The sequence below is a fragment of the Trichosurus vulpecula genome, chromosome 1 (genome assembly GCF_011100635.1).
Source record: "Trichosurus vulpecula isolate mTriVul1 chromosome 1, mTriVul1.pri, whole genome shotgun sequence".
Taxonomy (NCBI): Eukaryota; Metazoa; Chordata; class Mammalia; order Diprotodontia; family Phalangeridae; genus Trichosurus; species Trichosurus vulpecula.
Genome location: NC_050573.1, coordinates 255,640,127 through 255,928,484, shown reverse-complemented (window position 1 = coordinate 255,928,484; position 288,358 = coordinate 255,640,127). Strand labels below are relative to the sequence as shown.

Below are 288,358 nucleotides of genomic sequence, written 5' to 3'. Positions count from 1 at the left end.
GAACATAAAACAGGACAGCAAAGAGTCACATGACTGGGTTCAGGTGTCATCTTTATGAATTGGTCTTCTATTTAAGAGGACAACACTACTTATGACCCCCAAGATCCAGTCATGAACCCTCAGTGGATGCTGAGGAGCAGAGTCTCTAAAGGCTCCAGTAAAATATAGTGAAGCATGACTTCACTATGACCTCATTAAACATGTGGAAAGGACACAAATATGCCTAAGACTTTCACTCAGTCCTTCAGCTCTTGAATATTTCTTCTGGTAGGCAGGGCAGCAGCTGACAACAACACTCATCCACTCTTCTCATCAGCTTTTCAATGTTTGCTCTCTAAGAGGACTAGTGAACAGCAACATTTCTGTCTTTGTATTGGAGCTGGGAGGCATATATGGACTCATATGATGGCCTGACTGAGGTCAGAAGAAGAAAGACATTTCCATTCTATTTGCAGAAATTCTGGTTTGTCTAGGGCTAGCATTATAAATTATAGCTTCAGTTTCTAGACATTGTTAATGATAGACTCGTGCATTTGCAGTGAACAAGAAATTTTCCTTAAAATCCGTATGCATGTAGTTCCCTCACTCTCTATCCCTCTTACACCAGCAATTTTCTTTTATTTATTTGTTTGTTTGTTTGTTTATTGGATTGGTTTATTTATTTTTAGTTTTCAACATTCACTTCCATAAGATTTGAGTTCTAAATTTTCTCCCTCTCCCTGCCCTCCCCTCTCCCCAAGATGACATGCAATCTGATACAGGCTCTACATACACATTATATTAAACATATTTTCACATTAGTCACGTTGTAAAGAAGAATTAGAACCAAGGTGGAAGCCATGAGAAAGAAGAAACACAGACACGCAAAAAAGAGAGCAAATAGTATGCTTTGTTCTGCATTCAGACTCCTTATTTCTTTCTCTGGATTTAGATGACATTTTCCATCATGAGTCTTTTGGACTTGTCTTGGATCCTTGCATTGCTGAGAAGAGCTAAGTCTATCAAAGCTAGTCATCAAACAATGTTTCTATTACCAGCAATTTTCTTAAAATAGGATTTTGTTTATTTAGCAAGCTTGGTGCCCTATTGTACCTTAAAGATACTAAGAGTTACTGGTAGAGAGGAGGCAGTCAATTGTACCCCCCAAATCCCATCCAGTTGCAGTAGTGTAAATAGCATCTTTGCTTCTGTAAGGGCATGGGCATTTCTGCCTCACTTCAGTTCATGTAACCATAGAACAGCAATGGAGGTAGTCATAGAATCAGTTGGTCAATCGATAGGCATTATTAAGTTTTAAACATGAAAACAATATGGTTTATGTGCTGTGACACCTTTATGGGGTACAAACCTCTTTGTTGGGGTCAAGAAGAGAATCCACTGATTGACTAACCAGATAAGCTAATCATACCCATGAGCTTTGAAGTAATTTTAGCAATCATTCAGTTAAATGATAGAGCAGTCTATTGGGAATAGATTCCAAGTTTGGAATTTGATCATTCCAGAGTTGGAGTCAGGTGCCTGAGAGGGAATACATCTTGTAGGATAGTGTTTCTTCTCTCACTTCTTCCTCCATGCCCTAAAATTGACCATGTAAATCACAGAAACTGCACTGGTTGGAGACAACGCCTTCATCTGGTTGCTGAGAGAAGCACACTAAGAACAAACACAGAAACAGATAGATAAAAAGATAGCCACTCTAGGAAGGAAGCAGTTTCAAAAAAACATGACCTCTCACACAAAAGGAGAATGCTGGCTATAAAAAGAACTTCTAGTAATGAGGAGTTGTGACTTACTCCTTTACCCCATGTTCCCAACTTATATATCTCTCTATAATTGTACTCTAAGTTTGAGCCCACTTTTTCCATGGACTTGTGTATTTGTGGGAGAGTCTGTTCCATACTTTTGGGAAGAGTTTTTATACCAATTATTCCTACTATACTGCCTTAGTAAAATGCCTTTGTAAAAGCTTTTTGAGTCTACTGGCTGGTTGTTCATTGAAAGCACACTGGTGGGGGCCTGTGAGCTACAGCACTAGAAATCCAGGCTGTAACCTCAGGCTACTACTAGGGCTCTGATACATAGCAAACACTCAATGAAAACCCTAAACTATGAGTTTGAGTTCATTCTCAAAGAAGACCAATGACATCAGGAAGGTGATATTCTGATTTGCAAGTGAATTGGATTTAAATGAGGGAGGGCTGTGCAAAGTGACCAGCCTCACTTTCTCCTCTGGAACCATCTGGGTCCAGTGGCCAGATTTAGATTAGGATAACTGGAGATGGCCCTAGCTGCAGTGGAAGACCTTGGCCTTTTTAAGCTAAGGTCTTTCACAGATCTCAGTTTGTTTGAGGCAACACCCATTCAGTGATTAAGGCTAGGTAAGAAATTAGACAAGGAATGGCCTCTTTTACCTATGGGGAAAAAAAAATCAGTCTGGGAAGGGAAGACCCTCAGGGTTTCTGGCCAAAACAAAAACAATTGCTATTTATACTCACTCTGAGCCATCAGAACTCAAACAATGACCAAGTAAGGCTTGGGCTGGGACCCATTGTTGGCTAATCAATGAGAGCCAGAGTGATTTGGAGTTAAGGTATGATTCTTAGGAAAGAAATCTAGACCCAAAACATCTTGCAAGTTTTCAACAATCAAAATTTACATTCCTTTGGGCAGAGCACCCACAGATAAGGGTATGATTCCCTATGTGGGCAGAGAAAGAGGAAGGAGAGTGTAAGTACAAGTTGAGAGAGTGACTTCAGAGGGAGTGTTTCAAACCCTGAAACTTTATTCCCCAAATTTCTAACAGATTATTGATCCTTACTGGCTGATCTCCCTGTATCCTTCTTTTTTCTACTTCTTTCTGCCATAACTTTCCTTTCTGAACTTGGCCAGTAGTCCACGCCACTTGTGATCTTGTCTTCTTCTTGGCCAACTAAATTACTAGTCCTGCTGACCATATGTGGCCTGCCCTGTCCTGTAGTAAGTAATTCAAACCCCTGGATGCTCTATACTGACAGGAGCTAATCTGATCTGAAACATATTGGATTTGACTTTTAGATGGTATGTACCATAACAACAGCTAGGTGGCACAGAGGATAGAATGCCAGGCCTAGAGTCAGGAAGACTGATCTTCCTGAGTTCAAATCCAACTTCAAACACTTACTAGCTATATGATCCTGTACAAGTCACTTAACCCTGCTTGCCTCAGTTTTCTCATCTAGAAAATGAGCTGGAGAACAAAATGGCAAACCATTCCAGTATCTTTACCAAGAAAACTCCAAATGGGGTCATGAACAATCAGACACAGCTGAAACCACTGAACACAACCACCACCACCACAATGAACAGCCACAAAACAAGACTGGGAATTCTTGGCTCCCTCCAACTGGGGTGGGGCATGGAGCAGCAAAGTTGTGGCAATCTAAAGATCAAAGAACCATTTGTATCAATTGACTATAAACAGCTCTTTGATCTCCAAATCCCTCCAGGACCCCAGTAGGTGGATAGGTAATAAGCTGCTCTAACCATCTCTGTATCTTACCTGTTCTCTCTGACCACTGTAAATATTAAAGGCAGAGGAGTTTCCATGTTTGGTTTGCCTGTTTGCTAAGGGTTACCAAAAACTGATTCTGAAGAAAGTCAAGTGAAAATTAATGGGGAGAAAGCAATGGGAACACACAACCCTGAATGACTAGAGTCAGTGTGGGTCAGCCCTGTCTGAAGAAAAGAGATTCTGAAAGAACTCAGTAAAACTAAAAGTGAATTAGGCCTCAGAGTGAATTAAGAAGGAAGAACTTTCATTATGTTTTGGAGGATGAGAGGAGAAAGTGCCTCTGGTACTTTGAAAATTGTGAGGGTGGTAACCAGGATGTCAGAATGGACTGACCATCTTTCTTTCTATAGAACCCAACACCCATGAACAAAGGACTGGGGAGCCACATTTGTGACTTGAGAGTCCCCCTCATGTGTGCATAAGGTAAGCAGCTCAGAGGAGGGGATTTCAAAGAAGACTTTGTATTGTTCACAGAGGCTGTCAAGCATAGGGAGGGTGGAATTCCATCTGTTCAGTGCAACTCGGTTCAGTGAACTGGTTCACTTTTAATGGTTCACTGAGTTGTGACACCTAGTTGAAATTACAACAAATGTTTAAAAAAAAAACCTTATATATGACCATTTAAGAAATTGCAAGACAAAATTACTCCCTCCTCAAAAAAAAAAAAAACAACAACCTTTAAGCTACCATGTGACCCTGAATTCCATGTTTAGGGGTTTTCTCCCCTTGATTATTAGACAATTAGTCCCAAGAATACCATCGAGAATGAGGGATTTATTCAGTGGGCTCTGTTTTGCATACAGCCTTAATTCATGCATGGTTATAGACAAACAGAAGGGTAGAAAGCACGCAATCAGAGTTTACAGTCACCTTTGCCTTTGCTAGCCTTGACATAGGGAATGTTATAAATGCCTAACAGCCTTTAAGGTAACTTAACAGATACCCTACCTTCAGGACCAGGTAGAATTGCACTCTATTTGCTTGAATGGCTCTTTGAACAATACCAAGTTATTAAGTTTTTCAGTGATCCAGGGTGGTAGGAGGAGGGGGCAGGGAGCTCTCTCTATCTGATATCTGCTCAGTGGCGTCTTACAGAAAGTCAGTATGCTTGCATGGACCTTTGCAGGAGGCCAAGTACTGAGCAGCATAGATTATGATCTCAACCAGATCTTCATTCTCATTTGCCTAGAGGTGAGGGGGGCAGGGATGCGGAAGGGGTGGGGAGTACTGAGCCTCCAGGACCCTGTATAGTAATGGATGCTGGGGCAAACAGTAACATATGATGAAGAGGATCTGAGGATGAAGCTTTCACAAGGCATCAGAGGTTCTTGCCACAGTCTGAGTTTCTCCTATCAAAAGGCCCATGCTGGTTTCTCTCTCAACAGGTGATGCTTCATAGGCAATACATTAGAAACTGAGTCTTTTCGGGGGAAGAGCGGGATGCTTAAGGAAGGTTTCCATCTTATGCATTCTAAGAGGACTGAAAGGAAAAAGAATCTTTAGGGTAGTCATTGAAGCTAGAGGAAAGTACACAGAGGCTTAACCTCTAGGGACACCCCATAGAGTTGGTTAAACTCTCCTCTGGGTATGGACATTATAACCTCAAATGCTTCCAGCCACTCTGAACCCTGATCCTGGGACTGACTCCCAGCTTCATCTACTCACCACTTAGTAGCAGAAGAGTGAGTATAAGGGACCTGCCATCCCTTTCTCAGCAATAAATAGACTACCTTGGGAAAGGTCATTTGAGTGGTGCCGGCTTCATTTGAAAGGAAAGGAAAAAAGATTGGAGTTCATTTCTGTGTTGTTGCCTCTGACATTTTCCCCTTCATTGATACCCTAAGGATTACAATATTTATCCTGAAGAGCTGTTCAGTTTTCCTGGGGTTCTATTCCTGATGCTGCTTTTGGCTTGCTCTCTTAACTTCCCTTAGATGTCAGTGAAGGTACATCACTGCCCCCTCAAAGCAGGTAGGGACAGGTACATTCACTGAAAAGCATGGAGGGAGGTGCTAGATGCAATGAGTGTACTGGGTTTTTAAAAACTCTATAATTTTTGTTTCCTTAACTGTTTTTTTTTCTAGAATACTGATACCTTTCATCTCTACACCCTGAAACTGACTCAATCATATTTTTCCCCCTTTTCTTTACACCTGGTTCTGTTTCCTTTAGATGTTTCATATGACATCCTGCTTGACTATCTTTGGCTTCCCTCAAAAGTGGTCTGGGTGACTAATTTTGAATGGGTGGTGAGACAGGTCAACTTTGTGATCTGTTAATATTTAGAGCATTTGATTTTTGTTCTGCTCTTTTTATCTGATTTTCTGCTTTTCTAGCCTTCTTCCTTTGCCAAAGCTCTTCAGTTAGGGCAACGAGCTCTGTTGATCAAGTGGGTTTTTACTAGATGAAATCCAGGTGACCTGGGAACAGCTCAGAGCCAAACTCCACCCCCTTGCATGGCCTGATTCCATCTTTTCACTATTTTATTTAAGAAAATATAAGAAAATGCCTTGTTTGGTAATAAGTCCAATCTCGATTATAAGAAAAAAAAATAACCTGCATTCTCTGTGATTAGGCCCTGCTACTAAATTAAAAATAAATAAATAAACAAACAAAACCAACCTATACTTATCTCAAAAAGAAACTCTACTCTCCAGGACTTGGAGAACCAGATTTAGAGCAAGGAGAAAACCAATAACAAAATCAGAGCAATCAGACAGCTGAGGACTATCTGAAAATTGTAGGCCCATCATTTCAGTGTCTATATGAAAAGGCTTTGTTTGAAACTGTTTCAGGAGCTAACCTGGGTGGCATTTAGAAAATCACAGCATGATTAAAGAGAGCTGGCATGCTTTGCAAAAAAAAAAAAAAGAAGAAGAAGAAGAAGGTCAGGCCTCACTAACTTCTTGGAATTTTTGGAAGATACAACTGACCGTGAAGACCAAGAGGATATAATGAACAAACTATTCTTTGAGTTGGGTTTTTTGTTTTTAAGGAAAGTTGATTAGATATTATTGAAAGCTTTTTAAGTAGGTTAAGTTATGAATAAGGCCAGAATGGAGGATGGGGAAGAGGAAGTATTTTTAGTTGAACCCTAAAAATATAACAGTTGGTCCTTTCAGAAAGTCCATAAATGTCAAATTTGGAGTAAAAGAACTTCCTCTTCTCCTCCACCCAAACTAACGATTGTCTTCACTTTTGTATATTTATACTAAATTCAATGCTATGCCATATGATAAGCACTTAATAAATGTGTCCCTTCCTTCCTCTCCTCTCTTCCCTTCTCCTCCCCTCTCTTCTCCCTTCTTTTCCCTTCTCTTTCTTTCCCCCTTCCTTTCCTTCCCTTACTCTCCCCTTCCCTCCTCTCCTATCTCCCACATTTTCTTCTTCTTCCTCACATTAATGAATTAAACCTAATTCAACATCTGGCAAGCTAGCTGTATAGTTTAGTAATTAATAAGACTAGGAAAAAGCTGGGATCTAGGTTTGGTTTGGGGGCAGAGAGGAGACCATTTCAGAATACACACTTATGCAGAGCCTATCAGACAAAAGAAAGAAAAAGGAGAGAAGGTGTACTCTCGGGATTCTCCCAGCTCACATAGTGAACATGATTATTTAATATGGAAAGTCTCTGATTCTAAATGAGTATTTCTGAAATAACTGCTTATTGATACTGGGCATGATTGCTGAAACACTTGAAGTTTGTTCCCATGCTAAAAGTGCCTTGAGGGCATAACTAATGCTGCATAAACTCCCTGTGTTTTTATGTGCCCAACTGAGGACCCCAGGCAGCAGGACAGGGTATACCTGAACTTAGATTCCAAGGAGGAGGCTAGGTACAGCTTATATCACAGCTCCTCTGACAGTGATTCTGAACCTCTGTGGGCTTGGGACATTTGACCATTATTGAGCATTATCAATATTACATTATTATTATTGGTTAGACTGAGCCTTTTCCTAAAAAAAAAAAATAAAATGCCAAGTACGCCTTATTTATTTTAAAATTAAAATGAATTAAAATTAATTTTTACTGGAGAATTTGGGAGAATATTTTAGGAGCTCCCTTAAGATAATGAGAGTTACTCTGGGGTTTCATAAAACCAAGATGGGCAATCATTGCCCTGTATTCTTCAGATAAAAAGAAGGCTTCTTAAAGCATCCATATAGTTCCTGTAGCTTTAAGCCATGTCTAGGTACTTAGCTTCCTGCCTTCACAGCATGGTACCCTCAGTACTCCAGAGATATTTGGGTGGAAGGGAACCCTCTGCTCCTTTGGTCCTCCAGGGTACAACACACTTAGGCACATAAGCTTTGTGACAAGGCCAGTATCTACCAGGGTTCCATCTCTCCCTCCAAACTGGGTTAGGGAAAAACAACAAGGACAGGATTAATTTAATTGGCCGGGGAGTGGTGTAAGGCTCAAGCTGTGCCTCCCTTAATGCAACTTCCTGAAGGCTTCTGTGGTTTTCTGGTTGCCTAAGGGCTTAAAAGATCCCACTTCCTAGAGTTAGGAAGGCTCATCTTCATGAGTTCAAATCCAACCTCAGACACTTACTAGCTGTGTGACCCTGGGCAAGTCACAAGCCTATTTGCCTCAGTTTCCTCATCTGGAAAATGAACTGGAGAAGGAAATGGCAAACCACTCCAGTGTTTCTGCCAAGAAAACCCCAAAATGGGGTCATGAAGAGTAAGACATGACTGAAATGACTGAACAACAGCAAACATCAAAGCAGAGCTGTTTGACATGATAGATGTTTGAAGGCTACAAAAGTCATCACACTCCATCCTGCTGATGAGACACATTTCCCTATCTATAGAATCAGAGAAGTGCACAACTTTTTTTTTTGAAGGGGGAAGGCAGAGCAATTGGGGTTAAGTGACTTGCCCAAGGTTACACAGCTAGTAAATGTGTCAAGTGTCTGAGGTAGGATTTGAACTCAGGTCCTCCTGACTCCAGGACCAGTGTTCTACTCAGTGTGCCATCTAGCTGTCCCACAACTTTTTTTTAATTCTGTTTTTTAATGGTCTAAATATTTAACAACTCATTTCTAAGGAAAAAATTGCACGAACAAAAACACATTTGGGGATGGCAGGCAGTGTGGAAGGTACTGCAGTGAGTCATTGTGCTTTTTATATATCCTTTCTTGTGCTGGCTAAGTAAACCTCCTTTTGTTAACTGTTCAATTACTTAGGAGGGCTTCATTTCATCTCAACATCAAAATTGAATTAATAGGGTACTATCCTTAGGTCCACCCGTAGATTGCCTAGGGTAGGCAATCACCCTGGAAGTCATATAGTTCAACCCCTTAATTTAATAGATAAGGAAATGAGGGTCCAGGGAAGTTCACTGACTTACCCCAGCGGTGATTGTCAGAGGTAGCATTTGAACCAGCATCCTTTGACTCCATGGTCCTTCCCCTGTAACATCATGCTTCCATTTCCTAAGCTATATGTCTCCAGTATAGAGCCAGGTTCCTCAGAATTGTTAAGAAGGCAACCTCACACTCAAAGACAGCCCCCTGCTGAGGGCCCACGAGTACAAGGAATCATGAACTAGTCCAGCTCCAGAGATAATAATTCCTACCCGTATATAAGTAACACTGCTCCTTGGTTTCCTCCCCAAGCTGCTATGCTATTTGAAGGATGTATTACTGTTGGTAGCTCTGACCCTTTGCCTTGAAGACTATCACACTGAGCCATCCTGTTCTTGGTTGCTCACTAGAGGTTAGTTTGTCTGCTCAATTCAGCAGGTTCAATACTAAGCGTCATCTGCTATGTGTGCTTTCCTCTGGCTATTCTCTTTAAATGATAACAGTGGTTTGGATAAGGGAAAAAGAAGAGATAGGAAGACCTGGTAGGAAACTGTTGCAATAATCCAACTCTTTTCATGGCAGTCATAGGGACCATATGACCCATATTTCATTTTTTAAACTAACTTTTTTTTCAGACTGGGAGGGGGAGAATTTTGTGATCCTTCCTCCCTAAACATCTTGTCTAGCAGAATCGTATCGTTATACACCTCTGAGTTCCAGACTCACATCCATCTGCATCTTCACCTGGATCTCTCATTGGCACTTCAAAAACACATTCAGAGCCAAGCTCTTCCTTCCTAACCTGCTGCTCCTTCTGAGTTCACTACTCTTGTCATGCTGCCACCATTCACCCAGTCTCCCATGCTCAGAACTTTGCTATTATCTCTAACTCTTCCAGGCCCTCATCTCTCCCATTCCATCCAGTATCTGTTGATTTTACCTCTGCACTATCTCTTCTATTTCTCCTTTTCTTTCTACGCTCTCTGCCACCACCCTAGTACTGGTCTTGATTGCTACTTGCCTAGATTATTACAACAGTATCCTGCCAGGTCTTCCCACCTTTTCTTTTTCCCTTATCCAAACCATTGTTTGCATAGCTACCAAGCACATCTACTTTGTGCACAAATGAGATCCTATCACTTCTCTAATTTCAATGATTCCCTGTTGAATACTAAACCAGGTTCAACCTCCATTGCCTGGCATTCCAAGCCATTCACAATTTGGCACGCCCTACCCCTCTAGTCTTATCTTTTACTGCTCTGCAGAATTGGAGCTTATGTAGTCATTGCTCTTGTCCTTTTTGTCTGGAGGACTTGGGTTTGAATCCCACCTCTACCACATACTGCTTGTGTGACTAAAGGCAGAGTAATTTTGCTTGTCTGAGCCTCACTTATCTCATCTATAAAATGGGGATAATAGCATCTGCCTCCCAGGGATGTTGTGATGCTCAAATGAAATAATGAATGTGAAGTGCTTTATAGACTCTAAGATACTACAGGAATGGGAGCAATTATTCTCCATTCCATCCAGCTTGGACTACTTGTTATCCCTTGTACGTACATCATTCTTTCCTGCCTCCATGTCTTTGCTTAGAATGCCTTTCACCTGCCTGCTGAATTCCTAACCCTTCTAGCCCCACTTAAATGCCACCTGTTTCAGCAAACCTTCCCTGCTGGTCTTTTCCTCTGAGACTTGACATACATATTACTTTGTTTACACCTCCCTTAGGCACTCACTATTTATCATTTTGTTTGTGAATGTTTCATATTACTGTTGGATTGTGTGGCTAGGTTTCATTTCACCATTTCAGCTGTTTGATAGTAGTCACTTATTAAACATTTGTTAAATTGAGTTGTCATTCAATGCTAACAGATTGTATATGTTATTGATGTTGAGGCCATTCAATTCAATAAACATTTATTAAACCCCTACTACACGCCAGGTACAATACTAAGTACTGGCTATACAAATAAAAACAGAAAGAAATTTCCTTCCCTCAAAGAGCTTCCAATTGAATGGTGAAACTCAACACATAAAAAAAAAAAAGATGGAAGTTGGGGCAGGGGGAAGAGGGGCTGCATGAGAGGGTACCTGGTGCAGGGACATCATGTTTCTTGGAGTCTGAACCAAATAAAGCGGCTGATAGAAAGTGGAAAGAGAGCTGCAAAGTCCAGATCCCAGCCCTCTCTAAAGAAAAACTTTTGGAGGAATTTAGTGCTCTACTCTCCAGCCCCTCTCCAGTCAGAAGGGAGAAGAGACTGCTGAGGTGTTGAGTATTCAGTATGATGATGAGATTTCAGGTGATCAGCTTGTTCTGGGTGGGGCCTGATGCCCAAAGCACGCAGAACTTGCTGATGGAAAACATGGTTTCAAAGGGGATAAAGTGCTGGACTTTGAGGTGGGAAGACCTTGAGTTCAAATCTCAACTCAGATATTAATTTATGTGACCTTGGACAAGTCACTCAACCTCCGTCAACCTCTGTTGTTATTGTTGTTGAGTCATTTTTCAGTCCTGTCTTACTCTTCATGACCCCATTTGGCATTCTTTTGGTAAAGATAATAAAGTAATTTGCCATTTTAATCTCCAGCTCTTTTTACAAATAAGGAAACTGAGGCAAACTGGGTTAAGACACTTGTCCTGGGTCACACAGCCAGTAAGTTTCTAAGGTGGGATTTTAACTCAGGAAAATGAATCTTCCTGACTCCAGGGCCAGCACTCTATCCACTGAGCCACTTAGCTGGCCCAACCTCAGTTTATTCATCTGTAAAGTGAAGATTATAAGAGTACATACTTCACAGAGTTGTTATGAGGATCCAATGACATAACATGTAAAGTCCTATATATAAGCCTATGTAAATGCTTGCTTGCTATTAACGTTTCTGTGGCATCCTCTTTTGAAAAGGTTATTTAGTATTTTACTTTTCCCCAGTTACATGTAAAAACAATTTTTAACATTTATTTTTAAAGCTTTGAGTTCCAAATTCTCTCCCTTCCCCCCTCTCTACCCCTCCTCATTGAGAAGGCAAGCAATTCGATATAGGTTATACATGTGTAGTCATGCAAAACATTTCCATAATAGTCATGTTGTGAAAGAAAACAGACTAAAAAACCCTTAAGAAAAATAAAGTAACAAAAGTATGCTTCAATATGTATTCAGACGCCATCAGTTCTTTCTCTGGGTATGGATAGCATTTTTAATCATAAGCCCTTCAGAGTTGTCTTGGATCATTGTATTGCTGAGAATAGTAGGTAAGTCATTCACAGCTGATCGTCTTACAATATTGCCTTTACTTTGTGTACGATATATTTCACTTTGCATCAGCTTATCTAAGTCTTTCCAGGTTTTTCTGAGAGTATCCTACTTATCATTTCTTACTGCACAATAATATTCCATCATAATCATACACCACAATTTGTTCAGCCATTCCCCAATTGATGGGCATCCTCTCAGTTTCCAATTCTTTTCTATCCAAAAAAACTACTATAAATATGTTTCTCATGTCTTGGGATACAGAACTAGTACTGGTGTTGCTAGGTCGAAGGGTATGCATTGCTTTATAGTCTTTTGAGCATAGTTCTGAATTGCTCTACAAAATAATTGAATCAGTTCTCAACCCAACAACACAGTGCATTAATGTCTCCTTTTCCCCACATCTCCTTCACCATTTATCATTTTCCTTTTCTGTACTATTAGCCAGTCTAATAGCTATGAGGTAGTACCTCAGAATTGTTTTAGTTTGCATTTCTCTAATCAGTAGTGAGAGCATTTTTTCCATATGGCTATAGATAGCTTTGATTACTTCATCTTTTGATAATTTATCGATTGGGAAATGGCTCTTATTTTTATAAATTTGTCTCAGTTCTCTATGTTTGAGAAATGAGGACTTTATTAGAGAAATTTGCTTCAAAATTTTTTTCACAGTTACTATTGCTAACTGTATTTTTCTCTATCCTATCCCTGTTTATTCTAGTCTCTCTCTCCTTTCACCCTGCCCCTCCTCAAAAGTGTTTTGCTTCTGATTACCCTCTCCCCCAATCTGCCCTCCCTTCTATCACCCCGCCCCTTCTCTGATTTCCCTCCCCTCCTACTTTCCTTTAAGGTCAGATAGATCTCTATACCCTATTAATGGTGTATGTTATTCCTTCTGTGAGCCAATTTTGATAAGAGTAAGGTTCACTCACTCCCCTTCACTTCCCCCTTCTTCCTCTCTACTGTAAAAGCTTTTTCTTGCCTCTTTTATGTGAAATAATTTACCTCATTCTACCTCTCCTTTTCCCTTTCTCCTAGTACATTCCTCTCTCACCTCTCAATTTTATTTTTTTAGATATCATCCCTTCATATTCAACTCAAACCTGTGCCCTCTGTCTATATATACTCGTCTAACTGCCCTAATAATTAAAAAGTTCTTATGAGTTACAAGTATCATTTTGCCATGTAGGAATGTCAACAGTTTAACATTATTAAGTCCCTTGTGATTTCCCTTTCCTGTTTATCTTTTTATGCTTCTCTTGAGTCTTATATTTGAAAGTCATATTTTCTATTCAGTTCTGGTCTTTTCATCAAGAATGCTTGAAAGTCCTCTATTTCATTGAATATCCATTTTTTCCCCCTGAAGGCTTATACTCAGTTTTGTTGGGTAGGTGATTTGTGGTTATAATCCTAGCTTCTTTGCCCTCTGGAATATTATATTCCAAGCCCTCCAATCCGTTAATGTTGAGGCTGCTAAAGCTTGTGTTTTCCCAATTGTGGCTTCATGATACTTGAATTGTGTCTTTCTGGCTGCTTGTAATATTTTCTTCTTGACCTGGGAGCTCTAGAATTTGACTATAATATTCCTGGGAGTTTCATTTTCAGATCAATCAGTGGATTCTTTCAATTTCTATTTCTTGAAAGATGATGCCTAGGCTCTTTTTTTGGTCATGGCTTTCAGATAGTCAAATAATTTTAAAATTATTTCTCCTGGATCTATTTTCCAAGTCAGTTGTTTTTCCAATGAGATATTTTGTTTTGTTTTTTTTTTTCAGAGGGGGAGGACAGGGCAATTGGGGTTAAATGACTTGCCCAAGGTCATACAGCTAGTAAGTGTGTCAAGCATCTGAGGCTAGATTTGAACTCAGGTCCTTCTGACTCCAGGGCCAGTGCTCTACTCACTTCACCACCTTGCTGCCCCTCCAATGAGATATTTTACATTGTCTTCTATTTTATCATTCTTTTGGTTTTGTTTTATTGTTTTTTGATTTCTCATAAAGTCATTAGCTTCCATTTGCTCAATTCTAATTTTTAAGGAATTATTTTCTTCAGTCAGCTTTCGGATCTCCTTTTCAATTTGGCCAATTGTACTTTTTAATGAGTATTTTTTCTTTAGTGAATTTTTGTGTCTCTTTTTCCATTTGGCCAATTCTGCTTTTTAAGGTATTCTTTTCCTTACTGGCTTTTTGTACCTCTTTTACCATTTGGCCTACTCTATTTCTCAAGGTGTTATTTTTTTCACTATTTTTTTGGTGTTTCCTTTGCCAAGCCATTGACTCATTTTTCATGATTTTCTTGCATCACTCTCATTTCTCTGCCCAATGTTTCTTCTGCCTCTCTTATCTGATTTTCAAAATCCTTTTTGAACTCTTCCATGGTTTGCGACCAATTCATATTTTTCTTAGAGCCTTTGGATATAAGTGCTTTGACTTTGTTATCTTCTGAGCATATGTTTTGATCCTCCTTGTCCCCATAGTAACTTTCTACGGTTTTCTTTCTGTTGTTTGCTCATTTTCCCAGCTTATTATTTGACTTTTAACTGTTTGTTAAAGTAGGGCTCTGCTTTGAGAGTGGAGGGTGCACTGTCCCAAGCTTCAGGAGTTTTGTGCAGCTGTTTTCACTGATACTTCTAGGGACCTGTCAATTTTCAGTTTATGCAAGGTGGTATGATCTAAGGAGAGGTGTTTACTACTCTCCTGGCCTGTGCTCTGGTTTGTGAGTGACCACAACTACTTTTTTTCTATCCTGGAACTATGAGGAGGGTCTCCCCTCCACTGTGGCTGTGACTCTACTATGCTAGTGCTCCTCCTCACCCTGGGACTGCCCCTGAGGTCTGTGACCCAGAGCTGAATGTGGGCAAAGCAACAGAGTCCTGACTCAGTGCTAACAAAGAGACCCCTGTGATCTCCTGACGAGTAGTCTGACTCCCTTACCTTCTTTGGGCTGAGAGCTCCCAAAGCAGCTTCTTCCACTGCTAATTCAGTAGCTCCCAAGGCCTGCTCCTGGTTTGTTAGGGCTGGGGCTGTGCTAGCATAGCCTGCACTGAACAGTGCCCCTCTCTTACCCTGGTGTAACAGACATCTCCTACTGACCTTCTAAGTTGTCTTCATCTAGAAAATTGTTTCACTGTGTCTGTTTTTGGGTTCTACTACTCTAGAATTTGTTTAGAGTCATTACTTAAAAATATTTGGAAAGGTTTAGAGGAGAGTCCAGGTGAATCCCTGACTTTACTCTGCCATCTTTGCTCTGCCTCTCTCTTGGTATCCTTATATTCCATGTTAATATCAACTAATTATTCAACAAGCATTTATTAAGCACCAATTATGTCCCAGGTATTGTGTTTTTACTGATGTGGTTCAGTTGGGGGTTTTCTTGGCAAAGATACTGCTGTGGTTTGCCATGTTCTTCTCTACCTTGTTTTATAGATGAGGAAGCTGAGGCAAACTGGTTTAAGTGACTTGCCCAGAATGACACAGCTAGTGTCTGAGGCCAGGTTTGAACTCTGTAATGGCAAGCAGGATAGAATTTTTCACTGTTTTTTTTCTTTTGGAGTGCTTCTCAGAACTTAGGTAATCAAGTGCCTTGGAATCTTGCCTTTGTTTCAATCAAGAGTCTTTGAATCAGGAGTCTTGGATGACCTGCTTAAATCGTGGGAAGGCCTAGGTCACATGGTTTTGAGTCACATGGTTGTGACACCATCTGACTCTGAAGAAGTGGATATATACTCTGAGGTTAGCATTTTGCTTGGGGCTCACTCATTGCAAGAGTATTGGTGTGGAGACTCTGGGCAGCCATTAAGGAGCCCCCAGTTTTGAAAACCCAGATGTTGGCGCTTCTCTCTCTAGTAACTGTGTATGTATTGCTGTAGTCAGACAGTTAGAAGACTATCTGTTGACTGGTGTTTATTTGCTCTGTTTATATAATTTCTGCTTGTAATTTCTGTTTGCGTTTTCTCTGAAGTTCAGGGTGCTGGCTTTTACCCCTGAACTAAGTGAATCATATATGTATGTTTAATTAAAGTAAGATTGTTAACCCCTTAAAGATGCTTTCCTTAGAAAAGCAAATCAAAGAAGCTGTGCTAGGGGGCAGAGCCAAGATGGCAGCTGGAAAGCAGGGGCTTGCCTAGGGCTCTCCCCCAGGACCCTCCAAACACTGATACAAAATGGCTCTGAACAAATTCTAGAACTGCAGAACCCACAGAGGGAAGCAGGGATCCAGCCCAGGACAGCCTGGATGGTTGCTGGGTAAGGTCTATCATGCACGGAGCTGGGAGCAGAGCAGAGCACAGCCTAGTGTGGGCTGCGACCAGAACAACCAGACCAGGAGCCAGGCAGAACAGGCCCTAGTGGCCTGAATCAGTGTGCTGTGGCAATTACCAGACTTCTCAACCAATAAACACCAAAGACAACAGAGAAGGTTAGTGGGAAAAGCTGCAGGGATAGAGTGAAAGGAGTTCAAAGTTTGGCCACCTCCCCGGGAGGCAGGGGAGGTGGTGGAGTTACAGAACTACAGCTGCAGTTGCTTCTGGCCCCAGGCCCACCTGGTGGGGGGAATTAAGTGGTAGATCAGAGTGTGAGTGCAGAGCCTGCTTAACATCTGAGTCATGGTGGTTCTTGGGGGAGGAGGAGTGCTGCTGTGGCAGAGCTTGCTGTATAGAAATAGCTCTGAAAACAACAGTGCATCCCCTCAAGCTTGGAATAAAGTACTCTCTACTCTACAAGCAGTCATACCCTGATGAAAAACTCAAGGGTTAAGTAGTTGGCTGGGAACATGGCCAGGCAGGGAAAACACACTCAGATTCAGACTCAGACTTTGGAATCTTTCTTTGGTGACAAAGAAGACCAAAACATACAGACAGAAGAAGCCAACAAAGTCAAAGAGCCTACATCAAAAGCCTCCAAGAAAAAACATGAACTGGTCTCAGGTCATGGAAGAGCTCAAAAAGGATTTGGAAAAGCAAGTTAGAGAAGTAGAGGAAAAATTGGGAAGAGAAATGAGAGTGATGCGAGAAAACCATGAAAAACAAGTCAATGACTTGCTAAAGGAGACCAAAAAATACTGAAGAAAATAACACCTTAAAAATAGACTAACTCAAATGACAAAAGAGCTCCAAAAAGCCAACGATAAGAAGAATGCCTTGAAAGGCAGAATTAGCCAAATGGAAAAGGAGGTCCAAAAGACCACTGAAGAAAATACTACCTTTAAAATTAGATTGGAGGAAGTGGAAGCTAGTGATTTTATGAGAAATCAAGATATTATAAAACAGAACCAAAGGAATGAAAAACTGGAAGACAATGTGAACTATTTCATTGGAAAAACCACTGACCTGGAAAATAGATCCAGGAGAGATAATTTAAAAATTATTGGACTACCTGAAAGCCATGATCAAAAAAATAGAAAGCCTAGATACCATCTTTCAAGAAATTATCAAGGAGAACTGCCCTGATATTCTAGAGCCAGAGGGTAAAATAGAAATTGAAAGAATCCACCCATTGCCTCCTCAAATAGATCCCCAAAAGAAAACTCCTAGGAATATTGTCGCCAAATTCCAGAGCTCCCAGGTCAAGAAGAAAATACTGCAAGCAGCCAGAAAGAAACAATTTGAGTATTGTGGAAACACAATCAGAATAATACAAGATCTAGCAGCTTCTACATTAAGGGACTGAAGAATTTGGAATATGATATTCTGGAGGTCAATGGAGCTAGGATTAAAACCAAGAATCACCTACCCAGCAAAACTGAGTATCATGCTCCAAGGCAAAATATGAATTTTCAATAAAATAGAGGACTGTCAAGCTTTCTCAGTGAAAAGACCAGAGCTGAATAGAAAATATGACTTTCAAATACAAGAATCAAGAGAAGCATGAAAAGGTAAACAAGAAAGAGAAATCATAAGGGACTTATTAAAGTTGAACTGTTTTATTTACATTCCTACATGGAAAGATGATGTGTATAATTCATGAGACCTCAGTATTAAGGTAGCTGAAGGGAATAGATATATATCTATATATCTATATCTATATCTATATATATATATATATATATATATATGTGTGTGTGTGTGTGTGTGTGTGTGTGTGTGTATGTATGTATGTATATAGAGGGCACAGGGTGAGTTGAATATGAAGGGATGATATCTAAAAAAATAAAATGAAATTAAGGGATGAGAGAGGAATATATTGAGAGAAGGAGAAAGGGAGCGATAGAATGGGATAAATTATCTCACATAAAAGTGGCAAGAAAAAGCAGTTCATTGGAAGAGAAGATGGGGCAGGTGAGGGGGAATGAGTGAATCTTGCTCTCATTGGATTTGACCTGAGGAGAGAATAACATACACACTCAATTGGGTATCCTACCCCACAGGAAAGAAGGAGGAAGGAGATAAAAAAGAGGGGATGATAGAAGGGAGGGCAGATAGGGGGAGGAGGTAATCAAAAGCAAACATTTTTGAAAAGGGACAGGGTCAAGGGAGAAAATTGGAAAAAGGGGGATAGGAGAGGAAGGAGCAAAATATAGTTAGTCTTTCACAACATGAGTACTGTGGAAGGGTTTTCCATAATGATACACATGTGGCCTATGTTGAAATGCTTGCCTTCTTAGGGAGGGTGGATGGGGAGGGAAGAGGGGAGAGAATTTGGAACTCAAAGTTTTAAAAGAAGATGTTCAAAAAAAAAGTTTTCGCATGCAACTGGGAAATAAGTTATACAGGCAGTGGGGCATAGAAATCTATCTTGCCCTACAAGAAAGTAAAGGAAAAGGGGATGGGGGGAGTGGGGTGACAGAAGGGAGGGCTGACTGGGGAACAGGGCAATCAGAATATATGTCATCTTGGAGTGGGGGGAGGGTAGAAATGGGGAGAAAATTTGTAATTCAAACTCTTGTTAAAATTATAGCTGAAAACTAAAAATATTAAATAAATAAATAATGATTCAAACTCAAAAAAAGAACCTGTGATAGCAGCCCTCCTGTGTGCTGCTGTTGTTGGCATTACACAGCCACAGTAGCTGCAAGTAACATTGTTATTACAAACTCAGGAAGCTGAGTCTTCCTGACTCCACCCCCAGCATTGTATCCACTCTGTCACCTAGATAACAAAGGGAATGCAAATACAAAGAATGAAACATACAAAGCTCTTGGAGGTAGGAGTCTTACCTAGATTTTGAACAAAATGGGAACTTACTGTTAGTTTGAATTCTTGTGGGATGTTAACAATGATCCAAAATTCCCAGGGCGGCATCTATGATACGTTTGAGCCTCCAGTATCACCTTTGCTTTGTAATCTTGAGTTTACCATACTCTTCTTCTCTGACTTCCTTATGGATAGGCTGGCCCCCTTGGTTTGCTCTGCTTTCCTTCTGTGTCTTAGCACATGAAAAGATAGCTTCTGGATTTCATGGACAGTTACCCCTATGTGCTACTGATGAACATATGAGACACGTATAGTGTTCCTGTGCTACTGGTCGGTATAAGTCCCTAGTAGTTTCCCACCCCCTACCCCTAGCTTTCCATGAGTCCGCAATGCAGCACTGATGCTTTACAATGACCCAGTCCCTCCTCCGTGTACTTCTGTGTTGCTTTGTCAGGGCAGGAGGGACACAGGAAGGCTGGTACTCTCTGAGGGCATTTTTTGAAAAGTGCTGCCTCTGTATCTTTCAATAAAATTGGTTATAACTTGACTTATAACCGAAAACAGCCATCCCTAAACTATATTTTGCTCTTTACCTTGTGTTTTTGAACTGATTCTTACTGAAAATTCTTTATCAAAAGCCAGCCTTCAAGGGACTGGTGAAGTTTAAGGATTACTGTTTTGTAAAATATCTTGCATTAAGGGATTATAGCTTCTCTCTGATAGAGGTAGTTTCCTCACCCGTTCCCTTTGACATGTTTCTGAAGAGAAAGTTTCTGTTGCTTTGTTCTTTGCCTTTGCCTTCTTTACCACACTACTGTCTTGTCAGAGACGTGACTAGGCATTCTCTCTGAGTGAAAATTCGGTTGTGGGGAAAGAGTTGGGGATAGCCTATCTCAGTTAAGTAAAGAAATGTGAGAAGATAGGGCACCCCCCAGAGAGGCCCCATGAGCTACTCAACAGGAGGGTTCACAACCTCAAATCCATGACCAAGGAAATGGGAGCTGAGTGTTACAATATGAGATGGAAAAGGGAACCTGGGCCCTAGGAATTGTTCATCTCTGTGACAGGATTCTTGGGGATAGATGCCTGGTGAGGAAACAGTGACATTCGCACTACAAAATTTTAGGGACATACTAGGATTGTGAGTCATAGTGAATGTCAGCTACCCTTAGCACCCTGCGACAAAGCCCTGTTAGCCCTGACCTAGTTACACCTGTGTAATTGATATTCTGTTTTTCCTGAAACTAGACTCTCAGTTTGCTTCCGTAATATTGTCCCCATCTTGGTTCTTCTTTTATGTCTTTGACTGTTCTTTCTTTATGTCTTTTATTCATTTATTATCTTCCTCTTGTCTTTGAACAGCACTTTTCATGTTCACTTTTCAATTCCTGCTTTCTTCAAAAAAAAATCAAGACTTGTTCTAACCCATTTGAAACTCCTTTTAAAATAATAATAATGATATTTTTGATATGATGAATTTTCAACTGAGAGTAAACTATATTTATGGAATATATGTATATGTATACATATGTATGTATGTATGTATGGGACATTCTTTCAAAAAGCATTTATATCTATGAATGCATACTAGCTTACATAATATCCCAGGCCTAGAGCTGGATGACCTGATAGGTAGTCTAATCATAAATCTAGAACTATAAGGGACTCTAAAAGCTTTTCAATCCAACTTCTTCATTTTACACATACTACACAATCGCCTCTTCTCTCCCTACTCTCCTCAGGTTAATTTCCAGATTCGTATTCTAATTGGTAGGCTGGGTCCCCTTTTAGCAATTATTACACAACCTCTCAGGATTCTATCACTGAGTAACCCTAAAGGTCAATGGAGTTTTCCAGTACTGTCATTTGTGAGTTCCTTCTGTTGAGTTTCCCTTTGATTATCAATAAGACTTAGCTTTTAGAAAGCAAACCCAGCTGAAACAGTTGGTGTAAACACAACTCCCCTGAAAGTCCCTGGTACAGTCTCTCACAAATACATAACAGATCTGTGAGCAGAGTGGATATACAAGAATAACACGTATGGCCAAAGGGCAAACTCACAACTCTTGGTTATTGAAAGTCATTTTTTGAGTCCATAGTCAGTATTCTCTTCTGGTGCAAGGAAAACATGGTCCTTGAAGCTGCTTCCTTCCACTGGTGATCATCTTTGCTCATCCATATTTATCATCAGCTAGTCTTCCTCTCTGCCCTTGACTAGATGCACTGTTTATTATTGTTACAGTCTCTGAAGACATGGTTAATGGTGATGGTTGGGGGAGGGAGAGAGGGAAATGTAACACTCCATCCTTGCTTCCCTCTGATACAGTCACAAGACTTTGCCTCCTCAAGATATTCTCAAGTCTGGAAGCTTCCAAAGCTTGACCATTTTGCTTATGGACTCAAGCTTTCAAATTGTCTTACTTTTATGTAACTCCAGCCATTGCTAGTTCTCTTTAACCAACCATAAAATATTTCCTTTGTGGCATCATCTGTTTTTATCCCTTGATCAAAGCACTTTACTCTTCCCCAACTGAGTTTTGTTCTCACCTAATTTACATCTTTGATTGATTCAGTTGAGACATTGGGCCTTTCATGCTCTCTGTTAATTGCAGTAGCTGTGGAAACCACTACCCTTACACACAGATAAGGAAACTGAGACCCACCAAGATTCAGTGACTTGCCCAAGGTTGTGTATATAAGAGGCTGATTTTAACCCAGATCATCGGACTCCAGAGACAATGTTCTTTTCACTGTACTGTGAAGGCCCAGAAAGGGGGAAGTGACATCTAAAGTCATATATGGAGAAGAGATGGTATTCTAACTCAGATCCTATGACCTCCTGGGACATTGCTGAAGAGGGAGCAGATGAACTCTGGGATGGAAGGGGCTTACAATTTCCCATAGTGGTGAATTACCCACCCACCCTGCCCCCAGGAGAGCGACAGGATATTTGATAATAAATGGAGTGGCAGTGGTTGGCAGCTTCCTCCTAGGTAGCTATGACAGAATGTGTCCAGGATAATGTATGAAATAGGTGATGACAAAGCCCCACCAGACACTAGATCTCATTGGCGTAGTCTATCAGTAGTCAGGTGGAGGTCTCTAATTCCCAGGCTACAGCAGTATTGGGATATCCTAGGTCCCTGCTTTCATTGGGGGTTGGGGGACAGGCATTTAGCCTATTATCAGTAGCTAAATTTATCACAATGGCCTCAATGAAAAAAACTGGATGTTACCCGTACTGCAAATTGGATACAGATGGGGTGGAGATAAGATGCCCCTTAAAGTTTCTCTTTAATGATAAGAGAAATAGGTCAGGGCAACCAGAAGGTAAATATTATTCATGCCCAAGAATAGAGCCAGGGGTAGAGAAGAGCAATTTAGTAACCTACTGGCTCAAAGGGAAAGAGGATCCTAGAGGCAAATACTTCAAAATATATGCAAGTAAACTAGGAGAAGCTAAGAAGAGAGAGGTCACCAAGGCAAGCTTGGGACTACTTGTCAGTAGTACATAGCTCCCTCGAGGAAAAGCAATCTGTAGGAACAAAGGAAAATTGAAAATGAGTGTCTGAGCCAGGATTTGAACTCAGTTTTTCCTGATTTCAATTCTACCACTCTACCCACCAGGCCACCTAGCCATCTCCAGCAATAAAAGAGAGTTAGAGGATGGAGCTAGAGGATTACACAAACAAAACTGGAGCTCAGTAATGTTGTGCGACTGTGTTTATGAGTGGAGTCTGTGTCATTTGAGGTCCCCTACAGTTTTATAAATGTGTGATTTTTCAATTTAGCTAATACTTATATGATATTATGAGTAAGTAAAATACGCCTCTATCACCTAGCTATACTCACAATCACATTCAATAAACATTAAACTTAAGGAGTTTACATTCTGCATTATGTTAGACACTATGCTGAACTCAAAAGGGAATAGAAGAATGGACAAAGTGAGAAAAATCAGTAAAGAGTCAAATGAGACATTGTATTTGAAAGTGCTTTAAAATATGTGAGTATCACTTATTAAGGCTATAATCTGCACATGATAACATATCAATATTTCAAAAGACCCATGATTAAATCCCAGTGGGTACTCCATCCAGCAAAAATTGGGGGGAATTCACACACCTCAGCTAGTCTTCAGACAATAGACATGGCCTGCTGCCAGACCCGTACTTGGAGCGTTTCCAATTGAGAGCACCTGTCAGAACTTTCAGTCCATGGCAAGAGCTTTTGAGTTCCCAGTGAGGGTTTATATGAAGTACTAGAGTACATCTCTGATAGGATTGTGAAAAAACCCTTTACAAAGGCAGAACAGTACTTTCTCTGTAACTTATAGCCTTAGAGAACAGGCTGAGGCAAGGAGAGGGTCACATGGCTGATATGTATCAGAGGCACAACTTGAACGCAGATCTTCTTGATTTTGAGGTCTGCTACACAGACTCTGGTGAGGGTAGGAAGGAAGGGGAGAGGTGTTACATGTGTAATTGATAATCACCACTTGAGTCTCCCATTTTCTGGCCAATCATCCAAGTACTTTGCTGGGATGTAGGAAGCATAGCTGGATAAGGTCTAAGTAAGTAGCCAAGAGTTAACAGATCAGGCTGTCTGAGATTTATATCATTTGGAAACTCTGGAAAATATGGGCTCAGAAGATTCAAGGTGAGCTCTTTAGAAGAGACTACCAAATCAAGAATGTCAATGTCAGAGACAGAAGCTCCGGAATAACCATTTCAACCCTAGCAGCGGAACTATGAGGTTTAATAACAGTGTATTTGTGTAAGTGATATGGCAGTCATTTCATTAATTAATGTACCAGGAAAGGTAATCAAGTTAAAGGTTGTTACTGCATTTATAGAGGAACTGAAGAGAAAGGAGGGGAAGGGAAAAAAGCATTGATAAATCACTCTAAAAACTGAGTAAATGAGAAAGACAGAGAAAGAGAGACAGACAGACGGGAAAAGAGAGAAGGGGGAAGAAGAGAAGAGAGAGATAGAGAGAGGAGAGAGATGACAGAGAGAGAAGAAAGGGGGAGAGGGAAGAGAGAAAAGGAGAGAGAGGAGGAAGAGAGAGAAAAAAGAGAAAGGGGAGAGAGAGAAGAGAGAAGGGGGAAGAGAGAGGAGAGAGAGAAAGGGGGAGAATCTTAAGGCACTCACTCTACTTGAATGTAAACTTGTCTTAAGCTTTGTAGCCTTTAGTGTTTTAAATGGACTATTTAAGTATTGAGATGACTCAGGAGCATCTTGTTTCTGACCAGGGAAGAACAAAGTTATTAATGTGAGGTAAGAAATAATATACAGTTCACATACACTTTTGCATCCCAATATTCAAGGTTCTTCTAAATTTTCCTCAGAATTCTTTAGGACACTATTCATGGAATTCTGTACATATGCACAAATCCCTTTGTGTGGATCATCAACTATATGGAGGACATCCATCCCTGACATATTAGTTAATCAACAAGCACATGTATCTATTTGCATTTATTTTCTTTTTATTTATTCTGCATACACTTTATATACAGGGTTTGTGATAAGTCTTAGTGTACTTTTAAGCTATTAAAACTAATCGACTCCCTTTTTGGAATGTAAGTTTCTTGAGGTCAGGGACTATAATTCATTGAATTTGCATCTCTAGTGTCTCACAGAGAGTAAATGCTTAATAAATACTTGCTATTTATTTGATTGGCTTCACACCTACATGTACCAGGCACTTTGTATCCTTTCAGATATTCAAAAACTAAAATGGCCTAAAGGAGCTTACATTCTATCGGATGTCATACAATCAATAGGGATTGACAAGAAGTTTTTGAACACTTCTGTGGTCAGACTTCCAAGTCTTTCCATGACCCCTTTACCATGGATAGTGTATACTGATATGTTCTTTCCTCGGCGGTCAGCAGCCACAGGCATATATTCTTCTCCAAGTCTATCTGGGATGTAAACTGGAAAAGGGAGGGATGCTGTACCAGAATCTTCTTCCTAATAATAATTTGTTGTTCAATCTTTTTCAATCATGTCCAACTCTTTGTGAACCCATTTGGAGTTTTCTTGGCAAGATTATTGCAGTTGTTTGCCATTTCTTTTCCCAGCCCATTTTATAAATGAGGAAACTGGGGCAAACAAGGCTAAGTGAATCACTCAGGGTCACACAGCTAGTAAGAGTCTGAGGATGGATTTGAACTCATGAAGATGAGTCTTCCAAACCCTGTACTGTATCCACTGAGCCACCTAGTCACCCTAACAATCCTTTACACACACATTTTAAAACTTCGCTGTCAGCATCAATACTCTATGAACTCACTTTACTCCGAACAGCTATCATAAAGATTTTTGGATATACAAGTAATTATTCTGCAGGAAAGTGTCAATGACCCTTGGAGTATGAGGTTACCTGAAGCAAAATTTTTCACATAAAACCAACTAAAAGTTCATATCTTTTATTTATTCAAGATCAATTCAACAAATATTTATTATTCTTCCACTATATATAGAACATTGTATTAGGCCCTAGGGAGAAACAAGGATTAGACAGGACGTGAACTTTGCAATCATAGAATTTACAATTTAGTAGGAAGCTAAGATACAAAAATGGAAGGAATTAGCAGGTCACAAGGAACAGTGAAAAGAAGACTGGTTTTGAAATCAGAGGACATGGATTCAAATCCTCCCTCTGAAGAAAACCATAATATCCACAAGAGCACATGATAATTATAGCAGAGAAATGTGAAACAAAATGGTATGTGTTTGAAAAGAATAGCATTACTTTTATATGGAAAGGGAGCAGTGAGGTAGGGGAAATCAGGAAAGGCTTCAGATTCGCATCCTAGGTCCTGAAATACCTTTGGTGTAGGATGGGGGTAGAAATGGGGTATAGTTGTACATAATACAACTTTGGTGCCATTTATCTTCCCATAGCCAAACTGGCCTTTTCTCTGTTCCTCACATACAATATGCCATCTCCTATCTCTGTATCTTTATACTGGATGTCTTCCATGCCTGATATATACACCCTCCTCATCTCTGTCTCAAAGAATTTTTACATTCCTTCACAATGAAGCTCAAACACCATCTTCCCCATGAAGCTTCTCCTGATCCCTTCAACTGTTAGTGCGTTCCCTTTCAAATTACCTTGTATTTATTGAATTTATTTGTATTTAATTTCTTTATATTATTCTGCATATAATTACATATGCCCTGGTGGTCTCCCCTATTAGAATGTACTTAAGCAGGCAATAAGCATTTATTAAGGACTTACTATATGACAGGCACTATGCTGAGTGCTAGGGATACCAATACCAGCAAAAAGAAAGACAGCCTCTGCTCTCAAGGAGCTTATATTCTATTGGGGAAAGGAAATAGATAAAAAAGAACTTAAAAGCACAGGAAAAGGGGTAGCCTAGCATGGTAGAGAAGTCCAGAGAATCAGAAGCCCAGCCAGGAGGGAAATGAAACATAACTATCCCCAAAATGGAGGCCCCAGAAGGAACTCACCAAAGGGAAGAAGGGACTATCATGGTGGAGAGACGTTCCAAGGGGAGAAGACCTCAGTTAGGTCCAGGGTGAAAGGGCCACTGAGCTGTGGTGACAAAGTCTAGAAGGCCAGAAACACAGCTGGGAATAGAATAAGCAAGCTCCTCGTGAGTAGGGATTGCTGCATTTGTTGTATTTAATGAATACCTAGCGCAGTGCCTGGCACATAGTAACCACTTTATAAAAACTTGCTAGTTGATATCATCATTAACAATATTACAAGATCCTCATATTTAGACCTGGAAGACCTTGGAGATCAAAGTTAGAATCGAGAGACAAATCCTTTCACCTCATAAATGAAGAAATCTGAGGTTAAGTGACTTGCCCAAGGTGACACAATATACAAATAATGGATTAAGTCACTTCTTGTCTTTGACTGCTGCCATATTCTTTCAAAGTTCCTTCCCTCTCCAGAAAGAGATATCATCATCAGAATGCCGATTCTCTCTCTTCACATGTGGTTCTTGGAAATGCCTAAATGATGGGGAGCCAAGAATTGTTAATTAGTTGGTTAGTTGGTTTTAGCTAGTTAGTTATGAAATGGCTCCCTTAACTAAAAGGGCCACAAGTGGAATTCCAACCCTGGACTCACAATGGAGAATCAAACCCTTGCCTTTCTGTCATTCTACAGGTTCCAGGCAGGCTGGGCCAGGCACACAGTCTGTCTAATGAGTGATTAATAGCTGAGCTGGGTCTCTGGCTCTTTATTTCCTATTCCCTGCTCTGCTTCCTCTTTAACACTCAGGTAACTGTCAAAAATGGACCTGGGGATTATAGCTGACAAGGGGTAAATGCCTTCCTGTTGTCCTCCAAAGGTTAAGGTTTACCAGCCTCACTTGGGAGCTGTGATCTCCAATAACCATTAATCCACTAACCTCCGGTAGGAGTGAGCATATTTATGACAGCAGTCACTAAAGGGTGAAATAAAGATTAGTTTTTAGTTAGGAACGCAAAGCTTTTGAGATCAATACAAACCCACTGCTGAAATCAATCTAAAGTTTGGAATTTTTAAGTAAAGATTTACTGGGCTTCCTTGAACAGTTCATTTTCTGAAGGGAGAGAGAGTGGGCTAAGGAATGTAACAGTAATCAGATTGAGAAAACAGGAATCAGTTTGCAAACTGACCCGCATTCTGTGCACAGCAAATGAGTGTACAGCAATAAAAAAAACACCCATAACGTGGATTGTAAATTTGCCAATTAATAGGTAAAACCAAAATGTACATAGAGACTTAACACGATAAAATATTAGTAGCTACACTAGTCTATTTGAAAACATAAATAATCAATAGACATTAATAATGAAGCTGTTCGAGCGTTTCCCTATTACTGTGCATATTAAGTGTTTCAATTATTTCTACTTAGTTTGATAGATAAATGTATACCCACATTTTACACAAGCCTTCAAAAATAATATAGAATTGCTCTTGAAAACAAAAGCCACTGTTTAGATTAAAAAAAAAAGCAAGTGGGCTGGAAATGCATAGCTTGTTATACCCCTCTGCTGTTCATGTTTGATGCATGTATACAATTTATTATGCAATTTCTTGAGATTTGACAAAGTAATTGTCTTGCAAACCATAGCTTTAATGATTTTTTTTCTGCTTCCTACAAAAGGTCTATAGGTAAAACAGGAAAATGACTGAAGAGATCAGTGTCTGTGATGTCCATTAACACTCATTATATGTGCATGTTTGCATGTGCTAGTGGTGACCCAAGTAATATTCCGAGTTCTGAGTTCTGAAATCTCACATGCTAAATTCACTTTATTCAGAAGGGTAAATGTACCAGACCCCAGTACAGTACAGTAAAAGCTGTAACTTCAGGAATCACCAAAGTCACATAGTGCTGGTATACTGAGGGAGTACAAAGAGTCCTATATTTGGAGCCAGAGAGCCTGGGTTCAAATTTCACCTCTGCTGCTTACTTTGATAGATAAATACACACTCATATTTACACAATGACCTTGAGGAAGTCATTTTACTTTTTTGGACATTTGTTTCTTCATCTGAAAAACAAGAACATTGGATTAGACGCAGAAGGTCCTTTCCAACTCTAAATCGATAATTCTACTGGTTACAGGTATTAACCATTCAGTGTCACCAGGAGACAACTGGATTGTCCCAATCCAATTCCTTATATTAAAATGTAAGCTACCTGAGGGGAGGGCTTATCTTGCTTCTGTTAGTATCCACAGTGCCTAGTACGTAGTAAGCATTTAATAAATGTTTTATCTCTCAGTGTGTACCTCATAACTATATCTTTAGTCCCTCTCATATAAAATTCTTGTGATAGACCTTGCTATTGATTACTCAGGGTGAACTTATAAATACACCGTTTCTTTCTTATTCTCTGCAGAAGGACCTATAGAGACCAGGTATGGGATTATAAGAGCCCTATCAGATCTAGTGCCTAGAATATTTTATTAAGGGGATTTGTTCTGTGAAGTTTGGATTCAGTCAAAGGGCTGCACTTGAGAACCTAGAGGGCCACATGTGGCCTGGAGGTGGCAGGTTCCCCACCCCTGGATGCAGGGCCAGCTACGTGAGAGATCATTTACAGCCTCCTTTGTGTTTTTAACACGCTGTTGTAACCATAGAAAAGTTGCTTGTGGTCTCTTGAGCAATGAACAAGTAGTTGGAGGAAAGGGAGTACTGGATTTGGGATCAGAAGACCTAGGTTAAAATCCCAGCTGTGCTACTTATTAGGGCGGCTGGGTGGCATAGTGGGTAGAGCATCTGGCCCTGGAGTCAGGAAGACCTGAGTTCAGATCCAGCCTCAGACATTTACTAGCTGTTGTATTTGTCCTTCGTTTTTGAATAGGTCCATGACATCAGGGAAATGATGATATGATTTGCAGTTGACTTTGATTTGAGTGAGGGAGGGCTGTGCAAGGTCACCCGCCTCACTTTCTCCTCCAGAGCCATCTGGGCCCAGTGGCCTGATATTCACCAGGATGACTGGGGATGGATGCAGTAGGAGACCCTGGCTCTTTTAGGCTGAGGCCTTTTCATGTACTCACTTAGGGTGAGGTAATGCTCATTCAGTGAATAGGCCTCTTTACGAAGTAAGTCAAGAGATGGTCCCTTTAACTAGACAAAAAGAAGAAAAAATCAAGCTGGGAGGGAAAGATCCTCCAGGGTTGCTGTTCCAAAGAGAAAGAGCTACCATTGACATTCACTCTAAGCCAGGAGACCCCAAAATACAGCCATTAAGTGGAGCTTGGGCAGGGACTTATTGTGGTCCAACCTATGATCTTCAGAGTGAACTGGGTAAGTGAGTACATGAAAAGGCCTTAGCCTAAAAGGGCCAGGGTCTCCCCTTGCATCCTGGGTCATCTCCAGTCATCCTGATCAATATCTGGTCATTGGATCCAGATGGCTCTGGAGGAGAAAGTGAGGCTGGTGACCTTGCTCAGCCCTCCCTCATTCAAATCAGAGTTAACTGCACGTTATGTCATCATTTCTCTGATGTCATGGTCCTCTTTGAAAATGAAAGACAAACACAGTAACAACTTTTCCTTCTCCAAAATAAGGTAAATTTTGACAGCCAGAAGCTGCCCAGTTAACTTGGAGTTTACTGGCTAGATTTTCTCTCCCTCTCTCTCTCTCTCTTTCTCTCTCCCTCTCTCTCTCTCTCTCCTCTCTCTCCCCTTCTCCTTCTTCTTCTTCTCCTTCTTTCTTCTTCTACTTCTTCTTCTTCTTCTTCTTCTTCTCTCTCTCTCTCTCTCTCTCTCTCTCTCTCTCTCTCTCTCTCTTTTCTTTCTTTGTCAAAACCTTAAACCCACTTCACTCTGAAGCTCATAGATACTACCTGTATGTCCCTGAGCAAGTCACTTAACTTTGCCTCAGTTTCATCATCTGTAAAATAAGCTAGAGAAGGAAATAGCAAACTGCTCCAATATCTTTGCCAAGAAAACTCCAAATGGGATCACCAAGAGTCAGACACAACCAAACAATAACAATATGACACCGAGTAAGTCATTTTCCTTCTTTCTTGGTCCTCAGTTTCTCTCGTGAGTAAAAGTAGAAAATTAGGTTGGATTTACTGTAAGGTCTTTCCCATTTCTATATCTTGTGACTCTGTGAATTGTCACAGCTATCCTGTGATTAACCATATCTTCAACTCCCAACTCCTAGGAAACCTCAGCTTCTTTTCTACACAGTCTTCAGCCAGCCTGGCATCAGAAAATGATCCCTTACACCAACAAGCAAAGCAAAGATCCAGGATTCCTCATTGTTAGGCAGAGCTTCCAGGAACTGACCTATTGCACATTGGTGATGTCCCATATGTTATTATCAGGGCCAGAGGCAAACTTTTATCTGGACAGTGTGCTTCTGGGAAAAGAGCTAAATGCTGAAATTATCACAGAGGCCACTGGGAAAATATGTGAATACCTTCTCAGGTGGTCCAAAACACAAGGGACCCAGTACTGCCACTTCCTCCTGAAAACAGGAATGACTGTCTTCCCACCAGCTGAAATCACCTAAAGATATGTTGGGAATGAGGGACAAGTTGGAGTCAGTTTGTACCGGCTCACAAGCTGGTTGCTTAAGTTTTCATTGTGAGCATTTACACCTCAGAAATCAGGAAATGCTTGCTACAAATTGTGGCTTGATTTATTGTTTTGTTGATTGTCTACACTAAATAAAGTGACGGAGAAAATGCTAATAATCACAACTAAATTTAAAAGTGTGATATATGTACGTGCTTTTTTTTTTCTCCAGAAAGCCAATTGTTAAATAGGTATCAGAACATCACTTTTCGAGCCCTTTATTCAGCACTGCAATGAATTAAATCTCTAGCGAATTCAGTGACCTAGAGGATATCATAGAGATCAGAGCTCTGGACTGGACACAAAAAAGAACTGGGTTCAAATCCCACTTCAGTATTTGTTAGTTGTATGAGCATGGGCAAGACACATAATGTCTCTGAGTCTTCATTTCTTCTTGTGTGAGATGGAAGCAATAATATCTCTAAGACTTAAAACACAAGGTTATTAAGAGACAAAATGACACAGCATATATGAAGTATTTTATCAACTTTAAATGCCAATTATTATAAATGGAGGTTTTAAGCTTTTATGCCTCTTTTCTTTGTACTCGTACCCCTAGTACCTAGCACATAGTAGGCATTTGACCTATACAGATTGACTGAAAAATATCTTTCTGAGTACAAACATAGCTTAGTGTTCATATATTTCCTTACTACTATTCGTGGTGGCTCAATGGATAGAGGACTGGGCCCAGAGTCAGGAAGACTGATCTTCTTGGGTTCAAATCCAACCTCAGACACTTACTAGATGTGTGACCCTGGGCAAGTCACTTAACTTTGTTTGCCTCAGCTTTCTCATCTGTAAAGTGAGCTGGAGAAGTAAATGGCAAACCATTCCAGTATCTTTGCCAAGAAAACCCCAAATGCAGTCAAATGCAGTCATGAGTCAGACACAACTGAAAAGACTGAACAATAAAATGCAGATTCAATGTGTCAGTAATTCCTACTCGACTTTTCCTTAGTACATGCCCTGTGCAGGCATAAGCTGCTTATTATATAGATACCAAAAATCTCCCAGTCTCCTCTCTGCCCTCTATTTTCATAGAAAGGATAATTATCTAATGAAAAGAAACATCAGCAACCTGAGGAGATTACATTACTGATGCTGCCGGTTACATTTGCTATTTTAATTTAAAAACTTCCTCACTGCTTGCCTTATTTCTTTCAGGCTAAGGCTCATGTTTATGAGGCCTTGTGGCTCTGATCTCATGCTAGCTTACATGGTTAGCTTTCTATCGAGTTCTTGGAGGCAGTGGACTGGACTAAATGACCCCTGAGGTCTCTTCCAGCTCAGTAAATCTCTGAGTTTCTAATTAAGCAAATGCTAATTTCTGTGAAGTCTGTAGATAAATTAATATGTTTCTTTATAACATAGCTATATTCATAGCCATCTATTGTCCTCAATCAATTATGCTAACAGGATTTTCTCACATGCATCAAGGGCAGTATGTAGCCCTAAGCGTCATAGCATTTATACTGAAATGGACTGGGTTTCTGTTATTAACCTTGCTTTCAAGGTTTGTCCCTCAGTAGTCACGACTAGAAACACAATGTGCTTTTATTTCTCTTTTAAACCAAATTTCATTGCACTTGCTTTTAAAGCCTAGAACTCAACAGGGGGAAATAGAAACTTATTATTTGAAGTGACTAAGAAAGCAATTTCTTTAATACATTAAAAGATTTTTTTAAGTCCATTCACACGGTTACTCCTTCCACCTTCCAGCTTGCAGCCCATATGTGATGGTGTAGACTATCTCCATGAGTCATTGTGGTTCAAAACAGTTCTTTGCTAGGTGGCTCACCCTCTGACTGCATAGCTCTCTATGAACCCTAACCAGGTTGATCATAGACAGTAGACATATAGTCCATTATGAAACTCGTACTCAAAACCTTTACAGCTTCACAGAGCTATCTTCCATGTATGTATATAGTGCTCTACAGTTTCAGGATGTGACCTCCGTGTCACTTTGATAGAGCCAGCAATTGCAACCTGCTGGCATGAACAGCTAGCATTTAATGTCATCCTTTAAGGTTTGCAAAGCGTTTCACATGTTGTCTCATTCTATCTGCACATTGATACTGTGAGGTAGTAGCTATTATTATACTCATTTTTTCAGAAGAGGAAACAGAGGCTGAGAGAGATAAAGAGAAGTGCCCAAGATCACACAGATGACAAATGTCTGAGGCTGGATTTGAACTCCAAATTTCCTGTCTTCAAGTTCAATAGTCTATCTATTATGCTACCTAGTTGCCCTATGTGAATCTCTATGGCCCCATGCTTGGCAGGAACCTCAGAGCACCAGTTCTGCTGTGGTAAGAGAGGCCCCTGTGAGCAATAGTGCTTCTAGATTTCAATGGAATTACAAAGGGTTTTGTAGATTCACAGCAGTAGGCCACAATATTTTTCAGTTATTCCCGTTTCATTGCTATATACAAAGCTGTAACAAGGATGAGGGAAGTGAGACACTTGCCTTGGGAATGCAGAGCTGAGGCATGCAGAAACAGATTTAAAATATGCATCTGCTATCCCAAGCACAGAGTACACCATGCCAGTAGGACAGAGGGTGCACAGTTTGATATCTTTCCCTCAGGGGCAAAATGGTGCAGGCTCCACATATAGATCTGTTCTGAGGCAAAATCTACATGTCCAAATAGTCATAGAAGTCTACAACCTAGAAGCAATCTCGGAGACCATCTAGTCCCTCCTATACCCAAACAGAAATCTTATCTACAACATTCTCCAGAGGCGATTAGTCAGTCTCCCCTTGCTTTGGAACTCACTACCACCAACCAAACCCATTCCACTTTGAGATAGTTCTATTTGGTAGGAGATTTTCCTTTCTATCAAGTCTAGTTCTTTCTCTCTGAAATGTCTACCCATTGTCCTTTGTTTTGTCCTCTGGGGCCAAGTCTGGTTCACATGAAATACATTCAAATACAATAAGACAGATAGATTGTCTCCCTCCGGTCTTGTGTTTTCCAGGATAAATATCTCTAGTTCCTTAAATCATGGTGTCCAGTCCTTTTGCCATCCTGTTCACCTCCCACTGAATCTGCTTCAGTTCATTTTGTCCTTACTATGATGTGGTACCCAGACCTAAGCATGGAACTCCAGATGTGGTCTGACTATCTGGTCACTTGGCTCTATTCATATAGCTTAGGTTTGAATCAGCTTTTTTTGTGGGGTAGGGGGGAGGCTTCTTTGTTACACTGTTGACTTACATAATCCATTTTTTTAGAAAAGACCATTTTCATGCAACTGTTGTCTAACCACATCTGTGACAGCGAATTTTAATAATGACCATGACTTTCAGTTGAACTGAATTGTCATGGTCCATCCACACAGAAGTACAGCTAAAACAACCTTTAGGTCTCAGACACTTACAAGACAAGCTGACTCTGCTTCTTCTACCTAAGCATCAAGATTGCAGAATGGATTGTAGAAATGTGAAAGTTCTCTTATCTTACAGTTTAGGTATAGTTAGGATTATTCTCTTAGACTAGACATGGATTCAAGATCTGGGGCTCATATAACGGTGACAACAGCCCCAAGTTGGGTAACCAGGCTGGTGAAGGGTCTCAAGATCATCCCATAGGAGCATCCCATAGGAGCATTGACAGAACTGAGAACGTTAGGCTGGAGAGGATAAGATTTGGAGGAGATACAATTATTGTCTTCAAATACTAGAAGGATTGGCATGTGGAAGAGGTATTAGACTTGTTCTTCTTGGTCCCAGAAAGTAGAACAAAGAATAATTGATGGACATTGAAAAGAGGTCGAGTTAGGTGCGAACTTCCTAACAATTAGAGGTACCCCAGAGTAGCATAGGCTGTCTTAGGAGGTAGTGCTGATTCCTCCACCCACAACAATCCCTGGGACTGAAGATCTTCAAGCAAAGGCTAGATGACCACTTTGAGAGTATGTTTTATTGGGTATTATTTTTCAGGATGGTGTTGGACTAGATGGCTTCGGAGAAACTTCCAAGTCTCATATTCTGAAATTCACTCATGCCTTTGGTGTCTAATAACTTCATTTTGATTTTTTTAGTTTTAATCTTCTTTGTATTAATATCTTTCATTTTGATATTGTCTCATTTTATATCACCTCTCATTTCCAAATACATCCTACCTCCCTCCCCTACTCAGTAAGCCATCCCTATAACAAAGATTAAAAAAAAAAGAAGCAATTCAGAAAAACTAATCAACATCACAGCTATGTCTTAAAGTATATGCAATATCCTACATACATAATCCCCTACCAATATGGAGATGGGATTAAGTTTCATTTTCTTAGCTCTTCGTTGGGGCCAAACTTTGTCACTATAATTACACTGTTTACTTTTATGCCTTTTTATTCTCTGTGTTTACATCATTTAAGTCATTGTGCATAGTGTTTTCCTGGTTCTACCTACTTCACTTGATATCACATCTTCCCAGGTTTCTCTGAGGTCCTCATATCAATAATTTCTCACAGTGCATGAAAATTCCAATAAATTCTAATACCATTATTTATTTAGGCACCCCACTCCATTCTAATTTAGTTAAGCATTATTTTAGTACATCCAATTGATGGACATCTACTTTTTTCCAATTCTTTGCAATGCCCAAAAGTGTTACTGTGAATACTTTCTGGTACGTGGGCATATAACTTTGGAGAGGTCACAGCAGCCACGTTCTTTAGTTTTCAGGTCATTAAGGGGGATTTTTGGTGTTATTACTTTCCAAGCATGCTTGATAATTTCAGGAGAAATGTTGTTTGTGAATAAGGAAGACCTACTTAATATTTTGGTTATCTTTATCATTCTGCATAATTCAGGTAAATATGGATTCAAACCTTGTTTCCTCTCCTCCCCCATCCCCAATGACTAAAAAAATGGGAAGATTGTGAAATCAAAGGGACATGATCAAGTACTTTAACCAAACTGAGAAGCACCATCATGTACTGATACCATACAATATCTATATATTAGAATAAGCAGCCTTGGGCTTTTTTAGGAATTGGCCATCCTGAAATCATAGGATCACAGCTAAACAATAATACTATTATTGTAATAACACCTACTTTGTGTCAGTACTATGCTAAGTGCTTTACACAGATTACCTTGTGTGATCCTCACAACAACCCCTGGAAGTAGATGCTGTTATCACGTCATTTTATAGTTAAGGGAACTGAAGCAAAGAGATGTTAAGCGACTTGCCCAGGGTCACCCAACTAATAAGTGTCTGAGGCTGGATTTCGTCTTCCTGACTCCAGGCTCAGTACTCTCTCTCCACTGCACTACCTAGCTGTTTTTTCATAGTAGTGCTTCCTTTGCACGCTTGCAAGACAAAACAAAATCCCAATAAATGTTGTGTAGGCTGACCAGCAATATTGTCATTATATACTTTAGTCCCTGATGAGACATAGCTATGGTGTAGTGGATAGAATGCTGGCCTTTGAGTTAGAAAGACTTGAGTCCAAATCCTGCCTCATGCACTTTCTAACTGTCCCTGTGCAAGTTATTTAACCATCGTCAGCCTTAGTGTCCTTGTCTACAAAATGAAGATAATGATAGCACTTATATCATAGGCTTCTTATGCAAATCAAATGAGATAATAGTGTGTGTATATATTGGTACATACACACAAAACACTTTGTGATATTATTTATAAAATTTTAGCTATTCTTGATAATAATAATAGGTAAGAGCCATCCCAAAGATTTAAAATGCCTACAACTTCCCTTTATCACTGTGCTGACACTGCCCTTAAGCGTGAGGCCTGGTAATGTATGGTCACGTATGTCATAGAGAGAGTTCAGGATTCAGGAAGGGGCTGGACTTGGAAAGATACTCTTGAACTCCAAAAAACTAAGTCTGAATCCCAGCTGTATGACCCTAAATGAGTACTAACCTTTCTGTACCTTAGTTTTCTTATCTGTAAAATGGGAACATTAATGTTTGCATTACCTACCTCTAAAGAATCCAAGAATCCCGTGATATACTAGAAAGGGATGGGAAAAGGATAATTGTACCTTAAAAATACCTGAACCTTACATTTGAGCTTTAGCTAAAGATGATGCCTCTCAGATGCTTCTGGATGCTTTTGCATATGGATGCATCCATATCTTGGCAAGGAATGATCCACCTCCCAGCATGATGGAGCAATGCAAAAATAATGAGTCCTGGTGTCACTTACAGAAGGGAAGGGTAATTGATTATAGGTGAAGACTGGGGATTAAGCAGTTTAGAATTTCCAATTTTCTCTAAGATAATGTTGGAGTAGGACAGTGAGTGGGACATTGACTTTGAAGTGGCTCGCCTGAGGCAGCAGAAAGGTATTTCAAACTATGCCTGGATCTAAGGAATAAAGGACAAAGACCTGTCCTGGGTTCTGGGGTGGGAACTGGCCCAATTACTTTCCAGCAAGTTGCGAGAATGAAGTGCATTTGTATTTAGAGATTAGAGACTGAATCACAGACTGGATCTGTGGACAACTCCCAGTGATGAAATTCTTCAGGTCATTTCCTTCTCTGAAATTTAGAGAGTTGGCTAGGACATTGAAAAATTAAGGGATTTGCCTTTTGGACACATAGTCAATATGTGTCAAAGACAGAACTTTGAACCAAGGTCTTCCTGGCTCTGAGACCAGCTCCCAAACCCATATTCCACCTATGCTCTTACATATCCAGCTTAATCAGGACAATTTTATACAAGGTATGCCTATATTCCACTTTAATTCTCATAGGCCACCCAGTGGCCACTGGATAGCAGTGACTACTAAAGTAAGGTCAGATTAGATTAGGATACTTTGGCCTGCTTTTTTCCTGCTATTGTGAGTCTGATTAAGGTTTCTCATTGTGGTTTCAGGAACTCATCCAAGGAATCCCTTTGGCTATATTAATATTAGTCTCCAAAATCCTCATCGCCTGGAAGGGGCAGTGGATCAAGTGCATTGTTATAAAGGATTCACTGTAATCAAGTGGCAAGATGAGGGCTTGAAGTCCCTAGTTAAGCCAACATTCTCTTGGTGTGTATTGGGTACTAGTCCTCTCAGCAATCATCCAGATGTTGGGGAATACTGTTTGTCAAATGGCTACTAAGAAGATAATAGTTCACCATCACATCTAAATAGATCCCTCTTTGCCAACAAAACTGTACAGTGTAAGGGGAGCTCTCTTAAATAGCATTTCTGAACATTGCTACTGAAGGCTGTATTTTATGCCTGTTTTGGGTTGCGTGCTTCTGTCCTGTGAGAGAGGTCAGTGTGTTCTACAGCCTTTCACAATTTATAGCAATACAGGTCATTGTGCACTTGTGTGTTTTCCTTATATTTTCCAGGAATGTACTCCTACCTCCAAATGCTTTGTAAAAAATTAAGTCAAGTATAATGTGGGAGTTTTTAATCCATTCTATGAAATATTGTCTTTGGGCAATCATTAGAATCATAAAATTTCAAATTTGTTACTTTCAAAATTAAATAGTGCGTATGTTAATTAAAGCCATTGAAGTTTAATTTGTTTATTAAAACTATTTCTAGGACCATCCAGTATGGGAATTTTGAAATGTACATATACCTACATATATAATTTATGTGAATATGCACTTATATGCATGTTTACATAGATATGCATAATATTGATATGTATAGGAATGCACAGTATATGATTTTATATATGTAATACATGCATATATTCATAGGGGGAGAGAGAGAGAGAGACGAGACAGATGATCCTTGTGGAACTTCCTCCCCCCTCAGACATATAGAATTTAACATCAATAGTACACATATTATAGGTTTATAATGGCACTGATAACAGTTCTAGGAGATGGGGCCCTTTACGATCTAGCCACATTAATGATCTGTGCATCATACAGTAGGAATGTTTTATACACTTCCTTTGGGAGCTTTTGGATTCTTTTAACTACTGTTAGAAAGACAAGGAAATTAATACATATAAAACTGTGCCAAAGTATTCTTACAGGTGTGATTTAAGCCCCCCCAAGGAAATTCAAGCTTAGAGATTCAATCAGGCTTTAACTTGACCCATGTGTCACTATATTGCTACAAAGCTACTTTAAATCTTTGCTGATCTCAATATGACATGTTGAGAAATAGAATTTTTAGAGCTGAAAGTGACAACCCCAGAGATCATTGAGTTCACTCCCTACCTATGCTACAAATCCTCTTTAAATATGACTCACAACTATCATTCAATCATTCCTTGAAGACCTACTGATGGGGAACTCACTTCCTCCTGGGGTCTATCACATATGTATCCAGCTCTAATTATCAGGTTGTCATTGTGGTTTTGCTTTTACCTCACAGCCTTGTATTTTAAAAGTATTTAACACTTAAAATGTTACCTCAGATTTTCCCTATCTAATATATCCTTATTTTCAACAAAGATCCTTAATGTTGTATCAATAGTACTTAGGTTTCTCCCATTCATTTTTGAGTGGATACATCTATGTGAGCAGCTCACTTTCAACAAACTACAGGAACAACTCACATTCGTGAGCTCACAAGCACAACTTAGTTCTTTCTTTCTCTCTTTTCCCAGCTAAGTAATACCTAAGATTTCTCCAAATCCAGAAACTCTCCCTTTTGAGAAGTATAGTTACACTCCTCAGAATTTAAAAGAAGTATACAAAATATTATGAAATAAAGTTCTAGTCTATAGTAGCGACAGCAGCAGAAAAGGGAGGCATATAACAGAGGGAAGAAAGAGGAGGTGAGAAAAGAGGGGAGGGGGAAAGGAATTAAGCAGAACAGAGAGTGAAGAAATGATACGTACGTTAACATCAATAAATCTTTGGATAATAACAGAAAAGAGTGACACGTGATGGAGACGCCTAGCACTGCTTATTAATTCTCACAATAACCCTAGTAGGCCTTGTTTTTCCATTTCACTGATGCGAAAAGTGAGTCCCAGAGAATCCTAGTAACACATCCTAGGTCATCAAGTAGTCACAGTGCCTGACATACAGTAAGTGTTTAATAAATATTCTATGTATTAAGTTATCTATCTAGGAGCAGGACTTGTGTGAGAATTTCCTCATCCCCAGCTTGGTACTTTAAAAATGGTTGCTTCTTATATGTGGATGTGAAGGTCAATTTTCAAGATGCTTTTATTTTAAGTTAGAAAGGCATTTCAGACCTAATATTGAACTTACTGCTATAAGTTTTTCTCAGTTGCATCCTCATAATCTTTGGCAATATGTCCCATTGAACTTCACAGGAGACATCATATTTCCAAAGTGGTAAGTTTCTGCTCAGCCATTTTTGAACATTCCTGGCATAAGGCCCAGTGATATGGAACAGAGAAGATTCTAAAAATGAAAGTCACTAACAGTGAACAGAATAGACTTATGTAGTGGCAAACTCACCAAATGCCAACTTGTACTTGCAACCTGTAGTTTAATAGCCACTGTAAAACTGAGGGTTAATTCACCGTCTTAAAAAAAAAGGAGAAAAAAGTCATAAGCAGGGAAAACACAGGAGAATCCTATAGCTTCATTTCTGGAGAGTTTAATTATAGGTTCCAAAACCTAACTTGCACCAACCATCAAAGTCCCAAGAACTCCCAAAAAAGCCTGAACAGTGGTTACACTGGTGCAATAAATTATCATTTTCAAAATTATGAATTTCATTCACTTTTCTTCTTCATATTCTTAAAATTTGCTTGAAGACTTTTATTTTTGTTTACCTTGCTAACCAGAACAATGAATGATATTTGCCAACTAACGACTCTTGAGTGCATTGCAAAGCACTGTTCCTTGTTTGTAGAACAAGCCCTTGATCAGCATACTCATTTTTGTGCTAATATTGCACACGAATAGTCAACCAATCAAATATATTCATTCAGTATACTGCAAGATAAACTTGGGGGAGGGGGGAATGAAAAGAAGTATAAGATACTATTTGACTTGCCAGAAATTAACAATATAGTTGGCAATATAAAATATATTCATGTGAAAAGATAATTAGCAACATAAAACAGGAAATATGAAGTGCCAAATGAGAGGTACAGACAATAAATGCCATACGGTTTCAAGAAAAAGAGACCACAATCCAGGACAGTCCGGCAAGTGTCCCAAAGGACATAATATTAGAGGGGGGGCAGGTAGAAATTTAATAAAGAGAGAGGACAGGGAGGTCTCTGGGAGAGTGACAAGAGTGTGCTGGTAAATGTTTAACAGTAGGCTTTCCAAAAACATATATACTCATGATACACCTTTACGTTTGATCTACATTATTGACATTTTATGAATCTTTTTCTTAAGTTTAGACAATTAACAAAGCAATAACTCAAGTCCTGATTTGTATTATTTGCTGATTTCTGAGATGTAAATTTAACAATGGACTCTGAAGCCAGTATGAGCTGGCTCCAGCACAACTGTGGAGGTGGGAGATGTGAGCAAGTGATAGGGAAGAGAGAAAGTTTTGCTTCCGAAAGTAGAGCCAGGCTGTTACGGAACAACGAAGGTTAAAGTGTTTGGGCAAGTGGAATATAAGCTCTTTAAGAACAGGGACTGTTTAATTTTTTGTCTTTGTATCCTGTGTAGCACAGTGATGTACATTAGTGTCTGTAGAACTGAATTGAGTCATCAGTTTAATTTAACCTTGAACAGGGAAGATGTCAGCTCTTTTCAGGAATATAAAAGGCTATCAAAGGAAAAAAAAACATTAATATTTGTTTTCCTTGGCTCAAGAGAAAAGAGGTACAATGAGTAAGTATTGAAAAGAGGTAAATTTAGGCTTGATGAATGAAAAAACTTTAGTAAACATGAATGCCATCTAAAAGTGGAATGTACTGTCTCAAAGCGGCAGTGGGTTCCCCATCACTTGAGGTCTTCTGTCAAGGGCTAGTTGAAAATTTGGAAGCTACGTTGTAGAGATGATTTGTTTGGGGGTATAGGTTGGACTAGATTGCCACTGGGGTCCCTCCCAATGCTGAAATTCAGTGATTCTGGGACCCTCTAGGCCAGTGGTCTGCGAACTTTTTTCACCATGCATCACTCTACTGTGATAACTTACAGGCATTTTTGGATAAGAGTGTGACTTGCTAGATAGAAGTCACAGCAAATACTAACAGCTGGCATTAATATATTGCTTTAAGCTTTACAAAGTACTTTGCATACATTATTTAATTGGCTTAGTGTGAATTCTGTTGCTTATTGATTTTGAAGAAATCATTTAATCCTTATTTGCCTCAGTGTCTCCATATATAATGTGAAGTAATTGCTACTTCCATTTGTTGGAGAGAACACAGTGTAGTGGAAAGAACACCAAACATGGATTTAGAGAAAATGAGTTCAAATCCTGCTTCTAATGCACGTCATTTGTGTGACCTTGGGTCACTTAGCCTCTTTAGGTTTTAAGTTGTTCATCTTTAAAATAAAGATTAGTCGGCCTCCGAAGTTCCTTCCAGTTTTCAGTATGTCATGTTATAATTTGCTTCAAAATGGAAGCATTGTGAAGATTCATGCTTTCTTTTAAACTGTTTCTTCTTAGGTATGATGCTTAAATATTTCAAAAGATTTGTGACTTCATTATATATACATATATATACATATACATATATATGTATGTATAGAAAAGGAGAATGGGGGGAGGAGGGAAAGAGAGGGAGGGAGGGAGAGAGAGGGAGACAGAGAAAGATAGAGACAGACAGAGACAGAGAATGCCTGGTTGTCAATCTTCTGGTAAAGAAGTTATGTGATAAGGAAGTGATAATAACTCATAAAGAATAGAGGATGGATGTTCTATATGTCTCACATATATCCCCATGTCCTCACTCATCTTTTTTACCTGATGGATCACTACCCATGCTTTAAAGCCCAGCTCAAAGGCTACCTTTTGGAAGCTTTTCCTGATACTTTTTTGTCTAATACACTTACTATGTACTATTTTGTACTAGTTATTTATGCATGTATTGTCCCCACCTACTAGACTCTATGAGGGCAAGGACTGTAAGAATCCTCTAGTATCTATGACACTGGCCTGCATATAGTAGGCACTGAAAAAATATTTGTTTAATTGATTTTTTTTGAATGTAAAAAATCATTTCTACAATTTAGGGATAAATTCAAATTCTAGTTTTAAGACATCAATGAAAACTGTAAAGCTTCTCTGTGACAAGCAACCTTTTTGGCAGCAAGATCATTTTAGAACTATTTTGAACATGATTTACGACACAACTGATCATCTATACTCCTTCTACCAATAAATTTGGGTCCTGGCTCTCTGCCAATCACACTACCACATAATGTAGACTGATGGTGGTTGATCGGTGCAAGTGATAGTCATGGAGGGAACACCTTTGATGTGAAGGAGATAGTTGATAACCTTAATTAATGATCATTTTGAGAATCCTTCCATGGTAAGCATAGTTTGTGACTATAGTTAAATGCTTAAAAACAAACAAACAAAAACCCTTTTTCTTCCTAGTCATATAATATGGGAAGTCCAACCTGCTGAGTGTATGTCCCTAACTCCTACATTCTGCCATTTTACAAATGGTAGACAGAGGTACAAGCTGTTGATCTTGCTCAGCAGGGTAGATCAAACACACAGATGCATTTTCTGTATGATGAATAATGAAACAGCATAAAATTCAAATACTTATGACAATCTTTGCATCTGGAATACAATTGCTACTATTTTCTTTGTTACTATTTCACTTTGTTTCTTGAGGGTGTTCATCATAGGATGGTGGATTTAAAGTTGGAAGGGAATTTAGAGGTCTAATCTCAATTTATAGATGAGGAAATTGAGGCTGGATTAAGTGACTTGTCCAATATCACAAACGTAGGGAGCAGCACATCCACTATTTGGACCCAGTTACTTTGGCTCCAAAACCAGTTCGGTATAATATAGGAATTGCATAAATATTTTTTGGTCACTTGTTAGTTCTGAAATAATTTATGTCATGTCAAATGGATGAGCCGAAAAAATTAAGGGTACTGAGCAGACCTTATTTACATGATGTGTATGCATAGCCTCCAAATTCAAATTCAAAGGTTTATTTTTAAATTCCCAATTTACTATTAGTAAGGCTAAATTTTATCTATTAGATAACGGTGATTATTTCTCCTCCAAAATTTTAAATCTAAGCAGGAAAAATAATAGTAAATGAAGGCCATAGAAGTAATGTGACTTACCTGGTTATATTTTTCTCCCTCTCATTCACTAATCATTATGTGTAGATTATTCAGGAAAAACAAAATTCATATGTGACTCTTGATATTTGGAAGTTGTCCATTTCGATGACGGTGATGCCATTTCCCACTGGTGCAGAATGAACATCTCAAAGTAAATTTGAGGCCTACCAAATATATTCCTCCTTCATGAGGACATACGAAGGTGGCACATACTAGTTTTAAATGAAAGGTATTGGAAATTGACCTTGGATTAGTTAAATGCTAGATTGATAGTCTCTAAAAGTTCAACATCACAATTCAGCCATAAACTTATTTTGCCTTTTTCATGAACACTCTGTATGCTGGATAGCATTAATTGTTAATGGAGTTAAACTGGAATGGAGCTATCTTGTACCTTGCCTTTCTAAAACTCAAAGAAAAGATGATAACTGAGAATGCCAAATCAGTAGGATTTGTAAACTTTGCAACTGCCTTGCTATTCATCCCTTTTCTATAAATATCCCTCTTCCAGATCTAGATTTTGGATCCTATATGTCAAATTATAGTTTGATCACATAAGTAATAAAATTGAATGACAATATATTGAGGGGTTGGAAAAATGGTATCAAGATAAAAGATGTCTATTTCTCAGAGAAGGGAGGTATTTGATAAACATGAGGCTTCTGTGAGGGATAAATCTATCCTTATCCATTTACTTGAAAGTAAAGAACTAGAATAAGAGTTGCCTTCAATCTCTTAAAGTTGGGAATCCCCAGTCTATTAAACTTAAGTTTATTATTGTTCTTTGCCTGTTCAGGTCCCGTCCCCCACCCCCTGCAAATTTAAGAGTAAGATAAGGGGACAAGTTTTCAAAGACATACTCCTAGTGTGGATTATAATGACAAGTGTGTTATTCAGACCAGGTATAAGTTGGAATGAGCCATGTTCCCAAAGTTATCAGGGACCAAAACTTTATTTAACTGCTGCCCAGTCTTTCAACTGTATTTCATTCAAGGGCATGCCTTTCCCTTTTCTTTTTCTCCCTTGACAACAGAAGTACAGGGCTATAAATGCAAGGGTGCAATACATCATGAGATAAAGTCTGGAGAACACGTCCTCTACTAAAATGCACCTTAGTCCATGGCAGAATCAAAGTGTCAGAAACCTCCCAGCTTCAGTTGTCAATGCTTGGAGTCAAAACTGTAAGCTGGACATGGCTCCCTTTCCAATAAGATGTGCCCAGAAGTTGAAAGGTTATGCTTGTGGAACAGCAGCTACATTTCCTGTGGTTTGATTCTCACTCTTACAAAGCAAAGAAAGATTCCCAGACTGAAAGACAAATCTGACAATATGCTAATCTCCCAATAAAAAAAAATGTGACTTCTGAACCCTTATCTGTTGAAGAGCTGACAGTGAAGTTCAGAGACGGTTGTCTAACCAGACAAAACGATAGAGAAAATATGCCTTCAAACAAGATCATAAATCTTGAATAGTGCAGGGGAGCAAATGTAAAAGGAAGGGCTTCTCACTTATGCCAGCCCTACTCTCACCCACCCCCATTTCACACACCAGCCACCCACCTCCAAAGCCAGGACTACTGTGTTCCATATTAGACCCAACCTATAAATACAAAGACAATGTAAAGTAATATTATATCATATGTGGAGATCAGACATTGTTTCCATCTCATGGGGGGAAGGGAAAGAGCAGAAAGCAAATGGAGTGAAATCTGAAAACAACAGCATGTACAATATACACACACAAAAAAGTTTGCATATTGCACAGAAGATCATAAATCTATGCATGAGAAAGATGTAGTGGAAATTTTGGGGGGGATTAGAGTTTATTTTTGTCATCTCTGTGAGACAGCTACTCATTCATCCAGATCACAGCTAAGAAAAAAGCTGGTCACAGAAATTAGCAGTTTCAGCTCAGCAGCAAAGTCGCCAGCCTGTGAAGGCAGAGAGAAATTGACTAATTAGCAATGCGCACTAAACTTGACGGTTCTTTATAGAGAGAGAGAGAAGAGAGAGGGAGAGAGAGGGAGAGGGAGGGGGGGGGGCTCGCTTTTTCCCCTTCTTTCTTCCAAAGATGTTTGAAATCGCAGTCATTTACGCTCGACAATTTTTACAATAGCCTTGAGCCATAATTTTGCGAGTCTCTCCAGCATCCATCCCCCTGTATGGTCTCTCTCCACTGGCCATGCACGACCGTTTCTCTCCCCAACCGTGGATTTCCTATTACTCTCGTTACGACTCACTGAGCCCCAGGCCCAAGGATAATGATGTGTTGTTTCTTGGTAGCATAATTTGTCACACGTACATTTTTTCTTCTTCTTCTCTTGCAGAAAGCTCTGCTCCCTCTCTCTCCCTCTCTCTCCTTCTCTCTCTTCCTCTCTCCCCCTCTCTTTCTCTCTTTTCTCCCTCTCCTACATTTTCTGCTGTTGCTAATTCATGGTGATCAAATGATGTCCGACAAAATAAATTGTAAAGAGTGACTGCCTGGAGTTGGGAACCAGAAGGTGTTTTTCCCCCTCCCAAGGAGCGAGGAAACCTTTAAAAAGGAAGGACAATTGATTTTTGGGGGGAGCTGAAGTGAGCCTTTACTTTAGCAGCTGATTGAGACCAGGTAAGTTTCTGGCCTTCTGTATACCATATATGTGTTTTGTTTTGTCTTTTGGATTGTTGCTGAGGGGGCAGTGAGGGAGTCTTTCAGAGGGTCGTGGGGTACTTGTGTGACAAACGCCTTGAAAGAATAAACTCCCATTGCAAGAACTGGGCAGACCAGGGAGAGGCAGGGAGGGAGAGAGAGAAGGAAGAAGGGGGGGGGGACAGGAAAAGGTGGGGGGGAGATAGGAGAGGCGGGGAGATGGGGGGAGGAATTGACCGGGTCCACTTAAAGGAGAGACTCTGTAAGATGTTCCAGGAAAGCCAGAGCGGGGGTGGGGGTGGGGAAGCGAAGGGGGGAGAGTAGAAAGGAGGTTGGGGTCCACCTGGAACTGGGCATTAAAAGTGGCTCGGAGAATTACCAGTCTCTAGTCAAAAGGAAGGAGCTCAAGTGCCGGCGCCAGGACAGAGTGATCTGCAATGGAAAGAGCAGGTCTCTGTGGGATCCCTCTGACGGGGAGCGGCGGCGGCGGCGGCGGCGGTGGCGGCGGCAGCAGGCAGCGCAAACAGCAGTAGCAGCAGCGCTCTTTGGAGCGGGATGTGGGCACAGAGGGTCTCTTTCTCCTCAGCCCTGGAAGGTGCAATTACAGGTTAAGAAAGAGGGCGTATCGATTGTTCTTTGGTCTCCCTCCTCCCACCGCCCCCTCCTGCATCTGACCCTCTACCTTTATAGGGCCAAAGAAGCGGACGCATCTGACTTTTTTTTTAAACAGAGTAGTTGGAGGCTAGGGAAGGTGGGCTAGACTGCAGGGCGCCGGAGTGCGGGTTTGTATGGGGCTGTTGAGAGGGGAAACAGCGAGAAGCTGCCGGCTACCAGTGAAAGATCGTAGGATAGGGCAGGAGGGCGCACCAGTCCCCCACCTGCTTCCCCCCACCCCCACCCCAGCTAGCTAGCTTCCAACTTGAACTTCACGTAGTACCGGAGTTTAAGCGACAGCGCCTTCTGCCCAAGAGGAAGAAACGCCCAGGACAAGGGACCCCTCCCCCTAACCTAGAACAGTCCAGGTGCTAACTATGATCCAAGTGGAGAGCGCTAAACTTCAGGGCTTGGAAATTCTAGGGGGCGGGAGGTAACCTCCGCTAGGTTTCAAAGCATCTTTGCAAGATTAGCAAAACTGAGTGGCGGAAGGAGCAGCCAACAGTTTGAGAACCAGGGGAGCGGGCAGGGCCAGGGTGGGGGAAATGAGCTCGAATGATAAGGACAGCTCCCCGCCTCCGGGAGTGCACCTGAGCTAGTCACCATCGCGCTCCACTGCACTTTTCCAGGAGAAGAAAAGGCTTTATTTCCTCCAACAGACTGCTATTAGCATAGCGTTCCTAGGGGTACCACGAATAATCGAAGGTTCCCCCAAATCTGATTTTATTTCTCAAAGGCAAGAGTCATCACTTTACGGCTTCTCGGTTCCCCGACCTGCCCCAGCACAGCTTCCTACCGTTACCCTCCAACAAACAGAACTGAGAGGAGCCCAGCGGAGGAGGGGACGCACAAGTTGGACTGGAAACTGCCACAGTCGCCTTTTCTCTAGAGCGCCCCCAGCTCTGTCCTTCCCTGGGTTCTCTCTTTCCTCCGGTTCTGGGCATGGACAAGAGCCCACGAGTTTACTCGGCCTTAACAGACCACATGCACCACTTGCCGTCGCCGCCGCTGCTGTTGCTGCCTAGCGCAGAGTCAGGGTTGTTTTAGGAAAGTGGGGGGTCGCATGTGAGTGGGGGGTTGGGGAGGGGGAAGTCGCTGGGAGAAGAGCGGGGACCCAAATCTGGTTGGCTTCAAGGAATAAAGCCCGTTCTGGTGCCTGTTCACGAAGACCAGTACCCTCTGAATCATCCTCCCATATACCAGTGGCAAGAGGGGAGTGCTGGACCAGGGGGCAAATTGTGTATTATTGTTGTTCTCCGCCCTCCTCCTCCTCCCTCCACACCCTTCCCCACCCCAACCACACCCCATCCCCTCCACCACCGTATTCCCCCCATTACTCCCCACTCCCCCTCCCCACTCCCTGTTTGGCAGGTTGGAGGAGGGTTTAAAGCCAGGTGCGCTGAGGCAGCTCGCCATGTCCAGATCCGGGGACAGGAACCTCCACCTTCGACCCCAGCCACAGCGACAACTGCTGCACGGCCTCAACCTCCTGTGGAGGAAGCAGCTGTTTTGCGACGTGACCCTCACGGCCCAGGGCCAGCAGTTTCACTGCCACAAGGCCGTTCTGGCCTCCTGCTCGCAGTACTTCCGATCCCTTTTTTCCAGTCACCCCCTCTCGGGGGAGGGGGCGGCGGCCAGGACGGCCCTGGGGGCCCCCAAGGACCCACAGCAGCAGCAGCAGCAGCAGCAACAGCAACAACAGCAGCAGCAACAGCAGCAGCAGCAGCAGCAGCAGGAGGAGCCGGGGACTCCTTCTCCTCCCCCCGACGACAAGCTGCGGCCAGCCACGGCCATCAACAATCTGGTGCTGCAAGGCTGTTCGTCCTCGGGCTACGCTGGTGCTGGATACCTGTACCACGGCCAATGTGACCCTCTCTCTGGACACGTGTGGAGGAGGTGCTTTCGGTCAGCAAAATCCTGCACATTCCCAGGTCACCAAGCTGTGCGTGGCAGTTCCTCAACGACCAGATTCTCGGTACAGAAACTACAAGCAGGTGGCAAGATCGCCGCGCCTGCACGGCCTGGAGGAGACCAAGAAGCTGGCCAACAAGTACCTGGTGGAGGACGTGCTGCTGCTCAACTTTGAGGAGATGCGCGCCCTGCTGGACTCGCTGCCGCCCCCCGTGGAGTCGGAGCTGGCGCTCTCCAGATGTCCGTGCTTTGGGGGAGCACGACCGGGAGACCCGCCATGCAGTACGCGCCCGACCTCATGAAGCGCCTCCGCTTCGCCCTCATCCCAGCCCCAGAGCTGGTGGGAGCGGGTCCAGTCAGTGGATTTCATGCGTACCGACCCGGTCTGCCGAAGCTGCTTCTGGGACGCCATGAACTACCACCTGATGCCCTTCAGGCAGCATTGCAGGCAGAGCCTGGGCCAGCAGGTAAGAGACAACAAAGAGGAAGGGAGGTGGGGAGGAGGGAGGCTGAGAGAACCCTAGAAAGAGGGGAGGGGTACCTATGAGGAGGGAAGGGGGTGGGGAGGGGGGGATTCTTGGATAGGCTTTAAATGCAAACAAACAATTAAGACATTTCTTCTGAAAGTTAATTTCAGTATCCCCGAAGGGTCAATAGAGAACTGGATGACTTGCAGCCCAGTATAACCTAAATTCCCATTTCCTAATAAATTAGGCATGGTGGGCTCATAGGCTGACTATGGCATAGGCAGATGTGTGGGGGTGCTGGGGCTGGGCACTTAAAAATGATGCATGTGCAAAGCTCCTTGGTTAGCCCCTATAGTTAGCACCCCTCCAAGTCCAATTATGAGCTGCCTGCTTCCTCGAGGAAGGGCTTCGTAATGAGATGTCCCCCCTCCTCTTGCAGTCTTAGTTGGGTGATCAGAAGCCTCTAGGAGTGTTGCTGGGATTCAAGGAGAGCACCGCTGTTCTCTCTGTCAGACCCTCAAGTTTTTTGGTAGTTGATGTTTGTTCCCTTCAAGGTTTATAATTACTGAGGTGCTTTGTCTGTTGGTGATGCTGCTGGAAACCCTGTCATCATCTACCCAGGAAAACTTTTCCATCTTATGGAAATCCTTCTTTTTACTTTTAAAGGAGGCCCACACCAACAGATGCTTAACCCGAAAGGGTTAATGGCGCCCTGTGATGGGCACTGTCCAGCTTGGGGGGTGGGGGTGCCAAAATGGGACAAAATTATCAAGCATAGACAATATTTGTTGGGCAAGAGTTAGTGTATATGGATATGAAGTCACAAAGCAGTTGGCCAGTGGGTTGCTCTTGTTTATAAAGGTGTTGTATGATGCCAACACGATTACATTGCAAAGGCCAGGGAGGGAGAAATAATGCCCCTTAAGAACACAGTTGTGGATAAGAGATTCTAAAGATGGGCAGCCATCACTTGCTAGCTTCAATTTTAAATCCTTATTATGAATCTTGGCAGAAGGGTTTTGTTGACTTTAAAGAAAAATAGTGCTTCATATTTATATGCTAAGCCATGGATGATTTAAAATTCCAGAGAAGGCCAATATAGGCCACCAAAATGTTAACTTAACTGAAAGTATTGAAAACCATCCTAACGTTCTTTTACCAGGGTGATCTCTAAAAGGTGGCATCTACGTGGTATAGCCATGAGGGCTTACATGTTTGTGTTTTAGCCATAGTGCTTTTATCCACTCTTTATAATTAAGGTTTCTAACACATCATTTTTTCAGAGTTTCTGGATGGACTTGATAGTAAGGTGAGGGACTATGGCATGGGAGTACTTCAGCTGAGAAGTATTTATAGTTGCAAGTCTAGGAAAACTGTAGGTAATGAATTAATGAATGCGAGGCCAGGAGTAATGAAAGTGAGATGAGAATCAAAGCAAGAATGCTGCACCTCGACCTATGACTGACTAATGAACAAGTAAAGTACCAATTCAAAGAGAATATGATTATTTTGTTTTGTATAGTTTCTCTTTTGTCCAAAACCCAGAATACTATTGATTCACTGTGGTGGCCTAGCATTTCAAGATCAATTTTTTTTTTTTTGAGTTTTCAGTCCAACATTTAACTCTACTAAAAGGGCATTTGTACTTAAAATAAATGCGTAGAACATGTCCATATTCAAGGCTAAGACAACTGTCGTTCTGTCCTAGTAACCAAACCAAGACACCAACATATAACCTTTATAAATTTATTATGCACTCAGGTAACCAAATGGATATAGAAAATGCCTTCTGGCATTTCACCTCTTCCTATGAGTGTCTTAAATAATGTGCTTTCTTTTTTTTTAATCATGTATAAAAAGAAATATTGAGAACCTTGTGTGGACTTTAGCCACTAAATGTGACCTAGAATTCAATATTCAGAACAGTTGGCTTTAAAAATGCAAAGTCCACTACCTATTTTAGTTGAGATTCTGCACACCACCTGGGGCATTCTGGGGTTTGAGTCCTGGTGGATTGCTAAGATACCAGGCTGTCTGGTTCAGTGAGATACCTTCCAGCTTCACTGGTCCATATCATTTGAAGGATATGTAGTGGTGTTCTGACCACTGAATGCTTACAAGTGTCATGGATGCTGTAAGAATCTGATACTCTTACCGTAGGAAGGAAACTGTATTTTCCTTTAAAGGAAGAAGGTGCAGGGGGGAAAAATTTCATTTCATGTCCACCCACACTGTTGATCTACAATATAATTTTACTACTTCATGGCAATTATTAAAAACTGATATTTAAATTTTTCAGTGAACCAAATATTAATAATGTATTTTAATTCACAATAATGAAAAAGAAATTAACAGTTAAGTTCTCAACATTAATACAAGCTGAGTTGCAGCTTTTAGTATTTTATCTTCCTCTGTTCCTTCATCTGTGGCATATTAACCTACATTGTCAGTCCTCTATTCAGATTTACAGGAAAAATGTTTTTTTTTTATACCAGACCTAATCACATTTGAAATTAAAATTATTTTTATTTAAAGACATTCTTTAAAAAGGGGGAAAAAGCACCTTAGCCATGATTTGAATATTTATGCGACATTCCAAATGTGGAATATGGAAGTTCCTGAAATCCAGAAACTGAAGTAGAAAATTAATCTAACTGGTCTGTTGGGCTAAATGCACGATGTGAATAAATAATATCACTTGAAAAGTCAATTGACTTTTAAAAATTACATGTATTCTCTATATAAAGTATAATGTAATAATGCCTGGCTAATACAGTAGTAAAGACATTCTAAGTATTCCTTTCAAGATTATAACTTTACATTTTAATGAAAACACCTACAAAGAAAACATAACTCATAAATATCGAGGCTAATTATTGCCTTACTTACATTGCTTTACTGAGTTTATGGATCTTGGTTAGTTTAATAATGTCAAAAATGTAGAAATGCAAAATTAAGTATATTCACTAATTCAAACTCAAATATATATTACATATTGCCAAATATATATGAACGGAAATATGGAAAAATGTTTTAAAGTTTTCCTTCAAAAGTCTTACTATTTCCCTAGAAGAAAAGCTGAATTAAGGAAATGAAAACCTCTTGAAAAGTTTCTGAAAATATCAAGTAATAATGTTTGGGCTTGTAAAGTAATTTTTGTGATTTTTTAATTATTAGACAAATGATAAGGAGCTTTTCATTCTAAATACATCTTGAACTTAACTGAAAAGTTCTTTACTCATTTGCTTGGGGGGACAGTATTTTCCTGCTAATACTAGCTTTAAAAATCATAGCACAAAATCATTTTGATAGGTTTGGAATAGTTATTATTTGGGGACCATCCTTCAGCTAGAAGAAAGTATGTTAGAAAACATAGTATGAAATTCCCAAAGTAACATTTCATGGTGTCTTGTTTTTATATATTATGGTGAAACTTAGGAAAGCCATGAAGTAATCACAGTCATGTTTTTGAAGGCCACCTGTCACCATTACTATTTTCTAAGGAATGCAGGCTGTCTCCTTACAAAGATTTCACTTCATACAGAGTATGCTCTACGTGAGCACATCCGAGAGGAAATATCGCCCAAGTTGCTGCGATAACCTCTGTATAAACATCAGGGGTGCTGATAATCTAGCTGCTAGAGTGATGCTTCAGTGGCTTAAGATGTCACCAGATAGTATCCTAAGATCCCTGCCTAGCTCAGTTCAGAGTTGCTGAGTTTGGTGTGTTTAAAGGATGATAGGCTTAAACAAGAAAAGTGCTCATTTAAAATTCAGACACAGCATTTTCCATTGATCCTGGTCTTACCAATCCATTAGATATTTTAACAATGCAAACTATATGTCATATCTATACATCCTTTAAACTGTTAATCATCCACATCAGTTTGCTCACTTCAGATATGAAATTAAGAACTAGTGAGATTTTTATATCAGAAGTGACTCGGCCATTCACATAAATTTCTATTGCTTGAAATAATATCGATTACAAAATTGTATCACAGGTGTGGGATAGCAGTTTTTTGTATATTCTTCCAAAGTGACTGGAATGAAAAAGGACATCAGAACTGACGGTTATTATCATTTTATATCTTGAAAATTCCAGACAAAATTCAAGACTAGGATTAATATTTCATACGTATGCTTTTCTTTTATCATAACAATGATACTCATTACCCTCACAGCTCTATCACTAATCAACCAATTTTCTAATCTAAAAAATAAGCTAATAATATCTCATCTTCCTCAGCTCTCCTATCTCTCCAAAGAGAGGTTATAAGAATTAACTAGCTAAGGAACCAGTTCTCCACAGGAGGCTTTGTTTGATCATCTTGCAGCTGGAAGGGCAACTGAAGCCATCCATAGTCAATCCAAGTGGTAGATAAAAATTGGTTTTACCCTTCAATGATAGAAGAGGAAAATGGGATTTAATGTTATTTTATCTGGAAATAAATTGCGGGGGCGGGGGGGAGGTTAGTACTTGTGGTATCTCATGTTTAAGAGTCGCCACTAATATTATCATTATTATTTTTTACAAAGAAGTAAAAAAAAAGTCTGAAATAATACTCTCAGTGTATTTTTCCAAATGCAAAGTTAAGTTTTCAAGGTAAAAAGTTGACAGCAAAGACTTCAGGTAAAGATTTAGCTGATTTTTATTATTGTTGTCAAAATGAAACAGTTGAGAGATCAATCACTTTTTCAAGTAAAGTGTATGGATATCCCATACCACACGTTTCCTGGCAATAGGGGAAGAGCTGGATAAGCAGGCCATTGCATTCCCTTTTGGGATCCTGATAAGGGTACTTAAATTGTTGGAGATTTACATCAGGGGAGGTGATTTGTGTTGTGGAGAGGGAGGCAGTGATGAGGAATTTGGTGACTTCTTAGTCACTGTTCTCCATATTTCGGTGATCACCAAAGTTCAGATGCTTCTATTACCAATCAACTAAATCAATCATCTAAATGAAAAGGTGAAAGATAGCTATGAAGCCCCACCTATATCTTCAACTTCTTGGTTGCTTAAAATGTCAGAATTCCTAATTCCTGATTCAATCAACTTGATTCCATTGATGAGAACACCCTTTCTTTTCCTGTGGTGTCCTTCTTTCTCCAAGAGGACCATAACATCAGGAAGGTAACGCCATGACTTGCAAGTCAATTAGATTTAAGTGAGGGAGGGCTGTGCAAAGTCACCAGCCTCACTTTCTCCTCTGGAGCCATCTGAGTCCTGTGGTCAGATATAGATCAGGACAACTGGAGATGGCCCAGCTTTCCTGTTATCATACAATATTAGGACCAAGTATGATTAGAATCAAAACTTATGATTCAGTTCAGTTCATTGTAAATGCTACCATTCCAGAAAGGAAGAGTTAGAATTGGGGCAATGTTTCTACATACTTGAAATATATGAAATTTACTTATTGCAGTTACATGAATAATGATGGTAGAGTTTGGGTTGTTTTGTTTTTTGTACATTTTGCTTTCTTTGTTTATCTCTCCTGGGAAGGAATTCTAATATTTTTATTAACTGCCTTAGCCTTAGGTCTTTCTTTTACTTTGCATGTGCAGACTAAGTAGCTTAAAAAAAAAGGCCTAACAGATCATGTTATTGTCTTAGCTACCTCCAACTGTTTTTAATCATATTGACAGTAGTAGTCAATAGTCAATAAACATTTATTAAGCATTTTGTGCCAGGCACTGTGTTAAATTCTGGGGATTAAAAGAAAACATAGCATAGCCCTTGCCTTCGAGGAGGTCACGATCTAATGGAGGGAAATGATCCAGGTGGATGGAAACTACCCAGCTCCAGGACATGATGAAGTCCTACAACAGAGTTGGGAAATGATCTGAGGTAGTGAGAGTTTCAGAGTTGATTTCATCTTGAAGAACAATGAGTTTCTGGAAATCATGAAGTTCAGGAAAATAGTAGAGGGGAAAATGATGAAGCGAATTCTCTAGATGTCCTCCTTAAATGGTAGAGGTTCTTGGAAGATCTCTTTCATGTCCACCCTCTATCCTCTCCTGTCAAAGCTGGAGAAGGCCACATAGGCAGGGAGTGCCGAGGAGATGAGTTTCAGAATTGGTTTCAACTTGCAGAACAATGAGTTTCTGGAGATTTGAAGTCCAAGAAAGCAGTAAGTCTAAAAAGTCTAAAAACATTATCATCTAATTGGATATTGCATTAGGCCATAGAACCTCCTTCCCAACTTCTCTTCAGGCTATGAAGTGTTAAAAGCATACTCAGGGAATTATTTTCCAGGCACGGTTCTTTCCCATATACTTAACATTCATTACCACTGAGGACATAGATAAGTGAATGCTAAGATTAGCACCAATGCATTGGCTTGGTGAAAACAAAATGAGCCAATAAGTTTAGAGGATTTCGTCAAGTCAGTTGATTAATGCAAAAAATATTTATTCCATACCTGCTAGGGATGAAGATATTGTGCTAAATTAGCTTGGGAGATAAAGACAGAATGAAAAACCAAAATAGCCCCTACCCTCAAGGAACTTACATTTTATGGGAAAAGCCTTTCTAAAGATGAAGGAAAATAATAGCTTTTGGTTTAAGTCTACGAGAGAATCTTTCAAAGACTTGAAACTTGAATTTTGACTAAAGATGCCAGTCATCCAGGTTCTTAAGAAATGGGGTGTCATAGTGGTTTTAGTTACACTTCTTGGAGAACAGTAAAGAGAGACAACTAAATAGCTAGCTAGTTGTTCATGGTTCCAATATGTCTTCACCTTCAGGGGATAAATCCAACAGCTAGAAACAATAGTTACAAAAGTAGTCACAGGGACCGGAGTGAGAAATAAAAATGAAAAACTGTAGGTTGAGCTTGCTTTAAATTCACTAGTTATATTATCAGAATCTGAAAATGACATTTCATTCACAGGTGCGATTTTGCATATTTAGAGCTTATAATAGTATATAGTAAGATTGTATCTAATTGAAAGGCATTCCATTTTTAAGTCCATCTTCTAAGAAAATTATGTTAGCAATTACATGTTGTGTCAACTAAAAATAAGACATTTTCTGTATTCTCTCACTCTTGGAATTCTTCGAAAACAAGTAACTTGTCCCTGAAACTCCTGTGTGCTGCTTAGATAAATCATAATCCTTATGACACCAAGGATGGCTTTTTTTTAAAGAATGCAGATTATACTGTTGCAATATAGATAAAAAGAATTTGGGCTGAGAGAGACTCCTCCAAGTTTTAAAATAATAAAAATAATAATAACATTAGCTAATATTTAGATAATGCTTACTGTGTGCCAGGCACTGTGCTAAGTGCTTTGCAATTATCTCATCGGATCCTTACAACAATCCTGGAAGTTTGAGATTTGTTATGCCCATTTTATAGATGAGGCAACTGAGGTCAAGAGAAATAATGGTTTTTAAATCTTCTCTTTACCATTGCCCTTTCATACAAAAGACTTCTCAATGAAAATAATGAAACAATGGTTAGCAATGATGAAGGTGGGATAATGAAGAACTAGGGAGAAACTGGAATAGTAGGAAAAGAAAAGGTAGAGTGAGAAGATCTGAAGAAAAGGACCATTATCAGTAAGTGAAAAAAATGAGAAGAATGAGAAGCAGAGGAAACATCAATCAGTCACCAAGCGTTCATTAAGGCTTACTCGGTACCATTCACAGTGCTAGGTGCCGAGGATACAAAGAAAAAATGAAAGAGGTCCCTGGCCTTATGGGGCTTACATTCGAAAAGAGGAAATAACATGTACATTAATGGGGGGTATGTCTACTTTGAATGGCTATCTACTTTGTAGATGTCATGTATAAATATATATATATAGAATGGAAATAAAGTAACTGTAGAAGGGAAGGCACCAGCACCTGGGGTGGGGAGGCAGGAAAGGTCTCCTGTAGGAGGTTATGCTTGAGCTAAATCTAAAAGGAAGCGGGAAGCATAGGTGAAAAGGAAAGAGAATTCCAGGCATGAGAGACAGACAGATAGATACAAGATAGATAGATAGATAGATAGATAGATAGATAGATAGATAGATAGATAGATAGGTATGGATCTGTGATGGAGCATCATGTGTGAGGAATAGTAAGTGGGACAGTAAGTCTGGAATGTAAAGTGTGTGAAGGGGAGTAGTGCGGAATACTAGAAATGTAGAAAGGGGCCAAATTGTGAAGAGCTATGAATGCTAGATAAAAGAATAATAATTGATCCTGGAGGTGATAGAGCCACTGGAATTTATTGACTAGGAGTCAACGTGTCAGGCCTGCACCTTAGTAGAATCACTTTGGCTGCTATATAGGGGAAAGAGGGGAAAGAGAAAGACTTGAAGTAGAGACAATTGCAATAGTGATGAGAGCCTGAGCTGATGTGATAGAGAGGAGAGAGAGATAGAGAGCCAGAGAGCCAGAGCCAGAGCCAGAGATGGGGAGGGAGGGAGAGAGAGGGAGGGAGAGAGAGGGAGAGGGGGAGAGAGAGAGAGAGAGAGAGAGTGAGAGAGAGAGAGAGAGAGAGAGAGAGAGAGGGGAGAGAGAGAGAGAGAGAGAGAGAGAGAGAGGGAGGGAGGGAGGGAGAGATGAGGTAGAGATGAAAAGATTTAACAATTGGCTGGAAATAGGGGGTGAGTGAAGAGTGAGGAGCTGAGAATGACACTAAGGTTGTTGGCCTAGGCAACTGGGAAGATGATGGTGTCATAGCACCTTGAGAGTAATAAGAAAATTCAGAGGCGGGGCAAACGTTATCAGTTCTGTTTTGGACATGGTAAGTTGAGATCCCTACAGGATATCTGAGTTGAGATGTAGACATTAGGAAATGTAGACAATATAATGTAGCAGAACAACATAATGTAGTATAACAATGTAGCAGTATAATTGTTGGTGTTCTTTCCTTTTATGTATGTATATGCTATATAAGTATTCTCCACCCAACCCAAATATTACCTCCATGAAGACAGAAGCTATTTTATTACTGTCTTTGCAGCTTTAGCACTTAGCATAGTATCTTGCATAATTATGCGTGTGTGTGTGTGTATGAATTTGTGATGTCTATGTTGGTGAGGATGGGGAGCCAGTGGAGTTTATCAAATAGGAGGGGTGACATGGTTAGACCTGTACTTTAGCAAAATCATTTTGGCATCTGTATGAAAGTATTTCATCCTCCATTTCTCTAGACCAGTGGTTCCCAAACTTATTTGGCCTACCACCCCCTTTTCAAAAAATAGTTACTCAGTGCCCTCTCCCCCAGAAGTCTTTTTTCTTTAACCCTTTAATGGTTTTTTAAAATTTTGTATCATTTCAAAAAATATAAAATACATTTTTAAAAATGATGCATCTTAAATATAATAATTTATTGTAAATTTTCAGGTTTTTTCCTGCATTGAAATTTTGCTGATGCAATAATGGAACCATATAGTATCATATTATAAGCAAGTCATTCCACGTACATATTTCTGCTGATGTATGCTGGACTATCTGACAATGTACAACATGCTCGCCTGCCAACACTTGCTTGTTAAGACCTGTCTGTGGACTTCACCACTGATGGGTTATAATTTGCATTTTGTGTGTTTATTTGGAAAATAATGCAATCATTATGACTTTAACTCTATTGCATAATAGATGAAACGTATGAATGGTTTTTCAAAATTTTCTTCTCTTCTTTCTTTATGCTTAAACCATCCCATTATTTTTATTCAAGGCCCCCCAATTGTGCATGAGGCTATTATTGCCCCTCATAATTCCAATGCCCCCAGGGAGAGGTATCCCCCACTTTGGTAACTTCTGCATGTCTAGACATACAATTTCATCCATAAAGGGGACTTCCAATGAAGCCATTCCCTCTACCAAACAGGAAACTCCTTGTTAGGAGATTCCCTCTCCCAGCTGTTCTCTATCATCCACTGTGCCACATTGTGTCTCATCTTGCATATAGTAGACATTTAATAAGTATATGTTGAATTAAAATGGAATAGAGAGTAACTCAGATTTTGAGCTGGAAACTGTCTACAGGTTTGTTTAGTCATAGATCATAAATAACAGATTTAGATCTAGAAGGGACCTAAGAGACCATCAAGCCCAGGTCTCTCATTTTACTAATGAGGAAACTGAGGCCAGAAAAATAAGTGATGTGTCCAAGGCCACACTGGTAATATGTATCAGGATCTGAACCTAGGTTCTCTGACCCCAAATCCAGAAAGAACTGATTTCATTGTACCATGTTGCCTCCTAATAGAATAAAGAGAGAGAGAGAGAGAGAGAGAGAGAGAGAGAGAGAGAGAGAGAGAGAGAGACTGAGACTAAAGGGCCAAGGGAATGCAAATCATAAAAAGAAGAAAAATTAGAAACAAAGGAGCTTTAGGTGAAGATATACATAGAAATAATTTAATTCTTTATACAGTGAATATATATTTAGCCACTATATGACTAGTCTATTAGTCATAGCTAGGAAGTAGTATTTATTTGGGGAAAACAAAACATTTAAAACCTTTGGAAAAAGACTCTCTGCAGGAAGAAAATTTCAACAGTGACCTCTAAGTCAATCAAAATATTTAACAAAGATAATAGTATAAAAAAGCAGTTTCAGAAGTGTCAGAGGTCAGAAGTAGAAGAAAGTAGAAAGCAAAGCTGCTCTCAACCTAAAAGCTTTCGTGCTGCCTGGATGTCTTACCAGGTTGGTAAAAAATACTGAGAAGTGGAGGAAAGCTATAAAACCTTCCAAAATCTCTCTTAACAATGTACCTATTTATGGATCTTACCCACAAGGGGGGTTTGTGATGATCATGTAGCATATGCTCCATTATGGCATAATAGAATAGATCTCTAGATTTTCTTACATGGTTTAATTCAGGGGTGAAAAAAAATCACTAGCTATTGACATATGAAAACACAGCAGCATTTCAAGGTGAGCTGAGAGGAGGCAAGTTAGCAGAGACTTAGACTGATACCTAGTAAAAAGTTGTTAAATCTGTATATGAATAGTCAGGGCTCTCCAAGTCTTTAAAGTAAGGTGGAGGATATCCTTAATCCCAGGGTGCCAAAGGAAAGTAGACAGAAGAAATGGGAGCTGTCCTTAAAACTTCCATCATACTCAGTTGACACACAGCTTCTTCCTTAAAGACCCATTTTTAAGCAATACAACACAGGGTAAGAAAAATGTTAACTTAAAAAGTTTTAAATACTTTATGCCCTATATTTTTGCTTTTATTTTATTTTTAATTTTTCACCTAATAAGCATTTATTTTACACCATCTTACTTCCTCTTCTCCGTTTAAAAAAGGGAAAAAAACAAAGCTCATTTAACAAATGTTCATAGTCCAACAAAGCACACATCCATATTGGCCATGTCCAAAACTACATGTCATTTTCCACACCTTGAGTACGTCATCTATCTGTCAGGAGATGGGATAGTAGGCATCATCTTGAGTCTCCTAGAATCATGGGTCATTGTTGCATTGATCAGCATTCTCAAGCTTTGTATTTTTTTCCCCAAAGAGGAGGGTATCCCTCCTTTACTCCCTTAATCTCATAAACTCAACTTTGAGATTTTATTTACTAATACTTTCCAAGTCTTGATTCTGATATGTAGGTCCCCACTGTACCCAAAAGAGTGTTAGCAAATTGCACCTGCATGAGGACTCACTGAACTTAGAGCTCAGCTGAGCCACCGTATGAGACTGACACACTGGAGGCTGCAGAGAAGTGAACGGAAGAATTAAGTCATTTTCACTTCCTTGCTTCATCTGCCTTCAGGTGCCAATGAAGACAGGTTGGGACGAGGCAAGCAGAACAAAAGTGGGAAAAGAATAGTGTGAATATCAGAGTAGAAAGGGAGATTTGACAGCATCAAGGCATACATGAAGGATGTGTGTGAGTACATGAGATTCCAACTCTGAGGAATGGAGGATATTGGATTTTTCTTGGAATGTATTTGTGGTGCTTACTACATCCATGTATCATCCTTCTATCTATCTACATGCACATATGTGTATAGCCACACACACATATATATATATATACTCTGTGTGTGTGTGTGTGTGTGTGTGTGTGTGTGTATATATATATATACATGTACCTACATAACATATATATACACACACACATGCACACATTTTCCCCCCAACAAAGACATTTTATCCTGTTTCTCTGTGTGTGTGTGTGTGTGTGTGTGTGTGTGTGTGTGTGTGTGTGTAATGCTTAGCTGATTAGTAAGTTGTAGTCTTGGAAAGGAAAATCAAATAGTCACCTTAGTAAATCCTGCTTTGAAACTGAACAATTTTCTGTGGTTTTGACCTGGTTTTATCCACTCCACACTGACTAGGTAACTTATAAGTGAGAATTCTGTGCAGAAGAAAACAATTAGAAGATAAAACAACAGAGAATTCTTTGCAGAACAAAACAATTGGAAGATAAAACAATTATATGGTAGTCTGGGATAATTAAGGTGGTGGAGCTTAGAAAGAGAAAAGTTTGAAATGCACCTTGGAATTTAAGCAATTAATACTTCACATGAAGGAAAAGTGGTTAATGATAATATGATGGATCTTAGCCAGTACTGCTCCATTGTAGAAGACAGATTTTATATGGCTAGTAACACAGGAAAATTTGGTGGCACTGGTTGGTTGCTTGGACAACTGGACCATACATCTGAGTGACAATTTCTGCCATTATCCAAACTAGACAGGTCTATCCTATCATGATATCATGATATCTGTAGATAGGAGCAAAAATAGAAATCTCATTGGTCAATGAATAACCAACTCTCAGAAGTGAGCGAGTAGGAGGGAGAGGGAGGGACAGACACAGAGACAGAGAAGGAAGGAAGGAAGGGGGAAGAGAATGGAAGGGGAAAGAGAAGGGAAGAGAAGGAAGAAGGGAAGGGAAGGGACAAGGGAAAGGAAGGGACAAGGGAAGGGGAGGGGGAAGGGGGAAGGGAAGGGGAAAGGGAAGGAAAGTGGGAAGGGGAGGGGGAAGGGAAGGAAGGAGGGAAGGGGAAAGGGAGAAGAGAAGGGAAGGGGGAAGGGAAAATTGTATTTGGAAGTACAGGAACTAGGTTTGAATCTCAGATCTGCTACTTAATACATGTATGACCTCGAGCAGACCTCATTTCCTTCAGCAGCAGAGTTAAGTTCAACTAAATCATCATTAAGATTGCCTTCAACTCTAAATTTATGATCCTATGGCCCACAGAAACTTTAGGTAATAATGCAGATGTCTCCAAAACTCTTAAGGACTTACTTCAATATACCTATGATTTTACTAACTTTGCCATGCCTTACCAGTTCAGATGGCAACCCCTCTTAGTAGACAGTCTCTGAATGTTGTTGTGGGCTAAAAGTCATCACCTTGAAGTCAAGCACACTGTAGTGGGTACTTAGTAGTGAAAGACTGTTGGCTTGCATTGAATTTCGCCTCTCCAAACAAAGCTAAGCTGGTCCTTGGGTGTCAGACATACAGTCCATCATCAGAATCATACTCAAAGCCTTTCCAACTTGATAAGACCTGCCAAAGCTTATGTTCTACCAGCGCAGCCTTTAAGAACCCAGATTCACCCCCATGTTACGATGAGGTATCAGAGCAGGAGTTCTATGGATAAACAATTGGATTCATTACAAAACAATTCTTAAATACTGTTCTAACAATATCCAGGTTTACCTTTTATACAGAGTGACTCAAGAACCTGTGGGCTTTCCTAATTTCCCACAGGGAATCATTCCTTTCCTCCACCATTCAGTGAGCCAGATTCTGTCACTTAGTTCTGTTAAGGTACTCCATTCGTTTTCTAAGTGCACTCCATGCACGTTTATCTGAGGGAGTTAGGAGAGTCATAGCTGTTTCACAAGCTATGGGCATACATGGACATATTTGGGCATACATGACTCTAGACAGACTGCAACATCTGCTCTCCTTTTTCTGGTTCTCTTACTGATGTCCTTGAGTTTGTCTCACTTAAGAGCTTTATCTATATAATTTCTTTAAGTACTCTGAGAAACAAAGTACTGAGGCTGAAGTAAAGACTGTACAGTTAGGGCTTGTAAACATTAATGTGAGGTCACTAGTATAACCTTGTGCCTCCCTCTGGAAGAGACAACATGCAAACAACTGTGGACATTTAAGGTATACACGGAGTAGATAAAAGGTAATCTCAGAGAGGCAGTGGGCAAGGGCAGGGAGAAACACCGGCAAAGGCCTCCTTCAGAAGGTGGGGTTTGAGTTAAGCTTTGAAGGAAACCAGGGAAACCTGGAGGGAGAAATGACGAGGGAATGGTTAGGGAAAAGCAGTGAAAATGGAGGGATGGTAAAAAAAGGCAAGTACCACTACGTTATTGAGAAGATTCAAATTTAAGAGAACTTGAAAGGTAGGAAGAGGCCAGGTTATGAAGAGCTTTAAAAACCAAAGAGAGAATTTTATATTTGATATTGGAGGTAATAGGTAGCTGTGGGAGTTAACTGAGGTGATGTGGTGGGAGTGTGACATAGTTAAATGTGCACTTTAGGAAAATCCCTTTAGCAGTTGAGTGGAGGCTGGATTGGAGTGGGGAGAGACTCAAGACAGGGGGACTGATCTATTGGCTATTGTAATAGTCCAAGCATAATATGATAAGAGCATGCCCCAGAGTGATAGCTATGTAAATGGAGAGAAGGGGAAGTTACTGAGAGATGACGTGAAGGTATAAAAGGCAAGTTTTGGAGACTGGTTGGATATGTGGAATGAGTGGACAAGAGAAGTTGAAAGTGACACTGAGGTTATAAACCTGGGTAACTGGCAGCATAGTTGTACCCTCAGTAGTAAGAATGAAGCTTATAAGAGTGGAAGATTTAGGGGGAAAGATAATGAATTCTGTTTGGGGCATGTTGAATTTCAGATATCTACAGGACAACCAGTTTGAGAAGTCCACGAAGTTGATGATTTGGGATTATACACCAGACGGAAACTAGGGCTGGATGTATAGATCTGGTAATCATATGCATAGAGATGATAATTGAGGGGATGCTTAGATCCTTTGGAGATGGTAAGATCCTCAGTAGCTACGTGTCCCATATGGCAGTTTCAGTTAACTTCTATGAGTTAAGCTTTATTCAGAAGATACGCCCAGATATTAATTAAACAATTAATTAATTAATTGAACAATCCTTTTAGTCATTTGGATTTTTTGGAGATATTTAAATTTATAAATATTCTTGTTGTTCAGTCATTTCCGTTGTGTTTGACTCTTCGTGACCCCATTTGGTGTTTTCTTAGCAGAGATACTGGAGTGGTTTGCCATTTACTTCTCCAGCTCATTTTACAGATAAGGAAACTGAGGGAAACAGTGTTAAATGACTTGCCCAGGGTCACACAGCCAGTAAATGTTTGAGGCCTGATTTGAATTCAGGTCTTCCTGACTCCAAGCCCAATGCTCTATCCACTGTGCCTCCTAGTTTCACTTTAGAAATATTCAGCTGATCCTAAATATCTGGGCTTGGGTGGTACAAGCATAGGAAAAATTCGCATATGATTGACTAAAATTTTCACTTAATATTTGATTTTTTTTGGCTCTGTGTAGACAGCCTTTAGTAGCTTGCCAAAAAAAGGCTCATCTCACCCTGTCCAAGTTGTACTTCAAAAGAAAAAAAACCTTTTAAACATTTTTAACATCATCAGCTTCAGCCTTTTCATTAATTCAGAAGACCTTGTTATTTAAAGTACATACATACATGTGTATGATGTGTGTATGTGCACATATGCATATTTGCATATGTATGTATACGTAAGTATATATGTAAACTTATATATTTATAAACTGTTGTATATTTATATACATATATTTATTTATCTGTTATATATATTTATATACTATTATATATTTATATGCATATATAAGAAGTGTTATATATGTATATAAACATAACCATACATGTATATTAAATACTTACATAGTTATATACATATATGTATAAGAATTGATATACAGTTTTATATACAATTGATGATATATACCTGATAAAAACAACTGTGGACATTTATGGCTTCTGAGAAAGGTAGAGTAGAATGGAACGGTTAAGAGATGGATACATCTTTAAGGTCATCCCAGAAGAAGAAATACATAGAAAACAAAACATAACAAACCTGAGCAAACCTTCTTGGTTGGTAGTTTGGCATAGCTGGTCCTCGTGGGACCAGCAGAACACACTACTGTGCTGTTCAGGGTTTTCAGTCATATTGGAGACTCAGCTGAAGGATCTACTACACATCCCATCAGAGCAGCCCTGGCCAGGTAAGCTAGAGCTAAAGCTATCCTTAGAATCAGCTCTCCAGTCCTGTCATTCTGCTCCACATCCACTTGCATGGTTTGCTTCAAGAGCATGGATTCAAGAGATAAGGCCAAGAAACAACTCCTATTCCTCATGGCAGTTTAGGTCTTGTTCTTGTAGGGATAGTTGCTTTTTAGATATGTGTACACACAGATAATTACCATCATTTTAATCAACCAATTAATGAGTCCACAAAAATTTATTAAGTACCTACTATGGACCAAGCACTATACAAGTTGCTGATTAGATTCAGAGACAACAATGAAACAGTCCCTCCAGAAGAGTAGGTTCCATAGAGGAAGGTAACAGGTACACATATAAGCATGTACAAAAGAAATGCAAGATCATGTAGAGGGGAAAGCATTAGCAGTTGTCCCAGTTCCCCCACATCCCCTCCAACATCCAACATTTTCCTTTTTTGTATTGTCTTTTTTCATGATTCCCTTACATTACTCAATTACAAATTAATTACTCTTTTTACCAATTTTTCTTCTACTACTGTAATTTCTTTTTTTTTAAATCCTTTTAAAATTCCTCCAGGAATTTTTTTTTTGGGCCTAAGACCAAATTACATTTTTTCTTTGAGGCTTCACGTGTAGCCCCTTTGACACTATCGTCCTCTTCTAAGTTTATGCCTTGATCCTCCCTATCACCACAGTAACTTTCTAAAATCAAGCTTTTCTTTTTTTGTTGTTTTTTACTCATTTTTCTGCCTTTTTTGTGAGTTGGTGTTTTTATGTGAGAGTTGGGCTCTGGTCCTCCACTGTCCCAAACTTTTTGTTCTAGGACTCTGGATCTTAATGCTGGCTTTCACTGGGCTTCAGGACGTAGCTGCTTGCTTTCTCTGGAGGGTAGGCTTCCCTTTTGGCCTGTAGTGGTTGGTAGGGTCTCCCTATTGGCCTCCTCTGTATGTGGGGTTTAACAGCTGGCCTGCTCCAGGGGTGAGGCTTTGCTATTGGGTTGCTATGGTAACAGAGTCTTTCTGGTATGTGGCCCTGGAGGAGGGGTCTTGTTACTGGTCTGCCCCCACTTCTGTGTTGCTTTGAAAACAGGGTCTCTCTGCTGGTGGGCCCCAGGGGTGGGGTGTCAATGTTGGCCATCCCCAGAGTGGGGCTTCAATACAGTGCCTGGATAGTGGCTTGCGCTGGGGCTGCTGGCTTTCAGGAAGGTGGGGTCTTGCTGGTGAATTGCTCCAGGTTTGCAGCACTGCTGCAGGCAGTGCAGGCAAGCAAACTTTAGGCAGCCAAAATGAAATTACCAAAGACAACTCTGCAAACCACAGAAATAATAGGCAGACTGGTAGAATCAAACGAGTGCTGTATATTAGGTAACCCAAGGTCAGAGAAACCTAGATATACTAATGGAAGCTCATCTTATTCTGCCTTTCTCATACTTTATGGTCACAGAACCCCTTTACACTCTTAAAAACCTTTGAGAACCTTAAAAATCTTTTGTTAATATGGGTTATATCTATCAATATTTACTGCATTAGAAATTAAAACTGATAATTTTAAAATGTAAAATTCGTTTAAAATAGTAATAATAAATCTATTATGGCATGTTAATGTAAATAGTTTTATGAAAAAAGATTATATTTTTTTTAAATTTAGCAAGAAGATTGGCCTTGTTTTTATGCTTTTTTGCAAATGTCCTTAGTGCCTAGCTGAAGAGAATATAGCTGAATTCCAGTATCTGCTTCTGTATTAAATCTGTTGCAATATGTTGTTTTGGTTGATGTGTATCAAGAGTATCTGGCCCTCACAGAGACATAGTTGCAAAAGGGAGGATTATTATTCTAATAGGCAAATATCGTATCATCAATATCATTATAAAAATAATTTTGACCTCATAGAATCAATGAAAGGTGCTTAGAGATCTCCAGGGGTCCAAGGGCCATACTTTGAAAACTACTGATCTCCTCAAACCCTGTCATTTGATAAATGAGGAAACTGGCCCAGAGAGGCTTTAGTGACTTGACCAGTGTCACCATAGTAAGGAACAGAGGCAGGATTCAAACCCAAGTCCTCTGACTTCAAACCTACCATTTGTCATTATTCTGTACTCTTCCTCAGTCTTTTAATGTTAGCTTTGCCACTGGCTAGTTGTGAGACCCTGTACTGGTCACTCAATAGGAAACTTTGTAGGCTGTGGTTCTCTAAATGATGAAGTGAGAGGATTGGAGGGAATGATCTCTAAGATGACTTCCAATTCTAGCATTAAATGATCCCAAGTTCCTAGGGAAACCAAGAAAACAGAACAAAAACTAGCCATCATCACTAAATCCTAGGCCCAGGATTTTTCTAATTAAAGAATAGGCAGAGTATATACTGGCAGTAATCCAGTGAAACCCATGTCAGATAGACAGGCCATACTCTGGGACTGAAACACTCCTTTAATATGATTATTCAAACAGACATGTCAAATCTCAGAAAATAATCTTCTGTTGTGAGAGAAAGAAAAAAACATACCTTAGACTCAGGAATATTCTTATGAAGATGTTTATCTTCTCTATGGCAAGGGAATGTTGTGGTCTTCGGTAAAGTAAAAAAAAAATCATTAATAAGAGAAAGAAGAAAATATGAGATATTCCTTGAAATCTTAGAACAGCTACCTTCTGAAGTTCTGTTACCCCACCAGAACTTCCCAGAAGACAAAGCCACAAAAACTTTTTTTGTGATTTGACTGTCTGCATATTCATTATAAATTCATATTAATTCCACTTGGAATCCCTTCAATACCAACATTTTTATCAGTTTCTATTTACAGAACGTGTGCAGAAGACTAGGCACTGTGCAACAGAATGGAGTAGTAGAATGCCTTCCCACCTACCAGTCAACCAATCATTAAACATTTATCAGGTACCTATTATGTGCCAGGTATTGTGCTAAGCACTAGGATTACAAAACCCAAATACATACGAACAAGCTATATACAGGACAAATAGGAAATAATTAACAGAGAGAAGGCACTAGAATTAAGAAGAGTTGGGAAAGACTTTCTGTGGAAGATTAGATTTTTAGTTGAGACTTGAAGGAATCCAGAGAAGCTATGAGACCAGGGTGAGGAGAGAATGCATTCCAGGCATGGCAGCCAGCCAGAGAAAATGCCTGGAGCTGAGAGATGGAGCATCTTGTTCATGGAACAGCCAGTAGGGCAGTGTCACTGGATTGATGTGTGCGGGGAGGGAGATGTACATGGGAAATGAGTATGTGGTGGGGAGTGAGATGTAAGAAGACCAGAAAGGTAAGAGGGGGCTGGGTTATGAAGGGCTTTGAATGTCAAACAAAACATTTTGTGTTTGAATCCTGGAAGCAATAGGGAGGCGATGGAGTTTATTGAGTAGTGGTTGACATGATTGTACTTTAGGAAAATCACTTTAATGTCTGGATTGGAGTGAGGAGAGACTCCTAAAGCAGGCAGACCCACCAGCAGGCTACTGCAGTAGTCTTGATAAAAGATGAGGGTCTGCACCAGAGTGGGAGCAGTGTCAGAGGAGGGAAGAGGGCATATATGAGTGGTTACAAAGGTAACATCAACAAGCATTGGTGACAGATTGGATATTGGGGGTGAGATAGTGAAGAGAGGATGACTCCTAAACTGTGAACCTAAGGGACATGAAGGATGTGTTACCCTAGACACTGTTAGGGAAGGTAGGAGGCAGGAGGGTTGGGAGCGGGAAGCTTCTCTATGAGGCAGGTAGGGTCACTTACTACTTATCTGATCTTGGGCAAGTTACTTTCTTTCATCTCTTTTATGTGAAATAAGAGGATTACTAGATTAAATTGGATTTCTGCAGTGCTTTAAGATTTACAAAGCTCATTCTTAGCAAAAAACTTTGTGAGATTGGGAGTGCAAAAATTATCCTAATATTTTCCTCTGTAAAGACACAGAGAGGCAAATGATTTATCCATGATTTCACAGCTAGTAAGTGGAATATTCCGGATTCAAATGCTGATTCTGTCACATCCAACACTCTCATTGTACCACACTTCCTTGTGATGGCAGATAAGTCTTCTTCTACTTTAACTTTTGGGGTGTAGAGAGTAGAAAACTGAGAAGGCATTTAGTGAGTTTGCACTGTGTATATGGTAGGTCAGAATAATTCATAAAAATAGCTAACACATACTGCTTTAAATTTCACAACATACTTTAACATTTATTATCTCATTTGATCCTCATAACAATCCTATGAGGAAGGCACCGCTACTATCTCCATTTTATATATATAGGGAAACTGAGGTTGAGAGAGGTTAAGTGACTCACCTAGTGTCAAATAACTAATAAGTGTCAGAGGAAGAGGCTCCAAGTCCCAACATCTAGCCAGCCAGCGTCCCTCCTCATAGCCCAGATCTTTTTTGGTCCCTGAGAATAGGAAGCTTTACCTAATTTACTACAATGACTTTTCTGACTCTCCATGGCTTTCAGGTACAGACATGGCCATCATGGAGAGGAGATCAGACTGTCAGTGACATGTCAGGATGAAATAGGAAGCAGCAATAAAATTTCCAAAAATTCTAACTAGTGTATGTAGAGAGAGGGAACCCGAAAGACTTATTATAGCCTAGTGTAAGTATAGTGCTTTAGGGTTTACATATCACTTTGCATCCAGTCGTCTCATGTAACCTTCAAGTAGAATCTGTAAGAGGAAGACTTGAACTATTATTAACCCATTCTGCAGATAGCCTACAATCAGAGAGGTGGAACAACTTACCCAAGGTCAGTCATTCAGTCAACATTTATTGAGTCTACTAGTAAGTGGCAGATACAGAATTTGAGTCCAAGTCTTTAGCCTTGCTGTGGTCTTTCCACTACACCCACTGGAGGAGACCATGCAGGAAGGATAAGTCAGATTTTCAGATTCTTAAAGTCTAAGTGGTTTTCCAGAAAGTAAAGCACTGGTGCTTGACTGCACTAAAATAAATGCAGAGAGCAGCAACAAACTCCATGAAAAAATGTTATCACAGAGTCATTTGCTTCTATCTCAGTCCCAGATATTACAGTGCAAAATGGATATTTGTACAAAATTTTTGTTGTGGCTTAGTCATTTATAGTCATATCTGATTCCTTGTGACCCCATTTGGAGTTTTCTAGGCAAAGATACTGTAGTGGTTTGCCATTTTCTTCTCCAGATCATTCTACTGATGAGGAAACTGAGGCATACAGGTTAAGTGACTTGCCCAGGGTCACCCAGCCAGTAAATGTCCAAGGCCAGATTTGGACTCGGGAAGATGAGTCTTCCTGACTCTAGTCCTAACATTTGAATGAAATTGGAGTTGTCAAGAGCAAGAAAGATCCAAGAAAAGAAGCTCAGATGTGGAAAATGGGTCTCAGAGAGGATGAGCTACATTCAAAACCTGCCTCAAGAGGCAGAGCCAAGATTTCATACATTAGTGTAACTCCAGGGAGAGATTCCTTGTGGGGAAACTACAGGAGGACTAGTGCCAAAGGCCTACTAGCAACCTCTTTCCAGGTAAAGGGTCATTGCCAAAGTGGCCATGCAGGGAAGATAGTGAGAAAAAGTTAGTTACTCAAATATAGTACTACATGTTTCCCCTAGAATATCGTTAGCCACTTGGCATCAGTCTTCAAGTAATAGGACTAAGAATTTCAGCTATTGCTTTTTGATAGCCTCAGATTTCCAGGGAACAGTACGCTATTAAATAATTTTGATGTTAGTGCAAGGGTACTGTTATTCTAACTTTTGTTTGGATGAAATGGGAAGTGGCTATAAGATTTCTCCAGATTCCAGCTAGTGGATGTAAAAGAAGGAAAGCTGAAGAAAATTATAATGGAATGTAGTACTGAAGAGTTTTACTTGTATCCTTGTATCCATTGTCTCATGCCATCTTCAGGCCAGCCCTATGAGATAAGTAGTGTGGGTGTTATTATCCTCATTTTACAGATGGCTGTCACCTACAGAGGTGAAGTTGTGTGCCCAAGGTTAACTGTTAAGTGGTAGAGGCCACATTCAGAAAAGGGGGAGAGAGAGAGAAGGGGAGGAGAGAGAGGGAGAGAGGGAGAGGGAGAGGGGGGGAGAGAGAGAGAGAGAGAGAGAGAGACAGAGAGACAGAGAGAGAGACAGAGAGACAGAGAGAGAGACAGAGAGACAGAGAGAGAGAGAGAAAGAGAGAGAGAGAGAGAGAGAGAGACGGAGAGAGGGAGAGGGAGGGAGGGAGGGAGAGAGAGAGAGAGGGAGGGAGAGAGGGAGAGAGGGTGGAAGAGAAAGAGAAGAGAAAGGAGAGGAGAGAAGAGACAGGAGAGAGAAGAGAAGAGAAGAGAAGAGAAGAGAAGAGAAGAGAAGAGAAGAGAAGAGAAGAGAAGAGAAGAGAAGAGAAGAGAAGAGAAGAGAAGAGAAGAGAAAGGAGAGAGAAGAGAGAAAGAGAGAGAGAGAGAGAGAGAGAGAGAAGCTAATAGAGGGGATCTTTGTGCTGTGATAACAGTGGGTTATGATCTCTAAAGTATAGTTCTGAGACACTGCTGAGACACCCACATATCATTGTGGGTGAAATGAGAATGATCTTCCTTTTTCTCCTTCCTTGCCTCTTCTTTCTTCTTACTACCACCAAAGAGCCAGTTCTTTGCTCCGTTACTAACTCTGGTAGTGGGGAAATGGTCCCTGGGATCCAGGTACCCTAGCAGTGATGAATCCAGAAACTGTCTCTGTGGGGTTTAAGAGGCTCTCCAATATCTGTGATGTCTCTCTATCAGCAGAAAGGCATCTGTGTGTAATAAAATCATTTGGTGCTTTCTCAAAAGAAAAGGGAAACTCCAATTAATAATATTGTTTCCAAAGAGGCAACACAAATTCATCTCTGAATTTCGTTAACTATCTAAAGACCAGGAGTCTAATTTTGAAAATTGGGACCATAAGTATGACACCCTCTCTTCTTGCCTCAAATTAGTCAGTGGTATATACAGAATTGTTTCCACAAACAAATCTGAGATAAAATCTTATTCATAAATTCCCTTCTGACCCTGGCTATGTAGCACCTTTCTTGTCTTACACAGGGACAAATCATTCTCTACCCCCCCTTAAGAGCTGCTGATCCTACTAGTGTATGTAGATGCTAGAAAGCCTGTGTTCTGGCCTGCTCCCTATCATGTAAGCAGCAGGATTTAACTACTAAGTAAATCTTGACACCCAGTTTCCTCTGTGGGATATGGTGAGGATTAATGAGATGTCATTTCCATGGTACTTTATGCTCTTCAGAAGAAAGGAATTCAGTCCCAAGTATTAGAATTAGGGATTATATAGGTAATCAAGCACAGAAGAGACTCAACTGTTTCCAGTTACTAGAGGCAACTTTAATTTTCTAGGGGCAGGAGAAAGCAGTGAGTATAAATCTGCCTGGAAACTGCTGCTTATCACCATGGAAAGTGCCAATAATGAAGTGTGAAGTGCTGTATGTAAAATGACAATAGACCCCCATTCCCTAAAATTTCATAAGCTTAGTTGGACCTAGATTTAATGGATAAAATAGAGGATAATGAGTACTGATAACATATTTGTTCCTATGTCTGCCATTGCTGTAATTAGCCTGATGCTCACACATTTAGTTCCTGGAAGATTACAGAAACTCCTACAAGGCTAAACCCTTTCCCTTCCAAGTTTCCCCTTTCCACTCCAGTGGACTTGAAACTTGACAGTTTCCAAGGACCCTGGGTGATCCAGGACATATTGGGTAATGGAGAATCAATGAGTATGCTCATTTTATCTTTATTCTGGACATACTCTATGTCCCTGATAGATTGCAGTCCCCCTGAGGACAGGGGCTCCTCTTGTTCATCTTTCCATCCTAGGCAGAGTCTAGTACAGTGACTTATGCTCATTAGGAATTCAGGAATTGTTTATTGAATCCTGCAGTAAGCATTGTATACCACTGAAAAAGGCACCTAAGCTTCTTTTCCTCTATTTATCTGTAAAATGGGGATAATGATACATGGTATTTACCTACCTCAGAGAAGCATTATAAGGTCTATTTAAAGGGTTCTTTCAATGAAAATTGCTGTGTAATTAGTAAGAACATCTATGATAAAGAAACCTAAATACAATAGCAACTCAGCTGGAACACATGATCAAGGGAGTTTCCTCCTCAGGAAAATTTTAAGAGAAAGTAACTTTCTTTCTGGGAATGTTTGACTATAGCTCTGCCCAGCAGTTATCAGTCAGCTTGAACAACCTTTTAAGGTCCATTCTAGACTAGGTATTCTATGGGTTCCTATTTTCCCCAGAATTTAGGTAGAGGCTCAATCTAGAAGTCCCCATTCAAGTTTTTCCAAGTTTATTAACCTCATAAATTATTCTATCCTCAGCATGAAGCCAAGTATCTACCTTAAAAAAGACACTAATGAAATGAGACTATTCTTTAGACTTCTCTGTTACTGTTCTGCTAAGGTACAGACAGTGAGGAAAGGGAACATGGATGTCGCCTTTTGCACAATGGCAAACTGGTCCTCATTTTCAAGCATGATAAAAATTACACCACCACCTTCATTCCTCCATTTTCTACATCCTTAAGGGACAGGGAAGGGAATAAGCATTTATCATGTGCCTACTATGTGCCAAGCACTGTGCTAAGTACAAATATTATCTCATTTGTTACTAACCATAACCCTGAGAGGTTCATTTGAGGAAACTAAGGCAAAGAGAGGTCAAGTAACTTACCCTGGGTCACACAGCTAGTAAGTTTTTGAGGACAGATTTGAACTGAGGTCTTTCTGACTCCAGCCCAGCACTCTGTCCTCTATGCCACCTAACTACCTCATAACCATAAGTATAGCATAAGATGAATGTGGGGCTGTCTCATTTATGTCTTCTACCCTTGAGTTTTGCTTGTGTTTATCAGATGATATGTAGAATAAAATAGCTTATTTGGGGGTATTTCTTTTCAGTATTAATGTTCTAATATTAACAGGAAGATAGTTCACATTTTATAGAATGAGCTAGGGTATAGATAAGAAGCATATTTTAAAATTACCTGTCAAAGTAAGTCCCTATAAGGTGATAAAAGAAATCAGTCAATGAATCTAGAGGAAAGCAGGCTCCAAGGAATGTGATTCTGTATCTTACCTTTTCATTCACTTTCCATTGGTTTCTTGGGAGACTCCTTAGGGCATGTGCCAGCCAGTGATGCTTTGGCTTATATTGGCAGTAGAGCTGTGTTCTACCTCTTAGTGATGAAGATAGCAATACAAACAAATGGTGATAGCTTGAAGTATGGGTGAATAGCATTCTTAAATATAGATTGGATCAGCACAAATACTAGTGCTGTAACTGTCATTTAAACTCTTTGTAAGATTAGCTTTTGCAATGAAATGCATGAATGTTTCTCTAGGGTATGTCTTCTAGTTTCCAGAAGTCTTCTGAAAGTTGAGATTAGAATGGAATAAAGAAAATGCAAGGATTCCAGAGACTAACTCTCAAACAGGTACTTAGTGAAGGCTTAGAGGGCCCCATTAATTCCAGATTAGCTGCTATAGTTAACTTTGCCATGTAGAGATTCAAAGCTAGCTAGGGTCTTTGGGCTAATCTTGGTGCCTTTGAAGATGTTCTGTTACCCCAAAGAAAAGAAAGCAGTTGGGGAATAGCTGAATAAACTATTTCTAATTCAGACAAATTCAAGGGAAGGTTAGTTTCAATTAATGACTCCTAAGAATATGATTCCAAGACTATTTTCATAAAAGGAAGCTTTATTAGTTCTAAGAAATGAAATTTAAATGAAACATACAAAGCATGACTATCAATTTTTTAGATTTCACAAAGCAAGGTGTATCAGATAATATCGACTAAAGAGTTAAAATTCAAAATTATCTCAAATTATTGAAAGGCTGAAACCAATAAAATTAAATTTAATATGGATAAAGGTTCTCCATTGAAGTTAAAAACAATTGATTATGTAAGTATGAGATAGGGGTGTGGATAGGGTTGGAGAGAGAACCTGATTGACATCAATTCAGGTGAAAAAGAGCTTAGAGTTTTAAATGATCATAAGCTTTATATAAACCAGAAGCACAACTTAACAAGAGCATTGCCATAATCTTTGGCTGCCTTCATGGAAGTCTGGTATCCAGATCATAGAAAGAGATGATCCCACTGTGCTCTGTTGCTAGTAAGATCACATAGGGAGTATTGTATTCAGTTCTGAGAACCATATTTTAAGAGAGAGAGTGGTGTGTCCAGAAGTGAACTACTGTGGTGAACAAATGTGAAATCTTGTCCTGTGAAGCACAGCTGAGAGAACTGGTTATGTTCAGCTTTGAGAAGACCAGGAGAGACATGATAGCTGACTTTAAAATTTGAAATATTGTCCTGTCCTATTTTCCTGCAAAAGGCAGAACTAGGACTAATAAGAGGAAGATATAGTGAAGCAGGTTTCTGATCAACATAAAACTTCATTAATAGACAAGTAGGTAGGAAAGGAAGAAGAAAAGAAGAAGAGAATTAGTATTTATGAAGCACCTACAACGTTCCAGGCACTATGCTAAGTGTTTTGCAAATATTATCTCATTTTGACCCACACAGCCGTATAGGGTTAGGTGCTGTTATTAATCCCATATTATAACTGAGGAAACCAAGACAAAAAGAGGTTAAGGGTCATACAGCTAGTGAGTGTCTGAAGCCAGATTTGAATTCAGTTCCTCCTAATTCTAGGACTAGTGCTCTATCCATTATGCTATCTAAATGGAGAGAAAGGGGAGAGAGAGAAAGAGAGAGAGAGAGAGAAAGAGAGAGAGAGAGAGAGAGAGAGAGAGAGAGAGAGAAACACTAATTTATTTGAAATTAAAACTGTCAGCGAAAGTTTTTGAATAGACAATGGATAACCATCTGACAGAAATGTTATAAAAATAACTTCTACACTGGGTATATTTAAGTTATGGGTTCTGTATATGGCAAGATTAGTCAAAGTGTTGTAGCAGGTATATCCAAATCAAGCAGACCTACAGTATGAGACAAGTGATCCCAGTAGAATGCTAACTCCCTTAGGGTGAAGACTTTCTTTTTCCTTTATATCTCCTTTATATTTCCTTTATATTTAGCATTGTGTCTTATATATGACAGATGCCTAAGAAGTGTTTGATGAATGGTATTAAAACCAATCAAGGCATGTTTTAGCAGCAAGCAACACAAGGAAATCCAGGCAGACACATATCAGAAAGTTTATGGTAGATAACAAATAGATGTTCCCACAAGGATAAGGCATTGAGTGAGGTTGGCAACATGTAACAGAGACACTGCCACAAGGACTGGGGTTTAGGAGGATTACATTCCCCAGGAAGACTGGAGGCAATGATGCAGAACCCCAGTACTAGAGGTCCTTGAGCACAATAAAATAGACCGCTAACTGAAGAATATCAGTTCCTGTAGGTTCCCCATATCTCAGGCCAGATTGGTCCTAGAGCCAGACAAGAATTGCCATTATTTTAATTGCCAGGCCAGATTGATCCAGGCCAGTTGAAGGTAGAGGTTGTGTCTCTACTAATGGATACTAGAGCAATTTGAGAATCAGGCTGTCATTCATTCATTCATTTAGCAAGCAAGCAAGCTTTCATTAAGGGCTTCAACGTGCTAGAAATTGTGCTTTGTTCTGGGAATACAAATACAAAAAAGAAAAAAAAAAGAAACAGCTGCTATCCTCAAGGAACTTACATTCTATTGGGGGAGGAGGGAACACAGATAAACACAATATGTGAAGTAATAGTAATAAGAAAATGGGAACTAATGACTGAAATAATTAGTTCTTCAATTACAGGTGGGAATTTAGACTGAAAGCCTTCTAAGTTTCCTTCCAACTCTGAGTCTATGATTCTAAATACATACTATAATACTTGCTTTAATGGATATATAAAATGGTTATAATTTGTGAATCAGTTGTTTATATGTAAATGGATGCTAGTAATATGCTTAAAAACAGATTGCTTTCTTAAGGGGTTGGGTGGTTAAATATTCCTCTTGAAGTATTTTTTCACATATTATATATGATTAACTTCACCCTGGCTCTTTCCCAGTGGTCACTTTCTGCACCAGTAAAATCTAAATAAAGTTTTTTGTTGTACTTAAAAGGCAAATATGGTGAAGAATTTGTTCATGCTCAGAGCTTTTGGTTCATCCTTCAGTCTTTCATCCTCTGAACCAAAGCATACATTAAAAAAAGAGAATCACATGCTAAATGTGAAGATGGCAATAAGATAGAACAAAAGACACATTTTAATTCTATCACCTTTTTAACTTAAAAAAAAGTAAATCTAAATCAAAGTTATCCAAATGGTGTAGTGGAAAAAGCATTGGATTTGGAATTATTGGACCTGAGTTCAAATCCTGATTCTGCTATTTCAAAGGTTTTTAATCTAGGTCCTGGGGCCCATGGATGCCCCCCGCAATGGTCTGTGGACAGATTTCAGGAGGTCCATGAACTTGGAGAGAAAATTTGCATCTTTGTTTTTCCTGATTTCTAACTAAAATTGACTGTTTTCTGCAATTAGTTAAAATCATTATTCTGAGAAGGGATTTATTTGTTCATAGGTTTCACCAAACTGGCCAAAGAGGTCCAGAAAAAAAAGCTCCACACAAAAAATTTAAAAGCCCTGACCTACTTGCCATCCATATACAAACTACTTTACCTGCTAGACCTCAGTTTCCATATTTGTAAACATGAGGGATTTGAACTAGATGATTTCTAAGGACCCCTCTGTGATCTCATTAGAGCTGACTATGACGTAAGTCACAAATTGCTTATTTCTTCAACCACTTGCCATCTCTACTTCTTAGGCTGAGGAATCATGGGCTTAATAGAACTGGAGTGGTGAGTCCCTCTACTACTATTCATTGGGGGCCAAATTTGCCTCTTATCTAAATAAGTGGATTCTCCAACTTGAGAACTATTTGAGAAAATGGAAGCTCCATGAGGGTATGGGCTGTAGCTGTTAAATGTTTTCAGTATACATTACTAAAGGTACAACCTCTATCTTAGGTTTAGTCTTGGCTCAGGGGGCAGAGGTTAGAGGCTGTAATTTCTTTAAACCCAGAACCTAGATAGTACACAGTGGAATGTTTATTGAATTGAATAAAATCTGTGTAACATTATAATACAATTCTAAGAATTTCACAGTTTTGTATATGGATATTACTCTTCCAAAGATTTTTTTCATTCACAACTTTGTCAAAATTTCTTTAGGATATGGTAGTTATTGCCTATTTTCATATAGCTGAAAGTGAGAGTTCCTCGACTGTATGGGGCCTTCACACAAAAGCATGTTCACCAAGCAGACATCATGACAATCAGGGATTCAGTATCTAATACGCAGTTATTATAATCTGTCATTATTACAATTGTCATTATTGTGATTGTACATTGTAAAATTAATGGGATCCTTTTACAGGGATTATTCACACACGTAACTTCTCAGGAATAACTGAATTATAATGTATATGAGGAACCTAAATCAGATTCGTATTTAATTACAAAAAGGAATTTGTTTTTCTTAACGTGTTTTGAACAAGGAAGGACTGCTGAATACAGTCCATTAGGGACCATATATTTATCCCAAAGATCAGAGAATCATTCGCATTCCTTTCTAGTGAGCTCATGGACTTAAATTTACTTGTGCAAATGTATATTTCTCTGTTAGAAGAAAACTCAAAACTTTCTTTAGAATTAACTAAAACAATAAATGCCTCATCGGATAACTCAATATATTGCATGTAATGTGACGTATTAGAGATAGTCTTTTAGTTAACGTATTAAATTCACGTAAATAAGTCTTTGAGCATTTGGAAAGTACAGCAATTTCCTCTTTTTAACCTTCTTATCTTTTCTCGGCTTTATAGTATGGAAATGATACTTAAATATGAGGAAGCCCTTGGTAAACAGTAAGCTGTTAGAAATTGAGTTGTGTTAAATCAAGAGTTCTTAACATTTTGTGTGATGGCCTCCTTTCACAGCCTGGTGAAGCCTATGCATCCCTTCTCAGAATAATGTTTTTAAATTCATAAAATAAAATACGTAGGATTACAAAGGATACCAGTTATATCGAAATCATCATAAAAATCTTTTCTGCAAACAAGTTCAAATTCACAAGACTCCAAGTTAAAAAAAAAACCCCTGTGCTGAGTCTAGCTTTGCATTTTGCTCTTGGTTGCTATGTGATTTCAAGTATTTTTTCCCAAAAGGTAAAGTTTTATCATGAATTTAGAGTTAAATGTAAAAGTTGTTGATATATGAGAAAATGTCAGTTTCACCTTCTTAAAAAACTGATCCATCAAAATAAAGTCAAATGTTTACCTGAGTAAGTGATAAGACAGCAAAACTTGGAGTTAACAACTTATTTCCATTCATGGGGATGACCATGATAACAGACTTGGAGCTTCACTTTAAATGACCACTTGTTAGATAATGCAATCATCCTTAACAAGAGGAAAAAATGATTCCTTTTACACACGTTGTTTAAGTCTTGTGTGACTTTTCCTCATTACAGGGCTCACTGTGGAAGCCAGGATGGTTCAGGGGATTGGTTGGTGATGGGAATATGATGTCTTTCATTGCTATCTTATCTGCTTGAATCCTGTCCTTGTTGGCAGTGACTGGGAGTTGCTACCATTTGCCAGCTGTTCAGTGACTTCTATGAAATGAGTTGGTGGTCTCAGTCCAGTTCTTAGAGGACAGATGGCAATAATTGGCTGTTTCAGCAGAGAGGCCAAGGATCAAATGGACACAAAGACTAGATCCTTTCCCCTAATCCTTATAAATGACCTCAAAATTGCAGAATTTTTAGAGCTCAAAGGGACCTGAGCAGCCATCTAGGCCAAAGCAAACTCTCAAGGAATAACCATTCTAATACACCTGACAAGTGCTCATATTTGAAGACCTCCAAGGAAGTGGAAACCACCACTTTTTATGGCAGTTCATCCTACTCTTAGAGAGTTAAAATTGTTCAGAAGTTTTTCTTGACATAATGACTAAATCTGCCTCTTTGTTGCTTCCATCCACTGCTCCTGGTTTTAATTTCTGAAACTAAACAAACAAATCTAATCCTTCTTCCACAAGACAACCCTTCTAATATTTGAAGACAGTTGTCGTGTCTTTCCTGATCTTTTTTTCTATTGCTTAAGTACCCTAAGAAGCACTGGGCCTTTTCATCCATCTTGTAACTGTACCCTTTATATGTTATCTTCCCCAAATAGAAAGTAAGCTCCTTGAGACCAAAACCTATTTTGATGTTCTGTTTCACCCAAGCATATAACAAATGCCTTTTCTTTCTTTCATTCATTCATTCATTCAAACATGCATTCATTCACTCATTTATGGACTCAGAATGGACATTGTCCAGATTATCAGTGTCCTTAAATGATGCCATGCAGCATGGAATACAATATGCCGGATATGTTCTGATCAGGGCATAGTAAGAGGGATTGTCAGTTCCTTATTCCTGGAAGCTAATCGCCTCTTTCTGTAAATCAAGAAGTCACATTAGCTTTTTTAAAATTTCCATTTCACACTGTTGACTAATACTGAGCTTGCAAAATGCTGAAGCTCTCAGAACTTCTTCAGACAAAGGGTTATCTAACCTTGCCCCTATGATGTTTTTTTTTAATATATATTTTTCCTTTCATTTCAGAAGTACTTTCACATATGCTGTCTCTTGATTGGTTATTCTTGCAACATCCCTCTGAGGTAGATTGGGACAGCCATATTATCCCCATTATGCAGATGAGGAGACCCAAGCACCGACATCTTAGGTCCGGAAGTAATAAAATTAGGACAAAATTGGATATATAACTCAAGTGACCTAACTGGTCTAATGGTCTTTCCACCAGACTATATAATGTCGCTATTGAATAATACCTAAATACAGGGATATACACAAAATTAGGAAAGTATCTAGTATAATAACTTATACATGATAGGTGCCTAATTGTTAAATTGATTTTTGAACCTAAATATAAGACTCCATTTTTATTCCTACTGAAGTCCATCTTATTAGATTTAATCCAGTGTTATAGTCTGACATCCTCTTTTTGGTTTTGGATTCTGTCATCTAGTGTCCTAACTATGCCAGCATTGTGTGGCTTCAAATTCTTTGAGGTTACAGTTGGAAAAAGTGTTGGCATTTCTTTGTCTAAACCCCACGAGCCTACCCACGTTACCCATACAGTCTCTTTCAAGAACATAACCTATGGCCTATACTTATTTGCTCCCTGATGCTTCATTGGGGCATGGGGTAACCTTGCATTCTCTAATACTATGCTGGCAGAGTGCAAGCCTGGGCAGATCCTTCCTGGCTGAAAAGGCTTTTGGAATAAGCCAAGTGACAGATGGAGGGAATACTCATATCGATAAAATGACAGTTTCTGTAAGTAATGAACCATTTTTTGGGTGGGGGAGAATCAAACCTGCGATTTCATCCATGTGGAGAATGCCTGGTGTGAAAACTCATGCCACCAATGCAGATTGGCAACTCACTTTTACTTTAGAGAGTTAGATCTTCCTGGTTCCCAGGCTGGCCTTCTATCTATTATACAGTTCCATCTCTCAGTGAAATCATTGTAGAGCAGAAAGGGTGCAGAATGTGGCATCATGTGATTTGAGTTTTATTCAGAGTTCTGCAACCTTCCAGCTGTGGGTCCTTGAGTAAGTCACTCCCCCTTGACAGGCCTTAGTTCTCTCTTATGTAAAATGAAGGCATTGGATTGGATGATTTCAAAATCTTGTAAGTCTCTTTAAGCTCTGGATTCATGATTCATGATATATAGATAGATACATACATATATATATATATAAATATATACACATATATTATGAACCATTTAATATCATATAATATATTCAATATATTATATGTGTTCCATTTATATATCAATGACTAATACCGTTATTGCTTTGAACATGTTCATATGTATGACTTTCCTCCAAGTGTGATGAGTAGATACTGTCTTTACCCTCAGTTCTGGCTATGTCTATCTGAAAGGCAGTGATATTGTAATATTCAGCTGACCTGATCTCTGCATACAATGGTTCACTTGAAGACAACCCCAAAGAATTGGTTGATGTGATCATGGCCCTCTGTCTACATAACTAGCTAGCATGACCAAAAATATGTAGAATATTTGGTAACAAATCTGTTGCCATCTAGAAAATCTGTGTAGGCCATGAGACACTAATAAAAGTGTTGTAAACAAAAAGATTATGATTAACTAATGCATGTCATAAGACCTTCCTAGACATCTTACTGGGGTATGGATCGTCACAGAAATGCGTTTTTCCTAAGTACTTATCTTTTATTGCCATGGCACTGTTGGAACGTACAATATTTTAGAGCAAAGACCATTTGGTTGCTATTGCCTTTGATCCCCAGTGCCATTGTGGTGGCTTGCACATAGTAGGCAATTTATAAATGCCCTTTAGACTGGACCCAATCTAAAGACAGTTAAAAAATCATTACCCAGATATTTATAAAGGATTCCTGGAAGACTCTTTTGCCCAAACTCATCAATTAGGTGTCAGTACTAACCTCAACACAGTCCATTGGAGAGCCAGTGTAGCCTTCTTGAGCATTAGCCTGTTTTAGAAGGAGGACAATGTCTGTACATGAATGGTAAAGCTACTTCTCTGGAGATGCATCACTATCCATACAGATTCTGCAGGGAGATTTTTTTTTTCCTGCTGAGGAGTACATGCTGCCTTCAATGACACTGAAGCCTCATTAAAGGAGTCTTGCTTCCTTCCTTCCCAGGGAATTTTCATTAACTGTGTTAAGTTGGCTTCCCAAATGTTAAGTTCTTAACCAACAAATGGTGGCTATCTGGTAGGGGCATATTCCACCAAATGTCCTCTAAATGGCAGAACGAGGCTGGAAAATAGAAATGAAGATGCTGAGCTGAGTGTAGGATCACCATCATACTTATGAGTGAATCTTTTTTTCATGGTTCTCTCCTCTTAGATTTGATCACTTTTAGGCTTTAGTGGAACTGAAAAGTTCAATTATATGTAAAGTGACTGTTAAATCAGCAGGACCCTTGTGGGGGTCTGAGCCTACCCTCCCTTCTTCAATTGCAAGTGTGCTAAATCCATTAATGTTACAAAGGAATGTACATCCATCAGGTATAGTGGTGGAGGCCAGGGTGCATATTATAGCTTTTACTGCATATGAGACATTGCAGTCCTGTTCTTAGGAACTGCCAGGCAGATTGGGAATCACAGTCACGGTTAATAGCAGCGAATTGCCAGCTCTTGATGGGTGGGTAGTCACTCCTTTCAGTGGTTGCCCCCTGGGGGAGAAGGTAGAAAAACAGAGGGAGGGAATTAGAGTGACTTTGCACAGCTGAGCAGGTTCATGCCGCCGGATCCGTGGCAAGCATTGGCAGGGCTCCACTCTGGGGAGGCTCACAACAACATCACAGTCTCATTTTTACCAATTGGTGTTGCTATATAGCCAGTGGTGCACAGGGGGAGAGCAAGAAGAGAAGGGGGGTGGTGTGGGCTGGGGAACAGGATGGAAAGTGGGGAGAGAGGAAGGAAGGCGGGAGTCTGGGCTAAATTAAACAAACAAACCAACTACATGTTAAAAGTGTTTAACCCAGAACCATTAGCCTGGTGCTACTAATTGTTCTCAACTAGTATTTTAAGTTCAATGTGTGATTAAAGAGTTGGCTCACAAACTCTCTGCATAACCTTAATTTTTTCAAGGTTCTTTGAGTGTAGAATGGCTTATAATAATGATTTTGACTAATACGATTTTTGACATGCAACTTTAATGCTTAACCTTAGTACAACTCCAGAGCATTTCATGTGTATTCAGCTGTAAAGAGTGATGATTTAAAGGGATAATATAAGAAAAAGGTCGTTCTAGAATGAACCTCTAACAAATTGCATAAAGGGAGCTTATTATTCCATGAGTAGAGGGATATGCAGCTTTTCTGATCATTTTTCTGCTTGGTTCAAAAAATTGTTGAGACATGATTGGGGAAAGAAACAGGAAAAAATGAAATAGAATTCTGCAAGCAGGGAACATTCTTTTGATGGTTATGATTTTGTTGCCACTAAAAATATTCTACGATAATGTGGTTATTCATCTCCTCTCTTGTTTTGGGTGAAGAATTCGCTCCAACAAGAAAATGCTGTTATTGGTTGGAGGATTGCCTCCTGGACCGGACCGGCTTCCCAGTAACTTGGTTCAGTACTATGACGACGAAAAGAAGACATGGAAAATACTTACAAGTGAGTGGTTTTGTTGATTCATTTATTTATCCATTTATTTATTTTGGGTTAGCTTTGTCTTGATGAATTTGAAAACATGGTTAATCAAATTAGGCGTTTTATTGATTTGTTATCCTTAAGAGATGTGTTTATGTATCACAGGGGACTTCTCAGTAACAGAATAAATTAAGATTCCTGAGGTTGCCAATTTGATCGTAGAATAGGCCTAAATTAAATCTGGCCAAAAATCACTGACTTGAGTTTTTGTTCAAAGCAAACTTTTAAGGCATTTTGCAGTCCCCAAAGAATAAAATCGTATAATTATTTTAGGAAAGTCTTTCCCAAATCAAAGCAGCCTTCTAACCTATGGTCTCTGTAAGCTTCTGTCAGTTTGTGTTTAACTTTGTGTTTTTTTTTTCTCTTTTAGTCATAATCTGTAGATTGTATTCATCAGTGGTATTACCCTACAGCTTAGGTGGACAAATGTATTCCAGGCATCTCCCAGCTACAATAAATTGTGCTTACAAACTTCACCCAGACTCCCCCTAGCTCCCTTCCTCAAACCATGATTGTGTTTTGCAGCAAGCCTTTTGCCTTGGGCATTGAGATTTGGAACTTATCGTTATATTGGTTACAATTCCCAATCTGAATCAGTCATGGAATCAAAATCATCGTTTCTTGAGTGCAGCAGGCTGTGTGCACTAGTCCCCTTGTGGGTAAAGTGGCAGCATTGGTCAATAAAACTAAATTTTAACTGTCAAAATTGCCCAGAGCTAAGTAGATAAAATAATAAATAAGCAATTTTGATCCATAAATCAAAGCATATTTTTAGAACTGGACAACTGGTGGAAGTTAGATTTTCTAATAACATGCATTTTTTTTAATGAGTAAGATGTCTTATACTATATATATATATATATATATATATATATATATATATATATGTATATGTATGTATATATACATTTTCTTTTCCACTTTCCAAAAGTATTTTAAGGAAATGTAAATGGGAAAGGATTTTGTCCTAAGAATAGGAGTGGAGCAAAAACTATTGTTGTGTGGTGCTTGAAATAATACATTTCTGAGCTGGTTTACTACCCCAGTGAAGCTGATAGTAGCATCGGCCAAGAACTGCAGTGAGAAGGCTCCCTGGGTACCCATATGCTATGGAAGGAGTAGACGATGTGGTGTAACAGCAGCAAGATTAAGGACAAGAAACAAAGAACAATAATTTAGAGAAATCTTAGAATCATCTTTATTCTAGTTAAAGTATTGATCCTCACAGCTTGAACAACTAAATTCATGGCAAATCCATACTTTTTAAAGAATTTTCAGGCATATAAAGAAAATGTCTTTTTTTCCTGATTCTTGATCAAGAGAGAGAAGTAAGCAGACCTGGAGTTAGCAAGCAACAGAGACAAAGAGACAAGGAAAAATAGAAATGGAGGATCAGTGACCAAGATACAGGGATTCATCAATTCAACCCATTTCTGAGGTCTTACTAGCTCAGTCCAACTGTATGCCCAATCTGTGCTAGGTGAGGCCCTATCTGCTCTTTCTTAGAAGCCTGCTGTTTTAATTGTTCCCAGTTTTAATAAGGATATGTTTCCTTTGAATCCACTAAAACCCTCCTCCAGTGCCTCATTGTGACTTAGAAGTGTTTCTTAGCTTTTTGAAGATAGGCTCAAGCTTGGGCAGGCTCTACAAAGTGGGAAAGGCTTCAAGCATAAACCTGGTGATGGGGCTTTATACCTGTCATCCAAGGACCAGACTAGCTCAGTTCAGAGATGCTAATCACCAGGTTCACCCCATGATGCTGACTTTTCTGGTGGCAGTAGCCTTCAAAGACTGTCTGTGATGTCCTTGAGAGAAAATCCACATTGATATAACCATGGCTCCTGGAAGTATTTGCATGTAAGAAGTCATTCCTGTTCCCCTCTTATGCCTCTGTCTAGGGTACATTCCATATGTGTTGGAGAATTAAATGCTTTAGGCAGCAAATACATTTTCTATCTCTTATAGTTCTGTAAACAGAAGATCCTTTTCTTAGGGTTGTGCATATTTCTGCTGGCATTAGCCAAGAATCAAGAAGTTAAAAAAAGGAAAATAACTTTTTTGAATGAATTTGCTACAGTCGAAATGTAAGGGAAATAAACATGTTAATGAATAAAATATGGAGAAGGACTTATAATAGTAAGATATTCAGAGATCTTTACTCTGTAAGAATTGCTTAACCAAAGTAGTGTTATAGTTTTGGAAGAAAGGAGTATTCTGCCTACACTGTTGAATTCTAGCCCTCCAGTTGTGTTTACATAGTCTAAAATGAACAGGAGATTTCAGTCATTTGTTTTCCCCTTTGATAAACATTTGCTAAACACCTCCTATATGAACGGCATTTTCCTACGTGTTAGAAAAACTAAAGTTTAGATATGACAATGTCCCTGCCTTTGTGGAGTTTCCAGTCAAGGGGAAGAGTAAGAAAAGCATATAGTCCAGTCAAGAGGAAGGATGAGAGAAGCACTATAATCTACACTATACATTATGAGTGCATCAGACAGTTATAGACATAGTGGTATTTAAAGTCCAAAGGGGAAGGTCATTAGGGACTGTATTATATTTGCTTGATTAGAAAGCCAATCTGGCTAATTCATATTGCAAATTGGAAGGGGCATCACTTGGGGGGAAGGGAGTGTTGTGGAAATCAGTTTATTTGATCTGACTATCTTTGCTAATTAAATTAACCAGGTAACTGCCAAATCTTTTTCACTTTGGGCCATACAGAACTGACTGAGGAATGTGTGGCTCAAAGGACTGAAGGAAGAACTAAAGAGTTCTTTAATTTGGATCCTGGACTCAGAAGGAGTATTAGTGATTGAAGATTTCTACTCACTGTAACTATATTGGAATGCCAAAGCCAGAGTGAAATTTACCCAAGTCTGAAAGTAGTCAGGGAGATCTTTGAAAGGGCATTGGGGGTAGTAGCGAATGCAGGGAGACAGACCTGTGCACTTGGCTTTTCTCAGGCATGTGCTAGCTAAGCTGCGACCTTGGAGGTTGAGTGAGAAAATAATAACCTACTGGGTATGAAGTAGCCCTTAGTCTTTGCCACAGCTTTCGGTCATGTTTCCTTTCAGAGTTTTTCAAAACTTGCAGACCCATGTAAATACTGTGTATATGAGGTATTTGATTCGCCAGAGAAAAGGCACAAGCCACTTTGAGTAGTCATACACGTACACACACACAAACACACACACGCACATGCACAATCAAATGAGTGCTTTGAAAACTTTATAATATGTGAGCTATTATTATCATTATAATGATTGTACTAAAGTAGGGGAGATGCGCCTAATGATTTGATTGCAAGAATATTGGATGATTTTTTGAGTATAGGGGTGACAAAAACTGCATACTTTTTATACTTTAGGTCTTTTTTTTTCATTTTGGAGAGGGGGAGGCAAGGCAATTAGGGTTAAATGACCTGCCCAAGGTCACACAGCTAGTAAGTGTCAGGTGTCTGAGGCTGCATTTGAACTCAGGTCCTCCTGACTCCAGGGCCGGTTCTCTATTCACTATGCCACCTAGCTGCCCCTCTTTTTATGCTTTAGAAGCATCATTAAGCCCAGGGAAGTATGGTGTGATGATAAGAATGTTGTGCTTGGGATCAAGAGAGACCTGGGTGTGAATCTTGCCTTGGATATTATTAGTTTTAAGATCCTGGACAAATAAGTCCCTTAGCTCTCTTGATTTACTCTCCTGAAAAAGTATAATAATACCTTCAGTACCTGTCTCACAGGGCTGTGATGGAGATCAAATGTGACAGTGTACTTGTAAGAACTTTGAGATCCTGAACATACTATGTACATGTTAGCTATTGTCATTGTAGCATAATTCATTAAATGGAGCAGTTACCAAGGGCAGACTTTTGCAACATCATGGCTAGGTAAGTAAAACTTTAGTGAATCATCTAGTTCTTTGGTATCTACAAAATAACCAGCTAAGGTATTCCTCCTTCCCCCCTCCCACCCCTGAATATACTTAGCAATATGTTAAGAGTCCAAGTTTTCATTGTGGCCTCACTGCAACTTCACCACATGACCTCGGACAAAATCATTAAACTTTACAGTACAGAATAGAGGTCCACAGTGCTAGTTTCTCTTGCCAAAGTCTATCAGAATGGCAGTAAGGAATAACAAGTAAAAATTACTATAAAATGCCATTTGCAACTACAGTGTACTCAGTATTAATAATAAGCCAGGCATTATGGTCCCCTTGCCTGCTAATAACCTGTAAGAGAGAGTCTGCAATGTTCTTTCATTCTTTTCAATTAAACTGTTTTTTGTTTTGTTGCATTTTTGTTTCCTTTCTCACTCTTGCATACAGTTTCCCATGCCATCCCCAAATTATTAGAAAGCGGAACAGGTGATATGAGTACTAAAATGACCAGGGTACGACATGCTTTCTACTCATTCCAGTAAAATAGGCCATGGTGCAGTTATACCCAACCTTAGAGGGACAGTCAGAGCTCAAAATTACTGGGGCTACCCAGTAACTTGGGAATGATTCCTTGTAATGTGTTCATGCTGCCCACATGGAACATAGACAGTTTGTACTCTGGCATGGCCTTTACTCAGAGATCATAGACCAGGGGGGCAGAACCAGCAGCCTCAAGGCCACATGTGGGCCTCTAGGCCCTCAAGTGTGGCCCTTTGACTGAATCCAACCGTCACAGAACGCATCTCCTTAATAAAAGGATTTGTTCTGTAAAACCTGGACTCAGTCAAAAGGCTGCACCCAAGGACCTAGTTTTCTTGATTATTTTAAGGAGAGACACGAAGAAGGCAATACTAATCAGACCTACTCTTGTGGGTATAGTATTGATGAATCAAATATTATCTTAAATATTAAGGTATGACATCCCTATAAAGAGAGGTGGTGTGACATAGTGGATAAAGCACCAGTCTTAGAATTGGGAAAACCTGGGTTCAAGCCCGATCTCTGACACCTTGGGCAAGGAAGGGTATAAGTCTCAGAGAAAGTGCTGATTTTGATTGGTAAGGGGAGTTTCCTCATCTGACAGTTCTCTATGCCAATGGCCCTTTCACTATAATAAAATACAAAGGTCTCAAACGTGGGGTAGTAAAATTCCCAAGTAAGGAAAGAACAAGATTAAAAATGTAAGTGGTAAATATTTAACAAAATAAATAAGTAAAATACAACATGGATAATGTTGATTTGTGGTATCAATTTTTATGTGCCCTGCAGGGATATACTTCTATTTCAGTTTGACACCGTTGGTATAATGTGAAAGCTTGGCAACATGAAAACTTAAGCTTTAAGGTAGCATAGAAACTCAGGAAATGTTGAAGTTTTGTGTTTTGAAAATATGGCACTAAGACCTGCAGAAAATATCAGGATAAACAAGTCATGATGCTTGCCTTTGAGGAATTTACATCCTAACGGAGAGGAAATACACATATACACATATGTATATATGTGTATATATGTACATGCATATATACATACGTGTGTGTGCATATTGTATGTATGTGTAGGTATGTGTGTATATATATATATGTATATATATGAATATAGCAATACTACAAACTATGTAAGTGCCCAAGAAAGGTGCAGAAAAAGAACTTTAAAATAGCACCGTTGGGGTTTCTTCTCACTAGTGAATAAAACAAGAAGCGAGAGAATGTGGCATGAAGAAGAATTAGTCATTATACTTGACATTGTACTGTGACCTTTACCTTGTGGGACTCACCAGTGTGCAGTGCAGTAGGGTCACATATGGCCATCATAAGGGTTGATTATTCAGGGGCTAATAATCCAGTTTAAATCACACTGACTGATTTTCCTTTTCGATCCTTCAGCAGCCCTTCTTTTGGCTATTTTCTTTATTAGTATTTCCAACAGAGCACAGGTCAGGAAAGGGTGAGCTGTTGAAACTCAAATTAGTCAACTGCTGTTACTTGTTAGCAGCTGTTGTGATAATTTGGTAATGTTTGGAATTGTAAACAAATGAATCTATAGAGGCTTGGAGATTTTCTTTAACTACACCATTCCTTTCCCTAAAATAAAATATTTGAATTGAACTGAACTGGATTCATAGGGATAGTAAAGAGTAGCCTATAGATATTATTATTCTTGATAGGCAACTCAGAAAGACACTTGAATCCACAAGAGTAAAACTCTGGAGATGTCCGAAAAATAATCAGATTTGTTCTCAGAATTGGAGAAGGAGGGGAAAAGATGCCCTCTATTTTGAGTGTCTGGATTAATATGCTATGCAAACGATGAAAAGATTTAGTGTAATAGCACTGCATCAGGTCTCTTTGCTTAGGTTAGACTCTGTTTCTTTGGCTTGCAGAGTAATTGTTTTCTGGCCCATAGACAAAGAAGGAAGAGAGGAAGAGAAAGAGAGAGAGAGAGAGAGAGAGAGAGAGAGAGAGAGAGAGAGAACATTGTATTTGGATTTCTTTTTTAATATGCTAGCATCTAATTTTACCTTCAATGAGCTCAATTCTAATTTGAGATACATGGCTGCACATTGCTATATATCTTGAAATACATGCTACTGCGCATTCATGCATCAGCGCATTAGTGGATTCTTCATAGATTTTTTTTTCAAAATGTGTGTGGTGGTCTTTTAAAATACTGCATTTCAAGTAAGTAGGAAGTCTATAAAACATAACTAGGTTTATTTGGCCAGCCCACTTTTTATCTCTAGTCTATACCCTCTTTGAATTTATTGTTCTTTCTCAAAAGAGAACAACAGCCTCCCAGAAATGATAAAGTCTGTTTCACAATCCTTTGAGAACTTGATGGCAGGTTCATAGTCATTTCAGCTGCTGCAAACTTCATTTCCTACATAGAGTGAGACTCATTTTTCCAGAGCAAGGCCAGTAGCTTCTCTTCCTCAGGGTACTATGGACCTAAAGGGTTGGAGTGTATCTTTCTCTAATGCTAGTTGCTGGAGTCATCATTCTGGTGTGTTCTTTTCACTGCACCAGAAATTATTGGCCCAGGTCCATTTCGCCTAACATCAGTTAGCTTTTACAAAGGGGTATTTACTACAAAGCATAAACATACCCCTAGCCAAGACTTAGAGGCAAATATCCTCAATGTTATCTTGGTCCCTAGGTAGAGTGGGCTCCAACTTTGCAAGGGCTACTCTTGAACATTTGTCCCACCGAGTCCACTTCTAAATGTGATGTATGAGTCCCAAATGTGACAATGAGTCCCTGTCTCAGCCACGACCATACAAGGTCCCTTGAGTTATCCTCCCGAGTCTTCCTGCTAGACTTGCTAGCTACAAAATCCACTATGAATCCATTAATCTACAAAATCTACAAGTTGGACTCCAGTTCCTAGACCTCCTTTCTAACCTTTGGAAGTTCACAAAGCCATAGCTATCTGCCCCACTCCTTCATTTAAAAGAAGAAAGGATATCTATGACAGAGACAAAAGCAACAGCAAGGTCATGTGATCACAGTCTGCATGTTGATGGCCTAACTGGGAGAGATGAAGGCCGAAGTCTTCTCAGAAGTTTACAGCAGTCTAAGTCTCCACACTCGATCACAGCCAGGCAGGAAAAGAGCCAAAGGAAGGGGACTCACTTTGGTTCATTACTGTCTTTTGAATGAACCCCAGTACCAGCTCCACAGCCAATCAGCAATCTTTCTCTTCACCAAGTGGTTAGCAGACTGGAACTAATTACAGAATGTCTGTGCATATTCCAAATGAGGGAGCCAGGACTTTCCATTATATGTCATCGTGCCTTTCTGGAAGCAGATTCTCCAACCTCTGCCATGTGAAGATTGCCTCAGCTGGGTACATTATGCATGCATGTATATACATGCCAGCCCCCAGTTACATACCAATGATAGGATTTGCTATTTGTCATGTTTCTAATGATGTGAATATCATGAAAGATGGCCATAGATTCATAAAATACTAGAGTTAGAAAGGACTTTAGTCCAAAGGAGATAGACTAACTCATTTTGCAGATAAGAAAACTGAGGCCCAGAGAGATTGAATTAATTTGCCTGAAGTTAGGTAGCCAGGTAATAATGGAGCCAGCATATAAACCCATGCCCAGGGTTTCTACTATTCCAGCTTTTGACTGCACCAATTGATACCCCTTAGCTTTGCAGTTTTCCATTTCAGTCTTCACTCTGACTATCTGTCTCACCAGAATGGTCCATTGGTCATAAACAGGACAAGCAAGTTGGCATGAATGAATATACATGTAAATGTTGGAAAAATATCACTCAACAGTGCATGCCCTACTGAGATAACGTCTTTGTTTATGGATGGCGCGGACTCTGAATTATCTGTAGGAAAATTATCTGATTTTCAGTTTGATGGTGGCCATCCGTGTTTTTTTTAAGATTATTGACATGACATAATCTGCCCCTGGGACAACTTTGTAGATGTTTCAATCCCCCCTATTTAATTTGAGTTTAGAAAAGCTCTTGACATCCAAGCAAATAACCATCTCTTCTGCTCAAGAAAGGTTTGACAATGGGGAAGAACTTGAAGAATGAAAGAGTGGTCTGCTTCTAGTGGGGCCTGGGTTATAGGATGGCATGGAGCAGGAAGAGAAAGACAGAATGGAGAAATTAGCCATCTAGCCCCTCCTGTGTCAGCATAGCCTTATTAAAGTAAATTCCCATAACTTCAGTTGCATCTCCATTCAAATTTAACTATAAAAATAGAGTCTAAAGACAGTTATGCTGGTTTACCATTTGAGGCCAATCATACCTCAGCTTCCCATCATTAGTGTAAATAATGGATAGTTCATTATGTTTTTTACTACAATGGAACAAATTTGGGCAACTACAAATATACATGTACACGTGTTCATGTATATGTACAGGTACATATAAACATTTGCATGTATTGCCTTTCTTCTGGAAAGCTGAAAGTACTTTATGTCTATAATTTCGTTTATCTTCATGGGGCAAGATAGAAATCATATGTAATTATACCCATACTGTTAGTGATAGTAGTTTTGGGAGTTCTACAAGGATACATAGCAGAGGTAGGTTTAGAATACATATTTTGTGACTCTCAGTTGAATCCAATGGTTGCCAGGAGCCACAGTGGATAGAGCACTGGGCCTGGAATCGGAACGACATGAGTTCAAGTCCAGTCTCAGACACTTTACTAGCTGTGTGACCCTGGGCAGGTCACTTAATCTTATTTGCTTCAGTTACCTCATCTGTAAAATGACTGGAGAAAGAATGTGGCAAATGACTCCCGTATCTCTGCCAAGAAAACCGCAAATGGGGCCACAGAGAGTCAGACATGACTGAAATAACTGAACACCACCACGCTGAATCCAATATGCGATAGGCCAAACCTTGTAGCTTGGGTTATGAAATGTGCAAGGGTCTAAATACACTATCAAAGACCCAGGTGCAAGTGGCCCTAGTACATGCTTAAATAGTTTTTCAATACCATTTCTTAACCATCAGCCACTTACAGGTAAAGCCCTTTTAAGAAAATGGCCATTGGTGAAACAATCTGAAAATACCAAGCAGTTGCTTCCTTCCATTACTGGGATGTCAAGATATGCATAATGGATCCTTTAATTATTGCTCACCAATCTTTTGTCAATATCTTTTTAGTCACTAAGCACTGACATTTTGAAAAAAACCAACATAATATTTAATTCTGAAATTAAAAATATGGTAAAAATGGCAAATTTCATTATTCAGATAAAACTATTATCATAAAGTTTCAAAAACCAGAATCTTCAAATATTTTTATGTTGAGAACTGCATAGCACTTCCAAAAACCCTACTGCTAAGGAAATGATGTATCACTTTCACTTTCATTATATGTTTTTAATCAGAGCGTGACTTCACACTAGACAAAGCGATGCTTTATGCATGGTCTCACTTGTTTTTGCTAAAATCTTTTGACATGATTAATTTTACTTTAATGCTTTTGTCTTGTTGTAATGGTGAGGATGATGGGTATAAACCAGGGCAAAAATACATGCTTTTCTATTATAATACCTCTGAGCATTAAAAAAAATATATTAAATGAAAGCAAAAAAAATCACAGGAGACTGGTCCGACTGGAATTAAATTTCTTGCTACCTGAACACAGAATACATGAGATTCAAAAAAAAATGATTCAGCCATTGTTTTTAGTTTTATTTTTGGTATTTCTTTTATAGCAGTTTATTCATCTGTATGATTGGAAGTGACGAGGAGGAGGAAGATTGTATCTTATAGCTTTCTGGCTATGCAGTGAATCCCCAGTTCCATTGCAGGGTTTTCCTTCACAATATCCAAACCAAACTCTTAATTAATCCTCTGAAGGCTTACAGGGCAGATCCCAAACTGTATTTACATGATGACACCTTTGGTTAATCACGGGCTAATTGTAACTTGTGCCAGTCTTTTAAAACAGGCTCCCATCACATATATAAAAGCAGACAGGGGAGAGACATGAACAGCAGAGCAGGAAATGGTGGGGATGCATCTACTGGAGGCAAAGCTCTCAGCTTGGTATTGTACCAGCTTCCAGTCTAACAGAATCTAATATAATCTCCTTTGTCCAGACGACAAAAAGCAGTTCTGTAGGTGACATGGGAGGAGAATGACAATGCTGCATTCAACAAGTGGGAGACACTGTGAATAGTAGTAAAAAGAATTGATTCAGCAAAGGCAGACGGTGTTCATTTTTCATTATTATCTTTATAAATTCTAAAGTTACATATCCATATTTCTGCACGTTTCTGTTTCTCTTACATACCTGTTTGTTTACTATAGATGCTTTACTAGAGTAAATTCCCTTGCAACAAATAGTATTATGGTGAAAATCGCTGTATAACAAAAACATTTCTTGATCACTGGCCAAATGGCCCATTTATTTCACTTAATTATCAAAATAACAAAAGCACACAGAGCCAATGGATTTGAATTCTCCTGTGGAACTTAGAGTAATAGGATTTGACTTTCAATATACCCTTTTGGTGAAAGGAAATGGAGATATTTAGCCTAGATAAGAAATAACATAATAGTCTTCAACTCTTTGTCCTGGGTAATATAGATTGCATTTATTCTACTTGGCCCAGGGTGGCATAAGTAGCAGCAGCAGCAAGAGTAGCAGTTCACATTTATATAGTGCTTTATAGTTACAAAGAATTGTAGATGCATACATACATACACAACATGAATTCTTAAAAACTGTAGACAGAACATTTAATTAATATCTTTTTAAAGACATGAAAACTCTTGTAAGAAACATAATTTGAACTCAGGACTTTTGACTCACAGTTCTTTATGTTCATCATGCTGTTGCCTAGGGCCATTTTTGGTAGGGACTGAATAGATTTCAGCTCTACTGGAAAAAAAAATGTTTTTAAAATAAATACCATTTGGCTGCATAGGTAGCTACTGAGTTCCTTATCATCCACAGTGTTTTGCTGTTATGGTTGTTTGAAGTCATTTATATAGAGAAGATCTATTATTTCATTTGAGAGAGGACCAAATGAGTTCTGACCAGAACCTTCTAGCTCTGAGATTCTATCATTAAGAAAACCCCTTAAAGAAGAACCGATGTCACTTGAAGAATGATACCGTCAGTCTAGCCACCAAGACTCCTTATTTCATTTTTAAAATATTGATCCAAATAGTATCATGATATAAAGCAACTTCACCTTTTCAAGTTAATTTTTTATTGTGAACTTCATCATCATAGGGGGCACATCATGCATAGGTGGCACAGTGGATAGAGTTCCGGGCTTGGAGTCAGGAAGACCTGAGTTCCAATGTGGCCTCAGACACCTAACTAGCTGCATGGCCCTGGGCAAGTCACTTAACCCTGTTTGCCTCAGTTTCCTCATCTGTCAAATGAGCTGGAGAAGGAAATGGCAAACCACTCCAATATCTTTCCTAAGAAAACCCCAAATGGGGTCACGACTGAACAACAACAAGGTGGAGCAGTGAATATAGCACTAATCTGAATTTAAATCTGGCCTTAGACATTTATTAGCTATATCACATTGGGCAAGCCACTTAACCTCTGTCTGCCTCAGTTTCCTCAACTTTCAAATGGTAATACTAATAACACCTACTTCCTTCCAGGGTTGTCATAAGGATTAAATGAGATAATATTTGTAAAGTATTCATCAAGGGCTTGGTACACAATTGGTGCTTAATAAATGTTTATTTCCTTTCTTCTCTCACAAACACAAATATCTCATTATTATAAAGACTATTAAAGAGGATCAAATAAGAAACTGAAATTGTTACATAGTTCATTTTTAAAGAATATATGTGTCCGTACATATACACACAAACACACAATTTAATAAGGCAGTAACTGCTATATTTGAACAGGCATATCTTTGGAGCATTTAATGATTTTAAAGAACTAGGCACATTTAATTTTTGAATGAGATAATACATGGGAAGACATAGTGAAAAGGAGAAAGGCTTTGTACAAATGTATGATTGTTTCTGCCTTCTTATGCTGTCCAGGTAGGCCCTGGTAGTCATGGTCGTTGCTTTCTTCCTTCTGGGATCTTGCCTATTTCCTCACTTTCAAATATCTTCTATGAGTGTCATCTATTCAGTTTATTCACCTCTTCTGGTTATGCTTCAGATTATGCCCTAATAGGAAATTATAGCTTTCTTTGCCAGAATTAATAAGATTTAGATCCTAGAGACAAGTCTACTGGCTACCTTACACCTAAATTTCATTCAGCTACCTGTCTCCATTTCCCTGTCCAGTTTGCAGGACTCTACTGAACCATTTTTCAGACCATCATTCCCTTGTTATTATATGTCATGAACCTCTATCCTCTTCCATTTTCTATGTCAGTTCATAAATACTCATTAAAATATTTTATCTATTCTCTGTTCTGTAAGTTACTTATTTTTTAAACCTAATACACAATGTATTCATTACCTTTGCAATCCTCCTTGGCACAAAGGGGAAGAAAGCCTCCTTTCCATATTGTCTGAAACTTCCCGGCTTATTCTGGATAATGTCAATGAATGTCTGAGTCTTGGTTTTCAGACATTTCTACTTACTCAGTTGCTGGGAAAAAAAGAATCTCCACATGTTTTGAGTATGTGTAGCTACACTTCCCAAAGGATCATAATATCATTGGTAAGCATATATACTATGAAAATATAAGGGCATATTTTGATGATTCTATCTCAATTTAAACTCCCCTGCCTTGGATCTATACTCTTTGGAGAATGAATGAATAAATTAAAAATCATTTCTTCAGAATGTAGAAAAGTAGGACAGTCTCTGCTCTCAAGCAACTCAAAATTCTAATTAGAGGGTTCAAGTACCAGGTGGAAAAAAGGACCCAGTAGTCGTAAGGGTATAGATGCTAGGCAAAGGAAAAGGCCCAGGGGTGCATAGAGTACATGAGCAGGTCAGATGTCAATGATTGAGGGTCTGAAGTATGGTTGCAGTATAGATGGTAAAGGCTTTTTGCTCTTCCATCTTGCCAAAAAGACTGTCTTTGGTAACTTCCTGGTCAGTGTGAGTAGTCTTCTGAGGGGGATGAAAAACAAGAGACTGGGGGAGGGTGTAATCCACCACCATTGGAAAGGCTTGTGGACTTCAGGGATGGAGTAGAATAAGAACTCTGGGAGTAAGCATACATCCAGGAGGAGAAAAGAAAGGATGCCCTGACAGGAAGGTGGGGTGGGGGGCATTGTCATATCCCATGGTGCTTGCCCTTGCTAAGAACTCTGGGTGGGATCTGGGGGTGTACTCTAGATTGGACAAACATTTTAGGACTTCTGCTACATGCTCCTCAAGCCCCAAACGTGATACGGGTAAAACAATTGTCCATAGAGCTTTTTAGCCTACGCATAAAGACAGCTATTTCCCCTTGCACATTATGTCTGGACACTAAGAACATCCCCACTTATGTTTGTTTACCTAATATATTTTCCTCTATTTGTCAGAGAGAATTGGGGTTGGCTGGGGGTGAGGGAGGGGGAATTGACCAATAGAATGCATATAACTTTCAGGGTGTCTTGACCGAGGCTAACCCTCCATCTATGTCTTCAGTGCCATCCCTTCCCACCTCCTCTAGACGTTGCTTCATTAGTTATTACCATTGCCCTCTCTGCACCATGAGTATTTTTCTTTCTCCATAGGCTCCTTGCTCTTGACTTTTAACTTTGCTCAGTTTTTCCTGTCCCTTCCCTCTCAAAAGACAGCCCTATTTCCCTTCTTTCTTTTACCACCAAACTTCACAAAAGAACAATCTACAATTTTTTTCCTTACCACTCAATTTTTAATCCTCCAGGACTTGCTTTTCTTGTCTAACACTCCACTAAAATGACTCTTTTAGTCATCAGTGACCTCCTAATTCCAATCATCTTGTTTTGCAGTACTCGCCCTTCTTGACTTCAGTTTTCATTTGATACTGTTGATGACATCGTCTTTTTTCAGACTCCTTCCTTAGCTTCTGACTCCAAACATTCTCTGTTCATCTCCTATCTTTGGCCCCTCCATCTCTCTCATGTATTTACTCTTTTTTTTCCTTTTCACCTCCTGAAAGTCATTTCTTCAACATGTACTTATTAAGCTCCTACTATGTGCAAAGCCGGTGGTGGGGAACCTGCGGCTTTGAGACCACATGTGGCCTTCTAGGTCTCTGAGTGCAGCCTTTTGGCCAAGTCCAAGTTTTACAGAACAAATCCTTTTATTAGGGGGATTTGTTCTGTGAAGTTTGGATTCAGTCAAAGGGCCACACTTGAGGACCTAGAGGGGCCAGATGTGGCCTCAAGGCCACAGGTTCCCCACCCTTGTGCAAGGCACTGTGCTAGGCAGTAGGAATGGGAAGACAAAAATTAAACTACCTATTCTCAAGGAGTTTACATTTAACTGGAAAGGTACAAAATATACGAAAAGAGGTAAGTACAAAAATTACAGTAAATAAAAAGTAATTGAGTTAGATATTAACAAGTGTGGGTCTAGGAAAACACATGTGACTCATGAGCTAAGTACTAAAGAGCAGAGGTAGGGAGGGAGAGTATTCCAGACACAGTTTCAAGACAGTGAAAAAAACTCAGAGATGGGAAATAGAATAGCTTGTGTAGAGAACATCCAATGGCCAATGCAGCTGGAGTATGGGAGTGACAGTAAAGTGAGGTAAGTAAACCTGGAAGGATGGACTTGAGGCATTAGGGAGCCAATGAAATTTCTCAAACAGAGATGTAATGTGGATAGGACTTAGGGATTTCAATATGCTAGCACAGAGAATAGATTGGAGAGAGACTGGAAGCAGAGAGACCATATAGGAGACTTTTTCAATAGTCCAGTGAAGATGAGGGCCTCCACTAGAGTAGTGCCCATGTGAGTAGAGATAAAGGATGGATGTGAGAGATATCATGGGTGGAAATTCGACATTTGGCAACTATTTGGTCATGGGGGTAAAGGAGAAGGAAGAGTTTAGGATGACTCCATGTTGGAACCTGAATAACTGTAAGTATGTTGGTATCCTTGATGATGATAGGGAAAGATAGGAAAATAGGTTTACCAACCAGTCCACTGGGGAAAAAAAGTATGCATGTTATATTTTCAAGTTTAATATGCATTATTAACATTTTTTCATTGTTTTATTAGGTCTAGAAAATCAACAAAACAATAAATCAAACCCAGATTTGTAGTGTTTGCCAATTTCCAACATGTAAATACCCTGAAAATTTAACAGCTGCTTTGGGGAGTCACTTTGAGCTGTCTCCTGTCTATAATATTTTGTTTGTACCTCTCTTATTCCCCTTTCCCATGCCCCCTAGTATTGTAATTATAGTTATCATAAGAAACATGCCTTATCTACCTCATTAGATTGCAGTTTTGATAAGGGCAGGAACCACATTTTATTCTTTTTATCACTCACAATGTGAGTGGTCATGTCATTCCAAGCCATTCCTAGCCTCTCCAAACCCTGAATTCGGTTTGGAGTCCTCTTCCTCCAAGAAACCTAATGTCCTGAACTCTAAGGCTACTTTTTCCCAAGTCATTGAAGCAAGACTACAGTCCTTCGCTATAACACAAATGGGTCTTGGGACAGAGAGATGATTTCTTTATTGGTAAGAGTAGGTCCCTTAACCCTAGCCCTATTCAAGGACTGGATTTGGAGGCCCCTTCTCTACCATGGAAAGCTACTACTCTGGAGTTTACTGTTCCTCTTGTCCAAAGTGCTGAATCAATACTGGAGCAAGAGGCAGAATAACTGCTGGACCTGGAGTCAGGGGAGCCCTGAGATCCAATCCTGGGTCTGCCACTTACCCTCTGTGTGTCCTCAGCACTTAATCTGTCTGATACTGTTTTGTAACACGAAGAAGTTGGACTAGGTGATCTAGGAAGTCCTTTGAAATCCAAAATCCATATTCCACAAACCCTGAGCAACCATGAAAGTGGAATCTCTGCTAATACCGAGAATCCACCATGCTCCCAGCACCTGCTCTTGCCTGGAATCTTCATCATTGAACCCGGGAGTTGCAAGCTCCTGTCATGTTTTTATTCCCCAAAATGTCTGATGGCCTCTTTGCCCCAAACACTATTGGCTTGAGCTTGCTGTTTTGGTTGAAGGCTGCTCCTCCTCTACCCATTGTCACCAAAGCCATGCCAATAGCCCTTGTTTAATAACCTCAAATGCATGGTTGTCTATTTGTATATGCATGTGGCTTCTACATGTCAGTGATGTCCTGGCCCAGTCTGATCTCTCATTTAATTCATTAATTCAATTCAGTAGTTCAAGAAGTATTTATTAGGCACTTCCTCTGTGAAGGGAACATACCCTTATAAAAACAAAATGAAAAACAATCCCTGTACTCAAGGAGCATATGTGTATGTGTGTGTGTACATATATATGTATACGTGTGTATACACACACACGGATATATATCTAAGATACAGACACAGAAAGACAGCACACACTAGGCTATACATCATATATATGTATATATGTGTGCGTGTATATGTATATGCACATAACATACATATATAATACAGATTGTGTATATGTATGCACATACATACATACATACACATATATAAAATGTGTGTGTATAGCAGCTAGGTGGCACAGTGGATAGGGTGCCAGGCCTGCAGTCAGGAAGAATCATCTTTCTGAGTTAAAATCTGGCTTCAGACATTTACTAGTTGTGTGACCCTGGGTAAGTCACTTAACCCTGTTTGCCTTAGTTCCTCATCTGCAAAATGAGCTGGAGGAGGAAATGGCAAACCACTCCGGTATATTTGCCAAGAAAATCCCAAATGGGGTCACAAAGAGTCAGATATGACTGAAACAACTGTACAGCAACTGTGTGTGTGTGTATACACATGTCAGAAGATCTCAGATCAAGTACCTGGTCTGATTTTACAAGCTGTGTGACTATATGCAAACTACTTCCCCTCTATTGGTTTCAACATTCTCAGCTATAAAATAATATAATCACAGTTCCACCATCTACTTCAAAGAGTTATTGTGAGAAAAGGACTTCGTAAATTTTAAAGTAGTAAATAAATGACTGTTTCTATTATACAAATATTCCCATGTGCTATGTGCATAGTTATATACATACATAGCAAGTGTTTAAAATGCTAAATCCAGTGCATAGGATACATATATTCACATTAATGTAATATAGAAGCTTAATCTTTGGAAATGAAGAGTTCATACTGAAAGAAAAATTAAAGATAATCCAAGATAAAAAATAAATGTAGGAAAAGTTATTGTGGGGGAAGGGGAAAAGGGAGGTTATAGAGATGAGAAAAATAAATAGCCACTGGTGTAGATTCATTTGTCAAATTTATGACTTTGATCTATCTTATATCTAGTTGAAGATTCAAGAAAGGCCTTTATGCTAGATGTAGACATTATTTTAGCTCACAGAATGCCTTTATTTCCAATGGACTTGTTATACATTCTGTCAGAACCTTCTCTGTGTTTCCCCTCCCCTGAGCTCCATAGTTGTGATGGTCTGTGTGCCCGTACATATTCATATACAGAGGGAGAGGCTTTGGATTAAAGTTCTCAGATTGTTTCATCTTGAGCTAGGGATGCCAAGGCTTTCCTTGGCCTGTGGAATATTGGCAAACCTTGGGTCTCCTGTTCCCTACCCATTCATAAATTTGTGTAAAGTTCATCATTACAGTAATCATTCACTTTACCAAATATAATACAAGTAGTCCCTTTCATGCCTAAATAAAAATTTCTTGAGATTAAATTAATTCTTTTACTTTATAGCTTCCACTTTTTAAAAAGTGATAAAGCATCCCTTTGGTCTTTATTCTTGTCAAAACCAAAGGCATTTTCCCCACCTGAATGATAATCAGAAGATGTATGTGGAGATGAGTTGAAGGGAGATTTAATCTTTATTTCTTTCAATTTTATCATTAAATTTTTTGAGGTTTGACGTCCTGTGTTGTTATTTGTCACATATGTATGTAAATGTGTTCATAGATTTAATTCAGGGAACAATTCATGGTGTGTCTCATAATTTATATGTATCTCTAATATCCAATTCATTGGATAATCTCAGCATCAGGGTTTCATCTTCCGTGCCTTACTCAAGCTGGTTTCAGCACTGCACTGAAAAGCTTGAGCAAGCATGGGCGCGATATTAAAGAGAAAGCCACAGCGCTCTCTACCAGCTACTGTCGATGGACTGAATAAACTTTCTGAACCTGTAGGAGAATGATTAACTTCCCCATGTGCCTTAAGAAGGGCAGGTAAGAAAATAAATAAGCCTCTTCTTTTATAAAGCCTTGTTTTCTTTTGAATGAGATCTTATTTTGATGAGAGCCAGTGTAGTGTAATGAGGGGAGAGAAAGAGTGGGCCTCTGAGTTAAGAAACCTTGAGTTCAAATTGGGTTCAGGTACTACCTCTGATGTGTGCTGGCTGCATGACTCTGGCTAGTCACGTGCCATAGGCAGCTCTTTGGGACTGTAGCACAGAGAAGATACTAATTTGCATTGGAAGAGAGTGTCTTCTTGCTAAGAGAGTGAAAACAATTATTCTGACACTTTGGAAGAGTTCATGACTGGTTCTGTCTTCTTTAATGAAAAAGGTTTACTTGCTTATAAATCCAGAGGTCTCCACTTGCTAATTTAGGAGGTTGACAAGAGGGTGCTAATGAGGCCAACGTTGGGAATCTCAGTATCTCAGGAAGCCATCTAGCTTTACAAAGGAGAAATTTCTGTTTCAAATTCAATTCAGTTCAGCAAGTATTGACTACACATCTGCTTTGCACAAGGAACAAATTTAAACACTGATGATACAAAGAGAGGAAGAAAAAAGCAGCACCTGCCCTCAGTGAACTCAACATCTTACTTGGGTCTTCAAAGCTATATTCTGCATGCTGACTAGCTATCTCACAAAGGTATATCATAACTAATAAGGGGAGGAGAGAGAAATAAATAAGACAGTGCAAATCCGTCACTGCTATCAAAAAAAAATTAAGAGCAACTGTTCTGCCAATGGGTCATTAGCATCAATCACCCTTATCCTTATACTTACTGGCATTTGTAGAGTATTTTGAGGTTTGCAAAAGGCTTTTCATCTATTTTTTCCTTCCAACTTCATAACAACACTGTAAGATAAATACTAGAGGTATTGTAATCCCTCTTTTATGGATGAGAAAACTGAGACCCAGGGTGGTTACATGACTCGCCTATGGTTTCACAGCTAACAAGTCTAAGAGTTGGGATTTAGGTCAAGGTCTCCCTGAGTGCAAGCCTAGCACTCTATCCATCAGACTATCCCCTCCCCATTATTTGTGTTTCTGTCTTGGAAAATTGAGGTGGGAAAAGTAGGGAGGGGGAGAGAAAGAGCCACCAAATAAGGCACATAGAGTTCCAAAGTCAGCCCTTCAGTCTCATTCACCGGTGGTAGCCAGGATATTGCTTAGTAGGATACAAATGAATGAACATAGCTAAGTCTTCCACACCCAAGCAAGTCATTTCCATTCTCACCATTGATTCTGAAAACATAATTTAGTAGTGACAATAGAATACCATGGAAGGTCTGACTGGAGCAGTAGTTCTCACACTTTTCATAGTGCTGGAATCTTTCCCTTAAAAAAATCATATTGATTATCTTTTGTTTTTATACCAGCCCACATTTCCCAACCTATTCCGTACCCAGAGAGCCTTTCCACATTACAAACAATAAAAAAGTGGGAACATAACCCAGCACACTAATACATCGGAAAACCTCACCTCAGATGCAGTGTTCCACAACCTTAGTTCTTTTGTGAATAGGGATGGTTTTGTTCATTGTATTTGTATCCCTGGCATTTAGCACAGTGCCTGGCATAGGAGGTCAACACTTACTAAATGTTGGTTGGTGGCTTGATTGAGATGCCTTCTCGTATCTCATCTTTGGCACCAAATTTGGCCATTATTACATCATAGCATTCAATTTCAAATATTTTGTTCTTTCCGTTTATACTGTTGTAGTCATTGTTTATATTGTTTTTCTAGTTTTGTTTTTTTCACTTTTTATTGGTTCTTATAAGTCTTCCCACCTTCTGTTTTCATTGTAGTCATAATTGCTTACAGCACAATAATATCCCTTTTATTCATGTAACACAACTTGTTTAACCATTCCCAAAACAATGGTTATCTCCAATTCTTTGATGCCACAAAAGCTTCTGCTTCTGTGTAAACATTAAAAGAAAACTGTTTATGTGTACAAGAACTTTCTGTCACTGACTTCTTTGGGTTATTTGTCTACTATTGGGACCTCTGAGTCAAAGGGTATGGACATTTTATTTACTGTCTTCAAATAATTCTAAATTGCTTTCCAGAATGGTTGGATTCATTCATAACCACCATCAGTGAAGGTAGTGGGCCTGTTCACAACTCTTCCAACATTGATTATTCCTATATTTTGTCAACTTTGACAAGTTATTGAATGTGATATGAGGTCTCAGAGTTGTTGGATTTCTATTTCTTACTATTAGTGACTAGGAGCATTCTTTCATATGGTTGTTAATACTTGGCAGTTCTTTTTTTAGGAGTATTTGTAACTCTTCTCTTTAAACAAACCTTTGGCAGAATATTTGCTGTAAAATTTCTTTTAAATGATTTTTAAAAGGTCAAATCCTAATGGTATAAGGTTGCTTTTATTTAATCTTACACTTTCAGTTTAATTCTATTTCACATTTAACAATGCTCCAAATAGCTTGTTTAGTGAGAAAGGCATAATTTTTTGAATCCTTAAATGTTTTGTGGTTGTTGTTATGTCATTTGTCAATCATGTCTGATGCTCTATGACCCCATTTGGGGTTTTCTTGGAAAGGATCCTGAAGTGGTTTGCCATTTCCTTCTCCAGCTCATTTTACAAATGTGAAAACTGAGGCAAACAGGGTTAAGTGACTTGTCCAGAGTCACACAGCTGGTAAGTGTCAAAGGCCAGATTTGAACTTAAGAAGATGAGTCTTCCTGACTCCAGGCCTGTCACTCTATCCACTGCGCCACCCAGTGGCCCCAAGTGTTTCATAAGTGGAAGCAATATTAAATATGGTCGCTCAATTTTTAAGTTGCTTGACCTCTCTTGGCTTCTTTTCCCATCTATCAGAATGAGGTGATTAGATGGCATTGGTCATTCTAGATGTTCCACAGTTGTCATTTTCCCTTTACCAATATTAAGCCAATATTTAGAGGAATTGTTTCAGATCATCACATTTTCACAGGCCAGCCTGCATAATCTTCTATACCAAAAATGGTATGATGGACTCCAAAGTTTTTTTAATCCAGAATCCAAAATATTAAAGAAAATTTTTAGCATGAAACTCCTACATGTATATATTTTTGTATGTCTTATATACATGTACTACTATGCTAATATATCATGTACATTATAAAACATAAACAAAAATAGAAATTTAAAAGATGACATGAAGAAATAAACACCATTTTAAAACATATTTTACTTTTTTATTAATGGTGCAAAATAGTTTTGCTTTCAATAAAGCATTATCATTTAATAATATTAACAAACATTATTATTTAATTACAGTTCTGCTTATTTCACCTCTGTAACATCTCTAATACATGTCTCTTTCTTTCCTCTGACACTGCCATGATCCTGGCGCATGCCTTCATCACCTTGCCCCAGGACTAATTTTTTAAACAAATTAATTTATTTTTAGTTTTCAACATTCACCTCCATAAGTTTTAAATTTTATCCACTTCCCTCTGCATCCACCTCCCCAAGATGATGTGCAATCTAATATAGGCTCTCTATATACATTCTTATTAAACATACTTTCACATTAGTCATGCTATATAGAAGAATTAAAGTGTATGGGAGGAACCATCAGAAAGAAAAAACAAAACAAAACAAAAAATAGAGCAAATAGTATTCTTGCTCCAGGACTATTGCAATAGCGTGCTGGTGGGTCTGCCTCTCTTAGGTATTTCTCCACACCAATTTTTCCATTCAGCCACCAAAGTGATTTTCCCAAAGTACAGGTCTGACCACATCACTCCTCTGCTCAATAAACTCTCAGTGCTTCATTTTCACCTCAAGAATCAAATAAAAAATACACTTGTTGGCATTCAAAGCCTTTCATAACCTAGCCTTCTCCTATTTTTCCAGTCTTCTCATACCTACTCCCCAGCACATAGTCTTCTGTCCAGTAACTCTGGCCTCCTGACACAAAGAAGCACTCCATCTCCCAGAATTTTCACTGGCTATCTCCATACCTAGAATTCTTTCCCACCTCATCTCCATCAACTGACTTTCTGGCTTGCTTTCAGAACCATCTAGAATTCCATCTTTTATAGGAAGGTGTATCAACAATCCAGCTAGCAGCTTCTGTGGGGGTGTAAAATCTACCAACAACCAGCACCCAGAAAGCTGCCAACACAGGTCCTTTGGATCTGCTTTACTTAAGGAAAGCAATGTTAAGGGGTTAACAATCTTACTTTAATCCAGCATACAAATAACATCCACCTAGTTCTGGGGAAAAAACCAGCACCCTGAATTACAGACCAAATACAATTCGTAGTTATCAACATCTGAGTGTTCAGCCAGGGAGCTCATTAGAACAGCTGGCCCAGAGTCACGTGCCACTCTTTCTGTGGCTAAGAGCTCTGAGAGAGAACGTTAACCTCTGGGCTTATATATCCTATTCAGGGCCCCCAGGGCCCCGACCTCACCTAGACTGGGTGTGGAAAAGTTCCCCATCCCCAATATCACATCAGATACAAATCAATCAATGGCTCCCAATTGTCTCAGTGCTGAGAAATACAAAAACATCCCACTTTATGTGCCCCATTCAAACAAAGTCCAGAATCATTAAAGGTCAACAGCAAAAAGTCCCACCTTAATTACTATTACAGAAGGATTTCCCAGACCCTCTCCATCCTAATGCCTTATCTTTGTAATAATTGTTTCCTAGTTATCTGGTGTATAACTTTCTTTGTATATATTTCTTTGCATCTTGTTTCCCCAACTGTATTGTGAGCTCCTTGAAAGCAGGGACTGTCTTTTGCCTCTTTTTGCATCCCTAAAGTTTAGCACATACTAGACGCTTAACAAATGCTTATTGATTGATTAATTAAATTTCATTTTTAATGAGAGCAATGTAACCAAATGTTTCTTTATTTTTGAAAACCTTGGTTTAAAACTTTGTAATGTGAAGGTCCCATTATATCAATACTTGGCTTTAATGACTGCTATTGCTTTAAAAAACAAAAATACTTCACGAAGATACATGATCCAAATGAATGAATTGCCTTTTGCCTACACTAAGTAAATCATGCTGCTAATTTTTCAATTTCATCCATCAATAATGCAAAAGTTTTGTCGAAATTTGTTTAGTAAACTTACAGCTTCCTTTACGTCATTCAGTTTTTTGTTTTGTTTTGTTTCTGCAAATTTAATTCAAAATTATGGCAATTTTAGTTTTAACAAATTCTTCAAAATCCATGGAACCTCTTTGTAACATTTTAAACAGGTTAGAAAATTATTTCCAAAGTATTTTTAATATGTACATTTGAGAATCTATATTTATAGATGATTAACTTTCATCTTTTGGGGGAAAAACTTAGTTTTTTAAATGTCTTGCTGAGCGCAATCACTTATATGCTTTCAGTTAATTTATTAAAACACAACGTGCACTTACCATGAGTTTCATCGTTAACAACGAAGAATATAAGTGCAGATTTTGGATAATCTCTTGACAACTTTTCATTTTATTTTGGCTAACTTCTTGTCAGATTCGATTAGATCATCCTTGTTTTTAACCTGGTAGTATGGCTGACAAAGAACTGGTACAAAAAATAAGAGAAGTATCACTTCTTCCATTTTCTTGTTGTTCCCCTGTGCTCCCTTTATCAGTGTTTTTCAACCCTGTGATTTCTTTTCAAAAATCTTTTAAAGATACTTTTCCATTTTGTTGAGGTGCGTTTAGTTATAACTTGAGAATCCCATTCACTGGGTATAAGTAAACCGCAATATGTCAAATGATACCACAGAAGGATGATTTACATCAGACCTTTCTTTCTGAATAATTAGGTAGAAATAATAAAACATCTTAGATAATAAATTTAACATGTATACACATATAATCAATACTTATAGACATATGATCAATATCTTATGTACAATCCATATCTATTCTATATAATCATATCAATATATGATCAATATTATAATTATCACACTACCCAAGTGAGTAGGGGCACTACTTTTTGTACTGTAGAACTCTGTGCCGTAGAACTCCATTTTTCTCATAGGATGCCTTGTATGTTGTATGTAGCACATGGCCTTGTGACATGCAAACTGAATGAGGATGTCAATATCAATTTGTATATTAATATTGGTAAAGCTGAATTTCTTTCTTTTTTAATGTAAAAATAGAGAAATTCTAAGATTTTCTTCCAGAACCTTTGTGTATCATCTTGAGCACTTGAGCGTGTGTGTGTGTGTGTGTGTGTGTGTGTGTGTGTGTGTGTGTGTGTAAAACACTCTTTAGACCAGTGATCTATATAGTTCTCTAATCTTTGGGTACATACTTCCCTGTACAAGATGAGAGCAGAAAATATTACTTGGGTCCCTTTTTGCCCTAACCTTTAATATTATCTTTCCACTAATCCCTTCTTTTTCCTTTTCCTTTTTCTCTCTTGCCAGACTTACCCTTAACTGTACTTATTTCTTATGGACAGACACTTTATTTTTCACATTTAATCAGATGTAGCACAGTCTCTGGGATCATTCCCCCAGCTCACACAGAGACTAGCAGATCAGATTTCCAGAGGGTGGCTGCTACTTCTTCCCTTTGGGCTCTTGGATTAACCCTGAGGGGTTATGGCTCCCATCTGGTATATTCCCCAGTTAACATCTCCCTAATAGCAATTAATCAATTAACATCAATTCTTTATAAAGGAATATGTACTGAAGAGGTAAAGCAAGACCAAAGTTCAGCATCTCCCCAAATGAAGAGGCACTCATTGTCTGGAGAGAAGGGACTCAAAGTAGATGCTCACTCCTCCACCCCCACCCCACAGACACACAGACGCAGACACAGAGAGAGAGAGAGAGAGAGAGAAACTTTCCAGCTTTTAGAGTCCTTTTCTCTATTCATGGATATGGCACAGCCAGTGGATTAATGGATTAGTCACTTTCTTGCTCAGCTGGGATGACTCCTTGTGGGCTGGATAAAGCTTCTCAGGGCCATAATCAGACCCAGCTCATGTTGCCACCATCTCCAGGACTCTGGTTGCTGATGGGACCTTTGATGCCTTTAGTTTATCTCCTATCTCACTGGTTACCTAGGGGCTCCCATCTCAAGACACTTGTTAACCTAAGATCAAAAAAGAAGAAATATACCAGCAGTAGAAGCACCATATGTTTATGGACATATGGCTGCTGGGTATGGAGACAAGGAAGCCAAAGCTGCTACCTTACAATAGTTTTTATAAACATCAGAGAACAAGAAATCTTTTGCTTGGAACTTTTTCTTTGCTTGGAACTAATTTTAGCGCAACAGCCAATCAAAAGGCCTTTTGTCACCATGCAGCAAACATGTAGGAGAGGATACTTGTCCATGCTCTTAAAGTGGAGAGAAGAGCCCCTCCATTATACATGACTGAAAGCAGGTTCACCAAGTCTCCATGTGGTTTAGAACCGGGCAGGTCATATTACACATGCTCTAAGGATTTAGCCCTCATTGTCCAGTTCCCTATTAAACAAATGGCAAAAGGAAGGAGTCTTTAGCAAATAGCTCAGCATTCTTCATAATAGTTTTAATTGTATTAAGTGGTTCCCAGAGCTGTATAAGTAGGACTAAAAGGTAATTCACATGTGTCTTTAAAGTTCAGAAAGGTCTTTACATTGTGAGGTTGGTAGTGAAAGTTTTCTATGGTATTGTTTTGAAGATTATTAAAATAAGGTAGATAAAAAGAAGGCTTACCTTTCCATCCTGCTTTAAGGTTTACAAAGTGCTTTCCTCAAAACAATCCTGTTGAGCAGATAGTGCAAATGTCCCAACTTTATAAGTAGATAGATTCATAAAGGTGAAGTCACTGCCAGGTCATTGAATCATGGACCCTAGGGAGCTGTCATTGGACCTGTACACAAGCAAATTGGCTATCCAGCTCTTGATTATATACCTCTTGTAAGGGGAAAACTGCTACCTCCTGGGGTAGCACATTCCATTTGGATAGCTCTAATTTTCAGAAGTTTTTCCTTACATCACTCCTAAATCTGCCTCTTTGCAGCTTCTACTCCATTGTTCCAGGTTTGGTCCTCTCTGGTCAAGCACCACAGGTATAATCCCTCCTCTATGTCACAAACGTTCTAATACATGAAAACATCTCTCATCTCCACCCAACCTACCCTGGTTGTCTATTTTCCAGGGTAAACATACCTAGAATTCCTTCACCTGATTCTCACATGGTGTGATGTGATGCCATCCTTGTCTAGCTGCCCTACCTTCTATGTGGCACCCAGAATTAAATCCAATATTCAGATTTGATCTCACCAGAAGTTTAAAGTCCAGAAGGACTCTTACTTCCCTGGCTCCAGATAATAAATTCTCTATTAATGTAACGTAAGATTGTATTAGGGTTTTTTTTTGCCATAATCACATTGTTTATTTATAATGATCTTGTAATTCACTAAAACTATCAAATCTGCCTTCTAATCTTATGCTTTTTAAGTTGATTTTTTGAACCCAACTGTAACACTTTACATTCATTTCTACTGAATTTTATCTTCTTAGACACAGACCAAGGCCCTAGGCTGTAGAGTTCTTTTTGGATACAAACCGTCATTAATGTTTTAGCTCCCAGCTTTTTCCCATCTTAAAATTTGATAAGAATGCCATCTGTACCTTAATAGGCACAGATAAACATTACCAATAAGGCTATTAAACAATGCAAGGCCCAGGACTAGTTCCACTGGGGCCTCCTTCCAACCAGCTTGACATCAAATAGTGAATAACTTCCTTTGTTGACTCTTCTAAATTGAGATAACTACACTGTCTTCTTGCCTATATCCCTTCATCTTGTCCACTAGAATCTCATGACTGAATTTGTTAAATTCTGGGCTAAAATCTAAATAAACTATTTTTGTAACATTTCCCCGATCTGGTAACCTTGTTTAAAAAAAAGGAATCAGGTCAGGCTGGCATGACCTGTTCTTGATGAAGCCATGCAATCTCTGTGATCATCACATTCAGTGGTTTATAGTTTGGAGTTTCTGAAAACTGATATATGCTCTTCTAAATTCCTGAAATACCCTCTCCCATTCTTCATATCACATATCACTGGCAGTGGCTAAGCAGTCATACTCATTAGTTCTTTCAGAAACCAGGAAGCATAGGGTTCTGTATGGAGTGTTCTGGCATACTGGCACACTCAGCCCTCACTATGTATATCCGAGAGGTATTTCATCTTGGCCTGATGACTTGAAGTCCTTAAGGGAAGGTAGGGAGCTTTTTAAATTTATCTTGGGATTTTGCTCTTAGACATTTTTGTTGTATATGTTCCGGTCACAAAATTATTCTCCTTGGCTAAGACAAGAGAAATAAAGTTGAGTACCTCTTCCTTCTTTAGTAACAGACTGGTACAATGAACATAACTATTGATTCTGAAGTCAGAGGACTTGGATTCATATTCAACCTTTGATTCTTACAACTGTGTGACCTTGGGCAAGTCAGTTAAAATCTTTGGGCTTCAGTTTCCTCATTTGTAAAACATGGGGGTCGAACTAGATCATAGTTAGATCTGTGATTTTCTGCTTCATCCCATCCACCCCAAAGCAGCAGCCTCCTGTCCCTTGGTTGATCTCTTTTTTCCAACATGGCTCTTAAAATATACATCTTTTTGTTACTGACTTTTCTTTCTCACCTCATTCTGAGCTTTATCACTCCAGACATTAGTTTTATAGAACTATGCTTTTATATTCATCTTCTGTTACCCGCCCTTTATGGCACATGTATCTTTCAAACCTAAGTTGATCAACGTATCCAAATCAACGTCTTTAGGAACTTTCATTTTTGTTCTCATTAGACTTATTTCTCTTTGTGTTAATTAATCAACAAACATTTATCTACTTCATACTTTCTGCCAAGCCCTGTGCTAGCTGAGGGTCTTCAGAGCTTCATTCTTGAAATTTTCTCATCTCTCCTAACATGCATGCACAGGTCCTCTCAACATTTGGGGTCTATGTCAGAGTACCAAATGTATTCTTCTCTATTACATTCTAATATGGAAGTTACTTCCTTCACTTGTTTTTATTCAAGAAATCAGCTCCTTCTTTTTAGTAACAATCAGACCCAGGATGTGTTTCCCTCTTTTGATGTCTCTACCTATAAAGGCATGAATTTATCATTAAGCCAAACAAGGGAAAATGTATGAATGTATATTTGTATGTCTGTGTGTGTGCATGTATAATCAGTCCTTCTTAGAGTCACCCGATCTGTGGCCAAAAGCCCATCATTTTTATATTTTAATCCAAGAAATCCATAACCCATTCTTAGACATAATCTTAACTTACTGTTCTCTTCTCAAATCTGCTTTTCTCTACTGAAACTTACATCAGTTGCAAAAATTATGAAAACATTATCTATATCCCTAAGGTTTTCAGTTTCTTGACCAATATTTCATAATCCATAATCCAAGATTTCATAATATTTTCTTGAATCTTCCTGGAAATACTAGAGAATAGTCATTTGGTTTCACAAATGTTGGGAAATTTTCCATCTTACTCTGTATACATGTCCCAGGAGACTAGCAGATTCCTCTATTGTTAATGTTAGGTCAACAAATAGCTGCCCAAATTCCCCTCAGCAGAGAGTCATTAACCATTGGCTTTTTTCCTCTGCCCCTTCCTGGATTATCTCTTACCATATGTAACATAGATCTCCTGATGCTAGTGCTCTTCAGAGATGCATCTTAGTACAGTAAAAAGAACACTGAATATGAGATCCCAAAAGATCCGTGTTCCAATCCTACCTTGGACATTCTTGGTTATGAGACATTGGGCAGTAATTCACTAAGTCTTTCAAAGTCTCTGTTTCCTCATCTTCAAAGTCAGCATAATAATGCTAGTAGTAGATACCTCATGGGTCTATTGTGCAGTTCAAATGAAATATCTGGAAAGTGCCTTACAAACTTTAAAACACTACATAAGTGTTAGATATTATTATCTTTCCACTGTACTGCACTGATATACTAATAGTGATGATGATGGTAGCTAAGTGTATATAACACTTACTATGTGCCAGGCACTGTGCTAAGCACTTTACAATTATTATCTCATTTGATTCACATAACAGCCCTGGGAGTTAGATGCTATTGTTATCCCCATTTTACAGATGGAGAAACTGAGGCAATTAAGGGTTAAGTGATTTACCCAAGGTCACACAGCTAGTAAGTGTCTAAGGTCAAATTTTAACTCAGATCTTCTGATTCCAGGCCCAGTGCCCTCATTACTGTGCCACCAAACTGCCCATTTCTAGGAATAATTCTGTCTCATTGGTAGCTCTCACTATTGTTGATAAAGAATAATGTGCTTGATGTTGAATGTTTTAAAAAGGCAGAGTGTATTGTTTTGTAATTGATTCAGATACAAAACATTTTTGTATTTCTTATACTTCTAGTAGCAAAACACACTCATGTAAGGCCCACGAGAAACCACACTTATTATTGACAATATGATGAGTGTTCATCAAGAAAGTCAAACCTGGCTTTTGACTAGTGGATTTACAGTGAAAACACAAATATGTTGTTTTTTATGTCAAGCTGTGAAATTACATGCAGATCCTTTGAGGAATTTACATCTCTTCAAAATGTATTTTATATGGACTATGTAATGCATTTCAGTGAAAGCTTATCACGTTCTTTTGTAAGTCTAGATTAAAACAACATGTTTTCCTTTCATAAAACATAGCAATCCCAAAGGTACATATATGTCACTATAGAGGGACATAAAAATTGAGCGGTAGTATAGAACTTATCACACAAGCTCCAGCATGTTGAAATTGCTAAAATAAATAAGGTTACGATTATAAACCCAAAGAAAAGACCAAGGATATTCGAAACCCATCTCTCCATGTAAAGCCAACATCTAAATAAAAAATATGATACTAATTGTTTGCAAAATTTCGTATTTTAAATTCTTTTTCCTCGGTAAAATATTGCTGTCATTTTGAACAGCAAAGGTATTAACTCCAATCAGCCTTTGTCCTGAAATGGTCAGAGACGATCACTCCTACATTCTCCCTCTGAGCATCTCACTCAGTGGCACTGGTTCTTTAGCTAATTCATTTCAGTAATCATGTATTGGCATTAAAAATAGCACTTAAGTTGCTGCTGAGTTGGTGGGGATTTTTTTGTGCTATAGATAGGACTTTTTGTAGAAGACAGTATAGGGAGAATGGGCTATTCCTAGAGCGCCCCTGGGCACACTTGGTGATTCTGAGTTTAGCAGTCTGGTTAACAAAACATTTATCAGTGTGTCTGCCTGGTAGATGCTGTTTAATTCGGCAAACATTTATTGAATGCTTACTCTGTACTAGGTGATGGGGATTCTTGCCTTCAGCATGGGTGCTTCTCTTTCAGAACTTTAGCGTCTCTCAGAGGTAGCAGTTAATGCCAGATTTAATGGTGTAGATTGTGTATGTAGCATACATACGTGTAGCACTTAACAAGCTCTACTTAATATACATAATTTGAAACAAACCAACAGCATGAAAATACCGAACTAGTTGGATATATTCCATACTACCAAAGGTATTTATATTGGGTTGGAAACATTGTTCCAACTTCTAATCCAGTATCTGATCTGTAGGGAATGCAGCAGGATGGGCAGCAGAATCAAAACATCAGAGAATCCAGGACAGATTTCTTCCTTTTATGACTAGGAGGAATCACTGGTTTCTCTGGTGCTAAGGGTTGAAAAAGGAGGGGGAAAGTATTTGTTCATTCTGCCATGAAAATAAAGGTGTAACAAGTTACTGGTCCCTTGAGACAATTCAGAGGATGAGCAAAGGTCAATAACTTTCGTTTATATATATACATATACATACACACATACATGTATATATACATATATCTTTATCTATATTTTAAGCAGGATAAAATAGTCTGTCCATTTGCTGTTCAATGCCTACGAAACCATGCAGAATAGCAGACATTTGTAAATCTTGATCTGAATGTTCACTCACCATTAAGAAGGTCCTGGGCAAATCAGATACGCTAAATGTTTTACTCCCGATGTCTTCCCCACATAGACTCAGACAGATTGACAGATGAGGGCAGCCAACTCCAATTATAAATACTAGTGATAAGAAATATATCCCTTATTATTATAAATGTTTATTCCTGAGGAAACTATCATTTAAAGAGAAAACAAAACAAAATATTTTAAAATGCTTCTTTGAGGATAATGTGAGAGAAGAGCTAATTCTTAATCGTCCATTAATACAGGATCTTAGATTCAGAGTTAGAACAGACCTCAGAGACAATCTAGTCTAACCTCTTCTTTTACAGATGGGGAAACTGAGACTTGGAGTAACTTTCCTAAGGTTACACAGAAAGTAAAAATCAGAGGTGGGATTTGATCCCAAGTCTGTTGATAATGAAATCCACAGAAAATGCTTAAAACTCAATGTATCTAATAGTCAACACCCCACCCCACCCCCAACAATCAATCAATGATTTGTTAAGCACCTACTATGTGCCAAGTGTTTTGCTTAGCTCCCTCTCTCATCCAACCTTTTCTCAAAATTGCTAAAAAAAAAAAAAGAAAAAAAAAAGAAAAGAAAGGAAGAAAGGAAAAAAGGAAAAGAAAAAAGATTTATTCCTGTTAGTTACTCTCATCTACCCTCCAAACTATCAGAGAGCCAAAGACTGGCAGTCAGAGGGCAGAGGAGAAACAAGAGACCTGAAATCTTACCAAAATGAAATCATTAGCTTTTGAATCACTGTTGATTGTATATATGTGTGTGTGTGTATGTATATGTATATATACAGAGTACATATATATACATGTATCTATATAATACACATATTATATATAATATACACACATATTAATTGTGTTGCTATTTTTTAAAAAATTATTTTGCTCAAAAATCACTTTTCAATGATGAAAGACTGAGATTGAAAAAGTGAAGATAAAGTGAAACTATCTAGTCATTGCGTCCATTTCCCATCTCCTCATAACTACCATTTCTAAAACGTGTTTTAGAATTTTCTATTTATAGGAACATGTAGAAATATTTTTACATTATTCTTTTATAATGGAAATGAACTTCTAGTCCCAGCAAAGCAGCTAAAAGGATTGAGTTCAGCTATACTGTATTTATCCAGTGAAAAGGGGATCATACTGATTTGCTATAGTCATTCCTAGAAATTAAGGATTCAGAGAGTTGAGTGCTGCTTGAGTTGAGAGGCTGTAATTAATTCATAAAGTAAAGTGTGTGTTAGGATGGCAAGAATGAAGACTAGAGGAGATCATGTGAAAGCTCCCTAGTAGAAAAAAAAATCAGTGATCATGAAATCCCTGTGATTTGTGAAAATCTGAGCATAGTTATTCCTTAGAGACCAAAGATAGTGAAGTGGCTGCAAAGTTACTGACCGTTCCATCAACTTCTCTAAAACATTTGCTTATTAAAATTTAACATTTTATTGTGAAAGAAGATAATCAAAGAAGGAGTTGACTTTTGGGGTAGACTCCAAATGAAGTAAATATAACCATAATGTCTTCCAAACAAAAATGCATAAACCCGTGCTATATTTTGAAAAGAACTCAGTAGCAAGTTAATGGCCTTTATATAGGACAAAGGGCTTTTTAACCCAGAATGTAGCAGTGAATTCTGGGTGTCTATGGATTTCCCCCATGTAAGCCACAGAGATTGTTTTATGAATCCTTTAAAAATAGGGAAGCAATCTGTACTGCATTTTGTATCTTTCGACCTGCTAGCTTAAAGTCTACAAAGATGGACCAGTAAAGACAAATGCTTACTGCTTTAAGTATATCTCTGCGTTGAAGTAGATTTTATGGAGTAGCTGGGGAATCTTTCTTTTATGGATCCCAGTACAGCTGTGGTTTTAGGAAGGAAAAATAGGCAAGGGAGGGATTATTGATATTTGCCTTCATATCAGTCAAAAGCCTGCACTGGAATTTCTGTACTAAGGAGAAACATGAGTAAGAGAAGGAGCTAAGGCCAAGGGCAACCTGTCCACATCAAATTGTTTAACTACTGTAGTTCTTCTCTTTTGTTTTTGTTGACTCCAGAACCCCATGTTTTAAGTACTGTCGTTTCTAAATGATTTTCCAGGGTAAGGAGCCAAGAACAAAGTGCACCATCTAGTGGCTGCACTTAAAAAAGCAGGGTTTTGAGGAAAGCTAGTTTGAAAAGAATGCGACACCAGGCTACTGCAGCCAAGGCAATTAACTCAGCTGACTTAGTTCTTCCTTCAGCATTTATTTATTCAGGTGGCTGGGAAATAGTGAAATGGTTGCAATGAATTCCAGGAGGGGGGAAAACCTCACAGAGCATGTAAGAGAATTCAATCTGGGAAGCTCATTCAAATATAGCACACTTAGAAACCTGCTTTATCCCATCTATGCATCTGTAATTACTGTGTTTTTGTGGGAAGCTTTTACTTGCCTGTTTAGTACAGAAGTGAACATTTTTACCGCAACACCTTGTTATTCATGAAGTGGCAGCTTGGTTGTAAGAGTCAATAGGTTCCATATATTAGCATAAGCTAGAGGAGCTGCTACTTTAAATCACATTCATCATCTATTCATTCATTCAGAATTCAACAAATGAGCACCCGCCATGTTCAAGACATTCTTTAACTACTTAAAGAATTTATTTAGATTCACGTGTTGGTGCTTTGCTAGTTCCTCCACAGTCTGAATTCAGAAAACACAGCCCTTGCGCTCTAGAATAAGAGTGCATTGGCTCTAAAAGAGACACGGACAAATGAGAAAACATTACAAAAGGCGATAAATTGAGTAAGTGCTCATGTCCAAACATCAGTAAGTAGTGCACACAGGCCACTTCCTAATTGAACAAGGTTTTTGGTAACAATTTGTGCAACCCGTTTTTGGAAATCTTGATATGTCCACACATTGCTGACATCTAGAGAATTAGGTACCTTCTCTGCAAGCAAAATGATCGTTATTAACGATTTTGTGTTTAACTGAAGACAGGTAGACAGGTAAACGATGATATAAGCCTTGGGTTTGAAATGAACATTAAAAAGTAAGTTTTAGTTAATAAATTGAGGGGCATCTTCTTTATACACATTTAATAAAAGTTTTTGGAATTGATGAGGTAACTCATATGGCTTCACAAACTTTAAAGCTCTATATAAATGTAAAGTACATTAATATCTAGAAATGAATGGAGGAAAAGGGAAGATGAGGTGGTGTTTAAGTTAGGCATTGTCCCAGCAGAAATTTTACTTAGAAAGATTTGTCTCTTGGATGTGTGTGTGAGAGAGAAGAGGGACATGAAAGGTGATTGTGTAAATCATGAGTCATACACAGCAAGAGAGAGACAGAGAAAGATGGAGGAGAAGGCACACAGAGAGAGAAAGAGATAAAAAACAGAGAGAGAGAGAGAGACAGGGATACAGAGAAGCAGAAAGTGGAGTATCTATCAATTGAGTGAATATTAGGTGGCTGTTTCTGTATTTATAGCGAGTGAAAGGAAAGTCACTGAGTATGAATCCTCAGAGTGAATCCCAGGCCAAGATGAAGTACTCCCTGGGCCCCAGCCCTGATCTTCACACAGTGTCATTTGGGGAGCATTGAGGGAAGGTATGGTGACCAAACCCTGCTAATCTGATATCGCTCTGAGACCTCGAAAGGGCCCACATGAAGATAAAAGAACAGTTGGGAAGAAATGAACTTACCTAAATGAGGAAAGGGATGAAGGGCTTGTGAATGTGTTATTGGATCCACGTCAGTTTTAAGACAGAAGCATTTCTTCTGCTCCAGCACAGCATACCCATCCTGAAGTCAAATGAATCAATCTAGAGAAAGTAAATTTTGATGAGCTTAATTTAAAGCAGCTAAATATAAAACTTGTGAATAATATTATTCTCTGTTAGATAAAATAAGAAGACATGAAACACTCGTAGGGATAGAAATTAAGTCTTTGACTGAAATAGGGAAGGAAAAACTTGTTAAAGTTAAGTGAAAACGTTATGTTTCAGGGCATATTTCAGAGTATTTGTGATTACATCAACGTCAGACTCCAAACAGTGGTACCACTAAACACCACCCTTCTATACGTTCTCATCCTCCAAGCTTCTTGTCAGTGTCCTCGTATAATTCTTTGATTGGGGTTTCCCCAGTGTGCTGGGGCCTTCCTAATAGACCTCATAAAATCAATTACACAATTACTAATACAGCATGCAAACTGTCTACTGGTTATCCCATCACTCTCCCTACCTGACTAGCTCACCTTCTTCTTTGGTCACACATCTCTGTAATGATACGTTCCAGGCCAATTTGTGCCATAATATGCTCTAACCAATTTACAGCTTTTGTATTTTTCTCCATTGCCCTTTGAATGGCCCACAACTTTGAATCTTTGGAGGTGGTGGTATTCCATGATTTGCAATCATATGGTATCACTGGAAGAATACTAACCTTAAAAAGATAGTGTTTTATTTCAGGGAGAATTTCAGGGTCGTTGAAAGTACTGTTTATTTTCCCAAATATAATCTGTCCTTCTCTCTTCCTCATATTCAGTTCTGGGTCCAGCTCATTGTCTATCTGTAGTATCTTTGCAAGGGCGTTACAGTTATGGACCTGAGCCATAGGCTGTTCATCTAACTACATTTCACAATCTGGATAACAAATGATCTTCATCTACATAGTTTTTCTTATGTGGTTAGTTGGGCCTAATCAATGATCATGGATCTTATTTAGGGGACAGCAAATGTTTAGGGAGCAATCGATGACAATGAAGTCAGCACAGTGTCATCTGTGAACAGGAGCCTTTGAATGACCTCACCATCTCTACGGAATCCTTTTTTTCTCTTTGAACTCTGTGCTGGACGGTCTCCCTGACAGCAGCAAACTCCTTTGGCTAGTGTGCATTTGCTTGTTAAATGTCTTATTCGATAGGAACAATTAGATGACCATCAAACCAAGTTATTTCTGTTGTTGCATCCATCAGGGGATCTTGAATCAGCTTAATGTTTGCATGAGAAGTATTTTAAGGGAGCACTTTACTCTACAAGATCAATTTTTTTTTCTTTCATAGCTAACAATTATAGTGGCATCTTGTATTTTACTTTCAATCAAATGTAAAAGTGTAAAGGTGTCATCTGCTGCAGAATATTGTCTGTAAAAGCTTTCTTGTTTCCTGCTCATATTTCCACCCAAAGTGTCCTAGATATAAGTCTAAAATACTCTCACACCAATTTTGTAAACATGAGAGAGTAGACATATCTGAGCTATAAGCTGGTGGTAGCCTCTCGATTTCCTTTTTAAAATAAGAGTAGTATTGATGGTCTTTCCAAACATTTGGGATCTTTCCTTCTTTCATCTCTAGGACAAACTTCCTTTGGTCTTTTCCTGTCTTTGTTTTCCTTAATATCCCTTCCTTTTTCTTATAAAATACTTTATGTGCTGTGATGGTGAAGGCCAAAGTTTATTGTCCTACTGTCATTGACAGAAAGTCATTTGTTGTAGAAATCTGGATAGACCTCTTCCATTTTTCTGAAAATGATCTTATTTAATTGGGTCTCATGCCAAGCTCTCCCTACACTCCTGCCCCTATTATTTTCTCTTGTCTTATGAGCCAGTGTCACTCATATCTTCCATCATCGTCTGCATAATATTATAAAAGAGTTCATATTGCAAACCAGTAATATCATCTGCTGCCATATCTCTCCATTGGGAAATGAAATCAGTTGTTTACTCTAGGGTTTCTTGGTCTCCTTGTGATGATTGCTTTGGACTGGTGAAAAATCTGTAGGAAATTATGACAGCCCATGTCAATATCTATTCTTTTTTGTACATTTCCATTTTAGGTTTGGTTGGAGCTATTATGATGGCATAACATATTCTTTATGTTTGTTTTTCTTTTAATTGTTCTGTGTTCTATTCTGTGTTGGTTCCGATTTATGTTCTAACAAGTTAATAGTCTGTACACATCGCTGATTCAAATATAATTCTGACAATGTTAACCAATCTTTTCTTATCTGTTAAAATATAGTCAATATGTACAAAAGAATCTATAGCAACTCTTCATAGTAGCCCAAACCTGGAAATCAAAAAAAAATGCCCACCTATTGAGAAATGCCTAAACAAATCATAGTGTATGCATTTAAATTAAATATTATTGTGCCATAAGAAATGATGAAATAGTTTCAGAGGAAACTGGGAAGATCTCTGATCAGATGCAAAACAAAGTGAACGAAACTAGGGAACAGTTTGTATAATGACATTATAGAGCGTAAAAGTGTAAATTTGAAAGACACGTATTAATTAAGACACATATAATTAATGCAATGATAAACTGTGTCAAGAGGACTGACAAAGAATCATGTGATCCATCTCTGGTGAGAGAGACTTAAAATCTAGATTGAGACATACCTATTTGGATATGGCCAATGTGGGAATTTGTTTTGCTAAACTATAAGTACCTTTTAAAATTGTTCTATTGGTGTGGAACAGTGGGAAGGAGAGATAGAAAATGCTTACAAAAATTAATTTTTAAAAGAATGTAGTCAATTTCATTTTTGCTATTATTTGTTGTTTGCCTATGTCTGCTACATCCTTTTTCTCTTTTTATAGTTTTATACATGAACTTAACAGACTTCAAACATAATGAGCATTTTCATATGTAAAATTGAATATGGAACTTCAGATCTCTGTTACATATAGCTTTAATTTCCTTTAGAGTATGTAACAATTCAAAGTATAACTTTCATAACTGTTTATCTATGTGCACTTCTAGCCTTCCTTCTGTTATCTTCTGTGTATTTTTTAAAAATATTTGAATAACTGTTTTTTCTTTTTTTTTTACAAACCTATCTCTAGCCCCTCCTGCCTTCTCCTTCCCCCAATTAAAAAAAAAAGAAAAACAAAACCTTTGTAACAAATAAGGAAGTAAAACAAATTCTCCCACTGTGTGTTTGCAAATGTAATTGTTTCTATATGCACTTTGAGTCCGTCATTCTCTCTGTCGTTGGTCACTGCTTTGATCAGACTTTTTTTTTAAGTCTTTCAGAAGTTCTTTGTTTCATGATGTTGTTACACTATAAATTGTATTCCTGGTTCCTTGATCAAAGGAAGTATTTGTAAATCATTTAAGCACAGTGTCTGGCATATAGTAGGCACTATATAAATGTTAATTTCCTTCTCTCCACACCCCTCTCTTTTCTGGTTTGGCTCACTTTCTTCTGCAACTGTCCATACAGTCTTCTCAGGTATCCCTAAAACAATCCCTATTTTCTTTCTTATGATGCAATAATATCACTTTACATTTATATGCCATAGTTTATTTTTCCGTTCTCCAATGATGGATACCCCTTTAGTTTCTAGTTTTTTGACATAACAAAAGATGCTGATATAAACATGTGGTATGTATGGGTCCCTTTCCTCTTTGCTTTCTTTGGGATGTTCAAGTGTTATTGCTCTTTAGTGACCTTTTAGGTATAGTTCCAAATTGTTTTCCAGAATTGCTGGACCGGTTCACAGCTCAACCAAGGGCATTATTGTGCCTGTTTTCCCACAGCCTATCCAACATTTGTTATTTTCTATTTTTGTCATATTTTCCAAACTAATAAATATGAGATTGGACCTCAGAGTTGTATAAGTTTGCATTTCTCTAATTATTATTGATTTGGAGATATTTTTATGTGTCTTTTAGCAGTTTTGATTTCTTTCTTTAAGAACTACGTAGTCATATCCTTTGGCCATTCATCTGATGGGGGATGGCTCTTGTTCTTATGTAATTGAATTAGTTCCTTCAATATGTAGTATATCAGACCTTTGTTAAAGAAATTTGCTGCAAAGATGTCCTCTATTCTTTTCTTAAAGAATTACTCATCACATATAGGTATGGAGTTGATGCCTACTCCATGCCATCTTAAAACCTTTGACCTATTTTGTTTCTTGGCCCTGAACCTGATTTTCCAACATATGTTTTGTAATCTTCCCATATGCTGACCTTTGTTACAATTTTAACAATCAGAAAACTGTCTTAAATAAGAGGTTGCTTTGCATAAAATTTGCTTAAGACTTGAGTGGTGAACTCTTCATTGGAAAAGCACTATATTAATAAATAACAAAATTCACCTTCAATGACTATGGAGAGATGGGTTTAGCATTTAGTATAAAAGTACATTAGCATGCTCACAGGGAAAGAATTGCTTTCCCCCACTCAGGCATAAAGGTAGAATTACAAAACACAAATCTTCTGCATCACTTCCAAAGTACATAGCCAATAAGGAATAGGTCCAGACATTAGGCCTGAAACTATGCATCTGAATAGAATTCTTTTAGGTCATGTTCTCTCATTCTTTGCATAGTATGAGACATAACATGTTCTCAGAAAAGGCATTCTTTCAGTGGTAAGAATGGTAAATGGATTTGAAATGTCTCTTATGGGGAATGGTTGAAGAGACTGGATACGTCTTCAGGAATAGGAAGCAGTAGTCCCATAGCACTTTGTCCTGAGCAGATGCCATGTAAAGTATTATTCAGTTCTAGGTGCTCCAGTTTAGGAAGGATATCAATTAGCTGGTGAGTGTCAAGAGAAAGGAGGGTGATTAGGATCACTCTGAGCATCAAGATCGTGCTATATTAGTATCACTTAAAGAAACTTTAGGGATATAATCTTGAAAAGAGACAATTAGCAAAAGATGAATAATAGATGGCTTTATGTTTTCAAACTAGTGGAAAGAAGTATAATCTGTTGTGCTTGGCCATAACTTTCATAGCATTGTAGATTTAGAGTTGGAAGGGACCTTAGAGGCTACTTGGTCCAATGATCTTGTTTTACAGATAAGGAAATGAGGGCCTAGAGAAATAAAATTGTTTCTCCAGGGTCACACAGCTAACAACTGACTGTGATGGCATTCTAACCCAGGCCAAATCCAAATCTAGTTCTCTTTATACTACACTGCCTCCAGTACAAAACAATGAATGAAAATTACAAAAAAGCAAATTCAGACTAGATGTGATGAAAAAATTCCTAACAACTAGAGCTGCCCATAAGTGGAATGGTTTCCCTTCATAGGTGGTAGGTTCCATCGCTTTGGATGTTTTCATGCGCAGGCTGGATAACAACTTTTCAAGTGTCGTATAGTGGAAATTCCTTTGTTGTATTGGTTGGACACCAGATTGCTTCAGTAGTTCCTTCTTATTGGCTGCAAATATATTGATGTTAGGAAAACAATTCCTAAAAGTTAAAGCTGTCCAAAAGTGGAATGTGCTGTCTCAGTAGGTAGTATATTTGCCCTAATTGGAGGTCTTTGAGTAAAGGCTGGATGACCCCATATCTGATAAGTTATATAGGATATTCTTGTTCATGTATGGGTTGGATTACATGCTTTTTAAGAATCCTTCCAGCTGTGAGATCCTCCAGTCCTGAAGAAGGAAATATTTACAGGGGGAAACAATAACTATCTTCAAGGACTTGAAAATTTATTTAAAGAAACTTACACTTAAAGAAACAGAACCAATGGAGAGCAGTTATAGGGAAGCAGGTATTGACATACTATAACAAAAACATTAGTAATTAGTGATGCCTGAAAAGGGGAAATAGAATAGGCTGGTTTGTTACATAGTAAGGTCAAAGTCATGTAGGACCTACATCGTAGGTATATAATGAGGCTGTGGATGATCACTTGTCTGGCCATTGTGTAAAAGCACTTCATATTTCAGGCTGAGATTGGACCAAATGATTTCAGATGCCCCTTAAAGCGAAGTGTCGAACTCCAGGCCCTGATGCAGCCAGAACTAGATTAAAATGCAATTGGAGTCTCTCCGAGCTCCAGCCCTGCGACTGGTAACATGGCTAAACGCACCAAGAAGGTTGGAATTGTTGGTAAATATGGAACATGTTGTGGTGCATCCCTCAGAAAAATAGTGAAGAAAATTGAAATTAGCCAGCATGCCAATTATACCTGCTCCTTCTGTGGCAAGACCAAAATGAAGAGACGGGCTGTGGGTATCTGGCATTGTGGATCCTGTATGAAAACTGTAGCTGGTGGTGCATGGACCTACAATACCACCTCTGCAGTCACAGTCAAATCTGCCATCAGAAGACTGAAGGAATTGAAAGACCAGTAAAATCTTCTTATCAAATACCTGTAGCCCATAGTCCAACAATAAATGGGTTAATTTATGGAATAAAAAAAATGCAATTGGAAAACTTTTAATAAAAGAAATAAAAATGCAAAACAGCATACATAATGTTAATTCATGGTTTTCTAAGTCATATGCAGTCAGCAGAGACTGGTTTCTATTTGAGTTTGACACCAGTATCTGTGTGATTCTATGAATGAAGGGATAAGAGGAGACAACCCAAATAGTCCAGTATAGTCCAAATATTACATATTACCATGGAGTGAATAATTATTTGCATATGTATGTTTGAATAATTATTTGCATGTGTATGTTTTAATCCTAAACTGTTTTTAGATGGTTTCTCCTTGTGAACCTAGAGACCAGCCTAGTATTTAGGCATGTGTTTGAGTTCAAAGCTGCTTGCATTTGGAAATTGAACATATAGGATTATGAGGATCAGAATGTACTCTTGGAGACCCTAAGAGAGGTCTTGTACTGAACCTTAAAAGACAAACTGCTCTAGAGTTTCCTGTATTTAATTCAGTCACAGGAGCCTTAGTTAATGACCATATGATTTTAGCCAAATCAACCGTGATGGTATGGAGCAGGTAATATTAGAAAGTAGCCCCATACCATTTGTAAACTAAAAAGTTAGGGACTGTCTTGCCTATGTGTTCTGGATGGCACCTAGTTCACTGTGTGCTTAAATGAGTTGAGTAATAGGCATCCCTTTTCCTTCTTCTCTCCCCCTTCTTTTCATCTTACATCAATCAGACATCTTTACCCGCTATCTCCTCCTTCACTCCTATCTCTGACAAAGAGGAGATCTTTCTTCCTTGCCAAAACAAACCCCAAATGCATGTACCTTTGATCTCATCTCCTGTCTTCTCCAGCAGATTGCCCTCATTAGCATCCTCATGCTCATTTATCTATAATCTCACCCCACCTATAATCTTATTTTATCTATAATCTCCCTACTGGGCTCCTTCTCCTGCTTCCAATAAACATACCCATATCAGTCAAAATCTTACAAAACTCACACTTGATCTGGCCATCCCTGATTCCTATAATTCAATGTCTCTCTTCTCCTCCTCTGCTAAACTACTCAAGAAAGCCATCTATATTCTGTGCCTCTACTTCCTGCCCTGTCATTTGCTTCAAAACCCTTTGCAATTGGGAGCGAAGATGGCAGATTAGAGGCAACCCAGCTGAACTCTCTCAATATTCCCCTCCAAACAACTTTAAAATAATACCTCAAATCAAATTTTGGAGTGACAGGGCCAACAAAAAGTCAGGGCAAGACATTTTTCTGGCCTAAGAAAACTTAGTAAGTTGGCAAGAGAAGTTTATGAAACCGGGGTGGAAGCCTGTCCAGAGCCCCCCCCCCCCACACACACACACGGTGGCAACAATCATTGCTGCAACAGCAATGGCTTCAGGAGCTCTCACCTGAGAGACAGTAAAGGGGTCTGATAATTGGTCAGAAAGAGATTATAAGGGACGCTTTGCTGGCACTGGGTACAGCTGGCACTGATTAACAACCCTGTTGCCCATACAGAGTTCTGGGTCACAGTTCCAGAGTGGAGAAGAGCAGTGGGCAGTGGTTCACAAGGAAGCAGGAGCCTTGGACACAGTTCCCAGGCAAAGAGAGTCCTAGAGCTTGTGGCTGCAGAGTACCAAGAGCCCTTCCTGGGTAAAGATAAGAGCATAGACCAGGAGAGCAGTAACACACCTCTCTCAGGATTATATCACCCTAGGAGCATCAAAAACTTTAAGACTCCCAGCAATGGATCTAAAGACAGCAGCATGAAAAAAGCCTGCAGCTTAGGACAGTGTATCTCCACGCCAAGGTGAGCAGAGGCCAACTTTAACATAAAGTTCAAAGTCAGTATGGGCTGGAAAATGAGCAAACAACAACAACAAAGAACTCAACCATAAAAAGCTAGTATGGTAGCAAGGAAGACCAAGATATAAACTCAGAAGACAACAATATAAAAAACATCTACAAACAAAACCTCAAAAAAAATCTAATTGGATCCAAGCCCAACAAGATTCCTGGAAGAGTTAAAGAAAGAGATAAGAGTGGTAGAGGAAAAGTTGAGGAAAGAAATGAGAGTGATGCAAGAAAAATTATGAAAATAGAATTAACAGGTAAAAGAGGCACAAAAAATACTAAAGAAAATAACACCTTAAAAAACAGAATTGGCCTAATGGAAAAAGAGACACAAAAATTCTGTGAAGAAAAGGACTCCTTAAAAAACAGAATTGGCCAAGTGGAAAAAAGGTACAAAATATCACTGAAGAAAATAATCCCTTAAAAATCAGAATTGGGCAAGTGGAAGCTAATGACTCTATAAGACATTGAGAAACAAAAAAAAAATGTCAAAAGACTGAAAAAAATCAAAGAAAATGTGAAATATCTCATTAGAAAAAGAACTGATCTGAAAAATAGATCAAGGAAAGATAACTTAAGAATTATTAGACTATCTGGAAGCCATGATCAAAGAAAGAGCCTAGACATCATATTTTAAGAAATTATCAAGGAAAATTGCCTCAATAGTTTAGATCCAGAGGGTATAATAGAAATTGAAAGAATACACTGATCACCTCCTGAAAGAGATCCCAAAATGAAAACTTCAAGGAATAGCATAGCTAAATTCCAGACCTCCTAGGTCAAAGAGAAAATACTTCAAGAAACCATTCAAAGATTTTGGATCCACAGTAAGGATACACAAGATTTAGAGGCTTCCACGTTAAGGGAGTGGAGGGCTTGGAAAATGACATTTCAGAGGGCAAAGCAACTAGGATTCCAATCAATAATAGCCAACCCAGCAAAACTGGACATAATCCTTTTGGAGGAAAATGGATATTCAATGAAATAGAGAACTTTCAAGCATTCCTGATTTAAAAAAAAGACCAGAGCTGAATAGAAAATTTGACATTCAAACACAAGATTCAAGAAAAACTTAAGAAAGTAAACATGGAAAAATAATCATAAGGACCTCAATAAAATTAAACTGTTTATATAAATATGTAGGATGGTGATACATATAGCTTAAGCCCTATCATCACTAGGGCAGTTATAAGGATTCTACATAGAAAGACAGAGTGGATATAAGTTAGTTATTTTGGAATGATCTCAAAAAATGAAGGGGTGAGAAATAGGGATGTATTGGGGGAAGAGGGAAGGGAGAAGTAAAATGGGAAAAATTTTCTCACATAAAAGAGGTGTGTAAGGAAGAACTTTTACAGTGGAAGAGAAAATGGGGGGGGGGAAGTGGTGGGCAATGCTCTCAGCAGAATTGGTTCAAAGAGGGAAGAATATATATACACACTCAGTTGCGTATAGAAATGTAACTTATCCAATAGGGAAATAAGAGGGAAAAGGGGTAAGAGGAGGGGGTAGGGAGGAAAAATAAAACAGAAAACAGATTAAGGGAGGCAATGGTTGAAAGCCAAATAGACTTTTGAGGAGGGACAGGATAAAAAGAGAGAAGAAAAAAACAAGAAAATGGGATGGAGGGAAATACACCATTAGTAATCATAACTGTGAATATGACTGGGTTGAGCTCAGCTGTAAAATAGAAGTGGATAGCAAATGGATTAGAAACCAGAAAGGAAAAACACTTGAAACAGAAAGACACACACAGAGTTAAAATAATGGGCTAAAGCAGAATCTAATATGCTTCAACTGAACTAAAAAAAGGCAGAGGTAGCAATCATGATCTCAGATAAAGCAAAAGCAAAAATGGACCTGATTTAAAAGGGATAATCAAGGAAACTACATTGCTAAAAAGTACCATAGACAATGAAGTAATACCAAAAATTTTTACAGCCAAATTTGTCTGATAAATACCTCATTTCTCAAATATATATTGAGTATAGAACTGAGACAAATTTATAAAAAGAAGAGTCATTCCCCAATTGACAAATGGTCAAAGAATATAAACAGGCAGTTTTCAGAAGAAACAAAGCTACAAAAATATGCTCTAAATCACTATTGATTAAAGAAAGGCAAATTAACACAATTCTGAGGCACCACTTCATACCTATCGGAAATGACAAATGCTGGAGGGCAGGAGGGAAAAAACAGGTGTACTAATGAACTGCTAGTGACGTAGTGAACTGGTCCAACCATTCTGGAGAACAATTTGGAACTATGCCCAAAGGGCTATAAAACTGTACATGCCCTTTGACCCAGAAATACTAACACTCAGTCCGTATCTCAAAGAGATAAGAGAAAAAGGAAAAGGACCTGTATGTGCAAAAATATTTTGGTAAATTTGGTTCTTTTTGTGGTGACAAAAAATGGGAAATTGAGAGGATGCCCATCAGTTGGGGAATGGCAGAACAGGTTGTGGCATATGGTTGTGATGGAATACTTTTGTGCTGCAGGAAATGATTAGAAGGGTGTTTCAGGAAAAAAAAAACATGGCAAGACCTACATGAACTGATGCAAAGTGAAGTGAGAAAAATTAGATCATTGTGCACGGTAACTGCAATGCTGTGATCTTGATCAACTGTGAAAGTCTTTGCTACTCTGATCAATACAATGATCCAAGACAGTTCCAAAGGATCCATGATCAAAACATGCTATCCACTTCTAGAGAAAGAACTGATGAATTCTTGAATGCAAACTGAGGTATAATTTTCTCACTTTATTTCTCTTGCTTCTTTTTGGAAATACAGCTAATATGAAAAATATGGATTTGTAAGATTTCACATGTATAATTAATATGATATCGCTTGCCTTCTCAGTGAGTGGGGGGGGGGAGGGATGGGAGAGAAGGAGGTAATTTGTAATTCAAATTTTAAAAAGAAAAGAATGTTGAAAATAAAAATTTAATTTTTTAAAATCCTAAAAAAATCCCTTTTTTAAATTAAAAAAGCCCTCTACAGCTGAGGCAGCTGGTGGTACAACGGGTAGAACACTGGGCTTGCAGTCAAGGAGACCTGAGTTAAGATCCAGCCTTAGACACTTGTTAGCTTTGTGACCCTGGGTAAGCCACTTGACTTCTGTCTTCCTCAGTTTCCTCAATTGTAAAGCAGGGATAATAATAACACCTACCAAATGAGTTAAAATTTATTTTTAAAAATACATGACAGTGCCAAACATGTAATAGACCCTTTATAAATGATTATCCCCTTCCCTTCCCCTAATCTAGCTTCTGACATCACAAAACCGAAGCTGTCCTCTCCAAAGTTACAAATAATCTCTCTTTTTTAAAAAAAGTACCTTATTGTTTCCACAAATGTTAGGAACTTCATTGATGAACTGTAGAAACTATTATTTCATACATCCTTTTTTTTCATAATCTTGCTTAGCTTGGAAATCTTGGTTCTTACAGACCTATCAACCTATTTCCCTCTAATATGAACAATCATTCCTCCAATGACTGAAAGATTGATCAGTTTTAAAATCCAGTTTCTAAACTTGACCTTTACTTAGGAAATTATTCAGTACTGTTTTTAATCCTGAAAAAAACTGGCTTTGTCTAAGGCAGATGCAGTGTAACCGAATACTGTATTTCTCCATAATGTACACTCACCAAAATATACACTCATCAGGATAAAAAATGCCTAATTGACTCCCAAGGTGGTTTTTTAAATGACCATTTTCAGCACACAAATTGATGAAGGTAGTTGTGTTAGAGGAAAACCTCTCTTTTACTATAACTTTACTTAAGATTTTAATCTTAGAAGCATGTTTTATATTTGGCATTCATAATAGAAACAACAATTTTGGGTTCCTTCAAAAGTCTTGCTACTCTGTTAAACTCCTTTTCTACCAGTTCCAGTTTATTCTGCTCAGATACTACATAACAAAAGGCAGGGGCAAAACAACCTTCTAGACCACTGGTGTCAGACAAATAGAAATAGGGGCCACTAATCCACACATAAGGATCCTGTGGACTGTATATTGATTTAGTTTTAAATATAATATTATCTGTTTTATTTTATTTTTGTTATTTTATGAAATATTTACCAATTACATTTTAATCTGGTTCAGGTCATACTTGGGAATGCTTTGGGCCACATGGGGCTGAGTTTGTGACACCTCTGTTCTATTTCATACACTTAAATTGGAGTTATGGTGAATTTGGCAAATGGTCTCACTATGGAGGTGGTGAAGTTGTGCACCATTATGTGACCCTGGGCAAATCATGTGACCTGTCTAGGTCTTTTTTCTCATCTGCAAAATGAGATTGGACTCAGTGATCAACAACAGCTCTTCTAATCTGATTCTGTTACTATGGGGCCATCTGGGACATATGCCAGTTGCTACCTCAACCTAAGACTGGTTTAAGTCACCAATGATCTCTTACTTATCAGACTGAATGACCTTTTAAAAATCCTTGTCCTTTGGATAATAAACTCTTTGGGGACAGGGGCTATGATTGTTGTTGTTCATTTGTATCCCCAGCACTTAGCCCAGTGCCTGGCATATAATGGGCACTTAATAAATGTTTGTGGACTGACTTACTTTTTGAATTCTCTTCAAAATTTGAAACTGTTGACTATTTTTCCTGGATCCTCTTTTCTCTCTGGATTTTATGATGCTACTCTTTACTGATTCTCTTCCTGTCTCTCTGACTTCTTCTCCTTTGCTAGTAGTTCATCTGTATAACTATGGGTGACCTGTTAAGACCCTGTAGTCTCCCCTGACTATAGTCCTGCATCATCAACTACCTTTTGGACATCTCAAAGTGGATTTCCTATAAGAATCTCAAACTCACTATGGCCAAACAGAACTCATTATCTTGCCCTCCTAAACCCACTCCATCTTCCAAATTTCCCTTTTATTGTTGAGGACAATTCTCCCAGTCAAGCATATTCACAACCTTCATATCATTCTCTACTCCTCATTCACATTTGCCCTATGTAGCCAATCTGCTGTCAAATTTTGTTTTCAACCTTCGTATTTTCTGTATGTTTCACCACCCAAGTTTAGGTCCGTATCATATTTTATCTGGGCTATTGCAATAGCCATTAAGTTGTTTTCCTTCCCTCAAGTCTTTCCTCATTCCAGCCATCCCCCACTTAGCTACCAAAGTGATTTCCTAAAAGGCAGATCTGACCATGTCACTCTTCTACTCAGAATATTCTAGTGGCTGCCCATTACCTCTAGAATCAAATATAAAGTCTTCCTGTTGTTTTTTAAATTAGCCTTTCACAACCTAGTCCCTTCCTACTTCCCACCACATACTTGGCAACTTGTTTACATTATCCTACTTGCTGTTTCTCTCTTTCTTTCTCCCCATGCAAAAAAAGAACAACAACAAAAAAAACTTTATTTCCTGATTCCATGCCTTTTTACTTCCCCCATTCCTGAAATGTCCTCACTTCTCATCTTCATCTCTTAATTATCCTAGATTCCTTCAAGACTCAACTCACAACCACCTTCTGCAAGATACTTTCTCCTGGTCCCTTCTATTGCTAGTGCCTTTTTTCTGAGAATATTTTCCATCTACTCTGTATATATCTTGTAAATACATAGTTATTTACATGCTGTCCGCCACATTAGGATATGAACTCCTTAAAGGCAGGGACCATGTTTTTGCCTTTCTTTGCCTTCCATAGCACTTAGAATAATTTCTGGCACATAGTAACTGCTTATAATAAACACTCATTGACCAATTGAATCAGTAAGGCAAGTGTCACAATATGGATGGTGACCATGAATATGCCTGCATAGTTCTGTATTGCAGAATATAAGAGACTCTCCATATAGAAGGCAGAAGAAGTAAAACATTTATTCAGACATCAGAGGATCAAATCCCAAAACCAATAACTCCAATTCGACATAGCAGCAATTGTATCCCAAAACCCGCAAGTCCACTTCATTATAACAACAAAGAATTTAAAACACAATATCACAGCAGGGAACCAAGCCATTCCATAACCTTCCCCTCTGCTGGGGCCTTCCAGTAAACACTCACTCACAAATCTTAGCTGTCTGCTTGCCTGTCCTCCCGCAGTTCTGAGAGAGAGCTTAACTGCTGCCCTCAGGATATATGTACCCTTTTTAGGGGACCAGGGCTTCACACTTCTTGTGGCCTAATTAGCAAAAGGGTATGGACCTTCCTACAAACAAGCCTCCCCTATCAAGCTTCCCTTAACTAGCTCCTCCAGAGACCTATTAATGGGATTAATGGGTGGGGGAAGATATTTAATCACATTAACACCACACTAATGAATACTCTTTGTGAAGAAGCAGGAATGAAGAATACCTCATTACCCCCTTTCATTTTCTAGAAATTCTCCCCGCTTCTGATGTATCCCTGCCACATTTCATCTATTCATTAATGCATTCATTTATTCATTCATTACTGATCTGGATCATTTACTGGAACTCTACTGTGGGTGTCAGGGGGAAATGCCCTCCAGATGCTTGCATTCTAGCTGGAGAGAGAAGACATAAGATTGACTCTCTTAAGTAATAATAATAGAATGTGAACTCCTTTGGCGCAGACTTTTTATTTTTAATGCCCAGTGACTAGCACTGTGCATGGAATGCAGTAGGTATTAGGCAACAGTATATGACTAAATGTCAAAATGAGTGATAAAGACATATAACTACAGAATCTGAAAGAAGCATAGAAGTATGAGTTAGAAGGGGCTCCACAAAGGCAGGATTTCAAAAGGACTTTGAAATTATGGGTAGAATTCTAATAGGTAGAAGGTGGAGGTAAAACACATTTTAGGCAGGATGTACAGACATAAGCCACTGTGTCTTTTGTTGTTGTTTAGTCATGTTTGACTCTTTGTGACCCCATTTGGGGTTTTCTTGGCAAAAATACTAGAGTGGTTTGCCATTTCCTTCTCTAGCTCATTTTACCGATGAGGAAACTGAGACAAACAGGGTTAGGTGACTTGCCCAGGGTCACAAAGCTAGCTAGTAAATGTCTGAGGACAGATTTGAACTCAGGAAGAGGAGTCTTCCTGACTCCCAACACAGTGAATAGACTGAGTCTATCCACTGTGACTGCTAGCTGCCCCATTGTGGGTTAGGGAATGAATCTAATGAGATCAGCAGACAGTGACTAGTCCAACATAACTGATGTAAAGAATATGTATTGGAAGGTAAAGGAAAATAAAAATTAGTAAAATAGGTGGAGACTAGATTATGTAGGTTCTTGAATACTAGGAAGAGGAGGAATTTTTTTTAGCTATTTAGGCCTTTTTAGGTGAGTGAAAAGGTAGAAGCAATGTTTTAGGAAAAATAATCTGACATTATTGATTGTGGAGGGCAAATTGTACAAAGGACAATGGAGAATAGGAGGCCAGTGAGAAGGCCCTTGCAAGTAAGTGGGTGATAAGGACTTGAACCAGCTAAATAGCCCTGGGAAGTACATTGAAATCCAGAGTTTGTACAGTCAATATTTTGAAGTACCATTTGCCAGAACAAGACACTCCATCTCTTGGCTCTGAGCATTTTCTCTAGCTGTCCTCCATGCCTAGAATGCTCTCTCTCTTCAACTCTACTTCCTGGCTTCCCTGGCTTCCTTCAAGTCTCAACTAAAATCTCACCTTCTATAGGAAACCTTTCCCAGCCCCTCTCCCCCTTGATGTTAGTGCCTCCCCTCCAGTGATTATTTCCTGTTTAACCTATATATAGCTTGTTTGTACACATTTGTTTGCTTGTTGTCTCCCTCTGTTAGACCATGAGCCCCTCGAGGGTAGACACTGTCTTTTGCCTTTTTTTTGTATCTCCAATGCTTAGTACAGTGCCTGGTACATAGTAGGCACTTAATAAATGCTTATTGACCAACTAACTGGAGCCTCCTAGGCATAGTATTTATGGCTGCTGGCCTCACAGGCACAACAGTAAGGAACAGCAAATGCTTCTGTATTGGAGATTTTGAAGGTGAAACAGAAAAGGGCCTTTTCCTGTATATGTCTTATCTTCCCTACTATAATAATACCTCATATTTTTATGGTACTTTAAGGTTTCCAAAGCACTTTCTATATATTGCCTCATTTTATGTTCACAATAACCCTAGGAGGCAAGTACTATTATTATCTCTTTAGTGAGAGAAGTTTAGTGACTTGCCCAAGGCCTTACATCCAGTAAGTGTCTGAGGCAGGATTCACACTCACATCTTCCTTACTATAAGTCTAGCACTCTATCCATCATACCACCCAGCTGCACTAACCAGTACCCTGACTTGCACATATGTGGTAGTACATGACAATTGATAAAAATGTTGAATTGTTATTATTTTCATTATTATTCTCGTCATCATGATCCTTATTTTTATTAGGTCTGGATCTATGATTGTGATTTCATATGTATAGAGCACTTCCTTGTTCAGAAATTTCTACCAATACAGATATTCTGCAAATTATATTCTCAGAGATTCGAATCAATTAGTTATTTAAAATTTGCTTCTTCCTAAGCATCAGCACATGGTGGAATCATGCTGGTCATTCATTTCCCATCGAGCTAGAAGCATTACTTTTCATTCTACTTCTCGAATGAATAATTTTTAAACTAAAATAAAGCATTTTAATGGATTTGGTGGAGTGGAACAACTAAGATGATTAAAAGTATGAAAAATAAGACCTATGAGGAAAAGTTAAGAGAATTGGTATTATTTAGCCTGGGGAAGGGAAGTCTACAGGGTGACAATGATGCTATTTCGGAATCAAAGGTATGTTTCATGGAAGATGGATTCTGGCCATTTTCTAATTTCACCAAAGATAAAACTAACGTGATTATGTATAGACAGCAAAATAGGAGATTGTGGTGAGATCCACCTCTCAGCTGCCAGAATGATTTATCCAAATTACAGTTCTGTTCACGTCACCCCTGACTCAATAAGCTCCACTGACTAGTCCTATTCCCTCATGTTACAAATTACAAAACAGACCCAGAGAAATCAAGGGATTTGTCCAAGTTTGCACAAATAGTAAGGGACAGAGCTAAGATTTGACCTGAAGTCCACTCTGACTCCAGGTGCAACATTTATTCCACTAAACCATACTGACTCTTGCTTCCTTCTTGTTGCAGCAAGTTAGGTAAGAGTAGCGGTAGACTTCAGGGAAGCAGATTCCAATGGTAGGGAAGGGGCCGCTCCCCTCCGAGTAGGACTAGGATTGGGGGACCTACTTTTACCAATGAAGAAGTTGCATCTCTGCATCAGTTGAGTCGCTCAGGCAGTCAGTAAACATTTATTAAGCACCTACTATATTTCAGGTACTGTGCAAATTACTATGGATACAAAGAAAGGTAAAAGACAGTTTTTGCCCTCAAGAAGCTTATCGTCTAATGGAGGAGACAAAATTCAAATAACTATGTACAAACAAGCTGCGTGCAGGATAAATTTGAAATAATAAACAAAGGGAAGGCAACTAGAATTAAGATGGAATAGGAGAGACTTTCTGTAGTAGGTGGGATTTGGGTTAGGACTTGAGGAAACCAGGAACCAGAGATAAAGAGAAAGATCATTCAATGCAAAAAGAATAGATAGTTAAAATGTCCAGAGTTAGGAGATGGAGTATCTTGTTCAAGGAACAGCAAGAAGGTCAGTGTCACTGGATCAAAAAAGTATGTGGGGGATTGTAAGGTTTAAGAAGACTAAAAAGACGGTGGGGAAGGCGGGGGTAGTTATGAAGGGCTTTTGATGTTGAACAGATGATTTTATATTTGATCCTGGAGGTGATAGGGAGCCACAGGAGTTTATTGAATAGGGAGGTGACATGGTCAGACCTGTGCTTTATGATGACTACTTTTATAGTTGAGTGAAGGATGGACTGAAGTGGGGAGAGACTTGAGGCAGGCAAACCAACCAGGAGGCTATTGCGATAGTCCATGTATGGAGTGATGAGGACCTGGATCAAGGTGAAGGAAGCATCATAGAAGAGGAGGGGGGATATGCAAGAGACATTGCAAAGGTGAAATTGTCAGTCCTTGCCCCTCTCTCTCTTTAGCTAAGAAATATCATCATCCCCCCAATAGATCTAAATTATACTGTATTAAGATAGAAGAAGTCCAAATAATAATACTAATGATAGGAAATCACTTCCAGGTAGGGGTATAGAGGATTGGGGAAGGTTTTATATCTGTTTCTATCACATCTGTGACTATATCTGCATATATATATATATATATATATATATATATATATATATATACATATATACATATATGCATATATACCTATCTGTCCACGACATTTAGACATCTATATGCAGATATACAAATATAGTATATATCAATTTATACATACATACACACATATAATATACAGATGTAGATAAAGATATATCTTCTTTTTCATCAACACATCCATTAAAATACCTGGAAGAAATCAACACAGTTTCATGAAAAGGAAGATTAATTTTATATTGAAATTGATTTCCACTTCTCCTTCCTAAGGATTCCTTAGTTTCCAGAAGTGAAAATAATTTGATTTTAAAGTGCTAACTAATACCACTAGGGAATTCCCATCACTACAAGATGAAAGTTAAATGCCTTTTAAAGGGTTGAGATTGTAGTGATTGAATTATAATCTAGGAAAAAAAAAACATAAAATGAAAATTTTCTAATAAAAGGAATATAAGACTATGATCTATTAAATTCATAACGAGAAATGAGCTCCTAGTTTAATGAGCTACTAGAAACCCCATTTTAGGATACTTCTACACTTCTGGATATCAACCTGTGTTGAAGAAAATTGCCTGGGGATTAAACTATAAATCAGCAAGTATTATCAAGTACGTAGCAAGCACTCTGCATTTGGGTGAAATACAGGAAAAAATCATAAAGCAGGGTTTCAATCCTGGAGAAGCTAAAACCTATCTTAAATGTCTTATCTCTTGTTCAAAGTTAATGGTTTAGAGGGCCTGCAATAGTACTGTATGCCAAAGAAGATTGGAGCTAGAAGGACCCTTTGAGAGGTCATTTCGCACATCACTCTCTTTCCTGTCTCTTCACTTATTGATTATAATTTTTAAAAGCATCCACAGGCCATACCAACACCTTAGTTAGCAATCTTCATCCTGTAACAATTTTCATTATTGAGGAACAAAATAGCCATCATCTCCTAGTAGTCACTGGGCTGAATTGTAAAGAGTAGTGGCTCTTTTGATTCTGTTACAGCCTCAGAAATACAAGACACATCAGCCTCTTTCTCGAATCAAGTGCTTTATATTTAATTATGTGAGTTTTCTTCAGTAACAACTGTCTAGGATAAGACTGAGCTGGGCCAATGTCATGCAAAGCAAAGGGGAATATTGGTGATTAGCAGGTTACTTTTGCCTGCAAGACAGTATAAATAAGGCTGAAGAAATCACCTCAGGGTCTATATTTTTCATCATCTTTTTAAAAAATACTGATTTAATTAACCAGAAAACTATTGTTGTTGGGTTTTTTTTTAATCGCTCCTTTGTAGTTCTGTAAGAAAGGATTAAATATACATCTGAACAAAGGATGTTGTTTTCTTCTACCTTTTTTTCTGCTTGTTTTTCCTTTTCATTTTTTGGTTTATTTATGTTTGGAGGGCAATGATAAACCCTGTGGAATAAAAGAGTGTAATTAAATGAAGAATCTTCCAGCTTCTGGACTCTTTTCAATTTGGATGAGGGTCAGAGGACTGGTCAACAGGGAATTTTGAAACCCCAAAGAAGTGAAGGGATGGTAAGAGACAAAGCTAGGTTCCTTTAAGGAGTATAAGTGACCTGCTCTGAATGAGCTATATCACAAGATACTGAAAGAAAAAATTTCTGATGGATAGGATTACTGAACTACTAGCAGTGGTCTTTGAAAATTTTTTCAAAAAAGAAAGTATACAGAGGATTGGAGGTCAAATGCTTTTCTTATTTCTGAAACTAATAGCAAAAACAGTGGAATTTGCAAACTATATGCCAGTGAGCTTTATTTCAATACCTGACAAAGTTTTATATAATATATTATTAAATGAATGGTTGGTGAGCATTTAGAGAAGGAAGCAGTAATCACCAACAGCCAGCATGACTTCAGCAAGAACAAACTGTAACAGATTCACTTCACTTCCCCTTTTCACAAGGTGACAAGGTCAATTGATCAGGAAAATGCTTTAGACAAAGAATACATCTTTTTTTGGCAATGCATGTGATAGCCTTTTGTGATATCCTGTGGGAAAGTTGGAGAAGTGTAGATTAGATGATACTATAGTCATATGAATTTAGAATAGGTCAAATGATTAGATCCAAAGAGTAGTCACTGATAGATCGATGTCAGTCACGAGGAAGGTATCTAGTACATACCCCCAGGAATCCATTCTTGACCTGGTGCTACTCAACATTCTTTTTGTCAATGACTTGGACAAAGGCACAGAAGGCATATCTATTAAGTTCCATATGATTTGAAAGTGGAAGGCATTACTAACACTTTGCAAAATCAAGATTTAAAAAGTTCATTACAAGTTAGGATGATGGACTGAATCTAATATGATTAGATTTAATTGGGATAAATATAAGGTTCCACATGGCTTCAGAAATTCAGCTACATAAATATAAAATGGAGGACACATGACTAAATATGAAAAATGTCTAGGGATTTTAGTAGAATACGAACTCAATGTGAATCAGTAGTATAAAGGGTAACTAGGATGGCCAGGATAATTTTAGGCTGCATCAAGAAAGAGGCAGGTGATTGCTCCATTGTACACCCTGTACACCCTGTTCTGCTCATATCAAAACTGGAATATTTTATTCAATTCTGGATGCCATATTTTAGATGGATAGAAGAGGGCCACCATTGTGTCACATGAGGGGCAGTAAAAGGAGTTGGGGATCATAGACATGCATAAAGCATAAGCCAGGGGTAGCATACATCTGGGCTGAATGCCAAGAATACCAGTGCTGAAGATACATAGCTTACAGAGGATAAAACTTAGGGAAACATGGTAACTGTGTTAAAATACTTGAATGGCTGTGTGAGTGTCATGTATAACCCTGTTTCAAAAAGTTAGGTTGAGTTTGCCAATTTTTTTTCTGTTGAAATACCTAAAAACATTTAATCTAGTAAGTGTTTATGTCTTGAATGAAAACTATTTAAGCTATGTATTTTTGTAAAGTAAAGCCAAACTTCAAACATACGCCCACCCACCCACAGCCACACCCATCCACCCACCCACCCACACAAAAGTTAACAGAGTTGTTTTTTTTAATTGTAAAGAAATTCCTATTAGCAATCACAACTATCCAAAACTGCAATGAGTTGTTACAGGAGTGATATGATTATCAATACCAGTCTTCAAGCTGAAGCTGAGTGATCACTTATTAGAGATACTGCAGAAGTAATTCATGTTTGAGTATGGGATTGAATTCAGTGACCTCTGAGGTCCTTTACAACTTATAAACTCCATGATTCTATTTTACAGAATTAGAGAGGTGATTGTCTAGTTAGCTTTATTATTGTCAGGATCATTTTGTTCCAGTCTCAACCATGCTACTGAATTGAAAGTCTGTTCATCCTGTACCTCACTTTTTCTAATGGATATGGCCCGGGATCTCAAGCTTTGGTTTTCATAGAGCCAATTCATTATTATGAACCACTCCCGGACAATCTCTTTTACTCTTTTTGTCCCTCCCTGAGACTCTTCCAATAATCTTAAATTATACATTGCGTCTGGGTCTCCAGAGAAGTGAGGGAAAGGATCTTGGATTTCCATTCAAACACTCAAGGTAACAATGTATATCACGTGTAGGACAGTCATTATTTCATCCCACAAAAAATTAAAAATAACACAAAAGACTATCAGCTGCACATAGATAAGTGATTTTCCTCCCTTGAGACCTGCCAAAGGTTCTTCTATAAGCATCCAGGCATACAATACTACCCTAGGGCTCTGGACTCCTCTTGGAAGGGAAACTAACTTGGGGTTGTTAGAGAAATATCCTACTTGAAACTGATGAGTCCCGTTTTTACCCAAGGGACTCATGAAAGCCTCCAACCTTACTATAGCTAAAAAACATGGACTCCCCACCTCCAAATAAAATGGACTTATAGTTGCTAGAGAAGCAACTCTCTTCCTATCATACATGGATCATCCAAATAATTCACAGTACAAAGGACAAGTTCTGGAACTCTTGCTGTACCTCCAGCTACAGGGCCTCGTGTTAAGTAATGAGTCTAGGAAACTTTGTCATTCTTCCATATTAGAGCTTTAGGGACTTGCAATGCTCCTTTAAAAGCCTAGGGTTCAGTAATCACTAGGACTTAGCTATATGAGTCACCTCTCTGTAGCTGGTCTCAGCCTTTTGAAGTGACACTGCTGCCTCTCCAGGACTGAAGACAGGAACCCAGAGTCCAGGGGCTCTCTCTTAACTGTCAATCAGTGAACAACACTTTTTTGGTTGTTGTTCATTCATTCAACTGTGTCCAACTCTTTGTGACCCTGTGGATTCTAGGATACCAATAGCGTTTATAGGGTTTTCTTGGCAAAGATACTGGAGTGGTTTACCATTTCCTTCTCCAGTGGATTAAAGCAAAAAGAGGTTGATTCACTTGCCCAAAGTCACACAGCTAGTAAGTGTCCAAGGCTAGATTTGAACTCAAATGTTCTTGACTCCAGGCCCGGTGCTCCATCCACTGAGCCACCTAGCTGCCCCCAGTAACACTTGCTGTGTGCTAAATGCCGATGGTGTCAAAGAAAGGGGAAAAAAAAAATCAATCCCTGCCTTTGAGGAACTCACATGCTAATGGAGAAGGAGAAGTGGGGAAGGAGCAGAGAATATATGGAAATACCAAGGTAGACAGTATATATACAGAGTAGATGAAAGGGTATCTTTAGGGGAGAAGCCTACTGCAGCTGGAGGTATGAAGGCATGCGGGTGAGAGCGTGCATGATTGCAACATGCCCCTGTCCCAGGGCAGTCATTAGTGGTTCTTGGGTGGGTGGATGGAGGCTATAGGTATGATGTTGCTCTCAGATCTGGGCTCAGCTCTTTGGTAATTGCTCCAAAGTTCTGTTAGCTCTCTTTCCTAGGCTACAACCTATGATGGCTGATGTTAACCCATAATGAGACTCAGTCATTGTCCCCCGTGAATAAGAAAACGGCATGTGTGGGGCTCACCAGGACCAACAGGCATGTCTACACCCTCTGTAAGAAGCTGCAAGCAACCAAAAATGGCTCAGTTCTTTGTAAACTCACCGAGTTGAAGAGCAAAAACCCTGATGAATGTATTACAGAAAGTATAAAACCTTATAAATTCCTGAAGCAAAAGATGCTTTTTAAAAACCAAGTATTATGAAAAAAAAACCCTACTTTTTCTTAGAGTATACAAGCACTCTAATAGTACAATTTTATTGAATTCAGGGTATGTGATAATAATAATAGCTAGCATTTATATATTGCTTTAAGCTTTGCAAGGCACTTCACAAATATTATCCCATTTACTCCTTGCATCAGCCCTGGGAAGTTGAAACTATTATTACCCCCAACTTGCACAGAAGGAAACTGATGTCAGGTGACTTGCCCAGAGAGACACAGCAAGTAAGTGTCTGAGGCAATATTTGAACTCAGGTCTTCCAGACCCCAAGGTAAGCCCTCTATCCAGCGCATCACCTAATACCTAACTTTGTATACCTTATATCAACATGGCAATATGGCAATAATCCGTTTAGCAACTGTAGGCATTGCCTCTAACCAAAAAAATCCCATAAACAAGAAATTACACTACAGGCCTTGAAGCAGAGAATAAAGATCTCACTGTGAATTGTTAATTTGTATGTATCTGAGGGTCTAAGGATATCAGTGGCCTAATAAATCATGTCCTCCTTATCCTTTCTATACTGGGCTTTCATGATGATCTATAGTTTGGCGGTTTTTTTGGTTTGGGTTTTTTTTAATACCATATCCTTTTCAAGTAGAGCTTTGTGCTTTGTCAGTCATGCAGTACTGGGGAACCTCTGATCATTAGTAGCAATAGGTGGTATCTACAAAGGACCAGGATGAAATTAACACAAGCTTAGGTCCCTGGCTTACTGAGAATTTCCCCTTCTTGAGGAACAGTTGCAAACCTCTCACATCTGGGATTAAATGGGTTACCCAAGGCTAGTACAGTGTATACATGTGTTGAGGCAAGTAAGCATTGAACATGTAGACCCAGACAGCTTAGGACATCATAGACCTGGGCAAGTGATTTCACCTCTGAGGCTCTCAGCTTCCTTTTCTGTAAAATGAGGGGACTGGACTAGATTGGGGTTTCTTAGCCTTTTTGTGTTTCATGGATCTCTTTGGTGAAACCTAAAAACACTTTCTCAAAATACTGTTTTTAAAGGCTTAAAATAAAATACATAGGATTACAAAGAAAACCAATTATATTGAAATGCAGTAATCAATTTTTTTAAGTTCATGGACTCCAGATTTAAACCCTTAAATTAGTCATTTCTAATTCAAAATCCTATGGTGATTCCTATGTTCTTTTACTATATAATCATAGGGGATTGGATTATGTAATGCAAAGATGTCTAGTAAGAAAAAAAACTATGAAGTACTGGAAGATGGAAGCTATAGCTAATAAAAGGATCTGTGTACTCACAGATATTTTGAATTCATCTATAAGGTTGGATTAAGTTCTGATCCATGATAGGCTGCTTCATTTAGTAAAGTGACAGCTATATCTCAGCTCTTTAAAAAAAAAAGTGTATCTCACTTTAAACAAACCCAAAATATGAACATTGAACTTATAGAACGGATCAGTTGTGTTGGATTTGACTTGTCTTACACATGAAGCTGCTCCAAGCAGGTTTAAAAAGTGATTAGATTTATAGACAGTGGGCTAGACAATTTTTAGCAATGCGTGGCAAAGCTGTAAAACTGTAGGTGCTCAATAATTGCACATTGAAGAATTAATCACACCTGTTATGTAAAGTGAGGGCTACCTGTATTCTGTTTGACTTTCACTTTCTGTTTCCAGATAGAGAATGATTTTATTTGAAAGAGAATTTCCTCTGAGTCTGTGGTTACAAGGCACTTCACAGATATTATCTCATGTAATGGTCCTAATGGCCCTATGAGGTGGGTCTTATATGTTTTATTATGAAGAAACAGCCACCAGCAAGGTTTTGACTTGCCAGAGGACACAGAACTATAAATGGAGCCAGGTTTTCTGACTCCAAACCCCTTTTGTCCTGTCTACCACACCACATCTCTGGGGGTTATGCTGCACATAATCCACGAAAAAGCAAAAGATAAACCAGTACAATGTTTGCAGCTTCAAAGCTACAGAAAAGCAATTAACAACTCGAGAAGTTAATTGTGACAGAGCTACCTCTTGTAACAATTGCTAACGCCCCTTGAGTGGGTGATGATTAATGTTATTCTGCAGGGTAAATACTGTGAATTAATATCCTCCCCTGGTGTGTGTGTGTGTGTGTGTGTGTGTGTGTGTGTGTGTGTGTGAATGTGTGTGTGTGTGTTTTTAACAGTATTGTTTACTATTCATTTTTTTTTAATTAAAACATTGGATTTTGCCTATGGTTTTGCCTAATTTTTGGAGACCATGATGAGAGCTTCCAATGCTTGAAGCAGCAGAGATGTTAGGTACAAATCATGTCGAATTTTAGAACTAAATGAATGTGTCAACTCATGACCAAAGCCTTTCCTCTTTTGGGGGTTAATGGCTTTTTCCTCTTCCTTTTAGCTCAATGAGTTTGTTTAATAAAGTTGGGAATTCATTCATAGGGCCTAATAAACATGTGTTATTAGATTTTAAATCTGTTTTGAAAGTGCCTCTCTCCTACTCCCTCCTAGTAAAGTGACCTTTTTAAATGGAGGGAAGTGGGTTTAGATGACAGTCGTGATAAATGCGGTCATGTTCACTCAATAAAATAAGGCCCAGTGCATTTGAGGATAAATCAGTGAAATGTACAGCCCCACCTGTCTGTCTCCATCATTCATTTCCACTGTCACTTTCCCAGTGGCTGATGGATCACAGTTGCTGTAAAATTAGACAGCCTTTAATCTCATTTCATCCTGATTAGCTTCTCTTTACCCTTTCCCTCTAACTCACTGACTGACACGCTAAAAACTCACACTGGGCTGTATTTGAGCGTGGAGTACAAACTTCTCCTCAAATACCTTCTCAGAAGGGTGAGACAGGTGTTCACCTTTGCTGAAAGCTGCAGAAGGCCATGGATATAGTCAGTGTCATTTTAAGAGCGATCAATAAACATAGCAACCAGGGCTAGATTAATCAGAGTACTAATCTTGGGAGCCACCCAACATATCTGAAACATTTTCCTATAGCTTCGAATCAGAAATAGCATAATTTGCTTTCATGAGATTTAAAAATAGAATCCTATGTAAAATAATTTTTCAACAAATTTGGGAATTTTTTCCCCTTTCCAAATAATTTCTAAGAACTATCCAGTCATTACAAAGATACAGAAATAAGATTCAAGTATTCTTATTAGAAAATGTGACTTTCATGATTTTAAAACAATAGTATTAATTTGACTACACATGAAGGTGACTGCCAGTAACCTTGAGACTTGTTCCCCTTTCCCTTACTTTGAAGGGTTCAAGAGCCATCGTGTGTGTAGGTGGTCTCATTTGGTTGCATGAAGCTTAATGATAGGTATATTTGAATGAGAATAAAAATAAATTATTTATTATTTGCCTCAGTAAAATTCTGTATTCCAAACAGGAAAAAATAAAAACCACATGCTGAAGAAATGGAGTGGTTATAGTTTTGTAGGGCACAGTGCTTTTTGATAAACTTCCCCTGAGGTTAAAAGAAGGGCAAAATATTTTTTTTCTTACGTAGAGGATTTCCTGTATTTAGTTGGCTAGAAGTTTTAAATAACATACATGCAGTGATGGGCATAAAATGAGGTGGTAACAGTTGATGGTCCAGTTAACTTGTGGGAGATTTTCTTGAAATCTGATTATGGGGATGTGCTTCATCTCTTAAAGGTGGGCCCTGAGAGTGCCTTCTGATTTTCTAGGCTGCTCCCCAAATCTAATGAAAGGGAGAGGGAAAGGGAAGACATATTGTACTGCATGGTTAAAATATAAATGAGACATTCAAGTCCTGATTCACTGTCTGTCCACTTCTAAGGCTAAGAATTATGGGCAGATCACTGTGGAGCTAATATTAAAAGACCCAAAAGGTATTTAGCACCTCAATTCTCAGAAAATGATCTGATCCATTACATTGTGTACAATTGCCAAAACATTTTCACAACCATTCTCTTTTCGTGCTTCCCAGGGCCCTGAGGGGAAGCAGTGTGGTTCAGTGGCTAGGGAGACATTCTTTGAATCAAGAAGACATGGAAACAAGTCCTGTCTCTGATATAAACTGACTTTGTGACAATGAGCGAGTCGCTTAACCTTGTCATGCCCTAGACATTTCTCTAAGACATAGAAGAGTCTCTGATCTGCCCTAGGGAAGCCTGGGAGTTCCCTTTACCCAGTGAAATCACAAACAAACCAAAAAAAAGCAAACCAACCAACAAAAAGCAGCCTGATGAAGTAGAAAGGGAAGATATTACTATCCCCATTTTACAGAGAAGAAAATGTTAGAGAGCCAGAAAAACAACTTGCCCACAGTAACAAAACATTGAAATCAGGATTCAAGCCCATGTGTCATAGTACAAAGAGCATTGATTCTGTAGTCAGAGGTTGATGATGTCGTTCAGTTTTGGTCTGACTTTTGTGACCCCATTTGGGGTTTTCTTGGCAAAGATAATGGAGTTGTTTGCCCTTTCCTTCTCCACCCCATTTTACAGATGAGGAAACAGAGGCAAACAGGGATAAGTGACTTGCCCAAGTTCACGCAGCTAGCTAGTGTCTGAAGCCAGATTTGAACTCAGATCTTCCTGACTTCAGGCCCAGTGCTCTATTCACAGCAAAGCCTAGCTGCCTCTATACTCAGAGGGCCTGGGTTCAAGTGCTGCCTCTGACACATCTTTGTGTGATATTGAGCAAATCACTTACCTCCTCCTGGCCTCAGTTCCCTCGTGGGTAAAATGAGGCAGTTATAGTAGATGACCTCTGAATTTTTTTCCAGCTCTAAATCTATGCATTTTTAAATTCAAATCTTCTTCCTCAAAGCCAGATCAATGCTCTATATTCTCTGATAATAACATTCTCCATATTTTACTCATAATGGCCTTTGTGAAAATGTATTTCTATCTCACACAAACGTCAGCAAAGCAAGATCAAAGTGGTTACAGCCATTTTGCAGATAGATAAATCAAGGTTCAAAGGACTTCACCAAGGTGACCCCTAAAGTCTGTGACTGAACCATATTAAATAGATGTCACCTTAATTTGTAATTATCTGCTATATTCCTAATCAGTACCTTTTCACAAAATCAAGTGCACTTTACCAATTGCTTCTTCCAAGCTGGCTGGAAGATGACAAACTATGAAAATCTCAGTTAACTAAAAACATCCCTTGCTTGTTCATTGTTGCCAGGGGGACAAGGAGCCACAAATCCTATGTCAAGAAGCTTAACTAAACACATGGACCTGCTTGATCCTTAGGATGCTACAACCTTAGTAGCAAAGCAGATGCCTCCCTCCTTGTTTTTATTTGCATTTTTTATCCTGCATAACTGCATTTTGAGAAAAAAAATAAAAGATAATAAAACAAAATGAAATGAGAGATCTATCACCCAGAATAATCCAAGTGTGAGAAAGACTGCCTTTCTGTCTTTTTTTTTCTTTTCCTTTTTTTTTTGGCATTGGCAAAAGAGCACAAAGTAAGAGCTGGCCCTGAGTCATATTGATTTCCCACTGCACTGGTTTCCTAAGTGCTCTGTTGATCCGTGACAAACAATAAGTTCCCTGCCTGTACATCCACATCACCTCCCCATTTGTCCTCACCTAGATTTAAGGTGCCCATATGATGAGCTGAACAAGGACATCATTTTTCTACTGGTGTCACTGGGCCAAAGCCTCTGCATAGAGCGTGATAACTAATGCTGGGCAAGTATACATCGACCACAGGATATGATGGTAACAGAATAACAGAGTAACCGTACAAGTCTGTGTGTTGTATCCCTACATGGGAAAAGCAGATGAAAATGAATTTGGAGAAGCTGGGCTTTCAGCAGTATCTTAAAAAGCACATTCTTCCCCCAGCTCCCACCATCAGAATTTTTTAAGAGGAGAAAACAGTGTATCTCTGTGACTTTGCTGCCACAGTTTTGATCTTTGTCACAGAAGAGTTCCTAAGTAGATAGATAGAAAATGTGCGATTGTGCTGCTAATGGCATTGTACAGGAAATTAAGCGTATACATTTGGAGAAGGCATTAAATCAGCAGGACCTTAATTTAAAAACTTCAAACTGTATGGAAATGCAGCTTGTTCATTGCTGTGGAATAGAAAGCTACCAAGCACCCTGAGTTTGCATGCCAGCAAAAAAGCAGGCTAGGTTGAGTGTCTTAACAGTTTTCAGTGTATATTCAAGGCTACAGTAACACAGCATTTCCCAGAAAATGCCACCCCTCTCTGGTCACTGTAATGTATCTGTCATCCTTCTTCCACCCTCCCCCCCCAAAAAAATGCCACCTACCTATCAGGTAGTTAGGGGTGCAAGTTAAGTGAGCAAGTGACTAAATCAGTTCTTGAGAAAGTAGAGTAGCAGAAGCTGGCTGTTCTGCAGCAATTTGTGGAATAACATTATGTAAAATTAATCAAAAGGGGCTGGATCTGAAACTGTTGTCAACACACCACTGATCCCCTGTGTACATAGCTCGGGATTGGCACGTACCCTGCTTTACTGCCTTCTGCTTCCTTCCGCTGTTTGTAGTCTCAGATTTTGCACGCCTTGATTAAGGCAAATAATGGGTATGCCAAGCTATCAAATTCTAAGATGGAAAATGATATACATCTTGGTGGTGGTTTATTTTTTCATCTTTTTTTCCCCCCACAGTTATGCCCTATAACAGCGCCCATCACTGTGTGGTAGAAGTGGAAAACTTCTTGTTCGTGTTGGGAGGAGAAGACCAATGGAATCCGAATGGTAACTATCCAACCTTTAGCATGGAACTATCCCCTTCCTCTCTGGGCTCTGCAAATGTGCCTCTGTGGAGCCTGGAGGAATAGAGCAGTCAGACTTTGTGCCGATATCTTGACGGTCGGTCACTGAGCTAGCAGAGGGCACATCTACCATGGCATTGACACTCTATCTGGGGATTTCACTTCTCCATGATGTTCCCGACCCTGCATTCTTTCCCTTTCCCTGGAGAAATGCTACCACCATCAGCAGCACATACTCTCTGGAGTAAAGGTATCAAACAAGCAGCTGTTAAGAATTTTAACCATCATTTCCACCTCCCTTGCATTCTTATTGTAATAAAGTGGTGACAAGAAGTGAACACTTTTTTTCCCTGGCTTCTTCCAAAGGGTTTTTGGCTGAAGCTTCTTTCCAGCATTAATCGTAGGCTCATAGCTCTAGAGCTGGAAGAGATCTCAGAGGCCATCTAGCCTAATCCCCTTATTTTATATATGGAGAAACTGAGGAAGTTTAAGTGACTTGCCCAAGGTCACAGAGAGAGTAACCACCAGAGGTGGGATACAAACCCAGAATGTTTGGCCTCTTCTGAACTAGTCCTGTTTTAGCATCTGTAGCCCTCATACCGCTTACATATCCAGGTCCCCCTTTTTAATGTGTTTGCTTCATAAATTTACTACAAGGAGAAATTAAGTCATTTTACATGCTTCTGAGCTAAACACACAGAGAACACTGTGCCTTGCAAAATACGCAAAATTATCAAGATATTGTTTAAAAGCTTGCACATGAAGAAGGAGCTGCCTTTGTAGCAGCCTGTGTAACAGAGACAATTATGACTGAGAAACCATAAAACAGCTTGCAGGTACACATTTTTGCTTTAAAACCCCAGAACATCCAGATGAAATTACATATACTGCATATATTTTATTGTGAATGCGCCATTTCAGCATCTGCACCAAACCAAATTATAGAAAATTGTTACATCTGTTCACTTCCCAAAATCTTAAAGAAAACCAATCCCTGTTACCCTCTAGACCATTTCTTTTGAGAGAAAGGGGGAAAAATGGGACAGCCTTTGGAGAAAAACCCTTCAGCCTTATTGTCAATCTCTTTAGATGCTGGCAGGAGGTTGGGTTTGGTACCCTCTGAATATCAGATACATTTCATGTGGGGCAGGTTGGATTTGAAGCAGGAGCATTTCAGATATTGATAGCCTCTCTGCTGAGTTATCCCAATAATGATGGATTTGATGCATTACCAAGAAACTGACAGCAATACCATCCACTCTAAGCTCTCCACTTACTTACTGCACAAGTTATCCTGCCTTTGAACTGAATGGGGTGTTTCATGACTGCACACATACACTCCAAGTAAGGGGTGTCTTCAAGTGAATCACACTTAGGGCTTTGCAGTCTGTTCCTTTTGTCACCTGGATTGAAAATAAAGCGTGACAACGAAACAGCATGGCTCACCAATGGGGAATTTAAAAAAAATATACATTTTAAAAGATAGCTATTAAACCTGAGCCCCACCAGTTATACCAGGACACATTTTTTTCAGGGAGAAAACTGAAACTTTTAGCCCCTCATATAATGCAATGAGATCCCCAAAGCTAAAAATAGAAAATTAAGTACCTGAGGCAAACTATACTGTTCCTCATCTTCCCATCTTTCTTAACCCTTTATTTGTACCATATTTTTCACATGTAATAAATGTGAAAAAGTCTTCCTAAATTTTACCTTAATTTTCTTTTTCATTAAGGAGTACTTAGAATTCAAGATTATTCTCCCTCACTACAGGGTGGTATTTACTATTTTAATTGAGAGATGTTATAAATTTTAACAGTTCCACTATTACCCCCGACCAACCTACCCCAGGGGCTATAACTAAGATCATATAGTGGGATAAGAACTGAGTCCAGTGTCAGAAGAGCTGGGTTCAAATCCCTGGCTCTACTATTTAATATCTCTGTGACCTTGGAAAATTCACTTCACCTTTTTTTGGGCCTTGATTTCCTCATCTGTTAAAGTGGGGGTGGGGAGACGTGAGGGAAAAGGGACTATGACCTCTACGCTCTAACACCTACAAACTATAACAACTTACTATCCTATGAAAAATAACTGGCTTAACTTTCTAACCCAATAGGGTGTGGTGGTTAGGTCATAGGATTTGGAATCTGAAAGAACTGGTCTCAGTTCCCACCTCAGATACATGGGCAGCTGGGTGGTACAGGGAATAATAGCATGTTGGACTTGGAGTGAGTTCAAATCCAGCCTCAGACACTTGCTAGCTGCATGATGGCTTAGGCACTTGACTACTCTGCGCCTTAATTTTCTCATCTGTAAAATGGGATTAATAATGGGATTTACCTCCCAGGATTGTTGTGGGGATTAAATGAGATAAGGTTTATAAAGTGCTATATAAATTCGAGCCCTCTTTGGCCATTATTAGAGATTGCAACCCTGAGCAAATCATCAAACTTTTTATGCCTAATTTTTCTCATATATAAAATGAGCTGGTTGGATCTGATGGCCTTTAAGGTTCCTCTGAGATTTAAGTGTGTCATTCTCTGAGAGAAACTGACCGATCCAAGCCCATTTAGGGTAGCTGTGCTATTTCTTAGAGGGGTAAGATAATAGAGCTGAGTTTTTTTTTTTAATCTGTAACCCTTATGTGAATTTCTCAGACTTATAATCCGTTTACCCACTTTCACTTTGCCTTATCCTACTCCCCTAATCAAGGCAGCACTGGGGAGGGAAGCAGTGAACAAAACCCAAAGCACTAGTATTTTGAACATCTCTTGGTGAGTATTCAGTCAGTCCTGAATTATTGAATCTGAATGGAAGCTGTTTTCCGTCCTCTGACTGAGGACTTCTGATAGTCCTGGTGTTGCTGATATAACTCCTCATTGAAATGGCTGTTGGAGGGGCTAGTTGTCTCCAAAAAGTGTCAGTTTGATTTTGAAATTTTATCTTTTGAGACAATTCACAGGCTCTGTGTGACAAGTGGTGCGCACCTTCATACAGGGCTGAGCTGAGCCAAATAGGGACTGAGCTCTTTTAAACTGAGTTATTTGAATAAATAGGAACCGTCTTTCAGAATCCCCAGGAAGGAGGCCTGTTAGGAGCTCCAACTTCCATGATTTCATCTGATGCAATGAGAAACCCTCACTTTCAAAATAAGAGCTCACTTCCATTCCTTAGGATGATAGCATCTCTGCTCTTGTAGTTAGTCAGTCAGCAAACATACATTAACCTCTTACTGTCTGCCAGATATTATAGTAAGTGCAAAGATGGACTGGCAAAAGATCCTGTAGAAGCAAACTGTCAACCAAAGAGGGCTGAAAGTGTTCCCCTTCTATCATGACCATCAAGGCTTTTTGAAAGGTTCTGAAAAGACACACTTCAGAAAGCCTTGGCTTCTGAGGGGAATTAAGACAGACCCTCATCATTCTGTCTCTGTCTGTCTCTTTCTCTCATACTCACATGCACACATGAATACACGTAAATACATATTCACACACAAACACCTATGAATAGGAGAAACAACATGGCTTAGTAGCCTGTGAGTGGTGCTTGACGTCAGAAAGATCTGGGTGCAAGGCTTGCTTCTGACACGTCCACTTTGTATCGCTGTGGATAAGTCACTTAACCTCTTGGTGCTCCCAGGAAGCTCTAAGTTAACAGCTGAGTTGGACAGCTGTATCCGTGGTTGGGAGTTCCCCATACTAATGGAACAGGTCCAACCAAATAAATGCAAATACGTATGTATGGTGTATGTGTGTGTGTGGGTGGGTGGGTGAGAGAGAGAGAGAGACAGACAGACAGACAGACAGACAGATACAAAAGTCAGCATGGCCTAAAGGATAGAAGACCTGAGTTTAAGTCTTTCCTCTGACACACACTGGTTGGGTAACCTTGACAAATCACTGAACTTCTCCGTATAACTTCTCCATATGACTTTTCCATCTAACTCTCTAAGACTGTAAGTTGCAGAAAGAGTGTTGTTCTACCCTTGAAAAGAAAATCCTTCAATGGTAATTATGAATCCCAGGTCTGGTTAAAAAAAAAAGGTAGATAAATGCACACATTTCTTTAGTGCTTAATAATAATTTTAGCTAACATTTATATAACTCTTACTATGCACCAGTTTGCTAAGAGCTTTACAAGAATTATCTATCAATAAGCATTTATTAAGTGCTTACTACATTCTAGGAACTAAGCTAAGTGCTTATCTCACTTGATCCTCACAATACCCCTTTGAGGTAGGTGTTGGTAGTGTTACCATTTCACAAACTGAGATAAACAGAGGTAAAGTGACTCGCCCAGGGTCACACAGCTAGTGTCTGAGTCCAAATTTGAACTCAGGTCTTCCTGACTCTAGGCGTAGTGCTGTATCCACTATGCCACCTATCCGCCACTGTTTACTTGTACATATACCTATATGTATCTATATATTCAAAAGTCAGAATTCCTGGTGCACATTTTATAAGTGATGTCTTGTCAGCTTCTCTATGGTTTATAGCTATATGTACCTGTGTATACACTGCTTTAAGGCCAAACCCCAGGTGTTGTCATCTAAACTTTACATACAAATGGCCAGTGAAAGGGTAGCAATAAAAGAACTTATTATTTCATTTAAATTTGGCATTTCTCACCCAGTGCTAGGCCTTTATCATAGATCAGACTAGGCTGACATTTGTCATCAACAAATTTGGATGATTTATTGAGAGTCTGCCCAAGATTAGACATCTTTGCTAGAGGAACAGAGCCCCCTGTTTGTGAATACCTGTAATTCAAGGCTGTGTTTTGTAAGGGCTATAAAGGACCTCAAGAAACATAGCTCTGGAGCAAGAAGGGACCCCACAGGCAATCTGGTCCAACCCCCTCATTTTACAGATTAGCAAACTAAGGCCCAGGGGGGTTAAATGACTTATTCATTTGTTGATTGACTAAAAGCTCACACAAGGAGTAAGATTTAGAGGTGGATGAGCCCAGCTAGTGCCCAAGCTAGTGTTCTTTCCACTGTAACAAGATCTAGTCCAACCCCATTGTTAGCTCAATGCAGCCACCTAGAGACTAGGATTCCAATAGCAGAATTGATCTTTGTTGTTGTTCAGTCATGTTCAGTTGTATCCAACTTCATATGACCCCATTTGGGGTTTTCTTGGTAAAGATGCTGGAGTAGTTTGCCATTTCCTTCCCCAGTTCATTTCTACAGATGAAGAAACTGAGATAAAAAGAGATTAAGTGACTCACCCAACACAGCTAGTAAGTGTCTGAGGCTGGATTTGAACTCGGGTCTTCAAGACTCCAGGTCCAACACTGTGTCACTATCTGCAAAGTTGCTACCAGGTTATCTAGGAAGGAGAAAATTACCTAGGTCAGAAAAACCAAGCAGGTTAAAGCTTCTGCGCTGATCAGTATTGGGCATGAGCCCGTGAGTGGCCTGGGTGAGATAGGAAGACACAGTCTCTTCCCTCCCTTTGCACATCAAAGAAATAATGGATTAGTAGAAAAAAAAAATCAAGGTTTCAAATCAACCAGGAAGAACTGATGCAGGAATTTCTGAGAAGGAGAGAGATCCACCAGAGACAGAGAATAGAGTATTGTAGGCACTAGTAAAGTTTATGCTTGAGGTAGTGTTTTCCTGAGTCCAGGGTCACAACTAATAGGAGAATGATGTGGGGGCCTTAGGAAGCCATGCTGTCCATAGCAAAGTAGGAAAATGGGAGAAACTACTCCAGGGGAAAACCATTGCAGAATGGGTAGTTATAGAGGAGGGATGTCCCCTGGTAAGGGAAGTTAGTGTGATAAGAGACCAATCTGTGTTTGTCCTTTGTTCTTGAGGAAGACCATGACCTCAGGGAAATGATGACATGACTTGCAGTTGACTTTGATTTGAGTGAGGGAGGGCTGTGCAAGGTCACCAGCCTCACTTTCTCCTCCAGAGCCATCTGGGTCCAGTGGCCTGATATTCATCAGGACTGCTGGAGGTGGCCCAGGTTGCTAGGGCCTTTTTCAGGTTCTCACTTTGAATAAGAGACCAATCTAGTAACCTGACAAGTGAGGAGCCCTTCACTATAGTGGGGTCTATAGTGGGGGCTGTGTTCTTGTTGCAGTAGGTGAGGCAGCAAATCTCCTAAATTGAAGCTCAGGGTGATGTCTCCTCCTGATTCACAGGTTACAGGGCAGCTAGGTGGCGCAGTGAGTAGAGCACCGGCCCTGGAGTCAGGAGGACCTGAGTTCAAATCCAGCCCCAGACACCTGATACATGTACTAACTGTGTGACCTTGGGCAAGTCACTTAACCCCAATTGCCTTGCCCCCCAAAAAAAGAGAAAACTACTGATTCACAGGTTACCTAAATAATCTAGGTAATTAAGGTAGCCCACCAAGACTCCACCTTGGCAGAAGTCACTTCACTCCAGGGTTATCAAAGCAAATTGCCCCACCAAATAGTGAGATGTGTAAGATGTCTTATTTAATATTCTGAGATGAATCCAAGAAGGGAGAGGTCTACTAAACTGGACTTCTTTACAATTCACAGAATCATAATATTTTGGAGTTGAAAGGAACCTCAAGGGCTATCTGGTTCAAGTAATATATATCGTTTCTATAACATACCCAGTGAGTGGTCGTCCAGCCTTTGTTCTCTCTTTTGGATGCTTTCCAGCTAATTAATGTCCTTCCTGGAATGAGTGCCCATTACTTAACACTATATTCCAGAATGATCAAGGCTGAGTATCTGTTCATTCCTGTTCAATTAATCAGTGGCTATTTATTAAGTACCTGATATGTGCCAATCATTGTATTATGCCCTAGGGATATAAAGACAAAAATGAAACAACCCCTGCCCTCATGTAACTCACATTCTATAGGACAAGACAATATGTGCACATTCCCAGAAGCTATTCCTCTCAGGCCAAGATTTACCTGCTATCTCACACAGCTGACTAATTATAACCTTCAGGCCTCCAAAACCACAAAGTCTTTTTTCAGATAAATTGTTGTCTAACCACATCTCCCTTATCTTATGCTTGTGAAGTTACTTTTTTGAACCCAGGTGGAAGACTTTACATTTATTCCTAGTAAATTTCAGGTAGTACAGTGCTGGTCCTGAAGCAGAGATATTCATCTTCATGAGTTCAAATCAGGCTTCAGACTCTGACTAGCTGTGTGATTCTGGCAAGTCAATTAACCCTGTTTGCCTCAGTTTCCTCATCTGTAAAAGGACCTGGAGAAGGAAATGGCAACTCATTCCAGTTTCCTTGCCAAGAAAACCCCGAACGGGCTCACGAAGAGTCAGACGTGACTGAAACAAATGGACAAAATTTCATCTTTTGAGATTTGGCCCAGTGTTTTAGCTTGGCAAAAAAAAAAAAAATTTGGATTCTGATTCTGCCATCCGGTGTGTCAGCTATCCCTCCTAGTTTTATGTCATCTGAAATTTTTATGGCACCGTAATCTCATTTGAAATAAGCCCAGAAAAACAAAATAAAAAGACAAACTTCCACATATAGTATGGATGCTAGGTAATGCTATTTGGGTTGGACAATGCACCGCTGCCATGCCAGCAACTAATTAATTCAAAGTCTGGAAGAATTCCTGGATCAGTCCACTGCCCCACAACTGGATAACATCCTCATCAAGTTCCTTTGCAAGCAAGATCACATTAAAAACATGTGAGGTCTTGCTTTGGCCTCTTCATCACATTTTATTCTATAATCAGACAACTATATTATTAGATCCCATTCGCATTTGAGGGCTTGTCCTGGGCTGTGAGAGCTTCCAGAGGGATTCTCTCTAGTTCATTGAGATGTTGATCCTCCCACCTTGACTGCTGCACTGATTTGAAATCAGAGCCAACTAATATTGACCATCTATCCCCAAGTAGGGCTAACTGAAGAAAGAGGTCACCTTCTAGTGAATTATCAAATAAGGAGATTTCCAGGCACAGAAAGAGACATTAGTGGTAGTAACATCCTGGTCCTGCACTAACCCTTTTTTTGTAAATAAATAAATAAAAATAATGCCTCCAGGGTTAACATGGGCTAGGGCAGTGTTAATATAGAATTTATGCTAAAGAAGAAAGATCTATTCCAAGAGACCCTTTGCCTACCAGTAGCATACTATTCTCATTAGCTAACAGTGGAAAGAACTATACTGTGATAAATAGGGAGTTGGAAAGTCAGGTTGTGGGAAGACTTTAAAGGACTTGAAAATCAATAGAGGAATTTTTATTTTACACCAGAGGAAATAGGTAGCAGCTAGGTGATGCAAAGAATAATAGAACACTGAGCTTGGCATTAAGACATCTCATTTTCACAAGTTCAAATCTGGGCTCCTGGGCAAGTCACCTGTTTGCCTCAGTTTCATCGTCTGTAAAATGAATTGGAGAAGGAAATGGCAAACCAGTCCAGTATCTTTGCCAAGAAAATCCCAAATGGGATCACAAACAGTAGGATAAAACTAAAAAAAATGATAGAACAACAACAAAAGAGGCAATAGGAAGCCACTGGAATTTACTGAGTAAGGGAGTTGACACAGCCAAATCTGAACTCAACAAAAATGACTTTGGCAGTCCAGTATGGAGGCTAGATTGGAGTGGGGAGAAATTTGAGGCAGGGAGACCAAATGGAAGGAAATCCCAGAGAGTTATAAGAATTTTCACTCAAGGACAGAGAAAGATGGAATCCAGGACTTCTATTAATGTGGGAGCTCACCTGGATCTGTGACCATGTCCCTGTTTACTGAACCATAAACCCACTGCTGTGGTATAAAATAATCACTCTGGCTTTCCAGGAACTCAGTGGTCTAGTATAATGAACACTAGCATCAGGCCCTTTCTCTGACCCTGCCTTAAATATCCCTGCTCCTAATGAGTGAGACAGAGGAATGATCAGGAGCAGCTGCTCCTGGTGACTGGCCAGCTGCTGCTGCACCTGCATTCTGGCATCCTGCTTCTCCATGTGTCTGCAATCCCACAGAGACGGTGTATCCTTGATTCCTACATTGGCCCGCACCAGGGAACTTCAGTCCTTAAGTTACACTTCTCAGAATCTGTTCCTTGTGTACTAACTCACCCTCATCCACTACCCTCTTCACTGCTTGCTGCTGCCGTCATAAGCCCTGTCCTTTACACCACTACTTGGGGGCTCCTCCCCCTTCTCTTTATGATAATGTTCCTTCCATTCCTCTCATCATAGTGAACATGCCACTCTCATCACCATGTTAAACATGGAAGCCATTGGCTGATGCCTGCTATAGCTTCCTTCTCATAAATGCTGATGGAACACTCCTTTCATTTCACACATGTGAGTAATCTAAAGTCCAAGGAATCTTGTACTGCAAATTAAAGAGAAGGCAGCGATATTGCCTAATAAAACATAAGATCCTTGCAGGCAGGAATAGTTTCATTTTTGTCTTTGTATCCTTAGTACCTAGTACAGTGCCTGGTACCTAGACTAGAAAGGTTATGCTCTTGTGTAGTGTTCTCCAAACTTTTTTGGTCACAAACTCTCTATCAATAGAGAGTTCTTGAACATATATTCCCAATACCTATTTAACTTATTTATAAATTTCATATATTTGTATATATGTATGTACATATGTATACACGTACACATATGTATGATATGCTACTTCACTCATAATTATATGTCACTATAATTATGCATTGGCCCAGCTAGGAGGCTCAGTGAATAGAATGCTGGGCCTGGAGTTAGGAAGACTCATATTCCTGAGTTCAAATCTGGCCTCAGATACTTACTAGCTGTGTGATCCTGGGAAAGTCACTTAGTCCTCTTTGCCTCAGTTTCCTCACCTGGAAAATGAGCTGGAGATGGAAATGACAAACCATTCAAGTGTCTTTGCCAAGAAAACCCCAAACAGGGACAGGACTGAAATGATTGACCAACAACAAACAAGAAATAATTATGCATTACAAAACTTGGACAAAAATAGAAATTTTAAAAGGGTAAGATAAAGATGAAATAATGTTTAATCCTAAAGTAAATAGGGAGTCATTGGATTTGATTAATTAGAGGGGTGACAAGGCCAGACCTGCATACAAATCACTTTGCTAGCAGTGTGGAGGATGAGTTACGGTGAAGAAAGATTTGAGTCAGGGGACCTAATAGCAGGCTATTATAATAGTCCAGGTGACAGGTAGTGAGGACCTGAAGTAGCTATGAGAATAGAGAGAAAAGGATGGCATGGGAAATGTTAGAGGCAGCTAGATGTCAAATGAGACAGAGCCCTGAACCTGGAGTCACAAGAACTTTAGTATACATATCCTACCTCAGACACTTAGTAGCTGTGTGGCCCTGGGTAAGTCGTTTATACTCTGTCAGTCTCAGTTTCCTTATCTGCAAAAAAAAAAAAAAAAGGATAATTGTATAACTTTTCTCCCAGGGTTGTTGTAAGGGTAAAATGGAATGAAATTTATAAAATGTTTCACAAACCTTAAAGTGCCACATGAGTGCTAGCTATTCATACTGATGATATGTGTCAACAAATTGGATGTGTAGGGTGAGTTAGAGGTGAGGAATCAAGGTTGACTCTGAAGTTGGGAAACTGGGTGATTAAAAGGATAGCCATGCCTTTGACTGAACAGGGAAGTTTAGAAGAGGGAGGGGTTTGAGGTGAAAGATAATATAAAGAGATCTGCTGCTTTGACTGTCCCACCAAAAATGTAAAAAGGTGAGAAAGGCCCTTATTGGCTAGTGCCCTGGAGTACAGAGCCTACAAAGAGGTACAGAGCTATCCAGAGGGCCCCAAGCTGAAGCCTTGAAGTGATCTGGGAGAGCAAAATAGATGTATTCTGGGGGCTGGAGATTTCCTGAATGGCACCTGCATGGCATGTGCCCTGGTAGAGATCAGGTTCTCAGCACCCTGAGGGGCCCTTGTCAGGGCAGAAAGGGAGAGGTGGAGAGTTAGCATAGATAAGGGAAGAAGAGTGAGGAAATGTAATTGTTTCTGAGAGATCAGGATATACCCTTCCCCACCCTCAGATCAATTAATCATCAGACTACTAAGATTATCCCAAAGCCCCTGCAGGGACCTAGAACCCACTTTGGAGATCACTGGGCTAGAGGACCTGTGAAGGGAATGGATAGAGAATATCTTAGTCCCAGTGCTGAAATGCCCTATTATCTAAAGCACTAGGAGAGGTCCCTATCTGCCCTCTGAGCCACCTTGAAAATGAAAAGGAGAAGAGCCCTAAGGGAAATGAAGGGTGGTGTCATCAGGTGGGGAGAGAAGAGCTGACCTCTGAGCATGGAGGGAAGAGCAGACACAGGCACAGCAGCTGCTTTAGAAAATGCACCTGCCTTCCTGGGCTTGGGGAGGAGGGCAGAAGAAGGGAAAAGCATGATTAAGTGGCCTGTTGAAGGTAGAAAGGAGTAAAGAATGGTCTAGTGCTACCTTTTCAGAAATGCAGATCAAATGATTAAGAGAAGGAGAAGCAGTGATCTGATACTCAGGATTCATCGATCCAGGGTTCAGAGAGCAACCTGAGGCCATCACGTTCTACCACCTCCTTTTACACTTGAAGATCCCTAGGCCTGGGGAAGTTAAGCAACTTTCCCAAGGTTGCACAGTTCTTAAGCATGAGAGGCAGGATTTGAACTCAAGTCCTCAGACTCAGAGCCTAGCAATCTTTCCACAGCACTGTGCTGTCTCCATTCCCTGGGGCCAGAATGATCCCTGTGCTTCAGGATTCCATGCCTGTTTTTATTTGCCTCTCTGTCTTCACATCCTGCTGTGCTGCCTTTCCTTTGGGGAAGGAGTCTTGGAAGGTGGCCTCATTTGTGTGTCCTCATTCAAATCTTATCTGTCTGTGCCTGAGTTTGGTGAGCAGCTCAGGGCTTTGGGCAGGCATATCACAGGGATAGGAGGGAAATGGTGAGCTCAATGCCCATGGGCACAGTTGCCTGGTATTACACTACCCCCAAAGGTAAATTCTTTCCCTTGCAGGGTGTGCCCATAGTAGGGACCAGAGCCTCAGACACCACTACCAGAGAAAGCCACTGCCCCACCCTGCTCCAGTACCAGCGCTGTGGACAGCTGTGATGGTGCTTCTTCTTCTCTTATGCCTCACTGCCCTCCAGACTTTCAGCCCTCTTCTTACCCTCTAACATTTATCCTTTTTTCTCACCTATCCAACCTCCTCAGTTCCTCACCACCACCCCCTCGCCCCACCCCATCCACTCCAGGCACTCCCAGACATTGTCCCAGGAACCAGGAGATGTCCAAAGGGAGTCTCCAATGCCATTGGCAGTAGATGAGAGGCAGGCACTAGGGCTGCAACAGGGGGACCTTGGCATTCCAAGTTGGAATTTTAAACAAATTGTCTCTCCAAAAATACTCCTTTCATGAAACCCATAGAAACACACAACCAATTTGTATGTTAGAGGCTGTGTTTGCCTATCTACAAATTGAGGAGAATTTGGAGTCCCTGTTTCTGAATTTAGTTACAAATACATTAGCAGAGATTTTGTCATATTGAGAGCACTTGGGGTTGATTTCTTCTTAGTTACTTCATGGAAATCGATGCACGCTATCTTGCTCCAGACTTCCTGATTTGCTGTCAATCTGTATGTAAACTAAGGTGCATTTTAATATCAGGGAGGCATTAATATGCTTCTGGGGCTTGACAGAAGGGATAAGCTAGTTAACCGGCTTAGGTCGTTCATGTTTCCTATTCTAACAAACACACTCAGAATATGACAGAGAAGAAGATTCTTCCTCATTCTTCCTATAATTCCCCCAATCTGCACCGAAGGAATATCCTGAGCCCTACAGCATGACACGGCTCTCTCCTAACTCGTATCCTTCATTACAGTAGCTCTCTTAGCTGTTTTTACCAAAACAAAAGGGGCTTTGCCTCGTTTCTGGGTGAGAAGGCTGGTTAAGCCATTTACATCTATGGGGCCGAGGGACAAAGGGCATAGCAGAAAGAGGGCTGGATCTGGAGTTCGTGGCCTCAATTTAGATCCCAGGTCTGTCACAGTGGGCAGCTTGCTTAATCTTTCAGGGACTCAATTTCTCATTTGTAAAATGAGGGGGTCAAAATATAATATAATAATAATAGCATTTATATAGCACTTTAAGGTTTGCAAAGCTTTTCTGATTTTATCCTTATGACACCCTGGGAGGTTCTTATTATCATCCTATTTTACAGTTGAGGAAGCTGAGATAGATAGAGGTTAAAGTGACTTGACCAAGGTCACAAAGCTATAAGTACCTGAGGCTAGATTTGAACTCAGGTCTTCCTGACAGCTAGCCCAATGCTCCATCCACACAGTATCACCTAGTTCCAAAGTTCTTTCTGTAGGAAAGGAAGGGGAGAAGGAAAAAAAAAACGCATGTATTAAAGTCTATTGTGTGCCAGGCACCATGCTAAGTGCTTTACAGATATTATCTCACCAAATCCTCACAACAACCCTGGGAAGTAGGTGCTATTATGATGATGCTTATTTTACGGTTGAGAAAAATGAGGTAAATAGAGGTTAAGTGACTTTCCCAAAGTCACACAGCTAGTAAGCGTCTGATTCAGGATCCAAACCCAAGACTTCCTGACTCCAAGCCCAACGCTCCAGCTGCCGTGCCACCTAGCTGCCAAAGTAAGCAATATGACATATGGACCCAAAAAATGCCTAGCATCTTCTAACCAATTGAATTCAATTAGCATTTCCAAAATGGAGAGCCAAAAGATAGTCATTGCATGTTTTTATGCTTATTTTGAATGTCGTTAACTTCAAGTATTATTGAATGCAGTTCTTTTGTTGAACATGTGCCTCTTCTTACCTCCCTGATGAACAGTATCCCTTTTTAGAGAAGCAGTTGAATTGTATAATGCAATCATTTTCATCTAAGTGTGCTGTGTCTTAGGTGCCACATGAATGTATTTTTACAGGAAAACACAGTACAAACTTTGTCAGCCGGTATGACCCGAGATTTAACAGCTGGATCCAGCTCCCACCCATGCAAGAAAGGTAAGAGCATTCTTTGTGTTGTCTGTGCTATCTCTGCCTGTCTCACAAACAATATTCCCACTTTGTGGTTTTCAAAAATAAAGCAATTAGAGGCATCTAAATGGCCCAATGGATAGAGTATCAGTCCTAGAGTCAGGAGAACCCAAGTTCAAATATGGCCTCAGATACTTATAGCTGTATGACCCTGGAAAAGTCACTTAACCCCAATTGCCTCCCAAAAATAGTAATAATAATAAACTACTATAAAATTAAGCAATGAGAGATGCAGGTTTTGCATTTATCTAACCAGTAAAGTCAATCAGTTTATCAATGGGCTTGCCAGATCCATGGGGAGGAGAAAAGAAAGTTAAACCAGTCCGTGATTTAGTATCATGTGGAAAGAGTGCTGGATTAGAAGCAAGAGGACCTGTGTTCAAATCCTCCCTCTGTGACATGTAGGTAATGTTGATTTCTATGGTCCTTGGTTTTCTCATCTGTAAAATGAGGAGGTTGGACTTGATGGCCTGAGTGGTCTCAAATACACGATCCTAATAATTGAACTTACTTGTTCTTTAGTCAATTTAATTCCACAACAATTCAGTAGACATTTATTAATCGTATGCAAAGCACTGTGCGAGGCACTTGAGATATAAAAAAGACACTAAAAAAGTCTCTGCCCTCAAAAAGCTTAAACCCTCCTGTGGGAATGCAATACTCACACTTATAAGTAACAAAATGGCAGGCAGCCTGGAGTAGTGAATACAGAGCTGGCCTTTGGGCCACAAAGTACTGGTTCAAATATTACCTCGGTCATGGACTGGCTGTGAGACTATGAACAAGTGCCTTAACTTCCTGGTGCCCCAGGCCATTCTCTAAGACTATAATGTACAGGTTAGTTGCCATATGAAGAGAGCAGCTAGGTGGCACAGTGGATGGAATCAGGAAGACTCATCTTCCTGAGTTCAAATCTGGCCTCAGACACTTACTAGCTGTGTGACCCTGGGCAAGTCACTTAACTCTGTTTGCTTCAGTTTTCTCATATGTAAAATGAGCTGGAAAAGGAAATGGCAACTCACTGCAGTATCTTTGTCAAGAAAACCCCAGATGGGGTCACAAAGAGTTAGACACAACTGAAGAACAATAAAGGAGTGATTACTAAAAGAACAAAACCAAAAAAATATAAGAAACCTGTCTTGATCTTCTAGGGAGTGGTACTTGAGATAAGCTTAAGAGAAAACTGGGGATGCATTAGTTTATCAGTTCCCATTTCTCTAGGAGATCAAGGGAAGAGATGCCAAAAGCTAAGAAAAGGATCAGAGAATCAAAATTGTAAAGGATGTTAGAGTTCAATCTCTCCATTTTATAGATGAGAACACTGAGGTGCAGAGAATTGAAGTGATTTGCTGATGATCACAATGGCTGTGACTTGACGGCAAGTCGACTTGTGCTATCCTTGAATAAACCCAACTAAACTCACAGGAACTACTAGAAGTTGCAATGACATGATTCAAATAGCAACAACAAAGGAAGCCTGAAATTTAATTCCATAAACATTGATTAAGTCCCTGTTGTGCTATGGGGAGGGACAGCTAGGTACTACAGTGGATAGAACTCTGGCCTTAAATCAAGAAGGCCTGAGTTCAAATCCAGCCTCAGACACATACTTGCTGTGTGACCCTGGGCAAGTCACTCAGAGCCTGCTCGCCTCAATTTCCCCATCTGTAAAATGAGCTGAAGAAGGAATTAGCAAACTGCTCCAGTATCTTTGCCAAGAAAACCCCAAATGGTGTCACAAAGAGTTGGACACAACTGAACAACAAATACTGTGTGGAAGGCACTGTGCTAGGCACTGAGAATGCAGAAGCAAACCCAGAACTCTTGAGAAGCTTACATATTGCAGCCTTCACAGTTTTTGCTCACTCTTCTGCTTTGAAGTTATAACCTAGCCTGTCATGAAGCCCACAGAAACAATGTTTGGGTTTTTTTTTTCATTTTACATATTAAACTGCTGCCTCACATATCCAGTTTCCCAAGTCCACCTTTTACAACTGAAAACCCCAAATCAGAAAGGGACAAAATATTAAATGTAAAGTACATCCTTGCTTTTTAAAGAAGATAAAGAAGATACATTGCCTTCTTTCTTTGCTGAAATTTTATGACCTCCTCCTAGGCATGACCCAACCTTGGTTTCCTAAGTAAGGGGCACTTGTAGGCATGAACAGGACTAGGGAAATGACAGTAGCTTGCAGAATCATAACCTTCTTAATCCTAATAGTAATCATAACATAAAAATCATTTAGCACAGTTTTCTATAATAAGAGTCTTATTTGTCATGAGATGCTTAAGTCAGACACTGGAATTGGTACAACTCTAGAGTGTGACGATGGTCAAAACATTGAGATTTCATCATCGCAAAATGAAAAGTTTCCCATTTTTTCTCTTGAGCTTGACTCCAACAAAGACCTACATCCATCAATTATCAATGAATTAAGTAGAATGAAACCATTTTGTTCACACATGCATATTCACATGCTGGAATTTGGGGCACCATTGTTTCTTTCCAAAGTGACAGATGGGTCTACTTAAGCAAACATTAACTATAACTTTTTTTTCCTCTAGAGGGAAATACAGGAAAATTTTTGCATTCTTTTTCTGTCTTATCTGTTCCTTCATGATCCTTTGTTCTCTAACAGTATTTTTTTAAGAAAGTATTTCCTTCTTAGGTAACCTCTACTGTGTCAATAAGCTTCTCAAAAATGAATTACAAATTAAAGAGAAATCTCTTGATGATACTCTTGATTCCAAAATGTGCATTAGTGCTACATAGTGATATGAATTCATACCATAAAGAAATCTCAATCCTTAACTCCTTACTCTATATATTTAGTCAAAAGTTACTTCCAGGTCGTGGAGAATATAGTCATGAAAAATGGTGCAAACTAATGTATTACGAGCCTCATATGTTTTTTATGTAATATCTAATTCAGACATTCTTTAAGATATTATTCTAATCAAGGTAGCTTTCTTAGGAGCTCTTCACATGAACTGGAAGTCCCCTACCCTTAAGGTCTTTCCTCATTATAGGTTATATGGCCTTCTCTCTGGGCTTCATGATCACCGTTAATGTTACTCTTTCATTCTGCCCTATAATCACAACTATTTAAAACAAGGCTTAAAAAATACAAAGAAAATAAAAGAAATTTAATCTGTTTTGAAATGTCATCTTCTCATCACAATAGTCCCCTTTGCTGGGGGCTTTAGACCAAGATAATTAACCTTCATGCCTTCAGCTTGGGATGCATAACTCACGTCGCGGTCAATTATCTCACTGTAGAGCCCCTAAGGATGGGAAGTATTGCTGCAAAACCTAATTAGTAATTTTTTTTAAAAAATGTGTATTGTTTACTTGATAGTCCATAATGACTTCCTCTGAGGCATTATGGCCTATCATGGCAGGGTCCTACTTAGACAATTTTTAGCAGATCATTGACCTGATAAAAGGAGCTGCCATGGTCCGCCGGCACCCGGCAGCCACCGTTGACAGGATGGACTGTTTAACGTTTCTTTCTAAGTCATTATGGTCTATCATGTCAGGTCCCTACTAAGAGAATTTTTTTTTAGACTCAGAACAATCAACTCGATAGACCAAATAAAGAGCTTCATATAGCACTGAGTGGGAAAAGGCAGGTCCCGCAGAAGCCCAGACAATCTTCAAGTCTCAAATCTCTTATGGGTCACTTTACTCAGGCAGTAAAATGAAACTTTTACTGTCATCTAAATACTTCCACTCAAAATAACAAACAAGATCAGTAATCACTGTGGATTAATCAGAAAAAGAGAAAGGGTGGGAGGTAGGAAGGAAGGAAGGAGGGAGAGATGGAGAGATGGAGGGAGGGATGGAAGAGAGAGAAGAAAGATTAATTACCATTTTTTCCAGTCAGTAATATTTGCTTTAACTACTTCATTTAGTTACTTTAAGAATATGAAGTGCAAGAAGAAAAATATAAGAGAAAGAGCATTAGAACCTGAGAACCTCTGTTCAAATCCCAGTTCTCCTGCCTACTATATAGTATTATGTCTTTAGGCGAGTCACAATTTCTCTGGGTTTTACTTCTTAAGCTATAAAATGAGAGAGTGGGGTTAAATGGCCTTTAGGGTTCCTTATAGCCCTAGACCCTATCATCCTATATGACTACTATATCTTCCCTTTTAGAAAAATGCTAAAGGATAGGTCATCTACCCTACAAACCACTTGAGGAATGTGTTGGCTATTCACAATCCACAGCCTATGGGTTTCATTGAGTAGAATGTTTGAAAGGCAAAGAAAAGTTTAACTTAAAGCAACCCTATCAAATAGTTTGAGTCCCGAAGTTAGGGTTTGTGTCTTTAGAAAAGTGAAAATTCAATTAACAAGCATTTATTAAACACTTACTACGTGCCAAGCACTGTGCTATATACTGGGGATGAAAAAAAGAAAACAGCCCCTTCCATCGAGAAGTTTATATTCTATCGAAGTGTGTGTGTGCATGTGTGTGTGTACGCACATGCGTGTGAGTGTGTGTGTGTGTGTGTGTTTGGGGGAGAGAGGACGTGAGAAATGGAGAACAACATACACCCAGCTAAGTTAATGTAAGCTATTTGCAAATTAATTATAAAGTAATTTCAGAGATGAGAGAGACCCTAGCAACTTAGTAGATGTATTATAAGGAGGTCACCACTGAGATGAGCCTTGAAGGAGGATAAAGATTCTAAGGGGAGATAGGGAGATAGAAGACAGAGCACAATGGAGACTGAAAGAGACCATTAATAGATAGGTTTTGGTATTTTTTAAAAGATCAAGTTCTCTAAAAACAGACTTTTTGGACACCATATCCATGTATCATGGAGAGACCACAAACTCTATTATACATAATGAACTCTTCAAAGGGAGGGACTGCATGTTTTTTCTTTCTTTGTATTCCCAGTGCTTTGCACAGTTCCTGGCACATAGTAGGCACTTAATAATTATTTGTTGACTAACTGGTGTTCCTTTATTGTAGTTCATGGGCATTTTCATTTTGAGGTATCCAAAATTCGATTTAGAGAGACTCAAAATCTTTTATGTTATAATTTCTATGTAAAATCGAACAGCTAGTATTGGCCAAGTAAAACAAATCTGATTTTTTTTTCATTTCACTCCTAACAGTGACACTCTGTGGATGAAGTTAGGAATACATGTAAAGGATCAGTTTAAGAAAATATTAACTAAAACCATCAAGTTCTGAAAAGCTGTCTTTTTTTGTAACAGGTAGGGATAGGTGAGAACAAAAGAAAACAAAGAGGTTCTCACATGCTATTAAAGGGAAATCTACTTCAAATGCCATAGTATCTAGAATTCATAAACATCTGGGTTAAAATGACAATACCTAATATCTTTTATTAGTTGGGTAGATTTTGGCCATTCTAGGAGAAACTCCAACGTACAAGTACATGTATACATGCACACATGCATACATACATTCATACACACACTACAGATTGTTGTTTTTCGTATAAAGATAAGTCAAGAACAAGCAAATTAATGATTTCCGAGGCTTGTAACATTATTGAATTAAATTAGCGTCACAGAGAAATACCAATGTGCTCTACACATCTTGATTGTTTTTTTCAGTTGCGGCCCCATTTGGGATTTTGTTGGCAAAGATACTGGAGTGGTTTGCCATTTCCTCAACTCCAGGCTCTACATATAGTATGTATTTAACCAACGAATACTGTAAGCTTGCTATTCTTAGCTACGTATTAATGTTTTGGTTTCATAAAAAAAATTAACGTGAGAAGGAAAAGCTGTAGCAAGCACTGGTTAAAATATTTCTCCAAGGAAACTTTGTAAAAAAAGAAATACCAACTTTCAGGGAGAAAGAGTAAATAAATGCTTTTTGAGGGCAAGAACTCTTTTCATTTTTTTGTCTTTACATCCCCAGCACCTAGCATGGTAGTTGGCAAATGTTGGCACGTAAGAAATACGTCTGAATTTATTCGAATACTGCATACTAGTTGGGAAAACTAAGTATCCTGTTCTACAACCCACTGATCAACACAATTCTTCAGACTGTTTCGCTTGGTATCATATTTACATAGTTTTATCCTAATAAAAAAAATCTCTTCCTTTCTTTCCTTACTTTTGTCTTTTGTCTTGACCCATGTTCTTCCTTCTGGCTTTTTCACAGCAAAGATTTCTTTTAAAAGCAAAATAAATATATTCAACAATTATTTCATGAACGCTTAATAAGTGTTATAGGAGATACATAGGTAAATGAGAAAACCCCTTCCCTCAAGAACCTTCCAATCTTGCAGAGTAGAAAAAATGTATGAGAATGTGTTGTGTATCATTTAAGAAACACAGTCCTCTAGGGTACTGAAGAGGAAAAGATCCTTTTTAGTATCAGAGTACTGACTTTTTCATATATTCTCATATCATCTTCGAACAGAGAAAGCACTAAGCTCTGTGTAGTTCTTATTTTAGTTAGCATGTGAACTGCTAACATTAGGAAAAGAAATCTAAGAAAGATAGCAAAATGGCTGCCTCCCATCAGATGGAAAATTAGGTCCAAAATATGGAACTAGGCTTCCCTCTATGTAAAATGCATGAATAAGAAATGTCATGTTGTAGTTAACAGGAATTATTTTTTGAATTATTGTCATTATTATTAATCAATGAATGAATCAGTCAGCAAGTATTTTTTTAAGCACCTACTATGTGCCAGGTCTTTTGCAGGAAGCTGGGAATACAAAGATCAAAGTAAAATGGTTCCTGCCCTGAAGAACTTTGCATTCTGCCAAGAGAGATAGAATACAGCCAAGTACCAATGAAGCCGTAATTTTTTTTAAGACAGTAAAGCCCCCTCTCCCCCCCCCCCCACACAGCAATTCCAGAATGACAGGAAAAGACCCGATAAATGATTACTATATATAGAAAATAATGACCCAATAGTTGGTACATAGGATTTAAAGCTGAAAACGACCTAAGAGGTTAGCCAGACCGACCCACTCAAGGTCACACAGGTAGTTGGCAGCAGGTCCAGATCTCAAATCAACATTCCCTGACTTTGCCACTTCCCTCCAGGAGAAATTACCCCTTAAAATTTTCATGTCAGCAATGAATAAGAAATTCATAGTTTCGAATCAGAATATAATTGCCCTTCTTGTTTTAACTATGTAAGGTGATAATCTGGAAGCAGTGTAAAAAAATTCAGTTAGTCTGAATGTTCCCTAAAAAACATCTGGGTGTGTACCCATATAATGCATCTGGATGACTCGATTTTTTTTTACTTTTCATGCAGATGTGAAATGGCATAGATACCACTTACTAGAACTCTAAACCTTAAAGTGTTACATGGTAAAAGGGTCATTAATGGAAGGAGGGAAGATTTGATTTTTTCTCTTTAGGTCAATACTCCTGTCCTTGCTACTAGTCCTCGCTCAAGTGTGTTGTTGTTGTTTTTTTTCTTGCAAGCTAGACTCGTTCCTTTATTCCTTAGACTTTATTCCTTAAGAAAATAAAGATGGGTTTCTATGGAAAGTGAAAATGTGTAATGATGAGTAGGGCTTTTATTTTGCTTGGTGTCCTTCTGAAGCTGAGATTGTTTACAAATGCCTAAGCAGTGTGACCATTCATTAGAGTCCATGGATGTATAAATCCACCTTTATGTGGAAGTGTTAAAGAAGTCATAATAATTCCTCAAATTTGACCTGCAAAGACTTTGCTCCCCTGAGAAATGGAGTTTTCTTTGGTAGAAAATTGTCCTTGGAAACCATCTCCATCTCCAAAAAGGCGGAGAAGTTGATGCTGCTGCTTCTACTCTGTAGGGCAGTCTGATGATACACTGATGATATACATCATGCTCAATAAGAAATAAAACAATATGGAGTCCTTTAAAGGTGTGTCATGCCCTCAGACAAATATTAAGGGGTAATCAATTTGCTTAAAGCCACAGTACAGAAATAGGCAGGAGGTCAGAGTTTGTCACACAAAAGTCATGTTGGAAGACTTGTCTGGAAGAGATGTCGTACAATGCAGAACTAAAAGTCTACTTGAACTTGAAATTTAGCCCAACTCCCTCACATTACAGAGGAGGAAACAGAGGCAGCTAGGTAGCACAGTGAATAGAGTACGAAGCCTGGAGTCAGGAAGACTCATCTTTCTGAGTTCAAATCCAGCCTCAGACACTTGCTAGCTGCGTGACCCTGGGCAAATCACTTAATTCTGTTTGCCTCAGTTTCCTCATCTGTGAAATGAGCTGGAGAAGGAAATAGCAAACCACTCCCCCATCTTTGCCCAAAAAAACCCAAATAGGGTCATGAAGAGTCCAACATGTCTGAAAACGACTGAACAGCAACAAAATCTCATGTTAGAAGATGTTAAGCTCTTTCCCATATAGTACAGCAGTGACTTACTTTGAGGAAATGTTGCCTTCACATGTCCCACTGAGCTAGCCAGCAGCTGGAAGCTAGCTTAGTTTTTGCTCCTTCTAAGAGGAGGGGAAGCATGATATGTTGGAAAGCATCCAAATCTTAGACTCAGGACACTAGAATTCGAGTTTTGTCTCTGATCCTGGCTAAGTCACTTCCATCCTTTGAACCTTAGTTTCCTCATCTGTAACATGTGAATAGCAATACTTGGGATTGCAAAACTAGCTTATCCAATCATAGCACTTAGTAAAGAAAGCACTTAGCAAACCTTTGAAGTGCTAAAGATGTGTGTTTATTTATTTTAAACTAAATCCAGAGATTAAAGGACTGGACTTGAGTGAAGAACTTTAGAAGGAGACCAGAAAAACCAGAACTGAATATTCTTTTCACTGATACATAACAGAATTACGAAATTATATAATCTCAGAATGGGAAGGGACCTCAGTAGCCACCTGGCCAAGCCATGATTGACCAAAAATCCCTTCCTCGAACATACTTGTCATCCAGCCTTTGCTTGAGGGTCTCTCTGGAGGGGAAACTTTTGACCTCCTGAAGCATCCATTCCATTTGTACATAGGATCATAGCCCAAAAGCTGAAAGGGACTCTTTTTGGATAGCTTTAAATGGCAGTGAATCAGTATACATTTATTAAGCACCTACTGTATGCCAGGCACTGTACTAAATGCCCAGGATACAAAGAAAGGTAATAGATGGTCCATACTCTCTAGGAGCTCACTGTCTAAGGGAGGAGACAACATGTAGACAACTATGTTCAGACAAGCTACATTCAGGATAAATTAGGGGGAAAAATCAGCAGAAAAAGGCCCTAGAATTAAGAGATTTAAGGAAAGGCTTCCTGTAGAAGGTGAGATTTTAGCTGGGACTTGAAGGAAACCAGGAGGCAGAAGTGAGGAGGGAGAGAATTCCAGGAATGGAGGAGAGCCTATGAAAGTGCCTGCAGTCTCCTTACATTAGGCCTAAATCTGTATATTCTGCCCATTGTTCCTCATTCTGCTCCTTGAGGACAAGAACAGGTCAATACCTCCTCCATGGGACAGTCTTTCAAATATTTGAAGACAGTTTGAAAATATGCTCTCTCCCCATGTCTTCTCCCAATTCTTTCAATCTATCCTTATGTGACACGATCTGGAGGATCTTCAGCATCCTGGTTGCCCTCCTCTGGACATTCTACAGTTTATCAGTAACTTTACCATGATTCAATACTCCAATTGACACCTGACTAGGAGGGAATACAATGGGAATATTATGTTCCTAGGCCAGAACACTAGGCCTTTATTGGAATAGACTATTGTAACATTGGCCTTTTGTGTGTGTTTGTCCTTCGTTCTTAAAGAGGACCATGACATTGGGAAATGATGACATGACTTGCAGTTGACTTTGATTTGAGTGAGGGAGGGCTGTGCAAGGTCACCAGCCTCACTTTCTCCTCCAGAGCCATCTGGGTTCAGTGGCCTGATATTCACCAGGATGACTGGAGATGGCCCAGGATGCAATGGGAGACCCTGGCCCTTTCAGACTAAGGTCTTTTCAGGTTCTCCCTTTTAAAAACTATTGTATCATAGTGTCTGTTGACTTGCATTGACTTTGTTTTTATAATTCCAAGTTGAGGCTGCTTCTCCCTTAACATAAGGTCAACCATGCCCCTGCCAGACAGATAAAGTGTAAAACAGTCATGGATTCAGCAAGTCATCTTTTCTTGTATCCTGTGTTCCATCTTACTCATTCTTAAATCCAGAGGCTATGTATCCTGCTCCCAAGAGGGACAGGCTATGTGTTAGAAATCAGGGCTGGGGCAAGGGATCCATCTTATATGTTAGAAACATCCCATTTACATCTTAGAAACATAAGGTTCCTATTCAAGCTGGTCCTGTTCTCTGTTTCCCATGAATTTATTGTTCCTGGGACAGAAGATAGTTCAGCTGGCTGATGCTTCTGCCACCTGTGTGCTTGTTGTTCATCAGTAGTGAACATACAGTTTTAAATTAAGTTGGTGTACTCAAGGTTGGACAGCCTCAATAAGTCCAAAGGTTACACACACACACACACACACACACACACACACACACACACACATACACACAGTTTTATTTCAAGAACAAATGTCATCCTTAGGCAAAAAGGATGTCCCCAAAAGCAATAGTCTATGAAGGGTGGAAATAACTCTCTGGATAATGTTGAATCAAAAGCCCTACCATGAAAGACAAAAAAGAATTTGGTGAACAGCAGATTATTTAGGTTGGCTTGATGTCATCCAGAGAATTAATCAGCCCTTTTTTTCACCTGGCCTTTGAAAACATAAGGCAGTAAGTCTAGTTAACAGCATGTCTTGAAAAGAGACCCTGATGTTAGTCCTGAGTCACTTGTGAAAATTGGCCCTTAGATGAAATGCCTTTGGAGCAAAGGGGCAGGATCTAAAGCATTAGGTTCACTTAAGAGAATTACTTAAGGGAAGTTGTTCTATTTGCAATACTGCACAGAGGGAAAAAAAATAAGAAAATGATAATTGAAGAAAAATTTTGATGATGTGGTTCTCCTAGTAAATTGGGAACAATGACCCTTGAAGGACCATAAAGAAAGTGAATGTCAAGATAATTTATTATTGTTATATTATCTGCCTCATTTTTCACTTTGTCTTCCTGAGCTCTGAAATTCATGCAAGGTACCAAATGCCCCAAACATTAATGAACACCTTTTTCTCCTTCCAGAGCATAAAAATAGCTGAAACCAACAGCATGGAGATTTCCCTTTAGGTGAACAGAGATAGAAATTGGATTTGTGATTTCATTGGTAAAGAGAACTCTTGGGTGAGGAAACCCCCTCTACCAAGGCAGGTCAGGACCTTTCTCTGCAACTTAGTCAGCCAGTGCTAAAAAGAGAGGGGCATGTAAGGAGAGGGGAAAACACTACCTTATCCTCAGAATGTTCATATTCAAATGAAGGAGATGCATGTAAACAATTATATACATAAAGGATATATATGGAGTTCATGAAAGGTAGTTTCTGAGGGAGGGTCCTGGATAGGTGGGTAGTAGGAGCAATGAACCTGGAAAGGCATAGAGCACTGAGAAGTTAAGTAACTTATTCACGGTCATACAGCCAGGATGTGTAAGAGGACAGACTTGGATCCAGGACTTACTAGCTTTAAGACTATCACACCATTCTGCTTCCCTTTAGATGGTTACAATTAAAATCAGAATTTTAAATTACATTTAGAATATACCTACAAAAGTCATGTTTTTTAATATATGTATATATGTATAGTCTCCAAAAGTTTGGGACCCTCTCTGAGCGGGGCTTCCCTCATCTGACTTAGCTGATTGGTTCACTTAATTTTTCAAATAAGATTTCTCCATTGCACTAATAACTTTATAACGGGTTGTCACTTTTACCACAGGAGAGCTAGTTTCTATGCATGTCGCCTGGATAAACACTTATATGTTATTGGTGGGAGGAATGAAACCGGATACTTGTCCAGCGTGGAATGCTATAACTTGGAAACCAATGAGTGGCGTTACGTTTCATCTTTACCCCAACCTCTGGCAGCTCATGCAGGAGCTGTGCACAATGGGAAAATATACATTTCAGGCAAGTCTCCGATTCATTTTCTGTTAGTAACAATGGCTGCCAGCCACACTTCTCATTTTCACATCTGTTTATTTCACAGGGGGTGTTCACAATGGAGAGTACGTCCCATGGCTGTACTGCTATGACCCTGTTATGGATGTCTGGGCCCGAAAACAAGATATGAACACAAAACGAGCAATCCACACTTTGGCTGTAATGAATGATCGGCTATATGCAATTGGAGGAAATCATTTGAAAGGTCATATTTTTAATCACAATAATATTTGAGGTCATGCTTCTTGCTAAGGGGATGCTTATTAGCTAATCATAGTCAACCAAGTAAAAAACATGTTGACCAAATAAAATCTGCTTTGTGCATATTAGCAGTACCCTTGAGCAGGCCTTTATTGGGTCTTTTATGCAGACAAGATTATTTTAAATTTAGGATAATACTGCACACATTAAAGAAATGAATAATGAAGTCCAAAGATAATAAAATGGGAGCCTTCATAACTCAAGAGGAAGAACAATTTCTTATAACCCTGAATTCAGTGAAATAAATTACTCCTTAGCTCCAAACTACTAGTGATGCTTTCTTCTATAAATTGTTTTCTAGGAAATGTAGTCAAGAGGAACTTTAGTCAGAGCCTCACAGAGAAGCTAACTTCTGGTTTGGATTTTTAAAAATAAATCTATTACAGCCTGGGTATTAAAAATTAGAATCTTTTTCTAAACATTGAGTATGTTATACTCTCTGTGATTCTCAAACTTATTTTAGAGACTACTAAATGTTTACTTTTGTTCATGGTATAAATTTATTGCTTGGGGAACTAAGAGGCTTAGTGACCTACCCAGAGTCACACAACCAGTATGTGTTAGAGAACGCACTTGAACCCACAGCTTGCTAACTCCAAGGCCAACTCTTCCTCTGTCCAATAAGCCTCTCTGTATGAATGTATATATGTGATATATACACACACATATATGTATATGTATGTCTAATATATATATATATGTAAATATATTATATGTATAGTATATAATTGTATCAATTATGTAATATACAATTACATATTTACATAACATAAATTCTATATATCTCATATATGATATATATATAGTTGTGTAATATTGTTATATAATATGTTAATGATATAATTTTATGTTTATTACATAATATAACATATATTAGATGTACATATATATAATTTATAATTGCTACTGCTATTATCAAATATTTCTGTCCAGCTCACTTGGTATAAAAAGGAAGTGGCCAAAAATATCCTGGTTCCACATATTTAAGAATGAGCATTAAGTTTACAAAACTCTCTTGAGTTCTTTTGCTCAATCGTGTTGGGAAAGCAAGCATATTTCTATTCATTTGTCATACTTGTTGTAAATGCCAAATACTAAATAGCCTTAGCTTGCATTAAACAGTTAATTCTCTGCCCTCAAAAATTTCAGTCTGCTAGGTGACAATGAAGCCACCTGTGGTCGTGGATAGAGAGCCAACCTCAGAGTTGAGAAGACCTGAGTTCAAATCCTATCTCTGACATAATGTACAGGTTATCTTTGCTGAGTCCTTTAACCTTTTAGTATGTCCAGTATCTTTAACATCTTACTATCTCTTAATATCTCCAAGAAACTCTAAGACTATCAGTTGTAGAATAATTGCTAATACCCACTAGTATCTTCCTTGTGAGGAATTCCCTATACCAATGAAATTGTATGCCCAAATCTTAAATAAATAAATAATGATAGTGGCCATCCATCATTCACTCGAAGCTATTGACCAACCAACTGGACAAACAGAAGCTCCTAACAGAGTCTAGGAGCCAGGTTGTAGGAAATGTCACAATTTCAATAGGAGCCCCCTTTTCCATGAGACTCCCAGAAGTGTTAGTAACAATCCTAACATTTGACAACCATCAGAAAATGGGCCCTAGAACCCACCAGCTGTCACCAGTCTCTGTGGGCCTCCTCCATCACCTAGAGTCCCATGTTATGGTACTCAGTTATGAACTTATGGAACAACATTGCCTTTGAAATTCAACTTCAGTCATCTGAACAAAGTGTTTGGAAAATATTGAATTTTAGTCTGGTTATGGAAGCTAGCACTGAGGAATGGAGGGAAAGGGGAGATAGTGAGAATGAATTTATTTTTACTGCTGATCCTCTTCAGTAAATAAGAGCAGAATGCTCATTTGTGAAGCTAAAATTCTTATTCTAGTGTCTTTGGTACCTTTATCTCATCCAACTTCATTGTGTAGGTGCTAAAATTTATTAGAAAGACTTTTGACAGATTCTGACAGTGTTATGATGACCTTTCTATGGCTTTCTTGAAATGCTTTCCCAATCTGTAAATTCATTTCAATCAATTAGTAAACATGTATTAAGTGTCTACTATATGCCAGTCATCTTCCATGTCAATGCAATTCTGACAGCAGTTCATAACTCTAGAGGCCTACTTACTCCTTCCTAGACATGGTCTTCTACCATGGCCACATCCCCAATTTCATTGGTGTAGGATCACAATTCCTCCATGCCTTAGTAGGCAATTTCACAAGTTTCTACAGCTGAAAAAATTCATAACTTGGTGGGCAACTCTATGGTTATGAGCCATGCTGAACTAACTTAAGCTGAATTTTGGAAAACAGATTATTGCCCAAACCATACACAAAGCCTGGTAGGATATTCCTAAGTTTTTACTCCATTAGCAGCATCTCCAAGAACTCAGCATCACCTCTACAACAGGAGGTCTCATAAAAGTAGAATTTGAATGGATCTTCTAATCTATCGCAATCCAAAATCACATTCCTAGCATGATAACTAGAAAATTATCTTTGGTTGACCATGTGTATTTGTTTTTCTCTTAGTATCAAAACTATGGGATGACTCAACTGCAGGATTCCTATTTTCCTTCTAATGACTTAGGTATTTGTGGTTGTTCATATAAAGAGTTTTGGGATTCACACGTACAATTCTTCACTTTCAAGTTATATTGACCACTGGGCCTATTCCTACAAAGGATGGGCTTATTCTCCAGTTTTCCATTCATTCTAGTGGCTTCTTGTATTATCCTTCATAATCTTTCTTGACTACAAGTCACATCTATGCCAGATAAGTGTAAAATTGGGGCAGCATTCTTTTCAAAAAAGATTTCTGGCTTTCTGGCTTTTCCTTTGCCAGATAAAAGTAGTCAGAGAACATGAAGAAATCATTTTCAAAAGAAGTGCTAGCTATCAATAACCATATGGAAAAATTATCAAAATCTCCAGTGATGAGAAAAGTAGAAATGAAAACAACTCTCAAGTTTAGCACCTCCCACTCATCAAAAAGGTGAAAGTAATAAAAGATGGACATTGCCAATTTTGGAAGAGTTGTCAGAAAACAGGAACAGTCTTAACTGTTTATTGGAGAAATTAATTAGTACAGTTGCTCTGGGAAAGAAATTGTAATTAAACGAGAAAATTCACTAGAACGTTTAGCTCTTTTAATCCATCGTTCCCCCTTCTTAGCACATAATCCAAACAAATCAAAGAAGTAAAGATTCCATTTCTACTAAAATATTCATAGAATCCCTTTCTATAGTTAAAAAATCAGAAATGGATCCCCATCAAGCAAACTGTAGTATATGAATGTAAAAAAAGTTATTGTTCCATAAGAAACAATTGACACGAGGAAGTTAAAGAAACAAGAACAGTTGTATGAACTGATGCAGAGTACACAGAACCAAGACAACAATATGCACAAGGGCCAAGAATGCTCCTTTAGCTCCTGCTATGAGGAGGCTGAATCTGATGGATCCCTTGAACTAAAGCGTTCTGTGCTGCTGCAGGCTAAGTGCGATACCAATACGGGAGAGCCCTCAGGAGAGGAGGGGCTGCTAGGTTGCCAAAAGTGGAGCAAACCAGCCCAGATCAGGAACAGAGTTGATCAAGGCTCTTGTACCCATCTGTAGTAAGATCAAGCCTGTGAGTGGCCTCTGCACTTTCAGCCTAAGCAAGATAGGAAGACTCAGGCTTGCAAAGATAAAACAAACTATACCAATTTGTATACAAAGACTCCAATTATGTAAACAAAACAAAATGGAAAAAGCATTAAAAGGTAAGCAAATTCAGATTAATTTTAGTTACCCATCTTGATTACAAAGAACCATGATATAGTACATTTCTCTTGCTCAGTATAAAGGTGAGAGCCTCTGTATGCTAGCATAGAAGATCATTTCATCATTTGGTTTTGCTTAATTGTTTTGCTTTATTACAAGAGGGGATAATATCAGAAAATGACTATGGTATAAAAAACCAGAAGAGCATTAATAAATGTTTTATTTGAAAGAGAGGCCAGACTTTAAAATTGGTTCCCATTATGTCACTCAGGTTTCTCTCACCTTGATGTCATGCTTGTGGAATGCTATGATCCCAAGGGTGACCAGTGGAATATTCTGCAGACTCCTATTTTGGAAGGCCGAAGTGGCCCTGGTTGTGCCGTTCTTGATGACAGCATTTATCTTGTAGGAGGCTACAGCTGGAGTATGGTAGGCGTCTACTTCTTGCCATCGATCTCACCGACTTCCCTTACAACCAGAAATAGTGATTATTTTCTGCTTGCTGCCCCAGATGTTGGCATTCTAGCTTGAAGCCTCTCTTGTGCCTTTATTTATTTATTTTAGGTTGCTTTACTTACATGTATAGGTTTATTTTGCAAGGTTGCCATTAGTTGTTTCTTAGGCTGTATCAGTTTCTATATTCATGTCTTTTTTGTATGATAAAGAATATGATCTGAGAGGGAACATTTTTGTTTGGTGTGTACACCATTTTTTAATTACATTAGCTATGCCAAGGCAAATGTGCCAAGCTTACACACAACTGGATATTTTTACAAGCCCAACTCTGGAGGTATATATAGTCAACTGTTTACAACAGGGTAGAGACAAACTGGACAAAACTTGGGAATGTGTTTTCATCAAATAACTGCCCACTCCACATCTCTATTCCATCAATAAGCAAGAAGTTTCTATGTTGAAGGAAAATTTTGTAGTCTGACTCCTAAGGTTGGTAAGGCAAATGAAACTGGTAATATTGTTTACTAGCTTAGATGGCTCCTTTAGGCTATATGAATAGACATAGAGGAAGATTGGGAGATTTATTTGTTTTTTCTCTCCATTTTCAGCACTTCTATAGGAATTTTACACTGATAGAGTCTGTAAAGGTTATAAAACACACAAAAATGTAAATAGCCAAGAGCCTGGTGGAGAAGGGGAACTTCCCTTCCACCTGTTTTCTCCCTCTTCTCCCATCTAGCCAAAACACTTCTGTGTGGTTAAGGCCCTGAGGCAGTTGTAGGATATGGGAGTAAAATCAAGTGGAAAATGGAGGCAAGTATTCAGATAATTCAAGATCCAAAACAACTTTCAATTTAATCATTTGAATGTTTAAAGAGAAAAGGCATTTTTTTGGCTTAGACTATCTGGATAAATTATCTCAATACCTGAGCAGTTTATTTAAACAAGCTTTTCTTAAACACCAGGGGTAATGCAAAGGACTGTGATAGGTCCTGAGGCCCCTGGAGTCTTCCTACACTTTGGTCCCCTCTCTGTTCTCTGTGACCCAGCCATATTGGCCTACTTTCTGGTCCCCTTGCCACCCTCCATTTCCTGCTCCCAAGTGTTTTCACTGGCTTTGCCTACAGTCCTGGAAGGTACTTTCTCCTCACCTCCACCTTTAGCAACTCTACATTCCTTCAGGACTCATTTCAAGTGTTACTTTCCATATGAAGATTTTCCCCATCTGCTAGGGAATTCCTTCCATAAACTGCCTTGCATGTGTGTATGGGGTAGGAAGAACAGAGAATATATATGTATATGTGTGTATATTGATAGACAGATAGATACACATACACATAGTAGCTATGTATAGTATAGTTATATATGGTATGTATGAATATAGAGCACATCTATGTATTGTGTACACACATGGACATGCATGTATCTATGTGTGTATACATTGTATTCTATATACATATACACATACTGTGCATCATATAGATTTGTGTGAGTATATGAGCATATGTTGGGCATATATACATGTGTGTTCATATACACTTGTATATATATGCACCATACACGTATGTACATTGTGAATCACAGTATTCATATGTGCATATTTGCTCATATACATGCATATCTCTGTATGTATATATGCATAGGTACTTGTGTATGCATATGTTTCATGCATGCATATGTGCTCTGTATATGCTAATACACCAAAGTGTGCATATATAAATATATATGCATATGCATGTGTGTATATACATGCGTATGTCACACAATACACACAGATATACATTGTATGTGTGTATATGCACATTTGTATGTGTACCTATACATATGCACACTTATATACTGTCTCCATCATTAGAATAAAAGGTCGTTAATGGCAGGGACTATTTTACTTTTCCTTGGCATGGGCAACACTTAGCCCAGTGCTTGTCACATAGTAAGAACTTAATAAATACTTGACTTGACTAATAGGTTAAGAAAGATTTTTTCAAAGTTTTGCTGACACAATGCTTGCCCCCTTGGTGCTTGAAGTCTAGTAGGGGGATATGACACATAGATAACCATAACAAAATAATCTATTGGTACATAAAAGAAATGCAAAGCTCTCTGTAAGGACAGAGCAGCAGAATAGATAAATCAAGTGAACAGTCATGTATTGTACCCATACTGTAGAGAGAGAAGTATAAATTGTTGGTTTTTTCCCCTAAGGGACAATCAGATCGATTTTCCACTTCTCAGTTCATACAGGACTAACTTTAGTGTCAGTCACCAAAATAGATTTTGATATCTTTGGGGGAAGTTCCTCTTTAAATAAAAATGGCCTAAAAGTCCCTTCCTTCCATAAAAGTGTTTTGGGATGAAAGAGAGGAATAAATTCTCTAGAATTCACAGAAATAAATAACCCTGGATTTGTGCCTCTCTCCAGCCATGCTTCAGTAAAATATTCTTATTGTTTTCCAGGGAGCCTACAAGTCATCGACCATTTGCTATTGCCCGGAGAAAGGAACCTGGACAGAGTTAGAAGGAGACGTAGCTGAACCGCTTGCAGGCCCTGCTTGTGCCACAGTCATCCTACCAGCCTGTGTACCTTACAACAAATAACACACAGGACACGTTGAATCGAACAAGTACCCCATTCTGGGAAGTGATGACAGGTGACACAAATATTTTAGTAGGGAAAATTATGTTCTACAGACACAACTTCCAAAACCCACCTTTGGATTTAGATTGATGCTTTAAAGGCAAACTACAAAAAAAAATTCCCCATTCTTGGACACATACCAGTCTTGTGAAGCAAGTAGCTAAAGACCACACCATACCTCCCATGTTGACAGACTGCCATCTCAGGCTGGTTTTCACTAACTTGGCCCAACTTCACGGAAACTCCTCGCATTGATCTTAATTTTCAAAAGGAGAAAGATAGATGTCTGAAGACTGCCCCAGAGAGATCTAAGAGCAGTATTGTGCATTGTAGTCTACCTGCATGTGATCCCTGTTGACGTTTTGGAGATGTTGTGTTCTCTGAATGCTTCAAAAATTCACCCAGAATCACAGGAATGACGTCTTGGTCTGGTAATCCGTCTGGTGATTACTCAGGCTTCTTGGGCCAAATAACTTTAGAAAAAGCACCCAAAGCTAACTCCTCTTCATCCACCCCCTGTCTTCCCAGCATCACAAAGGAACCAAGCAAAGAGAAGGAGCTGGCAAGGGAAGGTAGGGACTCTATTAGAGACCCAGTGGTTATTGCCCTTCGTTGTCAAACGTTGTCAAACTAGGCAGAGTCCCTAATTTTGAGGCCCTCATCCAGAATTATCTGTCCAAAAGATTTGAATTGAGCATAGGCTGATGCTGCCTCAGTCAAATCCCTGAGAATTGTACTCTCCCATTTTTCAGGACAACATAAGTAGTGAACACACCTGTTATTTGCTTCAAAAGCTGGGGCCAGCAAATTTGGTTATCATGATTCATATAAGGCCTGACTCAAATTTTGACCCATGGGAAAATCAGCTGAGATTGCCCTCTGCAACCCAGAGACCAGGAGCTAGAATACTTACTGTAAAGTACAATCTTACTTGTTTCTCTGTCGCTGAGAAACATGAAATGTAAATGATGTAAAAGAATCACAGCAACTTCGATTTATTTTATTTCAGCCCTCAACAAGGCATTGGGCCTCTCCCCTCCCTCAGCTGGCTGTGGGACAGCACATGATTTACCATCATTATTTGCCAAACTGGGCACATCTTTATTGCTCTCGTTGGTAATGCTTACACACAGAGACAAAAAATTAAATTGTTCTCTTGGCAGTCGCAGCAGCAGCAGGAATTGTCGAGGGGAGGGAGTGAGAGTTTACATTTGTCAAATCAGAAGGGGCAAAATTGGCAAGAAGAGAAATTTTATTTTCAAGCTTTTAGGAGTCTAATAAAACACCAGTAAAAAGTCAAGCAAAGATATAAAAAGATAATGAAATGGTTGGATCTTTTGATAAATGGATCCTTTAAAAGCAGTGTGAGGCCACAAGTGGGAATGCCTTGGTGAGACTCCCTTATTGAGGAACATGGAAAGATGGAGTGAAGGTGCTCAAATCTGAAGCTGTTCCTACAGTAAAGTGCAATCGTAATTGTTTTTGTATTTATTTGTATGTTCAGATCCAAAGGATCCCTTGTAAAAAGATATCCAGTGCAATCAACTTTCATTTTTTTCCCTTGAAAGTATATATAGAGAGAGAAAGAAAGAAAGAGTAACTAGTTACAGTAATCCATACAAGAACCTCAGCTGATACTTTGATGAGAAGAAAGTTGGCATTGGGGTCTTTTGTGGTGAGCTGTCACCTTTTCCCTATGAAATGTACAATTTAGGCTTTTAAAAGGATTCTTGTTGTCCTTTGACTGGTTCTTTGTGTTATTTTTCTTTTCAACCAAGATAAATTTTAGCATTTATGAGAACTGTATGTAAAACTTTCTGTCTTTCAGGAAGGCATGACCAAGGAAAAAGTGATATAACTGAGTAAGTCACATAGAATGTAAATTTTGTACAGTATTAGAATGTGTAAATGACGCTTGCTTGTAAGGGGAAAACTTTAAATAAAAGTTTATGTACTAATTCAACTGTCTGCCATATTGCTACTTATAAAGCACATGTATAAATATCTACATTAAATTCTTTGGAAGTTTTTTTATCATGTAAATGTGTAATTTTTTAAAAAAAATTCTATGGCAGTGTTTAAATATGTTCCTTGTCTAGAAAATGTATCCAGGAAAGATAGGCCCCTGACTTAGGGTACTTTACATTTCCTAGAAAAGGGACTGAGAGATGAAAATTTGAAAGTCAAATACATGTTTCCAAAGAGACATAAATGTTATATTACAGCAAAATCCAACATCTATGAAGTACCTCCTATGTGTAGAGCGCCATAGCTGGGAAGCCATAGAGGCTGAAATGGCCAAGGGTCCACTTGCCCAACTGTTAATAAAAATTATTAGAAATTCTGTATTTAATCAAACATAAATGATATACTTGTACATCCTACTTTATGAAGTTTTCTGAAATGTACACAAATCAATTAAACAGGGCAATATGGTAAATAATCATACACAGTATAGGACACTGATCTAAGAAATCTCTAGAAAGGGCTTATGCAGGACAGGGGGAAGGTGTATGGGGTCATGAGGAAATAGAGGATTTCCTGTAGAAGGCTATGCAGGGCAAAGAGAAGCCACCTGAGGCCCTGAGCTAAGAGCTTAAATACTAGAGCATCTCATGAAATAAACTGTGTAACCTATTTTGTGCCCTGCCATATATACATATATATATATATGTATATATATATGCAATAATTAATAATATAGAGGTAATTAGCAGATTTGCACTAAATTGAATTGCGCACTAAATTGTCCCTCATTGACGGAGCCTTTGTCCCAGGGTACCAATTTCTGTAGGGACCTCACTTCTGCATCACAGAAACCACTGTCCCCTTTTATCTCCTGACCCCAGATGCTATCACCATTATGAGCCTCTGCTGGAGATTCCCACCAAACTCCAAGTGAAGTTTACTAGATTTGCTGAAGGAATCCCCTACCAGGATGGCTGCCTTTGGAATTAGATGGTCCTTTGCACTGCTGCTCTCACATCCCCGTGCTTCTTGCTCAAATGAATTTGCCCCACATGAAAAGATTACTAGTTAGGACTTTGCTCATTGTACTCTACTGAATATTGTACCATAATTTTTCTTACCTGTCCTTAATTTCATCTCTCTTCACACCTGCCTTTTGTTTCTCCTTTTCATCAGTACAAGCTGAGGGGTTTTTTTGTTTTTAATACTTTATAGCAGTAAGGTAAGATTCATGACTTCGAGGATGACCATGAACATGCCTGAATGGTTCAAAATCGTTAAGTATAAGAAATTCTCTAGGGAGAAGGTGGAGGAAGTATAACATTTATTTAGACACTAGAGAATCCAATCCCAGGACCAGTAATTCCAATTCCATATAGTAGCAATAATATTCCAAAGCCGGTAATCCTACCTCAATGTAGCAACAAGGAAATTGTAACACAATATTATGGCAAGGAGCCAAGCTATCCTGTAGCCTTCCCCACTGCTAGGGCCTTCCTGTAAACAATCACTCATGAATCCTAACTCTCCACTCAGCACACTCTTCCACAGCTCTGTACACTCTGATTTCCTGCTCCTCCTTGGGCTGAATTCCAATTCCTGTAGCTCTCGCTGCCTCAATATCCTCTTGATGTCTGCTTCTGAATCCTGCCGCTCTCAGTTCTGCAGCTCTCCCTTCTGGGCTGTCTTTATATACAGTCCTAGCAGCAATCTGATTGGCTAGAGCTCAGTGCACATACCATTGGCTCTGGTCTTAGCAACTCCCCTTAGGACCTTGAGGGCTTCATGCCCACATCAGCTTAACTAGCAAAAGAGTGTGGGCCTAGGGCCTCATACCTAGTTAGTGAAAGGGTGTGGGCCTGCCTCTAATCAGGCCTCCCTTTGCTGGCCCCACCTGAGGCCTATTCAATGGGCGGGAAAGATCTTTCACTTACTGATTGACCTTATGTACTTTTCCTTCAAAATTAATAAATCTTCATTGTACAGTGCCTTGCACATAGCCAGGACTTACTAGATATTGGAATTTAACTGAATAACTAAAATTGGCACTAAAGAGCCTTCAAGAGCCCTCCTCTGACAGGATATTGTGGTGTAGAGGCATTCCTGAGTTCTCAAAGGCCGCACCAGCAGATGTGAGGCTCTGACAGATCCAACCAACTTGAAAAGGCTCCCATCATGAGCACAACAGAAAACATGTTTCCCACCTGAGGATGCACTAGGCAAGTCCAGTCTCAACCCACAGTTCACCAACTGATGCTTTCTTTTGTTTTGTATTTACCCCCCATAAATCTTAAAACAGTCTGACCATCAGTGATGGAGGCACTCACACAATGGAATGACAGCTCCTTGAGGCATTGGATTAAGATGACATTACAGTGAAGGGGTTTTTCAGTCCAGGATGTCCTTCAGAAGAGTAACAAACACAGCAGAGATTTCCCTTTTCCATTCTGCTCTTCTTCTTGTATCACCTGTTCATGTGAAGATTTGCATAGCACATTCAAAGAAAACTGGTTCCTATATAGTATACAGCTTCTTCCAAATACAAATGAACTGCCAGAAAATCAATTAGCATTTATTAAGCACTTAGTATTGCTATGTGGAGATGCAAAGACAAAAGTGAAATAGTCTGTGCTTTTGAGGAGTTTTTATCCAAGCAAGGGGAGACAATCCATTTTATGATGCTTACCACATTGTAGTTGTTGGTGTCCGTGTCTGAGTTCTCCTATTAGCTTATGAACTCCATGTGGCCAGGGATGATGTCTTATTCAAATTTATATTGACTGTCACAACTAGTGTAGTGTTTTGCATATAGAAGCTGGCTATTAAATCTTTGCTGAATAACTGAATGAGTAGATATTACGTTATCCATAGGCTTTGATTTAGATACTGCCAATTCAGAATGTCCTGAGACATTGTTCACATATTTTTTTAATTTTCCCACCACTGAATTTATGCCACTATATTTGAAGACAACTTCTCTCTCTCAGTAACATGGTTTTTTTCATCATAAGACTTTGGAGATTAAGGGCTTCCAGATTTCCAGAAATCCTACTAATTTGGGTCATCTCAGATCCTGGTCCTCATGTATCATTTCTTTTGGGAAGTACTAAAAGAAATTTCCAGTCCCCTCTGGATTAGCAACAAATTGTAATTTGATTGTGAGTTGGGCCAGACAACCGAAACATCCCTCCTTCAGGCCAGTTGGAATCCATGAAGGCTGGCAAGAAGTCTAGTCCCAGATTGGCAATTTTTTCTTCATAGAGTAGAAGCAATTACAGAGACTATTGAAACCAGCTGGAATGGAAGGTATTCAATGTTCCTCTGGCAAGACTGGCTATGGTAACCAAATTCAAAGGCCAAGACATATCTCTAATGGTCATTTATGAGAAAAATCTCAGTCAGGCTTTTAGTTTAGACCACCCCAAAGTGTGCTTCTCCTCTTTTGAACTCTAACAGCATATGGTATTTTTATAATTCATGAGGCACTTCTCATATATACCCTTATGTTATTTGCTATTTCTTCATGCACGTCTTCTCTACCTAACCCATTTGTAATCAGATTGTAAGCAGTGATCATATGCTATATTTTTGAAGTGCCTTGAGGATAGTAGATGCTAAACGTGTTAACGCTTTCATGAGGATCACAGATAGGTTGAATGATTTTTCTCTTGGTTACAAAGAGAGTAAATGTTAGAATGAGGAATGGAATTAAAATTGTTTAATTCTAAGCCTATACATTCAGTCCAGTCTTTCTCTTGAGCTAGTATCATTCATTTCCAAGTGCCTTTGGACATCTCAAACTGGAATGTCAACAGTACCTCAAAATCAACATATCCAAAAAAGAACTTTCCTTAATATCATTGATTGACCTAATGATTAGAACCACAGTATCATTTAGCCAATTAACATCAATTAGCTTTTATATGGGAATATTTATTGAGAAGATATAACAAGGACATAAGTATAAAATATCGCCCCCAAAACTGGAGGCACATTTTCTCTTATACCACCTTAGCACCTGTTCTCAAGGAGCTCACCATGTAATGGAGACTATCACAGCCGAACAACCCTATGCGAACAAGAACATATACAGGATAAAAAAAGAGGGGGAAGGTTTTCGCTAGGAGGATTAGGAAAGGCTTCTTGTAGAAGGTGAGATTTTAGCTGGGACTTGAAGGAAGCCAGAGAAGACAGGAAGCTTAGATGGGGAGAGAGAGAATTCCAGACATGAGGAACCACCAGCGAGGTATGGAAGGGGCAGAAAGGAGGCCATTGTTGCTAGACTGCAGAGGGTGTGGGGGTGAGTAAGGTATATGGAGGCTGGTAAAGGTAGGAAGAGAATAAGTTATAAAAGGCTTTAAAAGTCAAACAGAGGATTTTATATTTGATCCTGGAGGCAATAAGGAACCACTGGAGTGGTTGAATTCATGAGACACTTGTCATATATTTCCTTGTATTATGGTGGTTATTTAGTGGTTGAATAGGACGGTGACAATGGTCAGACTTGTACTTGAAGTAGATAAATCTGACAGCTGAGTGGAGGATGGACCAGAGTGAGGGGAGACTTGAAGCAGGAAGCCCAACCAACAGACTACTGCAATAGTCCAGATGTGAATTAATAAGGGTCTGTCCCAGGGTAGTAGAAGAATTGGAGGAGAAAAGGAGGCATGTAGTAAAAATGTTCTCTCAGATTGGCTTATAAACTTATGTGTGATCACTCATATTCTGTGTGTATGTGTTTCTTACTCTGTAATGACAAAAGTTCAGACACACACAGGATCACAGATAATAAAGATAAACCATTCAGTATTAGAGCTGAAAGGGTCCATTTGGGAGAAAAGACCTTAATTCCAAGCCTAATTTGAACACTTACTAGTTATGTGATCATGAGTGAGTCCAACATCTGTGTGCCTCAGTATCTCTCTCTGCAACACAAGGATGATGCCAGACTAAACATCTCAGAGGATGGTTGTGAGGAAAGCACACTGTATACCTCTAAATACTATATAAATATGAGCTATTATAATTATTTTTACCATATGATTGAACTGCTAATTTTATAGCCTCTGGTGAAGTAAAGTGATTTGCCAAAGGTCATTAAAGCAAGTTAATGGTGGAGCCAGGAAAAGAAATGAGGATCTTAACAATCAGCCCAATGTAGCCTACCAGGAACTATACAAGATCCCAGGAAAGATGTTTTTATTATTTTCTCCTAGGTTTCCAGTTATTTTCCTTACAATTTGTAGTTTCCCCTTCTTTTCCTATTTGTATATGTGGGAGGGTAAGGGGGAAAGTGTTGCATCTTCCCCTTTTCATAAGCTTTAATCCTACCCGTCTTCTTTCTTTATAGGTGTGTTTATGTGAAAGAGAGGCAGAGAGAGAGGCAGAGAAAGACAGTGACAGAGACAGAGACAGAGTGAGAAAGACAGACAGAGACAGAGAGCTCTCTACTTGACTGGATTGTAAGTGGCCATAAGTCAAATCAATACATGGGGGAATTGGGAATTTATCTTCAATGAAAAAGCTTTCTCCACCAGCACAGATCACAATTCTTCTATAAGTCAATGTGTAAGTTTCAGGAAATTGCCCAAGACCTGGAGAAGTTGGGTAACTTCCCCATAGTCACACATTATGTACATGTCAGGGATAGGATTTGAACCTAGGTCCTCTATTCTCCATACACTTTGCCATGTCGCCTCTCAGGTGTTCTAAAACACAAATTCCTCACCCAACACAGTCATTAGGAGACAGTATGGCACAGTGGAAAGAGTAATGAACTTGGACTGTGGAAACTTGGATTTGTGGGCCTGAGTTCAAATCCCATTCTTCCAATGTCACTTTGAACAAGTCACTTAATCACTCTAGCCCCCAGTTTCATCCATAAAATGAAGGAGGCAGACCAAATGGCTCCCAAACTCTTCTCCTGCCTTGAATGTATGATCTGATTAAATTTATTTCCATTTTTGATGAATGACAATTTGCATATCTGTCTTTGAGCCAAAATTTCTCCAAGGTGTTTAATGTATAGTGACATTTTCAAATAAGTATGAGTAGGAGTTGTCTGGATAGAAATCTGCCAAAATGTCGTATGACCAAACTCAAAAATATCCTAACTTCATAGACTTCTTGGACCATGTTCAGGAGAAGTACACATCTCTGAAAGGAGACAAGAGCACATAGCCCCCTTCAGATTGAATGGAAGCTTTTTTCTATGGAAGGTCTAGCTCCTTTGGGCGGGCTTCAAATATCTTCTCTCAACTATCTCATGCAAGAATCTATAGCACCATAGCTTTAAGTAGACCAGGATGTAGGTAAGGTTCTCCTCTTTCTAATGGGAAACATAGAGCTTTGTGATTTATAAGTTGCGGGCTGGGCTGGATGGATGGCTAGCTTTTGCAAATTTTAGAGTCACTGTGTAGAATCAGAGTTTGAGGAAATGCTTTTGTGACAGGTATGGCTTGATGCTTAATGTTACATGCCCTGTGAATACTAAAAATAGCTTACAAGTGGTGCAATGGCTGGAGTGCTGGAACCAGAGTCAGGAGATCTGAATTCAAATCTAGCCTCAGACTCATAGCTCTGTGACCCTGGATTAAGTCAATTTACTTCTGTGTACTTCAGTTTCCTCATCTATAAAAAGAAGATCACAACAGCCAAGGGTTATTGTGAAGATAAAATGAGATAATGTTTACAAAGTGATTTATAAATGTTAGGGCTCTGTAACAAATACTAGCAGCTATTATTATCATCATTATTACTTGTGATGTAGATTTCTGACCTGATATCCAGATAGAATGATGACAAAATTAGAACTAGAGATTTTAGAAATCACCTAGTCCAACCCCTTCATTTTAGAGGTAAGGAAACAGACCCAGAGAAGATAAGTGAGTTTCCTGGAGTCACACAGCTAGTCAGGAGAGAATCAGGCCAATACCACTATTTCCTAAAATGGGTTCTGGAGCTTCCTCAGTGCGCCCAGTTCATGCCTTCCCACTCTCCTCCACCAGACCACTTTAGCAATTCAAAAATCCTACTATAGGACAGTGAACTCTGGGAATGAAATAGAAGGGGAAAGGTAGGGTGGGAGTGAGGGTGGAGGTTAGGGACATTTTCAAGGTAAATGGAATTAAGGTAACATTTTTATATACAGTAGAAAGAATAAAGAGGTGACTGGCCACATTAGGAGAATAGACATGCAGATTCTTAGAAAAAAAGAAATGTAATATTTCATCTAGAAGGCAGAGTGGTGTACTAAAAGTATCACTGGACTTACCTGATATACGATTTGGATTTAAGTCCTGACTCCAATATCCATGATCTTGGGTAGTCACTCTATCTGAGCAGGCATCAGTTTCCTCATCTGTAAAATAGGGATAATCATACTAATACCCTACCTTGTGAGGCTGTTGAGAGGAAAGCCCTCATTAAACTATAAAATGTGCAATGAGTAATAGTAGATATAATTATCCCTAAATTAAATATAACAATTAAATTAAATTAATTTTTTTTAAAAAATTAAAAATAAGGAAGACCCACAAAATTGAATTAGATGCCAACAGGACTCTTGGCTATAGGTCTGAGCCAGGGAAAGTTTAAGAGAAGGCATGAGAAGGAGCTGATAAGAGCAGGTAGTTAATAGAAGGATCTTCTAGTATTAATGAATTCCAAAGTGCTTGGACCCGCATGCGAGATTCCACTAATCTGCCAAAGCTGAGCTCGCAGGACCTCAGAAGACATATCCTGCTTGTGTGAATGTTCCACACCAATTACAGATTTCAGAAGGGGCATTCGAGCAAAACCCTGCTCCTTAATATGTGAGCCAGCAGAGCTGTAACTAAGATTGCAATTGGACTGGGACAAATCTCTATGATCTTGATATATGAAAATCCAAATAGATGGTTTCCATAGAAATGAAAAATAAAAACATTTTCAAAATTACTTCTCTAGGATTAATCCGCAGCAGCCCTGCTCAACAAATGTATTCTATGGTGCTTAATAAAGCTGCCCACCAAAAAAAAGAAAGAAAACAACAAGCTAAAACTGTCATGTGAGGTGATTCCCCTAACTAACTCTCAGCCATCTATCTCCACGTAAGAGATAAGGTCCAATGAGGCATTATTTTAATAGTAAGGAACTTAACAAAAATGCTGGCTTCATGGAATCATGGAACATCAGAGTACACAGGCCCTTATTATCTTACCCAATCTCTTCCTTTATAGATGATAAAACTGAGACCAAAGATGTTCGACAAAGGTCATACAGATAGGGGCCAGGCCAGAGCCCCCTGATTGAGGCATTGAAATTTTTCTAGAGGCAAAATTTCTGGGTAATTTAATCATTTTACTAATAAGGCCAGCAAGTTTATTAGTGAAAGGATGGTCATTTGGCTGTCTCTCTTAGATCACCACCTTATAGTGGTGGGCTTATGTGACCTTGGAGAAGCAGGTGTTCCTCAGAGTAGCAATCAACTCTGATTGGTTAACAATTAATGAGACAATGAATATTACAATGAGAGGGTGGTCTGTGTTACAATGAGGGTCTTGGGGTATGTGACTTGGGTCACTCTTGGTCAAAGAGACTTATCAATTTCTATATCACCTGTATGACAAAAAGGAGAATAAACACTTTCCCAGACCTGCTTGAGTAAATACAATGAGCAGGAATGTACCCATTAGCCCAAACTTAGAATTTCTTTTACTATCTAATTGTATCTTGGCCTAGATACATCTTTGAGAGAGACTTCCCACACTGCTGGATTTCTAGATGAGGAAATAGATTAGGTGAAAAACCTTGCTCCCAATACAATAATTATTTATTAAATATAAGAGAGAAATGATGATTTCTCACATGGTGTTCAGTCCAATGTTCTTTCCCCAACATCCAGGTGGTTTCTCAGCTAGCTGGAGCTGTTTACCCATAAAAAGTGAGATGGAGAAGCAGGACAATTAATTCAATTCCATTTAATGAACACTTATTAAGCATATGCTATATGCAAGGCATTGTTTTGGGCCCTTGGAATAAGAAAATGACATAGTTCTTATTCTCAAAGCGTTTTTAATTTCATGGAGGTAGAAATAATTGAGAATAAAATTGTACTGATAATTCCCTTTCAAAGTATTATTTTGACACCTTATCATGACATGGAGATGACCCTCAGTTCCCAAAGACTGTCACTGGAGCAAAGCTCTAATAGGCTCCAACATGCAGGAATGACTTCAAGGATGGTCCAGACTTTTGGAGGACCAGCCTAGAGGTAGGTATGAAAATATTCACCACCAGCAGGTTGGCTATTTAATAATGAATTCTTTGCTGTTGATTATTGTTGTTTGTCCTTTTTCCAAAAGGATCAATGACATCCTGGGGTGATGTTTTGACCCACCTGTGAATTGGTTAAGTGCACAGAGTTGCACAAAGTCTTTAGCCTCACTCTCTTCCAGAGTCACAGAAGTTCAGTGACTAAAGTCAGGAGGACTGGTGAGAACCTGGGATGCAGTGGATGACCTTGGCATCTCTGATGTTTCACCAAACTTTAAGCAATCCACTGTGCCTGCTTCAGAATCCTTCAAGGCCATTGGAACAAACTGTTCTCATCCACCCATTCCGCCAGGGGAAGTCTTTACATGCTTGGGGTAGACATTCCTCTGACTCACCAATGGGTTTGAGGGCAGGGAGGACTAGCGCCTCTGGTGAGAGGGCATGCCAAGCCCTCTTCCTGGCTGCTCATCCACCTTTGGTATCTACCTGTCACTCAACTCTCACCTGTGGTTCCAAGAAGCTGTAGCATATACAGTGGTCACACCCCAGTAAAAATATCTTAGCAGATGGGATAAACCAGATTGAGGATAACTGACGGGCCTCAAACCCATCAGTTGCTCATGATGGTCCATGAAACAAAGATAAATATGAAATAGCCCTTGGTCATTATGCAGCCTCCTTCAGATCTTGCTATGACGGCTCTAAAGGGACTAGAAAGGAGATAGAAAGTACATGGAATCACAGTTTTTTAAGCTGTCTATAAACATTGACTTCCTTGTCAATACTCTTAACACTTGTCTAATGACCAAGGAGTAGATACACTACTAGAGTAACTGAACCATATCAATCTTGACATTGTGCTGTAAACGAAATCTGAAAACAGAAAGAAATTTCAGCTTAGTGGAAGGATGACTTACAGGTTCTCCTTGGAGAGGTGAATAAATGAGTTGGCAGAGTTGGTTTGATCATGCATGAGTCAAACAGCAACGAGAACTATCTTTTCCTGGGCCTTTTGGTCATCTTATATCCCATTATCTCATCAAAGCAGGTAAGTAGGTGGTGCAGAACACCGGAACTGGAGTCAGGAGGAAAGAGGAACAAGGGGTAGAGAATGAGCATATAAGTGCCTACTTTAGGCCAGGTACTGTGCTAAGCTCTTTATAAATATGATCTCATTTGATCCTCAGAAGGACCTGAGTTCAGTCAGGACATCAGACACTGAACAAGTCATCTAACTTCTATTTGCCTCAGTTTCCTCATATGCAAATTGGGGATAATAATGACACCTACTTCCCAAGGCTGTCATGAGAATAAAATGAGACAATATTTGTAAAGTGCTTTGCAAACTTTAAAGTACCGTATAGATGTTAGCTATTCTTAGCAAAAAAAAACTGCCATGAAAATAATTATAGCTTATGTGCCAACATTTGATGAAGAGCATAAAGAGGTAGAGAAATTCATCAAAGAATTCAATAAGACCTTCCAAATTAAATCAACACATAATTTGATCAAAATAAGAATAAAAATGAGATAAAAGTTATTTTTTATTTCACCAAAAAAAACCTCCGAAAAGGAAATCACCAAAAAAAAAAAAAAAAAAAAACAACCCTTTGATCCTCAGTGATTTCAGTGCAATGATAGGAATTACAGAGGATGGTGAAAATATGTTAGGAAATGTGGTATAGGAATAACGATTCAATAGCACGGAAGTCTCCACCTTGACATCATGGATGCTTTCTTCAAGAAAGATTCAGAAGATTCTAGAAATGAAAAGCACCAAATAAAATTACAAAAAATAAAACCGATTGCATTTTAACAGATAGGATATGACTCATTCCAGACATGGGAGAGATTCCTGAATTGGCTTTAGTGAGACAACCAACTTGTTAGAGCAAAGATCAAATCTAGTACAAAGATCGAAGACAGAATAAGAACAAGACTTGTGGATCCGGAAAAAAGAATTATGGAGTCTGAATGCAGATTGAGGCAAACATTTAACTCTCTTTTTTTTTCCTTCTTTTTCGGTTTCGTTTCTCTTTTCTCATGATTCATTCCATTGGTTATAATTCTTCTTTACAACTGAACTATTATGTAAATAAGTTCAATATGAAGGTATATGTAGAACCTACATTGGATTATATGCCATCTTGGGGGGATGGGGGAGGAGAGGGAGAGAGAGAAAATTTGGAGCCCAAAAACTTGTGGAAATGAGTGTTGTAAACTAAAAATAAAAAATAATTTTATTAATTAAAAAAATCATAGCACTCAAAAAAAAGACGTTGTGGAATTAAAACAACTTCAACCTGATCTATTTTGGAAAGTTCTTAATTCCAAAATAATTGAAAAAGCACAATTTTTAGGGTGCTGATAGACTGATTCTCAAGGTATCTGAAGGAAGAGCCCATTTCAAAGCATGGAGAAAATATTGGCCTGGGTGAGGGGGAGAATGTCAAAGAATATTCATAACTATTGACTCTATATGTACTTTCCTATTCTTGCATTTTAATAATAATCTGCCCATACATTGTGGCCATCCCAGATGAAGGTATTAGAATGAAACAGGCTGGCTTTCAGAAATGACATTCCACAGTAGACCACATCTTTAACATTGCACTATTGTGTGAGAGGAGCAATGAATACAAGATTTCATTGTGCGTATATTTCATTGACTAGAAAAAAAGCATTTGATTAGGTAGAACAAAATGTTATGCTAAAGGCTATCCTCCTACAAAATGTCTCCCATGAAAGAGACAAAAATTATAAAAGATAATTTAAAAGATGTGATAAGAGATAGGCATGTTCAACAGTCTTCTGATCATTATTACCAATTGAGGCATAAAATAGGGTGGCCTGTGCTTGCCAAAGTGCTTGCCTCTGTCATGGAAGAGATTTGGCACCAAATCCCAATCAAGGATGTGAGGTCCTCCAGATGCTCCCGATAGCTGATGACATTTTGCCAACTACAGCAAGCACTGGAACATTGCAGAGCCTTCTAAATGAGATCCATAATCATTCAAAAGAATTTGGCTTACCTAGCCACAAAGGAAAAACCAGGTGAATAAAGAATGTTTCTTGTTCACACAATGAACTGCAGTTGGATGCATAACCTATAGAGTTCTTCCAACAGTGTGTGTATGTTTGTGTGTGCATACGTGTTGTGTGTGTGCATGCTTGTATGTAAAATCTTGGGCAGATACTACAAATGGATGAATTTATAGAAAATGGACCAGATGACCTTTGGTGAATTACAGAGTTGCTTTAATAAGTCTAAGCTTCTCTCTGAAATAAAGGTTCTTAACCAATCCTTTTAATACAAGCATTCTTCCAATAACGTCATAAGGCTAAGTCATGGAGCATTAGAATCTCTGGAGGACTGAATTTGAGGACCACCCAAAGGCCAATGGAAAGGCACGTATGAGGAGTATAGGAAGGCTGTCATGTTATAAACAAAGAATTTTCCAGGAAAAAATATGTAAAGGATGTCACTGAAATATGTGTGTGTGTGTGTGTTGAACCTCACCTACCTATGAGGTGGTTGCTGCTATTATTCCTATTTTACAGTTGAGGAAACTGAGGCAAATAGCAGTTAAGTGACTGCTAGGGTCACACAGTCAATAAGTGTCTAAGGTAGTAATCAGCAGAGTAGGAATCAAACTCAAATCCGCTGATCCCAAATCCAGGACACTTTCCACTTAGGTACTACCATTGTCTCCTTTTTAATGGATTCAAAAGCTGCTTTGAAGAACTTTTAGCGTGTGTGAGGCTGGTAGGATCACTAGTTACTCACCAGCACTGAGGACAGATAGGTAACCTTTATTATTTATTTTTTTTTTATTTTGTTGTTTGGTGTTCATTCCTTTAAAATTCTTCCAATATTTGGATAAAACATTTAAAGAGCAAAAGCACAAAAAATAAAGACAAAGAATTATTGACAGAAATTATCCACTTGTCCTATTACTGTCCTTAATATGTCAAAATCTATTCATTGAGCTTTTTTCTCCTACCATCAACTGGGCTTTAGCTCTTCAGAGCCTTCTACTGGCTGACTGTTCTCATACTAAGTTATGATGAATAGAAAATCTCTCCCTAAATAGGGCAGATTGAACTCTTTTAGTCCATATCTCAACCATGCCCTAGATATGGACAACCAAATAAAAGCCAGTCAGACTTGCTAAGATTAAATCTATTCTTTTGATTGCTTATGTTTACCACTGATTCACTGTTCATTTTCAGAGACTACAATCTCATTTTGGGATGAAAAAATCCCTTATAATACCTGCTTAACCTCCCTTAAATATGCCAAATCTATGCCAAAATATATTAATAAAAACAACACTGGAGTTGTGTTGAATTTATGGCTACCAAGCTCAGCTCATTCCCAAAATTCTCCCCAGACTGTCCCCCTTCCTAATCCATATTCCTGCCTTTATTATTTTTATGTGCCAACAAATTAAGGGGAAAAATAAAACTTCTGCCCTGGCTGACTCCCAGTCAACACAAAAGTGATTATATAAATATGTAATCACTACCATGTTTTCCACGCTGCCCCCCCCAACATAAGCTTATACACACTAAATTTGTTTGTTGGTTGAGGCTCAAATGTGCTATATTTAGCCTATTTTTCTCCACCTCTCCAATGTATTACCGGAGAAAGCTCCTTCCTGTCCTCAGAGAAGCTGTCACAATTTCCTATGGTCTAGAATGGCCTGGGGTGTTATCCTGAAGTAATCTCTGGCACTTTTATAGGATCAAAAAATTTAGAGTTTGGAGCAACGTTAAAGGTAATGTTATTCCCTCCAGTCTAATTTTTAAAATTTGGACAGCAAGTTACATAGAAGTGAAATTACTCCCACAAATGTTATCTCATTTGAACCTCACCTACCTGTGAGGTAGATGCTGTAATTATCCCTATTTTACAGGTGAAGAAACTGAGGCAAATAGCGGTTAAGTGACTGCTAGGGTCACATAGTTAATAAGTGTCCAAGGTAGTAATCGACATAGTGGGAACCAAACCCAAATCATCTGATCCCAAATCCAGGATGCTTTCCACTTAGGCCCTACCACCATTGTCTCCTTTTTATGCATTTAGAAGCTGCTTTGAAGAACTTTTAGCCCGTGTGAGGCTGGCGGAACCACTACTCACCAGCACTGAGGACAGATAGGTAACCTTTATTATTTGTTTTTTGTTTTTGTTGTCTGCTGTTCATTCCTTTAAAATTCCTCTAATATTTGGATAAAACATTTAAAGAGCAAAAGCACAAAAATAAGGGCAAAGAACTATTGACAGAAATTCCGATGTGGTTTTTTAATTTTAAATTGTCTTGAAATGGCCTATAGAATTTTTTAAGTCCTTTCTCTTCTTATAAACTAGTGAAATGCCCAATCGGCCTTTCGGAACAATGCGCTTTCATTGAGCTTCAAAAATAGAGTGAATGTGCTCCATTAAAACCAACAGCAAATCAATGTGGCAAATCTGTCCCCATCATCTCTTTCTGTTTCTGTCTCTGTCTTTATCTCTGTCATAATATATGAGATGAGATATGATATGATATGATATGATATGATATATGATTGATATGATCCGATATGATACCATGTGATATAATACATACACATACACACATATTTGTCTCCTACGTGTATATATATATGGATCTGGGTTTGTTTGGTTGTTGTTATTGTTTAAGAAATGGCATAAATATAATTGATTCTCCCTGTGGACAGTATGAAAATGTGTTTAGCATCCAGCCAATTCCTCCTCTTAGAAAATTAGCTTAAGTTGTTTTCCTTCGATCACACAAAGCAATCAGCAGTTGTAATCTAACTTGTGTTTCCTAAATTGCTCCTTAAAAGGGTCTGTTTTGCAGTCTAGTTATCCTGTATACTTCTAAGCTGCTCTAGTAGATTGTGAGCTCTACAAAGACAAAATATTATTTTAGAGGCCACATGTCATAAGGGGAAAGCCTTAGACTTATTTAATGGCTGGAAGACATAGGTTCAAATCCTGACTGAGATACTTACTAGCTACATGACCCCTGAATCCCAATTTTATTGTTAATTCAGTCGTTTTTTAGTCATGTCCAACCCTTTGTGATGCCGTTTGGGGTTTTCTTGGCAAAGATACTGAAGTGGTTTGCCATGTCCTTCTCCATCTCATTTTATAGATGAGGAAACTGAGGCAAACAGGGTTAAGTGACTTGCCCACGGTCACAAAGCTAGTAAGTATCTGAGGCCAGATTTGAATTCAGCAAGAGGAATCTTCCTGACTCCAGGCCCAGCACTCTAGCCACTGCACCACTTAGCTGCCCTAGAATCTCAGTTTCCTCACCTATAAAGTGAGTATAATAATGGCACCTACTTTTTTAGGTTGTGGTGGGGTTCAAATGAGAATATGTGTGTAAAGTAGAATGCAAACCTTAAAGAGCTATATAGACTGTGAGTTATTTATTATTCATCATTTTATTTCCCTTGGTGCTTCACACTTATTAAGCACTACGTAAGTGTTGGATGGAATGAAATAGAGTTACAGTGGAAGCCAATTTTGGGGAAGAAAGGACTTTCTAATATCTCGAGAAAACCAGAACATCTTAAGGTGCAGTGACCGGCAAAGACCAGAATGCAAGGTGGATCTTAGGAGGGGTGGGCTCTGGGATACAACGTCTTAGCTGAGTCTTCCCTGCTCTCCTGCTCATGCACAGGCTGCTGAGTTGTACCAAGTGTACACAAGTGGGTCATTTCATTGTGCATGGAAATGGGACCCCCCTGGGTCTCAGGGCCTGGTTATTGGTGGAGCTCCCATTAAAACAGCACCTGCTGAGGTAGTACTAGCATCAAGCACCCTTGCATAGAGCATCTCCCGGCTTCCCACAACTAGTGAGGCCCTAGGTTACCATATGTGTCCTGAGAGAGTCTTCAGCTGCCTGGTCTTTCCCGTATCTCCCTCTATACTCCAGCCATCTTATTAAAGTACCAGAGGCCCAGGCCATTCGTTATTGGGATGGCACACCTGTTGACCCTTAGTTTTTGCTGAGCCCCACTTGTACAGCTAAGGAACTAGCGAGTGGTGGGCAGCTGCAAAGGTGAAGATGCTTGTCTAAATGAGAGGAGGGGGAGAAGAGAGAGAGAAGAGAGAGGGAGGGAAAGAGTAAGAGAGGAAAGGGGAGAGGGGAGAAAGGGGGAGGGGAGAAGGAACTAAAGGAGGGGGTAGGGAAAAAAAGGAAAGGAGAGGGAAGAAAAGGTAGGGAGGGGGAAGAAAAGGGGAGAAGGATGGGGAGAGGGAGAGAAAGGGAAGGAGGAGAGAGAGCGGAAAAGGGATAGGGAAGAAAGGGAGAGGGGAGAGGGAACTAAAGGAGGGGAGAGGGAAGAAAAGGAGGGGGAAGAAAAAGAAAGGAGAGGGAGGAAAAGGAAGGGGGGGAAGGAAAGGAGGGAAGGACAGGGAGAGGAAGAGATAGAAGAGAGCAAAAGGGATAGGGGAGAAAGGGGGAGGGGAGAGGGAACTAAAGGAGGGGAGAGGAAAGAAAAGGAGGGAGGGGGAAGAAAAGGGGGAAGGACGGGGAGAGGGAGAGAAAGAAAAGGAGGAGAGAGAGAGGAAAAGGGATAGGGGAGAAAGGGTCAGGGAAGAGGGAACTAAAGGAGGGGAGAGGGAAGAAAAGGAGGGAGGGAGAAGAAAGGGGGGGCAGGCAAGGAGAGGAAGGAGAGGAAAAGAGAGAGGAGAGAGAGAGGACTTTAGAGCCCTAGGAGCTGAGCTTGAGTCACAGCTTTGTTACTTGCTACTTTGTGACCTTGGGCAAATACCTTATTCTCTCTAATCCTCCATTTCATGGTCAGTAAAATGGAGACAAACTGGCTAGCCTTTAAGGTTCCCTTCAACTCTTGAATCGTTGGTGAGTCACAAGTGATTCAGTGCATTGTATTCCCTGGCACATTAGGTGAGGGCCACCCTTACCTGCCACCCCAATCCTAGCCCACAAAGCTATTTTCCATGCTTCCTACTAATTGGAATTAGTTGAGTTAAAGGGCTCCTCTTTCCACAAGATCTTCTAGGAGAAACAGGCTACTTTGACACATTGTTTTAATCAGATGATACATGATAATGGAAAGATCCCTGGAGAGACAAAGACAGGCAGAAAGGGAGAAAGAGTCAGAGATAGACAGAGAAGCTAAATTCAAATCCTGGTTCTGATGCTTACTGTGTAACCTTGGGCAAGGCACTTCACCTTCCTCTGCCTCAGTTCCTTCATCTGTAGAATGAGGACATTGGAATTGATGGTCTCTGAGATTTCTTCTAGATCTATGATCTCCTTATACTTAGCAGTGGAGTGAGTGTACACTTGAACATCTGGACAGCTGGGAAAAGGGAAGGGACATTTTTGGAGCTGAAAAGGACCTGTTGGAGAGAGGAAATCCTGAGTTCAAATTCAGTCTCAGATACTGACTAGCTGTGTGAGTGTAAGTCACTTAACCTCTGCCTGTCTCAGTTTCCTCATCTGTAAAATGGAGATAATAGCATCTACCTCTCAGGATCATTGTGAGGATCAAATGAAATAATATTTATAAAGTACTTTGCAAATTTTAAAGTGTCCTACAAATGATAACTATTATTATTATTAACGATAACGATAGGAGCAAATTTAGGTGAGATGAGGGCAGTACTTCAGTATGGGACTATGGGATGAGAGTGAAGTAGTAGCTGGGCAAAGGAGTTTCCAAAAGGAGATTTGAAGGTGAAAATAGAATGGTAAACCTTTCCCTTCCATTCAACTTTTACAGCAAAGTGAAAAAGTGATGGAAAAGCAGAGGGAACTCAAAATCATAGTGGGTTTTTTTTTGTTTTTGTAACCATAATTTAAATGTAAACCTTGTAGCTATTGCTCTGTCTATTCCTGTCACTGCCCCTGAAGAGAGTAGCGTTTTCTTGTTATCCAAGGTACAGAAGGAGAGAGATGAAGGAAGGTCACCCAGTGGCTGTGCTGTGGAGTAGCAACAACTTGGCTAGCAGCTGCTAGCAGTTGGGTGTAAGACCCAACAAGACCAGCAACAAGAGCTGCCAGCACACATTCTTTGATCTGCTTTACTAAGGAAAGTAACTTTAAGGGGTTAACAATCTCACTTTAATCAAATATACATATACGACTCAGTGCAGGAGGAAAAGGTCAGCCCCCTGAACTTCAAGGCAAATACAAACAGAAATTACAAACATCAGCAGACAGACCTTGTCTGATTCAAGTCACAATTCATAGTTACCAGGAAAGCATCAACATCTGGTTTAAAAGCTGGGGTGGGGAGGAGGGGTCTTAACAACAGGTGCCCAGAATCTCTTCAAGTCTTTTCAAGTCACACTCCACTCTTCCAGTGAGTGAGAGCCCCCCAAAACATCTGGGTTTCTTCAATGCCAGGGGGCTCTTAACAACAGCTGCCCAGAGTCTCCACATCAACACTCCTCCACTGAGTGAAAGCCCCAGACTTTTGCATTTTTATATCCTGTTCAGGGCCTGAAGGACTCATACCTAATCAGCAAAAGGGTATAAGCCTAGGGCTAAGTACCTAGTTACCAAAAGGGTGTGGGCTTGGGGCTTTGCACCTAGTAAGGCTTAATCAAAGGCATTTGATTACTTTAGCATTTCTAAAAGAATTACCAATACATGTAGATACATCCCAGATGGGACTCTAAGGGTTAGATCCTTGTCTAATGACCAACAAAGGTGATATATTCCTGGAGAAACTACATCATAGCAGTATTTACATACTCACCATTATAAATAAGACAGACATAAAGAAGCATGAGTTAAATGGAAGTTCAACTCACAAGTTCTAGTTGGGGAAGCAAATAAGGACTTGGTAGAATTGTTTCAATCTATGCTCAAAGATAAGAAACATCATTCCATGGGGTGCTTAGTGATCTCTGGTTATGCTCACCGTGTGCATAAGCAAAAAGACCAGCTCAAAGAAAATCGCAGTTTATTCTCCAACATGTCTATGCAACATTTCTGAGCTACTAACCCAATATTCAGTAGATATAATGTCCTTACCAACTCATAATGCTGTAAAACATAAATGCCAATATTGGCCAAACTTCTCTCCAAAATATTTTTGATTCAGTACCAAGTCAATGGGTAAAAATAAACAAACAACACAACAGATTAGAATTCAGAACAGGATTCTAGAACCAACTTTGTCAGAACAAGTTACTCTGAGTCTGTTTCCTCATTTGTAAAATGAAGATAATAACTATAGAATAGCACACTGTATACAATACAGTGTACACTGTACACTATGGAATAGTTCACTGTACACTGTACAGTAATGACAACCATATTGTGTGATGACGAACTTTGATAAACTTAGCTCTTCTCAGCAATACAAGGATCTAAGACAACTCCAAAAGACTCATGATGGAAAATGCTGTCCACATCCAGAAAAAGAACTATGGAGTCTGAATGCAGATCAAAGCAGACCTGCTATTTGCTCTCTCTTTTTTTGTTGCTTTTCTTTTCTTTTTTCTTTATCATGGTTTCTCTCATTCATTCTAATTCTTCTTTACAACGTGACTAATGTGAAAATCTGTTTAATAAGAATGTATATGTAGAGTCTTTATCAGATTTCATGCTGTCTTGAGGAGGAGGGAGAGAGGTAAAGAAAATTTAAAACTCAAAAGCTCATGGAAGTGAACGTTGAAAACTAAAATTAAATAAATTAATTTAAAGAAAAAATAGCTATGAAACGGTAATAGTTCTCGTAATAGTTTTCTGAGTAAGATCAAGATGTGAGAATAAAATTAAATATCATGGATTGAATTAGGTTTACCCAGTTAAAGGGTAAGTGGCCCTATTGAGTAGCACTGTGCAAGAGAAGGGTCGAAATGATTCATTCCATTGGTTATAATTCTTCTTTACAACTGGACTGTTATGTAAATAAGTTCGATGTGAAGGTATATGTAGAACCTACATTGGATTACATTCTGTTTTGTGGGGAAGGGGGGAGAAGAGGGAGGGAGGGAAAATTCGGAACCCAAAAACTTGTGGAACTGAATGTTGTAAACTAAAAATAAAAAAAAATATTTTTTAAATTTTTTTAAAAATTGTAAATGTTCTAAAAAAAAGAGAGAGAGAGGATGAAAAGAAAAGAGACTGTGGTGAGAGAAGGAAAGGTGGGGCTACCAGTAAAGCAGAGGCAGCACAAAGTATTGGAAAGAGCATTGTTCTTAAAGCTTAGAAACATGAATTTGAGACCAACCTCCTTACCTTACCAACTGAGTGATCATGGACCAGTTATAAACTCTCTGGACTTCAGTTTCTTCATCTGTAAAAGAAGATGATAGCAAACTCTACTTTGGTATAAAACCAGCTTTGTTTTATTTCTATCCAATAGCACTTAGCACAGTGCCAAGCACATGGTAGATGATCAATGAAAGGGGAGCTTGGCTTAGATAATCTCTGTGATCTCCAAATAGATGGCCCTTTTTCTTTTCCTTTAGCATCTCTTCTCTTGTTCTCCTCAGGAAATAGGAACTGATGAGCAAATGCATTAACCTGCCTCCAGGTTCATCTCTGGTGCCTCATCCTAATTGGTACCTTTTCTGATTCCCTACTCCCCACCCCCAGTTGTCATAGCTCTTTCCCTCCTTAAATTATCTACTATTCACTTGTCTGTGCACATGGCATATTCTCACACTCCTGCCTCATCTCAATGGAATGTAGGTTCCTTTCATGAAGGAACTGGTTTTTGCGTTGTCTTTGTTATCTTCCCGGCAAGCCATAGGTACTTCAAAGATATGAACTGATTGATTGGAGTGCTTACCATAAGCAAAGAGAGCAGGTCCTTCTTATTGAGTCCTCCCACCCTGTTTTTCTGTGTCCTCAAACAACAATATAGGAATAAACCTTTTTTTTTTTCTTTAATAGAGCGTTGCAGCTGGAAAGATCACTGAACCACTATGAGGTCTCTTTCCCAAGATGATTAGGGAAAAAGGAAAAGAACCTGTATGTGCTAAAAGAATCTATAGTAGCTATCTTTGCGGTGGCAAAGAACTGGATATTGTGGGGATGCTCATCAATTGGGGAATGGCTGAAGAAGCTGTGGTACATGATTGTGATGAATACTACTGTGCTATAAGAAATGAGGAGCTTGATGATCTTAGAAAAACATGCATAAATTTGCATAAAATAATGAAGAGCAAAATGAGCAGAACCAAGAGAATGTCGTATACAGTAACAACAATCTTTGAGTGAATGTCATTTTGACTATTATAAGAGAGAGTTGGTTTCTAATAAAATCTTCCTTCAGACACTTTGTCTTGGGATCATAGTCAAATCATTTAAACTCTCTAAACCAGAGTTTCTACATCTCTAAAATGAAATTAATAATATGATAGCTTTCGGATGATATCCTTTACACAATTTCTTCTCTGTCAATTTTCGTTGGTAATGTGATACAATATTCTCATGCCTGACATATCCATTGCCTTTTCCATAATTTCATGATCCATAATTTAATTCTTCAGATACTAAGGTATTCCATAATTGGGGATTTTAAAAGATAGGCCTGTTTCGTGGAGAAGATTCAAGTCACTGAAAACTTTACCAAAGCCAAACCAGTCGACTGTCCTTGTACTATTCAATTCTAAGCTCCATTCAGTGGTTATTTGAGGTTTCTGAACATAATAACGTGTTCATCTTCACAAATAAAAATTGATTACCTTCTAATCAATAGGTAACAGCCAATTACCAATGTGAGAATCACTTAAAGCCTAATGCTCCAATTATCAATTGATAAACACCATGATCATCAGATGGTTAGAGCAAAGATCAAAATCAATACCAGATGAGTAGAAAGAATAAAAATAAGAAGCTATAGCATATGATTGAGGCAACTTCAAGTTGGCCTATTTCAATAAGCTGTGACTGGAAGTGGATGAAAGAACAGATATGTGTGTATAACATACATAAATATATAAGCATATATATTATATTACCATTTTCTGAGGAAGTATAACTTATATAAATCATTACTCACAATGAGAATAAAAGAAGCCAGAAGTTTCATTAGCCAGAAAAGCACTTGATTTCCTTGTCAAGAAAAGAAACATGACAGCCAAAAACATTGTTTCAAAATATAAACTTATCTGTAAATTTTACAAAGGAGGATAGAGAAAGATTATGAGCAATATTGCTTCATAAAAGAATGAGAAGCAGTTGAAGAGAAAACAAGATCTTGCAAGCTTGATAAAAGATGTAGGATTTAAGTACTATGAGAATGCAGAGCTCTGCCATGGGGAGGTGTAGTGTCAAGTGTCCAAGAACATTGAGATTTGACAGAAAAAGATTTGGGTACATCCTTGTGCTTATAGCAATTAAGATTAAAAACACCTTCTACATGTTGCTCTATCCATTCCTGTCACTGCCACTGGAAGGAGTAGCATCACCTTGCCATCCAAGGTGCAGAAGGAGGGAGGTAAAGGAAGGCCTCCTAATGGCTATGCTGTAGATGCTTTCCAGATGAACTGTGTGTACCACGAGGAGTGGTCTTGGAGACACTAGGATTGTGAGGGCTGATGTGCTGCACAAGCAATCTCTTTAAGAGGGTTGGCTCATTTTTTTAAATTTAATTAAATCTTTACAAAAAAGGAATAAAATGAAGTGAAGACAACCAACAGAAGAAAAATAGAAAAGAGAGGCAAGAAATTTTTTAACAGACTCTTTTTTCCATCAATGATGATAGATCCGTCACAATTGTACTTTACCATTATATTCACTGTGTCATGTATGGAAAAGTAGAAATAGCACTAAGGAAAACAAAACTAGGAAGGGAAGCTGGAATATGCCAAATATTGAAAGATATTCATCTCACAGGAAACACAATTTTGAGGGCATTCTTAATATATCTGAAAGAGGAGAGGATAGTTAATGCTTGTAATAAACCATGGACCTCATTATTATCAAAACAGGTGGTATACTCTAGGAAATACCCATACATATATTCAATTTACTGTCTCTACAAAATCATTATGAGAATAATGAATATATGTATTGAGGGCATATTTATGAAAGCATGAGAAGGACATAGGCAGACATTCACAAATAATAATGTGCAGCAGACCACAACTTTATAATCACACAACTGATTGAAAGGTTCAGAGAATTCAAGATCTCACTGTGCTTCAATCAGTTAAAAACATTTTTTTTCAATTGACAGAGTCAAAATTCCCTCTTAAAGGCTCTTCTCTAATAAAGTGTCACTCATGTACCTGTTAAAATCCCACCAGATTCCTTGAAGTGAGTAATGAGAAAGAACTTTGACCACACTCTTGGTTATAAATATTACATAAGGCATAAAATGGGGAGGACATGAGTTTGCCACTATATTGTAGGATGTCTAGCCTAGACTCCAAATAAAAGAAGATTTCCCTATAGATAGTTGAAGTCTATAAAGATTAACAATGAAGACGTGGCAATGTCTTCCCATTTTGTTCAGTAGTTTCAGTGGTGTCCGACTCTTTGTGACCCCATTTGGGATTTTCTTGGCAAAGACACTGGAGTGGTCTGCCATTTCCTTCTCTAGTTCATTATTACAGATAAGGAAACTGAGGCAAACTGAATCAAGTGACTTGCTCAAGGTCACACAGCTAGTTAGTGTCTGAGGCCGGATTTGAACTTAGGTCATCTTGCCTGATGCTCTATCCACTGCACCACTTAGCTGCCCAACATCTTTCCACAAAGGAAAAATCAAATAAATGAAGAACTCCTCTTGTCCAGTGTCCAAGGTGGGGAACCTGGAGCTTCAAGGCCACGTGAGGCCCTCTAGGTCCTCAAGTGCAGCCCTTTGACCAAATAAATCCAAACTTCACAGAACATATCCCCTTAATAAAAGGATTTGTTCTGTAAAACTTGGATTTGGTCAAAAGGCCGCATCCAAGGACCTAGAAAGCCACATGTGGCCTCAAGACCACAGGTTCCCCACCCCTGGTTCAGACTATGACATGCAGCTTGATAGACTGCACATAGAATTAATCTACCAGTGCATACGTATCCTGGGCCTTTTTCACAAGTGCATGTATTTTAATGTGCTTTTACCCTCCAAGGTAGGCATTTATTTTGTGAAATAACATGTGGCACAGTGAAGGCTCTTCACTTCTTATGGAAAGCAGCAAACAAGGGATGCAATCTTCACTCTAAGATGCAAGGTCTGACTGAATATCATCTAGTGGCAAAATGTTGGTATGGTGCTATTTGCTATTGGACCCAAGCTGAAGGATTCCTAGAGTTTGGGCAGGCAAAGGGGAGAGGAGGGAGAAAATTTCAGACGAAGTGCAAAGGAGTCAGAGAGAAAATGGATTTGACATGGCTTTGTTATTTTAGAGTTCAAATCTGACCTCAGATACTTACTAGCTGTGTGACCCTGGGCAAGTCACTTAACCTCTGGAGAAGAAAATGGTAAACTACCAAGAAAACCCCGTGGTTTTGGTGTTATGATCCACAAAGAGTCAGCAAAACTGAATGACTGAACAACATAAGCCTAGAAAGTGTTTGTTAAAAAATTCTTGACTGTCTTTCCTATTTTTCTTTTGTTGGTTGTCTTCATTTCATTTTATTCCTTTTTTAGTAAAGATTTAGTTAAATTTAAAGAACAAGACAACCCTCTTAAAGCCTAGAAAGACTAGATTGGAGAAATGGGATGGGGTGGGAACTTCAAATGACAGTTTGCAGACCTTTTATCCTAGAAGCAATCAGTCACTGAAGAATTTTTGAGCATGGGATGACATGATCAGATTTGCATCTTAGGAAGACTTTTGGCAGCTATGTGGGATATGGATTGGAGAGGGGAAAGATTGGAAGCAGGGATATCTGGAGATCTTTTGGAGGATACATTCCAGGTAATCTGGACTACACAGTTAGTGGCCATGTGAGCAGACACCAGAACCCAGATAAAAGAGATTTGTGGTAGCAAAAATGATCAAGACCGGATAACTGATGGAGGAGAGGGAAGAATCTAAGGTTGTGAACCTTAGTGACCAGAAGGACACTGCTACTGTCAACAACCATATGTAAGTTTAAAGGAGAAGACAGGATTAGGGGGAAGGATAACTTCATTTTAAACATGAGTTTGAGATGCCTATGGAATATCTAGGTAAAGATGCTCAACAGGCAGTTAGTTGGTAATGCAAAACTAGAATTCTAGAGGCGATTAGGATTAAATGTATAGAGTCATCTGTACAGAGATGACAAATGAATGTTGGAAAGGTTTTTAAATGGAGTAGGGTGAAGCTGAGATCACCAGAGAGTAGAAAGAGAGAAGAGGGCCCAGAACAAAACTGTATTTTGGGAGTGGGGGAGGGGGAAATGGATGAGGATCCAACAAAGGATACTGAGGAAAGGTCAGACAGGTATGAGGAGAGCCAAAAGAGAGCACTGTCAAGAAAATCATAGCAAGAAAGTCTATCAAGGAAGAAATGCTGGTTTACAGTGTCAAAAGATGCAGAGAAATCAGATAAGATGAAGTCTGAGAAATGGCCATCACATTTAGCAGTGAAGAGATCACTGGAAACCTTAGAGATTTTTTTTCAGTAAAATATTTTCAGTCATTTTCAATCAATTAATGGGTTCACAAGACAGAATTTAAAGGGCTAAGGAATGAATATATGATGAGAATCAGAGGTTTCAAATGTAGATAACTATTTCTTGGAATTTAACTGTGAAAACAATGAAAGAGATAGGACAGCAGCTTGAGGAAAAGGCAGGATCAAGCATAGAATTTTATTTTAATTGATGGGGAGGACATGGGCGTGTCTGTAGATAACAGGGAGGGAGCTAATAGATTGGGAAAAATTAAAGTTGAAAGACAGAATTGGAATGATCAAAGTGACAAACTCCCATATGAAGTGGAAGGGGACCAGAACAGAAGGAAGGGCCTGGCCAAAGAAAAGGGCTACCTCACTTCAGAGACTAAAACAAAGGAGAAGAGATTTTTTGAGGAGAACAGGGCAGGGAAATAGCAGAGAGTTTTTTTAAGTAGAGGATAATAATAAGATAAAGCTAGATTTTCTCAGTAAAGAGACAAAGCCCTCTGCTAAGAGAAGGGTGAGAGAATATGGTATAAAGGATGATGTGAGTAGAGAAGTTAGGAACAGCTACTATGTGGTATGTGATCAGGGCTGTCCTGGTAAATGTTTACCAAACAGCTCTTGGGTGGGGGGGAGGGGAAGGACATGCACTCATGACACATTTTAAACATTTAAATTTAATCAACACATTTTCTCCACCACCCTCTTAAGTCTATATAATCAACAAAACAATCAAGCCTTGATTTGTACCATTTTCTGATTTTCAAAGTGTAAATGTCAAAATTCACAATTGGCTCTCTCAAGCCTCTTTAAGATGGCTCCAGCACACCCCTGGGTGGGATATAGAGTCAACTGGGGAACAATGAGAAAGGCAACATGGTTTAATGGGTAGAGTGCTGGAAGACCTGGGCTCAAATCCTGTCCAAACAATTACTAGATAGGTGACCTATGAAGAAGTCATTTAACCTCTGTGGGCCTAACTTTCCTCATCTGTAAAATGAGGGGGTTGGACTCAATAACCTCAAAAGCTCCTTCCAGGTCTAACATTTTAATCTAATCTAAGACTTAATTATTCTATGATCCTTGAAGATTGCCATATGAGGACTAGGTTGAGCTTAGATGAGTAGCAATTTAATAGAAATGGATGTAACTCAGGGTTGGGAACTGATAAGATGTGAGAATTAGTAAGACAAAAGAATCGGGGATTCCAGGGAAGAAGACACTGTACAGTTAAATTGGTTAATAATAGGGTCAAGACTAGGGATTAAGCAAAGTGAGGCCAGTGCCAGAATTAAAGACTAGGAGGCCTTCCCATAAACACTCACTTATCCCAACTGTCTGCTTTCCTACATTCTCTCCCTGCTCAGTTCTCTAGTCTCTGTAGCTTTCTGGTCTCCACTCTGCACTCTCTCTGCAGTTCTGCCATCTCGGAGTTCTTACTTCTTCTCCTTGAGCTGAATTCTGTCTTTAATGGCTACCTTTTGGGTATATATACTCTTCTTAGGGCCCAAGGGCTTGACATCCAATCAGCAAAAGGGTGTAACCTGGGGCTTAGCACTTAGTAAGTAAAAGGTGTGGGCCTGCCTCTAATCAAGCCTCCCTTAACTAGCCCCACCTGAGGCCTATTGAGTGGGTAGGAAAGATCTTTAATCACTGATTGGCATCACAGTGAGGCAGAGGGAATGATGGAAAGATAGGTAGTTATGACCAAAGAAGAGAAATTTCAGAGTTCAAGATCATGAACATATCGCTTGTAGATAATGGTGAGATAAAAGATATGAACTTGACCCTCTATGTAGGTGGCTAAGGTGGAGTGAAGACACAGGTTATGGGAGTGGAGAGGATTAATGGAATGGAAGGTCAGGACATTTGAGGGCATGCACATACTGAAATATCAAATATGAAGGAAAGTGTTAGTATGGAGAGAAACACTGAAACTCAGGGATTGAATTCTTTGAAAAAGGATGGAGAACAACATGGAAGCCAGTAAATGACTAAAATATTGATCTGAATGCAGTAGATGGAGTGAACCCCATAGGAGGAGAGGCTGCTGAGAGATACAGCAGAGGGGTAGAGAGCAAGGACTATATCTACTCTTCCTCCTAGATTGGTGCAATGGTGACATGAGAGAGGGAGCACCTAGTTCTAAAGAGGGAGGCTAAGGATGGAGCATCTTCCAGGGGAAGCACACAAAGGTCAGAGAGTGTGAGAGAAAGGGTTCATGAATGCAGGGCAGTTTGTTACTGATCAAAGGAGTATTCTAGAGGACAAAATGCAAAGACACAGAAGAGGAATATAGAGACCAAAGAAGGGAGGGCTGAGGAAAGAAGGAAGGAAAGAACCAAGTATTTAAGAGCCTACAATGTACCAACAGCTTTACAAGTATTATCTCATTTTATCCTTACACAGCCTTATTTATTGACATCTTATAGTTGTGGGAAACTGAGCAGACAGAGTTAAGTCATTTTCCCAGAGTCACATAGCTCCTAAGTATCTGAAGCCAAATTTGAACTTAGGTCTTCCTGACTCCAGGTCTGATGATCTATCTATTGTACCACCTAGCTTCCTCTTGAGGTAGATGGGGCTGGGGCTGGGGCCAAGGAGGGATACCAGAAGGGGTTTTCATGTTGCCAAATGTCAATTCAGAGTTTACTAGTGTAACAGCAAGCACCCTGACACACACCCAGCAGGGCCTGCCAGCACAGGTTCTTAGATCTGCTTTCAAAGGAAAGCAACTTTAAAGGGGTTGATGATCTTCTTTAATTGCATTCACTAGTTCAGGGGGGAAAGTCAGCACCCTGAATGTCAGAGAAAATACAAGCAGAGAAATTAGCATAAAGACCAACAGACAGGGCTCTAAACTGCCTGATGAAAGGAATATTGCTATACAATTTACATACATCACTGGCTCAAGAGAGCCTTTACATCTGAACAGTAAGGGGGTCTAAATATACAACTACTCAGAGTCTCGATCAGGAAATCACAAGGTCCTTCTCATAAGCGAATCCCCAAAGCAAAATACCAACTCAGAGTATATATACACTGTTGGCTAATAGGCCCAGAGCCAGAAGGCATCACAACCCTGGTGACTGAGTGCCTAATTAGCTTTAGTACCAAAAGGTATGAAAGCCTTCCTACAAGCAAGCCTCCCCTAAGCATGCTTCCCTTAATGGGCTCCATGAGGTCTATTAATAGGTGGGGAAGATCTTTTTATCCCATTAACATTACAGCTAATCATAGGATAGGGGAGCTACTAATTGACTGGAGCTAGCTGCTCCAGGGTACTGTAATGATAGAAGGCTACATCTATCTTTCCAAATATCAGGAGAGAAGGGGTTATTCCTTCAGGAGGCCCAGCAGAGAGATCAGATTGAACAAGGTTCCAGTTCAAATTCAATGATCCTATGATCTTCGTTTCATCTCCTGCCTACTTGGTTACTTTATTGACTCTATTATCCCCTTCCATTCTCCTTTTCAAAAAAACAGTTAGGACTGCTCTTTCAAAATACAGATGTATTTGTTGTTTCAATAAAATGCACATTCAATTTAGCAACTGACATACAGTTGTTTGTAGTGCTAAAACATTATAACCTGCCATTTAAAGAAGCAAATATTAAAAATGTTAGCTATCACTTACGTGCCTTGTTTCTATATTTACTCTTCATTCTGTCTGTTTTTCAGACAAATAAGAATTTAGATTTTGAAGAGCAGGGACATTGTGGGTGGTGCACCAGATTCAGTGTCAGGAAGAGCTGAGTTTAAATCCTTCTTCTGGCACTTGCTAGCTGTGTGGTCCTGGTCAAATCATTTAACTATTCTGAGACTCAGTTTTCTCATTTGTGAAAAGAGGTTAATCTACTAAGTGTACTGTGGTAGGTTAAGTGCTAGGTAGGGATACAAAAATAAAAGTGAAAAAGTCCTTGCTCTCAAGGAGCTTGTGTATGTGTGTTTGTCCTTCTTTCTCGAAGACGGCCATGACATCAGGGAGATGATGACATGACTTGCAGTTTACTTTGATTTGAGTGAGGGAGGGCTGTGCAAGGTCACCAGCCTCACTTTCTCCTCCAGAGCCATTTGGGTCCAGCCACCAGATATTCAGCAGGATCACTGGAGATGGCCCAGCATGCAATAGGAGACCCTGGCCCTTTCAGGAGTGAGGTAACACTCATCCGGCGAATAGGTCTCTTTAAGAAGTTAGTCAAGGGATGGCCCCTTTAATCAAAAGGAAAAAAAAAATCAAACTGGAAAGGGAAGACCCTTAGGGTTCCTGGCCAAAGGAGAAACAGCTACAATTTACTATTTACAAACAAAAAGGAAATCAAATATAAATACTAAAGAAGGCCTTTTACAGAAGGTGGTAAATCTTGAAGCCAGGATTTCTAATAGAAGTGGAGAGGGAGAGCATAATGTTAGATTAACCCTGTTTCCTTTTTTTGACAGTTATTAGAATAGTGGATTATATGTAATTTAAGATTTATATTCTTTTGGGAGAGATGATATGTATACATATAGACAGAAGCAAAATATTCATAATATAAATGCAAGGTAATTGGAGAAGGCACTACCAGCTGGGGAAAGCAGAGACTCTTCGTGTAGAAGGTGAGGGCTGAGTAGAAGCTTGAAGAAAACAAGGAAGTCTAAGAGGGGGAGAGGAGGAGGGTGTACTTTTGGGGATATAGAGGCAGCTGATCTCATAGATTTGTTGGGAAGATCGAATAAGATTATGTTTTCAAAGCACTTTACAAATTTTAACATCCTATATAATGGGACATTATTCTTATCAGTGAACATCTGCCTCAAACATATCTTATAACCTTATGATTAAACTTGTCTCATTCATGTCTCTAAAATCTTCATACCTCAGTGACAGTTTCAGTTTCCCCAAAACATCTAACAATCTACGGATACATCAAACAGGATTCTGACATCTTAAATTGTTAGTCTCTCCCCTTTCTGTATTTCAATTACTGTAATTGTTAGTCATATCACTAAGTGGAGTTCTCACCGCACATTGGTTTAAATGAGCACATTTCTACTTAATGTCTTATCAACAATTAAATTGTATATACACTTTATTGGAATATACTATACCTTCTGATTTTCCAAGAAACAATTCCTAGCTTCTCTGAGTATCACAGTATCTCTTCCCTGTAGGGTAAGAATTCCCTGACGCTCTCATTGGTGTCAGCCATGAATAGTTTTACAGCCTCTCCAGTGGGCTCCATGCTCTGGCATTTTTCATTGTCCTGGGAAACATTTATTAGATTCAGGGAGCTTATTAAGTATGGTATAAAGCACAGAAAAGATTTAGTCCCTTCCCAGTGCCCTCTCAATCTAAATAGCACCAGAGACCAAATAAAAATAGTAAGTAGCTAAAATTGGTTTCAATTTTCTTCATTTCTTTTTAAGATTATGATGTCATTTTTCAAAGAGCATGTCCAGCTGCTTCATTCTAAGGAGAGCCTGTGGTCATATAAGATTAGAGAATGTTTCGCCAAAGAAATGAGTTTTGAGCAAGACCCAGTGAAGCAAGATTTGGGCCATACATCAGGAGCAATACTGAAATAGTGCCCCGAATAAAAGAGCTGAACTGCCAGGTCTTTAGGCAGCAGGGCCTAGCAGATAAAACTTGGAAGTGGGAGCCAAGAAATGTTAAGCCCTCGTCCTTGCTCTCCCCACTGACTCCGTCTGTGACCTTAGGCAAACCATTTTACCTCTGTGCTTTGGTTTTCTCGAATGTGAAAGGGCATAAATTTGTCTAACCTTCCCCCTCCCCTGAGAGATGTGAATGCATGGGATAGGATATATGCAAAGGACTTTGAGATTCTTGGAGAAGAAAAGAATTGTATGCTTACGCTGGTAGGATCATAGACTGAGCTGGAAGAGACTGCAGAAGCCACCTAGTCTAAACTACTAGTCTAAACCTACTTGAAGGGGGGGGGGGGATGTGGATTTGAGGACCAGTTAAGTTCTATTGCTATTCAAAGTTATGCAAGTACTTGAAGACTGTTGGGAGTGATTCCCCTCCACAACCAATCCCTGCTTCAGTTTAGGTTAGGGGTTCTTAACCTGGATAGATTTCAAGGCATCTATGAACTTGGATTAGAAAAAAAATACAACTTTATTACAATACAATTGGCTTCCTTTGTTATCCAGTGTCTTTTATTTTATGCATTTAAAAACATCCTGATAGTGGGTCCCATAGGCCTCAGACAAAGGGGTCCATGACATACACAAAAGAATGTTAAAGTCCCCAGCAAGAAGTGATGTAAGCCTTCAAGCTTGCCTCTTCCCTTTCTGGCCAAAGTTTAGAAAACCATAAAAAGGTGACAGGCCTCTTTTTGTTCCCGATCTCAATTCTCTCAACCTGGGAAGAAACAACAGCATAAGCCATTGATTCAATTCACCAATGTTTATGGAACATACTAGGCTCAATGTTAGATGCTAGCAATAAAAAGAGATACAGTTTTGCTAGGCAGTACAGTAGATAGAGCTCTGGCCCTGGAGTCAGGAAGACCTGAGTTCAAATGTGACCTTACAAACTTACTAGCTGTGTGACCCTGGGTAAGTCACTTAACCCTATTTGCCTCAGTTTCATCATCTGTAAATAAGCTGGAGAAGAAAATGGCAAACCACTCCAGGTTTGCCAAGAAAACCCCAAATGGGGTTACAAAGAATTAGAGATGACTGAAAAATGGCTGAACACCAACAACAATAACAATGACACAGAACCTGCTCACAAAACACTCACAATCTAATGGGGAAGAATGATAAGTATACAAATAAGTATGCTCTAAGGGAGAGGGAGATAAATTCAAATGAAAAGTCTAAGCAATATGCCAGGAGAAATTTATGAAAAAGAGCACTTAGGCACGGGGCATACTGTGTGGCAGTCTAGGGGTGCTGGGAACCCTGAAATTCAATAGCAAATGACACGGGACCCTTGAAAGAATTCAAGAAGCCTTCTTTCAGTCAGAGACACGGGTTGGGGTGGACAAGATTTTAAAAATCCTCACTATTGGCCAGATTTTAAGAATCTGAGCCATCTAATGGGGACAAAATGGACACTTCTATACAGTGGTCAAGGAGTGGGTCTAGATGGAATCAAGGAGTGGTGGTCTATGGTGGGGCCAGGTGCAGACCATGAGGGCCATGATGACAATGAAATGGCAGTTAAAAGGATTTCTGGGATAAGTCGATGTGTCAAGCAAACACGAGAGACTTGGCCATATAGGAAGGTTCAGGGAAAGTCGGGGTGGGGGGGGGGGTTTCCAGGGCCCATACCCTGTGAGAGGCAGGGTGGAAGCAGGGTGAAGAATGCACTTCAGGAATGGGAAAAAGGATATGAGTAACTGCACACAGACAGAACAGGGCAGAATGAGTATTATGGGGTGCATAGAGTAATGCTCTTTAGCTTGAAAATCAATTATGTGAAAGAGAATAATATGAAATCTTACTATCTATTAACAAACATTCACAAAGCATATGGTATGTGCCAGGTACTGTGCTGAGAAATGGAGATACCTGGACAAAAGTAAAACCGTCCTTCTACGCTATATATATGGAGGAGCATGTAGGAAGACTGAAGAGGTAGGAAGGTGAAGAGCCTTAATTGCCAGAGTTTATATTTGATCCTAGGAGCAATAGGGCCAGGGTTAGCTAGATGGCACAGTGGATAGAACACTGCTTCTTGGAATCAGGAAGACTCTTCTTCATGAGTGCAAATCTGGCCTCAGACATTTACTAGCTGTGTGACCCTGGACATGTCGCATAACCCTATTTGCCTCAGGTTTCTCATCTGTAAAATAACCTGGAGAAGGAAATGTCAAACCACTCCAGTATCTTTGCCAAGAAAAACCCCAAATGGGGTCATGAAGAGTCGGACAAGATTAAAATGATTGAACTAGGAAGTAAAGCTCAATGGGAAGAGAAAAAGCAATTATTAAAAACCTACCATGTATTAATAACTGTGCTGTGCTTTACAAATATTACCTCATTTGATCCTTACAACAACTCTGGGAGACAGATACTATTATTATCCTTATATAGAGTTAAGTGACCTGTCCAGGATCATACAGCTAGTAAGTGTTTGAGGATAAATTTGAACTCAAGTCTTCCAGACTCCAGGCTCAGTGTTCTATCTACTGAGTCAGTTAGTTCCCTAGCCCCTGTAATGGTAATTAAGGTGGGACTTTTTTTTTTTTTACACTGTTTTCTCTTTTAGAATGCTAAAGAAATCAAGTGCCATTGATTAAGTCTTGCTAGGTGAGAAGCCCCAGGCCCACACCCTTTTGCTGATTAGCTGTGAAGCCTTCAGGCCCTAAGAAGGGTACATAAACTCAGAGGTTAGCATTTTGTTTGGGGGCTTTCACTCACTGGAAGAGTGTTGTGTGATTTGACCAGATGAAACTCTGGGTAGCTGCTGAAGCAGCGCCCCCAGCTTTGAAAACCCAGATATTAGTGCTTCTCTATGTATTGTGATTTGATTAGACAGATATGTTGATCTATATATATTGTCTCTGTTTGTAATTTCTGTTTGTATTTGCTCTGAAGTTCAGGGTGCTGGCTTTCCCCCCTAAACTAAGTGAATGGTATATGCATGTTTAATTAAAGTAAGATTGTTAACCTCTTAAAGTTGCTTTCCTTAGAAAAGCAGATCAAAGAACCTGTTCTAGAAGCCCTCCTGTGTGCTGCTGTCATTGGTCTTTCACCCCCACAACAGCTGCTAGCAACATTGTTGTTACAGATACTAACAGGAGAAAGAAGAGATAAAAGGCTTCAGTGTAAGGAAATCATCAAAGACCTTGGAGAAAGTTGCTTCATTAGAATGGTAGGAGACAGAAGCTGCTCACATCCTGGAAGGGGGTAAGGACTAAGTGGATGATTTGGAATTGAAGAAAGAGAAAATTGAGTTTGGTGGTGAAGGGAAGAGAGAGAGATAGGGCAAACATTAGCAGAGTCCAAGGGAAGGGGTGTTTATTGTTTTTTGGTTTTGGATAGGTCAACCCTGAGCATATTTGTAAGATGAGAAGGAAGGTTCAGTTGAAGAACCATAAGATTTTGGACCTCAAAAATCATAGAGTTGAACCTGCTCATTTAAAAAATGAGGAAACCAAGCCCCAGATTGCAGAACTTATTTGCCCAAAGTCTGTCTGTCTGTCTGTCTCTCTCTCTTCAAACCTAGGTGTCCTAACACCAAATAAACATAGTACAAAGTAGAATAAGAAAAATATGAACAGAATACTATGACAACTTCTTGGAGGAAGCAATTGTTTCAAATGTGGGTAGGGATGGGGTAGTGGAGTGGGGTACATTATTTCCTTCACTTTTCCATAATACTGTAAGGTCATATGGGTAGGAGAATGGAGAACTGAGAGGTAGAAAAGGGCCACGACAGTGAACTCTTCATGAAATGGAGATAGATTCTTCTAGGACATCCCCACCACACCAGGGCTCCTACAATAGCTGAATGAAGTTACAAAATGACTGTACCAGAACCTCTCAACTACTTCAGGGAGTCAGATAATGGAAATGCTGGAAGTGGTGTATCATTGATCAGATAAATCTTAGCATGGTAGGGAGCAGCATATGTGAGAGTAAGTGATGAGAATAAAAGTAGTGCAGTGGTGCCAGGATCCTGGGGCCTGGGGCTTTTCCCCCTTGCATCTTCATTGAAACGAATGAAGTGGAGGGTCTGTTAATGAGGGTCCATGTTAGTCCAGGACTTATGACCTGTAGTTCCAGAGCCCACGGCATTTGTCAGAAATAGAAAAGGAGAATGAGGCAGTATTTCAGATCCAGCCTTGTGCTGTCCATCTAAATTGTAGTGACCAAAAAATATTCCCTGTCACCCATCCCCAGAGAAGGAAGTGCCTATCAGAGAACCCCAAGATGGTTAAAACATTCAGTTTACAAAATGATTTCACAGACATCAGCTCAGTTACTTTTCACAGTGATAAGGACAGCTTAATGTTATGTCCATTTCATAAAAAAAGGAAACCAAAGCTTAGTAGGAAGAGACTTGCCCAAGATCACCCAGCTAGCAAACAACAAAGCCAAGTTTCCTCACTTCCAATTGCCTTTCATTACACTGATCCTTTTATGCCTTTTGAAACCACAGATTATTGGGAAGATGACACAAATTCAATACTGGCTCACTTAAAGTCCTTTCCTATTTCAGTTTCAGACTGTAAGTGACTCCTCCTCTAGGGGTGGGTGGCACTACTGCATGGGGCTTACATTAATGCCATTGATGGTGTGAATCATCCCTTCCCTCGGCAGGGAGCAGATGCGCCATATGGCATTCACGTTTGTATGATGCCCAGATACACTCCACATCCCCACTCTAAGGAAAAAAGCCTCCAACGTACCATGTTAACAAAGCATTGGGCACAAAGATTCATTCATCTTTGAAAAGGCCATTTTCATTGGAAGTGGAAATAGGCTGTGGCTGTACACACAGAATTCTAGGTTCAACTCTATTATCTCCTTGCTGCAAAGCCTTGTGGGTTGTGATGTGGGAGCATTTGATGGCTGCAGAACAAAACCCACATTCTGAAAGGGGACTTTAGAAGAGGAAAGAGCATCAGTGGCTTGGAGAAGAAGAGGGAGGATCTGTTGCAAAAAAAGGAAAATTTCCTCTGCACCTTCCTGACTTCGAGGACATTGTGTGCATCTCAGGGGTGCACTAAGTGGTGCAGTAAAGCAGCAAATTAGAAGAATGTAAATTCTTTAGTAGGAATTGCACGCAGGGGAAAAATGTTTCCTAATGCTGATATTTGTTTTCATGTAAATAATGTACACTCTCCCAAAAATCAGATGGGTACAAGGCTAAGTAAGATATTAGCCCCCATGGGAGATAATACACTGGACTTAGGAAAAGGAAAAATGAGGCTTTTTTTTTCCTTGTGTTCAATTCTTCTGGACTACTTAAAGAGATTTCTCTGAATGCCTAAGTTTGGTCATAGATCTCCTCTTCCCCACCTCCCATTCCCTTCACCCAGAATGTATTATATATTTCTCTCTTTCTCTTTCTCTCTATCTCTGTCTCTGTCTCTCTCTCTCTCCCTCTCCCTCCCCCTCTCCCTCTCTCTCTCTCCCCTCCCCCCTTCCATCTTTTCATCATTTATTTCTTATTAGTACACTAATGGGTTGAGTGGTCCCAGACGAGATTATTTTTATTTTAATTGGAATGGCTGCCATTGTTATTCCTCCTTCTCGTCTTTGCCTCTGGCCCTGCACAGATCTTTGAATGCCCACAGCTCCCATTTAAGACAACTGAAGCCAATATAGGAACTCTGCAGACAGATATAGTCTAAACTAGTGAAAAAGACAATGAGCAGAGAATCAAGGGGCATACCTGCATTTTACTCTTGACTCTGTTCCTACCGGATGGCTTGCGACAAGCTAATTAACTTCTCCTTATTTCTGGCTTCCCACCTCTAAAATTTCCTATCTACCTCACAGGGATGAAATCACTCTCAGATTTTAAGCTCCTTGAGTTTTGTCTTCTCTTTTTTAAACAGCCACAATAACTAACAGCGATTTATCTATAAAAGGCAGTCAATAATTGTTGAATGAAGGAATAAAGGAACGAAGGAGTGAATTAGTCTCCCTTTCTCTTAATTCCTATGACATTTCTAGGCTGTGCCACTTGATTTAGCATTCAATTATACAATGTCTTGTCCAGGCCTGCTATTTTATTGGTGTAGGAATATACCAGGGAGGAAACTTCCACTAGTGTAGCCAATGAAGTTTGGGCAACTGTTCTGCGATGTATAGTCTTGGGAACTTGCCTGGAGAACTGAGAGGTTAAAAGATGTTTTCTAGGTTCATGCAGTCTATCGGCTGTGTCAGAGGCAAGCCTTGAACCCAGTACCTCTCATATTGCTTTTATTATTTCCTGCCTGTTCCTTTCAAGTTAAGCTCATCTTCCCAAAAAATTGTAAGCTCCTTGGGGGCAGGGAGCTCATCTCCTTCTATGTTCTCTGCTTCAACTAGGTTTATACTGTTGTGAAGGTGGAGAAAAATAGTATTCTGCCCGCAAGGACACTCCTCTGAATGGTCTTCTCTCTACTTTCATTTTGAATGTAGGAAAAACTCTAAGCCTAGAAACAAGAAGGCCAAGATCTGTATCTTGAAGTATCCCAAACAAACACTTTCTCTAGCTGAACTTCCTGCCCAATTGTGTTCTGTTTTCATTAATTCAATGTGCGGGGGTACAGTGCCTAAGTCCGTGTTGGGGAAGATATATCTTTCCCACAGCCTGCTTATGGAAAGTTTCCAGTAAACCACCACCAGCATTTCTCAGTAAATGTGCATTGCTGCTCTCCTCATCACAGAGGATGATTCTCAATTCAATTGTCAAGTAAATGAAATTGGTCTTTGGTGTCCCTGGCCTCCCCGTTATGCTTCTTTCCTTATCTAGGGAGGGAGTCTCTTCCCAGCCCATGACTGAGTTCCTTCTTGAAAAAGTTGAAAACGCCTGGACAAAATTGTTTATGCCTGATGACTCTGCTTCCTCATGACCCACTCTTTCCTCAACCCCTTGATAGTAATTGGCTTCTCTCTTCGTTATTATGTTGAAAACATTCTCCCAAAGTTCTCCACTGACTTCCTAATCAGGAAATTCAATGGCATTTTTTCCTCGTCCTCCATGAACTCCCTGTCACATGGCACTGTCATCAAGCTTTCCTGGATTCTCCATCCTCTCTTGGCTTCAGAGATGACACACTCTCCTGCCTCTAACTGCTCCTTTCTTGTTGCCTTTGCTGACTCCTTCTCCTCTTCCCCTTCTTTTAGGTAGATACTCCCCTATGGATTTGTTCTCTTCCCTTTTTCCACATAATTTGCTTTGGGAATCTCACTCTCAGGGCTTCAGCTTTCACCTCTATGCAGATGACTTCCAAATCTATTTGTCTAGTCCTAACCTCTTTTCTAAGCTCCAGACTACTATATCCAATTGTCTGTAGAACACCTCTACATAGTTCTAATTGTTAGCAAGTTTTTCGTTAAGATGACCCGAAATCTTCCTGCCTGTAACCTCTATCCACTAGTTCTATTAAAGTCCTCTGGATCGAAGCAGAATGTTTAACCTTTCATTCACAAAACAGAAAACAGTGAGCCAGAAAAGCATCAAAAAGGAAGTGGGTATCTTAAGATGTGCAGGGAAGGAAGGAAAGAGAATGAGAGAGGTAAAAAGAGTCTGGAAGTTGGAATTCTTCTAAAACATCTTGTAGATATCAGTCAAGGTCAGTTCATATTTTCATTAGGGTTTTGGCAGGAATATACTGTTTCCATCTTAAAGGCAGCTTAACAGGCTAGCAAGACATCAAGAAAAAGATCCCCCCATTAGCCAGAAAAAAAAACTAGAAAGCTAGCAGGAATAAAATTAAACTCAGGAGTCCACAATGTCTCAAGCCACAGACAAAGAAAAAGGTTATTTGCTTTGGCAGGTAGCTACATGAGTTAGCCACAAGAACAGCAAGAACCAAGGAATAAGGATCTTGTTTCCAGGAAGTATGAAAGACAAAGGAATTTTGCAGTGACTTGCAGAGGGGAAGCTATTTTTCTGATTCTGTCAATGTCCAATAACAGCTATGTGTTCACATAAGGTAGCTGGTCTCCTAGAAGAAGAGAATCTCAAAGGTATAGAATATGGGTTCTTAACGTGGGGTCTGTGAACTTGGGTTTTTCTAAAAAAAAATTTATAACTATTTAAATACAAATGGTTTTCTTTCTAATCCTGTGTATTTTATTTTATCCATTTAAAAACATTATTCAGAGAATGGGTCCACAGACTTCACCAGACTGCCAAAGGAGACCATGATGAAAAAAAGGTTAAGAGGGCACCTAGGTGGTACAGTGAGTAGAGTACTGGCCCTGGAGTCAGGAGGACCTGAGTTCAAATCCAGCCTCAGAAATTTGACACACTTACCAGCTGCGTGACCTTGGGCAAGTCACTTAACCCTAATTGCCCTGCTTTCCCCCCTCAAAAAAAAAAGAAAAAAGGTTAAGAATTTCTGAGTTGAAGGATATGTATCTATTCTTCAGGTTGCTGGGGGAGATGGTCCTTCGAACAATAGAAGTGCTTCAAAAACACTGCCTCCACCCAAAAAACTGAGGAAAATCTTCAGTAGATGTTGAAAGTTAGTAACTAGAAAAAGAAGGGAATGGTTAAGGAAGGGCATGTGGAGCTTTTTGTGTGAAAGTCTTCCCATAGCAGTTGGAACTGGGACCTCCAAGAAGAAGAAGCCCTGTGTGCTCCAAGGAATGTTGCTAGGGATTCATGTGTACCATAAGGAAATAGGTCATTCCGATACTACATAGAGGTTAAAAAGTAGTTGTACATGGTGAGTTCCTGCTATGAGTGGATTTTAAAGTAAGCAGTTATATGTCAGTCTGACCTGAATAATACAGAGGCATGCTGCCTTCCCAAGTTGAGCCTGCCAATGTTTGTCAACCTAAATTATCAATGACAATTATCAAGTCCAAGGCAATAAAAAGGAAGACGTTGGGGACCAACATAGTATTTAGTTGACATTACTGATTGAAAATAGAAGAATCAAAAGGGGAAGGCAAATTTGGGAATTGAACAGCTGTTCAAGAAAATAGTATGTAAGAATAGAATTTCTGGACCCTAGCATAATATAAGAATTATGGACTTTTGATGAGAGGTGGAATGAACCTAATGAGAAACATTTAAATATGTGTGCAGGTAGATAGATAGATAGATATGGATAGAGATAGATAAATATAGATAGGTATGGATATAGCCTAGCAATTTATGATGTGATTCAATACATCTTTAACCTGAAAATAGAGGGAGGGAGACAATTTTCCACATATAGCTTACAAACCACATACTAGAGAGTAGCAGGTACAGTATAAGAAGAATGATCTCAGTAGAGAGAACCAGTAATTCACAGGAAGAAGTATGCAAGAAGATAGACAACAATAAAATACATAGTCTTAAATGCCTATAGTGAATACATGAAGTACAGGCAATGAACAAGGTGAACTAGAGATCTTAAGGGAAATTTGATTTTGTATACATCACTAAGACTTGGTGTGATGGAACAAATGACTAGAATATAGGTTTGGAAGGGCATACCATATTTTAAAAAGAACAGAATAGAAAAAATGAGTGATAGAATACCATTGAATATTGAGAATACATTCACATATGTGGAAATCCAAGGGGAAGTATGTTGGTGGGCAATAGAGTAAGAAACAAGAGAGAGTTAGGAAGAGTTGGTGATATTCTTGGCACCATGTGGGAGCTTAATAAATGCTTGTTGGTTGATTGTGGTATCGTCTAGAGCAGGAATGGGGAACCTAGGGCCTCTAGGACACACGTTGCCCTCTAGGTGCTTGACTGAATCCAAACTTCACAGAACAAATCCCCTTTTAAAAAAAGGATTTGTTCTGTAAAACTTGGATTCAGTCAAAGGCCGCAACCAAGGACCTAGAAGGCCACATGTGGCCTTGAGGCTGCAGGTTCCCCATCCTTGGTCTAGGCAAACTAGTCTACGTAACAGTGTTATGGCTAATATTTTATCCTTCATCGCCATACCTTTGCATAGGTTGTCCACTATGTCCTAAACAAGGGAAGTCATATGAACATCAGATCATGCGATCGTATAATCCTGTGATCATAGATTAAGAATCCAAAGGGATCTCAAAGACTATCTAGTCCAACTCCTTTGTTTTATAGGTGAGGACCTAAGGAAGTTAAGTGACTTACCAAATAGACACTACCTATTGAACAGCTAAAACTGGAGGGATTGTAGCCATCTTAAACCCAATATGTCCAAAACTGAACTCATTATCTTTCCTCCCAAACCCTCCCCTCCCTCTAACTTGCTCTCAAGGGCACCACCTTCCTCTGAGCGAACCAGATTCACAACCTATCATTGTCAATTCCTCAGTACCCCTACCCCACATATAGTTGCCAAGTCCTGACAATTTTACCTTTGTAGTAGTTCTCATATATTACCCCTTTTCTCCTCTAACTCTGCCACCACACTGGGACAGTCCCTCATCACCTCACTCTTAGACTAGTGTGAAAGCATTCTGGTTGATCTCCTTGCCTGGTGTCTCTCCTCACTCTAGTTCATTCTTCTCTCAGCTGCCAAAATGGTCTTCTTAAAGCACATGTCTGACCATGTCACTTCCCAACCCACCTCTCCTCCCACCTCTCCTTAAATAAACTCCAGTAGCTCCCTGTCACCTTCAGAATCAACTTAAAATCCCACTGGACTTTTAAAAAAATTATTTTTAGTTTATGGAATACAACAAGCATTTCCATAACATAGTACAATAAAAAGGTGATTGTATATGAAACTACAAATCTACTCTACACAATTTGCTATTCCTTTCAAATATGCAACAAAATGATCATGTACATTTTTTCTTTTTTTCTTCCCTCCCCCCACCCTAGAAATGGCTATCATTAGACACAAATTTTACATATAGATATATATATATGTGTGTGTGTGTGTGTATATATGTGTGTGTGTGTGTATATACATGTGTGTATACACATACAATACATATACATATGTGTGCATATATGTTTGTATGTACACACATGAACACATATATGTAAAATTATTCTATACATACTTCTGTTTATCACTTCTTTCTTTGGATATAGATGACAGCTTTCTTCATACGTCCTTTATAGTTAATTTTGGTTTTTATAATAGACAAAATAATTTATTTGCTCAAAGTTGTTCTTTTTTAAAAATTTATTTATTCTTTTTTTAGTTTTCAACATTCTCTTTTATAAGATTTTGAGTTTTGCATTTTCTCCCCCTTCTTCCCCTCCCCCTCTCCCTCTCCCCAAGATGGCATGCAATCTAATACAGGCCATACATATGCAATCATATGAAACATATTTCCATATTAGTCATGTTGTAAAGAAGAATTAGAACCAAAGGGGAAAACCATGAGAAAACAACAACAACAACAAAAGGAAAAATAGTATGCTTTGATCTTCATTTAGACTCTATAGTTCTTTCTCTGAAGTGGATAGCATTTTCTATCATGAGTCTTTTGGAGTTGTCTTAGATCATTGCATTGCTGAGAAGAACTAATTCTATCAAAGTTGGTCATTGCACAGTGTTGCTGTTACTGTCTACAGTGTTCTCCTGGTTCTGCTCACTTCACTCAGCATCAGTTCATGCAAGTCTTACCAGGTTTTTTCTGAAGTCTGCCTACTCATCATTTCTTATGGAACAATAGTATTCCATTACATTCATATACCACAGCTTGTTCAGCCATTCCCCAGATGATGGGCATCCCCTCATTTTCCAATTCTTTGCCACCACAAAAGAGCTGCTATAGATATTTTTGTACACATGGGTCCTTTTCCCATTTTTATCATCTGTTTGGGACACATCTCTTTGGTATTGCTGGGTCAATGGGTGTGCACAGTTTTATAGGACTTTGGGCACAGTTCCAAATTGCTCTCCAGAATGGTTGGATCAATTCATAACACCAACAATGCGTTAGTATTCCAATTTTCCCACGTCTTCTCCAACATTTATCATTTTCCTGTTTTGTCATGTTACCCAATCTGGTAGGTGTGATGTGGCACCACAAAGTTGTTTTAATTTGTATTTCTCTTATCAATAGTGATTTAGAGCATTTTTTTCATATAACTATAGATAGTTTTAATTTCTTCATCTGAAAACTACCTGTTCATATCCTTTGCCTGTAAAAGTTGTTCTTAAAACAATACTGCTATTACTATATACTTGGTTCGGCTCATTTCTCTCTTTGAGCAAGTCTTTTCATAGTTTTCTAAAATCACTGAGCTCATCACTTCCTATAGCACAGTAGTATTCCCTCCAGGCCACTCCCCTACCTTTCCACTCTTTTTATACTTTACACCACCTTCCTTCCCTTTCCCCCACGTACTCTGCAATCCAGTGACACTAGCCTCATTGCCATTCCTCAAACAAGAAGCTCCATCTCCTGACTGAGCATTTTCATTGGCTGACTCTTCCCAGTGCCAGAATGTGTGCCCTCCCTATCTCTGCTTCCTGGCTTCTCTGGCTTCCTTCAAGTCCCAGCTAAAATCACACCTTCTACAAGAAGCCCTTCTCATTGCCCCTTAATTCTAATTCCTTCTTTCTACTGATTATCTCCAGTTATCCAATATAGCTGGTTGGTACATAGTTGTTTGCACATTGCCTTTCTTGTTAGTCTGTGAGCTCCTTGAGATGGGAATTGTCTTTTGCCTTCCTTTAAATCTCCAGTGGTTATCACAATATTTGGCACATACTAGGCACTTTATTAACTGAGATAGGTTTAAGGATTTGAGTATGTTTAGCCTAGGGAAGAAAAGACCTAGACAGAATATAATAGCTATGTTTATGTATTTGAAGAATAATTTAAATAATAGAATAAGTATAATTTGAATAATATAAACAAGTGTAACTTTAATAGCAGAAGAAATCAAAATCATTCTGGAACAAGATGATTTCCACATCATCCCCATTTTCCTATCTGCTACTGGGGTTTACCAAGGCTTTCCATGAGCCTACAGAAAATTAGTTAATATGTGAATATTTTGTTCAATTAAAAAAACAATTCTTTTGTCCACTTACGCAAGAGTTCATAGAACATTAAATATAAAAGAATAATTGCTGAACAGTGACTTGTCCTAAGACTAGTTCTATAATTGAAAAAATGAAAAGAATAAGATGAGGTTAATAAGAAGAATAATTAAGAATAATAACCAAACATGATTCTTACAAATACCTTGTTCTGCTCTAGGCCAGAGAGACCAAGTGGAAAACCATCAAGGATAGAGCCGTGGCTATGTATTTAAGAGAAATACTGAATCAAAGTTTAATTGGAAGAACATCTTTAAAGCAACAGGCACCTATGCAATACCGAGCTTAACATACACATTTGCAGCTATTAAATGGACAATAACAAATTTGGAAAGTATTCTAATGAAAACATATACTTTATGAACAAACTCAGATCCCTTTGGCCCCTAAAGAAAGATTAACACAGCCTTGACAAAAAAAAGGGAAGAGGATTGATAGATGTTCTTTAGAGTATGTGACAAACAGCTTTAAAACCTACAGAAATACTTTTGGAACAAACAGACATTATTTTATCAAGCAATAGCAATGGTTGATAATAGGTATAATAGGCTGACAATAGAGGCAGGTTGGTATCAAGTCAAGAACACATGAATTCAAATCCAACCTCGGACATTTACTAGCTGTGGGTTTCTGAGCAAGACACTTACCCTCTGCCTCCTTCACTTTCCTCATCTATAAAGTGGAAATAAATTCAACAGAACCTACCTCGCAGGATTATTGTGAGAATAAAATTATATTTATCAAGTGCTTTGAAAACCTTAAAAACTATGTAAATGCTAGGTAATATTATTGTTATTAGGTATAGGCTGGATTTGTTGACTATAAATTGGAAATGATTTGTCCCTAGATGAAACTTATGAAGCAGCTAAGTGTGGAATTTTAAGTCCCTCCATGGGTGAAACCCACATGAATTTTACTAACAATATATTAACAAAGAAACATCAAGCAAATGACTGAGTTGTGTGGATTTGTTTCTAGAAACCGAGGGGGTTTGCGATGGTAATCCAAGATCATAGTTTTCTTTGCCACAAGAAATTACAAAAGGGTTATTTAATTATTTATTTTTAGGAGGCTGATTTATGATCAATGCAGATTATAAAAGGAAACAGTAGAAATTGTGCAGCATGTGTCTGAAGATTACCAAAATTTTGTACCTACTAAATGCCTAACAAGACACAACCTCTTGATCAGAATTATACATCAGAAACTCCCTGTCTTTCATAAACAGATGGTAAACTCTCTTATTCAAAATGCAGCCCATGGTGCAGTGGATAGAGCACTGGCCTTGGAGTCAGGAGGACCTGAGTTCAAATGTGACCTCAGACACGCTAACTTTGCGACCCTAGGCAAGTCACTTAACCCCCATTGCCTCAAAAAATGAAGTCCTCAAAATGCCCTTGAGAATCAACACATAAACTGCAGCACTACAACTGATAAAACTGTTGACCAGAATCCCCCAAACATAACATTTATCCCTAAAAATTTAAGAGCAGTGTTTTTAGTAGATGTCACCACAAATACTCAGAATCTCCAAGCTTCATGGAATGAAAAGTGTCCAAAATACAGAGATTTAGCAGAAAAAAAATCAAAATGATGTGGGATCAGGATAACTATCATCCCTATTTTCCCATCTGTTAACTGGAGTTGTTGTAAGATGATTTTATTAAGGAGGCTGGGAATGAATCAGCATCCCAATATTTTTATTCAAGTATAAAAAAAATTTAGTCACCTGTACAATACTTGGCAGAACATTTTTAAAAGCACATTAGAGATCTACTCCAGGATCATTTCTACATGAATTCTATCAAAAAGATGAATTGTGATAATCATAACAACATAATAGTGTGTCAACATCACACCCTCATCACAATGTAATGGGTTGTCTTCACGCAGATGCTAGATGACCATTTGTCAAGGGGCACATCACTTATCCTTTCTGGGTCTCAATTTCCTTACCTGTAAGATGAAAGAGTTGGATTAATAATGTCTTAGGCCCTGTCAAGTTGTAAATTTATGATCCTATGATAATTGCAGGTAAAATTCTTATTTAGGTATAAGTTGAATTAGATGATCCCTGAGGTTCCTTTCAACTTTGAGATTGTATGATTGGAAGACTGATGATTTCCTTTCAACCCTCCCACCAAGTTTTATCTTATTCATACTAAATTTCACAAGTTCCATCAGCATTCAGCATCCTAAGGGCATTAATTCCAATGCCTTTGTCATCCCAATCAACCTTCTCTAAACCAACTATAGGTTATCTTTGTAGGTTATACAGGTTATAATTATAGGTTATGAATCAGAGTCCTTAGTGAAATGTGGTTCCCAGAACTGGGTGTCATTCTCTGGATCTCGTCTGAGTAGTGTGCTTGTTGGTGCCCTTAAAATCCTGCCCCATACATAGTTCTCACTTGGTCTTTCCATAAGGCAGCCCGGGGGGAAAGGGATGGTTGCACCAACTAGAATTAGCCTAACCTGGAAAGACAGGATTTATTGCCATTCCCTACTTGAGTCTTCCACACTCTGTCATTCTCTATTCTTCTTTCAATAAATGTTGGTTGTCATCACAATGTTCATCACTAGTCACAGGCAGGCTTCTCTGATGTACTAGGAGAGATGAAATACTGCCAAGAAAGGAAGTGAATCTTCCCAGGAGGCTGGATTTACTCCCTGAAAGCCGTAATTTACCAAGTGGGATCCTAATACCTAAAAAGAGTTCATACATTGAATCAGGAGCAACCATTGTCCCTGGACAGCATTCTATCTCCTGCCACATGCAGGACTGGAACTGGCCTAACCCTGTAATTTGGAGTAGATCTTTAGTAGGGCAGCTGAGGATTTTCACAAGCATGAAGCCTTCAGGGAAAGTAAGGCAGGCTGGCTGAAAGCAGTGTCTTGAAGCAATTGGATTCAATTTACACCAGGGGAAGGGGCCAGATGAAGCCAGAGGCTGGAGTTTGTTGGGACACTAGAAGAGACAATGGAATCCAAAGTCAGCAGGAGAGGCAAACCAGAAGAGAGGGCATGAGAGGGAATTTGGTTGCTTTTTTCAATCAGATCAAAGCAGCTAACTAGTCCTTCCTTTAAAAAGACTGTTCAGTCCTAGAATGACTTGCTCATTAGGTGACCAATCCTGGCTTATATAACAGTATGATACTGATAGACCACTTTAAGATATTAAAGTGCTTTACATATAATATTTCATTTGATGTTTACAATAACCTTATATATTAATATAATGTGTTTTATTCTTTTTTTACAGATGAAGAAACTAAAATCCAAAGCCTTGAAGTGACTCACCCAGGATCACCCTAGAAGATGCCAGAGGCTGGGTGTGGGCCCAGGTTTTGCATGACTCCAAGTCGGGCCAGTATCTCCACTCCACCCTCCTGAGGTTCCCAGCAGTCTTGTGCTGACTCAGTTGGCTCTGTTCTTGCAAGAGTAACTATATGAATGAACTAAATAGGTACAGATCTGGCAACATGACAGAGAATAAAAATGGAGAGAAAGATGTAGAGGAGAGAATCAAGGATTGGAATCAAGGACTTGAGTCCCAACTTGGCCGCTTGCTAGCTTGGTGACTTGACCAAGGCATTTTGCACTCTGAGGTATTTTCTCATTTTTAAAATGAGTGACTTGGACTAGACGACCCTTTGATTCCCTCCCAGCTCTAGTATTTTGTATTCTAAGCTCACTGTTGGTCTCTGTGTATATTTACAGCTAAATAATCAAACTCAAAAGTGCCTTTGAAGGAAAATCTCAAATAGAAAATACCACTATTAGCTAGCTAGCTAGCCTTTATATGACACCTACTATGTGTCAGGCACTGTGCTATAAACATTTTACAAGTATTATTCATTGGATTCTTACAGCAATCCTGCAAGGGAGGTATCATTATTTATTCCCAGGTTACAGCTGACATACATTTACACACTTTACAATGGTATCATACCATTATCCCCATTTCACAGTTGAGGAAGCAAACAAAGGTTAAGTGACTTGCACAAACAAATTGACTATTACTACAAATCATGTCTGGAACCTAATGATATTTCCCATACCCCCCACCACTCCCTCTTAATTCCCAATAACTCCTCTCTCTGGACCTTAAGCAGGATTGAAGCTAACTGAAAAGTTCAGAAGAAATGTTCTATTCTCTAACTATCTTTGTACTTTTGAAGTGTAGAATGCACTCTCCAAATATAAGCTAGTACATGTTCCCTCCTGTGGTGAGAAGCAGTTGGCAGGTGAAATTGGAAGACTATCAAACTCTCTAATAAAGCTATTCTGATGACTGAACACCTGTATGGCACCCTCACCTCTCCAGTAAGGGATGGTCCTATAAAAAGTCGTGGAATAGGTGAAGTTTGGCTTTGAGATGCCCTACCTCCCCTTTAGCTGTTCCCTTCCCTCCTTTCAGTCCTCTACAAATGGGAGAGTCCAGATCCTCACGATCTTTCACAAAGGCAGCCTTCACCACGTATCTCCCCTCTCCCACAATATCTTCTCTTTATCAACTTTCTATTTGCCTTCAATAGGTGGCTTTTAGCCTGAAATCCCACCGCCTTTGCCTTATGATAGCTTGCCAGTCTAGTAAACTATTCCTTGCTTGTGTGCAGTGAACAATCCAAGGGCTGGTATGAAGAGAAAAGTTATCCTAGCAAACACATACACCAGCAATGCTGCTCCTGTGTCTGTTGGTCATGCATCAAGTATGTATTGAGTTCATGTGAAACATCACTGGAGGTTAATCTAAATTGACCACGTGGTTAACCACAGTGACTTGTTACTGTTCCACAATCAATCTCTAAAAGTCTCCAAAATGTTAGTTGAGGACTCATCTAGCTATCAGCTTGTCTCAACAGAGTGCACCTAAAGTGATTGTATCTATTTACTTCTCACACCTTAAGTAATCATATCTGTCTCCTTCTTTTTTTTGAAAACTACAAACGATTTTTGTTCCAAGGTCCACCACAGATCATTGGACAAAATCAAGAAGTTGGAAGAGATAAAAAAAAAGTGATGACAATCAAGACTGAGGATGAAACAAACCTCCCTGGGGTTGGTGTTCAGTTGCTTTCAGTCATAGTAAACTCTTTATGGGGCTTTCTTGACAGAGCAATTTGTCATTTACTTCTCCAGTTCATTTTACAGATGAGACAACTGAGGCAATCAGGGTTAAGTGACTTGCCCAGGGTCACACAGCTGGTAAATTTCAACTCAGGAAGATGAGTCTTCCTGTTTCCAGGCATAGCACTCTATCCACTGTACCACCTAGCTGCCTTTGGTGTCAGTAGCAAATCTCAAATACCAAGGAAACCTAGACCTAAACATGACAATAGCTGTCTTCATACTGTTTTTATATTCCATGATCCACAGTATACATGTTACAAATATTTTAATAGTTCCACAGTTCCAACAAAAGTCTAAAGATGTTTAGTGACAAAATACTTGAACGTTTTAAAGTCAATGCTTGAACTGGAAAAAAAAATCCTCATCTTTGCTTCTGTAAATAATGAAGAAAATTTAAATGGTTATAAAGCATCCTATAAAGTGTTAGCATAACTAATACTGCCCTCAATTATAAAATACTAATTCATGGCAAATAATCACATCCTTCTCACTAAATAATGCCATTTACAGAATCTGTGATTTAAAGGACTTAAGAGGTCACCTTCAGAGGTTCAACTCACACCTCTTTTCTATCTCTGACAAGTGGTTAGCCAATCAATCAATCAAGACCTCAACAAATACTCGTTCTGAGGCAGCTAGGTGGCACACTGGATAAAGCACAGGTCCTGGAATCAGAAACACCTGACTTCAAATCCAGGCTCAAATAGGTGATTCTTGGTAAGTCATTTAAGCTCCGTTTGCCTCAGTTTTCTCAACTAGAAAATGGAGATAATGGTACCACCTCCCTCCCAGGGTTGTTGTGAAGATAAAATGAGATCGTATTTGTGAAGCGCTTAGCCTAGTACCTGGCACACAACAGGCACATATAAATGCTAGTGATTATTATCATTAAGCGTTTACTCTGTGCCAGGCACTGAACTCGGTGCTGAGGGTACAATTACAAAAGGCGAGCAGTCTCAACCCTTAAGGAGCTTACCTTTTTATCAAGGAATGGAATAACCAGCAACCCCTAGTTCCTGAGGCGGCTCATTTTACTTCTGAATTTTCTAATTGTTAGGATTTTTTTCTATCATTGAACTAAAATCAACACCATGTCAAAGACCACCCATTTCTCTTGAGCCAAAGGGAAAAAGTTAACCCCTTTTCCCCCATAAGAATAATAGAATCTTCGGCAAGTCACTTAAGCCCAATTTCCCTGCCTTCCCCCCTCCAAAAAAAAAAAAAGAATAATAGACTCTTAGGGTTGAGAAGAACCTCAAAGGCCATGTAGACCACATACAAGAACAAGAATATCTATGACATTTTGGAAAAGTGATCATCCAGTCTTTGCCTGATCACCTCTAATGGGGGAGCCCACTACACACTCAGGCAGCCAATTCTAGTTTGGGATAGCTCTAATTGCTAAGGGACTTCTCCACCACCACCCCCCCCCCCCCCGCCATTAAACCTGAATTTTCTTCTTTGATCCCAGTTTTGGCATCTGAAATCAAGAAGAACTAATCTAATCCCCCTTTCATATGACAGCCTTCAAGTAACTGAAGATATTTATCATGTCCACCTCTTCCGGAGTCTACATATTCCCAATTCTTTGAAGCGCTCCTCACGTTGTATGATCTTAAATCTCTTTGCCATTCTGGTCAGCCTCCTCTACATATTTTCCAGCTCATTAATGTCCTTTCTAAAATGTGCCCAGAACTATGCACAGTATGCAAAGTGTAATATGACCAGGACAAAATATACTAGATACTTATGTATCACAGCTCATAGGATATAGAGCAGGAATAACTCCCTCATTCTTGAGACTATGCTTTTATTAAAGAGATGGTATGGGACAGTGGAAAGAGTTTTGGACTTGAAGTCATGAGAGATCTGGATTCAAATCCTGACTCTGATACTCACTATTGGATGGCCACTTAATTTAAGCCTTAGGTTCATCACATGACAAGTTGGAGTGATAATACTCAGACTAACCACTTCATAGGTTTGTTGTAACAAACATGTTTTGAAAACGTTAAAGTGCCCTATATATGTCAGTTACAATGTAGTTAGAATAGAAACAAAGTTTATCTGAAAATATAATTTCTATTCTGTTAAGTCAAACCAGCATTATGTTATTTGGCATTATTATCAAATAGGTTGGACAGCTAGGTGACACAGAAGGATAGAGTACTGGGCCTGGAGTCAGGAAGATCTAAGTTCCAATATGGCCACATGTACTAGCTGTGTGACCCTGGGTAAGTCACTTAACCCTGTTTGCCTCAGTTTTCTCATCTGTAAAATGAGCTGAAGAAGGAAATGGCAAACCACTCCATTATCTTTGCCAAGAAAACCCCAAATGGGGTCATAAATGAAGGTCATAACTAATATAACCAAATAGGGCATGGAAAATTTTGCTTCAGGAGGTCCAGGAAAGTATTTTTTCCCTGCAAGAAGTTTAGAAATAAGAGGTTAAAGAGTTATCCTTCCCAAATACCAATATGCACTTTACTTTAGCAGGGCTCTTCTGGAAACACAATGTCTTAACTGAGAGGAGTGATTCTGATAATGAAATTTCAGACACTGTGGAAAACCAGTAGGAGAGCTATTGAGAGACTGGTAGGACGGTCACTGACCCTCAAATCACAATCTATAGGCCTCACTCTACTCTCACTTTAATCTCCATGCTTAGTTCAGTATTACGTGCTGGTTTGGGGGGTTTTTTTGTGAGGATCCCTTTTTGTCTTTTCTTCCTTGCTTTTGGGGAAATGGCACATAGATGGAAACTTGCTCCTAGGGAAAGAAACTGGAAAACTTCCTGATTGCCAGTAATTCAAGCCATTCTGACTGAAAGTGTGTTCAGGCCAATTCAGTTCAGCAAACGTTTATTAAGTTTCTTCAGAGAGAGAGACCATGGGCAAAGAACTTAACCTTCCTAGGACCAGAGGCAGCTCTTAGGACTCTGAATTTAGATGAGTTGTTGATCTGTATCCATGGAGGGAGTTTACATACCAGGGAGCTCTCCACATTGATGAGATCAGAGGTCTGGGGGAAAAAATGAACAAACTTATAGGCAAAGCACTGTGCTAGAGGTAAGGAATACAAAGCTGAGAGGAGAAGAGAGGGGAGGGGAGGGGAGGAGATAGAACTTCCTGCTGTCAAGGATTTTGGCTTAGACTGAGGAATTCAACACATACACAGATAAATATAGAAAAGATGCCAAAGGGCAGACCCAGGATTTGAACCCCGATCTTCTGATTATAAAGTCAGTGCTTTATTTTAATTATATAATGAAAGTGATATTGTAATTAAAGTCAGGAAGATCTGGGTTCTAATACACTTGCTGTTGTAGTCACTGGCAACTTAGCTAATGTGTCTGCATCACAGTTTCTACCTCTATAAAATGAGGGTAATAATACTGCTAGACCCTTCCTGTCTGGATTATTTCAAGAATCATATGAGGCAAATGTATGGAAAACTTGGTAAATCTCAAAAACTATATAAATGTCAGCTATTATAATTGGACTAGAATTTGATCTCATAGCACCTAATACTCTCGCACACTTACATTATAATTTGAATTATGTTTTCCTGTGCACATATCTCATTAATATGTTCCATACAAAACAATGTTAATCTGTAAGCTACTTAAAGGCAGGTATCTGGTCTTGTTTATCCTTGCTATCTCCACCAGCACCAACACAGTGTAATGGACATGTTGTTGTTCATACGTGTCCAACTCTTCAGAACCCCATGGACCATAGCATGCCAATCCTGTCCATACATTTTTCTTTGAAGAGATATTGGAGTGGTTTGCCATTTCTTTTCCAGTAGATTAAGGCAAATAGAGGTCAAGTGACTTGCCCAGGGTCACATAGCTAGTAAGTGTCTGAAGCTGGATTTGAACTCAGGTCTTCCTGAGTTCAGTGCTCTTCCACATAGCTGTCTTCATTGAGCATAGTAAGTACTTAATAAAGGTTTATTGTGGCAGGGCATAATGGAGATACACATATGTAAGCCCTGTAACCTTTGGTTCCCAAGGCCAATTTTATGGGACTTTCTCCTCATTGGTGGAGATTGATTATTCAATGCCTCCACAGGTGAAGTTGGTGAGAGTGGGGAGAGAAAAAAGAAGACACGACTCCAACCTTTCTTCAGGGCTCTGGAAAGAGAAAGACTCTGGGAAGAAGCTTAGTGGCTCTATAATGTCTCTATCCCTAGGGTAGCTTGCTACACTAGAGACTTAGGGAATTTCCCCTTGGGTGAAATCTAAGATTCTCTCTCTTGGTTGAGCTAAGTTATCTGGTTCCCAAAGGGAGAACTCATTCAATCTTTATTGTTTAGTATGTATTCTCCAATGTATCTTCTCTCTAATTCTTATTTTACTACTGACTTGGATAAAATGGTTGTTCATTTTGGAACTGGCATTTAATGGGAAGGGAGTCAAGACTTGGATGTGTAACTTAGGACACTACTTTCCTATTAAGGAATAGCGATCAAGAGTTTAGATTAAACCTAAAAATTACTTCCCCTATACCAACAGTTTTTATGGGAACAGATAGACATAATTCTAGCCTTGTACCCCTTCTCTCTAAGAAAAGCAGGGTGGCTAACCTCTGGTCCCAACCTCCTACTTCCTTTCTTGAAGGAACCAAAGTCTCCCTTGGAGAGAGAACAGATGAGGGGCAGGAGGACACTCTAAAGATGTATTTTTTGCCTCCCTGCAAACTACATCTAGACAGACCCATGTAGGTACACATAACCTATATGGGCAAAAACATAATAGCACCACCACCACCAACCCCTGTCACACACACACACACACACACACACTCACATTTACAGTTGTATCACTGCAGTACAATGTGAGTTCCTGGAGGAGAGAGTCCCGTGTAATTGGCCCTTTGAGCCAAAGATTACTCCTGCTACCTGGGAGGCTGAGACTGGTAGATGGCTTGAGCTCAGGAGTTCTGAGTTGCAGTAGACTAAGCCAATCAGTGTCCAAACTAATATGGTGAGCCCCAGGGAGTACAGGGCTACCATAGAAATAGACTTGCTAATACATACATACATACACAAAAATACATATATATACATATATACACCCATATATATGAGTATGTATATATATACATATATATGAGTGTGTATATATATACACACACACATACACATAAACAATATATTTTATATATACACATACATGTATATACATGTATATACACACATGTGTTTAAAATTAATTAAGTGCTTTATATATTTTATCTCATTTGATCTTCAAAGCAACACTGTGAGTTAAGTGCTATCATATATATAGCCATAGATAAATCCATACAACTTTAGAAGTGTGTATGTATGTGTGTGTGTGTGTGTATATATATATATGTGTGTGTGTGTGTACAAATATACACACATATGTGTATATGTATATATGTGTGTGTGTGTGTGTGTGTGTGTGTGTGTGTGTGTGTGTAAAACAGACCCTTGATTTCGTTGCTATAGGGAAGTCCCAGTTAGGAAAACCCCTTTACTAATGCAGATGACCAACTGCTATGTAATTGATAGTTTCAGAGAGCTGCCTACAGGCTCTAAGTGTTGAAGCAATTTGCCCTTGGTCACATAGCCAGGATGTAAGAGGCAAAACTTAAACCCAGGTGTTATAGGCTGACACCAAGGCCAAGCTCTGCTTCGATTATGCCATGCTGCCATGTTCTATATATATGGCAGCATACACAAAGGGAGTATGGGTTTTGAAAAATCTTTACCTGGAGGTGGAGCCAAGATGGCAGAGAAAAGGCAGCAACTCACCTGAGCTCTCCCCAAAACCCCTCTGAACTCCTTTAATTAATGCCATAAAACAATTCCTGCAGCTCTAGAACCCGTGAAAAGCTGGAGTGAAATTCTTTTCCAGCCAAAGACAACTTCGGTCAGTAGAAAAGGTCTGTCACACCTGAGTGAGAATAGAGCCCAGTCTAGCACAAGCTATGCCAGCATAGCCCCAGCAAACCAGGAGAAGGCCTTGGGAGCCATTGAATCAGCAGTGGCAAAAGCTGCTTCCAGGGCTCCCAGTCCAAAGTAGGTGTGGGAGTTGAACAACCAGTCAAAAGGAGACTCCAGGGGTCTCTTTGCTGGCACTGAGGCAGGACTCTGTTGCTTTGCCCATGCTTGGATCTGGATCATGGTCCTGGGGTGAAGAGGAGTGCTAGTACACCAGAGCTTGTAGCTGTAGTGAAATAAAGACACTCATCACAGTTCCAGGGCAGAATACAGTGTTTGTGGTCACTCACAGACCACAGCACAGGCCAGAAGTAGAGTAAACACCTCTCTTTAGATCATACCATCTTGGAAGAATTGAAAACTTACAGGTACCTAGAAGTATCTCTGAAAGCAGCTGCACAAAACCCCTGAAGCTTGGGACAGTGCACCCTCCACCCTGGAAGCAGAGCCCTACTTTAACAAAGAAGTCGAGAAATAGGCTGGGAAATTGAGTAATTCAGTAAACAACAGAAAAAAAAATTATGACCATAGAAAGTTACTATGGTGATAAGGAAGATCAAAACATATACTTAGAAGAAGAAAACAAAGTCAAAGCTCCTACATTCAAAGCCTCCAAGAAAAATATGAATTGGTCTCAGGGCATAGAAGAATTCAAAAAGGATTTTGAAAATCAAGTAAGAGAGGTAGAAGAGAAATGAGATTAAAAAATCATGATAAATGAATCAACAGCTTGGCAAAGGAGACACACACACACAAAAAAAAAAAACTGAAGAAAATAACACCTTAAAAAACAGACTAGGCCAAATGGTAAAAGAAGTCCAAAAAGCCAATGAATGCCTCGAAAAGTAGAATTGGCCAAATAGGAAAAAAAATGCACAAAAATTCACTGAAGAAAAAAACTCCTTAGAAAGTAGAATTGGCCAAATGGAAAAGGAGATACAAAAGCTCACTAAAGAAAATAGTTCCTTAAAAATTAGAATTGAGCAAATGGAAGCTGATGACTTTACAAGAAGTCAAGAAACAATAAAACAAAACCAAAAGAATGAAAAAATAAAAGACAATATAAAATGGCTCATTGGAAAAACAACTGATCTAGAAAATAAATCCAGGAGAGAAAATTTTAAAAATTATTGGACTATATGAAAGCCATGATCAAAAAAAGAGCTTAGATATTATCTTTAAAGGAATTATCAAGGAAAACTGCCCCAATATTCTAGAACCAGAGGGTAAAATAGAAATTGAAAGAATCCACCAATCACTTCCTGAAAGAGATCCCCAAATGAAAACTCCCAGGAATATTTTGGCCAAATTCCAGAGCTCCCAGGTCAAGTAGAAAATATTTCAAGCAGCCAGAAAGAAACAATTTGAGTATCATGGAGCCACAGAAAGGATAACACAAGATTTAGTGGCTTCTACATTAAAGGATTGCAGGTCTTGGAATATGATATTCCAGAGGGCAAAGGAGCTAGAATTATAATCAAGAATCACCTACCCAGCAAAATTGAATATAATCCTTCAGGGGAAAAATGGGCATTCACTGATATGGAGGAATTTCAATCATTCTTGATGAAAAGATGAGAGCTAGGTAGAAAATGTGATTTTCAAATACAAGACTCAAGAGAAACATAAAATGTTAAACAGGAAAGGGAAATCATAAGGAACTTAATAAGGTTAAACTGTTTATATTCCTGAATGGGAAGATCATATTTGTAACTCATAAGAACTTTCTCATTATTAGGGCAGTTAGAAGAAGTATATTTAGACAGAGGCACAGGTGTGAGTTGAATATTGAAGGGATGATATCTAAAAAAAATAAAATCAAGAGATGAGAGAGAGATGTACTGGAGAAAAGGAAGAGGTAGAATGGGGTAAAATATCTCACATAAAAGAGGCAAGAAGAAGCTTTTACAGTGGAGGGGAAGAAGGGGGAAAATGAGGAGGGAATGAGTGAACCTTACTCTCATCAGAATTGGCTCACAGAGGGAATAACATACACATTCAATTAGATATAGAAATCTAGCTTACCTTACAGAAAAGTAGGAGGAGAAAGGGATAATAGAAGAGGGGGACAGTGATAGAAGGTAGGGCAGATTAGGGGAGGGGTAGTCAGAAGCAAAACACTTTATAGGAGGGACAGGGTGAAAAGAGAGAGAGAAGAGCATAAATGGGTTAGAGGGAATAGGATGGAGGGAAATACAGTTAACAATGCTAACTGTGAAAAAAAAATTGAAGCAAGTTTCTCTGATAAAGGTCTCATTTCTCAAACATATAGAGAATTGAGTCAAATTTATAAAAGTAAGAGGCATTCCCCAACTGATAAGTGATCCAAACATATGAACAGTTTTCAAATGAGGGAATCAAAGCTATCTATAGCCATATGAAAAAAAAAGATGCTCTCACTATTGATTAGAGAAATGAAAATTAAAACAATTCTGAGCTACTACCTCGTACCTATTAGATTGGCTAATAAGACAGATAAGGAAAATGACAAATGTTGGAGGGGATGTAGGAAACATGAGACTTTAATGCACTGGTGGTAGAGTTGTGAATTGATTCAACCATTCTGTAGAGTAATTTGAAACTATGTCAGAAGGCCATAAAACCATGCATACCCCTTGACCAAGCAATACCACTACTAGGTCTGTATCCCAAAAGAGAAAGAAAATAAGAAGGTAAAGGACCTCTATGTACAAAGATATTTATACTAGCTCTTTATTGATAGCAAAGAATTGGAAATTGATGGAATCATCAATTGGGGAATGACTGAACAAACTGTGGTATGTGGTTATGGTGGAATACTATTGTGTTATAACAATTGTGCTATAAGCAATGATGAGCAGGATGCTCTCAGAAAAACCCACAAAGACCTCCATCAGCTTATGCAAAGTGAAATGTACTGCGTATAAAGTAACAGCAATATTATAAGATGATGAGCTGTGAATGACTTAGCTATTCTTAGCAATACAATGATCCAAGATAACTCTGAAAGACTTACAATGAAAAATGCTATTCATCCCCAAAGAAAGAACTGATAGTGTCTGAATACAGATTGAACCATACTTTATTTTTCTTGAGGGTTTTTTTTGGCCTATGTTTTCTTTTGCCACATGACTGATATGGAAATATGTTTTGCATGACTATTCGTGTATAACCTATATTCTATATATGCTTGTCTTCTCAATGGGGAAAGGGAGGGAAGAAGGGAGAGAATTTGGAATTCAAAGTTTTAAAAATGAATTGTAAATATTGTTTTACATGTAACTGGGGGAAAATAAAATGTGAAATAATTTTTTTTAATTTAAAAAGAAAACTGAAAAAAACTTTAAAATATATTGACGTGTATACAAATGATGTGCAGAATTAAACTTTTAAAATTAAATTTGAATTGCCTAACAATAGAGGGGAAAAAAAGAATTACCTTCAGAATATTCCCAAGATAATCCATATCTCCCCACCCCCCATCATTAAAAAATACACCACAACTTAATTCACTTGCTACATTAACAACCAGTCTTCCTATCTTTCAAGAATAGCACGCTTGGCTGCCTTTATGTTCTCATTTAGCATCTCAAAATGGGCACTTCCTTTTTGAGCTGGGTTACTGCATGACTCAGCCACTTAGTTAATCTGACTAATTAGCATACCATCTCCTATTAACAGTATTGTAACAACAACTGTGGCTCTAAGTAGTTCTCAGATTTCAAAACATACCTTTTGGGTGTCAAGGACACCTTTTCCTCCCTGCCCTTGAGGAATTCTCAGGACCCAGGCAAGGCCTTCCCAGCGACTTTAGGAAACCGAATGTAAATTGTGTTAATATCTTCTATTGGGCATCCTTTTTCACCACCTTCTGGGGAAAACAAGCCCAAATTAAAATTCTGTGTCACAAGGCAAACATCAGCGGAATCACAACAGCTCAGATGCGGCTCATTTCCCACAGGTGAACTGGGATGAGGAGTGAAATTGCATAGCTTCCTTTGACTATTTATTCACAGCTGTGAAAGAGTTGTAGCTAAAATTTAGAAAGAAAATTAAAGAGGTCAGATTGAACTTTTTGCCCTTCAAGCAATGGGGTGCAGAAAAGAAAGACCTAACTCTCTACTAAGCATAACCTGTAAAACAATTTCCGTTTTCTGAGCCTGTAATACTATATTTCACAGGACACATTTTGTCAACTTAACAAAGATTCCTCTCTCAAAGGGACAAACCTTAGAAAGCAGTTACATGGGCTAAGACCAAAAAGGCCAAGATGAGCATATTGGAATTCTACTTGACCAAGAGCAATCTTTCTAAGGCTCCTCCTACGTTCTTCAAATTTATACATAAACTCCTCAGTTCATCTTTTCTAATGTCCTTCAAAATCTTGCTCCAACCTATCTCTCTAGCCTTGTTATAAATTAACTACTTTCCCCACCCTGAAAGATCCAACCAAACTAGCCTTCCCTCTGTTCTCCCATACTGCTCTCCATCTCCTGGACCTATTTCTTTTCTCTGGCTATTCCCTATGCTAACACCAGCCTCAAGTCAGTCTCAAAGAATCTTTCTTTTCCTTCATCATGCATACATAGCAATCCACTTCCATCTATACTTCTACCTGTTTCAACTCCACGAACAAGATGAGCCTCCCAGGATAAGCTCATCACTTCTAATTTCATCACCGTGCCTCTAGCTCAAGCCCTTAGTTGAATACCACCTCCTTCAGCCTCCTCCAGCCTCTGGTTGGAGGGATGGAAGGTAGAGTACTAAACTCCCTCCAGTGCTTTCCTATATAGAGAGCAGAAGCTGGACTTACCAGCTCAATCCATTTCCCATCTGTAGCTCTTTCTAGTTTCAACTCCAGGAAAAGAGATATATATCCCCTGGTGTCTGCCCACACCCATCTACTCCCCACCAAATATATGTAGCTTTCCAGCTTCCTTTATGTGTTGTCTTCCCCTATTAGATTATAAGATCCTAGAGGGCAGGGACTGTCTTTTTCTGATTTGTATCCCCAGCACTTAGTACAGTACCTAGAAGATAATAGACTCTTAATAAATGTTTACTGTAATTTATGTATGTGTGAATATATAATATAATATGGTATAGGGGTATGTGTGTATAAATATGTCTCTTTCCATATGTCTTTATATTGAGAGAGACATACACATATATTTATACACACATACATATATACACACACATACATATACATGTACATATGCATATACATATATGGAGAGAGACAGAAAGAGAAAGAAAGAGGATTGACTTCAGGCAAAGGGAATAAATACAAATAAACAGAAAGTATCTAGGAAAGGACAGCACAAGCTTTTCCTGATGCCTCCAATTGCTAGTGCCCTCTCTCCCTATCTGCCTTGCATTTATTTGTATTTAATCTCTTAAAATTTTTTTCTGTAAATACTCATATATTTTCCTGATGTATCCCCTGATAAGCTGCTTAAGTGTAAGGATTATTTCATTGTTTTTGTCTTTGCATCCTAGTACCTGGCACAGTAAGTGCTTAATAAATGCTTGTTGATTGATTGATTCGTCATCTTCATTACATTCTTTTGGTATAGAAACCTAGGAGAAATGAGTTCCTCCAACTTTTCTAGAGATTTTACATCCCAAAATGTTCACTCCTAAACTCTATGGGCTACTCAGAGTGCCTTGCATATTAATATGTGATATTCATACCAAATATATACCTATGATTTCCAGCTGCATATTCTCTGAACTAGGGGCATGGTGGGTAGAACATTTGTCTCGGAATCAGGAAGATGTGGGTTCAAGTCTTGCCTCTGACAAATATGGGGTAGGTGATCATAGGCAAATTCCTTAACCTTGATGGTACCCCCAGACCACTCTGTACCATAGCGCATTATAGACAACAGGCTGGTCAACAATATCAAATACTGCAGAATGGTTAAGAATAATAGCTAGCATTTATATAGTACTCTAAGTTTTGCATAGCATTTTACAAATATTATCTATTTTTATTTTCCTACAACCCTGGGGAGTACGTGCTATTATCCCATTTTACAGGTGAGGAAACTGAAGTAGGAAGAGGTTAACGGGTTTGCTCAGGGTTCCACAGTTAATAAGTATCTGAGGCCAGATTTGAATTCTGGTCTTTCTGACTCCAGGTCAAGTGTTCTATCCACCGTGCCACCTAGCTGCCTAGTTGCTTCATGAAGAATGGGGACTGTGAAAAGACCATTAGATTGCACATTTAAAGAATCCTTGGTAACTTTGGAGAGTACAGGCTCAATTAACTGATGGAAGCCAAATTTTAGGGTACCAAGAAACGAGTGAGAGAAGTGGAGTCAATGCACATAGATAAGGTTTTCAAGGGATTTGGCTCAGATCTAAGACAATAGTTTTAGAGCACGGTAGAGTAAGATTTTCACGTATGAGTTTATATTCTAAATTGATATTTTCCAGGGCTACCAGATCTTTCCATTTAGCAAAAAAAAAATCGAGTTTGTGCTGACTTAAATGGTTTCTAGGTGTTCTTGACCTCATTGTAATTATTTGTTTATGTTAGTCAAATTTTCTTAGAAACTATGATAGCCTATATCAACATCTGTTCTTTTATCCATTTCTCAATTGTGGGAAGAGGTTAATAGTTTGTTTAAATAGATTAGCATGAAGTTATTTGAGTTATATGCCAGACTTTTTCTTTATTTTTCTTCTAATTTCATTTTTATTTTTATCTTTGCTCTAACAAGTTTGGTCTGACTTTATATAGATACCTGATTCATAGATGACTCCCAAATCAGTGATCACTATTCCTTGTCTTTTAGATTATAATCAATTTCATTTCTGTGATGGAATCCAGTACTTACCCTGTCCAGCACTTTCCAACTGTATTCTTGAAGAAAGGATTTATAATGTATAGATATGAGGTTTACATATAGTCTATAAGCCTTTAAACATCTCTTAATTTCCACTCTATAACCATATTTTCAACCTATGTTTTTCGTAATCCTCTCCTATGCCACACTTTACTAATTTTGCATTGGATTGGCCAATATTAAAATCTTATAGATTTCTTCATAGAATTTCTACATTTCTTCATCTTCCACATTTGGGCAAGCATTCCATATCTGAGGTGCCAAGTTAAGTTAGCGTTTATAAAGTGAATGTTAAATTTGAATAAACTAACAAAATTAACAGTATTTAGATATCATGGTATACTAGGAATGTTGAATTTTAAGTGAATAGACCTTGGTTCAAATACTAGTTCTGTCACTCACTGTGTGACCTTGGACAAATCTTTTATCTACTCTGAGTCTTAATTTCAACATCTAAAAATAAGGAGGTTCAACTAAGATGACCTTTCATATTGTGTCCTTCTCTACATATATGAATGTGCCTATAATCCTCTGTTGGCACATAAACTTCAATTATCTTAATTGTGGATCTTTTGCAAGTTTTCATCATGAATAGTGCCATGAAAAATGCCTACATATACCATAAAATGTCTGCTACTGCCTTTGGACACATGATAAAACCCAGTCTGCCAACTTCTTTATTTGTCTTTCTGAGAGAACTTGTAAGCCGTCCTTCCATTGAGCTACAACTTGCTTTTGTCTTCTGGTTTTATTTATGAGATCACAGATTTAAAACTCAAAGAAACTTAGGAGTTATTCAATCTAGCCCCCTCATTTTACAGATGAGGAACTAAGGCCAACAGAAGTTACCTGGCTCACTGCAGGTCTCATCATTAGTAAGGGACATAGCTAAGATTGGAACCCAGGTTCTCTCAATCCAAATCCAACAGACTTTCCAATGTGCCCTGCTGTCTCTACCTATAGGCAGTGCTCATATGATTCAATTCTTTCAGTAGTATGTCTACTTGTTGGATGTTGGACAAGCATCCCATATCTGAGGTGCTGAGTTAAGTTAGTGTTTATAAAGTGAATATCAAAAGTAAATAAATTAACTAAATTAACAGATAGTATTTGTACACAATAAAAGTCCCTTTCTTTTCAGATTGTCTTTGGTATTTGGCTAGTAGCACTTTCACATACAATCAACCTATGTTCCTTCCCTAAAACTGTATCTAAACGTGTATGGTTCCTACTACTATTTGCCCCCTTTGCTTCCCCCTTGCTACCATCACTGTGGAAGCAGAAAGAGACCATGCAGGACTTCAGGACATTTTGTTGGCACAGTGGATAGAATGCCAGGACTAGAGTTGAGAAGACCTGAGCTCAAATCTGGCCTCAGATACATATTAGTTGTGTGACCCTGGTCAAGTCATTTAGCCTCTGTCTCAGTTTCCTCATCTATAAAATGGGGATAATAATATCATCTACCTTTCAGGATTTTTGTGAGGATCTAATGAAATAAGAAATGCAAAGTACCTAGCACATGATAAACACTATATAAATGTTAGCTATTAGTACTTTTGCTTTTTAAAAAGTTTTATGGATTGTCATGGCCAGCCCACTGATGCAGGGCTATATTTACATCACCAGTCACTGAGAACGTACTTGAAGCATTTTCAACTTGGTAGAACATACCAGAGCTTGTACTCCACTGGCATAGCCTTTGAGAATCCAGGTCAGCTCCATACCATGATGAAACATTAGAGTAAGATCTTTGTGGAGGCCATCAGTGGATCATGGCAACCAGAGTTATTCCATGGCAATCAAAAGAGCAAACAGAATCCTACAATGGATTAAGAAAAGGATAGCCTCTAGAAATGAGGATCTGAATGAATTCTGTGTTGATCAGACCATATCTAGAGACCAAATGTTAAGTTCTAGGCACTATACTTTGAGGAAGAAATTGGCAAGCCAGAGAATGTCCAGAGGGGAGTTACCAGAATAGTGAAGTGACTGAAGACCATACCATATAAGAACAGTTGAAGGAATGGGGAATGTACAGGTCTGGGGAACAGAAGAAGACTTAAAGGTCTATGAAGTCTATTTTCAAGCATGTCAAGGGTTGTCACGTTGAAGAGAAAATGAATTTGTTCAGCTTGGCCTCAGAGAGCAAAACCAGAAGAAATATTATAGGAGGACTAATGATTTCAGTCCCATGTGGGGGAGGGAGTAATTCATTACAATTTGAACTGTCCAAAAGAAGGCTGGACTGACTTGGGAGGCAGTGGGTTCCTCTTCACTGGAATTACTTACATGGGCACTGAAGGGCCACTTGTTAGAGATATTATAAGAATATTCTTCTTTAGTCATGAATTTGACTAGATGTTTTGTGAATGAGATCATATTTGTAAGGCATTTAGCATGATACATGCATGTCAGTCATTTCAGTCATGTCCAACTCTTCATGATACCACTTGGGGTTTTCTTGGGAAGGATAGTGGAGTGGTTTGCCATTTCCTTTTTCTAGCTTATTTTAGAAATGAGGAAACTGAGGCAAACAGCATCAAGTGACTTGCTTAGTGTCACACAGTGCATAAATATCTGAGGCTAGATTTGAACTCAGGTCTTTCTGACTCCTGGCTCAAAGCTATACCCACTGTACCACCTAGCCTCATAGCAGGTGCTTCATAAAGGCTTATTTATTCTTCTCTTGTTTCCCCTTTTTCAATAGCTTGTGATTCAGAGTCTTCAAAACTCTAGGTTCACATGCACTGGGTTTGATCTCAGAGGTTGCCTAAAAGGTCATTCTATTTGACTTAATATGATCTCCACCTAGATTTTAATCTGAAAAATTTCCTGAACATAGCTTATGTCAAGGTTTCCTCAGATGTTACCAACAAGATCTTGTATAAGTTCTTAAGGTAATAAATGCATATTGGAAGAGACGGCCTTTATTTTACCCTAGAGAAAATGAGGATGACACAAGGCATTCATAGAAGCACATAAACAAGTACAAAAACACATAAAGCACTCATTAGAGACCATATGCTCTCTTTGGAAAGGAATGGATTTCAAAATGTTGGCAGAGTGAAATTCCACATTCCACTGACTCTTTAGCTGTCCCAGAGAGTGCTACATAATCTCTCACAGACTCATAGTGGATTCCATGGTTCAGACTCCCTTTTTCCTCTTTAGGTCAGATCTTGCCAATCATAAACCGGGCATTAGTGTTAAGGCAACTACTGAGGCTGGAGCTGAACAAGAAATCTCCCTTATTTTCTGTCTAGATTCTGTGATCATTCTCCCAAGGAAGTCAAGATCTATCCCTCTCTTCACTGAACTTGAGTTTTGGTTGCATGGTCCATGAGCTCCTCATATGAGCCGCAAAGACTCAAGCATGTGCAGCTAGCCATGTACTTCCGAAGGATTGATTCTGCAGCATTGTCTCTGCTGCTGCCTGCCATCTATTGGGCTAGGAAGGTCTGCTATCAGGAATTCTCCTCTCTGGCCTAGTGAGGAAGAAAACTGTGGGAAAAGTACCTATAACTCTCATGTGCTTTTTGCCCAAAACTGCCATTAACGGTGGAGAGGGGCATGATAAGAGGGTCTGGAACGTCAGCTATCCAATCATCTTACAGGCAACCTGAGTAACTGAAACCCAAACTGATAGAGATCCCAAGTGGTGGTTCCAAACCAATCAATCCATCTTGATCCATATTCGGTCTCTAAGACTTTATCAGGCATTGTTTTGTCCTCTTAACAATGTGCCCATGAGCATGTCTATATGAAAAGAAGGGTAAGTTCATCAACTGGACCCATTGAACGTCTTTGATGATCCCCTAGAAAGGTTATCAAGGTATGGTAGAAAAAAATACCAGATTTGGAGTCAAAGAGCCTGGGTACAAATGCTGGCTCTCCCACTTACCACCAGTTCAAACTCATTATTTTCTGAACAAAGACTGCCAACAGTTAGAGTAGTGTCTGTAAAGCAGGGATTCTTAATCTTTTTATGTCATGCATCTCTTTGTCAGTCTGGTGAAGCCTATGGGCTCCTCAGAACAATGTTTTGAAATGCAGGAATAAAATAAAGAGGATGACAAAGGGAACTAATTATTCTGAAACATTTATCAAAAAATTAAGTTCATGGACCCCAGATTAAGAACTTCTGCTGCAGTGAGTCTAAGAATGGTGTAGTACTTAGACACTCTGTCCCTTCTCCACCACTTCGCCCCCACAAAAGCAGAAGAGACTTTTAGATTTAAGGTAATTTTGAATTTTTGTTGTAATGGCCAAAAATAATGCATTACCTTATTATGAGCTTTGGGTAATGGACCTCTCCATCCTTAGCTTTGTTGGGCCTTTGACAATAGCTACACAGTGTCATTGGACACCTCACTAGAAATCTTTCCAGTTAGGTAGGACCTGTCACGATTTGCATCTTTACAGTTTAGCCTTAGAGGACTCAGAGTCATCTCTGCACCAAGAAGAGGTGCTGGAACCAGGCTTCTGTGGAAGTTGTCAAGACACTGCAAAACTCTCTAGGAAGAAAAGAGATTCCCAGTTCTCAGGATGATTGGACCCATTTTTTTCTATTGATCATATCATTCCTTTAAATACAAAATTTATCAAAACAGAAGCAGAAACAACTAAGGGATATGTAGCAGGTAGGTGGAAATAGGCAGCAAGACTACTGCCACCACCAAGTAGCACTTGAAATAATTTGTAGTCATATTCTATTAACCCCCCACCCTCTTCTCCATCTCTACCTCTCCTTCCTTTTCCTCCTCCTCCTCCTCCTTCTTCTTCTTCTTCTCATCCTCCTCCTCCTCTTCCTCCTCCTCCTTCTTCTTCTTCCTTTCTCTCTATGTGTCTCTGTCTCTCTGTCTCTGTCTCTCTGTCTCTGTCTCTCTCTGTCTCCATCTCTATCTATCTCCCTCCCTTCCCCTATCTCTTCACACACACCCCTGTCTCTGTCTGTCTCCCCTACCACTTTCTCTCTGGGTCTCTCCCTCCCTCCCTCTAATCTTGTGACTTTCTGAAGGCTACAAAAGGTAAACCTGGAATTCCTCGGTCATTAGTTTTATAAGTGGTGAAACTCAGAGAGTACATACTCCTATTCTTATTTACAAAGACTGTGGGGGGAGGAGGGGACAAAGCCTCATTTATGGTTCCTGGGCCTTACACAGCAATTACCCAATTACTTTAAATATTCAAGTTCCCTCTGGTTTCCAATAATAAAAATAATCAATATTGATACTATTCTTTTTATAATTTCCACAGGGCAGCTAGGTGGCGTAGTGAGTAGAGTACCGGCCCTGGAGTCGGAAGGACCTGAGTTCAAATGGGGCCTCAGACACTTGACACACTTATTAGCTGTGTGACCTTGGGCAAGTCACTTAACCCCAATTGCCCTGCCTTCCCCCCTCCAAAAAAATAAAATAAAAATAAAAAATATAGTTCCACAATGCTTTATGGACTTTATCCCATTTGGATGTTAAAGTAACCAAGGGAGATAGGTACTACAACTATAATTTTACAAATGAGGAAACTAGGACTCAGAGAGATTGAATGGTATATCCAGGGTCACACATTTAATAAGTGCCAGAGGTCTTCTTGACCCCCAAGGCCAGCACTCTATCCAATATAACTCATGATAGAATCAGAGATTTGGAGTTAGAAGGAATCGTATAAAAGTTGTCTGCTCCTACGCCCTCATTTTTAGGTGGGGAGTTGAGAGGTAAAGTCATTTGCCCATGCTTATACAGTTAGTCATTTGAAAAGCTAGGATTTGAACCCAAGTCCTTTGACTTCAAATCCAGCACTTTATTCAATATAATTCTATACGTAGGAGTAAATGTTTCATAACAATGATGATGATGGTGGTAGTGGTGATGATGATAAAACCCCCACTTTCTCTTGAAAGGACTTTTCTTTCAAGTAAATCTATTAACTTTTGTTTTAGTTTTGGTTGGAGGTTGTTAATTTATTTGCTTGCTGTTTTTTGCTGTTATGCAATCTGTAGTTACCAAAAGTCTTTTTTTAAAAAGTAATCAATATTTTGCAAATCAAATTTGCACAATCTTTACCCCCCAGGTGTTCAATTGTATATGCCTACTTAATTGTAAATAAATAAATCAGCATCCTGTGAAAATTAAATTTTTTCTGCTCTCTGTACACTAATATTGACAGAATGTGCAGGTCCTTTAGGAATAGCTAAAATTAAACAAGACTAGCTATGAAATCTAATGCATCTAAGTAAAGAGGTTTGTGATTATTTTATTGTTCATTCTTCCTAGGAACCAGCTGAGGGAAGTAAATATTTTATTGCAATTTGAGAAATGAAGAAATATGTTCAATGCTTTGCCCCTTGTGCCCAGTCTAAGCATTTACTTCACAAGCATTTCTGGAAAGCCTACTATGTAGAAGCATTGCATCATTGAAGAAACTGTAGGATACTTGCAGGAGATACTTTTGCTCACTCATCTTTTTCATTTGAGCTTCTTCCCCAGTCGATCTTTTCCCATCTTGATAAGATGCTAAGGTGAAATTAGTCTTTCTCTGTGGTTTGGATATCACTTGCCTTCTCTAAGGCCTCTGTTGTCTTTTGTTGTCTTCCATTTCACACCTTAATGCATTGCCATCCTTACAGAAGGTAAAAGTAGTACATGCCAAGAGGCCCCCTCATGTTGCTTGGGACAGGAGTTCATAGAATGAATGCTATGGAGATGGTGAGTTTTTTGACTCAAGATGTGTGATGTCAGAACTTTTACTAAGTATTGGCTTGGGTTCTTTCAAAAAGAAATATGTCCTAAGAGAAAGTTCCCCCACTCTAATTTGTACCTACAGCCATGAGGGCAGCTGAAGCAGGCACTGCGGAGCACTTAGAACTTGGTCAGACATTGAAGACACCAAGGTCATCCACTGCATGGTGGGCCATCACCAGTCGCCCTGGCTTTGGTTTTGCCCCTGGACTTTGATGACTCTGGAAGAGAGAGTGAGGCTGACAACTTAATCAACTCTGCCTCATTTAAATAAAGTTCATACACAGGGCAAGACATCACCTCCATGATGTCATTGGTACTCTTCAAAAACAAAGGACAAACAATGAACGAATGAACAAACATTGATCTCCCCTCCTCATCCTCATGTGTATGCATAACTCTCCAACCAATGTTTCCAGAGCAATCATACCAAACTCCCCCTTGTACACACTGTGTCCTGGCCAACCTGGTCTACTCCCGTGGCAATTGATCAAATGAGCTATTTTCCTTTTAAATCACTCTTCTAAAGTACAAAGGTCATTACCTCTCTAGCATTCTTTGCTTTCCCCCACAAAATGGGTCGTTGGTTCACTAAGTAGAAAGTTGTCATTTCCAGTCTATTGCTTAGTACACTGATCAAGTGTCCTCATGCTCTCAGGATTCATGTGAAAATACTTTCCCAAGTAGAGCCTTTGTTATGGTCCTGACCTACATGATCCTGAGAGAAATAATTGAGGTTGGCAATAAGAGTAATATTAAAAAAAAAACACTGAACTTCAGAAAATCTGAGTCTCAACTGTTCATCTGTAAAATGAAGAGATTGGACTAGATGGGCTCTAAGATCCCTTCCAGCTACAAAGCCTTGCCCATTTCCTTTTTTGTATCAAATGTTCCAGGATTAGACCACTGACCTCCTGATAAGTCGGGACCTTCTTAAGCATATCCTTCCCTAACTTTTCTATTTCTGTTTAGGACCTTATCTTTTTAGTCACTCAGGGTCACAGATTTGGAGCCAATTTCAACTATTCATTCTCCTTTATCCTCTATGTCCAATCAATTTCAAAATCTGATAGGTTCTAATTCTAAAACATCACTCACATCCACCTTCTCTCAATAACAACCATCCTAATTCAGCTCTTATCGCTTCTCATCTGGACTATTGCAATAACCTCCTATTGATCTGGGTGCCAAACATCTCTTCCCTCTCCAATTCATTTCCACACAGCTTCCAGGTATGCATTCCTAAAATGTAGGTCTGCGATCGGATATCACTGTGCTATTGAAGACTCTTCAGTGACTCCCTATTCCTTTCATTGTAAATCCTTGCCTTCTCAGCACAGCTACAAGATACATTAAGAGTAGTTCTAAAATATTTATCACAGCTCTCTTTGTGGTGGCAAAGAACAGGAAATTGCAGAGATGCCCATCAATTGGGGAATAGCTGAACAAGTTGTGATATGTGATTGTGATGGAATACTACTGTGCTATAAAAAACGATGTGCTTGGTAATCTTAGAAAAACATGGATAGACTTGCATGAAATAATGAAGAGTGAAATGACCAGAACCAAGAGAACATTGTATGCAGTAACAGCAATGTTGTTTTAAGAACAACCTTGATCAACAAAGTCATTTTGATTATTCTAAATACCCAAATGAACTACAAAGAACATATGAAGACATTATCTGCATCCAAAGAAAGAACTGATAAATAGAAGTATACATAGAATGATTTTACATGTATGTGTGTATATTTATATATGTATTTGTGTCTAATGCCAGCTATCTCTAGGGTGGGTGGTAGAGGAAAGGAAGAAAAAAATTTTTAATTTACATAACAACTTTACTCTTAAACTGTGGGTTGCAACCCCATATGGAATAGTGAAAAATTTTGCAATAGTAAAAGGTTTTTGGATGCACAATGACCAAAAATTAATGAAACATCAAACATGTAACGAATCTGAGGTGATTCTGTCAGTGCTTGCCCATGTTGCATCGGGCAACTTCACTGCAGCCTTAGTTCTGAACACAAAGCGTGTACACTTTGCCCCCCCCCATGCCCTTAGGCAACATAATGCCAGCAAACATCGCCAAAATGCACAAAAGGAGTCATGAGTGGAAAAAGTTTAAGAAGGCTTGCTCCAGACTTACTATCTTAATCCACTGTAATATAAATGTGGCTATGTCTAACATAAATCTGTATTTGGTGCCTACCTGCTGATCTGAGAAAGACATTGAAAGTGTGGAAAACAGTGATAACTTACTAAAGAAAACAGTCTGTTAAGAAGCCCAGGTATTTGGAAATCAACTCACTTCTTCTAAGGCACAAGTAAAGAAGAATGTCTTGCTCAACTCTGCAGCTTGCAAAGGAAAAGCCAGAAATCTTTCTTAAAAGAATGCCACTTCAATTTTATACTTATCTGGCATGGATGTGACTGTGGTTAAGATAGATTATGAGGGACAAGGCAAGAAGTTGATAGAATTAATGGAAAACTGGAATTAATGGGGCTGGCCCCCATGCGACATAGATAGACATATCTGATGTGGGTTCTGTCTTGCCTCATCTCCAAGGGAAACTGAGATTTCTTCCATTGTCGGGAATAGGAAGAAGATTGTACCTGGACACTCACCCCTTCATTTACCTATCTCCAGGGAGGGCATTGGTCTAGAATTGTGTCTATCACACTTCAAATACTGTAGTCTAGGAGAATTATTCTTTTGGAGTGCAGCATAAAAGATACTTTCAATGTTGCCATACAGGGGAGAATAATATTCAGTTTACCAGCTTAGCTCCCTTCCACCTAACACTGATTAAATAAGAGCTATCAGGACAGCTAGGTGGTGCAAAGGACAGAGTGCTGGGCCTGCAGTAGGGAAGATTCATCTTTCTTTGTTCAAATTTAACCTCAGACGCTTACTAACAGGCTAGTTAGTCACTTAACCTTGTTTGCCTGGAGAAGGAAATGACAAGCCACTCCAGTATCCTTACCAAGAAAACCCTAAATGGGGTCACAAAGAGTTGGACACGCCTGAACAATGACAATGATAAATAGCTAGTAAATCTTTTTTTCAAAGTAAACAGTAATTAGTAAGTAGAGAAATTATACAGATTAGTGTAGATAGACTAAAATACAAGACTAAATAAGCACCATACGAAAGGATGCTATAATAATAAGAGAAATGCAGGAGATGCAAATCAAAACAACCATGAGGTTTTATCTCATGCTCAGAAAATTGGCAAAGATGACAAATGGACACACTAATGCATTGTTGGTGAAGTTGTGAGTTATGATAACCATTTTGGAAAGTAATTTGAAATCATACAAATAAAGCGACCAAAATGTCTTTGATTCTTCAACACAGAGATTCCACTTTTAGGCATATGTCTCATACACACCAAAATACTTAAGGCAGCAATTTTTGTGGTAGCAAAGAAATGGAAATAAATCAGATGCATCAGTGGCCAAACAAAGTGTGGTACATGAATATAACAGAATATTACTATGTTGTGAGAGACAACAAATATGAGTAATACAAATAAGTAGGGATTTACATGAACTGATACAAGGCAAAGTAATCAAAATCAAGAAAGCAATATATCCAATGACTGCAATAATATAAATAAAAAGAACCATCCCCCAAGTTGAAAATAAATGTCACAAAATTACCAAAAACAAAATAAAACAAAACAGTAACGACTACAGAGGAAAAATATTAGAATCCTTTGCAGAGGTGGGAGGTCTGCAAGTATGCAACACTGCAAATATTTTCCTTTTTAAAAAACATTTTTATTATTTTTTCCTCTTTTTCCTTTTTTCCTCTCTTTAAAAAAAAATCTGTTACATAGAATAGATCTCTGGGACAAAAACACAGAAGAGACATGGGGGAAATTCAGTTGGTATAAAAACCAGAAGATATTAAAAGTTTATTTTTTAAAAGGAAATTAGCTCTTTGAGAATGAGATAAGATCTTAGCTCAACCAGGGAGAACATTTTCCATTGGGGGAGTCTGGTCTTAGCAGTATCTAGGGTTGCAAACACTGAAAATCAAGGAACATGTGGGAGCCAACTTCTACACATGTCTGACTTTAGGGAGGTCTCCCATCAGCTATTCAAAAATCCATACTTGCCTCTAATTCATCTCTCTCAAATTGTCTCTCTACCTTGAAAAATTGCATCCTAAAATAGCTGAGAAATTCTCAGTGAATTGAGGCCACATGATTTTAGGCTAAATGAATTCATTGTTGTAGCCAGATATCTTGTGTTGTCCTTCATTTTTGAAGAGGACCATGACATCATGGAAATGATGACATGACTTACAGTTGACTTTGATTTGAGTGAGGGAGGGCTGTGCATTAGTGTGTCCACTTGTCATCTTTGCCAATTTTCTGGGCATGAGATAAAACCTCATGGTTGTTTTGATTTGCATCTCTTGAATTTCTCTTGTTATTATAGCATTCTTTCATATGGTGCTTATTTAGTCTTGTGTTTTAGTCTATCTATGCTAATCTGTATAATTTCTCTACTTACTATTTACTTTTTACTTTGAAAAAAAGATCACTTTATCCTCCAGAGCCATCTGGGTCCAGTGACCAGATATTCATCAGAATGACTGGAGATGATCTAGGATGCAGTAGGAGACCCTGGCCCTTTTAGGCTCAGGCCTTTTCATGCACTTACTTAGAGTGAAGTAAGGCCCATTCAGTGAATAGCCCTCTTTAAGAACTGAGTCAAGGGATGGCCCCTTTGATAAGAAAAAGAATAAAAAATCGAGCTGGGAGGGGAAGACTCTCAGCGTTGCTGTTCCAAAGAGAAACAGTTGCCTTTGACATTTACTTTAAGCCAGGAGGGCCCAAAATACAGCCATAGTAGGTCCCTGCCCAACCAGACACCTATGCCCCTTATAAAGGAGGTATCTAATAGAGAAACTCTAGCCTTGGAGTTGAAGGGGTTAGGGTAGAGGTGTAGCAGGAGAGGAAGTCATACCTCTTGGGATCATAAAATGGGAGGAGAAAAGTGTGTTCAGAAAGAGTAGCCACTCCCTCCTTGAGGGAAGGAAAACTATTATCCTAAACCTCCAAACCTAGCCTCACAGTGACACCTGCTGGTTACATCTGTAAGCTATCTCTCTATGTATTATTTGCAGAACCTGAGGCCTTCACATTCACTGGAGTGGGCCCAGGAGCAGCTAGCTACTTTAGGTTGCCATCCCTATAGGCAGGGTCAGAGAAGGCAAACAGGGCTAAGTCTTTCTCTAGGGCTTCAGGGCTTGAGACAAATTCATTGAAGCTATGAAGGTGATATATGAATGCCAGGGAGATAGGAATACAGGGAAGAAAACCAACTCAAGAGGCTAAGCTTAAAAGCCAAATTGAGGTCCACCAAAAACAGGGAGCAGGAACTAAGCAGAATAATAGGGAACCTTGCTCAGGCCTTTCTCTTTTTTTCTTTTAGATGAGTTACCCTCCCCAGCTGTGGCTCTTAAGTAGCATTTTACCCAAAATATCGCACCGCCCCCCCCCCCGCCCCCGCACCGCCCCAGGGGAGTGGCTATAATTTGGCTTTGGGCAATCAGTGCCCATAGCCCCATTACTGTCTTCTTGCTGAATCTGCAGTTTGACAGTCTGATAAACAATAGCACCCAGGGAGGTGTGAACTTCCACTATTTATCTCAATGGGCTGTTAACTTTGAAACCTAATTATGATCACTTAAATGCCAACACCGTTAATCATTTCACTGCTGATCACTGTACCAGAAAGAGCCAGCTACCTAATGCGCTTCTCCACAGGGGCTGCTGGACTCAGTTGTCATATCCTAGGGTCACAGATCTACAGCTGGGAGGGACCACCCTTTCCCTTAGCTTTGAGGCTTTGAGTTAACCAAATGATCACATTCAACACTGGAGTCCTAAGAGGCCTCACTTAGGTAATCAAATCATTTGCTTCTTTGTTTGGTAATAAAGGGAAAGGAGGGAGTATTACTAAGAAAGTGTTGTTGTTCATGACACAGTACAGTGCTGGACTAGGAGTCCTGAATACTACCTCAGTCACTCGCTGTTACCCTGCACAAGTCACGAACATCTCTCTGAGTCTCAGTTTGCACGGTTGTAAAGCGAAGACATTGGACTAGATGGTCCCTAGGGTCCCTTCTAATTTTTTTTAAAGAAAAAAAAATTAAAAAACCAAAAAAATTTCTTTTTAGTTTTCAACATTCACTTTTATAAAATTTTGAGTTCTACATTTCCCGCCTCCCTCCCCTCTTCACTGCATCCTCTCCCCGCTCCCCAAGATGGTGTGCAATCTGATATAAGCTCTACATGTACAATCATTTTAACCGTTTCTACATTAGTCATGTTATGGAAAAAAGAATTAGAAAAAAAAGGAAAAACCGCGAGAAAGAAAAAACAAAGAGAAAAGAGTATGCTTCGATCTGCATTCATACTCCACAGTCCTTCCTCTGGATGGGATAGCATTTTCCATCATGAGTCTTCCCTTCCAGTTCTTCAGCAGGATACAATGAGAGCATCCTGCTTTTAGGGGCAGCTGATCATCAGAGGATCATAGATTGAGAGTTTAAAAGGTATCAGAGGTCATCTACTACAACCCACCCATTTTAGAGATGAGGAACTGAGGCCTGGAGAGTTTTTTACAAGTTTGTCCAAGGTAACACAGTTAAAATCATTGTATTTAGCATTTATGTGGTGCTTTAAAGTTTGTGAAGCATTTTACAATTTTTTTTTTAGTTTATCCTCATAACAACCCTAGGAGGCAGGTGTTACTATTACCCCTGTTTTATAATAATGAAACTGAAGCAGACAGAGGTTGAGTGACCTGCCCAGGGTCACTCAAGCTAGTGTCTGAGGCTAAATTTGAACTCAGATGCTAGGATTATGACCCCAAGACCTCTAGGTCCAGAGCTAGTATACTTTGAACCTTACCATGGTACTTCCTGTTTGGAAGCCTATAGATTAGGGAGTAATGAAGACAGTTTCCACAAGGTGAGCTGGGCAAATCTCCTTGATTTTTCCAATAAGCACTTTCCCCGGATGGCAGACCATTCCTGTTCTTTCTCCAACCTACACCCCACACTCCTACTGAAAAAGCCCATGTTATCCTTCTTTTTCCTTCTTCAAAGCCAAAAGGCAAACACCTATGTGCCCTCTGGAAGTTTGACTCTTCTACGTAGGGTACATAGGTTGTTTCCATGGTCACGCAAGGACCATGAGAGGCAACTCTTGAAGCCAATGACTTTTACCGTGTTAATCACATTTAGGTTTTTATCTCTACGTTCCCAAAATAGAAATCCACAGATACTCAGTTGCCTTGGTTATGGAATCTCTAGGGACATGGGTTTGCAAATCAGGGGTTAAAATAACATAGAGATGCCTACCTAACCCAGGTTCTGTGACCCCCTCTGGTCTGGTGAGTGATATCTTTGTAAACTACAGGCTGCCATCAGACAGGTAGTGCAGTAGATAAAGCCCTGGGCCTGGAATCAGAAAGACTTCAGTTCAAATCTGGCTTCAGACACTTCTAGCTATGTGACCCTTGGGCAAGCCACCTAACCTCTGCTTGCCTCAGTTTCCTCATCTGTAAATGAGGATAATACTAGTTTCCCAGGGTTGTTGTTAGGATCAAATTAGATCTCAATTGTAAAGTGTTTAGTATAGTTCCTGGCACATATAAATATGTGTGCTCTATAAATAAATGTTATCTATTATTACTCTGTAAGAGGCACAAAAAGGGCTGTCCTTGAAGAAATCCTACCTTTTAAAGAATCATTTGCCAGACTTTTGGACAAACTACAGTCAGAAACTGGCCCTTAGAGAGCACAATGATAACAATTTTATTTTAGCAAAAAAATCTACTTAATGAAGCAAATTTTCCTAATCTTGGACCTCAGATTCTAGGGATCTCTGTCCAGTTGAAAGCAGATGCCAGGAACATCTTTTCTTGACTCTTTATGTTGCCAACTGACATGTGACTTGGTAAGCCCGGAGATTTTATTCAAACTTGTTTAAATTACATGCACATATCTATTCTCTCCCTAAATTTTCTGCATAGTAGCTCAGGCGCAATACTTACTCAGGATACTCGGGGGGAAAATAGCCAAAATGTGCAACTGTGCAGGCTCCTGAGCAGGGTTGGGTCAGTGGTGCATTGGAGTACAGAGTTAAAATATAGGCCTGTGCTTTTCCTCCTCCTCTTTAATTTTGCGATTGAATTCATGGTAATGAAAGCAGAGGACAACTTGGAAACAAGTACGATATTGACAGGTGCTCAGAAGTCCTCTGAAAACCCACCGCTCTGTTCTTTCCCTCTGCCTTTCCCCCCTCACACATTAAAGATGCTTCTGGGCTAAACTGTAGCTGATTTGGGGAGGTAGAGAAAATAGACAAGATTACCAAGCTTTTTTTTCTTCTATATTTCATTTAAGTACTAACTAGAGGACCCTAAGTATCCAGAGGTCATAATAATAAAAGCTCATCTTTTTTGTGTAACACTTCGATATCTAAAAGCTCTTTTCCCATAATTGCCCTGTGAGAAAAGTGGCATAATTATTATTGTTGTAAGGACAATTCCTTAGGGGAGCCCCTGATAAATTTGATAAGTCCTCCAATCAGCTTGATGAGCACATAGGGCAGGACTTTTGTCAAAAAAAGACACCATCCATAGAGGCTTCATGTTCCCCGGAACCTTGCCAAGATGATGTGAGGAGCCCCTCAGAATGGACCCGAGCAACTGACGCTGCCCCCCTGATGACTGACAGCTGAGAGTCACAGGGCCCGGACTCTTCTAGATGGAAGGGCAGTGCCTTGCTGTGAAATATTTGGGTTCTTCTTCACTACTTGCTCTCATTTGCAGACTGAAGAACAGCAAGTGAAGAAGTGAATGTCTTCCTAGAAATGGTGACTCACAGGAGAAGCACATGGCAAACAGTATGTGTTTCCCTAGGTTACCTGAGGTTCCTGCCTGCCATCTCTCTCTCTTTTTCCTTTTCTGGGTATAGGTCAGAGAGACTAGAAATCTGAAAAATAGACTTTCCCAGGTTTAGGGGTTGCCTAATGGGTAATTCCAAATTCAGAAGTCCCCAGATTGGAAAGATTAGGTGTTGGGCACCTAAAGCAAGGGTTCATGACCTTTTGGGGTATCATAGAGCCCTTTCAAAGTCTATTGAAGCCTATGGACCCTTTCTCAGAAAAAAAGTTTTTAAATATATAAAATAGAATGCATAGAATTATAAAGAAAACCAATTATATTAAAACACAGTAATCATTTTGTTTTTAAAGGCAAGTTCATAGACCTCCAGGTTAAGAACTCTTGCCCTAAAGATCTCCTCAACAGTGAGATTCTCAGGACAGAAAGAAGTTCATCATGTACTGCTGAGTTAGAAAATTGGGAAGGTATCTTGCCAGAAGATGAGGCAAGCAATCCAGACCATTCTAACCATTCTCTGCTGTTACTCTGAGTTGCTTAGACAGAGCAGATGTGAGGTAAATGAGTGAGACTTCTTCAGCAACCCCTTAGATATGTTTGCCTTAAAAAAGAAGTCTAAGTGACTATTTGAGTGCTTTGAGTTTCTAGATTTGTCCCTGGGTTTCTGTATTTGGTGTTTCATGCACATGCGGGGATTAAAAAAAAGTCTACCAAATTTCAAATACCCACATTCTACATTGAGTATCCATATGCTAGTTGGGGATCCTGTTACACACATTTCAGGAAACCAACATATGAGCGATACCTAACCTTTATTTTGGAGATTTCTCTGAAGTAAAACTTCAAGCTAAGGGCAATGATCTACAGAGGAAACCTGACCTTCTTAGTCTGTGTGAACCCTGAGCTCTGGGGAGGGAGTCAGAGAGAAAAGAGAGAAGAGGGAGTTAAAGTTTTGGTATTTCCATTATTCAGGCATGGAAAATAAGGCTCAGAGAGGTTAAATAATTTATCCAAAGTCGCATAGCTAGCAAGCATCAGTCAAGACTGGAAATCATGTCTTCTGACACCAAGTCCAGTGCCTTTTTGATTATATCCCATGCTGAATTTGAGTTTCTCAACATTTTTACTGTGAAGCGTTGAAAGCAAAATTCCTTCAACAATACACATTAAGTTCCCTATATTATTTCTTTCCCTTTCTCCCCCAACACCAATTATCCCTTATTTCTTTCACATTTAGTCAACTACTCAACTAGCATTGATTAAGCACTTACTATGTACCAAGCACTGTGCTTGGTGCTGGGAATACAAATATAAATAGAAACAAAGGCAGTCCTGCCCCCAAGGAGCACCTATTCTAACAGGCGAAGACAACATATAAAAGGAGGTTGAAATGCAATAATCTAGGACAGTTCCAAAAGACTCATGATGGAAAATGCTATCCACATCCTGAGGAAGAAATATGGAGTTGGAATGCAGATCAAAGCATAGTGTTTTCTCTTTTTGCATGTGTTTTTTTGTTTTTTTTTCTCATGGTTTTTCCCTTTTGTTCTGAATCTTCTTTCACAACATGACTAATGTGAAAATATGTTTGATATGACTGTACATGTATAGCCTATATCCAATTGCATGCTGACTTCGGGAGGGGGAAGAAAAGCAGGGGGGGTAATTTAGAACTCAAAATCTTATAAAAATGAATGTTGAAAACAATAAATAAATAAAAATTTTAAAGAAAATTTAAAAAACCATAATACGATATTCCTTGATGAATGCAATCAGAGATACTGCTGATAAACAACACTTCAATTACCACCATCAAACAAAGCATAAAAAATAAGAGAGATGCTTACCAAAGGTACATGTCAGTGTGATGGGAAGATGTCCTATACAGAGTAAAAGTAGACAGTGATGTCCTCTGATGTTCCTTTTTGTGGATAATATTGTGTCAATTATGTCAATCCTCAGAATGTTATGGAGCTTCCATGGGGGGATGGGGAAGGGGATGAAAAAAAAAGGGGGCTGGTGTGTGTGTGTGTGTGTGTGTGTGTGTGTGTGTGTGTGGTGGGGGGCAGAGTGGACAAAAGGAGACACAGATATCCAGCCAGGAGGAGGCATGGTGGAGGAAGTCCTGAGGGCAGCCTGGGGAGGAATGAGACTTTGACTAGCCTGGGTACCTTCCTTATATAGAGATTCTAAAAGGAGCCATCCAATCAGAGGGAGAGGCTGAATGAAGGGTGCACTTCCAATGTGCAAATTCCAGGGCTGGAGGGAGGCTTCAGGATGAAGAGCTAAGGAATGGTGACGCTGCAGAATTGTAGATGAAGTCCAGAGCGCAACCTGCCCATTGAAGAGAAGGATCTTGAAGAATTAAATATCAAATAGTATAATCTAGAGCCTCTTCTGCTATAGTAGATAATATATGGAAAGGTCTTTGCATAAAGCACTACGTAAGTATTAGTTATGACTATTAATGGAAAACAAGCGACAATAAGGGAACTGTATAGAGTCAGAAGGATTTCATTCCATTCAACAAACGATAAGTGCATCTCATGTTCCTCCTCATACAATGACTTCTTCCATGAAATTTAAAACATGCCCTGGTCTCCACTACCTTTCAAAAGACTTCCCTTGATGCTGCCATATCTTTAAGAAATAGTCCTAAATCTTGTCTTCCTCTCACGGCCAAACTCTTATGAAGGACCTTCTATTCATCTTACCTATATTTTCTCACTTCCCACTCACTTTTCAATGCCTTGCAACATGGTTTCCAACCCCTCTACTCTAGAGAAACTATTCTCTCTAATATTAGTAATAATTGCTTAACTGCAAAATGTTCTAGTCCCATATTACCAACTGGTTATATTTCTATATGACTATTAAACTCAACATGCCCAAAATGAAACATGTTATAGTTGACCAAATACTGATCCATCCCCCAAACTTCCCTACTTCTGTTGAGGGCAGTACTAGCTTTCTAGTCACCCAGGTTGAAATCTTTGAGTCTTGCCTGACTTTTAACTCTCTCATCATCTGTGTCCCATCAGTTACTAAGTATTGTCCATTTTACCTCAAAAAGATCTCTTGAATCATCTCATGTCCACCACATAGTCTCTTCCCTAAATCATATACTCATCACCTCTCATCTAGACCTAGGGTTCCCATTTAGTAGTTCCTGAACACTTTTTAGGAGCATAGTCCACTATTTTTCACTGAAAATTCTTTTAATAATGTCTTAATGATTAAACAATTACAGAATATTATAAATAGTATATTAAGTTACCTTAAGAGTTCACAACATATTTTTTTGTTGTTAAAAGGGGTTTGAGGAGCAAAAAATATTGAGGATCACTAATCTAGAGAGTATTGCAAAAGCTTCCTATTTGATCTCCCTGTGACCAGCTTCTTCCTTCTCCAATTTACATAACTACAAAATTCATATTCCTAAAACACAGATCTGACCAAATCACTGTCCTACTCAAAATGGTATCTGTTGCTCCTAGGATAAAATATAAAATTTTTAGCCTGTCATTTAAAGCCCTCCACAATCTAGTCCCCAACTACATTTCTAGATTTATTTCACATTATTCCTTTTTATCTATTCTCTATTCCAGTAGAACTGACAGCTAACTATTCCTCATATACAACATTTCTTCTCTTACCTCCCTATCCTTACAAAATTCAGCCATCTTTCCCGACTCCAACCTGTCTAGGAAGAAATCAGAATTTTTGGTGGCCAAAAAATAGGTTTTGTTTCTGAGAAATAAACATAATAAAGGAAGAAAGGAGATGGCTAGATACATGTAGATCCATGACTTTACCTCCTTACCTTAATTTTTTTCTGTTCCGGCTCAATTCATTTGAATCCTAAGTCAGAATGGACCTCGGGAAAGTCTAACCCAATGTAGGCTACTTGTCTGGAACATATCACTGTGGCATTGTAGCTAGAGAGCTAGTCTCAGAGTTTGGAAGACTTGGATTCAAGTCTCACCTCTGATACATACTTTGACCATAGATAAGTTAATTAACTTCTTAGTATTCTAGGCCACTTTCTTTTTTTTAATTAATTTTTTAAATAGTATTTTTCCAATTATATGCAAAGACATTTTAACATTCTTTTTTTTTCTTTTCAGTTCCAAATTTTCTCCACCCCTCTTCCCCCTCACTAAGAGAGTAAGCAATTTGATATAGGTTTTATATATGCAATCATGTAAAACATATTTCCATATTAGTCATCTTGTGAAAGAAGAAACAGGCTAAAAGAAGAAAACCATGAAAAAAAGAAAGTGAAAATAATATTCTTCAATCTGCATTCAGACTTCATCGGTTCTTTCTCTGGATGTGGATAGCATTTTCCATCATGAATCCTCTGGAATTGTCTTGGATCATTGTATCGAGAAGAGCTAAGTCATTCAGTGTTGATCATCACGTAATGTTGCTGTTAGTGTGTACAATGTTCTCCTTGTTCTGCTCACTTCATTCTGCATCAGTTCATGTAATTCTTTCCAAGTTTTTTTGAAATCCATCTAGGCCATTTTCTTAGGCTATAAATTACATAGAAAGTTCTCATCTGAATTGTATAGGGGGCTCTCTAATCTGAGAGTTCTGTAGCCAATGACCTGTCCTGTATGAATGTACGCCATTCTCTATCCTAACTTTAGCCTGGGTACATTCTGCTTGGATTTTGTTAGCTATGTGTAGTGGCTATGACTACAGAACTATCCTGCCCTGATCAAGGAAAGATTTTACTCACTATATTCTATAAATACTGGACCTTGAAATGATAAATCTCCTGAGAAGGCAGCAGGAAGCCACACTTAGCAAAGACTATACACCGATGAGAACATCTGAGACTGGAAGCGCAATGCCAACCAGAGGCTATCTCTAAAATGTCATACCCAGCATGGAGCATGTCTACTGAAAACACATTGATGTCTTCAAAAGACATCAGTGGTCTTCCAGCAACAGAGGAATGAGCTGCCCCTTCAGAGATTCAGAGAGGTTATGTCCAAAGTCACACAAATAAATAGCTGAGTCAGGATCTGAATCCAGTTCAACTGACTCCAAATCCAGTATTCTTTTACCTACATGATTCTGCATAAAAATCAGTATAACAACTCGAAGGCACTCCCCAACTCATAGGGTAGGTCCCAAAGACTTGATTACTCAAGCTTCAAAGTATTCTGTGGTTTCACATCTACTCAAAAGCTTAGTTCATAAATCCCCAATGATGCCTCGCTTTATTAGTTCAAAGCAAATAAGTTGATAAAACAGCATCATAAGAAAAGTTGTAATAAATCATTTCCCCCATGATCCTGGAGCACACCCCTTTTCAAACACACTTTCAATGGGAAGATTGAACATACAAGGAGGTGTACAAGCACAGAAAAGACACGTGGCCAGGGCATACACTTAGAGGGACATGCATAGTCAAGGCTCATATGTGGAGGGAACATTTAGAGAACAAGTGTGACCAGGAAACACACATCAAGCTACAAGTCCTGCTGCCATTTCTACAGGGCTGCTGGCATTTCCTGGCAGTGTCAAAGAACTGCTCCCTCCAGGCTGGCTTCCCTGTTGCTCTCCCCCTGACATGTACTCTGTGCCAGACCTCATTTCCATCCATCAGGTCTCTCCAGTCTCATGGTGGGTACTGCCAGGAATGGCTCCATGGGGTAAGTCATTGTGGATCTCGGCTTTCAGCTTCTGGCTTCTATTACAGTCCTTGGCTGAAGGCCTATCATTTCGTTATGAGAAGAGTAGATTCTTCAATGCTCTTTTAGTTCAAAGCCCTAAAGCTTTCTATACCTCCCTTAGAAAGGCACAATCAGCCAAAGACCAGTAAAAGTCCTTCTTAGTGAAGAGAGAGGTGGGGAGCAAGAATCTCCTTCATTTTTTTTTTCTCAAGGAGTTGTCACTCTATTTCTTTCAGACTGTTTCCTAGACCATGCTTCTTATCTCCAAGATGATATTCCTTGTTCCAGGTGCCAATCTCTGTAAAACACAGAGCAGGGTCACGTCTAGTTAACTAGAGCCTTCCTGGTTAGTTCTATTTTGGGGATTCCTTCCTGGTCACTAGGGCTTAAAAAACTCAGAAACTCACCTTGGCTTAGGGTGGACATTCCTTATGCCTCCCTACTTGTCTTTAATGGCTAGATGATACATAATCAACCTCCACTTTGGATGATCAACTCCCCAAAAAAACTTTTCAGGACTTTGGGTACCCAGGTCCCCTAAATTCTCAATTCCAAACTCCTTTCTATTCTTCCTTGCAGATGAATGGATTGGGGGGAAAACAAAGAGTTAAAACAAAGCCCAGATGACAAAGTTATTATTGCCTACCCACTTAGCCACATTCCCACCCATATTTTGGTCAGCAAAGCTTATTCAAGCTTTCCACATGTCATTATTACATGTAAGGCACTGTGCTAGGTATTAGAGGTACAAAGTTTGGATAGGATACAGACCCTGTCATCATGCAACTTACGATTTAGTAAGGGGAAGGCAACATTCCTTCCAGTCCAACTTTCTGCATGGGACTTTTCCATAAACTAGAAAATCACATAGCATTTTAGATTTCAGAGACCATTAGACTTTGATTTTATGTAAATATTTACCAGTTGATGATCACAGTACCAGACATTTAGCACTGGAAGGGATCCCAGTGATCATTTAATTCAACTTCCTCATTTTATAGGTGATAAAACTAAGATCCAGAGAGTCGACCTTAAGTAACTTGCCCAAGATGACAGGTATTAAGTGGCAGAGTCAGAATTTGAACCCAGAGCCTCTGGCTTCAGATCCAATATTCTTTCCATTGAACCACAATGTCTCTTATGTGCTTTTATGTGCTATCTCCCAGGTTGCTGGGGGGACTGATTTACTCTGGTGATGAAGGGCTTTCTTTGGGGCCTGAGAAAATATACATGGGGAAAGAGGGCATAGTTCAAGTTGAGCTGAAAGGGGATAAACCAGTCACTGAGTCCAGCCAAAGTCCTTGGGAGTGGGCAAGGTGGGAGTCGTAGCAATTCAATTCAATAAACATTTATTAAGTGCCTACTATGCTAAGTGCTGGGGTTCAAAAAAACAGTCCTTTCCCTCAAGGAGGGAATAGGAAATATATGGGATAGGTAGGTGGCACTGTGGATAGAATGGGCTTGGAGTCAGGAAGTCTCATCTTCCTGAGTTCAAAACGAGCCTCAGACACTAGTCATGTGACCCTGAGCAAGTCATTTAGCCCTATTTACCTCAGTTTCCTCATCTCTAAAATGAGTTGGAGAAGGAAATGGTGAACCACTCCAGTATCTTTGCTAAGAAAAGTTCAAATCATGTCATGAAGGGTCAGATACAACTGAACAACAACAACAGGAAATATTTAAGAGTGGAAAATCGCTGAAAGTAAGAGGTAGTAAAGAAAGCTTAGTTAAGACTTAAAGGAAGCCAGGGAGGTCAGTAATAGGAGTGGAGGAAAGAGAGCATTCCAGGCATGGGGAACAGCCACAGGAAATGCCCAGAGTCGAGAGATGGAGTGTCTACCAGGAGGCCAGTGTCACTGAATTGAAAAATATGTGTCAAAGAGAAAGGAGTAAGAAGACTGGAAAGGTGGGAGTGGGCTCGCATATGAAGGGCTGGGAATGCCAAACGGAGAATTTTGTATTTGCTCCTGGAGGCAATGGAAAGCCACTGGAGTTTATCAAGTAGGAGGGTGACATGATCAGATTTGGGTTTTAAGAAAATTACTTTAGTGCAGAGGATGGATTGGAGTAGGGAGAGACTTGAGGCAGGCAGACCAGCCGACAGGCATTGCAGTCGCCCAGATGAGAGGTTCTGAGGGCCTTCACTAGAGTGGGGATGGTGTCAGAGGAGAGAAGCACACTGAGGAGCTATTGCAAAGATAAAATCAGCAGGTGTTGCCAACAGTTTGGTCATGGAGGGGAAGCTGAGGCAGAGAGGGAGCAATTGCAGACCTGAAGGGCCAACGTGGAGTCTGCCAGATACACCCCAAAGGGGAGCAGTAAGCAGTGTGGATTTGAAGGCTTGTCTCAGCAGCTTCCTTGCCCCAGGTGGCATTATTTTTCAGAGGTGGCATGCTGACTACACTCCCTCTTGCTTCACTCCATTGATAACACGAGCCCAAACTCATGCCTGTTTATATCAGTGTCATCTCTCTCAGGAATAAGCACCAAGAGACTGTGGGAAACATGTCTGATTTATTTGCTTTGCACAGCCCCTGGTTTAGTGCACTCTTAATAAATTCTGATTGATGATAATGAATACAGGCTGCTCTCTACTTAATATAGTACATGTAAAGGACAAAACATCCAAATTTACATTAACACCTTAAAATCATGAAAGGCAATGTGGTATAATGAACTGGTGTTAGAGTCAGAAAGACCTGAGTTCAAATCTACCTCTGACATATACTGGCTGTGTGAGCCTGAGCAAGTCATATAAGCATTCATTCCCTTCAATACCTAAGATTGTAAATTGAGGAACAGTTGCTGACCTGAATTTGTAGAGGGTAAGCTCCTGAACCTTATGATATCACGAGTCTGATAAAAAAAAATTAAAAACACTTTAACATCATAGAGCTCATTTAGCCTAAATGTTAAAGCAAATGTATGGTGTTGTAAGGTGCAAAACATGAAGACTTTGGAACTGTATAAGGAAAAGTTACTAAATTGTTCATACCGTTTCGCCCAGGTATCCCACTATTGAACCTATAAGCCCAAAGAGATCAACGACAGATAGGAAGGACCCATGGAAAGCAAGATATTCATGGTATCGCTCTGTGTGGTAGCAAAAACTGGAAGCAAGGTTGGTGCGCATCAATTAAGGAATGGTTGAATGAGTGGTGGTACATGAATGTGATGGCATATCATTACACCACAGAGCCAAAACTAGGAATTTTTTTTAGAACCTGAGACATGAGGAGAGAAAGGTGCTCTGAGTTGGAGGCAGCCAGCGGAGGGAGAGCAGAAGATATATAGAGACCTGGGGATACCAGGTGAAGGTGGAGGGGAGGAAGGAAAGGAGGTCACTCCCTCAGACCATCCACTGGCTTTTTGATAACTAGCGCTAGTTAGGTGCCAAGACAGCAGGAGGGAGGATGGGGAAAGAGGTGTGAAATCCTTCTTCACACTTCCTGTCCATACTACCACTATCTTTGTCCGATTACAGGTGCAGCCTGAGGTCCAAGCATCTCCCACTTCAAGCTGATGGTGGGAGAAGCCCACAGATACACAAGAGGCAGCAAAGGGCTAAAACCCCAACCTAGACAAAGATGGTGGAAGTAATAGCAATGCTAAAATGACACAGGCCAAGCAGATGCATGTCCTTCTAGTCTTACCCCCTAATGTGAATAGAAAGGGGTAGAAGAAGGGACAGTTAGTCACTAGGCCAACTGGAGGGAGGGAGTGGGAGAGTATCATGTTGTCACTCTCTCCTCCTCCTCTTTCTCTTCAGGAAAACCTGTCCCTAAGGTGAAAAGACTTATGGGCCTTCCCATTCCATCAAAACCTCAATGGGGGTGGGAGGAAGGGATGAGGAGACAGGGAGGGTGAGAGAGTGTGGCTTGTTGCCTAAAGTCCCTCTCTAGATGCTGCTTGATGGTGTGGTGACCTTACATCTTCCCCAGCACATCCATGGTTTAAAGATTCAGGTGTGAGCCACTATTCCCATCCCTATGCCCCACCTCCAAGTTTTTGCTTGGGTAGAAGACGTCCAGGATTTGGGGACCCTAGAAATGAATCAGTAACTGATTTGGACTTCTCCAGACCTTGAGGGAGGGATAATGGCAGATCTCAGCAAGGTTGGCCCAGTGGTACAGAAATCATGCTGGAAAGGAGTGGGCAATGTGGGTGGGCCTATCCCTCCTGCCCTCACCTCTCCAGGAGTTCCTGTAATGTTGCCCCATTACCTGATAGGAGACATGGGGGAGAGTAGCTGGCTCTGGGTCTGAGCTCTCCAAATAGGCTGCCCTCAATTCAGGATAATGGATGATCAGGGCTACCAATTTAGATCAAATTCACAAATTTTGTGCATTTAGCTCATGTCAAAGAGGTTTGTGAAAGACACGTTGGGTTCTAGTTTTTGGATCCTCAACTTAGTTCTAGGCTTTGCAACAATAATAATAATTAATTTCCCAGGCTTTTTTCCTAAAGGCCATGTCCACCAGTTGTGAAGGGAAGGGAATGAACATTTGTATAATGCCTACTATGTGACAAACACTGTGCCAAGTGCTTTTACAAATATCTCATTTGATCTTCACAACAACTCTGAGAGGTTGATGCTATTATAATGCCCATTTTACAGTTGAGGAAACTGAGGAAGATAGTAGTTAAGTGACTTTCCCAGGGTCACATAGCTAGTAAGTGCCTGAGGCCAGAGAGGTTGGATTTGAACTTAGGTCTTCCTCACTCTGGGCCCAATATTCTATCCACTATGCCATTGGAGACAGTCTGCATTGCCAGTGAATACCTTAAGATAGTTTCCCAGACTATGAGTTGTGAGACTGAAAATAGGACAACTCAAGAGGCATAAGAAAAGCAATAGACCAGATGCTTGTCTGATGCCTAGTCCAACTTTTAATGACATCCACTTTTCCCCTATGAAAACAAAGTTCAAATCAAAGCCAACAAAATAAGACTAAATTCTAATGAGAATTATTTCCAATTGGTGAAGAGATAGCAGGGTGGTGGGTGGGTGGGATGAGTGGTGGATCACAGAGATAATTTTGATATTCTTCCCCTTGAAATGCCCTTCCTTCTCCTCTCTGCCTATTTAAAATCCTTCCCCATCTTTCAAGATCCAGCCCACAACCTTCTTCCCCTGAGCTTTCCCAAACCCCTTTAGCTCCCAGTGATTCCTACTTTCTCTGTCCTGCAGTCCACATTACCTGTATTCCTCCTTCAGCAGTATGCTAAATATGCCTGGAAAATTTTCTTAGAACTATGCTTTGAACTATCACTTATCTTCCATATTTTTGTTCCCAGCATATGAAAATGTCCCAATTAGACTATATGCTTCTTGATGAAAGAGATTGCACCTGCTTCCTCTTGATGTCTTCTGTAACATCTCACAAAACATCTTGCACATAGCAGACATTCAATATTAATTGAATGTTGATTACTTTTGGTAGTACATATGGACCAATTTTAATGTCAATAGTGAATTGACCAGAAGTCCTAGATCAAAAGCCAGATGTTCCTGTGCTGAGGAAAAATATTGTAAGGAAAGACAATGTGGACTTGCAGAGTGGAGAAATGATAAAACGATTGCTAATATGTCAATATAGAGTATAAATCTCTCAATGGAGATGTTATAAATAGGGTATATTATGGGTCACAAGAAGTACTGCTTTATAGCTATATTTCCACTAGCCTATACTCATAGAGTTGGTTTTTTAAACCAAACCAGAAATCTTTACATTTATCTCTATTAAGTTTCATCTTGATAGAATCGGCTCAATATTTCAGTTTATCTAGGTCTTTGGGGATTTATCATGTCTATTGGGATTTAGCCCAATGTTCTATCCAATCAAAATCTTTTTAGATCATCTCTTCGTAATCCACCTGGATTAGCTATCTCTCTTAGCTTTTTTTCATCTACAAATGTGATGCCATCTATGCCTCTATTTAAATCATTGATAAAAAATATTAAGCAGCACAGTGCCAAGCACGAAGCACTAGACAGGGGTGGGGAACCTGTGGCCTTTAGGCCACATGTAGCCTTCCAAGTCTTTGGGTGAGGCCTTTTGACTGAGTCCAAGTTTTCCAGAACAAATCCTTAAGGGGATTTGTTCTGTAAAGTTTGGATTCAGTCAAAGGGCTATGCTTGAGGACCTAGAAGGCCACATGTGGCCTCAAAGTCACAGGTTCCCCACCCCTGCACTGGAGACCTATTGCCAGGTTGGCACCATTAACAACTACTCTCTATCTGCCTATTCAATCTGATCTGTATCCATATAACCTTATTATCGTTTAGTCCACATCTCTCTACCTTTTGCACAAGAAGTACATGCAATATTATATCAAATTATTTGCTAGAAATCTAGGTAGACTAGAACTTCAGAATTCATCATACTTGGTTAGTAACTGGTATGATTTGATCTTAACAAAGCCATAATGGCTTTTTTTCACTTATCAAGCTTTTAATTTGTTTTCTTTTTTCTCTCCAACCTCTCCCCCTCCATTTGGAAATATTAAAAACAAAATTAAAACAAAATCTTTATAATAAAGAGATGTAATTACACAAAACAAATTCCCAAATTGCCCATGTCCAAAACTCTGTCTCATCTTGCATATCAGTCCCTCACCTCTTTTTCAGGATATGGGTAGCATTCTTTATCATACTTTTTTTTGAATAATGGTTAGTCATTGAGTTGCTCCCATACTAGCTTTTTGTAATCACTTCTTTCTGTTCATCTCTTTAATCTCCATTCTAGTATTTTCCCAGCTCCCTGGCAAAATCTGAAGATTCTCTTCTCTTTCATTTTTTAAAAATTAGGAAAATATTTTCTTTTCATCAGGCCTGCAAAAGCATTCCATTTTCCACAATCTTTCAAATATCACTGACAATATCTCAAAAATTGTATCTTCCAATTTTTTCAATACACTAGAAAATAGTTTGAGTCTTCTAGGGGCACAGAGAGGTTAACTTACTTGCCCATTGTCACCCAATTATGCGTCAGAAACTAGACTGACACCCAATTCTTCCTAACTCAAAGCTTAATTCTCTGAGGTTCCCTTACAGTTTCTTTAATAATGCATTCTATAATTTGGCCAAAAATCCAAGTTAGGCTTTTTGATTTATAACTTAAAGAATCTACTTTCCCTTTTCCTCTTTTATGAAAATCAATTTAACATTTGTGCATCTCCATTTCTGAGGCATCTCTTTCATTCTCCATGACTATTCAACTAGAAAATTCCAAATATTCTGATCTAGAGAGACTGAAGAACAGAATTTGAGAAGGGTAATCAATAGTCCAGAAGCAGTAATGGGTGATCATTGATGGATAGTAGAATTTCTAAGGGGATAGTTCAGGAGGACGTGACATCAATTGACAAGAAAGCTGGTTGCAAGCACATTGGTTTTAACCAGAAGGCAACAAGGGAGTGAACTTGAAACCGAAATGGGACAGGTAGGGGTTGGGACCTTGCTAATACAAAATCGCAAAAGGAAATAATAGTTTAGCCTTATGGTAAGCAGTACAGGGCAGCAAGAAGAACCCTAAACTGGATCAGAAACTAGAGGAAAGACTTATCAAAAAATCTAACATCATGGGATTTAGAAATGAACAGAGCATTTGTGATCAAGCCTAATCTCTTTATTTACACAGGAGGAAACTGAAGTTCAGAAGTGACTAAGTAGCTTTCCTAAAGTCATTTAATAGTTGGTAGCAAAGATGACACTGGAGCCTATGTCTTCTGGCTCCTGACCCAATACTCATTCTAGAAGGCCTGGAAGAGAATATTTAATATGTAGATTGAAAAAATTTTTAATTTTTAATTTTAAAATTTTAAATTAAATTTGAATTTTAAATTTTTATTTGAATTAAATTGATCAAATTTAATTTAAAGTTTTAAAATTTTAAATTTTAAAATTTAGAATCAAAAGATTTAAAATTTAGGGGTAGAAATTACCTTAAAAATCATCTTCTCAAGCCCTTTTATTTTACAAATGGGGGAAATGAGGCCCAGAGAGGTTAAGTAACTTGTGAAAAGTCACACAGTTAATAGGGGAGCTGAGATTCAAATGCACGTCCTCTGAATCCAAGTCTAATTGTCTTTTCTGGAGGCCACATGGAACCACATGGCCCCTTTTTATATGTGTATTCGACTTGGTAATAGGAGAAAGAACCAATGACTTAACTAAATTGTGCTCAGTTTGTACTCCAAACTCTCCTCTTGCTGTAGGAAAAATCAGTTTACTTGAACTCACCTTGGGTAATAGATTGCACTGGAGAAGGTGAGGAACAAAGGATCTGAGAGGGAAACATAGGTAAAAACTAGGAAGCAAAAAAATGGTCAATGATGAAGAAATCTGCCTCCTTGTTTTCCTGTGGGTGATGACAGTCTCAGGAACGAGTTGGTCCAAGATGTATCAGGTACAGGTTGGAGACTCCCTCTGGTGGTGAGGAAAAAGATTATTCATGGGAGTTTGTTGAGAAAACTAAATCATTTTTAACAAATAGTTTAATGATACCCAGGATCTTAAGCAGTTTACTAGGATTCTGAATCCATTCTTGGTGTGCTTAAGGAAAGCAGCTTTCCAAAATGCAGTCCCTTTTTCCAAAATAAGGAGAGGGAATAAACTGGAAAGATCAGGAGAAGCAGAGAGGTCTGGCACACAGGAACAGACTATTGTATAGCATTTGGATGCCCAGAAAGAAACTTTCTCAGGGAACTCCACAACTGAGTAATTGTTCAACAAAAGTCAAGGTGAAGGCAGTTGGAGCAATACATGATTTTCCTTCTGCTGTGTTGCTTTCAGTACAATCCCAAAGACAGCTATTGCTGAATTTGTAATTATCCATCACAGAAAGTGGCACGATTGTTATAACTAACTCTTACGAGAAGACCTGTACTTGAGGTCTGGTTCTGCCACTCTGCTGTGTGAACATAAGGAGTTATTCTGCCTCTTTATGATGGGTTCTCTCAGACATACAATGAGAGAAGCCTGGTGTAGTCAATAGCAGACTGGACCTGGAGGTAGGAAAATGTGAGTTCCAGCCTTGCCTCAAATTCTTACTAGCTACGTATGACCTTGCACACATCTCTCTAGGCCTTTATTTTGCCATTTTTAAAATGAGGAGGTTGGGATCAATGACCTCTAAGATCCTTTCCAGCTTTAAATCTCTGCCCCTATGATCCTATGATGGGAATAAACTATGGAAATTTTATACGTGTCAAAGAACAGGCAATAAACAAACCTCACTATAGCCTGTGTGTAGAGTAGGAACAAATATAATAAGTCCTTTTCCTAAAGGTATTTAAAAGAGTTTTTTTGTTTTTGCTAGATAATGCAATGGATACCTAGGTAGCCCCTGTGTATGTATACATGTACACACATATATTTGTGTATGTATAAATAAATATAGCTTATATAATAATCATATAACAATATTTTACTAAGATTTTTCTACATAATATATTATTTATATTATTGCTATTCAGTCCTTTTTAGTAGCATCCAATTTTTTGTAATCCCATTTGGGGATCCAGCTCATTTTACAGATGAAGAATCTGAGACAAATAGGGTTAAATGACTTGGTCAGGGTCACACAACTAGTAAGATCTGAGGCCAGATTGGATGTGTGTGTGTGTGTATTTCATGTGGGTAGCCATTAAGCTTGGACTAGAGAGCGACGGAGACTAGGGATCTGTGGAGACTAGAGATCTGAGAAGAGAGAACTGTGAGAAGAGAGAACTGTGAGAGAAAGAACTGGAAGCTCTGAGAACTGCAAGGTCTTTCAGAACTTCAGGAGGAGAAGATCAGGCAAGCAGATAGTCAGGATTCCTGAGTGAGTATTTATGGGAAGGCCTTAGAATAAGGGAAGGTTACAGGATGGCTTGGCTCTTTGCTATGAAACTATGTTTTAATCTCCTTGCTGTTACATTGAGGTGGACTTACTGGTTTTGGAATACAATTATTGCTATGTTGAATTGGGTTATTGGTTCTGGGACTTGATCCTCTGGTGTCTGAATAAATGTTTTAGTTCTTCTGCCTTCTGTACACATTTTCAGACATAGGGCTGATGGGCTTTGCTTGACTGTATTGTAAAGGAGGGCTCATTGTAGAGGACTCATCAGGAACTGAAGATAATATTCAAAAAGAAAAACCATCAATAAAACATTTTTAAAGGACAGGGTGCAGTTAAACATTAACCCTTGCCACACTGGGTCATGCCAAGATGGTAGAGGGTGGTAGATCCTAGAGATGACAAGCTGAGAAGTCTGGCAAGTGAAAGAGAGATTGGGAATGAGAGATGGGACAAGGAAAGGGGAGTGAGCCAGATCCATGGTGTGCCCTAAAGCACAAGGATCCAAGGATCCAAAGCCAAGTACACAAGCAAGATTCAGGAAGCATACAGAGGTTGGAAACTTAGGAAAGATAGTGGATAAGCAACCAAACAAAAGGAATCCAGAAGTCAAGATTATAGAAATATTTTTAAAAAACAGCAAAACATCTATGTGTGTTTGAACAGCAGTATCAGTAACAAGGAAAATTAAATCAGGGAATAAGTCTTATATGTCAGAGAGGGGGGATATACAACCTCTCTTACACACAATGACACACAACTCAGTCGATATAGTCACAGGATTTAGTCACAGATGATGCAGTTTCAATGAGGTAGCATGCTTTTAAACTAAGATTTCAGCCATTGTATTGGGAATCAAGGTGGGCTTTTAGCACTTATTCAATCAAATGCACTTGAAGAGTCTGGCCTTTGTTTCCTTGAGTAAATTAGAAGTCCTTCCTTGATGACCTCCTTGCCTCAAGGGAAAGCCTGGTTTACATGGGTTTGAGTAACATGTTTGTGACATCAGAGGCTTTTAGACCATGTGGGTTTAAGTCGCATTTTTGTGAGGATTTTAGGTCACATGGATGAGTTGAATGTGTGACTCACCTTTGACCCTGAACAAGATATATAAACCCAGAGGCTGGCTTTCACACGTGGATGTCCTTTCTCCTTTGAAAGCATGCTCATTAGGCAGCTCTTGAGCTCTGAGCCACAGCAGTAATGGTGTGTGACTCTAGGCAAGCTGTTGTTATGAGCTCCCCAGCTTTGAAGAAAACCCAGATGTTGATGCTTCTCTGATAACTGTATATTGTGATTTTGTCAGACAGAAATCTATCTGTTGATATGTGCTTATTTGCTCTGTTTGTATTTGCTCTGAAGCTCAGGGTGCTGGCTTTTCCCCCGAACTGAGTGAACGATATTTGTATGTTGAATTAAAGTAAGATGGTTAACCCCTTAACGTTGCTTTCCTTAGTAAAGCAGATCAAAAGAACCTGTGTTGGCAGCTTTCTGGGTGCTGGTTGTTGGTGGGTCTTACACCCATACAGCAGGTGCTAGCAGATTGTTGCAACAGCCATACATGTTGATCTCTTTATGAATTCCACTGATGGAATTAAAGACAACTTCTTTAACCAGCAAAGATTGTACATTAATTTATAGGGCTTGAAATAGTTAAGACCTGGGTGAATTTCTGCAGTTTGGAGGAAGGTCAAGAGAATGCAGATTCACAGACTCTTTGTGGAGAAGCGAGGTAGGAGGGAAGGTATGAAGACTTTCTCTCTACTTTCTCCCAATCAGTAATAGTCTAATAACAACTTTCCCATAGAGAGACAACCTACCTGTAGTTAGAGTGTTAATCACTTTGAGAGTCTGAGCCACGATTAATGGAAAAGAAACAACTAAGGATATAGAAAGGGAAGCCATTCAAAGGAAGAAGCTTCAAGGATTGGACCCCTGGCAATAGAGGAGAGAGTAAGCCATGGACTTAAGATGGAATTCTTAGCAATTAAAAGTTGAGTTATGGATAACCCAGCTAAGGAACTTGCCACCAGAGATGCTACTCTCAAGAGCTGCCTAATGAGCATATTTTCAAAGGAGAAAGGACATCCACAGCAGAAACTGTGAGTTGTCTTTTCCACACATGTATCCTATACATGTGTTTCACTATCATTTATTCTAAGTTCAAGTCCACTCTTCCCATAGATAGTAAGTGTATTTATTTGTAAGTGTATGTTTTTGCTAAGAGTTAACCCTAATTATTTTTAAATTTAATTTACTTTTGTTACATTTTAAGCTCCTGTCTCTCTCCCTCTCTCCCTCCCTCCCCACTCTGCACTAGTGAAGGCCATCATTTGACACAGATATAGATATACATATGTGTGTATGTGTGTGTGTACACATGTAAAACTATACATGCTCACTTCTATTTATCAGTTCCTTCTCTTGAGGTGGATAGCACCTTCCTTCATAGGTCCTTTGTAGTTGATTCAAAGATTTATAACATTCAGAATAACTTAGTCATTCACAGTTATTCTTTGAACAATATCGCTATTACAGTATACAAAATTCTCTTGGTTCTGCTCATTTCACTCGTCATTATTCCATGCAAGTTTTTCCATGTTTTCCTAAAATCAACCTGCTCATCATTTCTTAAAGCTTAACAAACTAATAGAACTAACTAATGGAAAGCATAATAGTGAGAGTTCATGATCTACAGTGTTAGAACTATAAATCTGCAGAGTTACCTCTCGTTCTTAAGGTAAATCAGCTGTCCTCTAAGGATTCAATTAGCAAGCCTGAGAACAAGTTGAAAAAGGAGTTCGGAAGGGGTTGCTATATGTACTTCCTCTCGGGGCAGGAAGCAGAAGCTAAATGCAAACATCCCAAAATTTGCAGATTACCACAGGTAAGTCACATTAAAGGATACTGAGTGGGTTAATCTTACTGGGGTAGAGGAATATGAGGCCAAAACGGAAGGCATATCCTACTAACAACCTTATGGGGATGCTGGTCATAATCAAAGAAGCACTGTTCGCCTATTGGAAGCTTATCCTAAATTTAGGTAAAGTACTTACAAGGAAATCACATTGTGTCACAAGTGTCATGAACAGGATCACACTGATAGGTTGTGCCATATTCTCCTGTCCCTTTATAGTCAGTAAGACAGACAATCAATCCACAAAAAGACTTTTATTGAATGCCAAGGTTGTATAAGGGACTCAGGATGGAGGAAAAAAAAGAAGTAGAAGTCATAGTCCCCGTCCTCAAGTGGTTTATAATCTAAGTAGATGATAAAAAATTTCAATCAAACATTCCTCGATTCAAGTTCTTACTAGGAGGAACCTAAGGATACTGCTTCCTAGTATGTGCCAAGGCACTGCACCAGCTATAGAAAGACAAAAATGAAAATGTACTGCCCTCAAGAAACTTATATTCTATTATAAGAGATGTACACATAAAAAGACTTACATTACCAACGAATGTTGCAGAAATTCAGAGGAGGAAGAGATGACTTCAGTTTTCAGAAGAAAAACAGGCATCTGCCCGGAAGATTCCCATTTTATCTTGATCTTTTGAGTTCCTTTTGTTGATGTCTCTAACTTTAATTTGGGATCCCTCCATGGCTTCAAAAGAATCTACTCCATCTTCCATCATCTGTGAAAGTTATCTAGCTACAACATTATACACATACACTAAAGTTAAGTGCCCATTGCCTTTACAATGCAATGATAAAATGTTATATGACAAGCTAATGATTCTTAGCATGAGTCCAGTTTCCAGGTAAAATTCATGAAATTTTAGGTCAATAATAATTACTTTGCAAAGTAAGATCGCAAACATTATAGAGTCAGAAGGGACCACAGAGGTCATGTAGTCCAACTCCCACTCAAAAAGAATCCCAAACTCAACCTCTGCTTGAAGACCCCCCAAGAAAGCAAACCACCACTTCTTAAGGTAGCCCATTCCATATACAAATGGATCTAGTTGTTAGGAAGATTTTCCTGACATCAAGCCTAAATTTCCCTCACTTCAACTTCTACTCATTACTTCTGGTACATCCTTCAAAGACCAAACAAAACAAGTCTTTACATCCTTCCCCCCCCCAAAAAAAATATTATGAGATACTTCATTGACGGCCTAGGTAACTTATATCTATCTATAGCAATCCCTTAATTTACTCATTTAGTAACTATCAAAAAAGTAATATTGTTAATTTAGAATGTCAAGTTCAGATAAAATGATGATGAAGCTAAGACGGCTTTTTGTAATCACTGCTTCCTTTTCCAGATTGTCTCCAATTCAGTTTAGAATTTTCCCAGGAATTAAAGTTAAGTTCACTAGATTCTTCTTCTCTCTTCTCTCTTTTCTTGCTTTTCCCTCTCTCTCTCCCTCTCCCTCTCTCCCTCCCCCGCCTCTCTTTCTCCCTCTCTCTCTTTAAAATCAGGACATTTACCCTTCTCAGTCCTATAGTACTCCACATCATATCCCTTCAAATACCCTCATTTCCCTTCCCACTAACACCACCACTAAGTCTTATTTTATCCAAACTAATATCACCAGTTCCTTCAACTGATCAACATACAGCCTGAACATAAAGGCTTTCACCATCATGTTTGCTCACCTCTGGACACTTCCCACCTTATATGTGGCCTTAAACTGTGGTCGAAAATGAAAGACCATACAGTCCTAACCCTTCTCTGACCTTCCCCTTCCTCCAAAGTAAAAAAAATTAAGGAAATAAGCTTTAATGGTCCATAGCTTTTCTCTCTGGTCACAAATCATTGTAAACTTTAGCACTCATGCTCTGGTTTTACAAAACCATAGCAGATTCGTATTCCTCTTCCATTACCTGTCTTTGTTTTAATCTTCTGTGGTTTTGTGTTTGTGTGTGTGTGTGTGTGTGTGTGTGTGTGTATTTAAATATGCACAGTTGGCTAGTAGATGTCCTATGCACCCACATTAGTCTCTTCAGACAGCCCCTTTTTTTGTCCACATTGGAATCTTTTCTGTCTTCAGAATTTCACTTTGTGGCTTACAAAGCATTTCTTTTCCAAAAAGCCTATGAAGTAATATTATCCTCATTTTTTCACATATGAATGAAGTGAGGCACAGAGATTAAATGACTTACCCACCATCACATACAGTAAGAATTGAAGCCTGGAGTCAAATCTAAGTTTTCTGATTCCAAAGTCCAGTGTTCTTTCCATAATATCATACAACCTCTCAACATTAATCAATGTTGAATAGTAGTAAGGGTTGTTGAATTTAGATTTAGAGGAGACCATAGGAACCATCTAGTCCAGCCCTCCCTTATTGTCCACATGGGGAAAGGGCCCATAAAGGTAAGTGACTTGTTCAAGGTCATCTAGGTAGGTAAAAGAACTGGATTCAGATCTACACCTTCTGACTTCCAACCCAGTGCCTTTTCCACTATACCACATTGGGATTCAATAAACCTGAGCCCTTTTCCTAATTCTATCTAACCAGACTAAGGAGTTTGGGCTGCCCAATCTATTCACCAACCTCCAAATTTATTCAAATTCTAGGTCATTTTTATGATGATATTGAGTCCATCTAGTTTTTTTCATACTTTACATTTGCTTCAATGCTATTTAACAAGCAGTTTTCTTGTATTAAACTGAAGGAAATTCTCCTAAAAGCTATCTACAATGATTAGTTGGAGAGAGTCATCATGGAAAGATGGAAGGCACCTTCCTTCCCCCGAGGCCAAATACATCCTGCCACCTCCACTTCTCTTCCATGCTGCTCCTCAAAAACTATTCTTGCATTTTCAAATTATTAAACAATTTCATTAAAGAAATTAAGCTACAATTACATTATTGACATTTAAAATTGCTTGATGTTAATATCAAGTAGGAGAAAGAGAAAAGGACACACTTAAAAACCAATTATCAAAGCTAAATTCAATCTGACAATTTGCCTGCAATTCATAAACCAGTTCCAGCTGTGCTGTCCTTGGTTTGTGATATTTGAAATACAATCTTGAATGCTCCCCAAACACACACTGTATCTTTATTGGTTCTCCTTGGGCATCTTTACGGGCAGAGTCCCAGTTTTTCCTTCCAAAAAAATCCAAAATATAAATACTAAAACATTGGACTAAATGGCCCCTGAGATTCCTTCCCAACTTTTAGATTTGAAGATTCTGAAAATAGACAGACTGTGGCATCGTTGTTAGGATAAAAAAGGGTATATTCAAAGAGTACTATTTATTACCTATCTCTATTTTCTGGCTGGATTCCTATATCCCTATCCGTGCAAATAACTGTCTAAGTAAAAGGCCTGCTTGGGGGTGGAGGGGAGGGGAGGCAGAGAGAGATACATGATGGTGATTGGTTTACAAACATAATGGCCACTGAAGACAATGCGGTACAGTGCAGAAAAGATGACTAGAAATCAGAAAGCCTAGGTTTTATCTGACCAGCAAGATGCTCTCTGGGAAAATTTCATATTTTATATCTATCTAGATACATACACATGCACACACGTGTATATCTATGTGTATACATGTATATGTATATATACATGTATACACATACACATTCACAAACAACCAGGATATACTTTTATACTTTTAAGTTTTATCTGCATTATTAACATTTTCTTCCTTGAGTTCTTAAATCGAAGCATTTAACAAAACAATAAATTAAACCCCGATTTGTTATGTTTGCTGATTTCTGAGGTGTAGATGCTCACATTAAAGTTTCAACAATCACGTCTCACAAGCCTGTACAGGATGGCTCATACAACCCTAGTCTTAGCCCTTCCTCCCCCACTTCCTGCCATATGACCTTAGTCCCAAGCTTTCTCCTATGTAAAATAAGAGGCCTGGACCAGGACGATGGTGTCAAATTCTAAAAGAAACTATTGACGTAGAAAACCACAAATGAATGTTATCTTTGTAGTATTTCATTCTTATTTATTTTGTCAAAGATTCCCCAATTACAATTTAATCAAGAGTTTAGGGGGCCATGTGGGGCCAATAGGTCCCAAATTTGGACCAAGTGATCTCTAGATCTCTTTCAACATTCACCTCTAAGACCCACTCACTCCCAATAACCTTTTCCTTCTTTCTTCAAAATGGCTTGAATGACAAATAGCACTGAGGCCACAAACTCTGAGACAATTTCTGTAAAATCCCATCTGATTAACAAACATTAGTTAAGCACCTACTACATGCCAGGCACTGTGCTAAGTTTACAGCCATAGATCTAGAACTGGAAGGGACCTGAGAGGCCATCTACTCCAAACCTCTCTCTTTTTTTTTTCAGATGAAGAAACTGAAACTTATACAAGGTTACAAAAGTAGCTTATAAACATCAAAATCAGAATTTGAATTCATGTCCTATAACCCTGAATTGCTTCCCTCTAAGATGATCTCCGATCTATCCAGTATACTTCTTGTTTGTACACAGTTGCTTGCCTGTTGTCTCCCCGTTCGACTGTGAGTTCTTTGAGAGCCAGGGACAATTTTCTGTTCCTTTGTATCCCCAGTGCCTAGTACAGTGACTAACACACAGTAGGTACTTCATAGATACTTTTGACCTGTTTGCCTTGACTTGATTCTAGAGCCAGTGTGAGAAGAGGGCACTGCGTTTGCCATTACCTGGTAGACATCAACAGGTCATCTTTGTCAAAGGAGGATAATTTCTATTTCCTCTCTTCATCCCGGTGTCTACTGGAGTGGTGGGGAATCTCAGTTTCAACCAAACCTACAATAGCAGCAGCTAAGTAGTACAATAGATAGAATACTAGGCCTGGAATCTGGAAGACCTGAGTGCAGATCTAACCCCGGGCATTTACTAGCTGTGTAAACCAGTCAAGTCACTTAACCTCAGTTTCTCCTATTGTAAAATAGAGATAATAATAGCACCTACCTACCAAAATTATTGTGAGGATTAAATGTGATAATGTTTGTAAAGTACCTGACACATAGTAGATGCGTAGTAAATATTTATTTCCTTTCTTCTTCTTCCTTGTCTTCTTCAGATAAGAGCTACATACAGTGACGATTTTTTTCAGGCTACTTGGTCCTGACCCTTTGTTTGAGAACGCTTCTTTCCCCCAGGAGATTTCCACTGTATTCCTTTAAGGGGCATCACTTTTAGCTGGAGGAAGCAGTCATTCAGTGGACATGTTTGAATTTTAGAGTACTGGAAATGAGTATGTGAAAAAGGCTTATGATTGCAAGGGTAGAGGTATTTGCTGAAGAGCACACGTGTACAGGTCA

The 288,358-nt window shown here is 39.1% G+C and overlaps 2 protein-coding genes across 2 annotated transcripts; both read left to right on the top strand.

Annotated features, from left to right (window-relative positions):
- Positions 1 to 48,693: 48,693 nt before the first annotated feature.
- On the top strand, positions 48,694 to 186,178 carry KLHL14 (kelch like family member 14). The gene is given in 15 exon segments (XM_036743885.1): positions 48,694 to 48,782; positions 49,123 to 49,581; positions 49,583 to 49,637; positions 49,639 to 49,722; positions 49,725 to 49,893; positions 49,896 to 50,005; positions 50,007 to 50,121; positions 70,324 to 70,330; positions 85,492 to 85,613; positions 151,278 to 151,367; positions 165,278 to 165,356; positions 177,199 to 177,389; positions 177,469 to 177,627; positions 181,748 to 181,905; positions 184,390 to 186,178. Coding segments are annotated over 15 exon segments (2,028 nt in total). The 3' UTR covers positions 184,531 to 186,178.
- On the top strand, positions 127,097 to 127,471 carry LOC118856743 (60S ribosomal protein L37a-like). The gene has a single exon (XM_036767211.1). The coding sequence runs from the start codon at positions 127,124 to 127,126 to the stop codon at positions 127,400 to 127,402; it is 279 nt and encodes a 92-aa protein (XP_036623106.1). The 5' UTR covers positions 127,097 to 127,123; the 3' UTR covers positions 127,403 to 127,471.
- Positions 186,179 to 288,358: the final 102,180 nt, after the last annotated feature.

Excerpts from the sequence above, each read along its gene's own strand:
- LOC118856743 (XM_036767211.1), top strand. The coding sequence starts at position 127,124 with ATGGCTAAACGCACCAAGAAGGTTGGAATTGTTGGTAAATATGGAACA.